The sequence below is a fragment of the Carassius carassius genome, chromosome 22, assembly GCF_963082965.1.
Source record: "Carassius carassius chromosome 22, fCarCar2.1, whole genome shotgun sequence".
Classification (NCBI taxonomy): domain Eukaryota; kingdom Metazoa; phylum Chordata; class Actinopteri; order Cypriniformes; family Cyprinidae; genus Carassius; species Carassius carassius.
The window spans coordinates 7,306,026-7,594,383 of record NC_081776.1 but is presented as its reverse complement, the minus strand read 5'-3'; the positions used below and the strand labels follow the sequence as shown (position 1 = coordinate 7,594,383).

General features: G+C 38.3%; 5 protein-coding genes, 1 long non-coding RNA gene, 1 other non-coding gene and 1 pseudogene across 11 annotated transcripts; 1 reads left to right on the top strand and 7 right to left on the bottom strand.

The window, feature by feature from the left end:
- Nucleotides 1-36,665: 36,665 nt before the first annotated feature.
- Nucleotides 36,666-69,754, top strand: LOC132098837 (neuroepithelial cell-transforming gene 1 protein-like). Of its 3 annotated transcripts, none has more exons than XM_059505054.1 (11): nt 36,666-36,917; nt 47,671-47,737; nt 55,882-55,944; nt 66,538-66,813; nt 67,270-67,332; nt 67,515-67,611; nt 67,691-67,767; nt 67,852-68,109; nt 68,205-68,375; nt 68,656-68,842; nt 68,940-69,754. In XM_059505054.1, the coding sequence occupies exons 1-11, from the start codon at nt 36,790-36,792 to the stop codon at nt 69,377-69,379; spliced, it is 1,827 nt and encodes a 608-aa protein (XP_059361037.1). In that variant the 5' UTR covers nt 36,666-36,789; the 3' UTR covers nt 69,380-69,754. The 3 variants fall into 3 exon arrangements, with proteins under 3 accessions (XP_059361037.1, XP_059361038.1, XP_059361039.1); XM_059505055.1 differs by lacking the exon at nt 36,666-36,917 and adding an exon at nt 47,269-47,391; XM_059505056.1 differs by lacking the exons at nt 36,666-36,917; nt 47,671-47,737; nt 55,882-55,944 and adding an exon at nt 63,559-63,859.
- Nucleotides 69,755-114,184: 44,430 nt separating this feature from the next.
- LOC132098563 (ankyrin repeat and SOCS box protein 13-like) lies at nt 114,185-116,971 on the bottom strand (annotated as a pseudogene).
- Nucleotides 116,972-118,762: 1,791 nt separating this feature from the next.
- Nucleotides 118,763-120,648, bottom strand: asb13a.1 (ankyrin repeat and SOCS box containing 13a, tandem duplicate 1). 2 transcript variants are annotated; one of them, XM_059505052.1, is made up of 6 exons: nt 120,295-120,648; nt 120,031-120,218; nt 119,624-119,780; nt 119,433-119,567; nt 119,154-119,345; nt 118,763-119,078 (listed from the first exon to the last, which is right to left on the bottom strand). In XM_059505052.1, the coding sequence occupies exons 1-6, from the start codon at nt 120,335-120,337 to the stop codon at nt 118,948-118,950; spliced, it is 846 nt and encodes a 281-aa protein (XP_059361035.1). In that variant the 5' UTR covers nt 120,338-120,648; the 3' UTR covers nt 118,763-118,947. The 2 variants fall into 2 exon arrangements, with proteins under 2 accessions (XP_059361035.1, XP_059361036.1); XM_059505053.1 differs by lacking the exon at nt 120,031-120,218.
- Nucleotides 120,649-120,775: 127 nt separating this feature from the next.
- On the bottom strand, nt 120,776-130,929 carry LOC132098834 (rab GDP dissociation inhibitor beta). Its single transcript, XM_059505051.1, has 11 exons — nt 130,773-130,929; nt 125,292-125,399; nt 125,116-125,215; nt 124,764-124,898; nt 123,626-123,824; nt 123,388-123,519; nt 123,194-123,293; nt 122,937-123,108; nt 122,310-122,454; nt 122,159-122,213; nt 120,776-122,086 (listed from the first exon to the last, which is right to left on the bottom strand). Exons 1-11 carry the CDS (start codon nt 130,815-130,817, stop codon nt 121,931-121,933), a joined length of 1,347 nt encoding a protein of 448 aa, XP_059361034.1. The 5' UTR covers nt 130,818-130,929; the 3' UTR covers nt 120,776-121,930.
- Nucleotides 130,930-131,913: 984 nt separating this feature from the next.
- Nucleotides 131,914-132,825, bottom strand: LOC132098352 (uncharacterized). Its single transcript, XR_009422885.1, has 4 exons — nt 132,603-132,825; nt 132,484-132,502; nt 132,084-132,409; nt 131,914-131,993 (listed from the first exon to the last, which is right to left on the bottom strand). It is a non-coding gene; the product is annotated as an uncharacterized LOC132098352 (long non-coding RNA).
- A 1,186-nt stretch (nt 132,826-134,011) lies between these two features.
- On the bottom strand, nt 134,012-134,099 carry trnay-gua (transfer RNA tyrosine (anticodon GUA)). Its single transcript is given in 2 exon segments — nt 134,012-134,047; nt 134,063-134,099. It is a non-coding gene; the product is annotated as a tRNA-Tyr (tRNA).
- Nucleotides 134,100-137,310: 3,211 nt separating this feature from the next.
- On the bottom strand, nt 137,311-185,038 carry pcloa (piccolo presynaptic cytomatrix protein a). Its single transcript, XM_059505050.1, has 27 exons — nt 184,668-185,038; nt 182,126-182,963; nt 180,211-181,290; nt 167,788-168,117; nt 161,558-165,803; nt 159,731-161,280; nt 156,253-158,272; nt 154,829-154,897; nt 153,729-153,814; nt 153,416-153,491; nt 151,617-151,742; nt 149,281-149,389; nt 148,228-148,289; nt 147,930-148,123; nt 147,776-147,826; nt 147,310-147,440; nt 146,126-146,152; nt 145,754-145,847; nt 144,527-144,598; nt 144,011-144,260; nt 143,320-143,508; nt 141,971-142,132; nt 139,459-139,600; nt 139,218-139,273; nt 138,239-138,373; nt 137,907-138,052; nt 137,311-137,824 (listed from the first exon to the last, which is right to left on the bottom strand). The coding sequence occupies exons 1-27, from the start codon at nt 184,847-184,849 to the stop codon at nt 137,681-137,683; spliced, it is 12,567 nt and encodes a 4,188-aa protein (XP_059361033.1). The 5' UTR covers nt 184,850-185,038; the 3' UTR covers nt 137,311-137,680.
- Nucleotides 185,039-192,848: 7,810 nt separating this feature from the next.
- sema3aa (sema domain, immunoglobulin domain (Ig), short basic domain, secreted, (semaphorin) 3Aa) lies at nt 192,849-276,218 on the bottom strand. Of its 2 annotated transcripts, none has more exons than XM_059505030.1 (17): nt 276,202-276,218; nt 210,728-210,888; nt 209,574-209,636; nt 205,507-205,626; nt 204,721-204,814; nt 204,502-204,621; nt 202,538-202,680; nt 202,290-202,404; nt 201,908-201,977; nt 199,915-200,059; nt 199,426-199,645; nt 198,537-198,628; nt 198,295-198,336; nt 198,051-198,208; nt 196,390-196,457; nt 195,866-196,011; nt 192,849-194,506 (listed from the first exon to the last, which is right to left on the bottom strand). In XM_059505030.1, the coding sequence occupies exons 2-17, from the start codon at nt 210,884-210,886 to the stop codon at nt 193,775-193,777; spliced, it is 2,487 nt and encodes an 828-aa protein (XP_059361013.1). In that variant the 5' UTR covers nt 210,887-210,888; nt 276,202-276,218; the 3' UTR covers nt 192,849-193,774. The 2 variants fall into 2 exon arrangements, with proteins under 2 accessions (XP_059361013.1, XP_059361012.1); XM_059505029.1 differs by lacking the exon at nt 276,202-276,218 and adding an exon at nt 224,556-225,088.
- Nucleotides 276,219-288,358: the final 12,140 nt, after the last annotated feature.

Genomic DNA, 288,358 nt, shown 5'->3' with positions numbered 1-288,358 from the left:
TACGCAGGAGCGAATATTAAGCATATAAGGAGCAGAATTTAGCATCTTTGTTTATACAGCTAGATCAAAATGCAGTTTAGAGCATATGTAATTGCTCTGAGGGCATGCCGATAGTAACAGACATGAAACAGGTTAAATTAAATAAGCATTCTTGTGTATGCATTTCAACGGGGGTTCGCCATATACATCTTCAGTTATTCCCAGTGTTCACGTTTGTTATTTCAAAGGTCGATGTTTTCATTGTGATAAGTGTGTGGTTGATTTCAGCTGGACGCACTGTCAGAAGCCCACGCTTATTGCAGTCATATCAATAGGCTTGTTCGACTTCATGCAGCGCAAAGATCGTCTGTTGCCAGACAAAGCAATGTATTCTGGCTTGTGAGAACAACAAACATTGGTGTATAACACTTCCATATAACTTAAGCAGAATATCGCTGTGGAGAGATCCTGCTTTGTGGGGGTTATCTCATGTATGTTATATTTGCAGCAGCAATATTCTTACATGCTCACAGCAGCATGTTGTGGATGTACAGCAGCAGCAGTGTAGCAGATATATTCCGCAAAGGCCAAATACCATGACAATTCCTCTGAGAGTTGTCATGAAAGAAATACAGAGATCTGGCATGAAACTCTGATGGTGCATTATGATAGGTCTTTCTCAATCTGATGTAATGACATTATCACATGGCACAGCTGATTGGTTCTCTCCTATATTGGTAGCCAGTGAGCTCGCTGCTCAGCATTCAAATGTATGACTGGAGCTTGCCGTAGTAGTGCAGCATGCTTCAGAAACCCTTATCCTCCCCCAGCTCCATAGATCTGCTACAAGGTGATTCATGTATGATATGGGGTTATTTCATGTATGTTATATTTGCAGCAGCAATATTCTTACATGCTCACAACAGCATGTTGTGGATGTATTGGCAGTATCAAGTCTCTGTTCTTGCTCTGCCGCAGCAGCAGCAGCAGCAGCAGCATATCAGATTTATTCCACCAAGACCAAATACATTAACATTGTCATCTACATTGACATGCGAATCCCTCCGAGAGTTGTCATGACAAAAATACAGTAAACCCATATGTTGTTTACTCTGCTGTGAATAATAGCACCAAATTAATAAAAAAAAAACGCAAGGTTGGAACACAGGAATATTGGTTAGTAAACAATTTTGTGACCCTAGTCTCAAGTTAACATTTATAATGTTTAAGTCAAAGGCTAAATTTTCAAAACACTAACATTTATCCTTGCTTTATTGATGTTCGTTGTAAGTCCATTACTGTTAACATGTTTTTGAGAAATGAGGCAGTTGTCAATTTTCTGTGTAATGCTGTTAATAGAGCTAAACATGTACTGAACCCAGTTCAATTCTTTAACTTTGGAGAAGTGTCTATTATTACTTTAACCGTGATGCTGTTACTTTCATTGTCAAGATAATAGGCTACAGCTGAATCTAGGCATCAATACTTCCTAAAACTTTTCTCAGAGCACAATTCAACCTCCTACCCTTCTCAAAACTTGTTTTCTCTCTCACGACTGTTGTTGTTGTGTTTAAACATGACACTGAATTGCATCAGCCCAACTCAAATTGGCCAATATGAGAATCAAATTACTCCCTAAACTCAAATACCATCACATCCGATTCTTTCATGGCACGCACACATACAAGTCTCAACATATAGACTAGATCGAGTAGATTGCTCCTGCCATAAGTTGGCAAAATCAACTTCAGCCTGAGCTGTTTTCTACCCACTCCATCTCTCCTTTATGTGGGAGTTTGCTGACCCATTGTCACACTCACCGTTGTGTATTTGAGTGAACGTGTATACATATCCAGATGTGTAATGCTGTGCACTTTGCCTGGTTGTGCAACCAGCGTGAATCATTGGGCAACAGGTCATAAAAATAGTTATTCAAAGGGGCACTGCATAAGACACTGGACTTTGGAGAACTTCACAAGAAAGATTGCGCAGCTGTATCTGCGGTAATGTGCGTCAGTTTCATTACCGGGAGAAATGAATGCAGCGCAACTGAAACAGAGAATGGGAAGACAAGAGAGAGAGAGAGTGATGTGATCGCTCATTTGAAGAGGGGAAACGACAATGAACACTTGTCTGTTCTCTTTTTTTCTCTCTTTATAGCACCTGATTGTCAACGTGACTGGACGGATTGAGAGGGAGAGAGAGAGAGAGAGGAAGACAGACAAAGAGGAGAGAGAGATGGCGGTGAGTTCACATTGTCCGCACACATTGTTTTGATCTGTCCTGTGTGCTTTTCATCCAACTGTTGACTGGCAGTGTTTACATGTCTTATACTCACATGGACTGACGCTCCTGACTTCCTTTAGAGAACTTATCCTTTAACACATACATATATGGGTTGTTGAACTTAAATAAGTTTGCATATGCAAACTGCTGAAGTGATTTTAGCGAAAAACCTCTTTGAGGTTTGTGACAGATGTTTAGCTTTGGCAATATTTTCGATTGATGTAAAATAGGATTAAATTGTACTCGGACAGAATTACTCAGTTTGGGAAAGACAACATGCTCATTGTATTCCTAGTTATGTTATACAGTGGGGAAAACATTTATTGGATCCCCTGCTTATTTTGTAAGTTTGCCCACTTACAAAAAAATGAAGGGTCTGTCATTTTTATGGTAGATTTATTTTAACGGATAGAGACAAAATATCAACCAAAAAATCCAGAAAAAACACATTATATAAAGTTAGAAATTGATTTGCTCCTAATGTCAGCTCGTTAGGTGTAAATGACACCTGTCCACACAATATGTATCTTCCATTCCAACCTCTCCAACCACCATGAACAAGACCAAAGAGCTGTCAAGGGATGTCAGAGACAAGATTGTAGATCTGCACAAGGCTTGAATGGGCTACAAGACCATCAGCAAGAAGCTTGGTGAGGAGGACACAACTGTTGGTGCAATTATTCGGAAATACAAAACAACCTTCTAGCTCTGTGCAAGATCAGTGAGGGAGGGAGGTGAGGGATTAGCCCCGAACTACATGGGAGGAGTTTGTTAATCACCTTAAGGCAATTGGGACCACAGTTACCAAGCGAAACATTGGTTACACATTACGCCGCAATGGACTGAAATCCTACAGCACCCGCGAGGTCGCCCACATGAACAGGTCCATGTAAAGTTTGCCAAAGAACATCTAAATGATTCAGAGAAGGCTTGTAAGAAAGTGCTGTGGTCAGATGAGACCAAAAATTAGCTCTTTGGCATTAACTCGACTCGCCGTGTTTGGAGGGAGAGAAATTCTGACTATGACCCCAAGAACACCATCCCTACATTCAAACACAAAGGTGGAAACATTATGCTTTGGGGCTGTTTTTCTGCTAAGGGTATTGCCAATTCTTTACGGCATTGAGGGCCAAGTGGACAGGCCATGTACTGTCAAATCTTAGATGAGAACCTCATTCCCTCAGCCAGAACACTGAAGATGGGTCTTCCAGCATGACAATGACCCGAAACATACTCTGCCAATGCAACAAAGGAATTGTTGAAATGAATGAAAAAAATTGTACAAAATAATGATTCCAACAGCTTGGACGTGTTATAAATATACATATTAATGATATGTCTTTAATATCTCAGCTGTTTCTCCTACACAGCAATGAAAATTTCATATGATTTCAAATATGATGCCTTATGCCATTTTGTTTTGTAACTCAGTTTTTCTGTATCAGAAGATATATCTGAGACTAAGTCGATATTCAGTATAATCATAAGTCTCTCAATTAGAAAAGAGCACTACAAAAGATTGTAGTGAAGTCAGTCAGTTCACCACTCTGTGTGTTTGTGTGGTTAGGATATCACGCAAAGTCAGAAAGGCAGAGGAAGCGCTGTGACGAATACTGAAATGAATCTGGAACAATAAGTCCGCTCCAGGATGACGGAGCGACGTGATTGGCTGAAGGACGTGTCCCTCAAACATAGTGTTTTTTGGTTGGATGGCACGTCCCTGGCCGATTGCCAGACCTCATGTGGGGATTTTACCGCTTCGTAGGAAAGCAATGTGCTGTCTGGGGTTTCCGGGGGACTGAGTTGTGTGAAATGTAATGCTTTTGAAAACATCTGAAAACGTCCCATACTCGAAGCCAGATCAAACTTTGACACTATAATCAGAAAGTTATTTTATAATTTGACCAGAAGATTTGAGTTGAGTTTTTAAAGATAAATGAAAACTCCTTCAAAGCAGTTATAAAGAAGAGGCAGTGGGAAATTATTCAGAAATATATAAATGGGAACAAGGTAAAGAGAAACTCAAGTGGAGAGGTAATATGGCTTGTGAATATGGATATGAAGATTGAGTTAACATAAGTCGTGCTATGGACAAGAGTGAAACCATTAATCATACAGTATAGTACTGTTATTTTTAAAAGCATTATAGTAAATCTGACAAAATGATTACAGAAGCTTCATTTTTGGGTGAACCGTCACTTTAAGAGCTTGTATATATGGGAAAGAAATAGAAAATAAGAGAGACATAGGGAAAAACCACAAAGATAAGAGACAACAAAGTGAGGAGAAGCAGAGAAACCTGGAGTCCTGTTGAGGCAGGGGCGAAGGTGACTCCGGAAAAAGAACATTCTTTGGCCGGCTTATGGTTGTTGTAAAAAGACACTCAAGAACACAATGTTCAGCTCTGGATTTGCCAAGAGGCACAGCAATGATAAACAAGAACCACGTGTGTCCAGAAAATGCCACAGAGATCCCCCGAAAAAGTGAACAAAACTATTTCTCTGTTTAATCAAAAGCTAAATCAATTTCCTGTTTAACTCTATTATTCTGTGACTTATTCTTTTTTTACTCTATGACAGAGATTACCAGGCCATGGACTGTCACGCTAGAAAAACCCATCTTGTTGTATAGGCTGACCAGCATGGTTTTCCTTGAGCTACAGCATCAGTCATCATGGGCAGCTCCAAACTGACAGTTGAAACCTAGCGTGGTCAGGCTTATTCATAGTACTATTACTCAGGGTTAGTTATTTCAACAAAAAACACCTAATCTTAAATGTGTTATGAGTGCGTGACTCATGCACAAGTTTTTGTGCTACAAGTGAATAATACTTCAAATCATATGACTTGATTAGGAGTTGTGCTAGTACATTTATAATTTAGATTTTTCTGCTTTGTGAATGACAAAACAGTCTGAAAAATACCATAGGAACCTGAGCTGTAGGGACCAGAATATCATTGATACATAGAGTTGGGCATGTAGCAATATGCTAAAATCCACTCACAACACCTTAGCAATCGTGTATCAACACCTCTGCAATGACCTATGACACTCTAGCATCATGGTGGAATGTTTTGCACAGACAAGCACCTGTCATATTTTCTTTAGCAAATGTAAACACCTAGTAGTCATGTAGTTTTTTTTACTGACCACAAGATGGTAGCGTCAACACTCTAACTCTATTCTAAAATCAGTCACTTAAAGGGACAGTTCACCTAAAAATCTGTCATCATTTACTAAAAAAGAAGATTGTATTCTCAATAATGTTGGTGAGCATTGACTCATTGATGATATTATGTTCCAAAGAAGAAAGTCAGTAATGCAGGTATGGAATTATTATTAAATTTTTGGATATTTCTTTTAATGCTCTGCAGTTATGCTCTTTGAACAAATTCTGACGAGTCCCCAGTCACAACCATTGATTTAGGACCTGCGGGCTGCTTCAAACCCAACATCTTAATCCTGTTTCCATTTGCACCCTCCAGAACTCAAAGTTTAGACACTTTCTGAACCTAAATGCCAGTGAGAATGAGAAAGCACTTTATGATGAAAACATGGAGGTGTGCATGTGTAATCCAATGCCGCAGTGTCATCACCCAGAGCGGGGGGAGGGGGGGGGGGCACTCAGCAGTGACAGGTCTTTTAATGAGCCTATTAGGAGCACTGCAAAGACCAGGCTAATACCAGGAGTCATTAGTGGCACAGCGGACGCAGCACACCCTGGGGAGAGGCTACTTTTGGCAAACATGCTGGGATGGTGAAGATGGGTTGATTTGGTGCTAACTGGCATCTTGTCTGCATATGTACCCACTAGAGGTCTTCACGGGTCCAAAAATTTGTGCCCAAACCCGAAAGAGACCCGTAATGTACTACACAGACAGAACTGACCCGGACCCGTCTATTATTTCAAAAGCTGGACCCGGACCCGTGTAGATCCGAGAAATGCCTACCCAGACCCGACCCGGACCCGTATATTATTTGAAAGCTGGACCCGAACCCGCCGGGAAGACACAGACCCGACTGGACCCGATTGTCACATATTCCACCTTAAATTGCTATTACAAGTCAATAAACCTGTTGCAAAAAATACAGCTTTTTGTCTTACCTAATTTAAGGAGCCGTAGTCTCTCTTCCTTGTACCTGACTGCCTGTGATGCATTACAATCCTCTGACAAGAAAGTTATCCATGTTATTCCTCTCGTTATTCCAAGTCCAAGCTTTATCCACTCATTATTTCAGCTTCAAAAGTCCACTTGATGTCACAGTGACGGATGACAAATGCAACTGTGCACATGTACGTTCTGACTCGAGTTAACTCGCATAATAACTTCGACTGTTTGCCCTTTTGAACTATAATAACGCCAATTACATTATTTATTTACTATCATCTCTGTGCTCTCTGCTCTGCGTCGAGTCTGAATCTGACCAATAAAACTTTAAGATTAAACGGTTCATTTATATCATTATAAAAATGGGAGAAAATCTAAAGCGCGGTTTGGCGGTCGAAGTGTCCCTCACTGGTTGCCATAGAAACATGAAACATGCTGGAGACTGCACATGCGTACTAGCTGTAATCAACCTAAAATAATGTTTAACGCAATTTGAGCATCATCGAAAACACTCATGTCACAGTTCACCTCAGATTGTGTTGCTGATTTGAAATATATTAAATATAAGTGTGTCAAGTCTGCAAGCATTATTACCGTGCGGGCACTTGCATTAACTGAGTCTGCGCGCTCTGCTTCTAACGGCAGAGAGAGAGAGAGAGCGAGAGAGATTGCTTTTTTTGGCTCACACTTTTCTTTTCCTAATTTTACAAGTTGCAAGTTACAAAAAACACAAGCAGTGTCTGATCACGGCCAGGTGTTCTCCGAGTCCGATGACTCCGATCACACGGGTATTACACACATACACACCCGGGTCCCGGGTCCACTGTGAAGACCAATAGTACACACACAGAGAAACAGGATGGCCGTTCTCTAGTGGCTGGTGTGGTAATTGCTCGGTACGCCAAAAATGATCAACCATCAGGAACAGGTTGGACCATTCAGTTAACCGCTCATGTGGGTTGTCCGTCAGCAAAGTCACGGTGCATATCTGTAAACGCTTAATGTAGGTTTGGCCTTGCTAGGATTTATGGACTTGTCAGGAATATAAGCTCTGCAGCATTGATGTTGCATGGTTTTTCTCTTGAATTCCTCTGAGCTTTCAGAACCACCCTTTAAGAGAAAGTCCTGTGTTCAGCTCACTGAATAGAGGTTTGTACTGTAGCACTCCTTTCAAGAAACCAACTCATCTACCGCCCACAGTGGCATGTAGGGACACAGCTTTCAACAGTATTAATACAGCTTTCATACCAGTGCAACTTCATATAAAGTGTTATTAAATGGATTCATCTGGACTGAATGCTGATTGGTCAGTACAAAAAAAGTTTCAAATAAATGCTTTTCTTTTTCACTTTCTACCTTCTGTTCATCAAAGAATACTGGTAAATGTATCACTGTTTTTGCTAAAATTTTAAGTAGCACAACTGTTTACAACATTGATAAGAACTGTTCAGCATATTTGCATGCAGTATGATTAATATTAAAGTATGCTTAGTCTTGGTAAGCAAACACACACGTTATATGAAAATGCTAGACTGAAAGCTGTATTAATATATTAAACATAATATATAAGCCCACACAGACTAACTGCACCTTTACACGTAATAGTAAATATTGAATCTGACTCAGAATCTGGTTCATTTCCTATTTCCTCCAAAAAGGCTAGATGGAATTTCCCTCTATGAATCTAATAAATTTCACCTAATGCATTTAACTCATTAATATTGTGACATAATTATGAGTCTCGCAGAGTCTCACATTTACAGAGATGAAACCTGAGACATATTTAGTCATATCCTCTGGTCTAGTATTGACTTAGCTTCCATAAAAAGTAATTTCTTGACTGAGTGGCCCGGTGGTGACTTCCAAGCAAGCCATACTGAAAGATGATGGTGCATGGTGAGACGGCCATTATGTTAACACTTCTTAATGGTGACAGAACACCGTGGTGGTGAGAGACTGACTCATCAGTTTTATGGGAGTCAGAGCATTATGGAAAGACTTGACCCCATAGGAGAACAGCACTTCAGATTATGTCAAGTGCATGAATATGTCTCTCCAAGGTGTGTGATATTCTTCATTTCACACATTGATGCTAGAGGCATCGTAAGGTGTGCTGTTGCATGCGAAAGTATGACTGACGTTTTAATATTCTCTCTGATTATACAGCTTGGATGTTTATAAACATCAGTGGTGCATTAAAATTACACACCTTAGACAGTGGCGGCTTTCTTGTAACCCTGAAATATGAGCTTATATTTACGTGTTTGTATGTTCTTGCACAAAACATAATTGCAGTGGTGCTTGCTGACTAGTATAGCTATTACTATTTTTTCACTATTAAATGGCTTGTGCTATGGATGTGAATAGTAGCGAACAATTTCCACATGATGTAGAAATAAAACAACTACATTAAAGAGGGACCAGAATATCAATGTAACGCGGAGTCAACAGATTTGTCTTGATTCATGACAATCATATAAAACTTTTGACTTGGGACAGTAATCAATCTCTAGCAAAAATATTCTGATGTCATTGTGACAAGTATTGCATGGGGAAGCACCATTTAAAAATGTAAACATCATAAAGGACTTCATAAAGTTTGACTGCTCCTGCATTAGTAAATGAAGATTGTTTGGTCTTTTCTGCGCTGCAGATGCCTAAATATTAGGAAGTATGACTCGGAAACACATCTCATACTTGTATAATTGTATGTCTTTATCTCTATGGTTACAGATTAATAAACATCTCAGATCCTCAATTATTCCACAAATGAAGAGCTAGAAGTTCTGTTTTCTGACAAAGTTATGTCATTTGCTGGATAATGGATGCTCTTGAGCTTTAGCACAGTAAAATATATATAAATATAAATATTGAATTTCAGATGAGAGAGTTTTTGCTTTGTGAAAAAGGTTGTTGTGGAGATTCATGTGTGTGTATCAAAGTTATGCTATGTCTAGTCAAGATTAGTTGGATAAGAAGAGCGTGTTTGGGCAGTTGCCAGACACGACACGAGGTGTCATGGCTATATTTTCAGGGGTCACTATATAGTTTGTCTGCACAGATGATTCACACAGTTCCTCTGCCAACAGAAATGGTAAATGCCATGTGTGTGCAATGGCTCGTTTGTTTACCTGGTTTGGGGAACATCAGGGATGTGTACTATGTTTGTGGATGTGTGGGCCAGCATTTGCGTGATTGTACGCGTTGTGAAACCTGGTCATAATTGCATTCTGGCACTATCCCATACCACACCTTGACTTCTGATGAGCAACAGTTGATGGCTGGGTGGTGACAGAGAAGTTTCACTGTTCGTTTTTTGTTGAAAAGAGCAAAGTGTGTTAAAAGGAGCGCCGGATGGATCTCAAAACAAACTGCTGATCTGTTTGTGGTTGCTGATGTCAAGATAAGCTGTTTGAAACTAGAACATGTTAACCTCTCAACCAATCAGAATTTATTTCAGGGGAACGGCACATCGATGCAGCGTTCACATCGATAGCTATCTGCCACAACAAAGACATCCACAATTATTTATTTTTAAAGAGGCCATGGATTTTATATATATTATTATTATAATTCTTTTTTTTTATATAAAACCTAATTTATAATCATATTTTCAATAGCTGTTTTTTTTAGTCTAAACAGGGCATAAGGAGAAAATGCCATTTTATGTCCAGATAGGAGTGATAATTACAGTAAAACTGATGGTGGATTCCTGTGGGAGGTCTTGTTGTGATGCTGGAGGGTCTGGGATAACAGCGTGTAAAAGGATGAGGGTTGGCTAAGCAGCAGGAGGACAAGGAGGAAGTGGCCCATTTTGGCAGATTCCTACAGAGAGAGTTGCTAGAGGGTTGTGGGTAGTGACTGACAAATTAGGGTGAGTGAAAGTGAAGGATCAAGTGATTCACTCATTCGTGAAGGAGGATGGGATGCAAGACTGGGTGAAGGGTCAGCAGAGCAAGAGTAGAGGAGTATATATCACACCCTCGCTTTCCTGTAAGTTGAGGGAAATGACAGTAGTATGAGTCGAGCGTCCAGGACTGCGATCTCGTCGAAGTGCAGATTCCTATGCTGTGAGTGGAATCGGCACCTGCAACAATTACCATTTTACCTCGGTAAATCTTTCATGTTCAGAAACTTAATTTGTTCTCTGAATGACTATGCTGTTAAACTCCTCAAATGAATGTCTCCTCATATGAATGTTTAGTGTCTGTGGTATGACAGTGATCGTTGCAAGACATTGCCGGAGTGAACGTGTCTTCTTGAGAGAGTTGTGAGTGAAGGCGTGGGCGCACCCTCTGAGTTGCCAGATTAAGCTATTATAAGCCTTTTTGGACTTGTCTTTTCCACTTAATCTGACACTTTAGAAAGTTAATAAAGTAAGAAGTTGCAGTTTAGGGTCAGCAATATTTTTATTGTATCTTATTTGCAAAAAGATTTGAATATACTTTTTTTAAGAGCAATATCTGGCAACACTGTGCCGGCACTTAAACTGACAGTAATCTAAAAAGCTTGTGGACAGGTTATTGCTTACATGTTCGCACATCAAGGGACACATAAAAAAAATATAATAATCTGTCAGAAACATTATCAACATTGTCAGAAACAGTAGCATTTAACACTAGTGCAGAGATCTGTAGAACACAAAGGTTACAGAATTAAATGAAATACACAAAAATTAGCCATGAAGAAGTCTATGCCGAGTCATTCAGTATAGTAGTTAAATTTAACATTCAAAAGAGCACTAGACAAAGTTATCAGCTATATAACAATGGTTATTAATAAAACCTATAACATCAATCTGGATTGTTGCATGAATAATAAACTGATAAAATTACCCACCCCTAACTATAGTTAGTATAGTATTAAAATGTTTGATGCAATAAATAGGGTATGATTTAAAAATAAGCATCCCTCCAACACAGAGAAAACATCTTTCACAAACATCTTTTTTTCTTTATCTTTTCAAATTTTTATAGCCTATTTTTTTATAGCCTGTATTTAATGAGTTGTATTTATAGGGGTTATTATAGCACAATTTCATAATAAGGGGGTTATTATAGCAACCTCCCCTTGTATTTGTGAAATTCCCCTTGAGTACCGAAAGAATCAGAAAGAAACCGAGAGATGGACTGCCTGCACTTTACTGTTGTTAAACTTTTATTTTCACTCTCAGAATTAGCTCTGCTGGTATGTTTGGACTCAGTCATGTGCCTTTCATTTTAGTTAACTGATTAAGCATGTTTTAATTTGCATTTGCAGCTAGCCACAAACGCAAGAAGCCTCAAGCAACTGGATGTTTTGTGATCAGTTGGGTTCTAATTACGTAGCCCCGCCCACTGTAAATGTAATTGTTTTAAAATTCTGCTCCACATAAGTGTATATCACACATTAAAAATGTTCTGATTGTCTGTGATCATACGTTTCTCTTTTAGTGTGGACAAACTTATCTAGGTTAGGTTGCGTGTTATGAGTATTGCGCTTGATGTGTAATTCAGGTTATGAGCATTCCTGTATTGCCACAATTATTTGTAAATGAATTCTGTGCACACTGGATATCGTATCGTATCGTATGGATATAGTACCTTCTGATTCTGAACTACAACTCATTAGTTTTTACTGAGGCAGTGGTGTTTATTCTACAACTAGTTTGGGCAAAAAAAATTCCCTCAAGCTTTCCAGTTGATTACAAACATTACAAGTGTTTAAAAAAAAATTCTTCAAAACATCTGTTGCTGTGACAAGTTGTTTTTGATTGAGCTCATCTATTACCATCGGCCCCCCCTTTTCCTCTCAGCAACCTCAAATCAACGTGTCCTTACCCTCAAAGCAACGTGTCCTAAACCTAAAAACAACGCTCCTTCGTAACCAATCGCTTTTTTTTCTATGGGACCTTGTGAAATAGCACACCCCAGTGGCCATGTACTGTGACTACAAATGAATTAGTGCCTGAAAGATGACACATGAAGCATTTACAGAAGGAGAGGCTGAGAGAGAAGAGAGGAGGGAGGAGGAAGAGAGAGAAAGTGAGATTGGCTTGCCTGCGGACTCACTTGGCAGGAATCGCTTGACTGGATGTGTCGTATATGACTGTGCAAAACAGGCACGCACACACACAGACAGACGCAGTGAGTGAAAGTAACAGGAGAGGCTGCTTGGGATCACTCTGTTGTGGAAAGTAGAGCAGCAAGGTTCCTTCATAGAAACTTATTGGATACTTTCTCGTTGTTGGATGGTGATGTCTGGTGACAGTGAGTGTTACTTTTAAAATCTGTAAATCATCATTCGGTCATATTGAAGCTTTTACTGAGATATGGTGAGTATGCTTGTGTCAGCGCAGTGTTTCTTGGACCAGAAGGCTACAGCGTACAGGTGTACTGGCATTGGAGTAAGTAGTTTGTTGGTGTTAAACTACTAGATAAACAGCACATTTGTAACTTGATTCTATTAGCAGATACTAATATACAAAGGGATTCACAGGTTTATCTTTTCAGTGTGAGTTCCAAGAGAATCCAACTCATGATCTAAATTATGTTTTCATCAATCAAGCTACAGGAATAGAAACTGAAACAAGAATGTGAGGATTATGTTCTTAAGCATGTGAACTCATTAAACATTAAAACTTTTAATGTTGTTTTATTCTGTGTGGGATTTAACTAACCTTAAAATTTACTTTAAGAAATGTGAACGAACATTCCCATAATACAGTTTCAAACAAAGTCTGCTTTAAGAAATGTGAATGTACATTCCAATAGTACATTTTCGAGAAATGTAAAGTATTTAAATACAATTTTAGGCTTGGAATGATTCCACTAAGACTTTTCTCTTTCGATCTCATTTTGTCATGCGTATAAATTGCATTTTATGCATTGTGTTAGTTTGTCTTGTGGCATCTGCCCAGGCTTGGCTCACTGATTGTGGTGAATGCAGCTGTAGGTGTGGCCAGGACGCACCTTGACCCATTATGCCACCTGCCCACCTGTAAATCTTTATCAGCTTTATTACCATCTTTATCACCACCCATGTACAAACTACCAGAAAATACTTTGGACACACCTGTTCATTCTTTAGTATTACTTTTTTCTACAATTTAAAATTCTAGTAAATTCATCAAAACCATGGAGTATTCTGTTATTATATATATATATATATATATATATATATATATATATATATATATATATATATATATATATATATATATATATGTGTGTGTCTTACAGATTGTATAAATTTTTTGGGGGAACTGTCCCTTTAAGAATATGAGAAGCAAAGGTGTGTTCAAAATTTTGACTGGTACAATATTTTCAACAGAAGTACAGTGTTGTGTTCATTTGCTGTGTACATATGACAATGTACTGTTGAAAGAGTGCATATTTGCATACAGTAACTTTGTGTGTGTTTGCATTCTTGAGGGCCTTATTCTGTCCGCTTTGCTGATTCATGGTAGGAGTGTTTGAAAAGTTCATGCTCGTTAGCGCCACGTTAACTCATATTTCAGCACTGCTAGGCGCCTTAATCACCACGGCTCCAATGAGTCAAACTCATGCTGACGTCGACAAGTGATGTCACTGCCACTAAAATATTCTAGGTCAGGCCAGAGTTTAATCAATGATAGTTTTAATTTTGCAAGATCAGGACGAAGAATGCTGCGGGTCAGTGCTTTTTCCATAATACTATGTGTATGATTGTTTAAAATGAATTAGGAGATGAATGTGACATGCACAGTTGGAACAAAGATTGTCGCAAAGGATTCAGGAGTGAAGCAGACTCCCTCTCCTCCCCGGTCTCCACGGTAACTAGCTTGGGTGGCACTATTACAGTTACTCAGTGTCTGAGTGTATGATCGGGTCGACATTTAAACACTGCCATGTTTGTTAACATTTAAAGCTGAATGAGAATAAGTAAAGGGGCGGGTGTGGAATATCTGTGAATGTGTTTGTGTGTGTATATTAGGGGAATCCAGAGGACAGTGTTATTACTCAGAGACTGCTCTTTGTTTAAAGTAATTTTTAAATTACTTAGGTGAGATAAAAACACAAATTAACAAACTGTTGCCATATGTTATGATTATAATGCAAAAAAATGTAAATGGATAGAATAGCTTAGATCAGAGGTCTCCCTTGCTCCTGGTAAGCTACCGTCTTGCAGATTTCAGCTGAAACACCAAATAAAATAAAAAAACACCTGAATAAGCTAATCAGGGTGTTCAGGGCTACTTGATAATTACAGACAGGTGTGTTGGAGCAAGGTTGAAGCTGAAGTCTGCAGGAAGGTATGAAAAATCTTACGAATCTCTATTCAAGGCTACAGTTCGTCCAGAACAATGATGTCTCACTCAGGTTATAATCCAAATCGTTATTTTTATTAAATGTGTAGAAATGTGTAGTTCTGTAAATATTAAATAGAAACATAAGTATGAATATAAGAATATATGTAAACAACACAAAATTTATAACAATTAAGTGGTAAAAACACTGATATAACCAAAATATAACACACAATATTACAATCTTACAATATTATAATGGGCATCCAATACAATGCATTTCCATTTTGGAAAGGTCCAGAGTTGATTAAGACCCCTTTAACTTTCAACATATCTTTGTATTTCACAGAAGATAGATAAAGAATCTTGTAGGTAACAATGTGAGGTTGAGAATATGTGACAATTTTTGGCTGAGCAATCCCTCTTAGTAAGTCTCAATTTACTTAATGTAATCTCATTGTTGTCTATGAGACACAATATAAGCTATTTGCTCTTTTGTTTTGGCATCGGACCTAAATTATTGGTCTTGTCATATCTAATGGGACCATTGTGAAATGTGTGAGTTGCACTTGCCCACCTGTAGAGCCCAAATCCCAACATTACCACATGAATTCCAGCCTGAATCTTGGCTACAAGTCCCATAGTAATGTTGACACTGTGAACTTTTGGTTGTGTGCACTTACAGTGGCTAGTGTTTTGAAGAAGCCGGCAGCAGTACCAGCGAGAGGACAAGAGCTAGAGTTTCTTTCCCTTTATTGGAGCGCCAGGTTTCGGATTTTTTTTCTCAAGGGTGTGTGCTTCCTTTTTACATTTTTTTCATGTGTTTGTGTGTGAATCTGTTTGTGATTGGGAGGGCTTACAGGGACACACCCTCTGTTATAGAGCAAGATCTTCATGTGAATTCTCTTGCCCTCTTTTCCAGAGCAGCTGTATTGGTGGTCCAATTGGTGCTTTCTGGGTCACAGGCGATTGGAGCATTGGAGGGATGCTTGTATGTCTTAAGGAGCACTGCCTAGGGCACATTATCCAAGTTAAGGTAAGATGTAATTCTAAAATGCTCTTAGAAACTGCAAAATGTGTTTGTGAATGTACTAATGACTGTGCAAGTGTAGGGGGATTGTCTTATTGCCTTATTCTCAAAGGATTCTTGCGACGCTACCTTTGATTTTTGGCAAAGTCTCTCAAGTTAGGTTGTGACTAGGGCTGCACGATAAATCGCATGTGATATTTAATGCGCATCTTGTTAGTAAAGCTGGTTCTGTAATCAGCGGTAAATCTCCATCACCTGCGCGCTTTCACATGGAGCAGCATTAACTACAAAGAGCCATTGTTCACTGACAAGCATAAAATTTTTGCATGTTTTGCATTAAATATCGAATGCGATTTATCGCGCAGCCCTAGTTGTGACCATGACTATGATGCCCTGTTTTGCTAGGCAGCTCAGTAGGTTCTAGAACTATTGTGTGTTGGACAGTTAAGGCACAAATTGTGTATGTGTATGTGAGAGAGACAGACAGGCAGAAACTGAGAGCTGAAAGTACGTCAAAAGGAAGGTAACGCAATCTGGGCAGCTGTGAGTCATTCCGGTGCAGTGCCACGTCTCAGTGTATAGACATAGAGAGAATACCTGCTCCGGCTGTATGGTTTTGTCTTTGACGGAAACAGTAATGTTTAACAGTGAGCCAGGCCTAACATGAAGGTGAATAAAGGTGTAAAAAGAGTGAGAAAATAAAATGTCAATGCAAGATAAAGATGTAACCCTGACATACGTGCCAATGTGTCACGCCTCCTCTCCCATGTGCTCCTGGGCAAACAGCAGTGAATGTGTGTGCGCTTCGTTATGCAGACAAATCATGCCTCTGGGAAGATTGGAGAAAACATGTTTTGCGATGTGGAGGAACGTACTGTACAGTAATTGGCTTCTCCTATTTGAGCTGTGAGAAAATGACAAGACATGATTATATCACTGCTTTAGTGGCCAATGGTGGGGCAGAGCAAACACATGAGAGTGTGTGTGGTTTTTATGTGTTTCTGGTATGGGATGCCTCTGTGCTTTGGCTTTGTATGTCAGGTAATCCTCCTGAAAAAGATGGATTACAGCGCATATAAAGGAAAAATGCATCAACAATGCATTTGAACTTTCCTGTTGTATGTATGCTTGGAATAATTGTTTTTAAAATATATTTTGTTTTATTTATTTGTATATATTTTTTTGTTTTATAATTTTTTTGTTGTTGTTTAAATTGTGTTGTGTATGTTTTATTTGTTTTATTTATTTTTAGTTTGTTTTATTTGTATATGTTTTATTTCTATCATTTATTTTTATAAGTTGTGTTTTTTTGTTTTGACCAGGCACACCAAGTAATTTTTACTAAGTGAAAATACTTTGCAATAATATAAATTTTTGTTGTGCTATATTATTTTCAAGTATTATATTCAATCTTTTTATCAACAAATAAATTGTATGTTTCTATTTGAAATCATCTGATTTAGATCATGTACTTCAGTATTTAAGATAACATTGTCAAGATTATCCACAAATAATGCTTTTTTCACTCAAAAGCGGAGGTGCAAAAGTTCAAATAAATGAGGCCAACAACCAATCAGTTCCTAAAAGAAAAACAAAACCTGTGCTAATTGAAAGAAAACAAGTCTGATGAAAAATCACATAATGAGAGATTCCCTTTCAAGGGAACTTCGAACTGCGTCCTCTGAGGGGACACTATGGGGAACACCTCGTCGTGACCCGTGTCTGAAGCATACTTTGAAAAACGCCAACGTGTTGGCCGGCGACAGCCTCTGACGTCACTACCAGCGCGACTATAAATACGCGCCCGTAGGACCCGTCACTATCTTCTTCGTCTTCAGTTGACTGTTTTGTTTGAAGCGTGCATCTGAGAAACGACCAAAACGGTAAGAGCGATCTATTACTGTTTTCATCATGGCTTCCACTAGCAAGGCGTTTAGACAGTGTGTGCATCCGTGTCAGCGTTATCTGACACCCGATGACACGCACACTCTTTGCGTCTCTTGTTTGGGCGAAGAGCACGCGCGCGATGTCCTTGAGGGGGCGGTCTGCGTGCACTGCGAGCGTTTCTCTCTGAGAAAGCTCCACTCTCGTTTGTCTCTCTTTTCGAGGAAAGAGGGACAGCCATCTGGATCCCGCGGCTCAGGTCCCGCCGTTGCCGAGGCACGGAGGAGAATGAGCTCGTGGGGATCACAAATGGATCTCGCTGAGGAGTGTAGAGAGGGACCTTCCTTTTCACACTCTCTGGCGGCGAACGAGAGCGAACTTCGGGAGGCAGATGTGGTATCATTAACCCATTCTGACACTGAAGTTAGTGCTCTGCTGGGTTCTACCCAGGAAGAGCAGGAGATGTCTGAGAGTGGTGAAGAAGCTGAGGCTGAGCCTTCTCAATCCTCCTGTCCCGCGTATGAGGAGCTGTTAGAGGTTATGGATCGCGCCACGGCAAAATTAGATTTGCCATGGAAGCGTGCCAGCAAGGTGGCGCCACGAGGTCGCCTTGCTGAGCGGTACTTGTCTGACCATAGCCCTCCAGCCCAGGTGAGCCTTCCATTCTTGCCTGACTTACATGCAGAAGTCGAAAAGGAATGGAAGAGGCCGTTTTCCTCTCGCATCCACCGGTTTCAGCATACGAGCTATGCTAATATCGAGGGCTTGCATGAGAACGGCTATGAGAGGATGCCCCCTGTAGAAGAGACGCTGGCTTGCTATCTCTCTGTGGGGCAAACATCCTCTCTTAAATCTCCCGCTTTGCCATCTAAGCCCCTCCAAGATACATCCCGCTTAAATGGCAGGTCATACGCGGCAGCCGGTCAGGCTGTGGCTTCACTGCACACGATGGCGGTGCTCCAGGCCTACCAGGCTGACCTGCTGAAGGACCTGGATACAGGTGAGGGCCTTTCACCTGACCAGGTAGCCGAGCTGCGCCGCACCACAGACCTCTCTCTCCGAGCTACCAAGCAGGCCGCCTCCGCCATGGGCAGGTCTATGGCGGCCATGGTGGTGACGGAGAGACATCTGTGGGTGAACCTGGCTGACATCGGGAAGGAAGAAAGGGGGTTTCTTCTCGATGCTCCGGTCTCGCCTTCTGAGCTTTTTGGTACCTCCATCGAGATGGTGGTCGGGAAGTTCAGGGAGGCAAGGGCGCGCTCAGCGGCCTTTAAATCCTTCATTCCACGAAGGTCCAGGTCCGAGCCCGAGCAACTCAGGGGTCCTGGCTCATCTCGATCTGAGGGTCGTAGAGGGGCGCAGAAGGCTAGTGTTGCGGCTCGCGCTCCTCCCCCGCCTAAGGGCAGGGGCAAGAGGAACCGCGGGTCACGGAGCGGTAAGCAGGGTCTGAGGGACGTGATTCGGACGAGGCAGCGTCCTCGCCCGGGTCAGAGCGGTAGTATGACCTAGTAGCTCCGGATGTTTTTAACCTCTGTTTTTAACCTCTGTTTTTTGTCCTCCCCTGCCTAATTCCCCTGTAGCCACCAGCTTCCACCTGATCGAGGTTAGGTGGACGGTCTCTCACATAACAGTCTCCTTTCTGGACCTATGATGTTTTGGTTGGTTCTATGTTCATAGCAACCGCCTTACTGACGGTCTGGACCAGAAGGGGGCGCCCCGCAGCGGGACTCCAGTACAGGAGGGTGGGTGAGTAGGTAACCCTTGCTCTACCTGTTTATGGACGTTATGTTGCTGGTGGTTATATGTCTACTAACAATCTCTGTGAGTTTCCTTACAGTAGCTAGGTGGCCAAAGAATTGGCACAGCACTGCAGGGAATTCCATAGATGTCCGGCTAGAGGACGCAGTGTCTCGTTCCCTCTCAGGGAACCATGGTTACATTCGTAACCTGAGACGTTCCCTTTCAAGGGAACTTCGAACTGCGTCCTCTGAGGGGCCGCTTGGCGAGGTGATGCTCCCCTCGCCTGGAAAAGAGGGTTGGAGCTCACCGCTCCCGTGCGATCCAGCGCCTCTGCGATGCTTGGGAACCTCTCTGTACACACGCTTGCCTGTGTACTTTCTCAAAGCCACATAATGGTCAGTGTGCACGTTAACGCTTTGCGCACTGTCTGAAATCCACGTAAAGTGGTAAGTGTGCACGCAAGACTCTGCGCACTTTCTGAAATCCACATAAAGTGGTAAGTGTGCACGCAAGACTCTGCGCACTTTCTAAAATCCTGTATGGTAAGGGTTACGCGCTCCGCTTCGTTCCCTTTCTTGGGATGATTCGCCCCCGGTGTTCCTTGGGCTTCATCCAACCAGTGTGTATTTGTTATGCACCTCAAGCATCGCTTCCCTCAACATGAGGGGCTGGGTGGTCTCCCTGGAGATTTGGCTCCCACATACTGTGCGTCTCCACTAAATAGCATATTGTGGTTTTCAGATAGTAGGCTTCACCAGGTCTCTCTGAAGGTGAGCTCCCACGTTCGGTGGTCGCCAGGTAGTAGGCCTCACCAGGCCTCCCTGGAGATTTAGCTCCCACATACTATGCGTTTCCACGGAATAGCATGTTGTGGCTTTTTTCAGATAGTAGGCTTCACCAGGTCTCTCTGAAGACGAGCTCCCACATACTGTGGTTGCCAGGTAGTAGGCCTCACCAGGCCTCCCTGGAGATTTAGCTCCCACATATTGTGCGTTCCACTAAATAGCACATTGTGGTTTTCAGATAGTAGGCTTCATCAGGTCTCTCTGAAGACGAGCTCCCACATACTGTGGTTGCCAGGTGGTAGGCCTCACCAGGCCTCCCTGGAGATTTAGCTCCCACATATTATGCGTTCCACTAAATAGCACATTGTGGTTTTCAGATAGTAGGCTTCATCAGGTCTCTCTGAAGACGAGCTCCCACATACTGTGGTTGCCAGGTGGTAGGCCTCACCAGGCCTCCCTGGAGATTTAGCTCCCACATACTGTGCGTTTCATAAAGAAAATACGAGCTCCCGCGATTTGTGGTTGTGAGGTGGTAGGCCTCACCAAGCCTCCCTGGAGTTGAGTTCCATATTGCTTTCAGTTTCCACTGAGGTGGTTATCTGGTAACAGATAGTAAGCCTCTCTAGGCCTCTCTGTAGATGAACTCCCACATATTGTGGTTATCAGGTAGCAGGCTTCACAGGCCTCTCTGAATGTGAGCTCCCACATACTGTGGTTGTCAGGTAACCTTTCAGTACACACGCTTGCCTGTGTACTTTCTCAAATCCACGTAAAGTGGTAAGTGTGCACGCAAGACTCTGCGCACTTTCTGAAATCCACGTAAAGTGGTAAGTGTGCACGCAAGACTCTGCGCACTTTCTAAAATCCTGTATGGTAAGGGTTACGCGCTCCACTTCGTTCCCTTTCTCGGGATGATTCGCCCCGGTGTTCCTTGGGCTTCATCCAACCGGTGTGTACTTATTGTACACCCCAAGCCCCCTCAACTTGGGGGGGCTGTGTGGGCAATTCTCGGGTAGTTCAGCAGCACCCCCCTTTTCTGAAAGGGTCACCTATGAGCATGCTGCTCGGAGCTCGGAGTCTTCCTCTCTTGGGAGACTGATTCCCGGTTCTTCAGAGCGCTCCAGTACCACATACTGTTTGAGACGCTCTGTGAGAGCAGGCATCCTGCTGAGGCAGGGGCTGAGGCCTCCAATTGCTCTGCTCCCGGGCCATTCTTCTACGAGCTGCTCTGACAGAGTCCCACGAGAACCCCTCCTTAGAACAGTATTTTAAATCCATGTTATGGTAAGTGTGCACGGGAGTCTTTGCGCACTTTCTAAAATCCACATTGTGGTAAGTTCGCACGCTAGTCTCTGCGTTCTTTCTAAAATCCCTAGATGGTAAGGGCTTCGCGCTGCTGCTTCGTGCCCTTTTCTTGAGTTGGTTTAAGCCCCGTTCATCTTGGGCACCACTCCACCTAGGTATCCTCGGATACCTATCTAGAACAGGGCGCCGCTACTAGAGTGCTGTAGGGACAGCCCTTTCGGCAGGTTTTTGCGAAAGCTAGCAGTAGCCCCTGTGTGACAGGCAAAGACTTGGTAGAGGAAAGTGCCAGGCTCTTAGCCGTATCCCTTTAAAGGAATCTCCGTGATTCCAAGCCTTTAGCTCTACCCCGGGCCAAGGCCCTACAGGATAAGTTGGGTATGTAGCTTAGGCCTTTGGCCGTAAGGGATAATGTCATAAGGCAGCCGTCAGACCGTCCCAGGGGCGACTCCCGGTGAAGAGAAAAGCGGTAGAGTTGGTACTTAGTGTTTGCCATGATTCTGGTCTGCACTCCCCTCAGCATGGCGGCGTGGGTATACTGTTCCCCATAGTGTCCCCTCAGAGGACGCAGTTCGAAGTTCCCTTGAAAGGGAACGTCTCAGGTTACGAATGTAACCATGGTTCCCTGAGAGGGAACGAGACACTGCGTCCTCTAGCTCCCTGCCATGCTTCGGACGCAAGCTTCACGAAGAAGATAGTGACGGGTCCTACGGGCGCGTATTTATAGTCGCGCTGGTAGTGACGTCAGAGGCTGTCGCCGGCCAACACGTTGGCGTTTTTCAAAGTATGCTTCAGACACGGGTCACGACGAGGTGTTCCCCATAGTGTCCCCTCAGAGGACGCAGTGTCTCGTTCCCTCTCAGGGAACCATGGTTACATTCGTAACCTGAGACGTTTACAAGCATTTCATTTAAAAGCCAGTCATTTTTGACCGGAAACACCAATTTAAAGAATTTTCAGCACAGCACAATTGTTCTGTGGAGGTCAGTGGGTAGCTGGGTCAAAAATGGGCTTGGTTTGTTTGATAATGGCTCTATAAAACGACGACATCATCTCAGGCTCTTTCAGAGCTAGAAATACAATCACAATTCAGTCTTGTAAAAATAAGACCAAATTTTGCCAGCAGTTTTTATGGGTTTTATTCATATTTTATGTCTCATTGGATAAGATTAACAATGAAGGACTTTGCCCTCTCAAAACGTAACATCAAGGAAGCGTGTGCATTATGAGCCAGTGGACATTGAAGTGCACTGCAGTCCGTGGCTGGCGTGATGCCCAGTCTTTCTTAAGAAAGCTAGATTAATGCTTCCTCCTCTTCCCACTCTCTCGCTAGCCTCAGACTGTTACGATTGTATTGAATGAATTCAGTGATTTTTCATCTTATATCTAGTGCATAACCTATCAATATCCTGAATTCAGATGCATATCATTCACAATCATTAAACAACCTTCTTATTATTAAATTATCACTGGGAGAGATTGAAAAACTAATCTGTTTGTGGTGTTATTGATTGATGTCAGATCTGTGAAGTCATTGAAGACGTCATTGTGGGATTGGCACTGAAAGAAATCACTCAGAGAAAGGAGAAAGAGATTGAGGACCATTTGAAAACACAGAGGAGTCATCAGTCTATTGGTTAAAAGACAGGTTACAATTATCCAGAAGGAAGTAACAGCGGCAGTCATTCAGTTTTATATTAAATGTCTCAGATAGTGTGGATCCTTGGCAGATTTAGTTTCATCATTGCATGGGATGTTATCAGGCGGCCATAATGAAACACGAGGTAGGTGCTAACCTAATTCAGAAAATTACCCAGCAGCATAATCATGTCACCGCTGTTTATAGGTTTCAAGCACTCAGCGATGAGTTTATAACTGAAGTGGTGTGTTATGGAGATTCAGTTCTTAGTATTAATTGGACACACCCCATAGGAAGTTGATTTGCAACTTTAATTTACTGAACTACAGTTTTAACACGGAATTTATTCTGGGAAATGAAATGTCTTTCCACCATGGTTCACACAAGTTAGTTTATTAAATATGAAGAAAAATATAACATACAATTAAATTACAAGTTTCTATAGTTGAAATGTAATTCGTCTCTCTATCCATCCATCTATAGTATCCATCTAGCATCTGTCTATTCATCCATCTACAGTGTGCATGAATGGTTACGTAACATACATTTTCAGTCGTGTATTGTGGAATCAACAGTATGGACGATGATTGATCTCATTTTATAATGCTGTTTTAAAATGAAAACGCACTACTGTAAACGAAGTGAGACACATCTCTGGGCGTGACCGGTGCAAACCACTGTTTTTCCTTGATGCCTCACCAGAGCCAATCACCAGCACTTGATTTAGGTACATACATAAAGCATGCTGCATGCTTATTGGTTCACAGATGTTGACAAGATTAACCCCTTTGGTATCAAAACTTGGTACCGAACACCAAGACATTTTCCATACTCGATGGTATCAAGGCAATTCAGTCAGTGCCTATAAAGTATCAAACTTGATACCCAGCCCTATCCCCCGCTCATCCATATATCTGTCTATACATTTTGCTACAGTATTAATCTATCCATCCATTCATTCATCCACCCGTTTATCAGTCATCTATATATTCATCCATCTATATATACACATCTAATTATAAATCCATTTATATATCAGTCCATCCATATATCCGTCCATCATCAACATATTCATCTATCAATCCATCTTCAAGGTTTTTTACATTTATTTTAAAAGTATCATTAAAAGTTTGTCTTGGCAAACTATATTCTTCTAGTTAAAAAAGAATGCAAAGAAAACTTGATTCTTCACTCATTCGTTAATTTTTGGCTCACTTGGGTTCTGAGTTTTACATTCAAAGTGGACTTAAGTGTGAAAACTTGAATTATTAGCCATTAAATACATAAGCAGACATTGATTTGTTTGAGTTTTTACCCACACACAATAATTAGCCTGACTTAGTGCTCATCTCACTGCACACAGTGCTACTCCTAGTAGAGCGGTTCCTGTTGTGTGCGCTGAACTGTAACGTCACTGGGGCCCCACACTAGGTTTCTGGGAACTAGTCACGTTTACTGTAAAAGTTTATCTTTTTTTTTCTTCAGCACTTACATTTTGGGAAGCAGTCTTGGCCCTGGGCCCTCTGTTAAGAGGTCTCTGCTTTATGACTCGCTCCTGTGGTTAGCTGGAAGTCTGACCCCATGCCACCGACAAGTCATGAAAGCAAAGGCTGTGCGAACAAAATGCAGGAAAGGATTTTCTTCCTTTGCTATTAATCGCCACTGAGATGGACCCTGTGACAGATGATCTGATTTAAGGCCTGTTTGCGGCATGAGTCAGAGGAAGTATACTTAAGCCCAAGTGCAGCGAAATGAAGAACAAATGTGCGCTGTAAACTCAGAGGGAGGGGGGTAACAGACATCCCTTAGGATTGCGGGGGGAGCACTGAGTTACGTGAGCCATAGCCGACGGCTAGACGTGAGTCAGTTAAGACTCATGGTACTTATTAAATTATGGATACAGTACAGTATCAAGGCATACTGTATGAGACTTCCAAGAAGCTATTCCCTCACTTGACAGAAATGTGTCATTTCTCGGAAAATGCTGTTGTTTAAATATAAACCTGGTGATCATCACACATCGTGTTAAGTTTGTGGTTATTTGCAAAACCTCCTTCCTAGGGTGTGGTGATCGGTATTTGGAAGGTTGCTGGTTCAGTCCCACAAGTGAGTCCGACAACACAGCTGTGCCCCATAGCAAGGTATGTAGAGGGTTCATTTAGAAAATAAAAGTCAAATGCATATTGTCATTGTTTACTCACTCTCTTGTCATTAAAAACTTTCATACATTAAAAACCAAATGAGATGTTCAGCAAAATGTTCATGCTGCTCCCATGATGGAAAAAAGCAACACAACAGCACCACATAAGTAGTTCATACTACTTGTACAGTATTTTCCAAGTCTTCCGAAGTCATACTATGGGGACAATTAAAATTTTTTATTATGTTTCTGCATTTACTTGCAAAACTTTTGCCCCCCCCCCAAGAAAATTTGAGTTCACTCACAAAATAAGGCAAAAGTATTGCAGTAACATTTCTTAGGTGACCACAAAACTTCTGCCAGAGAATACAATAGGCTAGTTAGTATTTATAATAATTTATAAATCGAAATATTTTGAAATATTTATAAATCTAAATAATTTTACTATCACCATGTTCCTTTTGGGGCTCTGTGTTTTATTACTTAGTAAGTCCTTTAACATTTTCTCTTCTGTCATAGCTCTCAAAATGCATTTAGAGCATTTAGCATGCTAAATTAGCATTTAGGAGTATATATTAATACTTTTGAATTGGCCAATGAGGCATTTCATTGACTTTAAACATCATATTTTAAAATGTACTAGAACTGCGGAGATGAATGTGTTAATTTCTGTGATAAATGTGAATTGTTTAACGACTTTAATCAATATAGCATCCTTTTCTATCCCAGATGCTAATGTTTTTCCCAATTCTTTTTTTGAGTATAGGGTTCTATTCTCAGACTGACATGCAGAGCAAGAGAGTAATCATAATTTATGATTCACAGCTTTAAAATATACACAAATATAAATATACCAGCTTGTTTTCACAGTATAGATGGGAGCAGTGTGAACATTGTTCTTAGCATCTCATTTTGTGTTGAAGAAAGTAATCCATACAGGTTTGGAACAATGAAGTGAGTAAATGACCGTTTTCATTATTGGGTAAACTAGTCTTTTAATACCAGGTTTCTTCACAGAGAAGTCATTTAGGATAAAACTGTCTGGTAAACGCTGCATCAGAGTGAGTGTGCTGTGTGTGAGAGCAGGTATTGGTGGTTTAAAGGTTATCAGACACGCATAATAAGCTGCACACTGTGATGAGGAAATGTAAAATTACTGATTTGCGCAGTGGAGTTTCTGTTGGCCAGATAAGCGCAGGCCGCGTTTCCCAGGAGCGCTTCTCAGAACAGCTTATTTAGCTCAGGACATCCTGGGAATTTGTATTCACAGGTCACTATAATTTTATTCCTCCTTTGTCAAAACCCACTTGGTAGAATCACTTATTTGTTAGGTGTTGCTATATATAGGTTCAACTGAAGTGATATACCAAAAATAAACAAGCACAGAATTGCGAGCTATAGTAAAAAGGCTCTTTGTATTTAGCATGACTCAGGTTAGCATCACTTCCCTTCACATCATACCACAAATCGCTAAAGCCTTCAGATCCAGTCTATGTGTTTGTGTGTTATTGCAAAAAAGGAACTGAACCAAATATGGTTCCTGGAAACTTGTCCCCATTATCACTTATCCTCATTCTCCCTACCTTATTTTTCTGTCTTTCCACTTTGTTTTCCTAGGTTATTAACTCGCACTCTAAATTTGGCCCACTCTTCTGATATGGTTGTTAAGGTTGTTTATCTGTATTTGCCCAGAAAAGAACATTCTCCTGTGGCTATGTCACACTGCGCGTGTACGAGTGGGCCAAAGTTCAGCCTCTTCCTGTAAATAGATCAAAAGGAACAGCCAGATGTCTGAAATTCCCCACAAAATGACAGAGAATTCCAGAGAACTTGCGCACAAGAGCATGCTTTGGGCCGATGCACTGCTGAAATGGCTGTTGATCATGCCAGGAGACTTAGAGGGGAAAAAAATATTTTGGTTATTATGAAAGCAATGCGTCATGTTATGTCTGGGAACGTGCTTGCTTATGTATTTACATGCAAATACTGCTTTCATAAAAATATATACAGGGGAGTCCAAAATTCTGAGAGCGCATCTGTGATTTTAACCAGGAATACTTGGCTTTATACAAAGTTTTATATATTTATATATATTTTTATTTATTTTGTTTAGTGACTTAATAAAATAAATTAAACGTTTTTACTTGCATTGAATCAAACTGTTATTCTGCTAATATCTTTTTAAACAAATTTGGTACATTACAAAAATGCAAAATACATTTTCCCTAGACTTTATGACCCAGGTGTATATTTAATTTAATTTTGTTTAATTTGTTGTGTGATGCAGCGTTGTTGCATCATGTGGATTTAATAAAACTCACAGGGTAGCACCACTTTTCAGCCTTGATTTATTAAGAGGTGGCAGTCTCCTTCAGAATTGCATCTCATTAAGTGAGAGAGAATGATTGTGTGACCTGCTGCCATTATAGCCATCACTCTCCGTGCCCTATGCATGAACTCAGGAGAACATGCTAAGCCATATTAACACCATGCTGAACTCTATTGACTGATCTGCATGAACTTCTCGCTCTTGCACACACAGCAGTGTTAAAACCATCTATCCTCACAGCACTGTCTCATGCCCTTCTTTTTATCTCAGAGTCTTTACAGAGAGAATTTGGCTGCACTCATGTATCTCTCTGCAAGACTTCAGACAGGCAACTGTGGTGTGCCTTCAGGCCACAGGGAATATTTAGAGTACATTTACCTGACAACAATGTGCTAAAGAAGAAAAATTTAGAGTTTTCACAGACAGACGACAACGTTGTCAAAATTCCTTTTTTAGACAGATCTACGAAAACACATTAAAATGCATTGCAGCCCAGTAGTTGATGTCACTTTGTGAAGAAACACTACGCACACACACATCACCGTTTTCAAAAATGTGCACTTTTGTAGTTCACGCTGTCTCGATAACATTATCCTTTTCAAAAACTTACGTTTTCAGGCCGCCAAAACTTTGTATTGTAAATGAATGGCCAAAAGAAATAAAAACTTTGCAGTTTTTAGTTGAAAATGTTGTTGTGTAAATGCCCCTTTAATATCAATAAAAACAAAATCAGGATGTACTGTATGTAACTAATATTTGACCCCATCTTCTTTTATAATAATATAATAATAATAGATATATATATTTTCTATCTAGCGTTCAAAATATGGAACAATGGCAATGGGCGTATCGGTTCGGATGTGCTGTACACTGTAGACCAATCACAACAGACTGGGCCATCTGACCAATCAGAGCAGAGTAAGCTCATGGAAAGGAGGTGTTTAGAGAGACTTAATCTTTGAACTGCTTCAAATGAATTGTTTGAGAATTACAGCATATTTTGAGAAAATAAAAGCATTTTTCTTTTACCTTGCATGCATGTAGCAGACTCCCAAAACATTATTAGGAAACTTAAAAACAGGATAATGGGGCACTTTCATTTAACTGTGCTTGTGAATGTGTCATAGTTTGACAGGATAAAAATAAAACACACCTGCCTCCTATGATTCACATCTGACTCCTTATGACTCACATCTGACTCATCAGGTAAAACATCTATACATCCCTCCATCATATCTCTCACTTATTTATGCTGGAAAAGAGTGCGTGTCGGACTAATCGAGGTAGAAATGTGATGAGTCACTATCCCTTAGGTCAGAGCGCACTGTTGGGTTTTAAACGTTTGATGGATGTGTATGCATATGTTGTTTACATTTATAAATGAAAAATGGGCTCTGTACAGTGGTGGGCAGATTCTCGTGATGCTCTACGACCTGCTCTGACGCATGTTCTGTAGTGGTTGCTGTTTTTAGTTTTTTTTTTTTTTTTTTTTTTCGTCAGCCTGTATTTCTGAAATCGCTGTCAATTTAATGGATAATACACTGTTACATATGTCAGATAAGCTAAAAAAAAATATGTTCATCAACTGGTTTTTATTAGTCATTATGTAATCATTTAAAGCAACAAAATGAATTTTTCAGTGAAAAGGGAAGAAAAATTATGGCGGGACTTGATTTTATCCACCAGGAATTGATTGGATTGGGAAAAGATAATGTTAGATACAATAATGGAGCATGTGTGTTATTACTAAAGTTATTTTGATTTAAAGACCTTTAAGAAATATTTTTAATAATATGCATTGAAAAACTTTATATGCATTTATGTAAGTATTTTGCCATATGGTTATAAAAAGCTAATTGATTTGCATTTCAAGCTATCAGAATTTCATCTTTCTTTTTGGTCATAATTAACTGCTTCAAAAAAAACATTTCTGCTCCGTTTGGGCCTCTGAATAAAATTAAGGTGTATTTTTTCTCTCAAGTTCCATATTTTCACTATACCTGTATTATACCATAAATAGACAAACAGGTTTTTAATATTATCTAAGTTTAGAGAACTCTTAGAAAACAAAAACAAAAAACATTTAAATAAAAATGAGAAGAGATACATCAGTGTTTAAAGGTCAGATTCAGGTCAAAATATCTCCTTACTCTGCACATTTTCACTTCTCAAAGACTAATCACTATAAAGGAGTTTCACACCACCTCTCTAACAAATTCAGCAGTGAGAAACACTCACATGGCTGGGCAGACTAATCACTTCTGGGCCACGTCATTACAGATCTCACTCCAGCCAAGCCACCAAAGAGGACAGGTGTTTCTCTTTTCAGACATGAAAACATTCAGCTCTCCTTTTTGGTGGCAGGGCTTGACTAGTAAAAAATAAATCGATAACAGAGAGAAACATGTCGAGCGAGCAACCGAGCATGCTATAAGCAGAAATAGGAGCTCTTGTCGTTCTCTTTTTAAAATCAGGCCTAGGAGGCAATGGAACGGGAGGGGGTGATGTCATCACTGGTAGCAACGGGCAATCATGCAGTCCATTCATTTTTGTGGGTTTCTGTGTATGTGTGTGCACGAGCGAGTTTCTGTCTTCTGCATGCCACTTCCTGGGATTGAATAGAGCAGGAAGTGGAGAGACCGGGTGCAAAGAACAACGCCTCCATGGTGGGCTTTTCACACACACACACACACACACACACACACACACACACTAGAGAGCAGGACTCACATGTGTGTTTGTGTATTCAGTGAATTGGCAGGCATCCCATTTAGCTCTGCCCTGGTTTTGCTGGGTGCTTGTGTCTGAATGAGATGTACTGAAACACTGCCCTCTTCTGTTTACTTTCAGAGCTGCAGAGAAATGTTCGACTCCTGGTTTTTTTAATTGGACATGGTAAGTATATATTATCTCATTTCATGTATCATGTCATATATATCATATAATTTCATATCATGTATCATATCATGTATCATATATCATATCATGTCATACCATACCATACCCTTTAAGGAAAAAAAAAAGTGGAAAATGTCTGAAGATTTCTGGGCTAATAATTTTATTCTCTTAAAAATCTTTAAAAGTGGTTTAAGCATAATTATTTTGTATTTATTTTTTTAGTGGCATTAAATGCAATTGCAGAAGTAATCATTATTTCAAGCTTCTGAAACGCTTCCTCCATCAGCCATATTCTGATAAAGAGGTAGTCCTGTTCCAAACTCATGTCACTAGTTGTGGTTTACAGCGAGCCATCTCAAGGTTTTTTCTAACCGAGTAACCTCAGTGGACCACAGCCACATTGTTATTTGCCATTTTCAGAGCCCAGTGCTGCTATAGAGACAGGTGTGATTTCTCAGGATAGCCATTTTAGTAATATGTAGATGTAAAAAAAAATTCTGAATTGCTTGCCGGCTGCTAGTGCTGTGCTATTTTGAATAGTGTATGTTATACAAGATGATATTTTCTGTCCAATTAAACTGACAAATCAGAACACCAAAGCTAGTGCCAGTTAACAGAAGACAGTTAACTGTCACTTCATGTGAAAATCATGGCTACATTCCTCTCCTCTTATCCATGCTGAGTGACTTAGGCCATTAAATCAGGCACCTCCTGTGGATTCCAGGGTGTGAGAAACTGATAATAAGGTGTAATAATACACCATCAGTCAAATATGCGTGGGATTCTTAGCATTCAGATGAGACCTTATGCAAGCCACTAGAAGAAAGTAAGAATGACAGTAGTGCACAGCATTTTGCTACAGGCCGGATACAAGGAAATAAAATACATGCCTCCAGCACAAACAGTCAACAACATATTTCTTAGTCTGAATATAGCTACTAACCCTAAGGTTTTAAAAGGACAGTTGACCTAAAATGAATAATCTGTCGTAATTTTTTTCTTTCTCATGTTGTTTCAAATCCATGACTTTCTTCTGTGAAACAGAAAGATAATATTTAGAAAAATGTTTCTGTCTATATAGACAATAGGGTCTAATGGGGTTGTTTTGGTTTTTACTGCATGGACAAAAAAGTATTTTGTGTTCCACAAGTCATCCTTGATTGACTCAAATATGCTGCCAGTTACTTATATGATGGTTCAGTTTTAAAACTAAAACTAGTTTTGTTAATTCAAATAAAGCGGATTTAAAATAGATTTATATAAAATATTAAATGGAAAAACAAGAGCGTAAAACAAATTAGAAACGATTCCTTTGGTTTCCTTTATTCCTTTGGGATAAAGCTGAAATTCAAAAGTTAAAGTACAAAAATTCCTAAAACTGAAATAAATGAAAGCTAAATAAATTAAATAGCTAAAATGACAAAAGCACATATAATGACAAACTAAATATAATTCAATACAATGATAAATATAAATAAACTATTTAAACTAACAAAAAACTATTCAAAATCATTTTTGATAGCTGAAAACAAGAAATGTTGCCTTGAGAGCTAACTGTAAAAAGTTTAAGATTACTAAAACTGAAGAAGAAATCTATATAGAAATATGAAAAACAAGCAAATAAAAATGTCAAAACCACGTCAAATTACTGAAAATTGAAAAAGAAAGCAATGTAGAAATTAAAAAACAAACTAATAAAAAAATTACAAAACCATGTAAAATTACTAAAAATTTTAAACTACAATTTACATTCACATTTACGCATTTTATCCAAAGCAATTTACAGTTCATTCAGGCTATAAATTTTATTTTTTTTCAAAATAGTAATTTGATCATAGTACATAAAAAATATCACTTCACATTTAATGGGTGGCAAGGTGACTAGCAATGATATCATTTCCGCGATCAACCATAGGCTGAGTGGTAAACGAGGAGCAGAAAGGTGTGCTACATTTTCACACTTTCACAGACAGCATGTCATGACTGAACTCAGTCATTTCCAAGTGGGTCTGAGATTACATCAGTGCTGTGTTGGTGGTAGGAACTTCAGTGGGCCGCCCGCAGGTGATTGACCAATCCTGTTCGCATTTGACTGCGACTTTGAATGATTTACATTGTTTAGAGATCTTCCAGTGACTCATAATTTCCATCTCCCAGCAGTTCTCCTTTAAAAAAGGTTGACGTCATCCTTCTACGGACAAAACCAATGCATGGATTCTTTCTGGGCAATCGGGGTCAATTTATACACAAACACACCATACATCAAACCACACTGTGTGTTATACAAAAGGATGCAGGCACGATCTTATTCAACTGATCAACAACTAGCTTTACAAAGTCTGGTATCAGTGGAGAAAAGTGGACTTCACTATTCAAAACCACAATGGCGTGGTGACCATGACCCATTTGTTTCGACAGAGTCACTTCCTGATAAAGCAAGCCCACTGCTGTTCGACCTTTTGCCTTTCCTGTTATGTTAATCATCAATGAAACCAGTGACACAGGGACTTCTGATGGGATCGTTCGCACTCCTGGACGCTTCTTCCGGATGCTGGTTTCACATGGTGGTTTAGATGTATTCTACCAGTGTCTAGCACCATTTGAAATCAGTGTTCTTGGGGAGGGAATTGCCGCTGGTTCACATTTCGCAGTGATGGACGATCCCAAGAGAAGTTAAAGAATAACAAAACAGGACAACGAATCTTTAGTGGGCTTTTCAAGAGAAGTTAGCGAAGTGCATCTACTGACTCACAGGAGAACCAGATAGTGCTCATAGCTTGCCCTTAGCGCTTGATGAACTCACTCTCACAGATGAACTGGAAGTCAAATGAATGCAGTGTGAACAAGCCAGCCCGGTCCCACAAGGAAAATACTGCTGTATACTGTAAAAATATGATCATCTGTAAGTCACTGTAAAAAAAAACAGTTTTTTTTTAACTATAATCATATCAACTTTTAAATGAAGTTAAAATTGGATAAATTAATTTGCTGTGAAGTCATGGCAACGTATATTTTTCTACTACTTTAACTTGTGAACAAAATGTATTTCAAAATGTAAACATTTTATTTAAAAATTAATTTAATAAAAGAAAAATTAGTTGTAATGAGTCATAGTTAAACGTTAAAGGTTAAGTTGAAGTAGGTGGAAATTTTATAGGTTGCCGTGTTTATCCACTAAAACATCAGCGTTAAATCTTGTTTTGGATGTTTCTGTGAGGTTGGATTACCTTCTGATGTTAACACATGTTTGCATGAAGCTATATATGTGAATAATGCAGAACATGAAAGCAGGAACAAAAGAAATATGATGCAATATCTTGCATTACAACAGTGCATTACAACAGTGTATGAATTTATAAATGTGTGACTGCAAGAGCAATGTTATTTTAGTATTTATGTGCAATCGTGGTATTAATACTTTAAATCAGCTTATTTTTCGGTTTCCTTTTTAATTTAAGTTCAAGCTTTAGTTTTTAATACTTTGCATTAAACAGGTCTTAAATATAGGACTGATTTACCAACTACACTGCTCACAGAGTAATCTGTAGCCTATTTATTGTATGAATACATCAGAAAAGAGTTTGTGCACATCGGTCTATTTACATGTCTATTTTTTTATACATATATATAGAAATTGTGGTGTGTATTTGTTTTTCGTTCCCTCAGTTGAACACTTTAACTATGCCTGAGAGGGCTAGTAAAGAGAGATTGTGTTCTCTGAAGCTCTTTCTCCCTCTCTGGCTGTTCCTGCCCCCATCTCTCCCCACCAAAGGATGACTGATTTCCTCTGGTGCTTAGAGTCCCTTTTATCATCTAGCACCATTTGAAATCGGTTATAATGACTGGGGATCAATTCTTCGGTAATCTACTCTGCAAAGAATACCTGCTCCCAATCTGACTTAATTTGCAGTTTAATACTGTCCTCTGTTGGTTGGAAGGAGACACTACAAGCTAAAATTTCGAAATGTGGTTAATATGTGCTGATTTATGGTGATCAAAATAGTTCATAATCAAATCAATTTAAGCTGTAGAACTTTTTACAATATAACATTTTTAAAGCAGCTTTACAGAAAATCAAATGTTTATAATTACTTAATATCCTCATGCCTAAAAATCGCATTAGCAGTTGGGTGATGATTATATGGTTCATGTTAAACTTCAAAAGGAACTAACAACATAAAGATGTGTACGGTTAGGGAATTATTAACTATCAAATGTGAATGTGAAGTATACTTCCTGTTATTTTGTGCATATGTGCAGATCCTGGTATTTGGTTCAATTTATATTTGCTTTATATTTGTTTATTGAACATTATGGGAGTGGAATGTGTTGTCTGATACTAATTAAATAATAATAATGTATAATAATGTGGTGTATAATAAATGTAACCACAACCGCAAAGAATTTGTTTGTTTTAAGTTTACCTTGAGTAATGAGCAGGCGTTTCACACACACACAAAAAAGGGGTTTACTGACTCATAGTTCCAAAAAGTTTATTCATTGGGAACTGTCAAGCTTTTCTTTGTGCACAATGCTTGAACTGCCTTTCTAATGAGTAACCATACAGAATAATAGGCATCATTATTTTGCAGTAAACAAGCTAAACGTTTTCCACTAATGAGGTCTGGACTATTGTGAGAAATAAAGCAGCCTCTAAACAAAAAGTTTCAAACTAACTGCTCATCTTATCTGACCTTACACAAACTACATAAACAGCATTACACCCTTTACTTGTCCTGTCCCCACAAACTCAATTAGGCCAGCTTATTTTCAGCATTGGTTATTTTTGTAGAATATTGGTACTACATAAGTCTACATATCAGCATATAGGGTGAATTCAGGTAAAGAATTCAGAGGCACTTATGTAGAACGTGTAATTTATTAGATGTTTTATTATTATTATTATTATTATTATTTTCTTTTCTTTATTACTATAGTTAACTTTAAGGTCCAGCTATAATATTTACATTTGAATACAGTTCATTTGCAAGCTATATAGCAAACATTTTGAGATAATGCTTTTTCTTTTCAGGTAAAGTGGGCCATTGATTTATAAAAAAAAACTGCATTCTAATTAAAAGCACATGATATATTAACACATTATCAGATAAGCATATTTAACAACATATTTAACAAATCCAAAATTATATAACCTAGAGGTTATGAGTAAAACAAATCATGTAAATCCTCGTCTCAATTCATGTGAGAAATTCCAAACAACTGAAAGAACATGTGTTGACATTAAATTTGATGAAATCTGAATATCAGAACATTCACAAATCAGCATATTAATAAAAATTAACTCTATTTAAAATGTGACTATAACACAAGCAACAACAACTAGGCTAAATAAATTTATGAGGAACCATTTAAAATGGTAGCCATGTGTTTTCCTGTCTACGTTATCTTAACACTTTAAATTAACTTCAATTGTATTCATATTTTGAGCTTTATATTCTGCTTCTCTCATCCTTTCTTCACTCCACAGATTGAACTTCATGCCTTGACTACATATTTTCTCCTTCCTTTCGCCCATCTGACTTGAATTCCCTGACTGCAGGCTCATTTCTGTTTTCTAAAAAAGCTAATTATGCATCCATTCTTTAAAATAACCAGTGAATGCCAATTTTATTTTATGAATTTTAACAAAGCAGGAACTGTCCCAATAATATATGTTTCCATTTAGTGAGCAACCTTATAATTTAGAAATTAAAATCTTATGTCGAAGGGGTTTCCACCTTTCACCATAAGTGTCATATTGCACTTATTTATATTTATATATATATATATATATATATATATATATATATATATATATATATATATATATATATGTGTGTGTGTGTGTGTGTGTGTGTGTTTTAGACATTTTAGACATATTACAATGATAGCCTATATCTAATAGTAGCCTACACAAAAAGCAAAGGGGCTTAATAAAGTGTTGAATTTTGTTATATTTAAATATAATTAGAATTGTATTTTGTTTTAATACTATGTAATCTCAAATGTAATAATACATTTGGATACATAATACATTACTTGGATACATATGATTACAAAAATGAGGAAATAAAAAAAATAATTAAAAAACCTTTCTGTTATTTTACATAATACCATAGACAGTAAGCATAAAACCCTGCACGAGACAGCAGGCGCGCAAGTGTTTCGTCACTAGTCGCCTTAAATCCCTCCCTTTTCGCCCGTATCCTAGCAATCGTGCCCCCTTGCCCGTTGCTGATTGGCTACGACTTCAGATTTTCACCATATTCAAACCGTCCTATCCGTTGAATATCGCGAACTTCCCACTTTCAATTCGCCCCCTAAAATAGCTATTTTATTTTGATTGTATTACGTTTTCTATACACCATTTACAGTAGAGCATTCAAAAGTCCACATTTTCAAATGGAGGAAACCGACGGATCTTCAGTAACTTTACCGGTGGCACAGCCGGTGGACGAAAGACCGAGGAGGAACAAGAGAAAGTCTTCGGTGGCGGATCTCGACGCGTCCCCAGAACGCAATTTCAAACGGTCAGGAAGAGCCTATCACACACTTTGTATTTGTCGTTGTTGTTCTTTATTATTATTTTATAGCTAGCACTATTGTGGTTCTCGTATCCCTGCGTAGCCAGTGGCAACTCTTTTTGCTACTGAGCGAACTGCATTTTGATCCAAAAATGTGTTAGGTGATTGCATTTAGGCTGTTTTATCTAGATATTATAAACCACATTCTGTAGCATGCATCTAAACGGGTGAGTATGGATGTATGAGGTTGTTGTTTTTTCAAAGTGAGCAAAACTTCCGCAATATGTCGACTAATGAAAACAGCATGACAAGCAGGGGAGTTTATGTTATTTCTGCAATGTTTAATCCTACCACACGATGGCGATCAATGACACTAAATGAGAGCGGCGTTTAAGCCACAACATGAGAAAAGTTCAGCTCATAAATTGGCAATGTTTCAAATCGACATGATCCCTTGATCAGCTTTGTAATGCAAATGACTGAGTTACTAAAAACAACATTCATTTTAGCATCTTCAGGGCTAAAGATGTTTACAAAACATACAAAGTAGATCAAATAAAATCATGCAAACCTAATTGTATTCTAAGACATTAATTTTGATCTTCAAATCCGCTTTCATCTTTTTAATTAAAAGGTAAGAATGAATGAATGAATGGATGGATGGATGACTGGCACAGTCAAATCTTGGTGTTTAGTCATTTTAACAAAATTAAACCAAGACGGCATCTGATAATGTGTACCACATATAAATAGATCATGCCAAATATATACAAGATATTTCGCGAGAAGCCAGAGAACATCAAACGTGCTTTTATCACTGGCCAAAATAACAACAGTTTATTTTGGCAGAGGGTCTGGTTTTCTTTCATGCCAAGCCTTCTCCCCATTTGCCTCTTATACCATAAGAAAAACAGCAAAAATGCCATGGAAACTTTATTTTTAAATTTTTCGGAAAACTTGAGTGCTACTATGATGCAAATGCATTTCTATGTAATATCATTTGTCCTGGAAGAGTGACGAAAGTGAGATGAAAGTGATGAAAGTGAGATGAGATGTTATTTGGGTGTTGTGAGACAGTTGCTTGGTGGCCGAAGTCAAAAAGAGTCCTTTCTCACATATTATAAACTGGTCTGCGACTATGGCTTTCAGGAAGTATAACCCTTACCCAAGCATCCCACACAATACACAGATACAGCACCAGCTTGACAGTGACGTCACCCTTTAAATAGACAAAGCAGAATCATACGGAATGTTCACAAAGAAGTGTTCAAACACAAAGTGTGCATTGAATTGGATATCTTTCAAGGGAACGCTTTATAAAGAGTTGAGAAAGTAGTAGGCAGTTACTCTGATGTAAGTGCTTTATCATCCAGAATGTCAAAGATCATCCCTTAAATGTAATAGCATCTCTTTACAAGAAGCTGCATGATTTGTTCTTTTATTACGTTTTTCAATTCTGATTTTGGCATCAAATTGTTATGGAAACATGATATTAGAGATAAAATGTGTTGCGTTATAATCCAGCACGCCACAGCGGTTAATGTTATTTTGACCATTTTTGTTTTATAATATCAACAAGGATGTACATTTTCAAGAATAGCACACATAAATAATATGAGAAACTTGAAGTAATTCAAAGCATGTTTTTTTCAGATGATGAATGATAAAAACACTGACAGCTATTTAGAATCCATCTTGCTTTAAAGTGCGTGAGCATTTATATTGGCAGATGATGGAACTGCAGCTTGCACTTATAATAACTAGGACTCTAATCTATTTATCTTTATAGTTCTTGGTGTGAGTGGGCCTTAAAAGGATAGTTCACCCAAAAATGAAAGTTCTGTCATCATCACCACCAACTGTTTGATTCTCAGCAATCTTTAAAATATCTTATTTTATGTTCAACATAAGAAACAACTCATACAGGTTTGGAAAGACATGAGGGTGAGTAAATGATGACAGAACTTACATTTTTTGGTGAACTATCTCTTTAATACTTGCCTTATATGAACCAAAAAAAGCTTGTGACTTGAATAGCCCACCATAGGTTTTGACGTAGTGTTGTTTCACAGAAAAGCAAAATAGACTTTTATTAAATGTCTTGTTTTTGAGCTTGTTTGGTCCAGTAATCCCCAAGGATTTATTCAACAATAACCCATTTAAAATCACATACGCACTGAAAACCAGATATAGTTCAGATAAGAGCACAACGTCACTGCTTTGCACATAGCAGGACGTCATAAGTGTTAAGGCTACTGTTATCCGATTTCAGATTATCTGTTTTCCGCGCCATTTTGACACTCAAGCCCTTTGCATGGCCTTCTACAGGTTCCTTATATATGATGTCTCATATTTGACAGTGAAGACCACAACAAAGAGAGCTTTTGAAGCCGCTGTGGATTGATCTGGATGAGTAAGTGACATAGCATTCCTCCAAGGCCTCTCCTTTGTTTGCTACGTAAAGCACAGAGAATCCAAACCTACTTCGCTTAACCTGAGTCCCCTTTAATGTTTTCCCACCTTAACGTCAGTGGGATTGCCTTCTCAGTGACTGAAGATATCGAAAAACACCTGAAACCAACATTGCCCGTCCCCTTAAAAACTAAATATCGGTTTGTCTAGTACATTGTGACTTCTTAGGATGTCCAAGATTCAGAATACGCTACACAGAAAGTACAATTGTGTTTATATGATTTTCCACACATTAAAACAACCAGCACAACAATGACGTCACCCTGCGAACACAAAGTAGCATCTTACATGTTCCCAGATTTGTATTGAATCATCTGACACTCAATGGTGGTAGCATAGTGATGTAATGTCCTGTAGAGTTCTTAGAACAGGTCAGGTCTCATTCTTGGTCTATTTATGTCGTCTGCTACATTGCCGGTGAGAGACTGGTGTTTGTGTTGATGTAACCATCACAGGGTGTGTGTGCTATTTGGTCCATATTTGTCATGCCGATGTCCAGCGTTTCAGACAACACCTCGGCATTCCAGACATGTTTGGGAAGCAATACACACTCGCAGGATCCCTGCTCAGTTCCTGAAGCTCCCAAACAGCACACATTGAGGATGCTTCTCTTATCTGATACACCTGTTTCAGGCATTGGAGCCTTTGATATTGAGCTGATGAGTGGAATCAGGTGTGTTTGATTATTGCTTAGGGCCTTCAGGCTTGGGAAAAGCTGCTGTAGGAATTTTACACAATATGAATACAGGTCATGGGTTTGATTTATTCTGCCTTAAGGTCATTACCACAATAATTTAGTTCTTTTTTTTTTTCCTTTTAACAAGACTGTTTGTATTCACGCATGCTGTCTGGCTTAAGTATGACAGATTAGAAATGAGTATATCTAAATAGTAAGTCATAAATACTACACTATAATTCAAAAGTTTGAATTTAGCGGTTTTTTTTTAAAGTAATGTAATAACTTTATTCAGCCAAAGTGCATAAAATTGCTCAAAAGTGACAGAAAAGACATTACATTTTAAACTATTAAAATAGAAAACAGTTATTTAAAATTAAAATATTTTTCAATATTAATTTATAATAATTATTGGACTATTATTGCCTACAACAATGGCAGAGTCTTTGGAAGATTTTCTGTTGAAGAAAATGGGCCAGAAAAATAATTTTACTATTATGAATTTTAAGGTAATGAAATTAGCTAATATTTACATACAAAAACAGTGTGTGACAAGAGGTTGTATGGTGTTTTAGGCAGTGACAGCAAGACCCAAAATTGGTGCGCTACTCCTAGTCGTCTGCTAAGTCCGTTATGTTTTGGCCCAGTCATAGCCAGGTTTGTTTTTATCAGTATAAAATAAATATGCTGTCTACTTCTTGTGACTATGACCTATTTCTCAGCAGGGCAGCATGGAACTGAGGACACTCCATCATGCTATTGACAGCATCATTTGTTCTACATATTTAGGCCCCTGTTGTCTTTAGCAGACGAGCCCACCCACAGTAGAGTCTTTTTCTAGTGGACACTGATATAGAGTCTGTACTCTGTTAACACACTTGCACCCTCTGTCTGGTCAGATAATATCTCACACAGGATCAATATTCTGCTCGCTGCATTTTTACATTGCATTCCACCTGTACCCCCTACGGCTATAGACATAATTCAGTTGTAAAACACGTCTTAGTTAAATGAGTCACATTTGAAGTCTTTCTGAGAACCAGCTTCTCACTTCCCTGAAACATTCTTTCTCTGTGGGATTTTACTGTAATTACCTAGTCTCTTATACACACATACAGTCTTTGAATTCTTTTGTCATCTGCACTCCTTTGCAAGAAATAATAAATAGACAACTGATGGAAAGAGAGAGAGATGGGAGATGCCGGTGGGAACCACATCTTCACAGACTGAATAAGAGAAATTTGCCCAAACATGTGCCCACACCTCTGCCAGACCCTATGTTAGATGGCAACCAGAGAATATATGTGTTTTAGTGATGATTCATTTTGATGAAGTTTGCTTTTAATATAAAACACTTCTGTTATGGAGGCTAGCAGACCCAGACTCATCCTCATGCATTCAGGACTGCTTTCCCCGCTAATAAATTTATGCAATATTAAATATTTCTGATTAAAAAAAGTAATATTTCATTTAAATAAATATTGAGTTGAAAATTCCAATATGTGTATATGTATTTACACTACTGTTCAAAAGTTTGGAATCATTAAAAAAAAAAGTTAAAAAAAATAATACTTTTATTTAGCAATGACGCATTAAATTCATCAGTTACAGTAAAGACTTAATTTATCACAGTTTCCAGAGAAATATTGGGCAGCACCAAATCAGCATATTACTATGATTTCTGAATAATCATGTGACACTAAGACTGGAGGAATGACTGCTGAAAATTCTGCTTTGTCATCAGAGATAAACTACATTAGCATATACAGTATTAAAATAGAAAACTGTTGTTTTAAGCTGCAATAGGGTTTTACAATATTAGTCAAGTCAAGTCAAGTCAAGTCACCTTTATTTATATAGCGCTTTAAACAAAATACATTGCGTCAAAGCAACTGAACAACATTCATTAGGAAAACAGTGTGTCAATAATGCAAAATGATAGTTAAAGGCAGTTCATCATTGGATTCAGTTATGTCATCTCTGTTCAGTTAAATAGTGTCTGTGCATTTATTTGCAATCAAGTCAACGATATCGCTGTAGATGAAGTGTCCCCAACTAAGCAAGCCAGAGGCGACAGCGGCAAGGAACCGAAACTCCATCGGTGACAGAATGGAGAAAAAAACCTTGGGAGAAACCAGGCTCAGTTGGGGGGCCAGTTCTCCTCTGACCAGACGAAACCAGTAGTTCAATTCCAGGCTGCAGCAAAGTCAGATTGTGCAGAAGAATCATCTGTTTCCTGTGGTCTTGTCGTGGTGCTCCTCTGAGACAAGGTCTTTACAGGGGATCTGTATCTGGGGCTCTAGTTGTCCTGGTCTCCGCTGTCTTTCAGGGATGTAGAGGTCCTTTCTAGGTGCTGATCCACCATCTGGTCTGGATACGTACTGGATCCGGGTGACTGCAGTGACCCTCTGATCTGGACACAGACTGGATCTGGTGGCCACGGTGACCTCGGAACGAGAGAGAAACAGACAAATATTAGCGTAGATGCCATTCTTCTAATGATGTAGCAAGTACATAGGTTGTTATGGGAAGTGTTTCCGGTTCCGGTTTACCTAATTAATGCAGCCTAAAAATCCTTTAACGGATTTGGATAATAAAAGCATATTAGTATGTTATGTGTATGCCAGGTTAAAGAGATGGGTCTTTAATCTAGATTTAAACTGCAAGAGTGTGTCTGCCTCCCGAACAATGTTAGGTAGGTTATTCCAGAGTTTGGGCGCCAAATAGGAAAAGGATCTGCCGCCTGCAGTGGATTTTGATATTCTAGGTATTATCAAATTGCCTGAGTTTTGAGAACGTAGCGGACGTAGAGGATTATAATGTAAAAGGAGCTCATTCAAATACTGAGGTGCTAAACCATTCAGGGCTTTATAAGTAATAAGCAATATTTTAAAATCTATGCGATGCTTGATAGGGAGCCAGTGCAGTGTTGACAGGACCGGGCTAATATGGTCATACTTCCTGGTTCTAGTAAGAACTCTTGCTGCTGCATTTTGGACTAGCTGTAGTTTGTTTACTAAGCGTGCAGAACAACCACCCAATAAAGCATTACAATAATCTAACCTTGAGGTCATAAATGCATGGATTAACATTTCTGCATTTGACATTGAGAGCATAGGCCGTAATTTAGATATATTTTTGAGATGGAAAAATGCAGTTTTACAAATGCTAGAAACGTGGCTTTCTAAGGAAAGATTGCGATCAAGTAGCACACCTAGGTTCCTAACTGATGACGAAGAATTGACAGAGCAACCATCAAGTCTTAGACAGTGTTCTAGGTTATTACAAGCAGAGTTTTTAGGTCCTATAATCAACACCTCTGTTTTTTCAGAATTTAGCAGTAAGAAATTACTCGTCATCCAGTTTTTTATATCGACAATGCAATCCATTAGTTTTTCAAATTGGTGTGTTTCACTGGGCTGCGAAGAAATATAGAGCTGAGTATCATCAGCATAACAGTGAAAGCTAACACCATGTTTCCTGATGATATCTCCCAAGGGTAACATATAAAGCGTGAAGAGTAGCGGCCCTAGTACTGAGCCTTGAGGTACTCCATACTGCACTTGTGATCGATAGGATACATCTTCATTCACTGCTACGAACTGATGGCGGTCATATAAGTACGATTTAAACCATGCTAATGCACTTCCACTGATGCCAACAAAGTATTCAAGTCTATGCAAAAGAATGTTGTGGTCAATTGTGTCAAACGCAGCACTAAGATCCAATAAAACTAATAGAGAGATACACCCACGATCAGATGATAAGAGCAGATCATTTGTAACTCTAAGAAGAGCAGTCTCAGTACTATGATACGGTCTAAATCCTGACTGGAAATCCTCACATATACCATTTTTCTCTAAGAAGGAATATAATTGTGTGGATACCACCTTTTCTAGTATCTTGGACAGAAAAGGGAGATTCGAGATTGGTCTATAATTAACTAGTTCTTTGGGGTCAAGTTGTGGTTTTTTGATGAGGGGCTTAATAACAGCCAGTTTGAAGGTTTTGGGGACATGTCCTAATGACAATGAGGAATTAATAATAGTCAGAAGAGGATCTATGACTTCTGGAAGCACCTCTTTCAGGAGCTTAGATGGTATAGGGTCTAACATACATGTTGTTGGTTTAGATGATTTAACAAGTTTATACAATTCTTCCTCTCCTATGGTAGAGAATGAGTGGAACTGTTCCTCAGGGGGTCTATAGTGCACTGTCTGATGTGATACTGTAGCTGACGGCTGAATGGTTGCAATTTTATCTCTAATAGTATCGATTTTAGAAGTAAAGTAGTTCATAAACTCATTACTGCTGTGGTGTTGGGAAATGTCAACACTTGTTGAGGCTTTATTTTTCGTTAATTTAGCCACTGTATTGAATAAATACCTGGGGTTATGTTTGTTTTCTTCTAAAAGAGAAGAAAAGTAATCGGATCTAGCAGTTTTTAATGCTTTTCTGTAGGATATGTTACTTTCCCGCCAAGCAATACGAAATACCTCTAGTTTTGTTTTCCTCCAGCTGCGCTCCATTTTTCGGGCTGCTCTCTTTAGGGTGCGAGTATGCTCATTATACCATGGTGTCAAACTGTTTTCCTTAACCTTCCTTAAGCGTAAAGGAGCAACTTTATTTAAAGTGCTAGAAAAGAGAGAGTCCATAGTTTCTGTTACATCATCAAGTTGTTCTGAGGTTTTGGATATGCTAAGGAATTTGGATACATCAGGAAGATAACTTAAAAAGCAGTCTTTTGTGTTAGAAGTGATGGTTCTTCCATACTTGTAACAAGAAGTAGAATTTACAATTTTGGCTATATGAATTTTGCAAAGAACTAAATAATGATCTGAGATATCATCACTTGGCTGAATAATTTCAACACCATCAACATCAATTCCATGTGACAGTATTAAATCTAGAGTATGATTTCGACAATGAGTAGGTCCTGAAACGTGTTGTCTAACACCAATAGAGTTCAGAATGTCTATAAATGCTGATCCCAATGCATCGTTTTCATTATCAACATGGATATTAAAATCACCAACTATTAAAACTTTATCTGCAGCCAGAACTAACTCAGATGTAAAATCACCAAACTCTTTAATAAAGTCTGTATGGTGCCCTGGTGGCCTGTATACAGTAGCCAGTACAAACATAACAGGGGATTTATCATTAACATTTGTTTCGTTGGATAATGTTATATGAAGTACCATTACTTCAAACGAGTTATACTTGTAGCCTGCCCTCTGAGAAATCCTGAAAACGTTGTTATAAATTGAAGCAACACCTCCACCTTTGCCTTTTAGACGTGGCTCATGTTTATAACAGTAATCTTGGGGGGTGGACTCATTTAAAATAATGTAATCATCAGGTTTTAGCCAGGTTTCTGTCAAACAGAGCACATCCATATTATGATCAGTGATCATATTATTTACAAAAAGTGTTTTCGTAGAAAGGGATCTGATATTCAATAAGCCAAGCTTTATCATTTGTTTATCCATATTGCTTCTGTTTTTATTTGTTGAACCTCAATTAAATTGTTAATCTTAACCTGGTTTGGACGTTTTTTGTTTTTTCTAGTTCGGGGAACAGACACAGTCTCTATAGTGTGATATCTAGGTGAAAAAGTCTCTATGTGCTGAGAATTAACTGACCTCTGTGACGGGAGGCAGCTAGCAGACGGTCGGTTTAGCCAGTCTGTCTGCTTCCTGACCTGGGCCCCAGTTAGTCAAGTATAAACACTAAGACTATTTGCCATATTTCTATAGAGAAGAGTGGCGCCACCCCAGGAGGGATGAAGACCATCTCTTTTAAACAGGTCAGGTCTGCCCCAAAAGCTCGTCCAATTGTCTATGAAACCTATGTTATTTTGTGGGCACCACTTAGACATCCAGCCATTGAGTGATGACAATCTGCTATGCATCTCATCACCACGGTAAGCAGGGAGGGGACCAGAGCATATTACAGTGTCTGACATCGTGCTTGCAAGTTCACACACCTCTTTAATGTTATTTTTAGTGATCTCCGACTGGCGAAGTCGAACATCATTAGCGCCGGCATGAATAACAATCTTACTGTATTTACGTTTAGCATTAGCCAGCACTTTTAAATTTGCCAAGATGTCAGGCGCTCTGGCTCCCGGTAAACATTTGACTATGGTGGCTGGTGTCTCTATATTCACGTTCCGTACAATAGAATCACCAATAACTAGAGCACTTTCATCAGGTTTCTCAGTGGGTGCATCACTGAGTGGGGAGAACCTGTTTAATGTTTTGATCGGAACAGAAGAGCGGTGTTTTGACCCACGACTACGCTGCCTCACCGTCACCCAGTTGCCCTGCTGCTGGGGCTCTGTTTCCGGAACCGAACAATGTACAGGAATCCCTGAGCTAGACGCATCCAAAGCCGTATCTAGAGCCCTAACATTTTTACTATCCTCAATTAAAGTTTGGATGCGTGTCTCTAATTCTGAAATCTTCTCTGTCAGCCTAACTATTTCCCTGCATTTATCACATGTGAATCCCTCATCAGCGACAGAGATAGATAAACTGTACATGTGGCAAGAGGTGCAAGAAACAATGATAGGAGAAGCCATTACTCACCGTGCTTGATGAAAATTCTTACTGCGGTTGTTTGATGAACTTGTCAATATTACTGTTTTTACTTTATTTCTGAGCGTAAGAGACTTTTCAAAAAACAAAATCTTTTGATCAGTAGTGTATTTATATGGCCAGTAGCCATATGATAGTGTATGTAATGTGCTGTTGAAAATATTCTGACCCATGTGGTCTTGATTACATCAGCAAACAAAAATAATTTTAGAGTGATTTGAGAGGCAGAGAATAACATTTGCTGACATACACTTGAGGGTAATTCATCAGTCTGTTGCAGTGTTGCTAAAATGAACAACCCGATAGCAATACTAATTAACTCCGTTAATGATGATTTAATCCTAGTTCTGAAGATTATCTTAGAATTTTTTTTAATGGCTTTTTATAAGAGATTTGGTGGGGCGGCTGTCCCATTACAGTGTCTGAAAAAAGAAGCGGCTCTTCTCAAAAAGGAACCTTGGGTATCTTTACAAACATGACCTCGCTGAGACTGTTGTCACCAGTCCCCAAATAAGGGCCCAACCAACAATGAGGGGCAGTGCATTCATGAGTAAAACAGGACATGATGGATAGAGACTGAAGGAAAGGACACGTGGCTAAAAGACAGCAGAAACTAAGTGTCTTGGTGCGAGTTAGAGAGATCGGGGCTAAGTGACGCTCTCTCTGTATCGGTTCTGCAGACCATGATGCAGTGTTACGGGAGACAGAGCTACACCAGGCTTGGTGTGTGGTACGTACAGGATGTGTCTTTACATTTACGGGCTCTTCTTGTGGACACACTGACATTGTTAGGTTTATGGACATACTAATGGATCTACAAAGTTTGGCTGCACACAGTCGACATCATTACTGCACAACCAGAGGTCTGGGTCTGGTTGAATGCTTTGTATTTGTCTGGGTTTCTGTATGAAGAGGGGATTGCATGTTTTTTGTTTTGTTTAGTTTTATTCAAATGGCTTTAAAAATATAATTGTTTTGAGAATCTTATGTCGTGTTTTCCTTGCTGTAGGCCGTCTTTGAGAAGAGGAAGTTCTTTTATCTTCCTGACACCTGGACCTCAGTGGGACTTCACTCTGGTGAGTAGCTTATGACATCCATATGACTCATCCATATGATTTTCCCCCTTTCACACTGCCAGTGATTACCCGGAATATGTGCCTGCATTCACACACAACCCGTAAAGGTCCCGTAAAGACACTTTACATCAGGATGTGACGTGTAATGTACTCGTCGAAAAAGCTTGGCACATTAACTATCACTTAAGCTGGTGAATGATCTCAGCGTCAGCTCGAAAAGTGAGGAGCTAACTGATCTCTGCTTCATTACAGTTTGCACATATTTTTTGACGCGAACGTTGATCTGCCTTCAAAACACCTGGTAAAAAGAGTCGCGCGATAACATACAGTGATACACCCTTTATGGCATTAGTTCTGGATTTTTTTTCACACCGAGCTTATTCCGGGACTGAACCCAGCAATGTTGCTAGGTCCACAACCCGGGATCAATCCTGGTACGTGTTTGCATTCACACAGAAGGTGACTCTGCAATTTTCAGGGTCCAATGTTCAGTGTGTAAGGGGCTGTAGATACACTCTTCAGTTTGTATTCTACTTGGAGGACAACATTGGGACAAGATGTAAGAGCTTTCTTTTTCTAATCGGACTAAGCAAGGATATAATAAACTGAAATAGAGTAATTATTAGTTGCAACCAGAATTAACTGAAACAATTTTTTATTAAATGGATTCAATTTACCAATACTTTATAAACACGTTGATACTGAACTAACTACTAGCTAGGATGTTTCTTGATTTTGCCACAGTCTTTGATGAAGTCTTTTATAACTTGGCTCATTGCAGTACATTCTAGTATTGCCTTCTCAGAAGATTGCAGAACAGAATCTTTTTAGGCAATTATATTTAACTAAATGACTGTTTTTAATTAATTCCTTTTCATTCATTCCTTATATTTATAAAGCACTTTACAACTGCACCTGCAGACCAAAGTGCTGTACAATCAACATACAACTACATACAATACATGTAGGGATGCACGATCATGATTTTTCTTAGCCGATTCCGATACCGATTTTTTTACAAGCAAACTGGTTGATTTCCGATTTTTAGTATCTTTAAGCAACTAACAAGAAAGAAGGAAAGTGTGCATAAACAAGATGCTTATTTGGTACTTAATAGGCCAAACTGGCTTTTGGCTATTGAAAACAATAACCATAACCATCTGAAATGGTTACATACAATACATACAATAACGGCAGTAACTGCACTGTAAGTAGCCTACATTCAATACAAACATAGAAGGTACAGACATCAGCATTTAGCTTTTGTTTTTGAATTGGATTGAAACTACATAGAACTGGCCATTAAAAGATTAACTGTAACCATGTGAAATTAAAAGGCAATAACTGCATAGGTCTAGAGTCCAAACAACACAATCAACACACATTCAATAAGATGTTTCTTTATCAGCATTCAGTATTTTAGTTTTTAAATTTGGTTTTAAATAAAAAAAAAAGGTCTTTACCAGTGAGACTAATTAAAAGTGTGCTATATAAATACATTATTCCAAAATGTTCAAATCAAATAATGTATGTGCGAATAAAACAGATGCAAAGTGTTTCATTTCATTCAAGTGTTTCACGCTGGCGCACTTCCAGAAAAATCTGATGGAAAAAGAGCAAAAACCGATTTATAGCCAGTCAACCGGTGCATCCCTAAATACATGTATTGCTCAGCTCCTTGAAGGCTAATGACAAGAAGTAATTTTTAACCCCAGCTTTAAAGGTCTTCATGGACGTAAACTACCTAATCTCAATTAATGCCACAAGGAAATTAGGCCTGACTGTTCTATTCACTTTCACGTTACCAGTCCATGTCAGTATATTACTGCCTGTAAGCGGGACCAAAAATTTTATATAAACAATTGGACGCACAAAAGGTGACCTTTGTATATTAAATGACGTGAATGCTGTAGCCTCAATGGTGCTTTGCTACGGTTCACCGGTTTTCATCCCTCAGAAACTAATACTACCCATAAGGTAATTTTTTTTAAAACCTTCCATCCTTTTCCTTTGCACAAGTTCGCACGTGTACTTTTCCCTTGCCCTTTAAGGTTATTTTGGCAGAAATAGTTTTCCACTTAACCAGGACATTGTTGCCAACTGATGACATCTCAATCCTCTCATGGCATTGCATGCCTCTGGTTCAGCTGATGCACAAATTGCCTCCCAATTCCCATGCATCTCTCTCCCCATACAAATTTCCACAAAACTAAAGTCCTTATTCCCACTGAATCAGTTGAGCAATAAATGCAAACTAGTTTGAGAGAATAGAGCCCGATTAGAGCATTCCAAAGTTTATGAAGGCCAAGCAAAACGCAATCCATCTCTCATCAGTAGGAAAACTGGGGGTGGAAAGGCTGGATGACGATGGACCGCTTTATCCTGTGCCAGAATGTTCCTTTGATATGAAATTTTTTTTCATTAAATACACGCACATTAACTTATCTAGCGGGCACATGGGCCTCATTACGCTTCCAGCTCGAGCACCATTATCTCACCTTCAACACCCTGCCGAGGTGAGAGTATTTATATCTCTTATTCCCTCTCAGACTCCTGGCACATGAAAGCATAAAATCTTTGTCTTTAATGTGGAAGTAGTTCTTCTGTGCTCCTCATCCGTGCACTAACCCCCCAAACCCCACAGCCAAATCTTTCTTGTCGGTTATTGGCTGGAACAGTTTGTTATTTTTTGTGGTGCAGGTGAGCCCAGTTTGTTTTTCTTGTTGTTTGTGGAGCCTGTGGTGTCTAGAGAGACCCCGTTTTTTAAAAGTGTGTTCAGGGGACAAGCAGCTAGCGGATAGTGAGGAGATGTTTGCTGGATGTGACAAAAAATGTTTTGGCCTAAAAAATGTGTGACATCACTTTGAGCACCTTTAAGGCTGTCTGCATAGCTGCAGGGTGAACAAGGTTATGTAACAACAGATGGATTACGCAGGAAGCAGCCTGCAGGCTAGGGTTGTGCCGATAGACGATAGTATCGTGTATCGACGATAGTCAGAGATATCGACATAAGGAGATTTCTCTGTCAATTATCAAGACGATATTAGGCTCATTTTCCTATTAATGTATTAGATAATAATAATAATAACTACTATTTTTATTAGGCAGTTTATTATAATTCGGCTATCAAACTGCCCTGCTATTTTAATTCAGCACCGCATTTCACACACACACACACACACACACACACAGCGCGCGCACGCAAAAGAGGATTAGAGCCTGTTGCAGAAGAAGTTGTAACGCTTTGACTCGGATAACTCGTTAAATCCATGAAATGAAAGAGATAGAAAATGAGGAGTTGGTGTTCCACACATTTAATGGCTGATACATGGCAACGCGCTGTTCTCATACATGAGATACTAACTCTTTCTTGGCGTAACAAATAAAGTAAAGACAAAATAATAACAAGGCGGCAGAGCGAACTTATCATCCATGGTGGATCTCACTTAGTCCTTCTCTTAAAGATTGATCACTTAACTTACAATGCACACTATGTGGTGATGACGTAGAGAACCACTATGGATGATAAGTTCGCTCTGCCGCCTTGTTAATATTTTCATGCACACCGCACTATAATGTGATGCATGCAAAATACATAGTTTTGGGCAGACGTACATCGTCTGCAGATGTAAGGCATCTCATTGCACTTTAACAAGCAAACTGAATGGCCTATATATGTGGACTATATTAAACGAGTCCTCACTAACTGAGTTTAATGTCACAGTTATGTTAGAATGCATCTCATTCTTGTTTCTATGACGGTAAGTCAAGCTCGTCATGAGGCGCACGGTCTGGAACGCTTTATGACTGATGCATCAGTTCAATTCAACTTTACTCCAAATATATGAACTTACCTGTTTTAAATATTTTATATTTAACGAGTTTATGTCCAATATTAGTGTTCAAATGTTGGAATCTACTATTGATTTTCACCGTTGAATGAATTTGCAGAACATTTAGACTGATAACTTCCATGCACAAATGCGGCAGATTTGTCACAGGACGCGCGATATGACCGCTGCGTCCAACTATATATGAACTAGCTGTTTTAAATACAGTATTTTTATATTTAACGTTAGTTTATCAGTATGTTTTAAAGTACATTTTTTGGATTATTGGTGATTCCATAGGCTCTCTCTCAGGCACCTGCGTGGTTTAAAACACCAAATAGTTATGCTATGACAAGAACAGAGAGTCCCTCTCTTGCTCCACACATGCACGATAATATCGTGTATCGTCGATCTCACGGGCCGACGATATGACGATTTGAAAAATGACCATATCGCCCAACACTACTGCAGGCCTACTCCAGGCTTGGTGTGCCAACATGCAAAGACGATTTGAAAAAAATGTTCAAACATCTGGTTTCATCGTCTTCTAACATGTATATTTTTGTTGGATAATTTAAAGGTTTTTGTTATGTCTATAAGGCTGGTTTTACACTGCAAGCTTGGGAGGCGTGTATTTTTTCCGCTGTGCAAATTAACCAACGAGTGCATTCACACCAGGAGCAGGAGCGTCACATGAGCAGTGCTGAAGCCATTGTTTTGGCGGCTAGTCTATATTTGCTGAGCCACTCATGCTCAATTAAAGTGACAACACTTTTCATGAACAAAATAAATATGATTTCACACAAAAAGTGCTAAAAATGCACAGAATAATCTCTTACGAATGAGAAGAGCACGTTGCTGTGTACCTGCCATTAAATGTGTGGGACACCAACTCGTTTTCTATCGCTTTCATTTCATGGATTTAATTAGTTATCAAAGCGTTACAACTTCAACCACTACAGGCTCTAATCCTCATTTGTGCGTGCGTGCGTGTGTATGTGTGAAATGCGGTCCTGAAGTGAAATAGCTGGGCAGTTTGATAGCCGAATTATAATGGGCCGTCTAATATTTTTTTTTATAATAGTTATTATAATTTAATACATTAATAGGAGATTGAGCCAAATATCGTCTTGACTATCGACAGACACATCTGCTTACGTCGATATCTCTGACTATCGTCAATAAACGATACTATCATCTATCGGCACAACCCTACTTTGGAGCCACTGCTGTTACTCTGCTTAAGCTTGTGGTGTGAAACAGGTTTAAGTAATTAAATTAAGTATTAAAGGAACAGTTCTCTTCCAGAATAAAAATTCTGATAATTTTCTCACCCTCATGCCATCCAAGATGTTCATGTCTTTCTAGGATTCCAGGATTTTTTTCCATATAATGGACTTAAATGGTAGCCAACGGTTGACGCAGTTTTAATGTTTTAATTTTAACCGCACATGACCTTTTCAATGTGTTTATGTAATGTGTAAGTTTGTGGATGAGTTTCATGGAGCTAGTGCAAGACTTGCATATGTGGTTAAAAAGTATAGTAATTTTTTTTTTAATGACTAATTGTTTCACTGAATAAGACCCTGTTCCTCGTCTGGGATTGTGTAGAGCCCTTTGAAACTGCAATTTGGACCTTCAACTCGTTGGCCACCATTTAAGTACATTATATGGAGAAAAATCCTGGAAATGTTTTCCTCAAAAATTGTATTTCTTTGACTGATAACAGGAAGACATGAACATGTTGGATGACATGAGGGGTGGGTAAAGTATCAGGAAATTTTTATTCTGGAACTAATCCTTTGATGCATTTCACTTAATCATAAGGAAACTAACATTGTTCTTATGAAAGCGATTTGTTGTTTTGGCATTCACACAAAACATTTGTGGTTTTTTCTTCTGTAGCTTCTGGATTACTGTTACAATATGAGTCAGATTGATTGCAGAAGACACAGGAAGCAGCTTGAGACTTTATTATAGAAAATGAAAACCATGCTATTAAGTCTTTTTTGTAACGTTGACATGCTTAATGAAGTTGATGAGACTGCCTGAACAATTGATGAAAGTTAAAGTCGTGACATTTGCCAAGTATGGTAACCCATATTTGGAACTGTTGCTCTGCATTTAACCCATCCAAGTGCGCACAAACACAGCATTGAGTAAGGAACACACACACTGTGGACACACCCGGAGCAGTGGGCAGCTATTTGCTCCAGTGCCCGTGGGTTCAGTGCCATGCTCAAGGGCACTTCAGTCATGGGTATTGAGGTGGATGAGAGCGCTGTTCATTCACTCCCTCCCGCCTACAACTCCTGACAGCACTGAGACTTGAACCTGCGACCTTCAGGTTACAAGTCCGACTCTCTAACCGTTAGGCCACATCTGCCCCCTTGGAAATCTGTTTGGAAACAACAATTTTTTAAATTTCTATATTTCAACTACCGCATTTTTCGGACTACAAGTCGCACCTGAGTATAAGTCGCATCATTTCAAAGATAACTCATGATGAGGAAAAAAATATATATGTCGCACTGGACTATAAGTCGCATTTATTAAGAACCAAGAACCAAGAGAAAACATTACCGTCTACAGCCGCGAGAGGGCGCTCTTTGCTGCTCAGTGGTAGACTACAGGAGAACTGAGCAGTATAGAGCGCCCTCTCGCGGCTGTAGACGGTAATGTTTTCACTTGGTTCATTTCTCTCGGTTCATGTCAAATACATTTTGATATAAAGTCGCACCTCACTATAAGTCGCAGGACCAGCCAAACTATGAAAAAAAAGTGCGACTTATAGTCCGGAAAATACGGTACTAACTTTAAAGATTTCCTTTTCTTCTCTGAAACAACTTTTTTTTTTAGCTAACATCAGGCTCTCAAATTACAAAATACATGGCCTGTCTATCACTTTGACCTTTTCTTTGTTGATCTCAGTTTTCTTTCTTTCTTATTTTGAATCTTTAGTCTTAATTTTTACTTTTTTAGTTTACTTTTTAATGCTTTCTGATGTTGACCTAATTTTTTATTTACATACATACATACATATTTATCAAAATACACTAGCAATATCAGTGCCACTTGTAATCTTACAGACCATTAACCTTTCTGCACTCTCAGATAACACACTAAAGCAGCCACCTATCTCCGTTATCCATTAAAACATTTAAAACCAAACACCATGAGTAACCTGTGATTCACTCAGTAGCTCAGCTTCTGATTGGCCAGCAATCATTACTGTCAACTAAAACCCTCCAATGAGGGTTTAGATTAATTATCCCCCATTGTCTGTGAATGGGGATTTGCTAAATGATAGCTTGTCATTTATTGTTTTAGTGTGTTTGCCAACTTGTTTGCCATGAATGGGTATAATGTTAAATTAGCCTTATCTACTCATTACTTCAATGAAACTCGAGGTGAACTGGCTGTAGGGTGTTTGGTTTTGATCACATGACTTTACAAATTGCTTTCACCTTATAGGAGAACAAAGGGCTCTTCAAGGTTCATTAAGCTATAACTCTGCTACCAACTAAACTGTCTTAAATGGCCTGTATTGAGTGATTTTGATTAAGTGGTTTTGGGAAAAGTCATTAGGGCAATAACAAAGCACCGCCCTCTACATTGTGAGTAAATAAAAAAATGTGACGTCATCGTGGTGTTGCTGGAAGTTCACTTTGAGTGCATGCAAACTCATTTCGCATGGCGGTGTGCATGGCATTTTTTGTAATGTTCCACGCAGCTCCCCATCCAAAGGTGCAAGAGTTCAGGGTAATTTTTGGCCGAACATGCATGTCTGTGCTGGCGTTTGTATAAAACGAGCAGTATAATGTGAAGTTCAAACTCCCATCAGGTTTTATTTTTATTGTATAAAAAGGAATTATTAATTCATCAACTCATTCATCACAAGACAAGTACAGGCAAATGATTCTTCTCACCGGTTATTCCCGGTGATTTTAGAGGACAATTACACTTCATCGGCCCTTGTCGTTTCAAAGAACAGTACAACGGCGAACTCAAGTATAAAAGCCTTGTCTGTTTGGGAAGGTGCATGCGCAGTCAGCGGAGGCTTGCGAAGCGGAGCCAGGCAAAAGTATAATTCCTGCTTTAGGAGCTATTGTAACCCATAATATTGCCAGCTTTTGAGGTAGCACTTTGCATATTCTTCAGGAAACTAAAGGAAAACTGTAGAAGTTGACAAAAGAATGTCTTCCTTGGTTCCCCTCTCAGAGCCAAAAAGTTTTTGTATTCTTTGTAAGTCTCCCCTTTTATTTTAAATGTGTATTGTGCAACAGATTCTTATAGGCTGTTTTCTTTTTGCAGAAACGAAAGCGCAGAGAGAAGGATGATGCAGATGCAGTCAGTCTATGCAGCTTTGACTTCAAGGTAAGAAAACTAGCAAAACAACATGGGTTTTGCAAGGGCAGATTTGGCGCAACAGATTTTTCAAAATACACAAATCAAGAGGTCTTACTTTTTTTTAAATTACTCCCTGAAGTCAGTCTGTCCTCAGCATGTCTCAAAACAACATCAAAAGTCCCATAATAACAACACCATGAAAGACCTAAATTAAAAAAAGCTTCCCTCTGCCATATTTGACAGCAAAATCAGTAAGGACTTAATTAATATGCGCTGTAGGGCTTTGCCGATCGTTATGCGCATCTCGTCAGTAAAGCCGGTTCTCTAATCAGCGGTAAATTCCCTCAGGTGCGTGATTTCACGTAGAGCAGCTGTTACTACACAGAGCCGTTGTTAACTGAGAAGATGCGCAAATAAACGCTGAAAATGAACGTGGATTTGCGCATCTTCTCAGTTAACAACGGCTCTGTGTAGTAACAGCTGCTCTATGTGAAATCACGCACCTGAGGGAATTTACCGCTGATTAGAGAACCGGCCTTACCTACGAGATGCGCATAACGATCGGCCGATCGTGTTCAGAGCAGCCCTAATGCGCTGCTGTGTAAACTAACAAGTTCTGTAATTTGACTCTGCACTGATCTTGACTTCTCTGTTTTATTTTTATACTTTTCTCCATCTGAAAGGGATCAGTTGACTTATAAGTACACATCCATAGCAACCCAGTGTTTTTTACGGTTTAGTAAGAAGTCTCACTGAGCACACCCAGATCTTCTGTACTTTGACAGACAGGAGAACAATATATCTGAAATGAGTTTCATCAGTGTTGCGCTTTCAAGATGAGAGAGCTCTGATTCACCAGAGCCTTTATGCTTTAAGGAATGGAAAAAAAGCTGAGGTTATTACTAGTGCTGGGCAGTATACCGGTTGATCACGAATACCGGTGTTTATTTTTCTTATGATATAATTTTTTTAAATACCGCAATACCGGTGTTATTTAAATAATCTGTTACTCAGACCCAGGCAGTGCACTGCATGAGACAAAAGAGTAATATAGCCAAAACCAACACATAGCCGCTCAACATCTACTGTACAGTCGTGGCCAAAAGTTTTGAGAATTACATAAATATTGGAAATTGGAAAAGTTGCTGCTTAAGTTTTTATAATAGCAATTTGCATATACTCCAGAATGTTATGAAAAGTGATCAGATGAATTGCATAGTCCTTCTTTGCCATGAAAATTAACTTAATCCCCAAAAGAACTTTCCACTGCATTTCATTGCTGTCATTAAAGGACCTGCTGAGATCATTTCAGTAATCGTCTTGTTAACTCAGGTGAGAATGTTGACGAGCACAAGGCTGAAGATCATTATGTCAGGCTGATTGGGTTAGAATGGCAGACTTGACATGTTAAAAGGAAGGTGATGCTTGAAATCATTGTTCTTCCATTGTTAACCATGGTGACCTGCAAAGAAACGCGTGCAGCCATCTTTGCGTTGCATAAAAATGGCTTCACAGGCAAGGATATTGTGGCTACTAAGATTGCACCTAAATCAACAATTTATAGGATCATCAAGAACTTCAAGGAAAGAGGTTCAATTCTTGTAAAGAAGGCTTCAGGGTGTCCAAGAAAGTCCAGCAAGCGCCAGGATAGTCTCCTAAAGAGGATTCAGCTGCGGGATCGGAGTGCCACCAGTGCAGAGCTTGCTCAGGAATGGCAGCAGGCAGGTGTGAGCGCATCTGCACGCACAGTGAGGCCAAGACTTTTGGAAGATGGCCTGGTGTCAAGAAGGGCAGCAAAGAAGCCACTTCTCTCCAAAAAAAACATCTGGGACAGATTGATCTTCTGCAGAAAGCATAGTGAATGGACTGCTGAGGACTGGGGCAAAGTCATATTCTCTGATGAAACCCCTTTCCGATTGTTTGGGGCATCTGGAAAAAGGCTTGTCCGGAGAAGAAAAGGTGAGCGCTACCATCAGTCCTGTGTCATGCCAACAGTAAAGCATCCTGACACCATTCATGTGTGGGGTTGCTTCTCATCCAAGGGAGTGGGCTCACTCACAATTCTGCCCAAAAACACAGCCATGAATAAAGAATGGTACCAAAACACCCTCCAACAGCAACTTCTTCCAACAATCCAACAACAGTTTGGTGAAGAACAATGCATTTTCCAGTACGATGGAGCACCGTGCCATAAGGCAAAAGTGATAACTAAGTGGCTCGGGGACCAGAATGTTGAAATTTTGGGTCCATGGCCTGGAAACTCCCCAGATCTTAATCCCATTGAGAACTTGTGGTCAATCCTCAAGAGGCGGGTGGACAAACAAAAAATACTAATTCTGACAAACTCCAAGAAGTGATTATAAAATAATGAGTTGCTATCAGTCAGGATTTGGCCCAGAAGTTGATTGAGAGCATGCCCAGTCGAATTGCAGAGGTCCTGAAAAAGAAGGGCCAAGACTGCAAATACTGACTCTTTGCATAAATGTCATGTAATTGTCGATAAAAGCCTTCGAAACGTATGAAGTGCTTGTAATTATATTTCAGTACATCACAAAAACAACTGAAACAAAGATCTAAAAGCAGTTTAGCAGCAAACTTTTTGAAAACTAATATTTATGTAATTCTCAAAACTTTTGGACACGACTGTACATGCATGTATCAGAACATGTTGCAATTTATAAATGAGAGTGACTCCTGGTTAACATGTATTAATGGGTTGTGTTTCGTCACTATTTAGAGTGGAATTCTTTACAATATTCACTCATCATGACAGTAAAATAGTAAAATACAGTGATATTAATTTTTGGTCATACTGCCCCCCACTAGCTATTACACAAAAACAACAACTCGTAACAAAATTTCCAGCATTGGCAAATAGAATATTTTGTAATAGCATTTGCACAAACTAAGAAGTGTCATAATGTTGTCTTTAAATGGTCACAATTAAGGGTCTTACTCCATGACTAATTTAACTTGTGTAGCTTGAAGTCTGATCAGATTGCGATATATTGTTTAAGTCTGTGAGAATGAGAAGGAAAGAGGCTGTACGTGTTTGGGATGTGTCCTGACTCTGTTTTGTGTCTGGACCGAGGGGTGTGTTATTAGTTACCTGCTCTGTTTGGTGGCAACCACCTCTGTTGAGGGTGCATTGACTCAATTGTAGTTAAATATACTTGTGATCAGGATGTATGTGATTTTTATTGTTTATTTTTTGTATTTTTTTGTAGATGTTTGAGAGTTTTGTTGTTGCACCAAAATAAGAAATTACTTAAGCAAATTATGGTTCCACACGTTTAGCGAACGCACTGTACTGAAAAAACTGACGACAAAAAAAAAACTGTTTTACTGCAAGTCACATTGTGACTGATTTTGTGTTTCAGTTTCATTCTCTGTATTTATAAGAGGATGTTGCAAATGACTGTCAGGAACTGACATTTATGACCCCTTTTGAGTTCTCCATAAATTAAATTAATGCCATATGAGTGGGGTAGGGAATGTCTGGTAACATATTAAACCATTGAAGGACATATTCAGTTCAGATAAAGGTTTTCACAAAACAAAAATTATAAACATCACATTTCTTCCTTATATAAATATAAATTATTATATTAATTAAAAAAATATATATTTTATAAATCTTTTATATTTTAAAAATGTAAAACTGTATGTTTTCTGCATAAAAACATGGTCCATTTTCGCATTGGTCTGAACAAAAACAGAAAACAGGCTTTTCAGAATCGAAACTAAATCCTCCACCATCATCTTTTCTGTCTCATCTCACTCTTCGTGTCAGTCAGCTCGACTCACTCTCCTCACTGGATAAATTAATGTTTTTTATCACTATAAAAAAAATCTAAACGACGGTGGGGTCAGTGCCGTGGTGGGCAAGTGACATAACCGGTGTTGCGGCTTAACAACGGTATCACAGTCAGCACCATCTAGCGCAGCAAGCCTACCGGTAACGTCTGTACACAAAAGATGCACTGCAATCACTAATGCTTCATTATCAGGCATTATAAAAAAGTTTAAATGAAAATGCCATCAAAACCTTTCTGAAGAGAACCTGTTCCCTTCAGAGATACTTTCATATAAAAAACCCCACACTGCATTTTGGCTTTGAAATGTGTAGTGTTCTTATGTACTCAATGAAATCATAGCCTTTTGATGCTTAATCGTCACATAATCCCTAATCATCCATTCCCAAATGCAGGACCTCTTGAATTATTAAGACCTTATTCCTTTTAAGGTATTTCCGACTTTATGGCCTTAAATTTGATGCAATTAAATTTAAGACCTTAAGGACCCGTGAGAACCTTGTATTTATTAGAGCCCGTTCGGCAGGACTGTGATGCATTTTGGTAGCCTGACTGAAAGACACAATAGCCCCAAGACATGGGGCTAGCGATTTTGTGAGCTCTGCCACTTTTCCACTGGGGCTGGAGCCGTTCTTTGGCAAAAGGTGGCACTTGTTTAGAACCGGCTCGTGTTTCCACTGGAAGGGAGTAGGGATGCACCGAAATGAAAATTCTTGGCTAAAGCCAAACAAAAAGAAACACTAGGCAGAATACTGAACATGGCTGTCGATTTGTTTTGCCTTTTTTTTGACCTTTGCATTAATTACATTTCCAAAATGTGTTTTTTTTTTACTGATTTGTCCTGCTTTCTAATAAAAAAAATCAATTACAAAACAACAATTTTAAAATATTTACTTAACACTGAATATATTTTTTTTACATTCTAGCAGACATTTTACCAACAAAGCTCAATTTAACCTAAATTAATAAGTTGCTGAGCAGAAGATACTTTTAAAAATATTAGAATATATTACAGATCCCAATTTGAACACTGTGTGTGAATGTTATAATATCATCACCAACATCTGACGTTTGTCTCTTCTGCCGCCCACTGCTGAACTTACATATTGAATTGTTGTCCTTAATTTACCTGAACTCTGACAGCTTTTAAAAATAGCGCCTTTCAAACTGCGGTCTGTAGTGGAAGCTCTGCCTACTGAAATCATATGTTTCCTTGTTTAAGACCAGCAAGGTCTTGGGGTTGATTCAGAACCAGGATTTTTTAAGTAGAAAAGTACAGCCTGGATCCCATTTGGGCTTCAGCTCTGGCACCAGCCCCGGTGGAAAAGCGGTGTGAGCATTTAATTTTTGTGCTATATTCCAACTCTTCAGAAGCCATAAAATAGCTTTTAAATCAACTACTTTCTTCAAAATGTCTTATTTTTCTCCACAGAAGAAATGTATACAGGTTTGGAATGTCATGTTGGTGTGGCATATTTACATTTACATGATGGTTATCGTGTTTACATTTTGTAAGCATCATGGAGGAAAATGACCGATAAGATCCAGAATGGTTCCACAGAAATGGAAGATGGATAAATGAGGGATGGGTCATGAAGCAATTGATAGAGTGATTCCAGAGTAAAACAGTTGCTGTTCCTGTGTTGGTGTACACTTACGTACTCAGACGTCACATGCTACTACAGCCTATTCCCAGTACAGGCTTGTCTTGTAGCCACTTCTGTGTTAAGGGACAGGAATACTTGGTACCATGTGAAACACAGTTTCCTACACACTGATGAGAAACGGAACACTTTCAAAGAACTTGGACAGAAGAGATGATCTACTGAGCTTTATCGTATGGTGTTCTTTATTTTGATAATCAAAGTCTTTACAACTAGATAATGCATCCTGGTGGAATTTAATTATCCACCAGGGGGCAGCACCACAATCCACTTCACACTTCCACTCACTGCCTATTCAGCAGAGGTTTATCAGATTGTAGCAAGTTAGCACACATTTCCCCAGTAGGCAAGCTCACACATGGCCCGCATGGAGTGCGTCAATTTTTTATGATGGTGTTTAGCACTGAAGTATGAGTGCTGTGTTTGTGCTTCACACCCAGATCTCCAGCTGTCATGTGTGTCGAGGTGTTAGCCTGCAGGGGGTGCAGGCTGAGCCGCGCTCTCTTGCAATATGGCTTCCACACCTCTTGTCAAAACACGCCAAGAACAGTATGAAAGTGTGTCCACATGGGATAAGTAAAGAAGGGAACCCTGTTATTGATTTTTTGGGAGATTTATATTTAATTATTAGCACTTGTATCCAAAGAGACTTAGAAATGAGCAACACAAATTATTTATCATAAGGAGGAAATAATGTGTTGGCAATAAAGTTTAAAACGTAGTCCAGAATAGTACAGTTTATTACACCGTGTATCTGAAAATAAGTAATATGTTAATTATTTAGGGTTTAAATTAAATTATTATTAAATTATTAAATTATTTAGTTTGTAAATGTAAATATTGCATATATATACACACACACACACATCTACATACATACATACAACTGTAAAATGTATACACCCGCAATTTTATACAAGTTTGGCAGAAAAAAAGTACACACACACACGGATACATATACAGTTGTGAAAATAGGTAGTATAATAATTTGGATAACATATATATATATATATTTATATATATAAGTATATATATATATATATACTTTATTATCAAATAACCCTGCTTCTTTTTGACCCGTCCACTGAGCAGTGGAAGATGTCCTGATCTAAACACACTAATGCATGTCCTGTTTCACACTCTTGTATTGACACAGGAGGGAGAGCTTTGAGTCTGCACATCGTTCATCTCCATTTGCTTAGCCCGCACCCCAAGCCTTTCGCACTTTTTAACACAAATCTCTCCTAAAACAAGCTGATGCATCATGCTAGTCCATTTGCGCAGCTGAAGTTAACACCTCTGCTGACAGTGTGGGAAGGTAGCAGTAAAAGATTTGGGTCTGTAGTGAACATACCCTTAGTGGCTTTTTGGTCACCCAAATGTGGAGGTCAACGGCTGTGCTGTTTTGTGTACGCTGGGAAAAATAGAGAAAGCAGCTTTTGTTAAGCAGGATTTGCTTATGGCGTGGTCTGAGTCAGTTTCTGGTTTAGACCAGTGAACTTTTTGATTTATCACACCTCCAATACACAGACAGCCACCAGTTCACTGTGGCTCCTTCAGCCCTGATTGATATTGTAATTGATCACCCTCCCCCCCAATGCTAATGAGTGGGTGATAATGACTCAGTTTTTCATCAGACAGATCTATCAAAACCAAGCAAGTATGCCTGTACTTTACACCCTTCATGTAACTCAAAGACATACATAAACCAATCCACATTGCAAATAGAAACAGACTTGCTTTCACTCACCATAAAGCTGGACTGTTCATTTTATCTTAAAACTTTTGATGTAAACTGGGGAATATGGGAGGTTTGCTTGGTTAGTTTGTTTTAAGGTCCAATATTTTTAAATTAGGGTTTTTAAGAGAGAAAATTAGTTTATGAAAATGAAAATGATTATTTAATAAACAAGATTTTACATAAGGTTTAGAAGCTCTCTAGTTTTATAGACCGTGAAATGTTTTGTTAATACATTTCTGATTTGGTAACATCTAGTAGACAAAATCTTGCTTTGTTGATTTGAAGTTGCAGAGATAGCCAGGTTTTCTCAGACTTTGTTTCTTCAGATTCTTTTACATATCCCCTCCTCTGTCATTGGTGAGTTTACACACTGACTCCGCCCCTTTCAAAACTCTGTATATGAGCACTCCCTACCCCTCACATCCCTAGAACAAAGTTAGAGATTGTTAGAGCACACACACCGAGAGTGTGTTTAGAAGTTAGAAAGCTCCGCTCAGGCGGACAATCACGAGTTGGCGGGGGGCAGTTTTAGACCCCTTATGTTAAATCACATATTTATTTAAGAATCACTTGTGGATTATTGCCAACCCTTGGAAATAACAGAAACCAACCAGTGGATTTTATTGAAAGAAATGGTGGCTTACGATGAACCTTGTGTGGTACCTATCAAACGGACTTTACAGAAGATAGACTACCAGAACCAGACTTACAAAGAACTAGAGGTAAGACCCAAAGGCGCTTAATCACAAATTCTGTCCTTTTGTTTGCTTTGCTCCTTGTCTTGCCTGATAAAAACATTTGAGTGCCCTTCACTGTCTTTATCAGTGAAGTCAGAACCTTGCCCTGTTGTTATCTCGTACACACACTTGCCTGTGTGTACGAGAAGTAAGGCACAGGTGTGTTTTTCAAGGGTGAGACTTGAGTGAGTGATCTGCAAATAAACAAGGCTAAAGGCTTCTCACCTATAGTCATCCAGTTACTGGTTTACATTTTAACTTTTTTTGAAATGGTCTTTGTCGGTTTGTGATTGTGGTGGCAAAAAAAATTATTTGTGAGAGCATGCAGAGATGAAGAACATTCCAACTGTCTTAAAGCAATCACAGCCCCTAGCTCATGTGTGTTAGAGCAATGTTCTTATTTAGAAATGCATTTAAGACGCAGAAAGAGGCCTTTATCGCACTTCTCTTCAGCAGGCTTCTGTTCCTATTTGCGGTTTCATTTTAGATTCGGAAGTGGCCACAGAAATGTTTTAGTTGTCGGGAAGGCTAAAGCAGAAGTAGCAAATTATGAATGAATCAGGAGATTTTTAGGAAGTTGTGGCTCAAGGCTGAGGGACAGTTCTTTAAATACAATTTGGTTCTCCTCATTCATTTTTTTTATTACAAATTTTGTTTGACTCCCAGGTAATCATTTGCATGGCTTGCCATCATATGGATTTTGAGGAAAGAACAGTAAAAAAATACCATAGACTTATCTTTTTTAGTGACAGCTAATAATAACAAAATATTTAATGTACCAATAAAATAAAAATATTTTGCATGTTAAGAATAAAAAAGACAATATATTACTCATTATATTACAAAACATTATGTTTTCCTTTATTTTTGGGGGCATTCCTAATGGAAAGTATTATCAGATTTAGCCAACTTCTAGTGACAATTTTGTCCCCAATTTAAATTGAAGCAAACACACTCACACATTTCTAAACAGCAGAAGTCTAAAACATTGGTTATTGTGGGGGAGGCTTCCCCCTGCTATGTTCTCCCAATTCAACTCTGCCAGGGGGTCCCCAAGACTCAACACAACCAGACATAGCCACACTATCAGTCTGTCTATCTGCCTACACGTTGCACTTTCCACTAGATAATCTACAATTTCTAAAAAGGGAGAGAGAGAGAGAGAGAGAGAGCAGGAGTGTTTATTATTGAAGGGTTTCCCTAAACAGCGGGAAGAGTGCAATGGGCAGCAACAACACTGATTATTTGCTTTGAGCCAGTGATGGCTCACACAGGCACTGCTGTGCTCATTTGAATTCAATTTTTAGCCAGACTGCTTCCTCTAGGTCAATCTCCCCAACATCTTGTGTTTTTGGCCACCGGTAGAGAAGGTTCAGATGTGGTCTTCATGTTTACTTGGATATGTTACAGCAAAGGAAGGGTGGGCAGGCGGATCTGGGTGGTCAAGTCCAGTTGGGCTTGGGCAACAGTTGCAGTTCCTGCTAAAATGAGTTTGTAGATCTGCTCGGCAGCTGTCTCCGCTGGTCAGTGGAATGGTTCCTTGGTTTTGCTTTGCCAAGATGAGAACAACACATCCTTTTTATATGTATATACTTTCAGCAGCTGGGAAACAATCCAGTATTGGAAAATCTATTGAAATGTGCATATTTAAAAAGTGCAAGCACATAGTGCTTTTTGTTCCAACTGTTTGAAAGACGCAAACTCTATTTTGATGACAAAGCGCACATTGTTCCAGGAATGCTAGGAGAATTTTTCAGTCAGATTTCTAGAGTGTAAGATCAATGTCTCAGATCTCACTTGCTTTGACCCCCACCCCCCCAGGTTTTTTTTAAGTTGACTGAAGGCCCAGTCATTATGGATATAGTGTTTGAGATTGCTCACCTCCCCCTCTTCCAGGGGGTTCAGGTGTGTCGGTCGCTCTCACGCAAGGGCTACAGGGCCTGCCTCAACACGATGCCATAAACAGTTCTAAATAGAAGAAAGGAGGGAGAGCAGCAGGGTAGAGGGGAGTTGAGTGCACCTTGTTTAAAGACCTGGGTCAAATCTGTAATTCCCCGTGGTGGTCCATATGACCCACATAAATACACACAACCAACAGCTCTTAAACTTCTCCTTGAGAGAGCAAATTTATTTCTGTTAAGTGAACAACCACCCTGATCAGGGGGCCTGTTTGCTATAGTTAGACTATGATGTCGAGTGTGTGGGTCATCAGAGTGGGACAGCTGACTGGAGTCTCCTACATTCCAGTCATACCTCTTAAAACCTTGGTCTATAGGGTCGCAGTCAGAAAGAGGTCTTTGTTCGTGATTGTATTTATAATGTATATTTATTTATTTATTTTTTGCTGAGGGGGTCAATCTCACATGACTGGCATAACAGCTGCTCACTCCGGAGGCTGGAGTTTCCGCCTAGCTGTCTGTCGCCCAGGAAACACCAATCATCCTGACCTCCGTTTCACCCCTTCACACCCGCAAACAGTGGAGTGTGTATACAGTGACTCTTACGATAGCCTCTGTTTACATGAAGCAGCAACTTGTGCTCTATTCTTGATTTTAGCCTTCTCGTGTTGGCAGTTGTGCAGTTAATTAAGCACTAAGGAATCTGTTGTGATCAGTAAGGGGTGATTAAATTTTAACGTTTATTTCCATCCTTGTGTTTCATAGGAACCTTGTACTAAGCGTGTGCGGCCTCTCGGCCGAGTGACCTCGCTGGCGAACCTCATCTCGCCCGTAAAGAGTGGGGCCGTCCGACGCTTCGGGCAGACCCTCCAGGCCTCGTTTCGGGGTGACGGGCGGTCTCCGGGCGTGCCCCAGCAGAAACCCTGCAGCAAGGCCGCGGCTCCTACGCCACCCAAGCGACGCAACAGCACACTCTGGTCTGAGACCCTGGACGTTCATCAGAAAGGAACCTTTTCCTCCAAAGAGATTAAGAGACAAGAGGTGAGTACAGTCGGAGATATGGAATCCAGACAGCACTGAGAAACCCAGACTATTAAATCCACTTTCAGTCCCCCTGCCAGATGCTACTGAATCAGGGCTGTGTGACTTTTTAAACCTAAAGGCCTGGGGCTTGGAAAGTGCTCTGATCTTCCTCTCATTCAGTTTTTAGTCCGCCTCACTCTACCTCTCAGTTTGGCTGTTTTTTTTTTGCCGTGTGTTCTTGGCACACAGTCCGGCTCAGAGTCAGACATACAGTGCTAACACAGACTGGCCAGTCTGACACACAAAGCCTTCACCTCTCATTCACAGCTAGAACTAGCAATCAGACATTACAGCAAACTGTGAGCCCCTCAAATATTTCCCACCAAACAGAGGAATCAGACAGATTTGTAGGGGCTTGACTAAAATATCCCAAATAAATGATTTGTTATGAATGTGATCCTTTTGTCTTTCCAGGCTATTTTTGAGCTGTCTCGAGGTGAACAGGACCTGATTGAAGACCTGAAATTAGCCCGAAAGGTAGGTCCATTTCAATTTTTTTTTGCTAGAACATTCAAAACAAGCAGACTAAAAAAGCTTTTTTGCTGTGCTTTGAGTCAGATACGTTGGCTCGCTTCCCTCCTCCATTTATAGCCAAAAATGTCTCTCTGTAAAATTAGACTCTGCTATTATTTACTCATTTTCTCATTTTGTGTGTCCAGGCTTACCATGACCCAATGCTAAAACTTTCCATCATGACCGAGGAGGAGTTGACAGCCATCTTTGGAGACTTGGATGCTTATATTCCTCTTCATGAAGGTGAATATTGTACACAACATCTTATTTATTTTAGTATATATGATGACAAATAGTGCTAACTTATTCTTTACCCAATCAGATCTTCTCGCTCAGTTGGCGAAGGCTACAGGCCCAGATGGCACAGTGGGACAGATCGGCAAGATTGTTGTGGACTGGGTAAATATCATTTTCATTATTATGAAAGACACATTAGCTGTTGAGCATGGTTAGATTAAGACTAACTCTCGCTTTCCTCCACAGCTGCCAAGGTTAAATGCGTACAGGGCATATTGCAGTAAGCAGCTGGCCGCCAAAGCCTTGCTTGACCAGAAGAAACAGGACCCAAGAGTTCAGGACTTCTTACAGCGCTGCCTTGAGTCACCTTTCAGCAGGAAACTAGACTTGTGGAGCTTCTTAGACATCCCTCGCTCACGACTGGTCAAATACCCCCTTCTTCTGAAAGAGATTTTAAGACACACACCACCAGATCACCCAGACACAGCAAGCCTTGAGCAGGCGGTAAGTACGAACACAAATCTAGCAACCGTAGGCTTTCAGCTGGAGTCATTTAAGTGACATTTGGTGTTAATGCAGCCTTTGTTCCTTGTCTCCAGATAAGCATCATTCAGGCCGTGTTGGCTGACATAAACATGAAGAAAGGAGAGTCCGAGTGTCAATACTATATCGATAAGCTGGAATATTTGGATGACAGACAGAAAGACCCTCACATAGAGCAGTGCAAGAGCCTGCTTTGCCATGGGGAACTTCGCAACAAAAGTGGCACGGTGAGTTTTTGTCTTCAATACAAACACACCCATAACCGAAAATGGGGGGTAAATTACTTCTTTCTTTTAATCTTTGGAAATATAAACACAAAAGCCACCATATTCCGAATAAGGCCATTAGAGGGAAGGAATTAGCTCTCTTTTTGTCTCTTAAACACATGACACAATGACAGGGGAATCTTTGAGAGCACCAGGAGAGAACATTTTAATACTTGCAAATCAGTCCAACAATAACTCAGTCAATAACCTGATCTCTCTTTTTCCTTTGCCCTCTTTTTAGAAGTTGCATGTGTTCCTCTTCACGGAGGTTCTGGTCTTGACCCGGCCTGTGACGCGGAATGATCAGCATTGTTTCCAGGTGTACCGCCAGCCAATCCCAGTGCAGGATCTCATATTGGAAGACCTGCAGGACGGAGATGTCCGCATGGGTGGCTCATTCCGAGGGGCTTTTAGTAATGGTGATAAAGGTAAGGCTGATGCCTCTAAACACCATGCTGATCACATATTTTCCTTTAGTCATTTTTTGTTTCCGTTTGGTCATTGGAATATCTTTTTTCTCTTTAGCCAAGAACATCTTCCGGGTACGCTTCCAGGACCCATCTCAGGGCCAGTCCCACACACTGCAGGTCAATGACATCTTCCACAAGCAGCAATGGCTCAACTGCCTCCGCACTGCCATGTCAACCCAGAAAGATTCGCCACTCCATGAGGACGAATCCTTGTCCACCCCTGCAAGTAATGACGTTTGCACCAAACGGCACTCATCTTCTGTCTCCACCATCATCCATTTGGAAGAGACAGATGAGAACTGTCCACGGGCCGCTGCCTCCGCCCCTTCCTCCCCCAGCTCAGAGGAGCCCCCGAGTCCCACACCCTCTGCAACCTCCACCCTCTCCTCGTCCTCTTCATCATCTTCAATTTCCATCCACTTCCAGCCCCACAAATCCAAAAAGGACAAGCGTTCAATCTGTTCATTGGGTAAGAGGAAGGAGACCATGGTGTAAAGACTGAGCTATCCCAGGGTGCACATGGAGTGGCACCGTGCGGAGTACTTGTATTTATGTGCGTGTATGGACTGTGTGTTTCTACAGCAGTGTTTCTGTGTTACTGTCCACAATGGCAGCTATTATTACCAATCCCTCCCCCGAAAACCCTCCCAGGTCCACGTGGGCCGCACCAGTACCAGAAAGACAGTATTTGTGAGGCGACTGTGTGGATCTCAAGGGATTGAAGACACATCCCGCACACTTTTAATCACCATGCTGATTTGTGTGAAAGAGCAAGATCACACATCTAGTCTTGTTTACTGTTAGTTTGGTAATATTTTATTAATATTGATTTTTTTTTTTTTGTGATTAAAGTTTCACTTTTTTTTTTTTTTTTTACTTCTCAATAATATATTTACTGTAGTCTTTTTTTTTGTTTTTATTATAAGCACTGTGTTTAGCTTTTAGAGGGGAAGAATACCCACTGAGAAAAAAAGATGAAATATCCAAAGCAATGAATAATTACTAAAAGACTGATTCATAGCTCTGCTGGAAGGCAAGTCTTACAAGTACATTCCCATGAAACAGGTGTTTTATCAGCTCCATTTTATATTTAAATCAGATGGTTTAATTATTTATCAGGACAAAATTGTTTTGTAGCAATATGATTTTAAACTGTCCGAATGGAAAATTTGCTATTTTGTTCATGCAAAAAAATCAAACCTGAGCCGTATGTTTTCCACCCCTGAAAATGATGGATGAATATTTCAATGTAGCATCTTGCATGGAGCTTTACTTGTTGAGTCCTGCCTTTTATTATCATGAGGGCCCAGTGCATGTACATGCTTGTCAAAGCAGAAAGTTGATGTAGAAATGGACTGTTGGGTAGAAGAAAAGTTGAATGTTGAATGAGGGCTTGAGAAATGTTGATGTGAGATTTAGAAGGAACTTTGGAATAGAGTTGGATACAACTAGATGGACTTGATGACTGGCGCTACTATTAGCAACCATTCATTGGCATTGGTTTGCGGTTATTTTTATTTCCGTAGTGTCTTCATGAAGTAGAAAGGTTTGATACACTGGTTTAAAAACCAAGGTATCGTTTTGAGAAGGAAAATGAAAGTATGTTTGGAAGAAATTAACTGTTAAAGAAGGTTAAAGTATGTTATGACTACTGTAAATGTTTGTAAATTAGAAGGATGTACATTATTGAGAAGGAGTGCGGTGGCCTGTGTGTACAGTATGTGGTGTAAAAATCAACTATTAAAAGAACAATAAAGTCTGTGTAAGATTTGCACCTGACAACTGAGTTCCTGCTCTTCTTCTGATGTAAATTGCTGTTCTACACTACACACCCAGTAAACCCATCAAAGTTTTCCAAAGGCATTTGTGAGACCGATGCCGAAGCTATCTTGAAATTGTTTCCATAAATACCAAGGAGACAGGCATTCGATAAACATACAGCCACAAATTCACCCATACACAGGAAAATTAGTCAAAGTACTTCTGTGTTTTTCTCCGCTGACAATGAATCACTCAAAAGCGCTTTAAACAAATCCCCTAATGTGGGCGACGTGCCCAAATCATCTTCCATTTTTAGCATTTGGATGATTTTCCTACTCTGAATCCATGTCTTATCCAGCTCCACTGCCCAAAAACCCCTCTCCATTTTAATCTACAACTTGGAAGCTGCATAAAGTAAGTCTGTATTAAACAAATACCTTCATTTATCTCCGTGAACCCCTTCACTGATGGTATTTGCCTCTGGTTATCTCTTTAGTGGGAGGCCCAAAACAAATGGGCTGTCAGGAGTTACTTAGCACATCCGCTGACGCGCTTTGGAGTCTGGATTCAAATAAATACACAATCGCTTTGTTTGTCTGACGGTCAATCAGAGAGCTTGTGTGTGAACGTTGACGACGGGTCTAAAGAATGAGATTGGTTCTTTAAAGCTAATCCCAACCAGTGAGTTCATGGATTGATTTTACGCGCATTAAGTCATTTGGCTCTTGCATGCTCAAAATGGCCTTTCTGTGCTTGGCAAGGCCGCTTTTTAGTGAGTTCAGGTTTTATGGAGAAATTGCCTCATGTCTGCCTTTTAGGGATAAAGGAATTCTCCAAACGTTCGTTCATTTTCCCCGAGGAGGTTGCCTGCTGTTGCAGATTTACTTTATTAAACACTATTAATGTAGACACGTCAGTGAATGGGCGTGAGCATTTACGAGTGAGTCGGGGTTATCATAAAGAGGGTCTGTATTGTGAAGCAACACTACATTGTTCCTCACTGTAAGGGAGGACACACACAGCATTTATTGAGTCTACTGGAAGTCAAACAAACAGATGATGGTCAGTTTACAACTGTGAACAGACCAAACATTTTCCAGTAATTGAGTCTATCCAGAAGGGGTTTGGGAGAGGATGACCTTTTCATAAAACCATCCTTAATATAACAACGTTTAGATCTAATTTTGTGTGTGAAAACGACCTGATATTACACTAACGAAGACCTTGAAGAGCGCTACATGTCGTCTAAACAACCACTTGAACAGTCGCTGAATTAGCATCTACCCCCTTAAGTCTCTAAACAAATGTAAGGACTCATGGCTCCAGGGTAAATCATTATGGTTACATAAGTGAATGTGTCTTCACTGTGTGATTGGGGTTATGTAACATTTGACAAAGACTTACAGCGCTGTAATCTTTCAATAAGACGCTAATAGGTCAACATCTTTATATTGTTATGGATAGTGATGGAGCCAGACCTACAAACCTTGGGTGTAATAGATCTTTGGTTTGGATTACATTCAGGAAATCAGATCTTGGTGGTGTTTTCAATGATATAGTCAAATGGTAAACTGATAATTTTATGATGATCTTAAAGCACTGAAATTGTACATATTGTACATAGCATCAACATTATTATCCTAAAGCTACAGCAGATAGACAAAGTCTAATGTTTGGACATCATTTTTTTGTTTGTTTCTGAAACCTGAAAAAAGGAAGTTGAAACATAGTATAGATGCAGAAAGGCATCAAGGAACATCTAAATTAACTGTTAGTATCATATCTGTGTACATTGTAACATTACATATATTACTGTTTTTAGCTGTAATTTGAGTTAAAGACTGACTGACATAAGCTTGCGTGCACTCAGATACCCACTCTGGTACACTTGAATGGTTGAAAGAACATGACTTCATTCACCCAGAGGTGCTGTAGAGAAAAACAGCTTGATACACAAAACCGTAGCTTCTGAGCTTAAACTGGCAACTGATGTCAACCTATTAATGCTGTGAATCACACTAGTCAAATATTAACTTATTATTTAAATCATCCTTCCTGTTTCTTATACATTAAATTGTTCACATGCTAGATTACAATTTATTCCGTCATTTCAAAGTCCCTATAAAGGCAAGTCAGTCACATCTTGGCATCACCTCTGCATCAGTGTACAGGCAGCTACATGAATGAATGCATGCATGCATGAATGAAATGGCAAGTTAAATTAAAATTAAAAATAAATAAATACACACAGGTAATCCTGTTTTTATACTGCACAAACTATATTTTCTATCCCCTTACTGTAACCCTACTCATCACAAAAAATTTTCTGCATTTTTAGATTTTCAAAAAAAAAAAAAAAACTTTTATTAGATGTTTTCTTAATGGGGACCAAAAAAAATAAATAAAAAAAGGTCAAAATTTACGAATATTAAAATCCTTGTTGGGACATTCGGGCCACACACACACACACACACATTCGGGACACACACACACACACACACACACACACACACAGCTCTGGTTACTTTGGCTTACAGGCCATTAAGTGATTGGGAATTTGTAACATGTGTCAGTAAGGCTTCACTTCATCACACCCTTCTGTAATCCAAAATTGCTAAATAAGCCATTCTTGTCAATCTACCAACGTTATCCAAGACAGATAATGGTATTTGAATGAATTATTCCCAAATATCACTTATTGCATAATTTATGATATTTGTTTAAAGACTATGATGCCATAAAATTTGCTAAATTTTTAGTTTATGCAAGAGGATCTATTCCTGACTGGAGTTACAGCCAAACTATGAGTCAGTTCTGTCAGTGAGGAGGACACAGTTCCAGGGAATCTACCAATTTCAGTTCTCTCTCTTCACGGATGATTGCGACATACTACATTTCCATCAGTATGAATTGTGTAGTTATGTATAAAATTACATTCATACATTTAGTATACACTTCTGCTGGTCTTTAATGCTGCACTACATGATTTCCATTTTTATATTTACATTTAGTCATTTAGCAGACGCTTTTATCCAAATCGACTTACAAATGAGAACAATAGAAGCAGTCAGGTCAACAAGAGAATGATTTTTATGATTTTATATACAAATACAACATTTAGTTAATTCATCGTTCAACTCTATCTGTTCTCGTGTTGTAGAAACAACATTTCATTATCTATAATTAATGCTGCTTATTGTTTTGTTGTACACTGTAGTCAAATCTCAGTACCACACCTACTGTACTCTCAATTTATGAAACAATTACGGAATAAATAATCTAGTTCAGTCTTACAGTAAATGTGTGTATATGAGCTTGCGAACACACCAACTAAAACAGCAGAATCACTTAGGCACTCAATGAGAGTACAGGAGATACAAGATTTGTAAAATGTCTGAAACTGCAAAAACCGCTGATGTACTTTGTAGGTGATATTTGTGATTAACCATTTTATTTTTTAACACTTTTATATTAATCTGATAGTGATTGCATCATTATAATACTTATGGTGTTCTGATGTGTTTTTTCCCCTCCCCATTTATTTTCATAAATGCAAATTATGAGTAGACATTTCTTTCTGAAAGAATTACACTGGAAAGATGACAGACCTGAACAGTCACAACATAAAAATACTCATTGGAGGATCATTACGGGCCCACATAAACCCAGTATTAGATATTCTCTCGCCTCAAATAAATTCTGTGTAAGATAATATTAAATGAAGCATGCTGATGAAACTTGTAATTTTCGCCTTTTTTTTCCTTCAGTTAGGTAAAATCTGCAAATGTGTGCATGTCTTTTACCACACACTATTGCACAAAACATGTTCAGTTGAGTGAATTATGTTTTTTTTCTTACCAAAAAAAAAAAAAATACAGATCCTGCTGTACTTTCATTTCATCCTTGAATACATGATGGCTTAGAAAACTGTAAAGACGTGGCTTTGGTTTGGGCTGGCCCTTTGGCCTAAAGTTGTGTTTTCATCCACCATCAGTTAAAAACATGAGGATAAATGAGGATAACCCTTCTATGTTTGTACACAAACACTCAGTGTTCCATCTGGAATAACAAAATGCACACGTAGCCCTCGACTTACACACTATCTACCTCAATGTTACCTTTGCCTTATGTGCCTTACATAGATTTTGACTACATCTGCTAGCGATTCTACAGACTTTCAAGACTTTGTGTAGAGCCTTATCTTTTGGTAAGAGGTACATAAACACACTCATTGGAAAAAAACTAAATGAGGCTACATCTGTGCTGTATTTCCTATTGATCTTCACTGCTAACAGTGTCCATTTAATTTTCCATTTTACACAAATAGATTGTACGTCTTATTTACGGTCCCTTCATTTATTTATGAAATAAATCACGAAATATCTTTTTTATCATTACTTTCCTCCATTATGTTCCTCCCAAAGTTCATTCAGATTTTGAAAATTAGCTGAACAACAGAAAACCTTTTCACATGTATTTCTTTGTATTCTTTGTAGAAAGAGTTTGATGTAAACAGTTTGTGTCAGTTTTATGATTATGTAAGTGCACATGCAGGGCTTGCAGTGGCATCAGCTCATAAACGACAGACTGGCACAAAAAGGCCATAAAACAGACCAAAGCTTTTAGACAGACCAAAAAGATTTGACTGAAACTATGATCATTGCCAGACCACCCATCCATAGTGGGTCTCTCTCAATTCACAGAATCTAAAAATAAAATAGTCATCAATTATGCAATATCTTGAGCATATTGAGATAAAGAGGCAAATTTAAAACAGAGATGTTGAGATTGTAATTGTTTGGAGAGGAGGGTGACACAGGGCCCTGGGTGGAGTCGGACAGTGAGATCTGTTGATTGAACCAGGCCCAAATCAAACACACACAGCACTGGGGGGGGGGGGGGGGGGGTCTGTTTTCCCTGTAATATCATTCTCTCTTCCTGTTGAAACAGATTTAGAGCTTTAAACAGTGTTGAAGACCCTGCACTATTGTTCTCCTATGACCTCAGCATCCACCGACTCCAATCTGTCTGTGCGGAGGGCCCAGAGGGCCTTCAAAATACGGGAAAATGAAGAGAATCTTGCAGCTTTACACAATCAGGGAATTTTTCCCGACTACGTTAGACAGCAACCTCAAAGGAATTTTTCCCTTTCTCTCTATTAGAAATGGTTCTAACGATATGAAGGTGTGTTACACAAGTAGTCCAGAGCCTCTTCCAGGCCAGCACTCTCGTTCAGTCTCATGGAAAACATCAAAGAGAGAAGAATCAGTCCTGAAGCTCAAATTATGTGTTCCTGACATGAGTGCAGAACAAAGACAAGACTGAACAGATCTCAGCAATGCCATCAGGTGCTCATTTCTCTCTAACTGGTTACCATTGTGGCTTTTTATATGTTTTTGTCTAGCATTATCTGCATTTCTTTCCTTTCTTTAAAAAAAAAAAAGATACATTCAGAGTATCTTCCAGCATCTTTCAGAGGTGTCAAGTAACGAAGTACAAATACTTCGTTACATTACTTAAGTAGAAATTTGGGGTATCTATACTTTACTTGAGTAATTATTTTTTAGCCGACTTTTTACTTCTACTCCTTACATTTTCACGCAAGTATCTGTACTTTCTACTCCTTACATTTTAAAAATAGCTTCGTTACTGCTATTTCATTTCGGCTTGTTTTCATTCCGGCTTGTCATCATTCAAAAAAAAAATAAAAAAAAAAACTATCCAGACAAATCGCGCCATCCGGATGGAGTGAATTAGATTGTGGTTGGATGAGAAGTATAAACAGATACCATTCCGACACTCTATTGGTTTGTACGCGATCCATCGCACCTGCACAAGACAAAAATCACATCACACTCCAGCCAGGACATAGCCAGTTTTGGGTTCGTTTATCAAAAAATATTTCTTAAAAGTAAGGTTGGGTATGGAACCGGTATGCACCTAACTGAATAAGAGGAAGCAGATTTCGGTGCCTTTTAAATGCCTGAGCGATCGATTGAAATATTTGTCCTGGTTCTCCGAAATGTACACAAGAAGCACGGGCATCGCTAGGCTTTTTTAGCGGGGCTGTAGCATTTAGCTCCATAAACCGTACACAAATTTGTGATCGCCTCAGAGTCATTCCCCTTAAGTTTCATATGAAACCGGCGTCAGACCGGTCTCTTCTCCGTCTTTCAGCGCGCTCTTCAATCCGCGGACCGCGGCGGAGCAGCGCGAGCGGAAAAAAACACAGAGGACACAAGGTATGTGTTTATCGAAAGATTGTTAGAATATCCGTATCTGTGCAATTCTTTGTCATAAATGCAGTTTACAAAAGGTCACGAGGGAGCAGTCGGTTTCTCATCTTCTGTAAAGTTTTCGCTGCGTTCACCGCTCATCACTAAACAGCTGTTTCCTCCAGCGAAAATCTAGCCCTTAACACATATGAACGAACACTTAACACTTATTTAAATATACTTAATTTAATCGTACGTACTTCATACATACACTAGCTACTGTGCAAAAGTCTTGGGCACGTTAGTATTTTCACTAAAGAATGGTGTTCGGCCAGTTATTTATATACTTTGCTGTTTCAGTATAAAATATCAGTTTACATTTCCAAACATTCATTTCGCCGTTGTCAGACTGCTTGTGCATTCAAAATCTCACTAGATTATTAATAAAATTAATGGCAAACTGATATGTCCTACTGACACACTACAGCAAAAGATATAAATAACTGGCTTAAAACCCTTTTTTGGGGTGAAAATACTAATGTGCCTTAGACTTTTGCACAGTAGGCCTACCCTACTTTACAAACGACTGTTGCTACTTTATAAAGAATGAGCATACAGTCATTCACAGAATGGATTAAAGACAGTGACAGACAGCACTCTTCTTAACTAAATATCAGAGTGAGTGACAGAGATACAGTCGAAACATTATGTGTGGTTTTTGTATTAAGTAATGACCCAGATTATGAAATACATTTATTAGCCTTAGGCCTTAGATTGAGCACAACTTGGGAAATTAGAGCATCCAAGGTGAAAGCTATGTATTTATTTTAAATATTTGTAATGTTCTTTAATGTTATCCATAGTTTTTTTGTGGGTCTTTTTTTAAAAGTATCGGTTCAGGCGCCGGTACCGTTTTAAAAGTATCGAAATGGCACTGGATTATTTCTCACTGGCTCATTTACCAAATGGGTGCTTTCTCTTCGTCCTCCACAAATTAAGCTACTGTAGGTAGTTCGGTAGCGAGATGTTTTAATAAATTGTCGTTTGCGATTGACGACGCGATTGACAATGTTGTGATAAGTAGGCTATACCAACTCTGTAACTCGTTACCCCACCCCCACACACACACACAGACTGGACATAGCAAATACAGGAAGCTATCAATCAAGAAGGTATCAGGATTATGAGTTATTTTTCATTTTTAGTTTTTGATTAATCACTTGGATTAATCATTAATTATGACAGCACTATAATCTTTATTGTATATAGACAACCATACAAGGCTAATTGTTTTTTAGCCTCCACCAATGTTCTTGTCCATTGCCCTTGCAGATTCCTGCAGCTAAACTTGGATGTACATTTACATTCCATTAAAGGTTATTGATGACATGCCTCTGAAGTTTGACTTTTTGCACCATAACAATACTTATAGGCAACTATAGGGTGACCATATGAGCCATTTTCCCAGGACACGTCCTTACCAGGATTTTTATATTGCCTAAAATATCCAGATTTTGGCTGTTTGTGCTTTGCAGATCGATCATTGTATGGCATTCATAAGAGCTATAGAGAGCAGAGCAGACGGCTCCTTATGCATTAAAACCACTCTCTTGGTACTTTGGTGTCATACAATGATTGGTGCGCAGCGATGCTTCAAGTTGAATGAACGAACAAACACCTAACATGTACGTGTATTTGCGTTACTCTGATCGTTCTCTGTAGATCTCACCTTATCACACGCCACGATTGGTTGATTATGTAACATACCTGCATGTTATTGGTCAAACTACTTTGGATGTTTTAGGCAATATAGAAATTCTGGCAAGGACGCGTCCTGGGAAAATGGCTCATATGGTCACCCTAGGCAACTAGTCATCATTTCTCTAGTTCTTTAATGTATTTGCATTGTACTAAAGTACATTCATTTTCAATGGGCATATATGCGGCTGAAACAGGTAGCCTAGTGCATCCCAAATTTTTCAACATGAACATTTTAATATAACATTATAGTCATTATGGCCTATGGCTTTTAGAATAATGTTTTTTTGAGGAGGTGGGGTAGTGCACAATAGGCCCCTGTGGCGCGGCCTAAGCTTTTGTTCTTAATGGCATTTTTTCCCCTTACATTACTTTTACTTTTATACTTTAAGTAGTTTTTTAAACCAGTACTTTTACACTTTTACTTGAGTAAAAAGCTTGAGTTGATACTTCAACTTCTACAAAAGTCTTTTTAAACCCTAGTATCTATACTTCTACTCAAGTAATGAATGTCAATACTTTTGACACCACTGGCATCTTTCAAATCCCTAAAATTACTATTGAAACTATCCTTATAATTTTAGTTTTAATCAAACTCCCAACCAGCTTGACAGAGCAGCATTGGCTCAACTAAACAATCTGATTGTCTGACCAATGGAAGAACGGAACTGGAATAATTTACTTTTGCTGTATTCCATTTTTATGACGCTAGCAGTACAGAAATTATCTTAGTTTTATGTTCACTTTAAGTGAAAATCTCTTTAGGTGTAATTTTAGTTTTGAATATCTATGCTAAAATGAATTAGTTTTATATTAGCATTTTGCCATTAGTTAAATAATGCATAAACAACTTAAATTAACTTAAAATCAGTGCAAATAAATAAATTGTTCTTGTTTGGAATTAATCCAGAAGCTTGCATCCCGGACCAACACTTTGACCTGAACTTCCTTCATCATGACAACCTTTTCATAAACTCAAATGTAAACCCAAGACTTAAACTAGGATGTTTGGTCATTTGGCCATTTAACCATTTCTTATATAAAGGTGACAGCAATGATTTCAAACTCCTGGAGGCCAAGTGGTGTTTTCATCCCGGGTCAGTTGACCAGTCATGATAAATTTAAGTGTTTTTACAACCACAATATTAGTCAACATTAGTTAATGGCACATTTATAGTTATGCATGCATGAACAGACCTCAGAGTTTCAAACTTGTATTTTCCTCATTCCTAGCATACTGCTCTGCATTTAGCAGATTAATGACACCTGAGATTGTGTTCCTTGAGAACAGAAATGTATTCTTTGAAGATCAGTGTTAAAATAACTCCTTATTCCCTATAAAGTGCATTTAGAATTCACACATCTAATTTGCCTACTGATATGATTACTGTCAGATCAGAGTGAGAGTAATGTTACTTCCAAGAACTAAGGGTCTAGTGTGTACTAAGATGATGTCATTTGATCTGTTAACAGGTGTTGGGCAGAATATTGCAAATCCACTGTCTTCCAAGATAATTAAAGGTCACACTAAATTGTCAGCCATTATTGCTTGTGTTTGTGTGAAGGTGAGTGTTGTGTCTGTTGAGGCTGCAGTCAGTCATTTAGCTGAACTGCATAGTCATCTTCTGTGCTCTGAAATGCTTTAGCCTGCAGCGGTGATTCTCAGCTAAACCTCCCACCATGAATTGCCAGGAAAGCAGATAAGATTCATAATTCTTCTGTCCATGAATCAGTGACCACAGCAGAGCAAACTGGTCAAAGAACACAGAGACGGCCAAAGCAAACTAACAGAGACAGAACAAGAGTTATCCACCAGGACAGACAGTGGAGGTCTGATAGAGGTTAAAAGAGGGCAAATCAATCCACAGTCAATTGAACAGTCACTAAAAGAATACATGTACTGATGAACTCACATAACCTGTCAAGAACGAGCCTGGGTCATGTTTCATTAAATTAAACATAAATTGACAAAATGTACCTTCTCAGTTAATGCAAAATATTATTTAAAATACTTTTTCATCAAGTGTTTGTTGTAATGCTTTAATTTACAACAGAAACACACACACACACACACACACACACACACACACACACACACACACACACATATATATACATACATACATATATATATATATATATAAAATGATAAAAAACTGAAATGATTCCATTGCAAAAGTATTTCTGGGACAGTTGAATTTTTGCTAAGGAGCCTTCATATTGCTTGGAGATCGACTACACTTCAAGTGGCTTTAATCTATGGCAGATTCATTTGAATGGGTATGATTTGGAAAGGCACACGTCTCAATAAAAGGACTAACAACTGAAAATGCATATCAAGATTCAAGATTCAAGATTTTTATACGTCACATACTAAATTATATATAGCATACATAACCAGCAGTGAAATGTGAGTCAGGTCCGCTCCATGGACAGTGCAATTATTAAAGAAAAACAACACAGATGAAAATATACATAAATATAGCTATGTAAGAATGAAATAAAAGTAAACAATAAAAATATAAGAATAAAATATAAAAAAGATGTATATTGTAGAATTAAATATAGAACCCAAAATAATGTGCATGAACGTAAACTGTAGTCTTAAATATTAAGATGTACAAGGATGTACAATGTGCATATATGCATTTTACTGTGGTCTTAAATATAAGATACACAGGAATGTACAAGAAGCAAATGTGCAAACACGGTGACACTGTCAGTGTGTCTATGTGAGGTAGTGAATAAAATGAAAAAGATAAAGTGAACATTAAGTGGAGGCATGAAGATGTTAAGGTGCTGGTTAAGAGTTTAGGAGCCTGATGGCCTGGGGGAAGAAACTCCTCCTGAGTCTCTCGGTTTTTGCCATCAGGCAACGGTAGCGCTTACCAGATGGCAGCAAAGTGAAAATATGGTTACTAGGGTGGATGGAGTCCTTGATGATTTTAGTAGCTCTACTTCTGAAACGTTTGAGGTAGATGTCCTGTAGAGAGGGGAGAGCAGACCCTGAGATGCGCTCAGCTAAGCGCACAACTCTCTGCAGTGCTTTGCAGTCTTGACTGGAGCTGTTCCCATACCACACTGAGCAAAAACCAAGCCTTGAGGTCAAAAGAACTACCAGTAGAGCTCAGGAGACAGAACTGCATCAAGCCACACATCTGGGGAAGAGTTCAGAAAAATTCTGCTGCATTGAAGGTCCACATGAAGCATGTAGCCTCTATTTTCAATAATGGAAGAAGTTTGGAAACACTAGGACTCTACCTGGAGCTGGCCTCCTGGCCAAACTGAGCAACTGATGGAGAAGGGCTTTGGTTTGAGTGGTGACCAAGAAGCTGATGATCGCTCTAGTTGAGCTCCATGATCGTGGAGTGGAGATAGGAGAGATCTACAGAAGGACAAACATCACTGCAACACTCCACTGATGTGGGGCCCGTTTCACTAAGCAGGTTCAACCAACTCGGAGTTTAAACTTGAACTCTGAGTTGACTTACCCTGAGATGGGAAACTCTGAGTTTTCGGTTACAGAACAGCTGAATTGAGTTGGTTTAATCAACTATAAATTGACTGACTCTGAGTTAAGCGCGTGCACCACAACTATGAAAAGCCATTATCAATGGAGCACCGATATTACGATTCACCATGGCAACAGCTCCCGCCAAAAAGCCGTCTGCATACTTCAGACTCGATACAAATGTAATTCTTCTCAGTGTTATAATATCACAGGTGATAACTGGCAGAATGGTAGATTAATGAACTAATCTTTTTTTTTATAAAATAATAATATTAATAATAATAATAATAATATTTTAAGTGCATTTTTCTTATTTTACAAATGATCTGCCAATAGAGTAAGAAAAATACGGCAGTGGCTATTTACACTAAGTGGAATTAACATACTTTATAGCGATAGATCCTATTCACAGTAGGCCAAGTGCAAGTAGTTCTAGATGCTATTTACAGAAAAATGTACAGTGAAAATCGTGATATATTCTATTTACCATGTAAAAGTAGCAGTTCTTTGCAACAGGCTAAGAGTAAATAATAATTAGATGCTTGTTATACTTTATACTGGCAGATACATTTGCACCTCAGTACTGTTATACATTAATAATAATGTATAATAATGCAATAATAATGCAATAATAACAGATTGTAAATGATTATATTTATTACAATTATAAATAGTTGTATCATTATTAAACACTCGTTAGGCACTTTACTTCCACTTTTAGAACATTTTGTTCATTTTTATTGAAAATAAATTCTAATGTGACATGTGATGGGAAAAGTGAGAAGAACGAGTTCGGCAAAAGCCGGACTCTAACCGAATCAATTGCGTTACAAGCTAGTTTTCCGTGCCCATGAACATTACTGCCTACACCACTGAGGCCGTTATTCACATGTGTCGTATTTAACCTTATGTGTCGATGGAGGGCGGAGCTACAGTAGATTTGCACTTAGTAATAGACACTCAGAATAATCTTGTTTTCCATTTGCATTAAGATTATTTTTATGACCACACTGGCATATAATTTTACTTAAGTAAAATGCACTTAATTTAGATCCCCCCCCCCCCAGGGAACAAGTCTAAGTATCTTATATCGTTTTCTTATATAGAAAATCAATCTTTGTTTTATCTTTTTTTTTTTATATTAGTACTTGTGAAAAAAAAGAACAAGAAAAAAAAAACGCTTAGTAAGAAGAGCATTTTTCCAGCGTGCATTAATGAAGTGTTTAAAAAGGGGGAGGAGACCGAAAGAAACTCTGGGTTTACTGAAGAAAACCTGCTCCTGACCAGGTTAGGTTCATAGAGTAAGTTACCATGGTAACTGACTCTGACTATAAGTTAGTTAGCTCTCTTTCAGAAAAGGGCTTGACTTACCCTGCTTCCTCGTGTTTGACAAACCTCCCATTCTGAAACAGAAAACCTAGAGTTTCCCTCATTTCAGGGTTAACATACTCAGAGTTTTCACTTAACCTCCTTTGTGAAACAGGCCCCTGGTCTTTATGCTGGTGTGGCCAGACTCAATCCTCTCTTCAGTTAAGACACATTAAAACACACTTGGAATTTGCAATAAAGCACTTAAAGAACTCTCAGAGTTTGAGAAACAAAACTCCGGTTTGATGAACTGCAATTCCAAGCATCATGTTTGGAGGAAACTATGCACTGCTTATCATGTGCACAGTAGCATCCCAAAAGAAAAGTGTGGCAGAGGCAGCCTCATGCTGAAGGGCTGTTTTTCAGAGACAGGGACTGAGGGACTCGTCAGAGAAGGAAAGCTCAACACAGCAAAATATAGCGATAGCCTTAATGAAAACCCAGTCCAGAGCATTCAGAACCTCAGACTGGGCAGAATGTTTACCTTCCAGCTGGACAATGACCCCAAGCACCACACAGCATGAGTGGCTTATAGACAACTGTGTCATGTCCTTGAGTGGCCACAACCTGAGTGAACCCAATCAAACATTTCTGTAGAAACCTGAAAATGTCTGCCAGCCCCCATCCAAGCTGACAGAGCTTGAAAGGTAAGGGGAATAATGGCAGTAATCACCAAATGCAGATGTGCAAAGCTTTTTTTCAAAACTGAAAAATCCATCTCCTGGCTTGTGCGTGTCCACAACTTTATCCCAGATATCTTTTGACAGTACCTTGCCACCCCATAGTTGATTATTTGCTTCATTTGCACTACCAAGGACTGAAATGCTCCAGGAAAACTCTTTTCATGCTGTGTTAATCAAAATGACCACAGCTGATCACAGGCTTTATGTGCCATTGAGAAAATGATTAGCTTCACCGGATTGAACACATCTACACACTTTCATTTGTATGTTTGAAGTTTCACTGAGTACAGTGTTGGAATACAGTTGGATAAAATAAAAACTATCCATCTTCGTTTGCAAGCTGCTAAGCAACAAATCACTGATTCCAACTCAAACCATTAATTCAGTCTAAATTATCCATAAAATGACTTTATTTGACCAATTTTAAAGTTATATTTATTTAAGTACTGTTGGCAATAGAAAACAAAACTGACAATTATAGTGTTTGAGGGGTGAAAAGCTTTTTAAAAACCATGCAAATTTTTACCTCAACGTGTTTTTGAGACTTTAATATCTAAAGAACAATCATTTAATCATGTATGCATGAAGATGCTGATTTCCCATAACTGAATTAATGGTCAGACATGAGTAGTGTGAGCTGTCTGATCAATGAGTGTGGCCTGTTAGACACGGTTTTGCAGACTAGGGCTGCTACACATGGTTTGCGTGTGAAAGGTTCCCCTCACTGGAGCGCTGCCATTGCTTGGAGCACAATTCTGCCTTACTCACCTGTCGAGTCAGCCTGTCACATGTAATCTCCCATTACTCTTCACACAGCCAACAGACAAAAGACCAACAAAGACAGACAGAGAGAAACAGACAAAGAGAGAGTGAGCGAGTGCTCAGAGAAAGAGTGACTAGATAGAGAGAAGAGAAATCTGGATACAGTTAGTTGAATGATTGCAGCATAACTCTTCAACATGGTTGCATAACGTCTTCAACAGATCTCCTTTCTGCACACTTCAACATCTGTTCGCACAGTAGCACACGGCGAAGTGTAAGCTACAGCAGAAGAGCCTGTTATCTAACCGCTCCTCAGAGCTACAAAAACAATGTCCCCCTGGTTCTCTGGCTCTACAATAACACGACAGAGACCTTCTCAACAACCTTCAGATCCAAACACAGCAGCCAAAACAGTCTGCAAGGCCACAGTTTCCATCTGTGCAAATCTGGAGAAAAACATGTTTGTGAAGATCTTTAGCATCTTAATATCATTTCATATAAGCTTCAGGCTTTTAAAATGTCACCTGAAAAACATTTTATGTTAATTTTAAAGCATTTTCTTAAAGGGAAAGTTCACCCAAAAATGATTATACCCAGATTTGTGTGCTCTCTGTTTTGTCACTCTGAACACTCACTCTCTTCAGTCATTTACTTTTTTTTTTAGGTGAACTGTATATCTAAAAATGCACTTTAAGTTTTAAATAAAGATTAGTACATTTTCAGTGTTTCTAATAGTGTTTTTATTTATAGCAGTTTTCATCTTTTATAAGTACACAAGCTACTGCCGGTTAACTGCTTTTCTGTATTTAGTACAGTTATCTAGTGTTAATTGATGTGTTTTCCATCCATTTTATGATTCATAACCATATGCCAGACACAAATTGTTATTGTTCAATGTGTAAAATATCCAGATATGCAGCAGTCGATGGAGCTGTTGTTTCAAAACCCTTAAATTTAGGGACCTGTAAGGCTTATTTGCCAGATATTTTTTTATGAGTTAAAAAGGTCTGCAGTTAAAATTATTCAAAGAGATTTTCAAACCGCTGTGTTTTTGATTAAATGCAAGTTGCTAACAAGATGCTATATAAAGGTCTACAACAGTTGACTGATTTGTCAAAATATAAATTTTTCTGTTTAGTGTTTTAATAACTCATTACATAGTGGTTTTGACAATCTTAAGTGCCTAAACATTTTACATTTTCATGCTTTTGTCATCTTATAATTTTTTTTTTTTAAATATTTCTATATAGCGTTTTATTTTTATTGCAGCTTTTTTGCTGTTAGTTGTTAATGCAACATTTCAAATTTTTGTTTAAGTTGTTAACATTTATATTTTATTTATTTATTATTAAAAAAGTACTTCTGGACAAAACTTGCAGGCAAACTCAACACAGCAGTGGCTGTAATAGTGTATCCTAAAAGAAATATTCCCACCTGTAAGGTTAGCCAGGTGTAATTTCATCCAAAGGGACTTTTGGTCTGCGTGCAAAGAGGGCTTTGCTCCTCAATGCAGAGAACAGACCCGTGATGCTGTGACCTGATTTCTCTGCTCTTAATTTCAAGTGTGATTGCTCAACTTCAAGTCTGTTTGTGCACCAAAGTGACCTCGATGTCTTCACAAAGCAACATCTGGAAGATCTCAAACACCTTTTAAACAACCTTATTCTGTCAACACAGTTTTGTAGGGATCTGATAATTTCACTCTAAAAATGTAAATGAAAGAAGCTGGCATCTGAAGTTAAAAGACATTTTCTGAGAAATATACCATGAGACCATGAAGTCAAAATATATACGGGAAATGTGAGCTAGTTACAAAAGTTGTGCTGTTTAAAAAAAAACAAGATTATCTCCTCTTTGGAAGAGAATGAAAACCAATATAATCTATAACCGACCAAAGGAAGTTCTACGAAATTACACTTTCCATTTATAGTGGTAACAAACCCAAAATAGATGTTTGCCTTTAGTATACTGATTACATCAGAACAGATTTACTCTTCTTGTGCAAGTCCAAATTGATGTTTAGACAGCAGCCAAATTAGTCTACTAAAAGTCTATTAAAAGGAGTTTAAAGGTGGGCAATGACCCCAAAAGGGACTCTATAAAGTGAAAGGTTGCATGTTTAATTTCAATCCTAGATTTTTGTGTCATTGGATTGATTCCTAGGGATCACTATTGAAAAAAAATTACACATTAAATGCACTCTGTGTTGTTTTAGATAAGCATGCCTGCTAAATGCATGAATGTAGGTGACCCAAGAACTGTGCGGTCAAACTGGAGCCTTGAACAAGGCTCTTAACCCCATTTTGAGTTGGAGAACTAGCTGTAAACAACATGGAAGATCACTTTTGTGCTTGTACTAACTAGACCTACTTCAGATAACACACTCTTTCTCTCTCTTGCGGTTGCTTTTCCTTGCACACAGAAGTAAACACACAGAACAATGCATCAGTCCTTGACTTATCAGAGTTTCAGTATCTCAAGCTTAAACAGAAACACAAACATTGAGCCTCCCAATGTCCTTGATGGGTGCAATGCTTTGCCCTGGACTGGTGGAATAAAAACAATAACAGTGTTGCCATGGACATGAAGACAACAAAACCGTCCTTCATGAGTCATTCAAATTTTTTAAATGTCTCTACATTACTAATTTATTGCAAGACGTCACTGCAGGTACTGATAAGATGATAAATGAACAGCAAAAAAAAAATTTCAAGACTCATCCCAGATACCAGAATTATGTTCTCATTGCAGTAGATTCGGCTGAGGTTAAAAGAAATTACTTTTGAGGAAGTTTAAAACTTTAAAGCCACTTTATGCTCTCTGTGGCACATTGACTATTAGAGTCCTCTTTAAAAAAAAAAAAAAACTCAGATTTAAATAGATCCAAAGTGCATTTAGCCTCTTTGAATTCAGATTGTCATTAGTCTTAATCTGATTTCAGTCCATATTCCATATTGTGTTTTTTTGATTAATCCTGGAAAGCTTGAATATTACTTAAAATATTTATTCACCTTCTTGTTATTAATCCGAATATAGGAATCAGTGTTATTGTTTACTAAAACAATTAAATAACTTAAAATTAAATAAGGTTTCCATTCATTTAGATAGCTGAATTAAAATAAAAACATTAAATATTACATGAAAAGCGTATGAAAATGAAAATAAAACCCTAATAAAATAAAGCTCATTCAAAATATTAACAAATATAATAGTAGTTAAATACAACAATACTAAAATAGCACCAAAAAAAGACAGAAGCTAGCTGGATCGAGCAACTGAAAATAAAATAAAGCTCATTCAAAATATGAACGAGTAATAGTATTTAAGTAATACTAAAATAACCCTGATTAGAATTATTATACAGAAGTATAGATCTATTAAAATTTCTTCACTTTAACATGCATTGCTAGGCAGACCAGCTATACCCTAATGCATGTTTCAAAAAATGAATGTGCTTCCGAGTTAAAATGTGTAAAGAGTCAGCTAATTAATACACTCAAACTGCTTAAAAGAGGTTCGAGTTATTTTGAAAATTAATATGAAAACCTTCAAGCTAAGTGGCTAACCAGAAGGTTGTTAGAGCCGCAGAGTCATCATCCTTTTTCTTGACAGCAACACGTTTAACCCCAGTTCGTTCCAGCTGGACGTTTATTGTAATTATAGTCATTTAAATAGATACATTTTCCATGTTAACTTAGAGAACCCATTTTTTAAACTGCATTAGTATCTCATTCATTAACATTGAAGTCTGACAGAATATTTAAAAGGAAAACCAGGAAGGCACTCTCTGTTTAACTTCACAAAACTGGTTCAGCAAAGACAGCAGTTTCTCTGCTAGCATCCTGGGTGTGGAAGAAGACAAAACTGACAAAAACAAACCATTTTTCATCTTTCTATCTATACAAGAATACCACCTCCTTTAGCTAAAAACAACATGACCACAAGGCTTAAATAACACAAACAATCAGGCAGTCAGGCACAGATAATTATCATTATTACTACAGCAGAAGGCAGAATAAATGTAGTGTTAAAGATCAGTCTCAACAATCAGACAGTCAGGTGCAGATCACTATCATTACTATCACAATGGAGGGATGAGTAATCTAGTTTTTAAGATCCAAGCGATATAGAGAGCACTGGACTCCCCTTTACGGTGGAGTTTTAACAGCTCAAATCATTCACACACGTCTGGTTCCAGCTGCTACAGAAACAGCTGCTGAGTGCATTACTGCCATCACAGACACAACAAGCCTCTCAGAGCGAGGAGCACAGGAAGCACTTGATTAAAGTCTCAATGCCTGGAGCATGAGGGAGCATTGTGGCATTCGTGGTGTCGTTTTCCTTCCAGTGGAAGAGTATATTGGCAGATTAACTTTCTTATAGTTTATCAGAGCAATATGAAACCAGTTCTAAAGTCAAACAAACTAGAAAACAGAAAATAAATAAAATAACATTTTCATAGACACGCGCTCATGACATGGCAGAATAAATCGTGTCATAAAGCATGTCTCATAGGTTTTATGATGTGACATTCCAGTAAGTTTACTCAAACTGATAACAGAGATGGAGATAAATAAACTGTCAGTGGGTATCACATTACTATGAGTGTGCATGCTTACAGAGTCCATTTATATTTTCTGAAACTGCTGTTGTGTGTTTAAAGGATCTGAGTGTGACGCAGCTTTGGTAATGCATGAATAAAAAATTCAGTAGTCAAGTCAGTTTAAACTTTGCCATTATGACAGTCAGAGTGCTTTTTTTCTACAAGCAGAAGATTGGTTACACTTTATTTTAGATAGTCTAGACATTCTACTAACTATAAGTAACTTGGCAATTACGTCAACTAACTCTCATTAGAGTTTTAGTAGACTTTTAAGTTATGGGAGGTTAGGGTTAGATAAAGTTGACATCCTTGCAAAGTTATAAACCTACAGTCTGTAGAATGTTGAATGTAAGAGCATCATAAGTGTTACCAGAAGATAATACATTGTTTATGATTTTTGTTAAACACAGACACAGCTTCCTTTTTTCTTTTTTGATTTCAAGGTGAACACTGGCCATGTTCTGTAGGTTCCTCAAATCACACTATGAATTACAGTATTAAGTTATAATTTAAACAAACTATATTTAAAAAAAAAGTCTAAGAAATATTACCATAAACTGAAAATGAATGTAAAATGAAACACTGCATTGAAACAAAAAGTACATTTGAAAATTCTAAACTATAAAACCCTTGTGCAAACTGAGTGCTTGACATCACAGATTCATTTTGAATGTCTGTGTAAAGAGCTGCAAGTTTAAAAGTGAGAATACAGTGAATTGTATTTCACAATCAGAACTTAAAAGGTGGCTGAAACCATATAAATTTCACATCATAATGTGGTGTTCTGGGCATTGAATTGTGGCCAACATCCTCTTTGTCTTCTTGACTGTACAAGGAGTAAAACATCTGGGCAGTCTCAGTCTTTTATAGATGTGTCTGTTTTACATTTTGAGTCACCGTCAGATCGGCAACAGATGTTCGCACAGCAAAAGTGACTCAAAATCTATATCATAATGTCTGCCAGGCAGGAAACTAGTGTCATCGTTTTTACACAGAGGAATCGCCGGTGTGATCAACTGAATGACTCTTCCCTGTCACTCTCTCCTTTGCTTTCTCTGTCTCACAACATTGTGTCTCACTCAATCCCACCCTACAGATAATGACCTAATTAATGCAACTTCTTGGACTAAAATAAACAATATTAACATATTTGGGCACTTAAAATTAAGTTCAATGTTTTACTTTTCCCTGGGTAGTCAAGATCCAAGTACATCTGTAAACTCTGGGCTAATACTCTTATTTGCATATTTATAATATTTACTGGATGATATATACACAATGGTGGTTAGAATATATTGGAAAATTGATTAGAATATATACAACTGTGTGAAAACGTCTGCACTAAATGTTTGCTCTGACTGTTTTAAGTGAACTGAAATGTGCAAAAACAAACATGTTTGACATTGGACGTTTTCATTTCCGTATCAGACACTGAAACCAAGTTGCATGAGGAAGTTTCTGTGACTGTACTGATCTCTTGAATGTTTAAAGAGGTGAGTACGGAGGCAGTTTCTGATTGGCTGTCTAACCTCTTTTGAAAAACTACCGTTTTGAAAGACCCTAGATTAAGCATACCGTCAAAAACCCTGTAAAGGACAAAGGCAGTTGATTCATTGTAAGCCTCAGTATTGACAATACTAGATCATGTTTATGCTATTTGGGGGAATGTCTTGTCTTTTAAAAACCAGACTGTCCTGTCAGTGCTTGTTATTACTTACCAGTGCTTTCAAGGACTCAAACACTGTTAAATAACAAATCCATCCTTGCAGGAACAAAACACAGTGTACCATCCATCATTACACCACAGTGGCAGAGAAAGAGAGAAAGTTGTTGATGTATTGAAATGGTCTCATATTGGATATGAGGTCACAATGGTATATTTAAACATGCATTACGTGATCATGTCTGGATCTGCGCTAGGTTGCAATGGCATAGGCCTAATTCTAGCTGTCCAGTACAGCTGTTTCAGTTAAGTATATCACCATAGTATGTCCCCATGAACCACATTTGGCATGTATATTTGAACAAGGAGTCTACCAGAAAAAACTAACCCGGTAAATCTATCTTATATATTTAGATTCTCTCCATAACACGTGGGCAACCGGGGGATGTGTGCTTTATCTGTTTTGACAGTTTAGCTGTCATGACATCATTGTTCAAAGCCGGTCCGGTTACCCGACAGGATGCGCCAATGGGTTTCCCTCCAACTTTGTACGCCTCTCTCTCTATTTACTATCACTTAATCTTTCTGCTGTCTGGCGAACAAGTCATTTTTGTCTGCATTTTACCACATACCATTAGGACCAGTAGACATGTTACGTGCTTTGTTCTAGGTTTAGCCCTCATCGTTGAATGTTCAGAAAGATACAGCAAACAATAGGGCTAGTGAGAAAAAAAGTTTCATTTGTGTCAACTCTGATCTAAAAGACAAAATGCTTGGAGTGAATTTGTCTTTTGAACATGATGGTCAGATATGACACTTATATATACAAAGGCCTACTGTTTTTCGACCTGTTTCTCCTGTTTGGAATATGAACCAGATTTACAAGGCTGAAGGAGCTAGCATTAGTCAAAGTGTGTGGTTTGCATTTGCTTTTTCTGTTTCACCTTCATGCTATTCACTGAATTTTCCAAGTGAAATTAAGGCAGTAAATCTTCCATTAATTTTCCTTCAAATTAATAAAGGGGCAGATTATCAATTAATGAGGACTTATTTTTCACAGCACTCTTGGAACAATACTTTGTTATTTATTGAAAAATAGTATGCTGCATGATTTGTAAACTAATACATTCTGACATAACCAGCTCCATATCTCTGCCTTTTCTACTGTAGTAAACTTGCTCAATAGCTCACCTGGTACAGTATTGCATTAGCCCTCGGGTGTGATAAATCACCACAAAAGAACTCAAAGACTTATAGAAGCAAGCTTAAATTACATTACTGCTTCAGTTAACACTAGGTTTAGGGTCAGATTCATTTTAATATGTTTCAATAAAACTGAACACATTTTTAGTGTCTTTTAGCCTCATTGGTTTGTTTGAAAGTGCAATGAAACCTGAAAGCAGCGACGTGATTGTTTTTAACTATTCTCCAGTTATCTTCTTTGCTGTTATTATATTATTGGTATATCACTTTAATGTTACATCCCTACCTGTGAGGAACCTTCATCTAAACTAACGCTGCAAGATCTAACAACTTTCTACCAATACCTGCTCATGACATTCAGCCTGCATGAAGCAACAACCAGTGTAAAAAAAAAAAAAAAGCTAAGGCGAATCAAAACTTCAGCTTTTTTTTTTTGTCTGAAATGTTTTTATACAAAACAGTACAGCATGCAACTGCACTAAAAGGTATACACAAATAAGAGGATTACCGTTGCTTACACAGCATTTGACAGACCTGAACATGAAATTTAGGACAATTTAATTGCTCTGTGTTAGCTCAGGTGAAAGGAAGTGGATAAATAGAAAAGGACAAAGCCAAGCAGGCAGCTTGTTCTTCTTCCACATTTTATGTTCAACTTGATTATTGAGTGGTGATTAGATATAAAGAACATAGGAAGGGAACGGAGCAGCCCAGCCTTTTTTTTACATCCTGTTCATTGCCACAGAACAGAAGTGATAAGGTTAGCATGATATCATGTTATGCATGTTTCTCTACAGCAGGGACTGGAGCACTTGTCAAGAAGGAAAACTATATGGGGTAAAATATCAACAATTCTTAAGGTAAATCTGCTGTCCTCTTCCAGAAAGTTGTCAATGGGAAGAAGGTTCACCTTCCAACATGACAATGACCCAAAGCACACAGCAAAACTGAGCACACAGTGGTTAAAGGAGAAAAAGGTGAATGTCCTTGCATGGCCCTGTCAGAGCCCAGACTTAAACCCCAGTGAAAATCTGTGGAAAGACATGGAGACTGCAGAACACAAACAGTCACCATCAAATTGAACTGAACCTGAGCAGTTCTGCAAAGAAGTCTAAATGTTAGTAGTTAGTAAACTTAGTAGAGACAAATCCCAACAGACTAAAGGCCGCAATTAAACCAAAAGGTGGTTCAACAAAATACTGACACAAGGGGGTGATGCTTTTTTTTTTTTCAACTCAGTGATTTTTTTTTTCCTGACATGTTGGTGTTATATCTTTCTCTTGGAGTAAATACAGCTGGATACAACTAAAACCATGTCCGTCTTCATTTCAGGGTGCAAATCAACAAAATGGGATTATTTTAAAGGGGCTGATTCTTTTCTAAACCCACTGTATACATTTTCAATGGCTTGTCAGTATATGAATAGTCTTCAAAAACATATAGCTTTTCCAGTTAAAAAACGAATCCAGTTAATTTTAATGAATCAGATTGTCTAGACAGTTTAAAAAAGAAACAATTTGTGGTAGGTGGGTTCATTTTCTTTTCTTTTTTTTTGCAATTGCATTTAGTGCACATTTATCTGTGGAAGAATAATGATGTTGCTTACTGGAATTTGACTTCAACGATAACTTTCTTTTAAAAGTTGCAAATTCTATCTAATAGTGATAGTGAGTAAAATGTATTGCTTCTTTTCAAAGTAGTTTGCTATTGTGTTCGTTTTTCAAGTTGAAATATGGCTTTGGCAAGCTGAAGTATCCCCTGCTAAACTGTGGTTTCCAGCAAATGCAGACTTCATGCTTACATTTGTCTACTTTTTTGTGCACGCACACACACACACACACACACACACACACACTTCACTGGCACATAATCACGTTAAATCCCCTCCTGTTCCTAGAAGAGGTCTTGGAAAACACACATGCTCACACACACACAAAGCAATCATTTACATTTATCGAAATCTCCCATGCAAACCGATTGTATTTGCGTAGAGACAGGACTTCCTATCACACGTGTCTTTCCGTCACACGTGTCACACGCTCAGACAGACTACAGTTACATAGATCAAGGCTTATGTTTGGCCTGGTCACCACTATCATCAGTAACCCAATACCTCTGCTGGTCTACAAATGGAAAACACACATGCCAGTCTTCTGAATGTTTGCCTTTCATCTTTTGTGTGTGTGTTTGACGGATTTTATTCTTTTGGTATGTGTACAAAGGTTTTTGTTTCATATCTGACTTTGTGCATCCTTTCAATATTTAATGTAAATCTGCACACTTACCGTTATTACACATTTTTTACACTTACTGTTTTAGGGTGTCTGTGTATGTATGTTTAAAAACGGTTAAACCAAAATCAGGAGGAAAAAAAAAACTAATACCCTCTGAGGTATGGCTTTAAATCACGAGCACACATTCATGCACACACACCAAAAGGGTTTCATCCTGATTCGCTGCAGTCACACACACAAGTGTGATGTCATTCGTGCGTGGCGTGTGTGTTTGCTGGAACAAAGCCTCTTTTGTGCTGCTGCAAACATTCGCCAACACAGCTCACGTGAGAAGCAACCTAAAACAAGATGTTTTCAAAACAGAATTGAGTTTAGGGTTGCATAATGAGTAACTTGTATAGTTAAACAGTGAAGTACGCGTGCATGCGTGTTTCCAATTAACTTTAACAAATTCCCATTTCTCTGTTTGAATCCTATTATCATGATGACCTCCAAAGCCTTTTCATGACTGGATCCTGATATCCTACTTTACCTTTTCTGTTATGCTATGCCTTTCTTTTATAATACTACTACTACTACTACTACCACCAACAACAACAACAACACAACTCATTATTAACATGCAAATTATGAACACGCAATTAGCGTGTTAATAACAGCAGAAATTTTAATTATACATAATAAAATAAAGCATTTTTATAATGTATAAGTAATAAATAAAAAAAAATATAATGATAATAAATTAGTAGTAGTAGTTGTAATATTATTCATGGTTACTTAGCATGTTAATAATAATAATAACAATAACTTATTATAATATATATATATATATATATATATATATATATATATATATATATATATATATATATATATAAATTAAAAAGGCCCTAAATGAAGATCATCTGTATGAAAATTACATTACTGTGACAATACTTAAAGCTTTAATCGCTCCAAAATTAGGGAAATCCCTTCTTGCAGAATTTATATTCTGGAATCATGATTAATCACATTAAATCATTGCATAAATTAAGATTAATCCATTAAACGGCCTTTCTGTAATGTCTTTTAATATATAAACATACTTTATTCTCAGTGCTCTTTCCTTGTTGGCTACCGCCCTGCAAACTCAACTTCTCATAGAACGAGACCTTTGACCCACAATCACAATAAACAGCCAATATAATATAGTTTGATGTTATCACCATAACACAGAGAATCAATTATTATGGTGTTCTCCGTGACACGTGCTAAAATGTACTCAGCACAGTGACAAAAACTCAGTGTGCCCTTGTATTTATGTTAACATTGATGCATTACATGTGTTTAGTTCTGTAAGTCACCTCAGATGAGTACAGACAGAACACTGCAGAACAGCCAGTCATAGCACATTCATCAGGACCCGTGTACACAAACCCTGAAAGACAAAGACCCACCAGAAGACTCTTGACTCATGACACTTACTAGAGCTTGATTCAATTATGATCTAAGACTCGTGAGCGGGAAATTTGATTAAAAAATGTTTCACACTTTAGTGAACAGATGAGTACATGAGGTTTGACTCCGAGAGAGATTCTGCATCACCTTGTGAGGCCTCTAGAAGGAATAAGTCATGTCAGAATTGTTGTGGCTTCGGCAAACCAAGACAAAGGTGGCCTCAGTGTATGAGAATGTCTGCGCATTTGTGTATGCGTGTCAAAGTGTGTAAATGAAGAAGACATTATCCAGGCTCCATTACATTCTCATTTAACTTAACCTGAAAGCGGTCTTGGACGTCACTTCAGTTGATTCAAAAAATAATTATATTTAACGTTTTATTTTATTTTGTTCAAATATCCTACATTGACCAAAAGTATTCAAAACATATTCAATACATTATTTGATATGTCACAACTGATGTCAATTGTCCTTGTTGGGTCAAAGTACAGCAGAATAGCCATAAACTCTTTCCTGACAAGATGTTATCATTGTAGTACCAAAACAATCTTCACCATTTTACACTGAGATCATATTTGTTTGCTTACTGACTGTTCATTAACTTAAAGAGGCCGACACCCTAACACCTCCAAGCCCACAGCAGCCATAAGACATCTACTGATCCTCAGCCACACAGATGGAGGAACTTAAAACCATAAATGTCATACTGATACTCATATTATGACCGCTGGGTCAAAAGCACTTTTTACAAGTGTCACAGTATTTGCAAATAAAAGATTTTTATAGTTATGTTAGTTTAAAAAGCTGACGTATTTTATAATTCATTTTATATTATATTTAATAAAATGTGATTGCAGATTTTTTTAAATTGCAGAAAATTTGCTTATAAATAATTGAATAATAAATGCACAAACAAATAAAATACATTATAAATGCATTAATAAAAAGCAAAATAGAAGCACAAATAGATAAATACACAAATAAATGCTTAAATTAATGCCAAAATAGAATGCACAAATGAATGAATGAATCCAGCCAGCACAGCTTACCCACAAAGAGTCATTGCAAAGTGTTGATTGAGATGTCTTTATTTACGGCATGAGCCTTTGTCATGCGATTAGAAAAGATAGATATGGAAATATAGCTTATATATGTGTTATATGGGATAATAATAGCACTGTGCAGCCAGCTGTGAGAGTCTTAGGAGCTATAAATGCAGTAGCCTCAGTGATAATACCACATGACAGCAGACTATTTGTTTTCGGCCTAACAGAGCTGTGTTGTTAGCTATACATGGACACGTCCTGCAGCATCTCAGAGGAGAGTGGTTTGGCTTGAGGGTGCTAACAAATAGTTACTTAATACCACACTAATCTAAAACCCTCTTTGCCAAATAGAGGATGACAAGAACAAATGGGTGACATCTGTACAAATGTATCGCCACTTGCGAGGAATTATGGGAGATGCATGATAAATGCATGAACTGTGCATGTGATAGACTCTGCATGCTTATTTAAAAGTGGTATTGTGTTGCTGTCACTTGCCCTTTTAGGGTTGAGCATCGCTCTCAGTAAGCTCTCTTATTGTTATGTCTGGTTGTGTCAACCCAAAAGGAACACCTCCTTCCCCACCTCAAGTGTATGGAGTCTAAAGAGGCATGATATAAGTGGAAGAGACAGAAGGGAGATTTTTGATGTTGAAACCATGAAATCTAAGCTGCCCTATAAGAACCAAACATGTGAGCCACTGGCCTGAAGTTAACCGGGTGTCTTGACTGATTTTTAAACACAGACAGTGTGCTTTTGCGGCCCTCGTCAAGCACAAAGCCAGCCATAATTGATGGTTTGTTTTCATGGTGCTTTTAAACATGGCCAATAGAATAGTTTTTATTTATTTTGTACCCTCTCATGGCCAAGAAACAGAGGCCAGACCATATCATGAGTTGGGTTTCTGTCTTTCTCCTGCTTGGTCTCAAAAGCACCAGACAATTCACCTTTCAGTATGATTTTTACATTAGCAGATATTGGCAGATTATTTGCAGTTGCAGTGTGAAACACCTCTAGATAAGAAAATTACATTAATGAAACAACAAAGCAACAATTAATTCATGTTATAATGTTAAAATATAAATTGAATAAATTTGCATTTACAAATAATATTTAATAAAATAAGATAAATTAGTATTTACAAATTAAATGAAAATGTATAATCAGTCAATTTGGATTCATAAATAAAATTGGTATAATAGTTATAATACACTATGTATAATAAATTTATTTTAAAAAAAGCAAATGAATTTGTATTCTTACACAAAATGGTAAGTAAAATCATAAAATGAAATGGTAGCAAACTAATCAAATATTTTTAGATTATATTATATATTTGTTTGATTTAACAAATTAACTAAAATTGTATGATAACTTATAGTTTATAATTTATATTGTGTGTTATAACATTGAAATACATTGTTACTTGTACATAAAATAACTAATAAAATCATAAAATAGTGGCAAACAAATAAAACTTGTACAATTACAAATTAGAACAAATTTGTATTTATAAATAAATATATAGGTATATTTCCAGACCCTATGGGACAGTCCATTTCATTTTCTATTTCTTTGGAGTCACTCATTGCATCTCCAGTCACAGAACCTAAATGATCCAAAACCCCGACACACATAAATGTATATTAAATATTATATATGTTCTGATTGACTTTGCTGTGTCACATTGCTGTAAATTTCACACCTTGCATCTGGTTAGGACATCTTTTTGTTCTATAATATTGAAGAGCACAGCACCATATTTATTTACATACCTGGGTCACATAGAAAGTCCTTTGCCAGATGAAATCATAAATTTGCTGAAACCAATTTAAAGGAAACCTCAGCACTATTTCTCTATCCTGTTTTCTCACGCTCCTTTATCTGTAAGAGGGATTATCCTCAAAGGTTTGTAGAAGCTGTTATAGAAGGGGAGTAACCTGTGGGCTGTGATCGCTCACAACAAGGTTCATTTGTGTCAGAGGCTGAAGGTTCAAGCTGAAGAAGTCTTTGACGGGCATTCATGAGTAAAGCCTGGTCCCTCTGTAACCCATCGGTCATGGCCACTATTAACACTTCATCTCTGCCTATTGCCCTCATTCTTTCACTGTCTCATTCAATTTTTCCCTCAACTGAGCTGTTTCCTCAGGAAAGGAGGGGCGAGGAGGGTTTTCCTCCCGTTTTTTTTTTTCCCCTGGCACATGTTAATGAGACTATATGAGGTCCAGGACTGTTCTTGGATTTCACTGTTCCAGACAACACCAATAGTGGCCAGACCAGTCTCTTTCAAAACGCTATATGAGAAACACTAATACGCCTTTCTCACTCATTTTTCCACAATTCAATTCTACTTCTATTCAAAAGTTTGGAATAAATCTGATTTTTTTTTTTTGTAGAGAAAATTGCACTTTTATTCAGCAAGGATGCATTAATTTGATTAAAAGTAATAGTGTAAAGGCATTTATAATGTAAAAAAAAAAAACTATTTCAAATAAAATTCAGATCTATTGAATTTCCCATTCATCAAATAATCCTGAAAAAAGTATCATGGTTTCTACAAAAATATTAAGCATCCCAACTGTTTTAAGCACTGATTATAAGATTTTTTTTAGCACAATATTAATCAGTATATGAAATGATTTCTGAAGGACCACGTGACACTGAAGAGTAAGTAACTGCTGCTAAAAAAATCTTCTTTGCATCAAATGAATAAAATACTTAAATCAAAATAGAAAACAAATGTTTAAATGGTAATATTCATTAAATATATCAAAAATAACAATACTGTTTTTATTTTTGTCAAATAAATGCAGCCCAGGTGAACATAATTCACTTTCAAAACTATTAAATAAATGTCTTTTTATGCATTAAATTCATGGTTGCAACCTTCCTATTACTTCATTTATGGAGTCAAGGTCGTGAACTTCTGTGTAAAGTCTGTCAATGATGTGTGATTTTCCTGACACCATTCAGAGTAATACGAGCGTTAAAAGGCACAATCACATTACACAAAAGAACAAGGTTCATCGGGCATAGCAAGGCCTACCAGACCTGTAAAACTGGAACGGAGTCTGATCATAACGTCACCCTCCACTCCGTTAGGCTTAAGTATAATTACCTGTCATCAAATGCCAAACTCTGCTCAGTCTCGCTTAATCTCGCTCTAATACACTGCTCTAGTTTTTGATGGAAAGGCTGAAATGATGCATTTTGAGGGGTTTTTTTTGGGGGGGGGGCTGCAATTAATTGCGGTTTGTGGCTTAAACGTTTGTGTGTGTGTGTGTGTGTGCGCGCGCGCTCATCTAGTGCTTGAGATCTTATCAGATCAATTTGCATTAGATTACAGTCTAGTCTTACATCATAAACAGTTTATCTCTTGCTTATACTCATTTAGTTGTCAAGCTTGACTGCGTTCCATTTGAATCATGTCTCCAAGCAAGTACAAATCATGCACCAGACATACTAATGAGCAAGACGTTGTGCTTAGGGACAAAAAGTGTCATCCGACAGTCACTGTTGGCCAGAGAGAAGAGCTATCAGTAAAGCCATCAGTTTAACTACACTTTCAAGTAGCAAGGTAAAGGAGCTTGTGTTTAAATCAAGCTCTAGAAGTTAAAGTATTTTATAAAGTAATCAGGTAGCTTGACACTTGCCATATTACAATGTCCCTGAGAAATTAAAGCATAACTACTGTATTTTCTGAACTAATGATTCCTGATTAGCAGATGAATCACCGAGTCAGTTCTTTTTAGTGAATAAGTCAAATACTGGTCAAAAAATAGTTCACTGTTTAGGATCATTCAGACAACTCACTGATACACTGAATCGTTCAACATCTAAAACAACAATATCTGGTGCCCATCAATCCCACTCTAGTTTGTTGGACGTGAGGCTAACAGTAGGTGAAACGTGACTTTACTGTTTACTAGGCAGGAAACGAGATATGAGGTGAAATTAATGGAAAATGGTCCAATGGCCTCCTGCTGACATGGACAATGATAATGACCATTAAGGTCATGCCAGTGTGAAATTCACACTCCAAGCTACGTATATTGCACTTGGGCCGGACAAACACCTCTACAGAAAGCGCAAAAAAATAATAAAAAAAGAATAAAAAAAGAGCAGATTAACTTGTTTTGAAATAGTCTTACATCATTATGAACATAAGTGTGCATGAAGTTGTGCATGTGAGAGTGCATGTTAAGTTCAGTTCTGTGGGCTGCTCGGTTGGATTGGCGGTTTGCCTGAGCGCTGGTCCCTTTTTGCTGCTGATGGCTGCAGTTTTCCCAGCGCTCTTTGTTTTCTTTAGCACTGTGTCACTCGCTGTGCAAACAACACGGCCCTCTTTAATTACTCTTCATTTCCTCTGCTGCCCCACAAAACAGATGATTAGGCCAATTTATGAGTACATGCACAGAAACTTGCACACGTGTGAGGACCTCATATCTATTATATTTCATATAATAACGAGTCTGGCTTTATTTCTCCTGAGGAATTCTATGAGAACTATCATAGACAAAGCCAGTCCATAACTACTTATTTTCCTGATCTATGATAGAGAAATTTCTTGACCAAAAATATTGTTTCCCGTTGGTTTGGTTTCTTCATAAATTCAAGTTATAACAACAGCACCCAAACCATAAACCAGAGGTCACTAATTAGCAAACCGAGGTCTAGATCTAGACCCAAGATTGGTTTAACTCATAAATTAATGTAATTATACATAGAGCATTCATCACCACACAGATGTTAGTCTGTTTTTACACTGCATAGGCGACACAAAAGCCGTATCTGTAGCAATATAAAAGGAAGCATTTACTAATTTTTATGCAGAAAAGAGACATCATTTTATTTGATTAATAATAATAATAAAAAACATTTAACCTAATTCTGCATATTAAATTAATTCTAATTAAATTCTGATTCTGACTAAATTGGTTTATATCTGCACGCTGAATGTGTAAGAACACATTGAAAGAGATGGTGGCAGCACCGGACGAATCTGGATGAAGTCTTTAATGCTTCTAACAGACGTATTTAAATTGTCAGTGAGGAGCAGCCGCAGATGGTTTGAGCTTACGGGCAGACATTAACTTCTTTTCTTTTTTTTCTTAGGGAATGCTTGGTTCTCCGTCTGTTGGCTAGCTGCTTGGTACACGCACAGACGTGTAATGGGGCTCCGTGCGCTGGCACATCAACCCCGCTGACTGGCTTGCTCCTATAACAGCAGCCATCACGCTCCCTTGCCTTAACTTTTTTCCGAGAAGTGGTTAACCCCAGTCACTTGGCACTGAAGTCTCTTCCTTTGAGCAGCTTGGATGTAAACCCTCAAGGCCTCACGTGCACTTTTCTGTGCTCGACTAGTTAGCAAAAGTGCTTTATTGCTCTAACATTTCTACAATGTTCATGTTATTTGCTCATGCAAATGCTCAGCTTACCATGTCATAAAGCAGCATGTGTCACAATCAAGGTTGTTTCATATAGATGTAACACAAAAACACCTCTCTATAGCAATAACATTGATTGTAAAATAGATTGCAGGTCAGAGTTAGGCGAAATTAAACGGAAGTCAACTGAACAACTATAACATTAAACCCACCTTTTTTGTCCTTCTAAACAGGACTGAATTATACTGTTTAACCACTAAACTTATTAGAATGTATTGGTTTTCCTTCCTGAAGTCATTCTCACTTGTGAAACATGCGCCGTATAGACAGAAGAGCTGAGGAATAAACTCAGACTGACCCTGAGAAAACTTTATGGCAGGCCTGTAGTCTGTGCTGATTTTTGTTTATAGGACCATAGATTGAAAACTGATGTCACAGTCAAAGGCTTCTTTGTCTGAAAGTTGCCGACCTAGGATCCCGGACACAGAGTTTGGTCTCAGAGCATGCGTGTGTGACGCAACAGCTGAAATTTAATGTCTAGCCACAGCAGATGTCAGGAGTAAAGCAAAGACAGGCCGGCTATAAATCAAATAAATTAGAGTGTACTTGTATGCCGTCCGGGTTCTGCCTCATTCACCACGCCAGAAGCAATGCAATTTTTTGGGGATTGTTGATTGGTCTCATTACTCATTTAGCCTTTAACAAAAGGATAAAATGTACAACTACAAGTTATTATGCACAAGTTATAACTAGCTTATGAACACAAGTATTGTTTCTGCGCCAGTAGTGTTACATAATACAATTAAATATAAACAGCCACTGAAACATGAACTATCATGCATTAGATTAATTAATCACAATCAGTATGATCATGTCTAGATTTGGTTAGAACAACAGGCTGTTGCTTATTGCCACATTACCTTTTTATTGGCTATACTGAATGTGTATCAATAGTTCAACAGTCAGTCATACGATTAGGCCACTCCCTCCTCAAGTGACTTTAAAGTCAAAATCCAGATCTTCTGGTATTGCAGAAAAACTAGTGTCATTAAATGCAGGCCAAAGCAGGCTGATAACAGATTACCACTGGATCAAAAGGCACTGATGGGAAATAAGATGAAAGAACAAAAATTCACTTTGTAGTACACTCAAAAATATTTAAATATTCAGCCTTAATGAGCAGAAAATGATGTGAGAAGAACACGCTGTTTCACAGAAATTAACTACCTGTATACAAACTTCCTCATTATAAACTAAACGACAACAGTTTACCAGCCAGACAGCACCCATTTTTATAATGTGTGTGTGTGTGTGTGTGTGTATATATATATATATATATATATATATATATATATATTATTTATAACCTAGAATGTAATACATGTTATATAGATATAACATTTATATATTCAGGGGGAAGAGTTAAAAAGGAGGTGGTGATGACAGTTGGAATAAATCACAAGAAAACCAGAATACATTAGTATACTTACTTGAAAAGACAATGAAATGAAGCATAATACACCTGGGATGAAACAACAGTGTTTGAGTTGATTTATCTTCAATCAACAGATAACCTTCAAATATAAGTAAAAAGTATGTAAATAAATAGATTCACTATAAATGCAACATGATTTGTTATATCAAATAAATTATGTGGGAAGGCATGCTGGTAGCTTTCAAACCCTTAACAATCTATCCATATTCTCCATTGTGAAATTGTTTGTTCAGACTGGGACAACATTTCAGGGCATACTATACTATAACGGTTTTAATACCCATTACTCAAAAAAGCACTTTTGTTGAACCTTTGTATGAGATCAACAGTCTGCATGATTTGTACCAATCTAATTACTCACTGTAAATTGTTTCAACCCAAACAACATCTGCTAGGCTCATGTAAAGTATCAGGTGAAACATCCTTCCAACAATAGACTACACTAAATCTGAGACCCACTGACAACAAGTATGTTAATCACAAAAAGAGAGAGACTGCGAGAGCCTGGCTATACACTTAGATCTGTTTGATTAAGGGGCCATTATCTAGGTCTGACCTGAAAATTAGGCAGTTAGAAACAGGGGGTTACATAATAAGACCAAAAGAGATGAAGTCAATGGAAAATCAATTTGGCATTCATCATCAGCGGTGAAATCTGAGATCAGTGCGTCAAAAACGACATTCTCTTATAAAGCCTTACATTCATAACACAGTACTTCTCTGATGGTAACAGACCGTAAAAGCATTAGGAGCCATGTTAAAAGATTGCTTCCTGGAGATTAGGTCTAGTCTAGACTGACGCTGTTTTTTGAGTGTCCCAGCATGAGCTTGTCACCCCACATTTAGAGAAGTTTAACTGTCAAAAGCACATTGAGACTCCTGCGTTCTGTTTTGATGGAAAATACAATAACTAAAAAAAATATATGAATGAGTGATGAATTTGAATCCCTTAGTGATATTTTGGGTCTTTCTAATCGCAAAATATTTATTTAAACCCTTCTTATATTTACTACATTTCAAATTGGGACAAACTCTAGACCTTTATTTGTAAATAGTTTTAATTTTCTAAATGTAATGTACCCCAAACAACATTCACTCAAAATCACTTGTTTTGGGTTAGATATTATAACTCTGATTAAATTATACAATGTAACATTAGAAAGTTATACATTTAGATTTATGTTTCAGTAAAATATCGTTCAAAAGTTTGAAGTCAGTCAGATTTAATCAGTGTTGGGCTCGTTACTCCACAAATGTAATTTATTACTCATTACAAATGACTCCTTTCAAGAGTAATATTATTACATTCTGGCTAAAGTAATTAGTTTCACTACTAGTTACATTACTTTTCCTTCATGCCACAGTAGTTGTAATTGTATATCTTCCCATAAAATTCTTCTAAATTGTTACAAACATCATATGTCTGCCTCATCATTTGACCATAATCTACATTGGATCGCAGCCAGAAGTTATTACAAACACTCAGTTGTGATTGATGGTATATATTAATTGTCATGTGTAGCTTGAAGCTAATTGTAGTTATAATTTCTCTGTTACCCATTTATGATTATATTTCATGAAGTATTTTATCAAAAGAATTCACATAAGTTCATAAGATTTTTAATGATAGTAATATAATTTATATTGGGATCTGAGGGATGTGGGTGCGTAAGCCATGTAATGCCAGAGTAAAGTAATGTCACAACTTACTCATCAGTGTTCAGATCACCTTTTCTTAGGACAAAATCAGAATAATGGTAGGGGGTTTGAGGCATCAAAAGTAACCAACTGTTTTTTGGATGGCAACTGTGATACATTTCTGTAATCTTAATAGTAATTAGTTACTAATTACTGCAAAAAGTAATATTACTGTAACTAGCAACTGCCCAACGCTTGATTTAATAAATGTTGTTATATATATATATATATATATATATATATATATATATATATATATATATAAAATACGCCAAAACCACATTTTAGACTATTTGCTGAGGAATCATGTGACACTAAAGTCTTGAAAGACTTAATGGCAGCTGAAATTTCAGCTTTGCATTACAGGAATATTATATTACTGTTATATAATATTACTTGGCCTTGGTAAGCATAAACGACTTCAAAAATATAAAAAATATATAATATAATATAATATAATACCAAACTTTTTAATGGTATAGAGGAGTTTTAGTTTATTTACATTTTCAAACAGTGATCTGTTCAAATATGAAGAGGAAAGAGCATTTATCTTTGGTCTTCAGGTTAAGCTATAATCTGGACATAATGGTGAGAGGTCAATGCAGAAAGTGTCATGTTTGCACCTTAAAACCAGCTGCTGAAATGGCTACACACCTGACCGCTTCATTCACAGCTCAGCCTCTGACCTCTGCTTACTGTTTCTGAAAGCATAAAGAGTCACACCTGCCCCCATTTCAAGGCCATTCGCCCACCCGCATGAGCTCACAAACACACACACACACACACACACACACACAAACCATCCCTGTCATCATTATCATTGTGTGCGTGAGCATGTATAGAATTAAGGTGAAACCAGAAAAAACACACTGTCGAACTGCTCAGATGGAAACACTCATTTAATAGCAATCTGTCAGGAATACTTTAACAGCCTCTGTAAAATAATCACTTGAAGTGTCCCACCTAAAACAGACCCGGGAACCCTTAGGCTAACATTAAATAAAGCCAACAGGCTGATCTTAAATCTGTATATTTAAGTCCACACAGACACACTCATTTAAAAGAATATCTACTTACAGTTGTCTGGTTTACTGACATGCTCAGTTATTGAAGGCATGAGGGCAATGGAAGAATTTGAATCCTCTTTCATAATTTCACACTTTGGATCCCGATAATATGATTCCTCTCACTAATATGACATTTATTTTCACAGAGGCATCATATGTACATTTTCTTCCCAACCACAACGCAAGAGCCCAGACATTATGCAAGTATGGGCCTCTAAACCAAAAGGAGCCATGTTGTAAATCAGCCAACATGTCAGGCCGCTAGTCTGAAACATTCAGTGAGATAGTGAGCCACACTGTAACGTCTTTTTAGCCTATTAATTTGGAAAAGTTTATTAAGCGTGAGGGAACTTTCAGATTTCTGACTACTGTGTTCTACATTTGTTAAAAACTATTATTTAGGCTACATAAGTACTGCTCTGGCTAATTGGCTAAGTAGCATAGCCATGCAATTCACCACCAAAACAGTTAGTTAAGCTCAACCAGCATGGTCTTTCTGGTGATAATGGTTTCATTTAGTGGGTTATCTCACAGTTTTATGACAGTTAATTCACCCAAAGAGAAAAACAGCACATTATCATCTCATGCTAAATGATAATGATCAGCATTGCTGCAGTAGAGTATTTACATCTAATGACATAAGAGTCAATGCTTTTTAACCCCTTAACCTTAATAAAGTCTTTCCTACAGATTAGCACCTTTAATCTTGAATGGTAATAAAAATGACGTGCTTAATCCTTCAGTTTACAATCTCTATCATAAACATTGTGGTTTTTATAAGGATCTTGAAAGGAGAGACTACAACTGTTTAACGGTAACTCTTTGAAGATTATATTCCAGAGAGGAATGTGTTCAAAGAGAGAAAAAAAAACACACACTTTGATTGTACCATATGTACGCCTTTATGAGAAGGTTTTGAATTGAACTCAGAGTGCATGAATGCTAATGCTTAAGAGCTAAAACATGGGGAAAGCAGGTTTACAAGGGTCACATCTCCATGGTATGTTCTGGGTGACCTCTGGGGCATTGTGTGACTTCAGAATTTAAAAGAATGTGGGGTGGTGTCTTATAGCATGACGGCATGGCTAGTGATGGACCCAGCAGCTGTGTCAAGCAACCGTCCCTTCTTTTAAGGTTGCTTGATAAGCTGCATTTGTCAATGCATATCAATGATTTAAATCCAAACAATAACACTTTTTTCAGTGGTACAAAAGTGCAGACAGGAGGCCAGGATTTCAGTCAAACTGATATGGGATTTGTGAAATTCACAGGGATGGAGGAAGTATGAGGTGTAGTGTCTGTTCTGGGTCAGTTTTGAGACAAAACAGATTCACAAAGCCTTAAAGTAGCACTGAATATTGCGCTAAAAGCCATGTCAAGACCTACAATGCAAACAAAAGTAGAGACAAATGATTCCATTAATGTGTATGCAGCACTTAATATGAAAGCACACGGAGCAAACATGTGCCTCCTGACTCTAACAAACCTGGACAGCACCGACACGCTCTCATAAAGCAACCAAAGGACACAAACGCTTTATTTGCCTCACCACAATGATTCACCCAACTAGTTAATGCTTTGATTTAACTGACATAAACTGAACCACAGAAAGGTGGTGAGCTGTGAGGAGAAGAATGCATGCAATAAAATCTGGAATTACCATCTTTGAATACATCAAGTGGCTTATGCTCAAACCACTATAATACATGCACAGATAAACTCTGCAACAATATAATGCAGGCCTATTAGCTCATATAAAAAGCTTTCTGAGGTCCAGTCTGAGCGACATGGCCTTTCTCAGGTGGACTTATTTCTTGCCAGCTTGGCATCAAGCAGCATTTTATAGAAGTCTCTCATCTCAGTGCTAATCCAGCTTTTAAATAGCCCTGTGCCTTACACAAGGCACGACTTTGATTCATGTCGATTTTGTGTATCTTAAATCAACAGGTTGTTGTGCATGCTTTAGGCGGGCATGCATACAGTTCAAATATAACACAAACATTGTGAGAGCGCTCTCTCTCTCTGTCTTCCAGTCTGTCAGTCTTTTTAAATCCTGAACAGTTTCTTGGGAATGCCAGAGGGTCTATCCATCAAAAATATATCCATAACAACATAAAACTTACTAGGGTGGTGTCTGGGAGTACCTTGAGCTGAAGTGATATCATTTTCATGCCAAACTTCATCAGATGAAGCACACTGAAGGAGCAACAAACAGTTGCAGCAAGTCTACAAAGTATCATTTCCCATTAGACAAATCAACAACTGATTCTAATTAGCATGACCCTGCTAATCAGCAGGCCTACAGGCCATGTTAAACTGAATTCTGAATAGCATACTATCATAGGCGACCACTCATATTGCAGTAATAGTAAAATTATGCAAAATTCCAAACAGCACATGCCTCATTACTGTCACATTAATCTCATCATGTTAGTTTATTATTTTGCACCATTTAAAAGTTTGGAGTCAGTGATATTTTTGAAATAAATCTCTTATATTTTCCAGATGCTGCATTTATTTGATCAAAAATACAGCAAAACAGTAATATTGTGAAATATTATTACAATTTAAAATAACTGTTTTCTTTTTAAATATATTTTACAATGCAATTTATTTTAGTGACAGTAAAGCTAAAATTTTCAGCATCATTACTCTTCAGTATCACATGATCCTTCAGAAATCTTTCTAAAATGAAACTTTAATTTCAGGATTTTTGATGTATAGAAAATTCAAAAGAACTGTACACACACACACACACACACACACATATATGACTGTCTAGTGTCACCTTTCAGTTAGAAGCAGATTTACAACACATCACATTCTGATCACACGATCTGGAACATCTGCAAGTTAAACAAACCAATACAAGTATTTGTGTCTCCTATTTTGTAACAGTTAACCAAGTGTTGTATAACACTTCGGCTCATTGTAATTCCCCAGACCTCCCAAATAGCTCCGCTTCATCTTATTGACAAAAAGAGACAGAGGTGAACTTGAAAAGCCAGATTTGGAGGACAGATGGCTTGGGGCGAGAGCGGTAGAAGCATTCTAAAACCTCAAAAACTACTCACCCTGTTGACACACCTTGTCATTACCGATGTGGATAAACAGCTAATTGTTGGTTTGAAGGAGTGAGTAGAAGCTACCTGGAGCACATACTGTTCTTATTTTGTTTTTCAGCATGTGATTCACAACAAAATGTTCACAGTAGCTGAGCCTGTGGTGAAAATGACCTCAGAACTGATTATACAACTAAATAGCTTTGCTCTTCAGTGGCACCAGAGTGCTAATAGAGTCCTCTATCATTCTTCAGCCATCTCACAAAAATTTACCTTCAAGGACCCAAACTTAAGCAGTTCAAATGACTGCATATGGTTAGAAAGCTTGAATCCTTGTTCACATTTTAATGTGTGCTAATTCCCCTTGCGTGCATTGAGAACAAAATATAAAACATGTAAGTGGTGAAACATGCATTTGATTGCCTTTTCATGCCACAAGAAAAGAAATCCCCCAAAGCAATCTTGTAATTGAGGGTTGATCCCAAAATTACAGACTGAGATTTAGGCAACAGTGTAAACAAGAACACAGACAAAAGGCATCAAGACATAAATAACTGGAGTGTGACACACAAAGAATGAATACACCATGGCAAATAATATTATACATTAGTAAATTTAATTTAGGTCAAATAAGAATGCGCTGTCAGGTGATTGGTGCTTTCAAATTATTTTAACTAATGTAATTCATTTTCAGCGAAAGATCAAAAGAGAAATCATGTGAATGTGTCTATGTGAGGCCTTTGTTCTCAAAGTGATGTGCTATGACCCATGAAGACATGAGGAAACGCTAAATCAGATTTACGTTTTGGAGCCACAGAGTTGTACATGTGTGGTCAAAACATCACCATAACAGATTTTTTTTATATGTATTACATAGGGCTTTTAATCTGTATATATATATAAAAAAAAAACATTAAAGTATTGATATGGAGATACATTTTTGGGTCTAAAAGTGAATGTATTGTTAATTTTAAGATTCGAATCACTGGTAATTTATAAAACCAGCCACACAACCACAATTGAAGTGAATGAAAATGCTTATGAATTGAATACAACATAGCATAACATAACAACATAACAACATAACATAACATAACATAACATAACATAACATAACATAACAAAAGTGCATTTAGAAGTCAATATACTATATATTCATTTTAAAAAAATCCTTAAAACCAAGCATGCAACTGCCATTGAAATTAATGGAAATAAACAAATATATAAAATAATAAAAAAGTGGCTTTAGAAGTAAAAAATAAATAAAACAAAATTAATAAGTCAATATATTGTTCATAGTAAAAATTCATTTTTGGAGGAATCACTGGTATACAATCCATGACGCCAACCATGCAGCTGTCACTGAAATAAAAAATAAAAATAAAACATTAATAAAAATAACTTTACTATATATATATATATATATATATATATATATATATATATATATATATATATATATATATATATATATATTTCAGAGAAAAACTGGAGGGTTTTTAGACCATCAAAATCATGTATTGATGGAGAGGAGCTTAAATGGAAAGTTGCTGAGGTCAGTATGTGGTGTGTTGTTTGAATATCCAATAGAGGGAGTTCCTTTAGAAAAGAAAAAAAAGAAAATCACACACACAGATGGTATGATCATTTAGAGGAGAAGGGGAAACAAAGACAGATGATGTGAATGTGTGTGTAGTCTACACTGCTTCTGCTCTCAGCTGGACAGAAACACATTTTTCTGACTAGACATCTACAAAGACTTTTTGAGTGAGTCTTGTCTGTTGTCTCAGCTCTAGACATAAAAACAGATGAATAGCCTGGTTAAAGTTTGATTTTAGATAGGGACAAGACAAACTCCAGGACGAAGGACTTAACCCAGCATTGCTTCAGGGTTCTGTGTCTGCATTTACTGACTTGTAAGTCACTTTTAGCAAAATGACGAGCAACCAAGATGAAAAGATTTGGGAAACCGTTTCTGTCCTGTAGCCATTTGTCATTCTACAAATTAGCCTGCTATGTAATTTACTCCCATTTGTGGCACAAAAGATGCAGTAACCTCCAAAACAAAGCACACAGTTTGAATACGCATCTACTTTTATGAAAGGTTTTGCATAATAAAATACAGTGATAGAATTATAAAGTAACAAAACTAGACCATGTAAACATTTCTTGGGTACAATACGGTGTTTCACAACTAGAAAATGGTCTCAAGTGTGTGTGTGTGGAGTGTGCAGTTTTGGAGCTGAGCTTAGCTTTCATGGCTGCGCTTCATGCACACACACATCTGTTTCTCATTGAGTCAGAATTCCTGAGTGGATCTGAGCTGGTTTGTGCCTGGGAGCCTCTAAAGACAAGAAGTGGACCATCTCAGAATCTGCTTCTGCTGCTTTTTCTCCTACAATGGGTCACAATCTTTTTCTGCAAGCACATCTTCTAAAGCTGCTCTCTGACCGCAGACCTTTGTTCCAGCACAAAAGCTGCTCGGTTGTGTAATCAGGTGTGCTATTTTTCTTGCATGACAAGGCTGAACGTCAACATGCAGCAGCAGCACAACAGCAACAAGCAGAAGAAAGAATGAATATGAGGAGCTGACGGAGCTGTACACCCCGTCTGGTGCAAGTCTTCTGTTTCTGACTACAAGCATCTGTAAAAATTAAGGTGTCACTTTCTACTATGCAATATTCAGGGATCAAAGGTCAGTGGGACAATCACCAGAATGTGATCAGGTGACTTTAATCGCAAAGAGGCCTTCTTTTGATCACAAAGCAGCAAGACTGTCTAGAAACAAAGAAAAGATTAATGGTTCAAATATAAAAGCTGCGGAGCCCCCTTGTGGCAATGAACAGAAATGGCACTGAATTGGCCTGCGCAGTGTAGTGTAGTGTAATAAAAAAATATAAAATAAATGGAGATTGATTAGTGCCTTTAGAAATCAAAATATTGTTCAATATTGTTAAAGTCTGAATCAATGGTATGGAATCCATAAAACCAGCCACACAACTGCTGATAAACTAAAATAAAAATCAATAAAATAAAAATATTGTTCATTATGAAATGTGAATCATTGGTGAACACTGTAATCACCATGATATTAAAATATGATTCAAACAATATCCTTGTCAGGTCTGTTGTTTTCTCAATGAGGAAGAATGATAACTGTTTTATGACTTATGGGATATCCTGCTGGAGGACACCAGATGAATAAAACAATCAGCATCTTGCTGTAAATATTGACTTTACAATAACTTAATTACCTTAAACAAACATAATGAGCATCAAGTATCTTTGAACAGTATAACAGTAAACTTTATAGCACCAAATACTGTAAGCTTGAGTGAAAAGTATTCATGCCTTGGAATAACCAAACAAAAAAACTAAAATCCAGCTAACACTGGCATGTCCAAATGTTTTAGGCTAACTAGTACAGAACATGAATTCCACAATCTGCTTTAAACAATAAAGACTGGTGAAGATAAAACAACAATCCTTTAAAGGCTGTTTTAAGATGAGAGGCGGATAAGAAGAAAAAGAGCAGCATTCTTTCAATCGCTGCTGTCGTGTCTGTGTAAGCTTAATATCAGAAGAGGGTTTGCGCTCTAAAAACAACATTCCTGCCCTCCCTGCTGCTCAGCTTCAGGTCAGATCCAGCGCGTTTATGTGCTCGGGATACATGCACAGGAAGAGGAACTCATTTCTCCAGCTCAGTGAGAACACAAGCACATGGACTTCATTCTATTTTTGGTCTGGCTGCTATTTATAGAACATTCTGTACTTTATAAGAGGAGGCACAGGATATGAAGGGGTCAGATGGATAAAGAGAACTTGGAGAACTGTGGGTCAAACTCACAAAACTAATCCTGACACCACTTAAATGAATTAAGGCAAGGAACAGTTGAAAGAGCATCTTAGAAAAAAAATGAAACAAATCATTTGAACTCTGGCTTAAAATAAAACCGTTTTCTAATGATAAATTAAAGATAAACGGTTAAAAAGGGTTACCTTTCTTTTTTTTTCTTTATATACATGCACTACTGTTCAAATGTTTGGGGTTTGGTAACATTTTTAATATTTTTGGAAAACGTTTCCTATGCTGCATTTATGTGAAAATATAGTAAAAAGTTTTTACAAAAAATATTTGTAGAAGTTTAAGACTGCTGTCATTATCTTTCATGGAAATATTACTTTAGTTTTTTTGGCAAAGTCCAAACTGAGGAGAGAAAAAGCCCAACATTTCACGATCCAATCAGATCCTACTGTATCAAATCAAGTCACATCTGATTTATTTTCCTGCAGAATATTCTGATTAACTCAAATATGTTACATTACATCAGTTAAATAATAAAAGGCTATTTCATGTTGTCTTAAATATCTTTTCTTCACTTCTTAGCTGTAAGAACAGCAGTTGAGAATGGGAAACAAAAGCTGAATAGTGATATATTACAACCGGTGTACTAATACAATGTTACTACAACAAAACACTGCTGGAAACTGGTTTCTGTCATTGTCACTGTGTATGGCGTCACTATAGCAGAACACAAACAATGAATGTGGCAAAACTGTAGTATAACTCAAGCTGCTCATGTCATAATATGAATGCCAGTGTTTCCCCTGGGCCTGTGCAATAACCCTTAGTTCAAGGCACTGTGATCGCCTATAATGAATCTCTAATGAGAGCATGAGGATGTTAACATGCTCATATCCAGCAATGCAGTGTGTGTTGTGCATATAGTGTCTGTCGTCTGAGCTACTAATGTGCTGACATATCCCTGGACTTCCTTAAGCGGTCAGAGGAGTTCCTGAATGTAGACAGCTGCCAGATTAAGTTTCCTCTTTTTGTGTTTCTATCTCCCACTCTTTCTCTCTGGCAATATTTAGCAAACATATAATGGTTTTCATCACTCCTAAATTCACCTCAGACACATTAAGACAACATATTTTACAGCAAAGTCTGGACTGTTCTGCTGAGAAGTGCTATTAAGAAGAGCTTCCTATTTATGTAATACATTGTGCTTCTTTTACTTAAAAGGACAGTCCACCCAAAAATGAAAATTCTATCATTTACTCCCTATGAAGATATTTTGAAAAATATCTTATTTTTTTGTCCGTAAAGTGGTTATTCTGGACCCCACTGACATTCAATGTACAGGCAAAAACATCTTCAAAAATTTAGGTTTGGAATGACATGAAACTGAGTTGATAATGACACAATTGTCATTTACAAGCACACTATTCTTTTCAAATGTAAAGTGTGGCCAATAAAAATACCCATACAAAATTGCTAGAAAAATTATTTGGATACATTTTTAACATAAAAAATACATAGTGCACCTATAAATCTCTAATGTGCCAACAAAACCGATATTTGTTGGAGAGATTTCAATGCTTCAGGTGTTTCCACACTATCTGTGGACCTCTAAGGAAAGAGTTCACTGGTGTAAGAGATAACTGATAATATGGTTAGGCATATCCAGGTTGGTCACCACGTCCACAGCTCTGGTGCTCAACATCGTCCTCGGGGCGATACGGCTCACCTGCAGCAGAGAAAGAGGGTTACCTGCAAAAACACAAAATGGAATGCAGCATTAAACATTTAAATCAATAACATCTCAATGCAACAAAATTCATTTCGATTTAATTTAGCTACAGAAGAAGAAAGAACATGAGAATGAGTCAATGATGACAACTGTGGCAACAATTTTGTATCGACAACCTTTCACTACATTTCTGATACATTTTTACATTGCCTTCCATAGAAACCAAACAAAAACACATGAGTGAACTTACAAGGAGATTAAACATTCTTGCTTGATAAAATGTAAAATATGAGACATCAAGATCATGACCTCCTGTCATATCATTTAATACACAAAATCTGAATGTTTGCATTCTTGTATTTATTTTAGTCTCTAAATGCTATTGCCAGGAAAATATTTATATGCTCCAAGGACACGGTTTCTAATGAATCTGGTTTACATTCTGAAGCCGGGCACTGGCGTGTTGTGCTTGGACTTGTTGTGAATGTACCTTTGAAGTGAGACTAATGATGGATTCCAGACCTACAGAATCCAACTTTTAATCTCATAATCATAAACTTCATTTAATTTGTTACAACATCACACCCAAAACATCCTGAGCAGCACCTAGGCAGCAGACCTGGCTGTGAATCACTGCTGGAGCCACAGCGGCAGCATATCACTACAGCCAGAACACCTAACATTAACATAATATATTTTATTTTTTTAGAACATTTTAAATCTCAGTGAGACCACAGAGAACATAATAAACTTGTGAACTGTGAACAGATTCTTCATCATGCAAAACAATATATCATATAAACACATTTAGGTTTGCTACAACAGCTTTTAAATTAAGCCAAGACCACCATCTACTGGACACTTTCTATTTAGCCTGTTATTTATTTATTTTTATTAGAAAACTGTTTTGCCTTTTTATTTTAAAAAAACTTAAAACTCTTGTTTTTTTATTAGGTTGCAAAATATTGAAGAATACTAAACATTTAATTTTCATTTTTCATCAAAACTGATATTTTGAAAATGTTTAAACTTTCTGTGTATTTCCAGATTTAAAATACATTTTTACTTTTTGAATCCTGTATATTCAGACTGTCTATCCTACTTAGTGAATGTAAACAATACAACATATCCTGTAGCCAATGCAAACCATTTCAAAATACAAATAAGAATTTAGTATAATTTAATTTCCTCACAAGGCTGTTTTGTTTTGAACTCACTCTCATAAAGCTGAAGACTGCGCTGAGGGTGTATCAGACTTTGTGTAGTCAACTGGCTTCCTGTCATATTTGTCACGGGCATTAACGTACACGGACCGGCCCCAAACTCCACCAACAGCTCAATCATATCACATTGTTGGACTTTGCAGCATGATGTAAGGGCATCTCGTGTAGACTAGTGGCGTTTACTTGCACACCTGCACACAATGATTCACGATTACAGCTTCACTTTGGTGATTCCAGATCTAAACTACCTGCTTTAGAGGCACATTCTTCAGTGTTTGCATGGCTGACAGAGTACTTTACAATCTCACGGCATCTGGTTTCACCTGCATTCAGTAGCACTTTAACACACTCCAGGTGTCGGCTGGCACATGCCACATGTAGAAGAGTACCAAGTACAGGTCATAGGCCACTAAACTGGCTCATTTAGCAATCACTAACCTTACACAATCTGCATTACACAGATTATTCTCACATTATACGATGGATAGGCAACTATTTCACTCAAAACGTTTAGTTCATAAAATAATTCTAAAACAAAAATTAATTCTCCATGAATGTGTAAAAATTATCTTACAGATTATGTTAAACTACAGAAATGAGAAAAAGTCACTTAAACACAACTATACACGATACACTTTTCTCGTGGACGTACCGATGTCAACGAAAAAATAAGGTCGTGCTGTTTCTACTTCTATCTCCGCTTTAGTAAAGTGGTATACAGTTCAATTTAAACAATACACTGTCGCTAGCTTAGTAACTATAGCAGAAATTCTGCTGTTTAGAAGTGCGGTATATACATCACGTGGTCTGTTCTGTTTTGCCCCTAGTATGACGTGCTGCTGGGAGTTGTAGTTTACTTTAAAAAAATAAATAATAATAATAATAATAATAAAGTATGGATACATTTGGACACAAATGTAGAAATGTGAGTGCATTTTTAACCAGGGACATGGCACACCAGATAAGACATGACAACAACTTTATTTAAGAACATGAACAATACATAATGCTTAATAGACAACATTTTAGGTTAGTTAATTAGGTAAACATATCATGAAAAGTTAAGTGCTATATGTTTAATATATCTCGACAGACCCCCTAAAGTGCCTTCATGACATCCTGGTTGAAAACCATTGGCATTTATTTTAATAAAGTAGTTTAAATAAAGCAGGAAAATTTGATAAGTTAAAATAATAAAACAATACCTTTTAAGATAAAACGTATTCGGAAACATTAACACGTTCACAGCTGGTTAAAATAAAAATAAAAAGCTTGATTTAAAAGTTAAATTTATATTGAGTTTTACAGGGGCAGCAGTATCATAAACATTATTTGTACATTTACACTGCAAAATATTTTAAGGCAATGTAGCACATTCATTGAAATCAAGTCATCACAACTCCACTTAAAGGGGTCATCGGATGCCAATTTCCCACAAGTTGATATGATTCTTTAGGGTCTTAATGGAAAGTCTATAACATAGTTCAGTTAAAATTTCACAATGGTAGTGTAAAAAAAACAAAACACTTTTTTTTACCGTCAAAATCAGCTCCCTTTTCAGCACGCTGTTCTAGTCCATGTTGCTTTAAATGCTAATGAACTCTCCTGACCCCGCCCTTTTCTTCGGGGGGGGGGGTGATGAGCAGACTGTAAAATTCAACTGGCTAACTAGCTCATTGATAGGAAAGGGGATTTGCAAAGACTCATAAAAAAACCCTAATATCACTTCTTCTGTTGATTAAGTTGGATCACAAATGAGTCGCGCATTTAGGCAGATCGGGATAGGCGCATTCCCTTCAAAATGAAAGTAACATTAATCCTTCAGTGGCTCAGATGTCGGGTGTAAATGACAACTGCTATATTCATTATTACATCCAGCAACAAAACACCTCAATCGCTTAAACTGAGACTTTCTTGTCTTCCCCTGCACTGGGGTCGACACAATATCGGACTGATGACAGCTCACTCAGGGCGGGTCTAAGGTGAGATGCTAGTGTCAATCAACTACAGTGGGAGGGGCCTGTTGAGAACTACGTCATTCTGACAGGAATCTCAGAACAGCCTGATTTGAGGAAGGGGATTTTAAATGGGGATTAAAAAAAAAACACTTAAGTAGACTTTTATCATTATACAATGGATGTGTACACACACTTCCAACACACATTTATGTTCAAACAACTTGTAAAGTGAATTTTGCATCCGGCGACCTCTTTTAAGTAAACATAGTTTCCATAGGGTTATTTATAAATAACTTAATTAATTCACTCTTAAACTTAAGACTTATCAAACTGCAGTCTATTATAGGTTTCTAAATAAAATGTGTTTCTAGGGAACTAAAAAAAAATAAACATAATTATGATTTATAAATGAGGTATTCAATGATGCGCTGTGAAATGTCCAGTTTAGGGATCAGTTCCAAAGCTCTGGTGCCCAACACAGTCCTCAGGATGGTACGGCACAGCTGCTGTAGAGACAGAGGATTACCTGCAGAAACACAGAACAGCAGATGAAATACTCTGAGACATATACTGTATAGCACCTATGCAGACTGTTACACACTCTCATAGTGTCGCAGGCAGAGATTTGCAGGAGATTCTGGTTTTGTATAATCTCTAGGTTTGTGACCCAAGTTATCCCTTATGTTGACATCTCCACCAAACTCCACCAGCAGCTCCACCAGGTCCACTCTCTCGGCCCTCGCCGCATGATGCAGTGCTGTCTCATGGAACTTGGTGGCATTCACCTTTGCACCTTTGAAAATATGAATGATAAAGCAGAATAATGCATAATAGTGCAAAATAAAATATATAAAGTACACCTATAAATAAAGTACCTCACCTGCATTGAGCAGCAGCAGGGCACAGTCGAAGTGAGCTTTAGCACAGGCAGCATGTAACGGCGTCCCAAAGTAAATGTCAAAGGCCTCCAGTAGCGCTCCCTTGTCTATCATAAGCTTCACACAGTCTACGTCACCTGAACAGAAATCATGAGAACACACACAAGTCTAAACACAAAGCAATCCATCTCACCTCGTATGCAGGCCTCATGGAGTGGGGATGCTGTGAGGGCGGTCAGGGAAGGGTTGACTGATGCTCCGTGATCCACCAGCAGCTTGACACTTTCTATGCTTCCAGCAGCACAGGCATGACAGAGTGGAGTACTGCCATGGATGGTGCGTACATCCACCTGTACACACACACACACACACAGTTTTTAGAAATGAGTTGGTACCTTAGACTTAACTAAAAAAATTATTTCAATTTTCCAAATATCAGTGCCTTGTTATTCCTCCCATCTTCTCCAATGTTGTAGTTCTATATTAATTTGCTTATGCTCCTCTATTGTAACGTTAAGTCACTTTGGATAAAAGCGTCTGCTAAATGTAAACGCAATTCAGGACATCACTCGTTAAAATATACCTGGAACTCTAACCCACCTGAGCTCCTGCCTCCAGCAGTATTTGAACACAGTTTGGATGGGCTTGGATGCAGGCATCATGCAGTGGGGTGAAGTTATCCACAGACACGATATTAACTGATGCTCCTGCCTCTATCAGTTGCTTTAACTGCAGAGCTCGACCTAGAGAGGCAGCCTCGTGTACCGGCGTGCGATCAGCCCAGTGGCCTACAAATGCATACTTTATTTTCCTTAAGGTTTTAATAGATTTTATTCAACCATTCAATCCACCCCAAATACTTACCGATATCACCATAAAACGTTGATCGGGCAGCGGTGAGTTCCATAGTTTAATAAATCTACCTGACATTTAACAAATATTACTCATATAGCATGCGAAAAACGTGGTAAGTTCTATATTTAGAGAAGCCGCCTGTTTTGTTATGATTTGCGACACTACGGATTGAATACGGCAAATTCGCAAAGGATCCTGGGAGATATAGTTTCCCAGTTCGCGCTCACTACCTTACAAATGTCATGAGCTATCAAATCTTTTTTAACGGCAAAACAACCTTTACAGTAACGAACCACTTGTATGTAACAGAACATTTAAAATTTTCCAAAATTAGATTAAGCTGCTGTATAATATATAATGTTTAATTATGGTTTACTATTAACTTTTATTTAACTTTATTAAAGGATCGTAAAAAATAAATAAATAAAATAAAATAGTGAAACTACAGCTTTTGTAGCATGACCTATTGGGTAAAATAAAACACAGTCAGTTTTCCACAAGTTAACATTTTTACTTTGCAGTACAGAAATCATTTGAGCCCCGTCCTTTCAGCATTTGTTTGTTTTTCTTTTTTAAAACATTGGTGACATTTTGTACAGGGCCCCGGTCATATCAATACTGCCATAGACATTTTGGTCCTTGCTAACATGTCAGAGCTGTTGAAGAGACACTGCCTGCTCCTCTCTCTGCTCCGAGGTGAGGGAGAAGGAGAGCTCCCTGATACACACTAGACAAGCAGATTCCAGACTTACAGTTAAGCAGCTTTTTCCACTGATATGTGATTACCTCCATGTAGTAGCCTTTGAATCACACATAACCCATCAGAAAAGAGATGCAAGGCAAAGCTGAAAGTAACCCCGGCCCTTCCGACAAGTAGCACAATTTACAGCTAATTGGGGGGTCAGTTGTCAAATCACATGAGCATATTGCAAAACAAATACTGTGGTTGGACAGGGATTACATAAAAGATTATCTACACTGTGTGTGCTTGATACGTCCCTTCGATCTGTAAACCTAGGTAATTGGAGAAATATTGCAAACGAAATATTCAGGATGCCAGATTAAGCACCAGTTGTAATTTCTAGGAAAATAGAATAATGGAAAATCCCTGGAAGTTATCTTAGAAGTAGATTGTTTCCTTTAAAAATTAAACCATGTGCTTTTAAACCTGACCAAACTCAAAACAGATAATTTTGCAGTTTTGCAAACCCATATCCCCCTCCCCTTTAAGGTTATTTTCTTTACAGCCAACACCAATACATTTTTATAATATGCATTTCTTCACATCAACTTGAATACATCTTTTTTTGGCATATTTGGACTTTTTACATACCATGTCTAAGCAGGCTGAGATAAAGATCACATGATGGAAACTGAATACAGGCCGTTGATAATCAATCAGTGCAAAATGGATCTCGCTTCCTGATTATAAAAAGCAGACTGGCAGAACCTTCTCCCCTTCTCCCCCAAAAATGCTAAATTTGTATAATTGTTTAAATGAAATTCCATTATGGGCAAAACATATGCTTGGACAGCCAGCTCACCCAGTTTTGTTGCAATTTTTTTCTTTTCTGTTTTTTTTTTTTTTTAACCATAAGATTATGATCGCCTGAATATTTGATATTCAAGAGCAGCTGGAGCTAGTTTACTGGTCAGCACCATCTCCGAAGATGTCATTTTTCTTGCGCTCCATTTCGGCAAAGTCAAACTCTGTGCCTGTCATTCGCTTGTAGATGTCTTTGATATCGTCACAGGTTGTCTCGAAGTGAGTTGTGGCATCATAGGAGCGAGAGATAAAGACCTGGGTGCAGATAAAAAACTTAGTACTGTAATTACACTTTGTATATCAAGCGAGCACAATGTAAACACTTACCTGGCTGTCAGATCCCAAATCATTTGGTGCGTACAGGTCACTAATGCTCACAAATCTGCAAAAAGATCACACATGGTTTTATTTATCTGATTGCATGCATGTCAAAGTAAGTTTTATACATTAGCAAGTGCAAACAGACATGCAAACGTACTTCTGCTCAACCGGTTCCAAAAGGTCCAGGGCTGGTTTGATCTCTTTCTCAGGGTCACTGGTCTCCACAGTGGTGCTGACAATGGCTACGTATTTACCCTGGGCTGCCACGTTGTGTGCGTAAGAGATCATGCACACATAGATATCTAAAAGGAGGAGAAGATTTTAATGTACAATACTGCATCTTTACAAAGTTTAGGGTTGGTAATATTTTTTATGCTTATTTTTAATGCTGCATTTATTTAATAAAAATGACAGTAAAAACAGGAATATTGTGAAACAGTATTACAATTTAAAATAGCATTTATATTTTCAAAATGCAATTTATTCCTGTGATGGCAAAGCTAAATTTGTCAATTACATAAAACGTAAGCAGGTGGCAAAGAACTGATGCATGTCAATATCTATGATAAGTGTATTAGGCCTTTAATAAATGTAGTAAAAAAAGTCATCTTGAATAATTGCTTGGACCCTCACATACAATAACCCTCACTAAAAATAAAATAATAAGGGCTCTTACCTTATTTTAATCTCATATTTTATATTAAGTGTACTTGAGGGTCCAAGTAATTATTAAGGTAAGAGCAGTTAGAACATGCGAGCGCTGTGGTTTCATGTCAAGACTAACCATGCTTCCTGTTGACCTGGTTCTGAGGGATGATGATCTGGCAGGAGTTGGCATCGCTGGTGTTCTTAATGGGGTGGCTCATTATGCAGATGACCCGGATCACCTGACCCACCTTGTTGACTCGGTCCATGACATAGCTGGGGTCACAAATCAGCTGCTTGCAGCGAGCGATCTGACCGTGTAGAATAAACAACATTAAAGTCAAAGCACATTTTAAGGATAAATTAGATTTCACACCGCTTGCAACAGAAACTGACCTCTCCCTCAGATTTGACGCCCACAACTTTGCCGTTCTCTATAATTATATCCTCAATGGGCTTGTTCAGCATGTATGTTCCTCCATAAATGGCACTTAATCTGTGAGTGACACAAATAAACTGCTAGTACACACAGACAGGTTTAAAAATGATGTGAACGTTAGTAGCGGAGGAAGTAGTTGGGGGAAACTTACCTAGCGAAGCCTTGGGGCAGCTCTCCCAGGCCATAGAGAGGGTACAGATATGGACTCTTGCCATACCTTGCCAAAGACTCGCTGTACAACTTAATCCTGTTTATCGTCTCTATGCAGGGCTGATCCAGGTAGCTGGACAGATAAACACAAAGAGGTTTAACTTCATGGGACAAACAAGCCATGGATATCATAATTTTAGGTGAACTTTCTCCAAAAGGTAGATGAGGTTTCGACTCACTCATCTGTGCGGTAGAGTGCAAGAGCATGGCCGGTGAAGTCAACAACATCTTGCCCGAGGTCAAACTTTTTGTACACATCTCGCATGGTGGTCTTTTTTGGGTCCACTCCTTCCAAGGTTTTTGGGTCATTTTCATCAAAGTTGGCAACAAACACAAGAAACTTCCTGAATCGTCTTTTCTCAAAAAGTCCCATGAGGCCTGAAAGATGATTGAAGCATGTTAAAAGATTATTTTTTTCCCCTATCAGCTATGACAGCATGCAGTTTGCTTGAAGGGATGTATTTTAGGAACCAAACACATGCTCGCTCACTTAGTCTGCAAAAAAAGAAGAACTGCAGAACTGTATTACATACAATAATTTCATTATGCTACAAAATTAATTAAAAGGGAAGTAAGGCGAGATGTCTATGCTCATCACTTCACTGTAATTCCTCATCTACTTATAACAGACCAGGGTGATTTAATTGATATATCATTAGAGTTTTTATTAATATTTTAAATTGTCTGTTAAGGCTGCACAATAATGACAAAAATCATAATTGTCGATTATTCCCTTGAAATTGTAATTGCGATTATTAATTACGATTATCACAATATTCATTGAATGATGTTTATACCAAGTATCTTAAGCATGCAGAATAACATAAGTCGACTTAGAACAATTAATTGCAGCTTTGAACGATTACGTAATTGTGGCATCCGTAACTGTAATCGCGATTAGAAATTACATTATTTCTGCATCCCTATTGTCTGTTATACTTTTACATTTTCTATTTAGCTTTAATTTATTTTTATTTCAGTTTTAATTTTTATTTCTAGGTATAAATAGTGAAACAACAGTTTTTAAATCTAATGTTTATAATTTATTTCACGACAGCTTTATTTAAATAGTTTTAGTTAAAAATAATTACCTGGTTCAGAAAATAAAACACCCCAGCCTACTTGGCTGTAGACTCAAGCTCTAGATGGCAGGACCATGGGCCAGCCACAGCCTGTTTAATGACCATCTGATGAACAATGCATATAAAACTGACAAGAGCTAGCTTGAACTCACCAGTTTCAATCTGAATTTGCCAGTTTAACTGGGGGACAACAACAACAACAGAAGGTTATCTGAATCATAAACCGGTCACTTACTGGATGCCAGAGCTTCAGTCTCAGTGGAGGGCACTTTATAGATGCTGCCCTTTTTGTAGACGAAGCTGCCCTCAATCACTTTGAAGTCCAGGTAACGTGTCACCTGTGTGATCAGCAGCATACGGACTAGCTGACCTATAAATACAAAAAGGACACAATCATCATCCTTTGTATTCTTGAGCACTTCAAGAGTGAAAGAAAACTGCTAAGCAACAGGATACGTGTGACTGAGCGATCCAGCATTGCCTGGCACAGAGCGATCCAGAACATGATGTGTATTTGGCCGAGATAACAGATTCCAAAAAGTGACGGCTGAAATGTAAATGTAAAGTTTGATGTTGTTGCTTCCTACCGTTGGCCATTAGAAATTTGGGAATGAGGTCCACGTTCCAGTCGCGGCCCTTTCCCATGGACTCAGGAGGACTGCCAGGAAGGCTGAAACGCTTGAACAACTGTGAGCAAACCAAAAGACAATGTTAGTGTCTGGGGAGATTTAGAGAATAGCGGTGGTCTCAAACAGTGACTTACATCCTCCAAAGGGGTGATGGAGGCACTCTCCCCTCCATAGTACGAGTTCCTGTCCATGTGCAGAACCTTCTTCCCCTTCACAGACATGATCCCGGACAGGATGCATTCCTAGAGGAAACACATGAATGCAGATTCAGTACAACATATCTCAGACATGTGACCATGATGACCCCAGGCCATTCAAAATGCATTCATGGTTTGTATAATATACTGCATGCCAATTATTTAGTGGTTTTGTAGCAGGTTGCATCTCTGGGGAAAATACAATTATACATACTGTCCTTAACTTTAGCAAAGCATTACTTGTTTTACAGAACCAATCCTAGCCGATGGATATCCTGTAGACATGCCTTTAAAGCAAGCCCTAGCACATTTTTCATTAGCAGTGTGGAGTAGATCAAAGGGGTTCAGCAGAGGAACGTCCTTTATGCTTTACAAAAATGCCACATTTGAAACAGTCATTTTTGTGAGCGGGAGATCTGTGAGCACTGGAGCGACCACCGCATTGTTCAACTCGTAAACACTGCCATTTCTGTTGAATATGAGTAACATCTAACAGCAAATAAAACGAATGTGAAAATAAATTGCGCTACTTGTTTGAGCTGCGCAGCACGGACCGCATCGCAAAAAGACTGGTCCGAGCTCAGAACAGCTTTACTCGCGAGCCAAAGTAGAGTTTGCTAAACTATTACAACACAGCGCTGTGAGATCCACCAAGAAGCATTTGATTTCGCTGCAGAATGAATAAAGATTGATGCGAGATCTAATGAAAAGCATTCAAATTCTGCACAGATCTCTGTATAATCTAACGCTAACTAGAATCATGGTGTTGGGGTAGAAATAGTTGAATGTTATTACATTAATTTCATTCAACATTATTTTTTTTGTGTATGAAATAAGAGAAGTTACAAATTGCTTTGTGCACATAAATGTGCAAAGTGCTCATAATCACTGAAGTTGTTGGTAGGGATATGCCGGTATCAAATTTTCCTGTTGGGATTAATTGCTCATGCTTGTATCACGGTAAACGGTATTATCACGGTATTGAAATTTTAAAAAGTGCTCAAAATATAGTATAATATAATAGGTTAAATAACTTTTTCTAATAACAAAAATAACTGAACATTTAAATAAAATAAAACAAAGAAACAAAGTTTTGCACAGATTAAAGTGCAAAAGAACTATAAAGACCCATAGGTATCACTTTACAATCTCACTTTACGCGTTTACGTCACCCACAAAGCGGAAGGATTCATACTGCAAGGAGTCAGCAGTGTTTTGATTTAAGGGCGCGGGCAAACTTAAAAGAGAACGTCGTGGCGTGTGTCCATTGCAAGATAGACCTGGCATATAGGGCCCTATGATTTTCGCAATGTAGAAAACAACGCGTAGGGAATCGCGGAATCCAGTCATTAAAACGGAATTTACAGTTTAACGCGGAATGGCACGGAATTTGCCAAATTTTGAATGAATTAATCAAAAATAGGTCATTGCACTTGCATCAAATCACGATATGGACTAATATCTGTAAATATTAAAATGTTCTGCGTGTCTCTGTTAATGAATGGAGCAGAAGCGCGTCTTCCCTTATCAAACACAATGAAGCGCGCGTGACGCTCCGGTAATTTCAGCGTCTGCTGTCTCTCTAAAAAAGGACGTGAACACATGAACAACATCTCCAGAACTGCTCTGACAGTCTAATTTAAATATGTATGAAAGTAGTCCAGCTGGTTTATTTAAGGGGTTTCCAGGTTAAGGACATTTTCTGCAGTTTAGCGCCATCTGCTGTCAGAGAGTGAATGTGCTTTCATTCAGCTCGTCCCTCATGTGTTCCTCCATGTGCTTCTCTTACGTGCTTGTTTACATCAGAGTGCACAGAGTCTTTCAAGCAGCATACAGCGGTGTTGTGCATTTTGACCAGTTGATGGGAATCGTATTCTTAAAATGCATTCCAAATTCAAAACAATTTGTAATATAATTATTCGCGGGATTTAGAAGTGCCACGATAACAATATTGTGCATATTCATTACAGTTATATATCGCATTATCGAATACCGGCACAATCTAGTTGTTTATTTTAAGTAACTGCACTTATTAATGCAAAACGATATTTTATCATGTATATATCATATCCCTCCGAAATTAAAAGAATACTGCACATTGTAATTTCCTCTTGAGTTAAGTCTATTTTATCAAAGCATTTGTCAGTAATACAGTTAAAATGGGGAAAATGTGAATGATTGCACTGCAGGCTAGTTTAAGGTATGCCCCTAAATTTTCTGCTTGTGCTCCTACAAATTTTTTAGTCAGGGGACACATCGCTCCTAGTAAAAATAGTTAGTCTGGAGCACTAATTTAGTGTCTTTATTTTTATTTCTGTTTTAGCTATTTTCAGTATTTATTAAATTAACTATTTCAGTTATTTTTCCAAGGCAACATTTTTTTTTTTTTAAGTTTTCTGTGTAATTTTGACATATATAAGACATATATAAGACATATTTAATATATATAAAAGACAAGCATGTACATTTAAAGAAACACTGAAACACTGTCCTCTCACAGGCCATAATAAGTGATTATAAACAGCGAGCCTACAGATCATGTGATGGAGTGGACTTTACACGTAACAGAAGCCACTAAATGACACAATTCACAATGACATGTACTCTCAAAGCGATTAACAGCAACTCATTTTTCAACAAGCAACATTCTTTTCTTCATTACGGCTCACAAATCATTTCAATGCAAATGATCAGTTGAGGTATGAGAGTAACAACATCCATCTGAGTGGAGATAAGCCAAGGCCTTAGCATTAAAAATATGTAAGAAAATAGCTAAACAAGACAACGCCTTCTTAGCATCACACTGCTAAGCTAGAACAGGTCAGGTTGGGATACCAACAATAAGACCTATTTCTCATCTGATCATAGCTGCTGTATATGTGGTAATGTTTACTGTAAAATGTTTGTGTAATTATTAATTCATAAACTCTTTTGTGGAAAGAGTATGTCCGAACAAAACCCTCTTGACTATAGAAACGGCTTAATATGCCTCATGGTGGCAGTTAAAATTTTTATGCACCAATTTCTCATGTCCACATAATCAATGTCCTCGCCTCAAATGTTCATGACTCAACTGCTCTCAGCTCAAAGGATGAGTTCATTTATAACTAAAAGGAAAAATCTTAAAAATAAAATGACTGTGTACTAAATCCAAAGATCTTTTTTTTTGTAGCAATAAGGGTTAAACGTTAACATTCACTGAAAAAGTGTACAGTAGATCCAAACGGCTGAACACCACCTGCTTCTCCGTACTAAAGAATCAGGCTACAGTCACATGAAAGGCCCTAAGAAATGCTCCTGACATTTCTCTTCCTCTTCCATGACATTAAACACCTGCTGGGATCCAGCGTTCTGGCTTCAAATGACTATCAGCGACTCGATCACACTCCAGTAAAACACTTCTCCCACTCTTCTAAACAGAAAGCTCAATCATCCAGTATTTGATGTTTATTTTGTTTGTTGCCTTTTCCCCTCAATCCACTGTAGATGATTCATCACATTATGTGGAGAAAGAGGTGTCTACACAAAACGAGACGACATAGCGGCCAATAAAAAAAGGAAATGCAAAAGACAGTGGAAAAAGTAACAAGCTTTTTACTATAAAATTTACAAAGAATAACAAGCCAGTATTAGAATTCCTATCATTGCATGTTTTAAAACGGGCAAGACTCTTGTGACATTTGTTCTATTCGAACTATTCGAAGTTCAAATATCAATGCTCCGAACTTCCAACCACTACACTCTCCAGCTCAGGCTAAAGGGATTATCATGTAATACCAGATTCCTACTACGCTCAAGGAAACTGTGGCCTCAGAAACTGTGAAATTCCTCCTAAAACAGCCAAGACAGGAGCACGGTTGCTAATTTTTTGCTCTCATGCCACCCTCAGCTTACCATTCTTGCCTGATTTGCAGAACTAAACAGAGGACGTCAGTCTCGGTTCCTCTACAAAGCGCACCAACGCCTTTCTGGTTCTCTACTGATAGGACGTTTTTGTGCAGAGGTGAATTAGGCTATGTTCACTTCCCATACTTCTTGTTTTAGGGGAACCACTTTGTATAGGCTTCTTTAGACCGATTACACTAACCCAGGCCTTGAGTAAAAGCAATGAAATGTTAATAAATCAATATACAGATTCAATAAAATGCAGCATCAGTTTTAATGCATACTTGAGTCTTTTAGGATTAGTAAGGATCACGGTTTAAAATTTTATGAGATTACAAATGCATGTTTATGGAGATGTGGGGTCTTGTTTTCTTACTTTAAGAAGTGAAACAAACAAAAACAGTGTACTTGATCCTGTTTGGACCTCAAGGAAGAAAGGTTTCCAGGGACTGTCACGCCAAACAAATGAGTTTGACCGAAAAGCAAAGTACAGTAGCAGCCAGGAATAGTTTTCATCACTGGGTTTTCCTGACACAATAATGTATACTATGGAGTCATTTTGAAAAGCCTGGCTGATCTGGGTAACAACATTTGTGTATCATTTTATCTATCTATCTATCTATATATCTATATATAAGCATAAACCAACTTTCTGGCTGAATGAACAGGCATATAAAGCATTGCAATAGAATATATAATGAAGGTTTTCTGTTTCACTTGAGGGTGTGGTTGTTTACTTAACTATATTGACGAAATACGTCATCTAAAAATTGGTTCATTGTGTAATTTCATTTTGAAATAAAAATATATTAAACGATCATCCACCCTTAAAATAACTACGAAGTCAAGTTCTTGTAAAAAATAACATTGAGATAATTGAGGAGGCCACTGGGAACATTATAGACTAAAGTTACTTTCAAATAGCAGAAAAAAAATGCATACTTTTATATGGTTTTTAGGAAAAATGAAAATCGTTATCAAAAACAATAAAAAAAACAATTTATTACCTAGACACAGAACGCAAGCTGTGTAACGTTAGTTAGCACTGTCACAATATGAAAGCCTCATTAAATGATAGATATGTGATCCAAAATGTCACACTAAAATAACAAAACACAATAAGTTTCTTAGTGAATTATTAACCAGCTATTTTATAACATGAAATAGTATTGCGTATTCACAAAACGCCGTCAAATTTGTAAACGAGGCCTGTGAAGCAGCGTTAGACGCGGCTGAGCGCCAATAGATAACTGATGCTAAAGTTAGCATTCAGCCAGATTGGCACATCACGTATAGTGCTGATTAGCCTGAGGCTAAAGGTAGCATTGTTGCTAATTAGCATATCTGATAAGAGTTCGAGTGGCTGCTGAAGAGCATTATGCTTAAATCAGCAAGTTAGTATTTAGCCTCCTAAAGTGAACGCAACAGTAACACCACTGCCTAGCAAGATCGAAACAGCCTCTGATTGTGGTTTTTCTTATGATTTTTTCAACATGTACGCGATCATATTTGGATAAAATAATATTCTGCTACCGTCAGCCCGGTTCCCAACACGATAACGTCGTACTCTTCATTCATTTTTCTTCGTCTTTAATCCCCTTTTCCTACGCGTCTGCCCGAAGAAAATGGAGATCTTTGCAAAGCTGGAAATGAAAGAAGTGCGCTGGCACGTCACCCCCGAGTGGGTGCGGCTAAAGTGGGCAGGGCGTGCTAGATTGAACGTTCTCAGATGCGACTGGTGGATTGTGTTGTCAATCATCGTGGGCGAATGCTCCGCCTCCTGATCACCAAGGGCCTCATTTATAACCATTTATACGCACAAAACATGCTATGAAAGAGGCGCAAGACAATTCCTTCGCAATAGACGGGATTTATAAAAACAAACTTACCGGGAAAATTTGTGCACCTGCACGCAAACTCTGTCCTATTCGGTGGATGAACGGTACATCGGCCGGTTTGAATAGGTCCAATGACAATACTGTACAACTACTGCTGCACAGATAAATTGATGTGTGCAGGCAAACTCCTTCTGTGCTAGTCACATATTTGAAGGATATAATTTAAAGGAAATATTTGGATGTGTAATTTATTATTATTATTATTATTATTTTGTCAGTGATGCACCGGGTCAGAAGACTGCATTTTCTATTGCAAAATATAAGTAGGCCAGACTATAGCCTATATAAATACCCTAAAACATAGCCTATGTGTACATTATCAGTAAAACGTCATAAATTTGATTTATTTAAAATAGCCTACTATTTGGTCAGTGTAAAACAATGAATCAACTCTTTTCTAAAAAGTTTCTCTGAGAAGTATTTTATACAATTTTGTTTTTATGGATTTTTGGATATAGCCTATTTATTCTAAAACATAACATCTTACTGGATCATTTTAAGCAATGTAAATTGTATGACAGAAATGACACTTATAGTCCGTATCTCCTTAATGTCTTGAGGTTTTTTGGCATACTGTTTTGCTGTATAGCCTGTATTGTCTTCAGTATCTCTGAGTCCCAATTGCAGCAGGATCCTAAAGGCATCCACATGCTGTCCAATGCAGGCCATATGTAGAGCTGCAAACCATAAAAAAAAAATCACTTTACGTTCTAAAAAGTTTCCAATTATGGCATCTCACTAAGGCGGCATGCAGTGAAATACACTGTAAAGTGTAACCTGATCTTCCTTTTGTGTCTCTTGCATGTAGATCAGCGCCCAGGGCATGCAGTGTTTTTATGAAACATGTGTGACCTTCCTGAAAGATGAGCATTGAGATCAAAACCAGATTAGAAGAGACAGCGCGTTTACCTTAACTGTGCTTCATGTTTAATGCAATAGATACAACCTTAGTGGCGTAGTGCAATGTAGTCAGCTCCAGTTTTGTGGCTCTTAAGTTTATATCAATACCAAGATTATGCACAAGGAAATAAAGTGCTTCTTCCTGAGCAGTTACAGAGGCCTGGTGTAGGGGCTGTGCAACGATAATATCTACCGCGGAAGGAGATAAACCAGATAAATGTGTATATGCTTATATCTAATATAAGAAAAAAAAGTGAGGGATATTGATAATATGTGCTTACCTGGTGATTCTCAATGAGCAATTCATTTCTTATGGCATCCATAAATGGTGTGACTCCACAACTGTCCTTCTCATCAGGCTCATAGCCACAACTGAATTAACATGCAAACAATGTGAGCAAAATAAGAAGGCACTATGCTATACACACACACTTAAAATATGTTACCTCTGAAGCATAATCTTCACTGCATCCTCACAGCCGTGCATAGCTTGGGGGAGAAAAAAAGCAGATACATGAAGGCAAATCTGAAATCTGGAAAAGCATTCATTCATGTGTTTCTATACCAGCAGTGTGGAGAGGTGTCCTGCCAGTCTTGCTCTTTGTCTTCCACACCTCGGGTTTGGCCAGTAGGAGGTGGTGTATGATGGCTAGATCTCCTTCTCAGCATGCAATGTGGAATGAGTTCCATCCATCCTTGTTCTACAGCATTGGGTTAGCACCATGATTCAGCAGCTCCAAAATGACCTTGAGGTTTCAACAGGTAAAGGCCATCATAAGAGGGGTCCCAAACAGGATAGAAGCTGGATTTGTTAAAATGCAGCAAAGCTGCTGAAGAACGAAGTAGTGTTATTGTCAACTATAAAAATGATGTTCTTTAATTGAAATGAGGCTGAAATAGAAAAATAAATATAAATATTAGATTTAAAAAACTTAAACTTAAAATAAATAAATAAGAAATGTTGGCTTGGCAACTAAATACATTTGAATTTGAAGTAAAACTTATAAAAAAATTTTTTTTAAATTAAAGCTAAAAAAGAAATAATAATAAAAAAAACTGAAATGAAAAGTGAAAAAAAAGCTACATGAAAATACAAATATGAAAAAATCACTCACAAAATATACTTCACTGCCCATAAATACAATACATGTTCTGCATGGAATTATAGATTGTTAGATAGATTGTTTATTTAGCCACACTACAATGCCGGTGGAATTTGTTTTCGGTACAGTATGTTTAAGCTCTACATCATCATACATTACAAACAACAAATAGACAATACACTTCCCAACATGTAACAATACAAGATACAGTGGGTACATGACCATGCGTAGTGTATGAGAGGAAAAACTAAACTAAAGAGAGGAGTTCAGAGTCCTGATGGCTATGGGGAAAAAGCTGTTTGTGAAGCGTTTGGTCTTGGTAGAGAATGACCTGTAGCGCCTCCCTGAGGGAAGGAGCTGAAAAAGGTGGTTCGCTGGATGTGAGGGGTCAGAGATGATTTTCTTTGCCCGCTTTACAGTCTGATATGTATAAAGGGAATCGACTGAAGGCAGTGGTTTCACTATGATCTTGGATGCTTTGTTGACAGTCTGCTGTAGTTTTTTCTTTGTTTGGCTGTCTGTGCTACCATACCATACTGTTATTGATGATGCACTGCACACATTATAACTGTACAATATATACTATATTAGTATTGTACATTAGTAATTTTGTAATGTGATTTTATGATTTCTATTAGTGTAGTTAGTATTTAATTTTTTTCTTTTTCTTCAGTTTTAGTAATGTTAGTATTTCAGCTTTAACTTATTTTAAGTTTTATTTTATCAGTTTTCATAATATTCATTTTATGTCAGCTGTATTTCGAAGATTATCCTTTATGGTTTTACTTAACAATAACTACACGGATATTATATGACGTACAAATGTATATAAACAGCAACAAGCAGTATTTTGCAATTGACTAAAAATACTTCCTTCGAGCCGGATTCGAACCAGCGACCTAAGGATATCAGTGCTTAACCGCTACAGTCCTCCGCTCTACCAACTGAGCTATCGAAGGCGTTAGAAATGTTAACGTCTCACTTGACTGTTCACTTCAATGTCCATGTTGAGCTGCTCTACTAAATGACGCAAAATATCAATGTGTCCATGTCTGACAGCATATAGCACTAAAGTATGTCCAGATTTCCCAAAATGAGTGTAAGTTAGAAGACAGAATGTTTTTTTGAGTTGCGTCGGACGACTGTTTGTTCACAGCTCTCCATGTTGAATTGATTTAATTATGTGCTTAAATGTGCTTTGTTCCTCCATTTAACTCAATTAAATTCTTCTAAATAGACTGCTTAAAGGAAAAAAACACAAACAACCGCGATGCATTACTAGTGAAATTATGAACTGCATGGTCGTGCCATAATGTGACAACAACGCCACCACCCACCGTTAACTTCAAAATAAAAGGCACACTATTCGTTTTTTTCTTAATGTTTTTATTTTTTTTTAACTTTGTAAAATATAATAATCGAATAAATCTATAAAACAAGAAAGAAAGAAAAAAGTACAATGACAAAGCATTATGGCATTACCTGTCTTCGTGTTTCTTCCTACCCACAAACTGGTAGACAGACAGATATATAAAACAGACAGATAGATAGATACAGATACATGTAGAAAGACAGATAGATACAAACAAACAGATAGAAAGATAGATACAAAAAAAAACGGATAGAAAGATAGATGACACATTGACAGAGAGAGAGAGAGGGGGGGGGGTGTAAAAGTGGCTTTCAAATGAATTCACATCAGGGAGAATTTTACATATATCATTTAATATTTAGACTTGGGGCATTAGCCTTTTATTACAGCACAATTTGCATAATTTATCAATACCGTTTGTGTGCAACCACAAAAACCATGACAGTTTTTTTTTCATCAGTTTACATTTAGTGGAAAACCAGACGGATTATATCTTTGTACAGTCAGCATACATATTTAGATCTGATAAATTTTCATAATCTTATTCTCTTTTTGTAAATAGAATCTGGGCACAAAAATAATATGAACAAACCACCAACAAAACATGCAACATCCAAAGTGAAAACACCATAAATTTCCTGATTCTACTTGGAGTCAGTAAGGTCCAAATCTGTTCGTTATTATACAGGGTTAAATCGGTGTCTGTTGTGCAGGTCAAGTCCTTTCCGTCAGAGGCAAGCATGAGGTGAGCTTTTACCCTAGTCATGAACATGTACAACATGTAACACAGATCAAACACAGTCGCTCTGCTTCTTTCTCTCACACATGCTCTTCGCTGAACCAGAAAGCTAATACAAGATCTTGTACAAAAAGAAAATTATAATTTTTATTTACACAATTTATTTTTTATTTTTTTAAATCTTTTTTGCAGAGGTGAAGGTTAGTGTGGCGAAGTGAAAGTGGAGCATACGCAAATAATTCAAGGAGGCTGCGTTGGTTACGATGAATTCACGTGACAATTTGTTATATGATTGTAATCTAATTTGTAAACATACAAAATTATAACACATTCTGGGAGATCAGAATATATAGGCTAGTGAAAGCTGCGCATTGTATATAAAGCTGAGTGCAGTGAGATAGTTGTGTTTCTTTCCAGACACTGTGAATGACGAACATAAGATGACCTGCTATGATCCTGTAAACACATTTTATGTACATCTAAATTCTCAAAACTAGTAGTTATTTAATTGAATAGGTTAATCAACCCTACGTTTTTGCAAACTCATTGTTATATGACATCAAAATAGCAATAAAAAGTTAATTAAACAAGCATCAAGCAAAAGACAACCAAATATAAAAGCAAACCTATTTACCACGTGAAAAAAAATTTAAAAACATACAAAGAAAAAAAAATCCTCATTCGTCTTCATCTGGTGTACTTATTGACCACTAAACAATAAGTACACCAGATGCTTTTTCGGTTGCATAGAATAACATACACAGAACCTGTGGATTTTGGTAGTTTTGGCACAGGTTAAAGGTTGACTCAACCCTTAACGGTGGGCGTTTGAATGAACATCAGTAAGTGCATGAGTACATGAGTGCTGTAAAATGTCTGGGTTATTTTATGGGAAGTTTGTATCCAAAAATCCTAAGTTTAAAGGCATAAAAAACAACAAGAAACAACGTACGTATAATACTAAAGGCATTTGCAAGTGTCTGCATTGCGAAATGGCCACACTCTTCTGAAAGTATGAGTTGTGCACTCAGCGTCTAACGTGTCCTTTAAGACATGTAAACCAAGAAGAAAATTAAAGTTTGCCAAAATGATCTGTTAAATTAAAAATGAACACATTGTGATGTCATCACCCTGATCCTCATTGTTATCACCTTTAAGCGGAACCTGCTTAGATCAAAGATCAGCCAATAATTTTTAAGCAAGGCCTTTTCATCGAAACCTGAGTGTTAGGAGTTTTTAATATCAACATTGTATCGGCAATATGATGCAGACAGACATTACACTGACCCATTCAAAAGCTATTCCTTGAGTATTTAAGAGAAACAGATGTGTATGAGTATGTGGGGGATTGACAGTGTTTGACTCTTTTAAATGGCAGGATGTGTTTGCTGTTTTGAGGAAAACTCAGAAAAAAGCTAACAACCTACATTTGTAAAATGCTCGACACAAAAGTGCAAATTATATAACAGTGCTGGATTTGACATTTTCAACTGATGCTGCTGCAAACTGGAGATATTTCAACTGTCACATTCATCAAATGAGACAGCAAATCATAACAATCAGCGAACACTTTCTATTCAATTCAATTCGAGTCATATAAGTCTGGCAGTTATCTTAAAAGTTTAAATTCTTTGTAATTATCTGCTTCTTGATTCCTAGAACTTTGAACCTGTATCTCTGGCTTTGATGAATTCAGTATCACAAAGCGAAAGATGAAAGTGTTCTTTGAGTGGAAATAACCATATTGACACAACGAGTCATCACAACACCCAATAAATCATATTTCATTCATTTAAATCGGTCTATAATATACCATAAAATACTCTTCTAATCCGATGATAATATGCTTTAAATATTAGGTCTTTCAACACATAATAACATCTGAGAGGGAATGTAAAATAACGATAAATATCTAAAACTGAATTTGTCTCTATCATACAAAAATAATGTATATGATATTTATCTCTATCTGTAAATAATAGTTCTCATATGAATAATGCACAAACAGGAAAAATTACTTTGAAATAAATATACTTTCACTCTATCATCTTATTGTCAGTTGTGGTCCAGTGTACACACATTATTATACATACATCTGTATAAATATGTGTAGATAAGTGTGAGTTGTTGTGAAAGTGCATGTACACATATAGGTATATGAACACATTGTGTGACTGTCCAGCTCAATTTTTTGAGCTTTTCCCAACTTAAAGATCTGCATCGTGTTACTAAGTGTCAGATCCTTTCTGTAAACACCATTATACACCTGTTTCTCCATGGCTTGGATTAACACAATCACACATGCCAGTGCAGTCGGGAAGCTCCCTGTGTCGACCTCCAAATTCAGCTTGGTTTAGTCCCAAAGAGTGTGGCAGGGATGTGTGACTCCACTGCCTGGTCTGTCCTTGTGCCTCATCCGACCGCCGTCTTTAAGTGTGGATCTGAGCTGTGCTGGCCAGCAGCTTGTGCCAGCTCACCACCCGTTTCCGTAGGTCTACCTTATCCAGCCACACGTAGGCTTCGCCGATTAGGGTCTTCTTTATGAACTTGCCTCCATTTGAAACAAGAAAGAGCTGCAAGGGTTGGAATAAATATGAATCACTACTTCAAGTCGGGTCAAACTTTAGCACCCTAGTGTGTCAATTTCTGACGTACCTGAATGGAATGACCTGCAGGGTTCATGCAGAAGCGAAAAGTTTCGTTGAAAGATGGTTCACGATCATGACGACACACTCTGGTTTTCTTCTTGATGATTCTTTTCTGAGTGGCCACATTCACCACATAGAGCTTCACATACAGGTCTGTAAAACAACATCAACAGTAAGTATTAAGCTTTCCTATCCCAAGTCCAGTTTAAACAGGAAATAAGCATTTCTGTTAGAACATTTGGGAAGTTTATATCAATAAGATAATGTGTAAATCAACCATATATCAAATAGATGCATAGTATAATGAGTGAACATGTTTGCAGTTGTGTGTCTAGTTACCCGGGAGGTGGTCTGGAGACTTGAATTTGTAGGTGATGTTTCTGCACTGTAGGATCTCAAGCACCAGGTGTTCTCCCTCTGTCTTCATCTCTTTCTTCAAGGCGATCTTTAACTCCCCTATCACCTGAGTCTTACCTAAACAGGCACAGACACATTGATATGGCAATTCTTCTTCCTATCCGTTATCTCTGTATCTCTTCCTCCCACATTCTGTGTATCTCTGACCATGAGGAGCATACAGACAGTAACAAATAACATAGCAGAGGAAACAGATGAATCCAGAGGGAACTATTATTCTACTGGTATTCATAGATAAAAGTTTGATATAGAATATAATATCGTTCAAAAGTTTGGGGCCACTAAGACTTTGTTTTTAGAAGCACTTGATGGTTCAAATCAGCAAGGATGCATTAAATTGATTTCTATTCATCAACGAATCCTGGAAAAAAAACATGGTTTTGACTTAATATTAAGTAGCACAACTGTTTTCAACATTGATAATCAGAAATACATTTTGAGCACCAAATCAGTACAGTAGAAAGATTTCTGAAGGATTATGTGACACTGCAGATTGGAGTAATGATGCTGAATGATGGTATTTGCCATCACAGGAATAAATTAAATTTTAAAGTATATAAAATAGAAAACAATTATTTAAAATTGAAATAACATTTCACAATATTTCTGTTCTTACTGTATTTTGATCAAATAAATGCATCCTTGGAGAGTATAAAAGGCTTCTCTGAAAAATATTAAGACATTTTACAAACCACAAACTTTTGAACCGTAGATAAAAGTATGATCTAATGAAATTTTCATGATAATAAATTTTATCATCATGTATTTGTGTATATAATAGAAAAGAAATTCAACTTCTTAGCTGCCACATTGTACTCCCAAATACCCTGCTATTGACACAAACATGCAAAAAAAAAAAAAAAAAATCACAAAACCACACAACATCCCATGCAAACATTACCCTCCGTATCTCCATGAGCGGATTTCACAGCTTCAGTGCCGTTTGGAATCTTTCCACTGAATAATAAACAACATCAGGTCAGAGAACCCATGGAGTGCCAAGAAAATAGAGGGATTTGAATAAATACAAAACAAAAAAGCAGTCTAGATTCTACCAAATAAAACCATGAAATTGTAGAATATTTCAAACAAACTTTGACTGATTAGTAAATATTAAGGGAGTCATATGGTAAAGCACTCACAGTCTGGGGACCTGGAAGATAGCACTATCTACTGCATTGGTCCCGCCCTCTTCATCCAATAGGCTAAAGGCACTGCCACTCAGACCGCTGTCCAATGAGGCTGCAGTAACAGGAGCATCACCAGATCTATGGCTGCGGGACGCTGTTTTTTGAAGTGGACTATGTGAGTTGCATGAGTCACATACACTACTACTAGTTTGCAACTGGTAAATATCAATCATAGGGGTATATATCCACATATCCACTCCCAACACACACACACACACACACACAAATAGATACTGTTGGCAACATTTAAAGAAAGCATGGCAGCACTCCATCAATGAAAGGAAATACAGCAGACAGATATATGCTAAGCAGACATCAGATGACAGAAGCAAAAGCACAGACACAACAAATTAAACTGTTCATTAGTAAACTGTGTATTTGAGTTTTGTACATTAAATTATTTCATTATGCTAATTCTTTTAGAATTATGCTAAGCTTATTTTAATTGTGGTTAAGTACGATTAATCATATTTAAATCGTTTTTTATGTTGATGCAGTGTTTGACAAAGTTATGGTGATGGTGTGACGTGGGATGCATGATTTTGGCATTTAATTCATGCACATAGTCTTATTTCAAACAGATTCAGCAACAGTAATGCTAAAAATAGGCAGCTAATAAGAATCTCTTGGGATGGTCAGGGGGTTGGCGCTCCCTCTTAGCGTTTGTCATAGTTTAGCGCTACTGTTTTGTCCCCTGGTTTTAAGGAAGCATGTTGCTGGACTGCTGAAGCAGACTGAGACTCGCTGCATGAATTTCCTGTGAAGTGGCAGAAAGCAGACTCCAGTCGAAAGTGAGCATCACTTGGTCCCAATCACTTGAAAAACTGAGGACTTCGAAGGTTGCATGGCATTTGCACGTATTTGCAAGAGAAGCATCACTGCTACTCTATTGTGAATCTGCAAATTTCAGGCCTGTTCATACCAACATGATTGTTGACATGAAAAATCAGCCTACCGTATTTTTCGGACTATAAGTCGCATCAGTCCAAAAATACGTCATGACAAGGAAAAAAAAAAAACATATAAGTCGCACCGGACTATAAGTCACATTTATTTAGAACCAAGAACCAAGAGAAAACATTACCGTCTACAGCCGTGAGAGGGCGCTCTATGTCTTCAGTGTAGACTACAGGAGCACTGAGCAGCATAGAGCGCTCTCTTGCAGCTGTAGACGGTAATGTTTTCTCTTGGTTAATTTCTCTCGGTTCATGTCAAATTAATTTTGATAAATAAGACGCACCTGACTATAAGTCGCAGGACCAGCCAAACTATGAAAAAAAGTCCAACTTATAGTCCGGAAAATACGATATATGCAATTTGAATGTTCAGACCAACTTGAAAAACCCTGCAAATGGTCTGAATGAAAATGCAATTTCACTCTCTGGCAGTAGATTGCAGAAAAGCTTTTATATTAATATTATAATGTTTGTTTCAGTATTTGATTAAAATGACTGATATTTGTCATAATTGCCTTTATGTGTTCATTGTTCAAAATGTTGCAATAAAAACGCACAAAATCTGCACAACTGTACATTTCCGACACTCGCTTATCATGGAGAAAAAATGTAACCAGCATTTAAATGTTTTCAAACAGCTGTTCTGATTTTTTTTAAAAATTGTAAGTTTTATTTTGACAAATTCATCTAACAATAGCAATTACAATAATACAGAGAAAGAGTCTGTATTCTTTTTCTGCTATTCATTGTCCCTTAACAGAACTGCGTTTTTGTGAGTGCCACCAAGTTTTTGTTTTATGTAACAATAGAACCATGTGTCTCTGAGCACATGACCAAAAAACTCAACTCTTATTGGTTGGCCAGTTTTCTACTTAGTGTGATGGAAAAATGATTAGAATAACTCTCCGTAAAAAAAAAATTCAGTCAAACTAACAGCATGTCTATTCTGATCTGAACATGCATTAAATGTCAGTCATTCAAATTCAAATATTATTAATTGCACCCGATTTTTGCACCAAACCTCCATCTCAGTGAGAACAGGCCTTTTACTTTATAGCAAAATTGCTAATGAAAGCTTATGCAAAAAAATCTCAATTATTGTCTATTTGTGTATTTAATTAAAATGTATTTCAACTTGCATGTTGTAAAACTTCTACTTATGTAAATATGTAAAGAAACATTTAGTCCTGGGATGTTTGACACCACCTAAAAAAATCGTAATGATGCAGCAACCAGGTTCACATTATCATAACTTCAAATTTACTTCCTTGATCATCTTCTGTAACAGTTTTGTTTAAAAGGATCCAGTTGCTCACTCTCATTTGGACCCTTCGGATAGCATCCCCTTCCCGCAGTGCCCTTTGTGTGCACAAAAGCACCGTTTGCAGTTCAAACAGAGTGTCCTTAGCTAGTTCCGCTAGTTAAGATGTGCGTTAGTAACTCAACATCCTCTCGCTCTCTCTCTCTTGCTGTCATTGGCAATCATACGAGATGCAATCAACTCTCACCTCCGTCTGGCTGTGGCGTCTCTTCAGACATGGCTTTCCTGAGGGTCAGGTGACGGCTGTCAGGGATCTCATTGGCCGGCGACTCGGACGGGGCTCTCTGAATGGTGAGCACACCAACTACACTGTGCCTGTGGTGCCTCGGGTTGAGGCGGCCATTTTGGGCTGGGGCCATATATCAGTCATGGGGTGGGGGGCGAGAAGGAGGGGAGGTTTGGAGAGGGAAGAAGGGAGGCGAGATGGAGACTCAGAGTATGAACTTGTCACAAAATGGACACCACCAGCTTTAACTGTAGGTCATAGTCACATGCAGCCACAGTACGCTTACAGCGTCAACTGAGGTGCAGTGTAGGCCAGCTAGAGCCGCAGAGAGAGTGGAGGCAGGGTGGGATGGTGCTATAAGGAGCAGGTGGCCACATGCACGGCCATCTTGGTAGAGTGGGGAAGCTGCTGAAAAGCCGGCCTTCTGGGACAGAAAACAACTCAATGGGACAAATAAAAGAGAAGTTCGAAGAAAGGTTGTCAGGGCCGTGGTGAAGGGTTCGAGGGGACAAAACATGTCGATATGTATGTGTGCTGATCAGGGATGGCCATTTGCTATCTAACTTTAATTAAATGGTAAATTGAGCAGGTTACATCTAAAATAGCCTTAGTGGCAAGGTTTCAACATGTCCCTGTTGGGTAAAAGTGCAAGTCTGCCAACTAGGTGCCTGACATGTGCAGTCAGATCTCCTCACAGCGATTGACAGGTCTTAGTAATCTTAATTAGCATCATGTGAAAGGCAGCAAAGTGCCTGACTAGGTCAGAAACTGTATTTATTTTTCAAGATTTTTTAGGGTTGGACTCAGACTTACCATCATAAAATATTTAATCATTATTTTATGCATATGCATATTGTGTGTTCCCTGGGAATCAAACACATGACCTTGGCTAACGCCATGCTATCTGCGTTACAGGAACAGGAAGTTTAAAAGATGCAATTTAAGGGTGCAGTGAAAGTATATTTCATTAATTCAAAGTATAGCCCCGTTACTTCAAAATATGATATACTTTAAATTTATCAACCAGTTTAGCTTTATGATTATTAAAATTGTTGGAAAAATAATAATACTGTTCCTGTATCTTTGCAAACGTGATGCGTTCCCAACACACCGGTGAGAACACACAGGCGAAGTGGAAGTGAAGTGACAGACTGTGACCACAGTGGGACCAGAGGAATTACAATGGGAGAAACCAGAAAACAACAGGAAAGGGGGGAAAAAAACAAAAGAGGGCAGTGAAGAAGAACAGAAGGAGGAACAGATGAGTGCGAAGGCAGCCATGCTGTGGAGGTTTTATTTGCGTTGTTTACTTGGTTGGAGACGGGGCTGCTGGCCGGCAGCTTCCGCCGTTGCCGTGGCATCATCAAGGTGTGCCCGAGCCGTACCACTTTTGCCATGAGCACGGGGGCCTCCGTGGGGGCGAGCTTGGCCCTCGGAGAGGGACGGCTTCGACGTGCCAGGGCTACTGTGAGATTTTTCAATAGCAGGGACCTGCGTGTCTAAAACAACCAGAACCAGATTACCACAAGGGTGTTTCATTCCCTACTTTTGCCTATTTATTAATTTTAATTCTTCAAAAAGTCATACTTATTTTTATTCTACAGTTATTATGTTAGGTTATTTGAAATCGAGTCTCCATTTAGTCTGACACAAATGTGTTACTGAAGGTCCAACTATTGTGCCCTAGTTAGCATCTAAGCAGGCTGCTTCCTGTCAGAGCGGCCCTGTCACACCCTGTGTGAGGTGGCTGGAGTGAAGCGCTGGTGAGCTCAGCGCTGTTGTGAACTGAACACACATATATGGAGAGCACGAAGCCAAAGCTAGGAAGCTTGAGAAATACAGGATGGAGATATCAAGTGAAAGCAAGAACAATAAAGACAGAGGAAGAGAGGACAGAATGCATAGAAATGACAGCAATAGAAGGATGGAAAAGAGGAGGACATCACGACTGGAAATGTGAAAGGAGAAGTGGCTGAAGTTCTATGCGACTTGTGGTCCTACCCTTGGCAGGGTCAGGGAAGATTCCGTGACTTCGGCTTTTGATGACCGAGGATTTGGGTGAGTCCTCCTTGCTGTGACCAGAGGTTTTTGGGGAATGCTGGCTCCCGTGTCCTCCATGAGGTTTGGGCGAGTGCTGGCGGCCCTGTCCTGAGTGAGAACGCCGGTGATGCTCACCCTCACTCTGCTCCTTGAGAGGCAGCCAGCGTGGGACGTTATCCAGTTGAGCCGTGTTAGACAGGTCAATTAGAACCTACAAAGCCCATGAATATTATTATTCACTGATAAAAAAAAAAAATCTAAATACTGAGAAAATCACCTTTGAATTTGTCCAAATTAATTCTTAATGCATATTACTAATCAACATGATCTTTGCTTAATATCATAATGATTTTTGGTATAAAATAAAAATCTATAACATATATACATACACACACACACACACTTCTGTATCGTTTAGCACACATTGGACCTGGTGTTTATTCTTTCAAAGTGTGTTTAAAGCTTTTAGCTTCTCACCTCTCCCAAGAAGTCATTGGCAGAGCTCTTGTCGTAGTCCCACACACTGACCTCCAGTGTCTTCTTTCTTAGCTAAACACACACCACACAAAAACAGAGTATTCAATGCCAAGATGATTGAATTTGTGACTATCACCATACATTATTTTAATGTTGTCATTTGAAGTAACTTCAACTGAACTATTCCTTGAGAAGCTGTATTTCAAAACATACACTACCATTTAAAACTTCAAAAGAAACTTCAAAAAATAAAAATAAAACAATACTTTTATTCAAAAGGGACAGAGAAAATGTATAATCTTACAAATAATTATATTTCAGATTCTGTACTTTTAAACTTTCTCTACATTGATCAAAGTAATAATTTGTCATGGTTTCCACAAAAATTAAGTAGCACAATTGTTAACCTTGATAATAAAAATTATAAATATTTTCTTGAGCACCAAATCAGCCTATTACAATTATTTCTGAAGGATTATGTGACATTGAAGACTAGAGTGATAATGCTGAAAATTCTGCTTTGCAATAAAGGAATAAATTACATTTTAAAATATATTAAAATTAGTTATTTTAAATTGTAATAATATTTCAGAAAAGTACTGTTTTGACTGCATTTGTAATCAAATAAATACAGCCATGGCGAGTATAATAGACTTTCTGAGACATTCTGAATCTCGGAATTTTGCTTCTGAAGTTAAATTATTTTGTTATTAAAACATTATACTTTCATACATTATACGTTATACTTTCACCGAAAAGCAAGTCAAAAATACTGATTAAGAAAATATCTATTTTCCGTTAAACCAGCAAACATCTCCAACACGATATGCAACATTAAGCATTACATCCAGATGGTTTTCAATACAAGCTTCACCTACCTGCATTCTGTCTTTCTCTCTCAATTACAAACCACTCGCCCCGCTTCAATAGTCCAGTAAAAACATATCAATCACATCTGTCTGCAGCTGCCTCAGAGGGCACCACAGACTTAGGAAGCTCTTTGGTCTTAATTAGACTAAAGCACTTCTGGGCAGACTTTTCCCTGTTTGCACCAAAAGCCTGAGATTCTCTCTGAAGAGCTTTCAGATAATTAAAATCTCAAAACTGATATGAAATGTTCAAACTTAAAAAAAGCATATTCCATTAAAGTGAAATCAGATTTTTCTTTTGGTTTTCTAGATATCTGCAACATAGACGTGTGCAAATGATTGCGAGGTTGTAGTTTACCTGTTCCAGGTGGATATTTTTGTAGATGACAGATTGGTTCCACTCTGGGTTCAGGCTCTTCTGAACGTGTTTGGACCTTCTTTTGTTTTCAGCACTGCAATTAGATAACATACTACAAGAGGTCACCAGAAAATCAGTTTGGCACGAACTTAACCATAAAACACCTCACACTGGTGGCAAATGGTTTGCACAATGGAGGACGTCTAGTATAGGCCCACTTGTGTTGTTGCAGCGACCATATACTTCTTTGAGAAAATGATCAAATGCGTAACGATGATATAAAGAGCAAAACACTACATCATAAAGCCATTCATGTCAAAGCTTGGCCAAGTCTTGTATAATGTGCTGGTACCGTAGGAAAGAATCACATACCTGGCATTCTGCACAACCATGACCTGACTGTGAAGATCCAGCATGCAGCAAAAACAGACAACAATCAGTGATGAGTTGGATACGGAAAAGATGTATGTGTGTGTGTGTGTGTGTGTGTGTGTCTCTATGTGTGTGTGTTTGCAGTAGCCCATGCATTCATGCTCATATGTGACCCTTGACCACAAAACCAGTCTTAAGTTGATGGGGTATATTTGTAGCAATAGCCCAAAATACAATGTATGGGTCAAAATTATTGATTTTATTTTTAGGCCAAAATCATTAGGACATTAAGTAAAGATCATGTTCCATGAAGATATTTTGTAAATTTCCTACTGTAAATATATCAAAACGTAATTTTTGATTAGTAATATGCATAGCTACGAACTTCATTTGGACAACGTCTCAATATTCTGATTTGTTTTTCACCCCCAGATTGTGGATTTTCAAATAGTTGTATCTTAGCGAAATATTGTCCTATCCTAACAAACCATGCATCAATGGGACACTTATTTATACAGCTTTCAGATGATGTATAAATCTCAAAATTTGTAGTCCAGGGTCACATATGGTGTAGAGAAATGGAGAGCTCCTGTTTCTGTAGGTTCAATCTAAGTACTGCATGATCAGATGAGAGCCAGAAATGATCCGAAGCACACATACACAAACATACACACCAACCTACAATTATCAGTCAGCGCTATCATTTTTAACACAATCTAAACTGGTATTGATTTTCCTCTTTTGCTGACTCACTGCACAAAATGTATGGAGAAGCACATACACACAGACACAAAATCATATACAGCCAAAACAAAGTCTTACACATACATAATCATGACCAGGTCTTTCCCACAGACCTGGTGCTAATTACAGCTGGATAAGTGATTTTCTGTTTCGTTAAGTCAGGGAAAGTAGCAGCTGGGACTGAATAACTGCTCCGGGAGTCTTAATTTCCAGTGCCAAGGGTGAAACAGCTGGATTTATCTTTTTAAAGTCAAGAATCCAGATATTAAATTATACTAGCATCTTACTTTTCACACTCTCTGTAGTCTTACAGAACTATTTTGTTAGGTAGCTTGAAAAGGAAGAGACTGAACATGTAAAGTGACCAGCCACAGTTGGTTGTTCACAGTGAGGCAGAAACCTTGAGACATAATTCAGTTCCAATCACTACTTGTACTTACCCTCTACCCGGCAGCAAGTAAACTTTTACGAACGGATCCGAGTAGCCGTTATTGTCTCGGGGTGCCAGATTTCGTGCTTGAAGAACATGGACGATGAGATTTCCCAGCTGTTTGTCATAATTAATCTGAAGCTGCGAAATCAAAGAAATAAAGAAAGAAATTTTTTTTTCTACTCTCCACTACTAAAAAGATAAATGAATATGGCATAAATACATTCTGTTGATAAATAAGCAGGGTTCTGACCAATTAATTCACTTTACATGATAGAGAATGCATTCATAATGAGCAATTTCTAGCTGAAGAAATATTTTAGAGCTGAGCATAACTAGAAGAGTTATATCAGCTATAGAAATTTCCACATATGCAGGTCTGTAAAACACAACTTTAAAATTCCCTGACATTTCCAGGTTTTCCATGGCCTGAATAAGCTACTCTTATAGCTACGTTAATGAGAGCCAAAATCTACCTGGATCTCTCCTGACACTGGGAGGGACTGAGTTTTTGCAGCCTCAGAGGTCTAAGAAACAAAACATCAGCAGTAAGAAAAGACACAGTTATGCATTTACCTCATTGTACACAAAAAGTCATCAAATACTTGCGTGTGCATGGCATATGCATACCTTGCTGTGACGTTTCTTGCTGACAGAGGGTGAACCAGGTTGGCCAGGGCTAGGAACCGCACTAGAGCCAGTGGATGCTGAGGCTTTATCCAGTGCTGATGCAGAGGAGGATGGCACCTGCTGCTGGGACACTTTCTGCAGCTCGGCAGCCAGCTGCTTAGGGTCCACACCTGGTGACCGTGGAGGTCTGTCTCCTGTATATTTATAAATGCAAGTCAGAAGTTAGTGGTAAAGTCCCATTGAGGTTATTTAGGACATCATCATTTGATTGTCTTCTCCACTGACTGGAGGTTCTCACCTTTGGTCTGGTCTTGAAGGTCTAGGTGGGAGCTTTCCGAATCAGACAGCATATTTAGGTCACTGGAAATGACAAAAAGAAAAATCATGGTCAAAATACAAAAAGTTCTGTGAATGGACCCTGTTTGCTCTATTAAATTTACACTCATGGTTTTAATGTATCTCTTAAATTGTGAGTGTAGTTGCATCTGCATTTTTATTCTTTAGCTTGGGTTAAACTAATTTTACTTTGTTGGATCAGCAGCTATGCTAATGATGTCTCTATTTTGTTTCTATGTTTTGCCACGGGATTTACATCCCGTGGTAACTAGGATTTACACAAGCTCCAGTCTGGATCCAGAACACCTGAGAAGAGATGATGCTGACCCTCAGAGGACCCCAGATGATGCTAACCTTGAATCAACAAACAGAACTAACAATTATTGCTACATGTGTGACTGCATCCTATAAATTACTATTAATTAATAATATTGATAGTTCATCATCTAGCTGACTACGTCTTGTATTATTATTATTATTATTTTTATTTTTCTAAAATCCTGTCAAACGTGCACAAACTACTAGCTACTACTAAATATTGTAGAAACATAATTTTCTGTAAAGTTGCTTTGTAACGATTTGTATTGTAAAAAGCGCTATACAAATAAACTTGAATTGAATTGAAAATGTACTTTTTTGTAACAAAATTACTTTTTTCGCTCTCAAATGGCTTAACTTTTTGATTGAAGCCACAAGTCCTTTTTACATTTTCCCTCTAACCCCTTTTTTTAATAAAAAAATATGTAATCCCAATCTTTCATGATTTATTCCTGCCCTACATTACTTCTTAATAAATATCATGTTTCATTAAGAAATATATCAGAATGCAGAATACAAAATGAGTTAGGAACTGTGTTTCATTTTTACTTCTAAGACAATAACTAAGCACTAATTTTTTCAAACAAGTACTACTCATTACTCAAGCTGTACAACTTTCTTAGTAGATAGAAAGTAAAAGTAAAAATGACCTAAAACACATTTAAATGGTAAGTTGCTATGCAAATCTGGCACTCACAGTCTGACACATATCTCCGCCTCTCCAACCTGGTGACCAACCAGACCCTGCACCTCCTCGTACGTCTTACTAGTCAAGGAAATGCTGTTCCACTCCAGAACTTGCATTCCTATGCAAACACACACACACGCGCACGCACACACACACACAAAATCAGCCACTGGATACATTTTAGTCTTCACAATCTGGAAGATCAAACATGCTGTGAAAAGCATTGCAACACCATACATGACGTCTTTCAATTAAATGATGCATGCTGTAGAAACCCTGTGAGAAAGTAGAGGGAAACACATGCAGCAGAGTTCACTCCAAGTCACAGCAAACTGAAACCATTTTGTTGGTGCACCTTCACAGATGAAAACGTGTCTTCAGGTAGGCCAGGTAGGCCCGCTTTGGACGTTTCGAAGCTCCCACATTACGGTGGATGCTTGGGGTCCCTAGAGGTGAATGTGTACGCATGTCATGTACTATAAATTTACACACTCACAGATTCTATAGTTTAATGTGAGAAACTGAACAGCCGTTCACATTACTCCACTGCTTAACACCAGCTTGTTCTACTAAGTGAAAAATATACAAGAGCCACATAGCTGTTGTAACCATGAAGACTGCATGCATAATCACACTTACAGCAAGTATAAACATTTGACATTTTACCCTTAAGAAGCCTCAGCTGCTGCTGGGACAATATGTAGGAGAGATTAAATGAGACGAGAGTAGATATGAAAAGAGACCAGATCAAAAGAAAAGAGAGGGGGCAAGAGATGAGATGAGAAGAGACAAGATGAAATGGGATGAGACAAGACGAGATGAGAAAAGAGTAGAGAAGAGACAAGATAGAAAGAGATGAGACAAGTTGAGAAGAGAGATGTTGATACCAGAAGAGACAAAGCAAGATGAGATGAGACAAAAGTAGATATGAGAACAGATCAAAATAGAAGAGAAGGATCAAGATGTGATGAAAAAAGATGCTGAGAAAGGTTGAGAGACAAGACAAGAAAAGGGTAAAGAAGAGATCAGATAAGATTAAATGAAAGTAGATACAAGAAAAAGATCAGATGAAAAGTCAAGACAAGATGAGAAAGTCAAGACGAGAAAAGATGAGACAAGATGAGAAAAGAAGGGAATATGAGAAACAAACTGACAAGAAGAGTAGACATGAGAATAAGATTAGATGAGAAGTCCCAGCTGAAAGAGTGGACATGAGAAGAGATGGAAAGAGTAGACAAAAGAAGATGTGAAGAGAAAAGATGAGACTATATACAGTAAGATGAAATGAGACAAGATGAGAATAGAAGAGACCACACAGTAAGTGACAAGATGAGGTGAGACAGGATAAACGAGATGAATGACACAAAAGAAGAGAAGAGAAGAGTATGCAGCTAAGAAATCAGATGTCTAAATACAAAGTGATATTTGATAGAGAGTGTGAGAGGAGGAGGAGGAGGAAGACGGATGTGAAGCGTCAGTCCCAGTCAAAGCCAAGAATGTTCTCTCACAAAGCCCAGCCGTTGTATATAGCCTCATAAATAAGCCGGTGCACAGATAGATCCACTCCCTCCAGCTTCACTTTCCTCTCGCCACCTATGCCGGCCCCTTGTTAATTATGACCGGGAGAAAGCAGCATAAAAGTGGGAGCCAAAGGAGAGCTAATATACAACACTTTGTGCTCACTCTCACCACTGCTGAAAAAGATAGTGTTAATGTCTCAGCTCCATCATGATGGCTCATAGTCCATCAAAACAGTCCAAAGCAGTCATCAAATTTAGATCTCACTCTGGGTTTTATTCCAAAAGTCTGTTAAGATTCTTCCAAGTCAACAAGAAACTCTAGCCTTCAGCCATTGCTGGACGAATCTGTCACAATGAGGTCAATGTTGATTTTATAAAGCGCATATTTACATAACGGCATTGCAACACAGTGTTAAAGCAGTAAAACATCAAACTCTTTTCAGCTGAACTCACCAGAGACATTTCAGTCAAAGTTTTGATATAAATGTAACCCTCAACTCTCATTTGATGTGCCCAACACCTACACCGCCGATGTACAATGCAGAGGAAACACAGTCATCAACCTGAAACTTCATTTTCTGCTTCTATATAAAGAATGAGTCACGAATGAGTCTGGAGGTGAAGAATCACACGGATTAGCATCATTTGTTTTTCCTGTCTCCTACTCTGAAATATCATGTCACTTTGTGCCCCTTAATGTTAACAGATGTGCTTCTCTTCCCGCTCTAAGAGACAGTGAACATTGAAACACCTCTTCAGCTTAAACAAAACAGAGAATTCACTGACAGGTTTAAAAGTGTAACCACCTTTCATTGAGGTGCCTACCTTCAACAATCTTCCCCGTCTGTTCCGCAGCTCCTCCAGGTAATACTTTGGCAACATACGCACCAATGTCCCCATTGCTGTCCGGGACCTCTTTTCCTCCAACCACACGGATGCCCAGTCCATTTCCTGTGAGAAAAGAGTATTGCATACACATAAGGTGGTCCAAAACCGCACTAGATGGTAACAAGCCTAGAAGACGTTTTTTGTTTTATTTTTTTTCTATCAGTGAATTTCCATTTGTTTCTGAGGTGGAAATCTTTGGAATTAACAGAATAAAATAGTTGTTTTTTAGTGTGCATGTGTAAGAGAGACCAGGGCTATTTGCCACAAGGGCTAGTAACTAAGATTTTAAAGTCAGAAATCCAATTACTTATGCATACTGTTTTCAAGTACCCACCATATTTTGAAAACCATTTAATATTACACTCTTATAAAAATATTTCAAATGGTATTTTCTCAGAGAAGCCATAGAAGAAGCATTTTGGGATTCCCCAAGAACCTTAATGTTCTTGAAAACGTCTTAATGTGAAGAACATATATGAAGAACCTTTTTCCACTGTAAAGAACATTTTGTGCAATGAATGTTAAAGAAAGATCATGGAACCACTGATTTCAATACAGTACTTTTTTTTTTAAAGAGTGTAGAATACTTTTGTGAAACCAATTGAACAAAAATGCCAATACAATCACATTTCACTTAGCTATTGGGTAAGAAAAGTCAATAAAACCACATAAGAATCAACTGAAGCTAGATTTTTAACTGAACTGTTGCCAGACCTTGGATATTTTTGATCTTTTTGTATTCTACATCCCACATTTTTGTTGTTTTATTTTGTTTAACGGTTTAAATTTTGCTGACAAATCTATAATAGGCTTATTAGCAGGGCATAAGTGTGTTCAACAAACTGTTTATTTTTGTATATAATGCTCAAGCTTTTTAGTCAAGGTATTAAGCTGACACAAAAACTGATTTAAAAAAATAAAATAAAACTACCATGAGAATATTCACTGGTGCAAATGTGTGAAAAAAATAGCGCCTCTATAATCAACACAGAAATTTAAATGGCGTTTTAGATTCCCTTAAAACTGTTACTGTGACCATGACCGTTCGAAGACACAGTACATCCTATAATTCAGAATCATGGTACACACAGACCCTTCCTTTACCTTAAATACAGTGCAACAAATCCACCAGTCACAGCACAGGTTATTCACTATAGCCTTATTCATTTAAGGCACTGGTTTATTCATCAGTTTCTAAATACAAGGATAATCCAATTTGTGAATTACACGCCATTTTGAGCTTTGATGACTGATTAAACTGGAGAAATGCCAATCTGCCACATTGCTGAGTAATGTCTGCCCCGTAATAATGCTTATAGGAACGCTGATACAGGAGATCGAGGGGAATCAACCACACATACAGTGCGTGACATACCAAAGTATGAGAAGAGGCTAGACAGGTGATGTGTTTTGGCCCAGCGGTTTCGTGTCTGTTGACATTTTGTGTGCAATGATGTGGTAAAACGGAGTGCCACAAGAGGAGGCTAAAGGGAAACTAGAGTTAAGCTAATGTGTTGTTTAGTAGTAGGTATAAAATAAAACAGTGCTAATGCTATCTCAGCATGGTGAAACTAATGTTTGCATGACATAAGACTCGGGCATCTCTCCATGATGGTCTGGTAAGCAAACAGATCCTCTTTTATCAGGGGCAGCTATCCTAAACATCTGTCTACATTGTTGGAGCATGTCAGGAAGCCAAGCAGCACAGCACTGAGTATTAGACAGGTTGCACTTACCTGATACACTACGATCTTTGGGATCCCTCTGTAATTTTAATCTGGCATAAGGAAACGGGTAGTGTGCTGGCTTTCCCTAAAAAGACATCGAATTAGCAGAATCAGACTTCATTTTCTTAACACTCTTACACACAATAATATGTTATGTGGAAAACTGCGATATTAATTTTTACAGTGAATCTAAATACGGTCATTGTTTTTTTCTGATGACTGGGTTTCTAGAAAGGTCTCATTTGTTAGGTTTCTTGCGGTGAATATTCTCTTCTCCTCCCTAATTGTGATGAAATGCTAATGCAAAAACCATCTGTGTCACCTGTCTTCTATCCCCTTGTCCGTTCTCTGGGCGTCCATCTCGTGGTTTATCAAACCAGTCAGTTTCCTCCCGTCGCAGGTGGTACGCTTCAGAAAAACAGATGGAAATTAAAACATTAAAGTCTTGCTTGTCGGTCTGTTAAAACAAACCTCTAAAGATCCTTTGGTAATATCAGGTCCTAGAGACAGCTAAGGTACATATGCATTCTCAAATTCAAACAATATAGAGCCATCTGGGACAGAAAAGGAAATGGTTATATAAAGTAGAGCAGTTATTTTTGCATGCAAACCTAAAACTAAAACAAACCCTGAGGATACAAGTCGTAAGATTGTATTTCTTTTTTCTATATATAATTCTTCATAAGAATTTGTTAAAATATTTGTGGCACGTCTGTTTGCTTCTGTACCTTCCCTTAAAAATCAGATGTTTTCATAAAACATGGGTTACTGACAGAGGTATAAGAAATATTTTGGCATAGTATCTTCTATTGGTGTTTGTATGGGTCTTTCAGCTACAATGTGCAAAAGGAGTGTTTTATAGGGTTTTACATTCAAAGGCAATTTTAGATGTTAAGATTTTGTCATGGACAAGTGAATAATTGACCATGTGTCATCAACATTTAACAGAACACAATTTTAGTGTTTACAGACTTGACATTCAGATGTAAAATGATATGATAGATGTAGATCCTGTTACATGCTCAAACACTCACAAACATGGAGCACTATTATTGTGTATAGCTTCATAAGCGTGACCATTTTTTATCAGGAAGTCATTACTTTAAATAGATTTTGATATGGAAAGCTATTACTAGTGTTATATGAATGTTTTTTGTTAGCCAAACTGGTAAAATTTGCAGTAGCTTAAACTGAGAAAATGAACGTTATTTTTAGAGAGAAAGGAGTGTGACATTCCAATTTAATTACAGATGCAATAGCACAGCATTACATTAGTGTGCAAATTCATCATACTTCCTGCAACATGTTATGGAGATTAATTTGCTGTCGATTTGGTTGGGTGATTGTCAGGTGGGTGGTCATGGTAGCAGGGGTGTGGGGGAGATGGGAGATGTGCAGGAGTCTAAGGTGGTTATACTCTACCGTTTGTGACATTCTCATGTGAGTTTCCTGGATCGTCTCTGCTCAAACCCACCAGGGATTCACTTAGTGCTGTAACCAAGGCAAATGCATTTACTTCCAGATGGCACATATGATGAACACATCATATGCTGTTAAGTGTATGAGTCAATTACTTTTCAGATAAATGAAAAAAAAAAAGTATATTTTGGTAAAAATTTGTATTTTGGGTTTGAGCTTGGCAATCTGTGGTTGTGATTCTTTAACTCTACTGTATAAGGTGTAACAATTACAATATTCATATTTTTATATTGTACAAAATAAAGTTAAAATAATTTCATGCATTTCATAGATAATGAATGGAAGAGGCATGCAATGCATATCAACCACTGTTTTGATCTCATCAATCTTAAAACTATAGTTTAAATGGTTTAATTAAACACACAGCTGAGAAAAAGCATAGACTTTTCTATTTGAAGGCATTTATTAGTTCCCAAGTGAAAAAGATAGCAGATTTCTTGAACATGCAAGAAAGTGAAGAGTTTATTAAAAACCAAACAGGAAGAAACAAGCACATCACTTGTCCTATTTATTATAGGAACATCAAACATGCAAACACAGACTGGCATGGTAATATTTACTCTGGTACATGCTAGCGACATGCATGAAGATTATCATCTATCACTGAAAGAAGTTTGCATGGGCTATGACATTTTTTTATATAGTCTGTATGCTATAACATTTTCTGTATGAAAGGAAACTGAAACTTCTTTTAACAAAAAAATATCTCATTAATACAGTTTGTTGTTATAGGTTTTACATATAATTCAACATATCTATAAAGCAATACAAAAGAATGAAATTAAGAGATAATCTGTGTAATTATACTATGAATCTTTTGCTATAGGCACTTTATAGATCACTAAATAACTAAAAGATAACATGTGCAGCTCTATTGTTTACAAGCAGCTTAACTAAAATGGGTTATAAGGCTATTCTTATGTTAATGACAGGAGATATTTATAATATGTCCTTTCATTATTAGTGTAAGTTTTTCTCAGTACAGCACAGTATTAGTACAGTAAAGTACTAGTAAAGTACAGTAAATATTAACTAAAAAATACAAAGACTGAAAGCATGCACTATAAGAGTTCACACAGAAACAAAAAGTTAGTCTATGAAGAAATCAACAAAAATATTAAAACCCAACTGTAATTATACCACAGAAATGTTACTATAGAAAGACAACTGGGACAGTGTGATTCTTTCATTATTTAAGCACAGGACAAGAAAGCAAAAACAAGACAGAAAATCAGTTATAAGCAGAGAACTGATGCCTTCATATAGACAGGAATGAACACTTACAAGATGAGACATTGACAAATAAAAATCTGGAAAAGTGTATGAAGAGTCACTCCAAGAAGACAGTCTGTGGACAAACAAATTACCTTCACTATCAGACATGGTGCCCTGTAGATCATCCATTAGCACATAGCCACGCCCTCTTGAAGGATCTTCTCTGAGATGTTGCTGTTGAGGTTCTTGGAGGGACAGACATGACCCAAACTGATCACGGGAGTCGGCAGATATGGGTGGGAGTGGACCTGCCGATGCCCGTGCCATACCCATTGGCTGACCCACTGGACTCAGTGGGCTCTCTTCCTCTGAATTCTGTGCCACAATAGGAATACGTCCCCGCCCACCTTGTACAATGGGTAGGCTTGTAGGTTTTGATCTGCCTGATGGAGCTTGGAAAGCTGAGGTGTCTAAGGAGGGGTCACCTTCTGATTTGAGCCTTAGAGATGAACTTGAGGTATCCATTTTAATGGACAGGTCAAGGCCATACACAGAGGAGGGTCTAGAAGAAGGACGTGACCTACTTCCACTAGGGTAAGCAGAGTCTTCTCCCAAAGAGGACCTCATGCCTGGGCTCAGATTTAAGCTTTGGCCCAGATTGAGTGAACCTGCAAGATTGGCCCCAAGAGTGGAGCCCAGGTATTTCTGCTGTTCGACAATGTTCTTGCGTAACCCAAAGGTGATTTCATCCTGCAGAAGTCTGCTTGATCTGGGAGAAGCACTACTGGACCCCAAGTAACTACTATAGTCTGTTTCCAGAGCCCTGCTATCCTGGATGGAGGAGTACTTGCCTATGTTGGTGTTTTTGTGTTTCTGGGAGAGCATAGATGTTGGAAGTTGCTTGGCAGCCTGTTTCTCTAAGGTCAGTCTACTGATGCTATACTTATCAGTTTTTGGGAAGGCCCTGTAGGCTCCACTAGATACCCCAGCGCTGAGGGTATAGTGATGTGAGAGTCCAGCAAGCTGCTCTAAGCTTTCAGTGCCCCCTGTGCTTCTCCGGAACTCCTGTTTCAGTTGTTGTTTTAAAAGCTTTAGTTCAAATGGCTCTTCCATTGGGTCCTCTTCATCTTGAGCCTTACCATAGGAGTGAAGTCTGGAGGAGCCTCTCAGAAGATGCTCTGCTTTGGCTAGCTCCCTTTCAGCAATGCCATAGCTGGCAGATGAAAGGCTACCAGTGCTTTTTGCCAGTTCTGCTGCATCTTCTAAAATCATATAGCTCCTTGGTGTTTGATGTTGCTCTAAGTCCGAATAGAAGGAGTCAGCAGATACATTTGACATAGGACTGACTACCATGCTTCCAGCATGCTCTTCTAGGCTATTCAAGTCAAGGTGGTTACCATATTTTCCTCCCAAGAAAGATGACGTGTCATAGTCGGTGGCAATTTTGGTAGAATCTAATTCAGAGAGGAGAGCAGCTTGTTCTCTGGCTTTCTGCTGAAGTAAGAGCATTTGGTGGTAGCTCTGTTGTTGTGAGGCAGTCAGAGAAGGATTAGACGAGTAGATAGACTGGGATAGGTATGGTGATTGAGGCTGGTACAGGGAATGCTGGTATTGTGGGTATTGGTAGTGGGAATGGGAATATTTTCCATACTGGTCATGCTTGGTCTGTGGAGGAACAAATTCATCAAGTTCTGACTGTGGTGCAGTACGTGGTCTCTCAAGCCCATGTCCACTGACCTCCTCTCCAACTCTTGTTTCACGAATGTTACTCACCTCACTGTCAGACATGTAGTCACGGTCCTCTGCAACACTCTGCAGATAGGCTCTTTCCCTCTTCTCCCTTTCTATGAGCAATGCCTCTTTTCTTCTGTTAATGCCCATCTCCAGGTAACGCAGCTTGGCATCAATCTCCTTTTCTTCCTCATCCAGTTCAGCTTGCTTTTTACGCAGTTTGGAGGACTCCCTCTCAACCAGGTCTAGTTCACGGTCAATGTCCTGCATGATTTTTGCCCGTGCCATGTTAGTGCTCCGGCAGAGACGGCGACGAGCTGAGCCAGTGCTGTAGGCTGTTTGACCGGCATTAACAGCTTCTTCCTCTGAAGGTGGGTTAGGAAGGGTTCTCTTAACTTTCTTTTGGGTGCCAGACGGAGTTCCACTTGGAGATCCCTTTCCCTTTCAATGACAAATAAAAAGAGCAATACGAGTGTCAATGAGAAAACAGTTTTTAAGTAAAAACTTATATTAAGCTTAAATATTCGTAGGAACAACCACAGTGCACAGTGTTTCACAGAACTTTAAAAACTAGTAACCAACACTTAAGTTTTCTAGTTTGATTGAGAATAAAGGAGAATGGTAAAATTAAAAAGCTCTAGAGGATTTTGTTAACTTATGTCAGACATGCCATGGCTGGGAAAACAAACACATTCTCTATATCTGCGGTGCTGCTTGCATTGCCTTTAAAAGGGCAAGCACGGAAAATATTAAAGGGTTAGTTTACCCAAAATTGAAAATTAGCCTGTGTTTTACTCACCCTCAAAGCTTTCTAGGTCCATTTGACTTTCTTCTTTCAAACAAATCCAATTAAGTTACATTAAATATAATAATTTTATTTTTATTAATATTGAAGAAATTTGAAAATGGATTAAAAAAATAAATGTGTTAAATATACTTAAGATTACAAAGTATTTTTCAAAAATAAATAAATATTTAATAAAAATAATAATAAAAAGGAAGTAAACACTGTAAACAACAGGGCACTCATTATTCTGGGAAGTTTGTGTCATCATGCAGGATACAAATGCACACTTCACAGGTTTGCAAGGTTTGTGAAATTAAATGTTTATTAGTCATTGAAAATTTTGTTTAAATATATAGATGCATATTTGCTGAATGCTAACGGCAAATAAGAAAGTATTATAATGTTTGCCTTTCTATTACTAATAATATAAAAGCAATAATTTTAATACTTTTTGTATACATTTGAATTCCTTTGTTTAACAGTTCTATCTGATTATTAGACAGTTTTCAATCCGTATTAAACAGAACTGTTAAACGACGTCAGCAAACAAGAGGGAGAAAGTGAGCACTGTGCTCTTAGACACTGCCATTCTCAACGCCATCCCGCCTCAAATGCATCGGCCAAATAGGAAAACTGTTATAAAACTGTTAGCCGATGCTGATTTTAGAAAAATGCCAAATATCGGCTGATATATCGGCGGACCACTGGAGAGCACAGTTTTTAATATAACTCAGATTGGATTCGTCTGAAAGAAGAAAGTCACATCCCCTAGGATGCTTTGAGTGTGAGTAAAAAACAGGTTAATTTTCATTTTTGGATGAACTAAACCTTTAATAAGACAGCTAGCATGTCATTGTCTACTGGGTACGGGGCAACATTAGAAAAATAAAAGAGAACTAGAGCAAGAATACAATGATTCAGAGTCAATGTAAGCTGGACAACAGCATAAAGATATTAAAGAAAAACAATTTGATAAAACTGCCCCAAGGCATTAAACATTTGAAATCATAGATTAACAAAGAATTAGGAAAAAAGCAAGTAATTTTACAAGCTGAGAGGAGTCTTAGAAAAATTAAACACTTATTTAAAAAAAATAAATTGCGCATACTCACAGAGTAACCCTCTGAATACTGGAAATTTGCTGCAGCCCTTTCTTCTGAAGTTGGGCTCATGGGTTTGGGGTCAGACATTGACCTTTGTATGACCTTGGGAGCCCTAGGACTTGGTGGACCTTTAGATAAATCTGTGGCAGAGTGTATTCTCTGTAGGCTGGAGTCTCCAAGGGATTTTTCATAGGACAAATACTCAAGAGATTTGCTAGGGGATACACAAGGGGAAATTGGAGAGTACAGTACTTTAGGTGATTTGGGAGGACCTGGGATAGCCTGAAGTGTAGAGGCATCTGCTTTGAGGTGAGAAGACTGACCTATATCAAGTGGAGTGGGACGTCTCTTTGGAGAGGACGTTCTATCAGAGTCAGCATAATCTACTCTAGTATCTACCTGCACAGAGTGGCCCCTAAGTGTTCCTGAGGAGTCTGTTTGTACAGAGATTTCAGTTAGGGACTGAACTGAAACAGCTCCTCTTTCACCCATGCCATTTTTGCCACCACGTGGTCTACTGCGCCTGCCTCGAGCAGGAACTTCCCATTCATCTTGGTCTTCGTCATCTGTCTGTACACAGCTATCAACAATTTTCTTTGTACTTTTCTTTTTCCTTCCTACAGTGTAGGCCTTTTCAGTATTATCCTCCTCATCAGTCTGGCAGCCACTGTCCATTTTTCGTTCTCCTGTCACAACAAGAGCCTCTGGCAGGACTTCACCTGGATACATCTGCCTGAACTTCTGCTCCTCCAACTGCTGTCTGAGCTGTTCTTGGAGTCTCTGGATCTGCTCTAACTGCTCCTGTTGCTGAGCATAAGTTTCCTTTTGCATCAAAAGGTGGGCCTGTCTCTCATCTTCTTGCTGGCATAGTATTTGCTGTTTGATGGCCTGAAGTTCTTCCAGCTCCTTCTGCACATAATGCTGTTCTTGTTCACGGAACCGCTGTATCTCCTGTCTCTCCCATTCAAGTTCTTCAGCCAAGCGTTGCTGCTTCATCATCTCTAGCTCAAGAAGTTCACGCTCCATCTGGTACTGTCCATCTCCTGGAACCAAGGGCGAAGATAGAGCTTCTAAAGAGGCTGCAATTGCCTCAAGTGAAGCATTTGTGTAGGTATCCATTGCTGCTACTGTGGTGACTGTAGCAACTACATCTGAGAGAGCTGTGGAAAGGCCAGTCTTTGAAACAACAGTCTCCAGATTTAATGGTAAGTCACTTTGTCCTTCTGCAGTCGTTACAGCAATTGCTGAAAGAAAGCTGTGTGATCTAGTAAAAGGTTGATTCTGTAGAGTTGACAGTGATGGCATAGTATCACTTGTGTGCATGCCTGACATAGTATTGTAGGATGTGCTGAAGATAGAGCCAGGCTGGGTGGTTATGGCATATGTAGAAGGAACAGGTGCTGCTACAGAAGAATAAACAATACCATTGGAAGATCTTAGGACACTAGAAACACCATAGTGTGTTCCAACTGCTGAAGTAATCCTGCCTTGAGTGTACTGTGGAACTGTCATTCCAGTGCACACTACGGTAGACTTGTTTGAATAGTCTACAGCGTCACCTGTTAAAAGTTCATTTTGTTAGAGTTCAGCACATACAAAGAGTGCAATGGTAACAGCATTGAGATAACCATGCACCATGCAAAGGATGAAAATTAAAACAGCGAAAAGTAAACTGAATAGCATGCAGCAACATGCAAAAAAAAAGAAAAAAAAGAGAAAAGGAAAAAAAAATCATAAAATAAAAACTGCAAAATTACATCCCAAAAAATTAGCCTGGAGTAAGTAGAGGTAACTCAAAATGATATTGAGAAGAAAGATCTTCAATCTCATACTGACCTGCCAGCGAGATTTTCCCGGATGTCAGGTCTACAGCACCTTCAGTGGCCTCCTTGTAATCATAACTATGCTTACTTTTATATAGAAAGAGACCAGCCTCTGCCAAGTTAGTGTCCGACATCGAGGGTTTAATGCCACCAAGACCTCTCATACCATAAGGAGTACGATCGTATTGATAATGGTCATCTCTGTAGCCAAAACGATCCTCTGGTAATGGAGCTGAGGGCTGCTGAGTTGTACAGCTGCTCGCAAAAGGAAGCTTGTAGACTACATCACAGCAGACTGCTCTTCTTCCAGCAGTAAGATCTACTGGTTTTCCATCATCCTCTGTAATTACAGCAGTAACCACCTCTGCAGTGGACCCATTCATTGCAACCAAAGTCTGTGCAGGTTTTACTGTGGTGAGGTCAACTGCACCGGATAATCCCGTTTCTAGATGAGGGGGTACAGTTGCACCAATGCCATTGCTTGCAATCGTAGGAGCAATTGTTACAGGAAGAGTTTTACCCATTGTTGTAGACAGATTTATGGGGTTCTCTGGTTGAGAATCCACAGGCCTGAAAATAATTTGAGACACAGGCTCAAAGGATTTAGCTGTTGTAAGTTGGAGAGGCCCTGATGTAGACAGAGATGCATCATTACCATAAGCTACAGTGGCTGTGCATGTGAGGATGGTGATGTTGCCAGTAACCACTGATACTGAGGAAGTATCAGTGCTTAGGTTTACTACAGATGACTGCACAGCACTTTGCTGACATCCACCACTATCAATAGCAAGGGACTGTCGTCTTGACTCAGAGGAAGACAGATCCACACCTTTCATATGTGTCTCTGCATCTATCTTTGGGGTTCGGAGATCCACCACCTCACCACGATGGTAGGCATGACCATTCTGCACTTGAACTGGTTCAGGTTTTATGTTTTCTTGAACTACAGTGATGGCAATGGCTCTTGGAATGGGTATTGGAGGAGGTGTTCTATCATGCATAACAGACACTGTGGTTCTTTGGACTTCAGTGGTAACTAACTGAACACCAACATTTGGACTAATTGACTGAGGCTGTGTTGAGGCTGAAATAGCCTCATAGACATGACTCATGCTAGAAACAACCTTCTCTGGACCACATTTTTCTTGACTTTCAATAGATTCAGTAATTCGCGTAAATGCCAATGGTACTCTAGTTGTTTGTGAATGTGGAGGTGGTTGAGGTGGTGAAGGAGGCAGTTTCTGAAGTGATTCTTGGCTAGGACTTATTGAGGCTTGGGTTGTGATACCTTCTGTAGGTGAACCAGGCTGAGATGGCAAAGTAATAACAACATATGTGTCACGTAAAACCTTGCCAAACCTGGGTGATGTAGGGGACTTGAGAGGAGATGGGGTCTTACTTTCAGCAGAAGGACTTAGATTAAGGACACTATCTGCACTGCTTGTACTCAGTATACAAGGTCTTGCAGGTGTATGGGCAGAAAAGGGTGGCTGAGCACCAGCTATGGCTTTGGGAGCAATGGGTGGTTTAATATTCTCCCCAGGTTTGTGACTAAAGGTTAGGCCTGCAGGGATAGAGGATGGCTTAGGTGGTACAGGAGGAGGGACATGAGGCTTATAGCCTGGAGTGAGAGGCTGTCTTACTGGTACACTCTCCCCTGTGGTTGACATGCCAACTGGAGTAGTTCTTGGGGGGACCTGTGGTGGAGTCTTTTTGGGATACATAGAGGGTTTGGGTAGTGTTGGAGGGGGTAAGGGTGGAGGAACTGGAATGTCTGCTTTTTCCAGAGATGCAACTCTGTGTAGTGCTACTGGTTTGGGAGGGATTGGTGGAGCAGATGATACAACACTAGGTATAGTGGATACTATATATTGTGGTACTATGGGCAAAGTTGATACATTTACAGCTACTGGGGCCGATGGACTTGAAATTACACTAGGAACTGGTGCTGTAAAAGAGTCAATTTGACTAGAGGCTAATGACTTGGACAAGTCAACAACACCTGTCTGCTCAATTCCTACATCTTTCTCTGTGGCATCCTGTGAATCACTTGATGTTGCAGGCAATGTTACTTCTCTTTGCACTGACAAATCACCTACAACTGGCTCAGAGACTGATGTTGTCTGGAAAGTCTCATTCACAAGTGGTTCTGGTTCAATATTTGTAACTGAAACTGTGGTTTTCTTTGAGTCTTGTGGTGTATCATCAATGCTCTCTTCACCGGATTCCTCTTCACCCGATGAGCACTGTGTCACTGTCAGATCAGGTATAGGCAGTATTCTTCGTAGGGGAGCTGGCTCGGTTTTTTCGACTTGGGCTATTGTTGGCCCTTGTGCCATGCCACCTAGATCAGGGCCTGCTTGAGTTGGACTGGTTCCTGGAGTTAGTACTCCTCTTTGCTTCTTCATAAGTTCTTCATAGGCTGTTTCTGCATCTAATAATGGTTTTCCATTCTTTTTGGACTGACCTGTGATGCTTGATGACATAATGCTTTGCTCTTTGCTTAAGTCAGTAACAGGCAACACAGTTTCTGCTTTAGAAGCATCTTCTTCTGGCTTACTGTGTGTTATCTCCTCCTCCTTAAGTATCATCTCTTTCTTTCTTTGAATTATGTCCTCATAAACCTCATCAGGTGATCTCAGGGTTTTTTGGGGTTTCTCTGACACAATAAGTTTATCTGGTTCCTGCTCATTGGATGCATCATCAACAAGAGACTTGTATGCATACTTTTCTATCAGCATGCCCCCATAAAGTGATTCTTTATCAGGTGGATGTTCCTTTACATCATTCGTTGGAGATTTGACCTTAAGCATAATCTCTTCATATGCCTCATCTGCACTTCTTAATGCTTGTTTTTTCTTTTCTTTGGACTGACTATTAACGTGTTGCTCATCTGTTGGAGAGTACAGTGAGACTGATGTTGGTAACTCATACACTTTTTGGACAGCAAAAATCTTCTCTGGAAGAATCTCAAAGCTCTCTGGGTCTGACTCCATGCTTGGGGAGAGGTCTGAGCAGGAAGACCTGCGGAATTCTTCCATCTCTGCTTCCTGTCGTAGCTCTTCTGTGGGAGATGCATCCTCAATTGGTGAGAGGTTGCTTGGCGGAGTTTTGGGCCTTTCTCTTCTTCTCTGGCCACGTATCTCTTCTTTGTCCTTCTTTGACTTTTTTCCTGTGCCCTTCTGCTTCTCTTGTTCTCTCAGAAGCTCCTCTTCTTCTCGCAGCTCATCTTCCTCTGATGAATCCTCAATAGTAGGAAGCATCTGACCTGGCTGCCGGTGCTTTGCTTTCCTCTGCTGCTTGCCCTCACCACTTGACTGAACATTACATGGGCTGCTGCTGTCACTGTCTTCATCAAGAGAAGACAAAGATGTTGGAGATGTTCCTGGGGTAAAACTGGATGCATGTAAACTGGAAGAGCCTTCACCTTTTGACCTGTCATCAGGAGAGTCTGTAAGACTCTCTAGCTCACCGTCATCTGATGTCTGACGTACATTTGCTGTATTGTTGAATTCAATTGTTTTGAAATGTCGTATGCCAGCTCCAGTGTCTCCTGAAGGTTGTTCTCCTTTAGCTAGTTCTTCAATTTTAGTTACAGAGATAATACTCTTCCGGGATACTCTTTCAGGCTCATCTTCTGGACTGATACTGCTCTTTTTGAGAAAGCGTCTCCCCTTGTATGACTCACTTTTGTTATTTTCGTCTTTCTTTGCATTTTGTTCCATTTGCGCTTTCTCTTGATCTTTAATTTTCCGTCTGGCAAGGTTTTCTTCATCAGATTGTGATGCATCCTCATCTGCACTCATCTCGATGATCTGTCTCCGGATTAAATCCTCCTCATCCATAGGACTCTCCATTTCTACTTCCTTATCTCCAACAGTCTTTTTCCTTTGCAGTTTAGGTGAAGGTTCTTCCTCATTACTGTCCTCAAAAGAATCTCCTTCGATATCATTTGGAACCAGAAGTTTTTTACGCTCTTTTTTTCGTGCATTAATCTTTTGCTCTTGAATTTCTCCATATTGGTCATCCTCTGAGCTGGGTTCTGGAGACATTGGCAACACCTCCAGTCGACGCTTAAACTTTGGAGTTTCAGTTTGTGATTCCTCTTTAGATGTTGTCTGAGCCTCTAGTATTGGAAGGACAGTGCTTTCCAATTTGGCCAAGTCTGTAGGACTCGTGGGACTGCTTTCTTTATCTTTCTCATCAAGCTTCCTCAGTAGCTCACTCTCTTTCACTGGGACAACAGCCCCATCTTTGTTCTACAAAACAGAAAAAAATATTTAATTTGTCATGTTATGATTTCCACCATAATAAAACACGCATGGTATTTAAAAAGAGAAATGAGAACTACATAAGATACATTTTGGGATACTGTAGATGTCTAGATAATTAACCTAGATTTTCTACAATTGATCTATACCTCTACCTAATATCAACTGTTGGATGCTGTAGGTGTCTACACAATGAACCTAGTTTATTTACAAGATATCTATACCTCTACAGCTACAGTTACCTCTCCAGATTCATCAATTTTACTAGGCTTTATCAATGGTTGTAGCACATCATCCCATTTTTCTTGTGGTTCAGAGGTCAATTTCCGCTCCTCTGATTTGTTTCTTTCCTGTTGGCTAAATGTAAATGGTGGGGAGACTAGCTCTACATCACGTTCTAGTCTATGGGGCACACATTTTGCTGTAGATTCAAGTTTTTTTTTTTTTGGTGAATTCCAGGTCAGTTACAACCAGTGGTTTTTCCATTAGCTCCTCACTGGCTAATTTATCTTTCTCACTAGATGTAGTAGATATTACAGCAGGGGTTTGGACTTGTTGTGTAGACTGCAGCTCTTCAGGTTTAATCTCAGTTATTGTTTTTTTGTCTTCCTTCTTACTGACCATCAGTGATGACTGAACTTCTATTTCCTGGTCAGTATAACTGTTTTGCATGGCAGATTGCTCTAGATCTTTTCCTGTCACAGAGTCTGGAATCTGCCTAACATCCGTATGTTCTGGCAATTTTTCTTCTACCATCGCTTTCCCAGCAGGAGTCTGGGCTTGTTGGGTAGACTGCATCTCTTCAGGCTTAATCTCATATATTGTTCTTATGTCTTTATTCTGGCTAACCACAGGGGATGAGGTGAGTCCTATTTTCTGGTCAGTAAAACCACTTGGCATGACAGACTGCTCTAGAGCTTCTTCTGTTACAGTGTCTGGAATTTGCCTAATTTCCTCTTTTTTTTTTTTTCCAACACTGAAACATTATGATTATAAACAGATGATTTGGGAGCAGCTTCTTGAAGGGCTGGAGGGTATGTATCCCCCATCTTTTTCTCCTCTATGTTTTTATCTGGACTAATCTCTTGTTCAAAGAAAGTGCTTTTAGAACTAAATTCAAATTTTATGTTGTCAGACATAGTCTTGGGAGTGACTTTCTGCTCTGTGTTCTCAAAAATTTCAAAATCTCCACCTGCTTGATTCGGCATATATTTTTCCAGCTCTGTTTTATCTGTGTTCATCTGTTCCTTTTCCAGTGGCTTATCCTCTTTTTCAACAAAGTGTTCTTTATTGCAGTGCTTCTTTGGATTATATTTTCTAACATTTTCAGCTCTATTTGCCAATATTGTTTCTGTGAAGTTGAGTTCAATAACTGGAAATGGCGAGGGCTCATCTAATTGTGTCTGTGATGTGTCCTCTACCTCTATCTTATCTTCTGTTAGACTTTTTTCTGAATTTTCATCGTTATTATGTACTTAATAATAAGACATATAATTTGCCATAAGACTAAAATCTTTGCTAGTGACTTCTGACTTTTCAAATGGTTCCTTCATCTCTGGCATTTGTACAATAAGCTCTTCTTTGTCACATACATTTAAATTATTGTGGCTCTATTTCATCTTCTGAAATAGTTACCATGTCACTAACCAGAAGGGTCTGAATAACATTATCAATTACAAGTACTTCCTGGCTGCTTTCACGCTCCATTTCGTAAGTATTATCATGTTCTGACTTTTGGACCTGGCACTGTTCTGGCTCACTTTTCTTTGCATTCTGTACCTCTGTAGGGTCTTCAGTTTGTTTGACAGTTTCAGCATGTCCTACATCTCCCCATTTAACATTTGCTATCTCTCCTAAAACATGGAGGTGAAGGAGGGGCATCTTCCTTAACTATTTGCTCAGAAATTTTTTCACCCTCTGTGTTTTCATTTAGGGTGCCAGGTGCTTGTTCTTTGATCTCTTTTGTTACTACCTGTGTATTCTTCGGTACTGGCTCTGTTGTAACCCCTTTTTCTGCATCTGTATTTTTGACATCTTTAGCATCAGCTTTGGCTGAGACTGGCTCCGACTTGTCAGATGGGGCCTGAGTTATGCTGGGCATCCGTATTAGCCCTTTGGCAGGGGTATCAGTGGCAGTAGGTGCAGGAGAGGAAGGGGTGGACGATGCAGCATGGACTGGGGAGGATAGAGTGGTGGGTTCATGTTTGGCTGGTAACTTGGATGGAGAAGGTGGAGGTGGCATATCCCCAAGTTGCCCAGACAGAGCCCTTTGGGTCTGGCAGTTTAGGCAGAGCCATTCTTTCTGTAAAAAATGAATAATAGCAGATTTGAGAGGAAGTATTGAAAGCTGAGGAGCTCTAATCCATTTCAGCCTGTGACACAGTGATTTTTCCATGTTGCACAACCCATTTAACTAATAAACCTCTGATACTACAGCAAAGGACAACTCACTCTATTTCTGGAGTGATTTTAATTGTATGTAACTTAAGAGATGGTTCATTTATTATTATTAGTAAATGGATGAACCTATATCACTTCAAAATCAGAAAAACCTGTTTAGCAAAAACTGCACTTCAACAGTTTACAGATGCTAGTTAAAATATGGAGTGAAAGCATATACATTTGTGCAGGTGGGTGTATTGGTCTTTATTTTTAGGCTAACAGTGAAGTAAAACAATCTAAAAGATTAAGCAGTTTTAGGCAGTGCTGTGTGGATATAATAAATAATAATAATTCATTACATTTATATAGCGCTTTTCTAGGCACTCAAAGCGCTTTACATAGTCAGGGGGTATCTCTTCATCCACCACCAGTGTGCAGCATCCACCTGGTTGATGCGACGGCAGCCATAGTGCGCCAGAACACACACCAGCTTACTGGTGGAGAGGAGACAGAGTGATGAAGCCAATCAGCGGATATGGGGATTGTTAGGAGGCCATGATGGTCGGAGGCCAATGGGCGAATTTAGCCAGGTTGCCGAGGTCACACCTCTACTCTTTTTCAAAAGACATCCTGGGATTTTCAATGACCACTGAGAGTCAGGACCTTGGTTTAACGTCTCATCCGAAGGACGGAATATGGATATATGGTATTCCTTAAACTTAGAAAGGTATGCTACACAAAATGATCTATTTAGAGCCAATTAAATCTGCTAGCAAACACATTGGAAAATACAATAATGGAAATGTGGTCTATAGTTGTTCACGGAAACTAGCATCCTTTCAGCACAATTTACTTTAGAGACCACATAGGAAAAAAAATCCATCCCCCACTTAAGCTGTGATTGAGATTTGAACACAGCTCAATTAAAAGTAACAACTGTTTATAATGGATGTTTCACTGATATTCCAATCCACAGGAATTTATTTAAACATATTTCAAAGATGTATTTTCTAAAGATAAACACTGGATCTGCTGAAAGCTACAAAAAGAGCAATACCTGAAATGTACTGAACCTTGTGGCATCGAGCAGAGCACTCCATGACACTGGATGCACCACAAATGATAACGTCAGAGATTAATATTACATGTTAATGGGGGATGTAGATAGCACAGTCCTCTCATGAGGAATCATGTCCCACTGGCTGATGCAAAATCCGACCGATCTATGTTAGGCTTCAGTGCTGAGGCATGCTTTGCTACATTTTGGTTCTCCAATGGCTTGGCTGCAGGGATTAGCCTAAATCTAGAGGTCTAGGATCTTTGTGCCATGCGAGGACAGAGACACAAATGGATATTTCAAACCACACACAAGTTGTACGGCAAGACCCAATACTGTATGTGTGCAAGGAGTTCAAAGGACAATAAAACCCTATAAAATGAAAGAGTGATGTGATTGTAACCTTATGAAAGGTACTTTGATTTCAACATGCTGAAAGGTACATCAGAAGAGAAGGAAATATGATCATATCTAAGAAAGCAATGAACAACAATTAAAAGTATAAAAATGTAAAGACTTTCAAACAGACTTTCAAACAAAAACAGATGTCTGCTCTCACTTCTAATGCAGCTTGAAGCATGGACTTGAAAATGAAAGTTGCGCTTAACTACTTTTCATGTAAATCATCAGCAACAAAGCATGTGCCAGATTACAAATTATCAGATCAGATAGAGGCAATGTAGATTTGGAACTTGATGAAACCAAATCTATTTGACTCACAGGTCACAGACTTTATTTAAAATAGGAAGCATAAATTGAGTCATTTTATTCAACACATGAATTATTCAGCATATGTTTATTCAACACAACACGTTTATCCAACACATTATGTACATGATTTGGCTAGCAAACTCATGTATTTCAAAATTCACTAGGATTTACTAGCCTCACAATCAGAGGCACTGGGCATTAATTCCAGCAGCCTCAGAGGTGAAGAGACTGCAAATGATACAATATAACGAAAGTCCAGGCAGCCATATTATTTGTGGCTTGGGCTGAAAACATTGCTTGTCTTCTCACCACTCATCCTTTCATATTTGCTGAGTTTGCAGACAGGGTTATGAGACAGAACAACATTACGATTTTATTTTTATTTTTTTTGAGGCGCCTACTTCTTTAAAGTGTTTTAGGCTGCTAATAAGGAATTCTATCTGAGATTTATTCGTTTATTTCATAGGGAAATTTGCCTGAGAAATCCAACTCTCATTTTTATTGTGATACCATTACAAGAGGGATTTTATCTGCTTGATTACATGAGGTGTAACAAAAAGTTGTTCTTACAAATGCACATTTAGGCTTTTCCTTCTATGGCACAATAAACCTGACCTTAAGTTTCCTTCTCTGTCAATCAGGAAAATTGTGCTTTAATTAGAAACCTTATCCAATGAGCACAGATGGGTGTGCTTACTCTCAAAGCCAAAATGTGACTGGGCAAAATCTGTTAATAAAGGTGTGAAACTGAGAATTTACTAAAAGCCCAAAGACTATGACAGACTTACTTTGCCAATGAAATGCATTTGCTTACAAAACCTACACTATCAATTAAAGTTTCCATCAAAATTAATTACTGTTATTTCTTTACAAATGTAAAATAATAATACAACCCGAATTCCGGAAAAGTTGGGACGTTTTTTGACGTTTTTTAACTTTTAATAAAATGAAAACTAAAAGACTTTCAAATCACATGAGCCAATATTTTATTCACAATAGAACATAGATAACATAGCAAATGTTTAAACTGAGAAAGTTTACAATTTTATGCACAAAATGAGCTCATTTCAATTTTGATTTCTGCTACAGGTCTCAAAATAGTTGGGACGGGCATGTTTACCATGGTGTAGCATCTTTTCTTTTCAAAACAGTTTGAAGACGTCTGGGCATTGAGGCTATGAGTTGCTGGAGTTTTGCTGTTGGAATTTGGTCCCATTCTTGCCTTATATAGATTTCCAGCTGCTGAAGAGTTCGTGGTCGTCTTTGACGTATTTTTCGTTTAATGATGTGCCAAATGTTCTCTATAGGTGAAAGATCTGGACTGCAGGCAGGCCAGGTTAGCACCCGGACTCTTCTACGATGAAGCCATGCTGTTGTTATAGCTGCAGTATGTGGTTTTGCATTGTCCTGCTGAAATAAACAAGGCCTTCCCTGAAATAGACGTTGTTTGGAGGGAAGCATATGTTGCTCTAAAACCTTTATATACCTTTCAGCATTCACAGAGCCTTCCAAAACATGCAAGCTGCCCATACCTTATGCACTTATGCACCCCCATACCATCAGAGATGCTGGCTTTTGAACTGAACGCTGATAACATGCTGGAAGGTCTCCCTCCTCTTTAGCCCGGAGGACACGGCGTCCGTGATTTCCAACAAGAATGTCAAATTTGGACTCGTCTGACCATAAAACACTATTCCACTTTGAAATAGTCCATTTTAAATGAGCCTTGGCCCACAGGACACGACGGCGCTTCTGGACCATGTTCACATATAGCTTCCTTTTTGCATGATAGAGCTTTAGTTGGCATCTGCTGATGGCACGGCGGATTGTGTTTACCGACAGTGGTTTCTGAAAGTATCCCTGGGCCCATTTAGTAATGTCATTGACACAATCATGCCGATGAGTGATGCAGTGTCGTCTGAGAGCCCGAAGACCACGGGCATCCAATAAAGGTCTCCGGCCTTGTCCCTTACGCACAGAGATTTCTCGAGTTTCTCTGAATCTTTTGATGATGTTATGCACTGTAGATGATGAGATTTGCAAAGCCTTTGCAATTTGACGTTGAGGAACATTGTTTTTAAAGTTTTCCACAATTTTTTTACGCAGTCTTTCACAGATTGGAGAGCCTCTGCCCATCTTTACTTCTGAGAGACTCTGCTTCTCTAAGACAAAGCTTTTATAGCTAATCATGTTACAGACCTGATATCAATTAACTTAATTAATCACTAGATGTTCTCCCAGCTGAATCTTTTCAAAACCGCTTGCTTTTTTAGCCATTTGTTGCCCCCGTGCCAACTTTTTTGAGACCTGTAGCAGGCATTAAATTTTAAATGAGCTAATTAATGAGTTAATTAATGAGCTAATTATCTTTGTCATTTTAATTTTTGATGTCAAATTGACCTCAGTTTTACTGCAGTGACACAATAACTGCGTTTTGGTGAAAAGTTTTAAAAGTAAATTTTTAAAATGCTAGTAATGTAGCAAAATGCTAAATATCAGCACACAAAACATAGATACTCCAGTTATACTGTAAGATTATCTAGACTTAGATACACAGAATAAGCCTTTTTATTTAATTTATAGATTAAAATTGGAGAAATTTAGTTTTCATGTGAAATAGTTTTCCTACTTCTGTCATAAACACACAAAAAAGAAAACAAATAGTCAAAGAAGTCATATTTTCTCAATAATCTTTCCACACACTTCCTCCTCCAAATTCTAATATAATTCACCGCCTCCTCTCTCACTCTCAATGCACTTTCTGTCTCTCCTCCTCTCACATCCGCCACCCCTCTTCCTCTCCATATTAGCTAGCTAAAATATGTCTGTGTGAGGTTCATACTTCCTGTAAGACTGTGTTGGCACCTCACCGATTTCCTGGTGCTGCCTCCACAGTTAATATGTGCCAGTTTTCATTACAATAAGTGTCTGATGCTAAAAACACACAAAAACAATAAAAAGAGGAAAACAAAAACCTCCAGATAACTCAGTGTATCTGTGGTCTAAAAGGTGAGTTTTATATCTGTTAGCTTTTAAGTAAAATTAAGTTTAAAGAGATATTATACACATTAAAATTCTGAATCAGCATAACACACGTATTTCTCAGTGGCGAGACTGCTGTCTCTGTATACTGAGAGCTTGGTTTAATGGACAGGGTGCCTAGTGGCTGTCTCCCAGTCATACACACACATAACTTCACATCTAAAAATATGACTGCTTTCAAAACATCAGGGAGAGGATGGCATGTGGTGGACACTGCAGGAATGTGTCTAGCCTAAAAGAGGGGCTTTAGAGCTCAAAGGAAAGTGCACACAGTCACATACACAGCAATAAAAGCTTGCTACCACAAAGAGGAACACTCCCATAATATCCTGCAGTAGTTCTTGGCTCTGCTTCTACCACTCTTTTGCCACTCTGGCTGTTTTTGCCTCAATGTACTGGAGAGTACAGAGGCACGGCCTTGACTGCGAGCCAGACAGACATGTAGAATAAAATACAGACAGATGGGACTGTGAAAGCATAAATTTTAAGTCACACTGTATGTTTAAACCAAGAACAAACAGTGAATATTCGAAACTCCAGATAAAATAAATATTTGGTGCCTCAGCATGACAGACCATTACTCGGACATTCACATGGACACATCGTCCTGTAGATTAAGAGACCGAGCCGTGTTTTTCAGAAATGCATGCTAGAAATCGGAAGATTGCTAAAGATAAACAAAGCAAACATCATAATCAAACAGACAGGCGGACAGATCTCCATGGTGATGGAAGGCACACAGACACACACGTCTGTACACATTACAAAAAGTGATCAAATAGACAGATTGGGAGACGGCACTTGTTGCTATGGGAACAGCACAAACAGACAGGAAGGTTGAGTTGCTCTTTAAGTTATTCAAGCTGCAGTAATAGGAAGAATTAGGAAGGAGTTTAACTTCTCATTTCTAGGCAAAAATGTAAACAGACTTGCAAAATTCACGAGGAACTTGTTTATCCAGCTGATCCTGTCAATACATGTTGCATAATATCTTTTTGTAACTTTTAAATTGTGTAGATACAAATAAAAAGATAGATCTAGATTTATTTGTTTTACCCTTGTTCTAGACGTTCAGTCCTAAATATAAAAATATAATTACATTTTTAAAACTACCATAATACAATTAGTTAGTCAAAAAACAAACCATTTTGGTGATCTTAGCTATCTTTTTACACAAACATTGTTCCTCATTTTGGTGCCATTTTCACCACGACCAGCAATTCCGTTAAAAAAAGTATTAAAATATGGAATATTTTAAAAAAATACTGTTTAAAAAACTGTATTCATATAAAAATACTGCTTTATGATTAGCCTTAGCAAGATAGAGGGGTATTCTATTTTATTTCAGAAATGTTAAAAATGTATTTTCAACCACAGAATGCTATTCAACACAATCCATAATTTGAAATGTGGTCAAAATGACAGAGTATTGGAAATGTTCATGGCGTTTCTTTAAATTTTAGAAAAATTAAATATGTTTTAGAGGCAGAACAAGCTATCACATTTTGATGAAGAGAATTAAATCAATATTTTTTCGTTGGAATAATGTGCAACGATGAATCATGCAAACTGGAGAAATGCATATTGACAATATTATTCTCTGTTAAAATGTACTCTTTTGTCAAGCCTGAGTCAAATCAGGTCAAAGACAGAATGCGATCACACCTGCTCTTCAGCTATAGAGAGACAGCACAATACCATGAAGCAGTTCTGTCTGCTAGATGCTCAGATTTAGGGAGGTGTTGGATTATGTAAAACTGTGGAGTTCTGCTCTGAGGGAGGCCATGCAGTGGTGTATCTGACCCCAGGCTGGAAATACTGAGGAATGGGAGTCAGCTAAATCTATTAGGCTGGTGGAGTGGCAGGTGGATGGGTCACAGTGGGTGTGAACGTGTGGGCAAAACCTTGGAGAATTGAGACATGGCAGAAGACAAACAATATGCACTTTATTTCATGTTACACTGGGCTGTCTGTGACTATGCATGGAATGAATGGGTCATCTTTGAGGTGGGGGCTCACTGTGGGGAGGGATGACACATAAGGTGGCCGGCAAGGGACTCAAAGCCTAAGGCAGATGGCCAACCAAAAAAAAAACAAGAGTGTGAAATCTAATCTCTGGTCCAGTTCTCTGTCAACACTGTGGCACATGGAAAAAGTGTTACACCTGATTTGCCCAACATTGCCTTTCATTAGCCATAAAAGGACAATGTTACATTGGTTGTTAGCTAACAGGACATGTGTAACTAAGCGCAAAACTGCAGATTACAAGTTTGGGCCACTAAAAACATTTCTAATATTTAAACTATTAGAACTATTATTTAAATAAAGAATCTGAATACTTAAAGCCTGTAGATGCACCTAAATGAAATGTCCCGGGTTAAATACTGTGAAGTTAAAGGAGTATTTGTGGTATACTATTGATTTTCACAAAAATTCATTTTCTGAAACGTGCCTCAAAACATGAAAACATTTTTTTTTTACTTACAATGGAAGTAAATTGGGAATTTAAAAAAAAAAAAAAGAAGAAGATTGGCTCAGTGGTAGAGCATTGCATTAGCAGCGCAAAAAGTGGGTTCAATTCCCAGGGAACACACATACTGGTAAAAAAAATGAAAATAAAATGTATAGCCTGGATGCACTGTAAGTCGCTTTGAATAAAAGCATCTGCTAAATGCATAAATGTAAGAATCATTAAACATTTTCTAAAAGTATTTTCATTAAATTTTCTGTAAAATTTTGTATTATTTCAGCTGTAAATGATTCCTGTTTAGGATTTAGAGCAGTGGTCACCAACAGGCGGCAAATTGGCCCGTCTAAAATAATATCTGGCCCGCAGCAAGATTTTTTTGATAGCAGCTCTGAAATAGAGCAAGCATGTTTCAATAAATAAAGCATGCTAGATTCTGGGCATATTCTTAAATGCTTTGTGTTTTATATTATACATACTGTAGATGTTCATGTCTAGGGAACATTTCCAACCATCATCAAAACAACCAGCTAGACAGAATATAGACAAAATATAGGAGATTCTAATTCAAGTCATATAAATCCACAGAGGAGGATGGAATGAGGCAGAGGATCAGTGACACAAGGAATTCCAGTCACTTGCATAAATGAAAAACATGATGGAGAAGGTGTGTTGCCACTGAAGAGACAGGGAAGAGAAATAATGACGAGAAATGAAGATAATCTTTGAAAGCCAAAGTGTCTTATTAAAACCTTGTCCATGTTGAGAGATTTAAAAATGTGGTCCTTAAGTGGCCTTTAGAAAAACTCGGATGTTGCACTTAAAATCCTGTTAGCTCAAACAGATTACTACACAAACTCTCACATGCACACTCACCCCACACTGTCACAGTAGCACAAGTAGTGTTGAAATCTCACAGGAAGAAGGAGAGAGAGATAGAGACTAAATCTAATCTTGAGTGAGGATGTTCTTCAAATGGAAGCATTTCAGCACTGATCCTGATAACACAATTTTGTACAGCCTTGAGCCTTTTTGATCAGAACAATCTGATGAATAAACAACACACTGCAAAAACATGTAGTCTCATGCATTAACGTCTACTATAATAAGGCCTGTCTACAGTTAAAAATGACAGGACTGTCTCTGCTTTCAGTTCTGGTCTCAGTGAAATGGGGATCAGTGTTGTCTGCCATCTTGGTAGAGTACTCCTGACAGTATAATAAGTGAAGTCACTGGCTGTACCATTTGAGGTGAAACCAGACACACATGCTCAGGCTTATCTGTTTGGAAAACCTGAAATAGATTCATGGGATAACATAGGTAATGAGCAACCAGTTATATACAAACCAACCATCAAACACGGGGTGATTTAAACGTGAGAGCCATCAAAGGCCATGGTGTGCAGGTCAAAACATGTCAGTTTAAAATAACCGGTTTTATTACAAAAAAATCCTCACCACCAAAAAATGCACCAGAATATACCTGATTAGACTTAGCAAATTTGGTTACCAGAGTAAGTGACTTCCATATGAAAAACATTGCTAGTTTGTATGTCAGAGAACAATCCTTGAATACATCCTACAAATGAATACATTTAAATGATCATAGTCAAGTTAATGTAGGTGTACAATAAACTTACCAAAAAAATCCAAAACAACAACAACAACTAACATTATGATATTTGATATGACTTCAGGAAGACAACTGTGTCCCACCGGAGACAATTATTTGCTCTGAGTCACACAGGCAGTTACCCTCACTGAACAGACTGATGTTGACACACCAGTCTGCATGCAAGTGTAACTCTACACAACCAAATCACAAAGAGCAAAAGTAGGGGTGCACCGAGATTTCGGCCGCCGAAAATTTTCGGCCGAAATGGCATTATCGGTTTCGGGCCGAAATAAAAAAAACAGCCGAAAACGTAAACCGAAAATGAATGTCACCCGCCCCTCCCATCCATGAGCAAGCGCTTAGGTTTCACTCACGGTCGAGCTGTTATCACGCGTCTGCCTATCAAAGATTAAGCATGTCAAAGGGCTGTCACAATCAAAAAAAGCTTGTCACAAAAGCTGCACAATCGATCGGACCAACCAACACAAGTTTCGAAAACGAAAACAGGGAATCGATTTTAACGGCCTTCTCTCGGAGCGCGTCCAGCTCGTCACTATACGCTCGCAGCGAACGCGCGTCACCCAGCAACTGCAGGTTCTGACACACACACACACACACACACACACACAGAGCCTATTAGTGCATAATATCAATGTAGCCTTCAGTAATGTTTTTCATTGATGTTATGGCAGTCCACATTGCTGACTTTTGCGCGTCTCAAGCGCCCTCTTTACGTTCGCCCTAATGCCTGTTTAGTTGTCGGTGGATTTGCCTATATTTGGCGTTAAAAAAACGGATCAACGCCAAATATAGGCAATTTACTAATGATTCAATGAACACTTTGCCTATGTCTCAAAAATCGAACAGGATTTTTGTTTCACAAAAGTGACAGCCCTATACGAGAGGACACCAAAGTTGCAATATGTAACATCTCCAAAATTGTGGATTTTTTTGCACAATTTTTAAAAAACTATTTTATTTGATGGAACATAAAACTTGAAGAATAATTATTATTTATATTTATTGTAAAAAATATTTTATGTTTTGTTATGTAACTGTTAATAAAAGTTTGATTATTATATTGTGATTTTTCAATTCAGATCCATTAAATCCAAGCAATATATATATATATATATATATATATACGTTTTTAAAAGAAGCCATTTTCAGCTTCAGTTTCGGTTTTCGGCCAAGTGCATCCTAAATTTTCGGTTTCAGTTTCGGCGCAGAATTTTCATTTCGGTGCATCACTAAGCAAAAGCATTTTTGTAACTTTACCAAAAAAATTAATAAAATAAAATTTCAAAACCTGAAATTTCCAGGCATTCAATGACTAACTGAACCCTGTAATTAGCTACTGTAATTATTTACTATATATAATACTTTAGTAGGTAATTATAGAATATAGTAACTCATTATAGAACCTATTAATCAACAAAAGTCCTCAAGGTCTAGATCCTTCATCTAGGCAACTCATGTTAATATGAAAACATAAAATGACAGCAAAACTTATGCATAATATTAAAAGGGTCATATGATGTTGCTGTCATATGATGTTTAAAAAAACAACAACATTATTTTCTACATACTGTACATTATTGTTTCTCCTCTATGCCTTGCCTTTCTGAAACGCGTTGTTTTTTACAAAGCTCATCAGTCTGAAAAGCAAAGTGTGCTCTGATTGGCCAAATATTCAGTGCGTTGTGATTGGCTGAATGCCTCAAGCATGTGACGGAAATGTTACGCCCCTTGCCATACTGTGATGCCATCTCCCGGAATGGCGAGAAAAAAACCAGTAAAACCCATGACAAACTAGGCATCTGTTGCAAAAAGTGGGGACATAATTATGGAATATAATGACTTATACTGTCTTTTTAAGTGTTGCATAAAGTAGTTTAGCTTTCACAACAGAATACACAGCATCTTCACAACGTGGCAGCAGCAACAATACTACAGCAAGAATAAAAGTTACACCTTCTTTTTTTTGAGTGAACATTTGGGCGGTGTTATGCAAATCTACAAACATCATGACATAGACGTGGGGGCGTGTTTAAACGAGGGCTTTTGGAGGGCGTGGACAAGTCTTTTTTTATAACTAATATATCTTTAAATTTTAGACTTTAGTCTTTTCAACTTTAGGTATCTTATCTTTTCACGAACAGCTTGTAACACTCCAAAGAGAAAAGAAAACTTGAAATCGCTTCATATGACCCCTTTAAAACACATTAAAGTTATCATATTATAGACATAGTTCACCTAAAAATTTAAATTAATTCAACATGAGGGTGAATAAATTATGACATAATTTTCATTTTTAGATTAACTATACTCTAAAAATCTAACAAACAACATCAACAAAAAACTTAAAACATACCTTCCTACCTTCTTTGTTCACTAAAAAGCAAAGGCTAATTTCTAACAGAAAGAGAGTTGGTGAGTCATCTGAGATGAGATCAGACTATGACTCTCTCAGTCTTTAGTGCACACACATTCTCAAAGAAGAAGCTCAAAGTGCATTGGATTACACAGTGAAGTGTCAATTTAGTAAACAGGGACAGGAATGATGAGTCTTACGTATAATGCAAATGAACAATCAAAACAAAGAGCAACAGCAAAAAGCCATTCTCCAGAGAAACGCTTGAAGTGTAGATCATCCAAACCCATTTTAAATCACACCTCTGATCACCAGAGGTTATTTTAGCAATGGGTTAACTGTTCGTTTTGATGCGGTCTATATTGTAGTTTGCTTGTAAGTTGACAAAAAAGTAGCACATATACACAGAGTTTCTCTTACTTGAAAATGGACCAAACAAACAAACAAACAGATGACTCATCTTGTTCATAGAAGCATATACAAATTCTTGTCCAATAAAATGCCCTCTAGAATATGAATGGCCTATCCTCCTAAATTATAAATACCACCTGCCTACGATAAGCAAACATAAGTAGCATAAATAGTCTTTTAGTGTTGCTGGCCATGATGAAAAACCAAAAGCTACAGGCAGCTAAAAACAGAACAAGCCCTTGGAGGGCTTGGAGCCCAATTTCCTGTTTCAATAGGAAATACACCAATAAACTAAAGAAAAATACCCTTTAACAAGAAGCTGAAGTAAAACTCTTACCTCTGAGAGATGTGGAGTGGGGTTAAATCCACACAGGTTGCACACAGTCTTCTGGCACTCAGTACAGGCGCTATAGTTGGGTGACTCTCCTGAACCCAAGTTCAGCTTTACTTTACAGAGTGGACAGCAGGACTGGGCCTCAGAGCCTGAAACTTGAGTCGGAGGCCCCTCTATTTCTGTTGATTTAGGAAGGGGCATGTCCGGTGATGATTTTACTTCAGCAGCTGTAGGTTTGGGAGATGATGTGTCTTTGAAATAAACAAGTGGTGTATCGGGAGGTGACTCTGAGCCTGAGTCAGGGAGGGATCCAGGAAGGGAGTCTGCTTCAGACCCAACGGGGGAATCAGGGGGCGATCCTGGAGGAGATTCTGGGGGAGACTTTGATTCCTCCCCAGAAATGAGATTGGTGGCAGAGCTCAGGATGGAAGAGCCAAAACCAAACATCTTTCCAGACACACTCTCGGCAGCCTGAGAACTTGCTGCCATAGGTTTAGCCGACTCTGTGAGCCCACCAAACCCACTAAAGAGTTTTCCTGTGACTGATTCACTGGTCTGAGCAGCAGAGTTGGCCTGAGGTTTGGACGACCCACCAAAACCACTAAAGAGTTTCCCTGTGACTGACTCGGTAGCCTGGGCACCTGCAGAGGGTTTTGTCACCTCTGTCAATCCACCCAGACCAAATCCCCCAAAAAAGCCCCCTCCATCCTGTTTCGGAGTAGTTTTTGTAGGAGAAGGCTGGGGACTACCTTTTGGGCTCTGTAAAGGTTTTTGTAGAGGTGGCGGCTGCCCACGCTTGGATCCTAGTTGTGCAGGCTGATGTCCCTGTTGTTGTCCAGATTTTGGTGTAGATGGAGGTGTACTTCCTTTCCCCGTATCAGCAATACTCTGTTGTTTGGTTAGCATTGGGGGCTTCTTCCCTGTCTCACCCTTAGAGGGAGACCCAGTCGGTGGCTCTTTCCTTTGTGGGGAGGGAGGTGCAGAACCCTGCTTGGAGGGCTGTTTCATCATTGAAGGTTCAGTAGGCTCCATGCCCCCCACTGCCCGCTGCATCTGACAATTCAGACACAACCATTCCTTACCCTGTAGAAACATGGAGAGAAAGACAAGTCACATGAGCACAAATGCAGCAAAAACCATTTCTGTAAGAATATTGATTAGCATTGGCATTATCTCAAGCTCATTATACACAAAATAGCAATCAAAATATTTTCATTTATAGCCAGCCACTCAACAGAAACACCCCATATGCAACCTTTTAATTTGTGGAGAACTTGCTGTTATCCTTTATTTTATGTAATCCTTTATTCTTATTGGATTGATTAGTAAGCTCTGAAAGCCACGACTTTATGATTTAATTACATGAAAAATATTTAATTTATTTTTATTGTTGGTTTGGTTGAGTCATTTATTGTAATGGACATTTTAATCCTTTAAAAAAATAACACTGTATAATCATCACTGTGCAAGTAATATTGTTATTCTCTCTAACATAGACCAGGAATAATGCTAACTGTCTGTATAATCACTGCCTATATAACTCATGAATGTAGTTTCTAAACACAGTGAAAAACAACTTTCTCCACTTCCTGTCTGGGTGATGTAAGTGACTTTGATAATCTTCCAACCTTCTGTGTCAATACTGTTCTTCCAAATTCAGGGACAAGAGGAATTAGTGCAAGCTGCATTTTAAGCAGAACCAAATTAGGGTTATTAAAACAAAACCCTGTACAGCTTTAATTACCAAATATGAACAGTTTTTTCTGATTTCTTCAAAGAAAGACTCAAAATAGAGCCTTGTAAATTGTCTATGAAAAACCGACAATATATGCCAGTCTTATCAATATCTGGATAAAACGTCAGACCAGTGTGAGATTTATATGACTGATGTAGTGAAGGTAACAGATATGTCTCTTACCGCTGAGTTTGGTGGACTGAATCCGCACAGGCTGCACACCTGCTGTTTGCACTGAGTGCAGGTGTTGTAGTTAGGTGGCTGGTCTTTGGCCTGCACATTCAGCTCTGTAGAATTACAAATAGGACACAATGCTTTTCTTTGAGCAGGCCCAGCTTTACTAGGCCCTTCCAACTGAGCCCCCGGCCCAGGTTTACCCTGCTGTTGAGGTCCACTTGGTTTTCTTGCAACCCCTGGACCAGTTTGCCCAGGTCCTTGTTGCTGGGGACCTGATCCTCCAGGTTTGGGTCCTTGCTGTTGAGGTCCCGGTCCTCCAGGTTTGGGATCCTGCTGTTGGGCTCCTTGTCCCCCAGGTTTGGGTCCTTGTTGTGGTCCTGGTCCACTAGGTTTGGGTCCCTGTTGTTGGGGACCAGGACCTCCAAGCTTACCTTCAGGCCCCTGTCCTTTAGGTGGACCTTGTTGAGGTGGCTTACCCCCTTGCTGCGGAGGACCCTTCCCTGCTCCACTCTGTGGACCAGGAGGCTTTCCTTTTTGCTTTGCAGGCTCCTCTTCCTCGTCATCACCAAACAAATTAAACTTTGGGATGCTGGCAGAGGAGACAGCAGAAGAGACTGCACTCAGGGGGTTGGCCCCACTCAAGAAGCCAGATGAGAACATGCCGGCTCGTGGTTGTTCTGGGTCTTTGGGCTCCTGCCGGAAACGTGACTCAAGAAGGCTGAGGGAGGAGGGGCTCCGTCCAGGTTTTGGCTTGGGAGGTGGTCCCTCTCCAAATGCATCTACAGTCCGACTTTTACTGAGACCCGCTGGGACTCTGGTGCCCCCAGCTTGAGCCTCTGGTGGCCTGTGGAGTGAACAGACATAAGATGAACTTCACATTCATTAGCCTCACATGACGACAGATTTTGAAAAAGTATTGAATTAAAAAAAAAACCTGATTAACTGATATGTACTTTATTTTCTTAATTGCTATTCTGGAATACCCCCGCCCCCCCCCCTCCCAAAAAAAATTTACATCTAAAATGGACTCCATGGTCACAACATTATCTTAACAAGAATGAGACATATCCACAATACATATGCATTTTACTTCTGTTGTCAGTAAATAACATTCAACTTTATTCATTTTAAGAGACTGAGGCAATAAAACACACAGAATAAGCCAAAACAAAGGATTTTTTTATGTGACAGAAAAGAAATACAACTGCTAACTAAGGATGTGTCAGAATTAAAGGCCACAAAAAAGGCCAAAATCTTAAATTATACGCAATGGTTACCTTACATATAAGTACTTTAATATATAGGGTTTTCCTGTGTTTGGGATATGAGGCTAATTATCACATCTCAATAAATTATTATTATTTTTTGTTTTTGTTTTTGTCCTATTGACAATAATTTAATGTCAGTGTATCACTACTGTTAGCTCAATGGCTGTTCAGCACAGCATCCTAAGCTATTGGTGGTTTTCATGGGCGTTATTTTACATATGTTTTAGTGTTCTGTCATTCAGCCACCCATAAAAGATCATCACGCCACGTCCAAGATTCGTATTGTTTCTGATCGAGTGGTGCTCTTCACTTCGGCATTACTGCGAGCGTTTCAGCACCACGGACAGCGAACAACATAAAATAATCCTTGAACTGTAGCATGGTCCTTATTTTCAGGTGTAATACTACACGCTCGCTTCCCAAAAATAATGAAAGCGATCAATGAACATGATGGCATTTGTGCTTGCGGTGCTATATTTAGTCATATTAATATTTATACCCCTCCCCCATTTACGCTTGGGTAAAAATAACACATTTACCTTTAAGCTTTTTTAAAGACAAAATTCAATTAGCTTACGAATGAGATCGTGTCAAATGGAATGTCGATCGCGTGCTTTCAAGTGATCGAATTTTCATAGACTTGTGTTATTCTCAGGCAGTGTTTTCCAAAGCAGTTCATGACATCACCTACACAGCCCATAGAAGAAAGATGGAGTGTGCATGGAGAACGCAAAGGATATCTGGATACACAGAGGACGGTTATTTGTTAGTATAGATTAACATTTTTCAAGGAAATGCTTATTTTTAAATTCAATCTACAACCCCGGTGTTTTGCATGGACTTAATAAGACGTTTAAGGAAAACTACATTCAATAGAACGCTATGCATCCAACGCACATCCACTGTGCACATACAGTGACCCACCATATCATAACACTAATTAATTAAAATACGTATCGTGCAAATCAGCTGTAATTTGCCTATATGTATAGCTATAAAACAAAAGTGCAATAAGGAGGTTCTGATTTGCAATCACATGCATGGCTGAAAATTGGTCTGGATTTAATATAACGCTATAAAACGGACGTAAACATGCAGCAAGAGCGTGAATGGGTGTGATCATGTTTTGCATCGTTGCTGCTGTCGTGATCTGCCAACCTACAGTGCCCCGATGTTCAAAACACAAGCATATCATAGACGCGTTCAACACGAGCGCTCCTACACTGGAAGGATGGACATCATCATCATCATGGCATACATTTATAGACACTTGAACTTGCCTGGATTGCGCTTTGACCATAGAGGCCACAAGTTCCTTTCTTTCCTCCTCAGACAGATTACTGAGGTCTGCCTCCACCCCTGCGGGCATCTGGATGAAGCCACCCTTCCCGTCAGGTGCGAGTCCCGCTGGTAAACCAGCGAGCTCCGCTTCGGCGCCTTCCAGGCTCGATTCGTTCCCCATGATCGACCCCCTTTGCTCGTAATCCTCCTCCCTCCAGCTAATTAAGCGGCGATTCGGCTCTTAATGTCCGGAATAAGGCGACAGCGTCGGAATCCACGGTTGTTTTGAATCCATGGCTTTTTATTTCTAAATTTCAGTCGAGGGTCTCTGTGGCGACAACGCGCACCCCGAGAGCAGAGTAGATCTGGAGTTGTGCGCCTCCCTCCTCCAGCCATCCAACGCGCATGTCCCACCCCTCACAGGTGATCAAAAGGAAAAAACGAAATTAAAGGAACAAAGCTCCATAGAATTAACAAATCTTCTCATAATTACCGTTTATTTTGCTTTCAAGCCGAGCCAATAATTCTCTAATTGGCGAACTGATTTGGTGGAGAGCAGCTGGTTTTGTAGTATCAAGACGTGAAACACCTTGCATTAAAGAAAGCATGTCACACATTAAGCCTGTAAATATATTTAATTGGGTAGTCGACAGATTACATTTTTTTTTTCTTTTTAATGTAGGCCGTTTTCTTTTACAGTGGCTCCAAACTAAAATGTTTAAGCAGTTTCATTAGTTGTTTTGAAATGAAAAATGAAAAGAAAATACATATATATATATATATACACACAATAAATTAAATCTACAGCCTTTGCAGCTGAACACAGTGTAACCAGGTGGTAACATTTTATGGTCTAAAAATGATTAGTCCATACTTTAGGCTACTCAGTTCCACATTATCAGCACTGTTTTTAGGTTTTGTAGCATTATTATGGGACCCTTCGGCTCTTAGTACTTGAATTTATTCTTAGCTCTCTGCTTTGTTGATATTTGCAGCTTTTTTAAGCTGCTTTGAGGAAGATATAATGGTTGAAGTTGTAAAATAAAATCGAAACAGTACTGTACCTTTCATTAGTCTGTTTTGTTGCATAAGAGTGAATTACCTGCTGTGAGTTGTAGTAACCACACAATGCATAGATCACACATTCACAAACACATGCATTCATCCTGCTCACAGATATCCTGCTGAATAGGAATCACGAGCCACTGCATCAATATTTCCATTAGTCATCAATATGTCCTTGGCTCATATAGCTATGCAAAGGGCCTGGAGACAGAAGGAGCCACTGAAGGAGTTTGTCATCAATGACTTCAATGAGTCAGAGGGAGAATTTGCAGGGACACACTGCCTACTTTACAATGCTGCATGTCCTGACAGAGCCATTTGTCCTCAAAATCCAACATCAGAGGACACAAACCTGTTGGTTTCACAGAGAAACAGCATTGCATTCAGTAGGTATGAAGGCTATAGGATTTTCATTTTGCTCCTGCAATAGCATATTCTATTAATTGAAACCAAGAAAGCCCCAGACATGCAACTTAATATAACCATGTCTGAGCAGCCTTGAGGAGTGACGGAAGAAAATCCTGTCTCCATTAGCAACCTTTATTGATTCCCACTATTTTTTGCAGAGATGAAGCTGACTGCAGGATCACTCTCACCAATTAAATTAAAATCTCACCTTAAATTTTTTATATTTAGTTTCTTCATTATTTTTATTTCAGTTTTAGTAATTCATCTTAATTAGTTGCTATGGCACATATTTTACTCTATTTCAGTTTAATTAAAAAAGAAAAAAAAGTTCATTAAAATTGTTTGAGTTTAGTTTAGTTACCGAAAACAACACTGACAGTCCATCACTAATAATGTTAATAAAGCAACCATTTTGCACACACTCAAAACACTGAATTTTTTTTCATTCATCCAATTAAAAAAAAAATAGGGTAATGATTCACATCTATATATTTTTTTATCTTGAGCCAATGAAAAGGAAATAACATACCCTTAGGACAAGCTATTTATTTTTTACCCTTAGGACAAACTATTTATTTTTCATCGACTCAAGTAAAAAAAATATATATGTGAATCATTACCCTATTTTTTTTAAATTGGATTAATGAAAAAAAAAATTTCAGTGAAGATCTGGCCTTTTCATTCAAGACTCAGAGACGAGTCATGCTACTACATGCATTTAATTCCCATATGAATATCAGATTCCTCTAATTCTGTTTCTGGCTTTCTATTAACTGATACGCATTATCCTCTCCACCCTGTTCAGCATCAGAGTGACTGCTGTGTGATGGGACAGTGGGGGCCCATCATTATTCATTATTCAGCCCAGTCCATTATTCAGCCCAGTCCACAGCTCCTGGGGGAATTCATCCTCTGTGCAACCAGCTGTTGTCCCTGGGCTATATTGAGAAGATGGACTCTTATCAAGATCCACAGATACTTTAACAATCTCCACACATCAATTAATGAGATCAAAGAGCATTGGTAGTCAGTTAAGCTCTCTATCATGACTATCTGCTGTCGGCAGGGGCGCTGCACAAGATCCCGGGCCCTACGCATAGGCAGTCCTAATTTGGTGCTCAAGAAACATTTCTGATTATTTTCATTGTTGAAAACAGTTTTGTTGTTTTTGTGGAATTGTTTTCAGGATTATTTAATGAAGATAAAGTTCAGAGAAACATTATAAATGTCTTTACGGTCTCTTTTTATCAATACAATGCTTCCTTGCTGAATAAATGTATTCATTTCCTTAAAAGAAGAACCCAAACATTTGAGCGGTAGTGTTTATCCTGATATATTCTATAGCCACATATTCTCACCTGACTTCCTGTAGCAGCCTGTCTCTCTAATGAATGCACATACAGTACACACTCATTTACACACATTGTAGACATTAATAATGCTATACAATGCGTCAGTGAGTAAGTGAGTGTGTGTGTTGCTTGTAGACATGTATTGTATGTATGCCGGTGTGCATGGGAGACTTACTGCACATGGAGAAGCAGAGAAGTGTAACTGAAGCCTGAAACCTAATCACATACACAGTGCGTTGCTCATTAAAGTTGAATATGGACTTCAATACAGAAAATATGGCTGGAATGACCCTTCAGATGAATGTAAGGTAGATAAAACAAGTTACACACATGTTCAGAGCTTCATATGAACCATGACTATTCTACAAAACAAAACTGTTTGGTAGTTTTGATACAGAATATTTTCATAATGCAATTTCTGTCAAGACAATATACCTCTGACACTTTCAGAAGTGACTGTGCAAGTGTATATAGTAACTAACACAAACAAAAACAACTATCACACATGTGGCAAGAGTTATAATAAGTGCTGCTGAGTTGCAAGAGGAAGTGAGAAAAGAGTGACAAAGAGATTCAAAATTGGATCCAGAAAATAGCAAAGGGTCACATACCTGCACTAGAAGCTGACGGTCTGTTGTTGGCTGTAGTACTCGTGAGTGGACAGCTCCTTCTGCACTTTGCTCCCTGGGAACGACGTTTCATTTGTGGTATATTAGTCGTCCTGATCTCCTCATCCTTCTTAGACAGTCTGCATGTGCCTAATTCCTCCCTTAACACCCCATTTTCCCTTCCGATGAACACTAATAACTGCATGGCTAAAAATACACTCTTAAAGGGAAGGTGTCTCTCACCTCTCTGGCTGCCCCTTTAATTCACACACACACACACACACACACACACACACACACACACACACACACACACACACACACACACACACACACACACACACACACACACACCTCTAATCAGCTTTCTTATGAACCATCAGCCAATCACATGGTCTGGGATACATGGTCTAGGCACACTCACAGAATAAGACATGCCCTTACAAGCACATGTATGTACTAAGGACAAAGCCACACTGAAAATCTGGGAATCTAAATATAATTTAAAAATGTAAAATAAGTTTATTCGAGTGAAGAAACTTTAAATAAAAGGACTTAAGAAAAATGTTATGCAGCAATATATGTACTGTACATATATTGTGTATATATACAAAGTGTTGTATATATGTACAATATGACATTAGACTCAAATTGGTATGATGATAATATCATTTTTAATTACTTTAAATTTATATTAAAACATACAGTATGAAAAAATGTGTTCACAAAATTTCTTAGACATATTTAACAAAAAATAAACAATGAGATATGAAGCATATTGTAGAGCCATTAAGCCACATAACTTTCATTAACATTGCCTCATTACTCATCAATTTCCTTCAATTTATGCAAATTGTAAAAATATGTATTTTCCAGGGTACCTATGATGATATTTATCCAACTTCAACTTATTATTTATACAATGACTATTACTTTAAATTCTTACCTTCCAACAAAGAGACATCTGAAACATCTGAACACCTGTAAATGCAATATTATTAAACATCTGTCTACAAGAATGTCACTTTTTGTATTTATTTATACAACATTCAGCTGACATTAGTAAAAGACATTATCAATGACAGTTTAACCTCTCTAGGCTTAAGGTTAAGTTTAACAACACAGCTTTGCCAAACCATTATATAATAAGGTTCAGAGTATCTTTTGCTGCTTGTGTGTGAGTGGGGAGGGACACTGGTGTGGTGGGCGTTTTGTCCAGATTCAGATTAAAGTTAAAGTCAATTGTTTGTGAAGGACACACTGTCGCTTTCTCTTTTAATGGAACAACATTAATATTTCTTAAAATGTTTATTTTTTATTAACACAGAATAAAGAAAGTCATACAGGTTCTCCAACATGAGGCTGATTAAATGAAGCTTAGTTTTCTTTAAAACTTGGATTACTAAAAAATGAAAACCCGACTGCGACCAAAGGATTGTAACAAATGCAATTAAGAATATTATGAAGTGAAAATTATTCAAGCATTTTAGAAAATGTAGAAAGGCATCATTTTCTAATAAATGCAAATAGTAGGTGAGATTGCCTATATCATGCTCCGAGGGTTACGCCTTGAAACTCTAAACGAGAGTGATAGAAAAGGATTTAAAGAGGAAGTAAAGGATGGAAAGAGCGAGTGAAGGAAGGAAGGAGGGGGAGGGAATAAGAGTGGTGAAGTGTACCATTTTCATCAAAGGCAGAGATCATTTTAACTCCATAAAGAGCCTGAGATTAGGGTCTAAGGGGGGTTGTGCCGGGTGACTGACTGCTGACTTTATCACCTGTGCCGTGATGCTAAATATAAACGCACTTTATATTTTGAACCAAGTCAGCTGGGAGTCTTTGCCATCTTGTCAGAAACTCTTTATGGCTGTCGTTCTGACAATTATTTGGCCACTAGAGTACGTTGTTTCCATAGTTACCTTGCATTCTTGTTCACCTGAGGGATTGTAATCAAGGAGCATTTCTGAGCAGTGTTTTTTTATTTATATACTATTATTGTTTGTATAGTTTCAGTTTTCATTTTAACTCCAGTTTACGTTTTAGTAATTTTGTTATGTGCTTTTGATATTTTATTAGGGTTTCTTTTTTTTTTTATTTAGCTTTAATTTATTGGTAATACTTTACTGCATGCATTATAATGCATTACATAGACATTCATAATTAGAGTCATTATATATTTTCATGAACAATTATAACAAAACGCATCAATCCAACAGTTTATTGGTCATTTTAATTTACAGAAAGCAAGAGCCTTAGCTCTGACCTGAATCTCTTTCTACCCAGAATCCTCAGGGCCGTGTGCATGTGTGTGACCAAAAGACATCGTGAAGAGACAAGTACAAGAAGAGACAAGCACTTACACACACACGCCTTGTGCTCCCATAATGTGTACTTAGTTATGACTCACAAACAATGATCTCCAGGATACAGAATGACACCCTTGCTTTCTGAGGACACTTTTGATGTGTGGGAGATGTCGAGTCGAGGGCAGCTTCCTTTCTGTTGCTCTCCCGTGAGTCACAAACACTTCAATGCACACATTCATTTCAGGTCAAACCCTGGGCACAGAATAAATGATCAGTGCTTAGAGTTTTGATTGAGTTTGGACCATTAAAGAAATACTTCTCTCTTCATCATATAGATTTTAATGTTCATAGTAAAAATAATATAGAGCTACGCTATCATACAGTGCACATTTTAATCAAATCCAGCTGGCAGTGACATCTAGTGGTAATAAGCTCCCACTGCGACTTTAAATAGTTTCATTATACGGATGAGAACAAAGGTCAAATAATAATAAAAAGCGATACATTTTGTAATGAAACATTCACATATGCAACAAATTACCGTTTTGTGGCTGATTACTATCTGCTTTAAATAATTGGGCTGCTCTTCTTGGTAAACGCGGTTGTCAAGCTTCACAAAAGGGTCATAAAAGTAGTCCCCTGTGTTTAAAGTCTTATAAAGTCATATAATAGTTTTATGATAGGAACAGGTCGAAATTTAAGCATTTATCCGCAGAAAACATCGGCTTCATTCGTCCAGCTACCGTTTAGAACTGGCGCGTCACGCGGGGCGCGAGAACAAATGAGTTGTGTGCAGTTTCTTCTGCTCCGCCTACTTCTCCTAATATGGCTTTGGGAAGGCTGAACTTCCGACTGCATGCAAACAAACGCCATTACTACAAAATCGAACATATTTTTAAGATAGTTTATTTCGGTCACAAAATGTTCGACTTGGATGATTGAAATTAAGCTTTCTGAATCTTCTAATCAGTTCAGTCAGTTTCTTCATAAATTGTTAATTAAAGAGACTCGAAACATGCTACTTCACTACACAATACTTTTGGAAAATATAAAAATATTGCTCAGTTTTTATGTAAGATTTATAAAAACAGTTTTTTAAAATAACTATCCTTGAACTTGAACAACAAAGATAAATAAATAAATAAAACCCTTTCTTGAGATAATGGAGATAATACTCAGATACTCACTTAGTAAATTAGTTAGTCATGTTGGAATGCCTTGTTTATATTTATTGAATTTCCAATCACTTTCCCATGGGCATATCTGAGACACTACACAAAGGTGAAGTCCAACTTCGATTAATCAAACTTCCATCAGGCAACAGATAGTCTGACTAAATAACTAACAAATGTGTATGAAATTATAAGCACTTAATTTGCTGCTACAATATCAGATTTTTTTCACCAGATGCAAGCTTTTGAAAACTTCCAAATGTCCCAAAATTGTCTACTTGAATAATTACTGTGGTTATTTAATAAATGAGACTGTAAACTACAAGATGTGATATTTTCATTTTTCACCGAACACAATGAATCATTCACAACATTCACAGATAGACTACATGTGTCCTCCAAATGCTGCTAAAAACAAATCAAAGAAATATACAAATAATCCACCCACGACCACCCTGAAATTCTAGACGAAATATTTATTTAGACAACCAAATGCATGCCAGAAACACCAATTTTACATAACTGACAGCTCCCCTCTACTCCCTTGTAGCACCAGCCAGCTCCAAATCAGCTCCATCTGGGGCAGGGAGTGAACTGTAGAGCCAACTGGTGGATATACCTCTGTAATGCATCGAAATGACATTTGTGGGGGGGACACTTGTATGTGTGAAAAGACTATAGACCTATAATACATAAAAGGGACAGGGTGTGTCTAGATGCAAATGGCAAAAAAATTCACATCTTGCATGGCACAGAAATGACGTTTCGTATGACACACTGACAATAAAAAATAACATGTGCAAAGGCAGACTTCACATGCAGTGTGTTCTCCACGGCATCTAATCTGACCTAACCCACACTTTTTTTTTTTTTTTAGGGAGATTCACAGCTAATCATTGGAGATGATTTAATATTTTTTGTTAGTTTTGTACAATGAAGTTATAACAAGACCTAAAAGAAGATAAGCTTAAGAGACTGAAAAAGAAAGAACAAATAAAATTAAGAAAGCATGTGAAACTCAAATAAAATGATACAGATCTGCAAACAGCCTCATCTTCAAACCCTCGACAAGAATCTGAGCCTAGAAACAAATAATTGGTCCATATATGTGAACTGTGGCCCATTGTCCACATTTACAAGTGAATAGAAAAAAAATAATATCAAAAATAAATGCAACCCTTTGAACAATAACCAGCAATAAATAATTAAGTGGTGTTCCACTGTATATATATATATATATATATATATATATATATATATATATATACACATATACTAGGGTCACTCAGCTTTCAGCCTAACATAGACTGATTTAGCAAATTAATGACAAAAACATATGAAATATGAGTAATAATAATTTAGAAATACACTACAGACAGTATGGAAATATCTATAAACATCTTTCAAAAGATGTTCTTTCATTTTAAGCAACCGACATTTAGAACGATCATCTAGACGGCTGTAATCCGCAGACAGTTCGACTATGCAACTGGCTTGGAAGAGCTTGTTCATTCAACTCATGCACGTTGTACTTGAAAACTAAATTTTGGCAGAAATGGTCACCACAGTTGTTGACATTTTTTAGTCAGTCAGGCCCACTTGATTATCTGAAACATAATTAACACAAACATCAAAACGCTTCTGAGGATCAGAGGTTAGACAAGCTGTGTTACCTTGGCATGCCTTATTTTCACCTTTGACCAATTGTGTCCGTAATTACTTAGTGTTGTTCTATGTACAGTACAATGCTTGCTCATATATTACAGTCTTTACAAATCTAAGCAACTGGCTTCCAGTTTTCCAGGTGCCTACTTCACCCCATTATGTCTTTTTTCATATTTTGTCATATCGACAAAAGAGTTTCCTTTGAAATCATCTTCTTTTTCCATTGGCACTATCCCATCGCATTGCAAAGGTTTTTTGGCAAACGACTGTTTTGCATCCCTTAATGAAAACATCACGTGTATGATGTCGGATCTGCAACGCTATTAGAGTAAAAGGTCTTCGCTGTCACATCAAAACAACAAAGGCAATGTGCTTTCCCTAGTGAACAAGTAACGTGAGCAGGATTTCTAGCTGAGTTCACCGTTTTTGAGTTTTGTGCTATCGATTATGGCCGCACTGCACGTTTGTCTGTTGTATGAGTGACTGATTCAGATGATTACAAGTGTCTATTGAGTGTTCGTGAGTATATCTCACACGCTGCGTGGTGGTCTCTGCTGTTCGTGGGTCCTGCGGTTGCGCCCCCTCTTGTTCTCCTGAAGCTGTTTCCACTTGGCTGTGTTAGGAGGTCCTCTTTGTGGGGTCTGGGTGCCTCTTTTTCCCTGGTTCGGCTGTGCTCTTTGGCTCTCGGGAGCACTTTGGACCTTTTGCGTGCTCTGAGTGTCCGGTTTGATGCTTTGGCTCTCTGTGTTCACGGTACTTCCTGGGACTTGACTTCTTTGCAAACCTGAGGACTTCGGGAGAATCTGAACAGTTGGGCTGTTCGGCACTTTAGGTGTGTTTTGCGCTCTTTGTGTCGGGTTCTGCAAAGTCTGAGCCGTCGTTTGAGGGGTCTTATCTGGTTTTGTACCCACGCCAACTACAGGGTTGACTTTGGGGGTTTTCTTTCCCTTAGGCTTCTTCTCGCGCTTCCAAACGCGCTCACAGAACTCGTCCACACTGTTGAGATCTGGGTGTTCCAGCAGACTCATGAAATCCCGATACCAGAGTTTGTGTTTGGGGGATGGATCCTTATCGTTGGCGCTTGCCCGGAGAAGCAGCTCGCCCACGCGCTGAGCTGGGATGACCTGGAGATTAATACGCCGCAGTGGTTGAATAAAGCCGTGCTCGACGGCATGGCAGTGGTACACTCCTGAATCGGCCTGGGTTAGACTTCTGATCAGCAAACCCTGGCCAGTTAGACTCAGCCTTTCATCAATCACAATCTGACATGGAAAAAAAACAGATTGAGTTTATTAACACTTTTTCATAGGTTTTGACCTCAAAAATGGTCCCAGACCAGAACTTTAAAATCTGAGGTTACATCTGGGGTGCAAAGAAAACTACAACACAGTTGGGGGATTTTCTTACACAGCAGGAAGGCTGAAATCTGATCATTATTACATTAACAAAATGACCGTCTGGGGTGAGGTGTTACTTTAGTACTATTTTTTGCCTGATAATATCTGAAAGAGAAACACAGCTGGTGTATGTGTGATGGTTGCTGGTGTGAGGGTCATGATGTCATATCCTGTTCAATAAAATACCTTAATTTACTAGTAATAATAACATTCTCTTTCTCCTTCGTAAAACAGTAACATTTTACTTAGGGTGCGATTTACATACAATAATGATGAAGTCTGTTATTTTTTTATTACTATTAAAATATGTAACTATTAACAGTAACCATTATAATATCTCAGTGTATCTATAAAAATGAAAATTTTTTTATGAGTGACAGTGACATACGGCCAAGTATGGTGACCCATATTCAGAATTCATGCTCTGCTTTTAACCCATCCAAAGTGCACACACACAGCAGTGAACACACACACACCGTGAACACACACCCGGAGCAGTGGGCAGCCATTTATGCTGCGGCGCCCGGGGAGCAGTTGGGGGTTCAATGCCTTGCTCAAGGGCACCTAAGTCGTGGTATTGAAGGTGGAGAGAGAACTGTACACGCACTCCCCCCACCTACAATTCCTGCCAGCTCAAGACTCGAACTCACAACCCTTCGTTTGCAAGTCCAACTCTCTAACCATTAGGCCACGACTTCCCCAATGATATTAAATCCCGTCTGTATATACATAATTTTTTATTTTATTTAAATGTATAAACCTTGATACATTTTCTTTAGGATTTTAAAGGTAGTATTTATTTGAAAAAGATTTTTTCAATTTTAAAATATTTAACTTTTGATCAATTTAATGCATCCTTGTTGAATAAAAGTTTTTTTTTTTTGCTTTCAAAAAAAAAAAAAGGAGTGCCCACCAACTTTTGACACAGAAATGACATCTGTAAAATTAAGATTAACCATGTTCTATCTGAATTCAGAAAAAAAGGGCTACATTGGATAGATTATACAGAATAGCAATAAGCTTTAAATTATTTCAACACAGTGTTAGACTGTTAAAACCATTAAGACTGCCAACTGATCTAATGCGTGAAGAATCTGGAAACTGACCACAGTAAGAGAACTGAGAAAAACGGTTCAAATATATTTAGTCATTTATATTCTTTGTATTGCATTTTGATCACCATTATCATAAAGGCATTAGAGGCATGTCTTGCTGTGTGTGTACCTCATGTTTACGCTCATCATTGGGTCTCTGTAGCTGCCAGTAGATTAGTGCTCTCTGAGACTTTGGGCTGCATTCCAGAAACATGCTGCTGTTCTCTACACCATACACACTTCTTTCCTCCACACTGCTGTATCCTTCCAGATCATCTAACACACACACAAGGAGGTAATGTTCAGTCATTTCCAGCGTACTGAAATAGAACGTGTATCAGTGGCGCCTACACATTATAATGCTTCAATCCTTCTCAAATGTTCAGGCACGCTGATTTCCTTCTGATGTGTTGCTGATTGTATGTATTAACATTTATTTACAGGAGGTGCAATTTTAGTAGAACACAACTGCACAATATTCAATACATTATAGAACAGAAGACATGTAATAAAGGTCTTTGCTGTATTATAGAATATCTAAGATTTTAGACCATTTTTCATGTATTTGTTGTACAATTGTACATATCCTCATGTTGTTTTAGGCAACTAATTAATTATGTCTGATCAGAAATCAAGGTATGTGAATATCCTTACCATTGTGGTGCAGATCAGAGCACTGAGAAAGAGGATCACCATTTCTGATGTCCTGACGTCTTGTTCTCCTGTTAAATGATAAAAGATTGGATTAGAAGTGTGATGTGACGTAGACTTCTGAACACTGAAATTGACCCTCGAGTTTAGTATTCGCAACACTAATACCCTCAGACCACTAGATGGCACTGTTGTTTCAATCAAACAACTACCGTATTGTCATACAGACTTAAGGATGATGTGAGATTTATATGGTAAAATACTTTAGCTCTATAAAACAATAATTAAACCATTTGTGTAAACAATGTGCCTCTGCGGTACTTTAAACATTGCCCAATACAGCAACACTGACTCATCCAGTGGGGAGGCACTATCTGTTTGTCCCCATAAAGGCCGAAAGGGAAACAATTCCATGTGGTTCTTCTAAACCGCACATCACACTTCTAGGTGCACGGAGGAAGGAATGTGCTTAATGTGTTGGTGCCCCAGTTATAATTCAGAAAAATGATTCATGGAGAGATCTTTCATGATGTTCATTATTGAGTTCCAAACCTCAGAACCTTCATATTTGTTATAACAGCTCTGCATGTCATTCTCAGCTAAGAGAGCCATTCAGTCTTCATCAGAGTGTTTACAACAGTTTTGTGCCACTTTAAGAGAGCAGCTTCACCTCTTTTAAATGCTAACATGGGCCAAGGACCGAGCCAAGGCCAGCACTCTTATCCATTCACAACTGTATTGAAAGACTGAGAAGATTTCCGGTGCCTGACTGAAAACATTCAGGATCTGGTGTGAAGAATGGTTGTGTGGAGTATATCTTGGGGAACGATAAGTGAAATCTGAAAACTTTCTCAGATTCTCGCGATTGAAACGGCCTCTTTGTCATTTTTAAAGATCTGTCATTTATTTTCCTGTTCTGTTCTTGTATTTCAGTGCATGGCTCTCTGTGTCTTCTCATTTCTATAACATGTTTTGATAAGGCATGCACACACACACACACACACACACATTCCTTGACTCTGGCTGTCTTGGCACGTGCGGGAGGTGCGGTAAGGACGTCTGTTTTGTATTTCAGGCACACTGAAAATATTTGGAGTGGCGTGGACCCTCCTAGTGCTGTGGACCATAAGGGTGTGTCGAGAAAAAAATAGATTAAATATATTTACAGTGGGAACATGGCTTATTGTGAGCATGTGTTAATAGTGTGTTTAAAAGCAGCCTGTATTCTTGGATCCAGGTGTTTGTGCTTGTCAATGCATGTGTGTTAAGATGCAGAAATTGTAGTGCACTAAACACTTACAGTAAACAGTGAATATGGTTCCATAATTTTGTGTTAAAATGTCATTGACTTAAAGGGATAGTTTTGTCATTTACTCACCTAAACATGTTGAGACAAGTCTGTGTTTTTGTCCATACTATGAAAGTCAGTGGGGTCCAAAACAACCCCACTGGACAAAATATTATTCAAAATATTTTATTTTGTGTTCTACAGAAGAAAGAAAACCCTACAGGTTTGGAATAACATGAAGGTGAATGAATAATGTCAGAATGTTTATTTTTATTTTTGGGTGAACTGTCCATTTTAGAATATGTAATTTAATCCAGATTCCGAACTAAAATGTTACCAAAATGTTGAAGAATACAGATGTCCTCATTGTGCTTACCTCTTAGCAGTCGGAAAATATCGAGAGCACTCTGTCCCGTCCCAGGCACAATATGGATCTCTTGCCAGGCAGCACTCGGCACAGGCCTTCCCGTAGACCTCACAGCGGTGCAGGGGCATCTGGGAAATCCCTAAATCTGACCCGAGGTACAGCTGTTGCTGTTGACAGATGAACATATAAGTCTATTAGGACACGGTTTGCTCTCTGCTAATGGCTGGTGAAGAGTAATATCAAGCAGTCGTACTTGTTTAGTAGAGAGCTCCATGGCAGTAATAGGTGTTGGCTCCTAGAAGGGAAAACAGAACAAGTTTAATCTCATTTTAAGATCTGAGGATATTTTTTCTGATGACATGCTGTGGCTGTGCAGACAGATTTATGGGGGAGCAATTAAATGTACTAAGGTGAAAATAATAGTTGGAGGATTTCGTTTCCAATAGCAAGCAGAAACGCACAGCTCTCTGGGTAATGAACAGTTGGTGCTCATACCCTGAACACAGTCATCTCTTCCAGCACCACTTCCTCCAGATCATGCCAGCTTTCCCTGGGAATGGTCACCACCTTCAGCACAGTTCCTAAATCTGATTTAGGATTAGAATTTTTTTATATTCATTATTTGTACATTATTTCTTATTAATTGTAACTTTAAAACGAACAGTAATTTTTTCTCTTGTGATCCAAAAATAAATAAATAAAATAAAAATAAAATATCATATGAGTTGAAATGACATGAAGGTGAATAAAAAAATAAAATAAAAATATTTTGTGTGAAACTCTTCAAAATAAAAGTTCTAAAAGGAGGTTTTTGAATCATTGTTGGTTTCCCAAAATAATCTTTCTATGAACAGTTCTTTTTTTTTTTCTTAGTGTGAAGGACATTTTAATAAACAATTTTTAACAATGTTTAATGGAAAGATTACACGGTTGGTAAAGGTTCTTCATGGAACCACAGATTACAATAAAAAGAGTGTGGGGAAACTTCCAAGGGGGCCTCAAGATGACTTAAAATAAGACAAAACAACCATTAAATACGATATTCAAGATAATCAAAGAAAATCAAAGAAAATCAAGATGTTCCTTATTTAATGACCCAACAACAACTCTTTTTTTTATTAAAGAACCAAAATTTCCTGCGTCTTAGAAAAACCTGGATATATGTGGACATTTTAAAAGAACTGGAAAACTTGAGTTAAAAAAAATCCATATCCTTATCCAGTAAATCACAAGCAACTGGAAAAGTCATAGGGCCTTTGAATATTGTTGTAGAGGATAAGTCAAAAAGACTGTGGACAGTGGCTTTAAGAACTATAAAAGTGGAGTGATTTCTTAGCTAAAGGCTTTGTATTGTTTATACAGCAGTTATATTTCTTTTACTAACCTGTGCCGATAAACATGACATCGTACTGGCCGTCCTCAGCTTCCACACGATCCACCACCAGCTGACTGAACTGGTACTCCACGTTCGTCCGCACCACGATGGGCTTCCCACCCATCGGTTGCACGGGGTTATGCATGGCTGGGTGCAGGCGTGCAAATGTGATTACATCATCAGGAAGGTCTTTGGTGGAATCAAAGCCTCCAAACGTTTTGCTGGGACACTATGGTGGGTAAAGGAGGGGAGATTATTGATGCACAGTTTCAGTGTCGCATTCTGAATAATATAGTGCGGTTTTAGTTATTTTATTATGCATTGAAAGTAATGTAGTAATGTATTTTTGCAAGGATAGGATTTTTGCAAATTCTTTTAAATGTCCAGGCAAACAGTTAGGCCAATAAATAACAGTATATTACTTTTTGGAAGAATAAGGCAATAAATGCAATGAGTCTCAGTTTTGTGTTAATGCCAAATATATTGGCCAGCACTCACTGTGCCAGGACGGGGGTATGGCACTCTGCCCTGGAAGGGGACCCACTGGTAGTTTGGCCCGTCCCTGTGGGCATATGGACCTAGAAATACCCTTCGAATGTCTGCCATACTGTACATGCATATAGCCGATCCACGGAAAATATTACTGAGGAAAGAAGAGGGGAGAATGGAGAACACAATCACTGATAGAACACAAAATACATTATGTGTACATTTCCAGAAGTGTATATATCAAAAGTAAATGATCCATTTCAATGCGTTTAAATCATTTTAATCTAACAAAAAAAAATCTGGACAGGATTTTTTGGACCAGGAATTGACAAAATGAATTGAAAAGTCTTTATATGACAAGTGGTTGGAAGTGAAATGAAAAACAAGAGGGCTCGGCAACGTGATCTGAGTTTTTACATTTTGATGGAAGATCATAAAGACAAATTTTAAATTTGCACAAATGTATCACACACAATTGTTTTTGACAAAAATTCATTTTGATTATATGTTTACTTTATTGTGTTAGATGATGTATAAAATTAGCATTTGTATTGCAGTGTACATGTGTGTATACAAGCACTTATTCCCCTAAACAGCCATGAGACCAAACAGACTGTGGTGAACACCCCTAGGCATTTGTAAAATGTTAATTAGCGAGGAAATCAATTAACCACAGGGCACATGAATAAACTAATTCCCCATCAATCAGTCAGGGTCCCAGACATAAAAATGCACACACACACATACATGTGCTTGCACACTCTAACACACACACACGCACATAGATAAAGCGAGAGATAAAATACTGATCCATCACCCCAGTTTTCAGGCCTCATTAAGTGGCAATATTAAAAGCAAGTCCCTAGAATGCACTTCTATTCATTTCAGAAACAGAGCACTTAGAAAACCAATTAAAGCAGTCTAATTGTTTAAAATCCGTAATTGAATTTTCGAGTGTTGTGTTCTCTGCATACATTAGGTAATCAGTGAGGTGGGAACACATAAACAGGATCTGCACGGTTTGGACGACCATCGCCTTGGCCTCTCTCGCTTTTTGACAGTGATTAATCGTGATATGTTTGTCCTCTTCCTCATCTCATGTTTACATGCACACACGCCTCCATACACGCACACAGTGTGCTCATCCATCAAGTCTTTTCTTCTTTTGAACACTGTTTATCTGCTTTTGTTACTGCCTTCACCCCTCCCCAACCCTCTGCTTCTCGCCAGCAGGTCCAGAGAAGAGAGTGTCTGGCTGGGGAGTGAGATTCAGGTTACCACCTTAATCATATTTCCTCTGAGCTGTGGTGAGCTGAAGCTGAATGGGGAAACAGGTAAGAGAGGGCAGAGACCAGAATAAGGAGGAAAAGCGATGTGAAGCATCTGAGTCTAACCAGATTAATGCACTGCAAAGCTTCTAAAGGGCCAAACATATTACACATCACAAAATCACTGACATCGAAAGAAGGAAGAAAGGATGGGAAAACGATGAAAGAAGGAAACAAAGAAGGAAGGGATAAAGAAAAAAGAAATGGATCAGAAATTAAGGGAGGTAGGGAAAAGGTAGAAAAAAAGAAGAAGGAAAGGAAAGGAAAAAAGAAAGAAAGGGAAAAAGTCCTAACTTATGAAAGTCATGACATTTGCCAAGTATGGTAACCCATACTCGAATTGGTGCTCTGCGTTTAACCCATCCAAGTGCACACACACAGCAGTGAGTAGGGAACACACACACTGTGAATACACACCCGGAGCAGTGGGCAGTTAAAGATCCAGCGCCCGGGGGTTCAGTGCCTTGCTCAAGGGCACTTCAGTCATGGGTATTGAGGGTGGAAGAGAGCGCTGTTCATTCACTCCCTCCCACCTACAACTCCTGACGGCACTGAGACTTGAACCTGCGACCTTCGAGTAACCTTCAAGGCTCTAACCATTAGGCCACAGCTGCCCCATATTATAACACGTTTAATATGGTTAATTGTATGTATTTTAAGTATATGTGCATTACCTGGATGTAGTAAACACAGCGTATATCACTGGGTTCTTTGGGTCTTTAGCACTCATCAGAAACACATCCTCTGGAAGTTAAATAAAGAAACATTCGGAGTTATTAAAAGTGGATAAACACAACTTAAACCCTATTGACAGCATCTGGAATGTTGCAATGGAAGTTTATGGACCAGTTGTTGCTAGTATGCCCCACAAATTTCCATGTTTTTTACACCTTGAGGGATGATTAGAAATTATTTCCAGCGGTAACTGACAGCATACCATGGATGCTGTCAAATGAACTAATTCATGCATTTTCCCACAAGATTCCTTTGTATGCATTTCTGACTTTATATTAAAAATAATTATGTTCAGACTAAACGTTCATACACATTACTTACGCAGTTCATCAAAATGTGTGTCTATGCCACTGAGGCCCGGAACTGAGCATGTCAGCTTGGCTTTCAAGAAAGTTGTCCATTTGTTTATGAGACTCCTATGTCCACCCATGTCATTCTGAAAAAAAAAGATTGACCACTTGTTCATTAAAAATCACATAAAGCTCTGAAAAACAGACTTATATTATACTGTGCGTCCAAATGCACAAATGCAAAACGTGCATGACTTTTGTTTCTGTATGTGATGATACCTTACACAGTTGTCCTATCCTGGAGATAGTAGCTTTGCCTGTATGTTCACCATCCATGGCGTTTTCTTTGAAAAACAGGAATATCTTGTCATCTTCAGGATTATCGCTCTCTGGGATCAGGTGTATTCCTAGAAACCTGGGGTCTGGAATACACACAATGCATCAGAACTTCAGTTTTCACTTGACTGTAAGAAGATACAGAAGAAACTGAGTTGTTTAAAAGAGCATTCTGGGAAGTTCAAACCCACAAAAATGATTGCACACTTCATTGAATCCCTTTTAGCTATTCCAAAATGAGACAAGACCTCAATATCACCAGTTACGGGGGGATCACTCTTACCCAGCCGTGACCACTCTCTCTCTTTCTCTCTCAGAAATGAAATGTAATATGTCCCCCACCCACGTGGGCGGCACACGCATAAAGCAACATGCAGTGCTGCATTACAGCGCAACAGACCCAACAGGATGTGAAGCTTAAATAGCGGAACGAACATTTACCAAAGACCAACTCTGTTCATGGACTGTGAGTGTGTATGTGCCCGTAGAGACGCCAATGAAACCCTGTCATTCAATACACTGACTGTTTCCCAAAGACATAAAATTTGTTCCAGCCTCCCAAACTTACGAATGCTTGATCTTTAAAGGCTGATCCTCTTTGAAGTGTAGGAAGAATAACCATCAACAGTCTGAGGATAGCGAAAGGCCTGTGTTTCTATTGATAAGGTTTGATAGAATATCCATGTGACTAATCCTCCAAACAAAACTGGGTCTTTTGTGAGAGAGAGACAGCTTTCAGAACGGGTGAAATGGAACTAACGTCCGATGTATCCGTGGTAACAGACAGCGAGGATTAAGGTGAGATGAGCACCTTTTCAAAAGCACCTTTCCTCGCGTATATAGGAGGGTATTGATGGCGTGGCCGCTGACCCTGTGTGAGGACTGAAACAAGAGCCACTCGCAGGAACAGTTGAGACAGGATTAACTTCATGGGAAAATACTGACCGATTCTCCTATCTTGATATTGACCTTTTGTGTTCCATAAGTCTGCAAAAATGCAGGCGGGATGTTAGAGGAAACACTCAACACCCTGGCCAAGCTAATCTGTCCTGCAGAGATTCACAAAAAGGCTCTTTCTTTCTCTCACAGATACGCACATACACACTCACGTAAAGGGACGTAAAGTTCTGCACACAAAAGAAAACCCATAAATTTACATGTATTTCACACATTTGCTCTTGGCAGACACATGCTAAGCAAAGTCACATATATTGTGTGATGATTTCAGCAGGCAGCTAAGGATAGAAATTGAGTGCTAGGATGGAAATCACAATGGGACAAACACACATATGCAAGTACATGTATATATAGTGGCTTTCTAAACTCCTCAAAAATAAAAAGTGAGACAATATTTCGGCAAGGAGTTGGCTAATGGACTGATGACTAATAACTCATATAGAAGTATGGAGTAGAAGCAGAATTAACTGTTGTGCATCTCCAAGCAACATACAACAGTGGTATATCACTGAATTAATCCACATTTTTTAACAAATGATTCAATCAGTTTTCATAAAGGCAGTCACTTAATTTGTTCCTGAATAAATCAGTGTTTCTGAACAAATTGGTTGAAGAAATGACTCAGTGACTCAAAGACCGTCACTTGATTAATTTCTGAACTGATCCGTTTAATTGAATGATTTAATCACTTGCTCACAAAGACAGTCACTTGGTTCGTTCCTAAATAAATAAGAGTTGTTTAAAAATTAGATAAATGAATGATTCAGTACTCACTCATTGAGCAAATCAAATAAATGAATGATTCAGTAACTCACTCAGAGAGTCACTTCATTCATATCATGGTGGGTATTCATATCTCAATGTATGTAAATGTTTTGCCAGAAAAACAGAAAATATAGTTTACATATTCAATAACCAGCCCCAAGTTATTCAGAATACAGAATTTTTACCATTCAGCCATCTAGAATCATGCTGCTCAGTTCTGATTGGATGATGTGACCCCAGTGTTCGGAAAATGGCAAAGTCTCGTCCCATGAAGTCTGCTGATGTCCCAGAATACAGTTCTCCATCTGAGAAAAAAAAAAGAGTATGACATCTCCAATCAGACCACTGTTAATACTGATTCTAAATCTTTAAAACCAAAACATAACCATCTCTGACTAACTCACCAATCAGGAGGGATGAGGACTGCATCTTTGGATCATAGGGACTTTTCCCACGTCCATTCTCAAAGTAGTTGGCATCCAGTCTGAAGATATTGTCCTGAGGAAAGGGATAATGAATTAACCAACCACAGCAAGTCATGAATAGTAAACGGATGAGGTAATGGAGAGGTGAATCTCAAAAAGTGCCATTAGGATCTTGTTCAAGAGTCTCTAAATATTCAACAAGTAGCCAAAAAGATGCTGTTTTTGAAGAAAAACATTCATTAAAAAACCTACTTTAGATTTGGATCTCTTAACTCCCAGCAAAACAACTGCACTCAAGTTATCTTCTATTATGTTCAGTGCGCTCAAGCCATGATTAATTTCCCTGGATCAAATCATTAAATTCACTGACATTTTTCTACCATGTAAAGGCCATCTCATTTCCCACAGTTGAGGCACTTCTAAATAACACACTCGCTGCTTTGTGATGCCCGCCCTCATTTTCTACTTCACTAGGCCGAAATTGTGATAAGGGTAGATGTTAGCAGCAGACAGCCACCATTAATTTCCTTTTCGTTCCTTTAAACGTTTTGGTGAATGAGCCTTCAAGAAATGTATGCACATGAGCGCCTGAGTATGTTTTAGTGCCATTGCTTTTCTGAGATGGGAAAGAACTGGACTAAGAGAATTAATTTAATCAATTATTGATATCAAGATTGTGTGTGTGTGTGTGTGTATGTGTGTGTGTGTGTGTGTGTGTGTGTGTGTGTGTGTGTGTGTGTGTGTGTGCGTGCATGTGTTGTGTACCTCTGCTCGCTTGCCTATCTCCAGGTAAGAACAGATAGGATGGAAAGCTCCGGTGCCACATATGTAAATATGTGTCTGGTTATACGGCTGCAGCACACGCACAAAGTTTGAGCATTCTTTCTGAAAAAGACATAACATTAAAAAAAAAATCTGTTAACCAAAAAGATACTGTATAATATACAACATTAGATAAAAATCAATGAAAAAATATGATTATTGTTTAATAATAAAATTAATTAATAATAATACCATTTAAAAAACCTATATTTAGTGACCAGAACTTGGATATCGAACATTAAGCAACCTACTTTTGCACAAGCAAGAACCACACAAATTTTATTGTAAAAATGTAGTTTGTAACTATCATAATTTCTCACTTTTAGACTCTCTTGTACTGCACATACACTTTGAAAACCCATCTAAATGGACACAAGATCTGCAATAAATAAGTAAATGAGACATTTAAATTCTATGTAAACCTAATATTTAAGCTTTTAGTATCATTAAAATGCCTTTGAGTTCCTGCCGGCTGAGTGATGATGATCCCACCTGTTTTATCCATCTTAATATCCTGTCAGCCAACTCTCATTAGTGCTGAAAGTGTGTGTGTGTGTGTGTGTGTGTGTGTGTGTCTGTCTGGTTTTGATGAAAGGTAAATGTACAGCACATGTCTTAAGGCCATCTGAATGAGTTGGTGAGAGCCGATGAGTGAATTGTTTCATGTGAATGAATTCTCTTTAACTCCCTTTCTTTTGTAAAATATGCGAAGACTGGGTTCACTAATAATAAACCGACACATTAAAAACACACTGCATGAAGAAACACACACCTATGCATAGGCACGCACACACCTTTCCACAGCTATTCAGAAAATAAAGCAGGTCCATCTGTCTAAACACTGATGGTTTTTGCACGATGTGTGTCGTCTGAATGAGAGTTGTCAGTTAAGAGCACAGGAAAGGGTGTTGCCATCTCCGTGTGTGTTTTCACCACAAAAAAGACACATACACACTCTTATTCAGCACACACATGTGAAGAAAGCTAAACAGAAGAACAGACAAATGCAGGCCCGTTTCCCTTGATTACATCCAGTTCAGTTTAGTTTGTACAAGCTATTCAAAGCAGATAATAAATGCTTGCATAGGGCTGAGATTTTCTGGCGACATGTTTGGTTTTCTTATAAATCCAGTGACCTCAATCACCTGCAACAGCCAATCAGATCACTTCCTCACACATATGTGTGACCCATCTTGGTCAACCTACACAAAAGCACTTTAGTGTGCCGATGTAATGTCTTTTCCAAGGTAAAGGAAATGTGTGTATTCCTAGCATAATCATTCCACGTGCTCTATAAAATTCAACACTTCCTGCACCAGGCAAAATGTTTAAAATTTCCCATGGTCGTTATTGTTTTTAAGGTCCTTGCCTGCTCCAATAGAGCCAAGTGTGGGGTTCACGTGAGAGAGAGGTGGATGAACTGGCACTCTTTGGAGTTTACTATGTATACAAACCTCAAGTTGTAATAACTGGGTGGTGTGCTGTAATTACAGTGTAACTACTGTGTAATTAGACACATATAACCCTTCTGTTTTATCTTCAAGGTCCATAAAGAAGCGGCCAAAGCTGCGAAGCAGAAAAGTGAGTGTACCTTCATAAGAGTGAGAGATATATGATACCCTTTCAGATAAGATAAGCAAAGAGTGTTGGGGATTATGATTTAGACACATCTGTAATTATGTACAATACTAACAACACAGTAGTGACTAATTTCATTCACACACGAGTAAAGTCATGAAAAGATAATAACAGTATAGAGCTTGACAATGTCAAAACTAATGCACAGTTTTTTAAAAAGTGCAGCCACTGTGGAATTGCAATCTGCCACTTTAAAATATTACCAGGACTTTACACGATTACTTAACATAAATACGATTAAAATATTTAGAACTTTATTGTAACATCAATGCAAGCTATTTTCTTTTCTTTACAACAGAACAGATTATTTAAAAATCTCCATGCTGTTTTGTGTTATTAGATGAAGAAAAAGCTTCATTATAGTGATTCGTGTTCCTGTTGACTGGGTCCTTTTTGCCTTTTAATTAATCTTCATTTGCTGAAGTGTGTTGCATGAAAAAAAAACGATAACTTCAGTGACTATAATATATATATATATATATATTAAGTAGATGGTCACATCAAACAACACATCCTCACTAATTCCTTGTAAATTATGTATTTAAGCATACAGTATTGAGACTTGAACTTGAATGAACACAGACATGAAGTGTGCTGCTGAGATATTTAACCCTCATCTCATGAATCACCAAGAGTTTCGAATGAACAGCGAAGCAGTTGTACCAGCTGTCGTTTTGGGCTTGTTTCTGTCTCGGCTGGCCAAGGCAAATGTTAGAATGAAGAGATTTATGGAAATGCGCTGGTAATCACACATTCAAGCACACTCACTAGCAGCTTTCAACAACCGAACAAACATTTTCACAGCACGCAAATACCATTATTCTAAACTGGTGAATTTGTGTGTATGTAACGCCAAATAATCCCTTCACAGCCAGCGCCAAAAGCTATGGTTCTTTCAGGATGCATGTGGTGATTCCAGAACCTCATTGCAATATCAGGTGACTTTACTTTAAGGGTGTACGTCTCAAAAGTAGGTCTGGTGAGTTATCTCTAATAACCCTGCTCCCCTTCTGCCCCCCATCTCAGCGGGAACCCAGCCATGAAATTACCATCAGATACAACACTCACACACACACACACACGTACAGAGCAAGCAAGAGCCGGGTTGATAAATAAACCATTTCTGTTTTACAGAAGGGCCATGGGTTGCTGCTCGATCTAAACACAGAATATAAACTCTCAAGAGGAACAGAAGAAAGTGTGCACCAGCAAAACTCCATCACTAACGGCAATAAAGTCAAAGTGCACATGAAACACCCAGCCTGAGTAATGCAGGTCACACATACACATATAGTATAGGTACTTTAATCAACACTTTTCTTATCATGAATCATTTTTCATGCTCATGTTGCTTTAGAAAACCATCAAGAACCATGTTGATGGTGCTTTAGAGAAAAGCATTTAGATCAGAGCAAGTTATTCAGATTATTAGTTCATTGATTCTAAGAAAAAAAAACTAGTGTAGAAACATTTTTACTTAGAAAAAGTTAGTGAAATGGTAACTAATTTAATTAAACATGAAATTTTGAAGTAAAAAAATATAGTATCTTTTTTTTTGCTGTAAAACATTCTTTAATAATATTTGAATTTGAATATATATATATTTTTTTACAGTGGACCTAGATGAAAACTTTTCAGCCATTTTGTCTGCTGCTTTTGGTAAATTCAGGGGAATGCTTTTTTCCATCAATAAAAATGAATGAATATGTATTTACAGATTTGTATATTTATTTATTATTCAACTGTTTGTAGTCAGCAATTTTTATATATTTTTTTTAAGTTTCTCACCAAGGCTACATATAATTCAATAAAAATACATTAAAACCAGTAATATTATAAAATATTACCACAATTAAATAAAACTGTTCTCTATTTTAATAAATTTTCAAAATGTCATTTATTTCTGACATGGTAAAGCTACATTTTCACATGAACCTTGATAAATCATTCTTATATGCAGATTTGGAGCTCAAGTAACATTTATAATTAATATTACTATTATTATTAATATCATCAATGCTAAAAACAGTTGTGTTGGTTAATAATTGTGTGGAAACCATAATTTTCAAGATCCTTTTCTGAACAGAAAATTCCAAAGAAACTAAAATAGAAGATTTAGAATTGAAGATTGACACTTTTTTTTTCAAACAGTGAAAGTCTTTACTGTCACTTCTGATCAAAAACATCCTTGCTTGGTCCTTGCTGAATAAAAGTATCAATTTCTTTCAAAAGAAAGACCCCAAACCTTTGAATGGCAGTGTAGATTTAAATATTTCTGAAGTGAGTCACATACCCTAAATATACCCAAAAGATCACTGTAGTTTGATGTAGTATTGATTTAAAAAAAAGTTTACGTGTCGCCCCACACTTACCCCAAGGTCTTTTCCAGCCCACTTGCATTCATCGCGTTTGGAAGGTGTGGCGGGCCAGGCGATCTATAAAACAAGGAAAGAGAGAAGGTGTGAGAATGTGCGCCGAGCGAACACAATGAACTGCAAATGACTGACTAAGGCGCTCGGCATGAAACCTGGCTGTAAAAAAATCAACGAGTTCTGCCTGCCGTCCTACTGCCACCTCCATCTGTGACGACGATGAAGACAGAGGATAAAAACTACCATTCGTCTTATCCCAGGAGCATGTGAAACAATCACACACACGTAGACCTACAGAACTGTTTTTATTCTGTTATCTTCATTTAAGATCTGCTAAGTTATTCTGTCTGCAAAAATAATTTGGTTAGTTGCGATAATTTGCCAAGTTCTTATCTTTAAACAATGGCATTGCTGAAGTACAGTATGCATGTTTGTGTGAGTTTTCAATAAAAGCCAGTATTAACCCTTATGAGGGTCAAATATAAAGAGAACGGTCTGCAGCCTCCAGGACAAAGAAAGCATAAAAGCACGAGAAAGAAAGAGGAAACCAAAGTAATGGAATCCAGAGAGAGGAAGAAAGAGCGATTGAGAGAGATAGAAAGAGAAGCATTACACGGCAGATATGATCAGGGAATGAAAAACAGAGGGAGGCAGGCTGAGATCAAATGGGCAGATGGAAAGAAGGAGAAAGTGAACGCAGATCTGGTTGTGCAGCTAATAAGAGCGAGATGGACGTCTCTGATGACTCTGGGTTTCTCAGACACACTTCATAAAATCCCTCACCGATCTTTCTTGCTAAATGCAGACAGAGAGAAACAGCATGCACTACAATTCACAACATATTTTACTGCTAAAATGTGACATATTTCCAAGTTAAGCGGAATATTCAACTTAAAAAATGTAAGACGCAGTTTGATTTGATCATGAGATACCAAATCAAACTGAGTACAAGTTTGCTTAAAAAACGTCCCAATTTAGCTCATGATGAACACCCTTTGCGTCCTAAGTGTCATCAGCAGTAAAGGATAGCTGTTCGAAGATTTTGACTATGAAGAATTTAATCAAATAACATGCAACAATGAATCGTTCACAATAAGACCATGAATATACATTCATTTATAGTGATGTTAAGGCAAGCTGGTGTGGTGTGTCACCTGTTTGACGTCTCTGTTGATGTTGACCAGGTCAAAAGAGAAGACATGATCCTCCGCGCCAACCAGCAATCTCCCTCTCTCTTCATCCATCAGGAACGTGTCGTAACCTGAACTGTTTGCCAATCCAGTGAAAGTCACTAGATTACTGGATTCCAGCATTTCTGAAAGACAGAACAAGAGAAAGAAGGCAAACATAAGTCTAGAATGTGAAATCCATTTGCGTCCATTCAAAGTTTAAAAAGAAGGTCCCACAATATATTGTTATTATATATTAAAGAAATGATGTTATTTATTTATTTATTTAAAATAAGATATTTGAAATTACCTATTTATTTAAATGAGATATTTTTAAGTAACTGTTGAAATAATAAAAAAAAAAAATTTGTTTGAGGTTAGCAGAAAGCTTAACAAGAAGGTCCCATTATCTATTCCTGATTATTTTTTAAGCTAAACTTAAAAAAAAACTACTTAATTTTTACTAATATTTATAATATTTTTTAATTGTTTAATTAATAAAAAACATTTATTTTATATATATATATATATATATATATATATATATATATATATATATATACAAATAAATATAACAATATTTTTAAATATTTTTAAATATTTGTTTTCAGACACCTAAGGCTATTTGAAGTCATTTGAGGCACTTTCTGCATCTCTGAGAAACAACACTAATCATGTGTTTAGTTACAATTTCTTTAAAACCACCTTGAAGGTTAGTGGACCACAACTGTATCTTTTCAACCATAGCATGAAAAGTGCTGAGGACAACACTGCATGATTGAATCACAAGGACCAAATCAAGTGTATGACCAGTTGACCCACGTAATCATTTATATGAACTTAGCTATCAAAATTGTTTGTGTGTGCACACACACTGGGTTTAAGTTAGTATCAGAACAGCTCTTAAACATGTTGGTATATACAGCTTATTTAATAAGTTCTTATTGCACTCTGGCACTTACATCTACATCTCATTTTAGCTTTAGATTTAGCATTTGTGTGTATAAAAATGGTGCAACATCATCATACAAGAATCTGATCTACTAATGTAGCTTGCTGAGTACATCTTTCATACCAGCACTTAAAGCCTCCTAGGGTGCATTAGGGTGCTTCAATCTTGCACGGATATTCTTAGTAAATCACTCGCAGTGCACCTATGAAGTGATCACACGCAGTTTGTTAGAGTGCACAAGCAAATTAGTACCGCTTTATTTGGAATCTTAGTACCTCAGGTCAGAAGAATAACTAATCATGTAAAAACTGCTGTTCTTATGGCACACACAGCCAAAGAAACTATCTGCGCAACAGCACTAGACCAGACACTGTGAAAATATAATGACCTGAAACCCAAAACCTGCCTAATTCGTCACTCTCCCTGTGAGCAAGGAAACAAGGTTGGATAAAAGTAAGAGAAGGCTGAAGGGAAAGACAAAATAAAACAAGTAAAGAGGAGATGAAGTGAGAATGATAAGGAAGAAGTGAAAGAGAGAAACGACTTTGGAAAAGAGCTCGCAGGAGCCACCGGCCAGAACATCTGCTCATGGGAGAGGGTGAGGTCAACATCTCTGCAATGTTTCTGCAACACGCACACGAATCATAATCAACAGTGACACGCAAAGACTGCAGCTCCTCTCCAGAGCCCAGATCAATCCGCTCCTATAGTAGCCATCTGCGTTTCGCCTCGCTAAGATTCTGGACATCTGTGTGGTGGTGGGAGAGGGAGAGAGCGAGCAAGGGAAAGCGTTAAGGAGAAACAGACCATCCTTCCTTTGCCTGTGTCAATAACGCTGCATATCAAATGTAGAACAGCATTCCCACAGGACCGAATGCAGAACGGGCACGACTCAATCTGTCCATTCCTGCTGATTTCGTTCTTTGCTTCCAACACAAGAGTTTCATTAAGCAATCACATGCGATATTCAGATATAGAAACGGATGCCAGGCCTTTCTGACAGACTCCAGCTGAGTCAGAATATTGAATATTGAGTAAGTTCTCTGTACGTTTTCCCTTAAGAAAGGGGTCTTCTGTCATCCTGAATAGGTTTATTTAAACAATATAACATGGGAAAAAGATCTGGATCAGCAGTTCTCAGTCCAAAATTTTATATTGGTTAACTTACACTACTGTTTGAAAGCTGTTGTTGTTGTTTTTTGTTTTGAAAGAAATTAATACTTAAAGGGATTAAAAGTGACAGTAAAGACTTGTCATATTTAAAAAAAAATGTCTATTAACATATTAACTGTTGTTCTTTGGCTATTTCTATTCAAAGAAACTTTAAAAACAAAAAAAATCAGCGTATTCAGAACATTCAGCTTTTTCCATCACAAGTAATAAATAAAATGTTAAAACGTATTAAAATAGTAAAAAAAAAGGCTATTTTTATTTTTACGAATATTTCACAATATTCCTCTTTTTACAGTATTTTGATCAAATAAATTCAGTCTTGGAGTGCATGAGACACGTCTTTTGAAAACATTAAATATTTTACCAACCTCAAACTTCTGAAAGGTAGTGTACTTGGCAAACAAATAAACAAATGTAGATGAAAACAGAGGTAGCAGAGTGACACGAGAGATATGGAACTAAGAAATGATTCTCAGGGTCAACATTCTATAATAAAGGTCGCTAAACATTATATTTGACAGCAGAATGTCACAACTGACAAATCAGAATCAAGTATCCCAGAGAACTATTCAATTAATGATTAGCAAACTTTGTAAGATACAAAGCACTGCATATTCAGAAAACGATCCATGTACTGGTGCTTTAAAGAACCCAGAACCTATTCAACTGATATGAAGAACCAATAATGTTACATGAAGAACCATATAATCGACTCAAGAAACCATAAAGTAAATCATGGTTCCTCAATAGAAGAACCACCATTAAAGAATGTAAAGGAAAGTAGTTTGAAAATATAAATAATTCATTTTGCAATTCTTCCCCATGCTGCTATGTGTCTAACACTTTTAATAAGAAATATTAATAGTCAAAAGTAGCTTATATTCAGGAAATAAAAGAAAGCCACACTGATTCCCTCTTGCCAGACTCCAAGGGAGGTCTGAGAGAACATAAGAGGACATCCTAGAAGTCTATTCATCTCATCTTTCTTTTTGTTTTTTTCTATTCCCCTGACACATTATCCTCACTCATAGTCTTTGCATGGCTCCATGTGCCAAATATTCTCATTCTTTGCCTCCTTTTTCTCGGTCAGTGTCTGTAAAACTGCTGTTACGTGAACTTCTCCAAAGCTTCACTCTCCTGCCATTCTGGCTCAAGATCTGACGGCCATGTCTCGCAGTTTCACTTTTCCCCTGCTCAAAGTGAATGACTGGTACTTGAACTCTGAAGACCAGGCTTTTTTTTTCATTTTTTATTTTTTTTTAAATGGTGCCTTGGCAAGACCATCACAAAAGGTAGCTGTCATATGGTCCTTGATCACACATACACACACACTTTATCCAGGGGATATATCAACCTCGATTGGAGCTTAGAGTAAATGAAGTGTGAGATTTAAAAAAGGAAGCTTAACAAATGTCTCTCGCTCTTTCTCAGTTTCTCTCTGTCCCGTAGACTAAGAAGTGTGCTGTCAACTCTTCATATATCATCATCATACACTTGATTTATACACTGCAACATTTTCATTCACACACCTTTGTTTCCAATAAATTTAAGATGGTACATGAAAACTAAAAAACAATTCTAAGCAAGCCTAAAATTTTAAAATTGAAAACTCTATACTAAGAACTGAAATTCTAAATTGAAAAACTTGCTGAAAAGACACTGAGTTGCAACGCAAGTTTAATTCAATAAAAAAAGTTTTGCAAAACTACCCATTTAAAAAAAATTGATAATATTTTCAGGGAACGCTATTCACTATTACTACCAGTAGTTGCTATTTATCATGCATATAACTAGAATATTGGCTGTATATTAGTACATACTTATAATGCACATATTAATGCCTTATTTTGCATGACCATGTATATGTGTGAGAGTGTGTGTGTGTGTGTACATATGCTGCTAGTGATACAAACATTTTATTAAAATGTAAAATATAAAATAAAAATAGATGTGAGTGTAGAAAAATCTCAATCTAAGTTATAAATCAGAAAAATGTACAAAATAAAAACCACTTGACTAATTGACTAGTTGACCAATTAGGTGATATATCCCTACAATAAAAGCCACTTAAAGGCCAAAAATGTAAAATAGCAGTATATCTAATATAACCCACATGACAAGAAAAATCTACCTGTTCTGTTTTAAGAGGTCAAAAGAAGTAGAAAATGAATCATGCAGCACGTCTAAGGATCAAAAACAGTTTTGACTTCAGTTATGTCTCTCTGCATCTGTGTATGTGTTTGAGAGAAGGGAAAATGTGTGTGCATGCTGTTGCCACTGTGCTTTAGCTCTGCCTCGGGCTACCAGTCGCCCCAGGAGAGCAAGGGAAGTGATGAAAGAAGGAATAAAAAGTGAAAAAGTGCTGCAGATGGTTTTGGGCGCTACCTGTTTATTTAAGCCAGAACAATGACGCGCTTCAAAACACACGTCGTTGATCATGACACGGTTTTGGCAAAAGTTCTTCTCTATGTTCTCTCAATGGGCTAAGTGTGTGGTTCAGTCTTGTCGGTTTTGTGCTTGAGAGATCCTAAATTTTAGAGATTTGCTTAACATGCTGTTTCGCATAGTGCTTGAAGCTATGGGATAAGAAGCCTGTAGTTTCCCTTTATTTTAACTTGCTCTCGCATGCAACCGGCCGCAGGTTTTAGTAAGTTTCCCTGGTCTTTGAGTGCTCAATCTGTTGGACTGACAGCTAGTGAAGGGCTGCTGAGAGCGGACCTGTGGGCCAACATTTGATTCCACTGACATCAACAGGAAACATAATCACTGTGTCAAATCTCTTTATACACAATAGTTTTAATAATAGACGCCTTTGTATGAACTGATTAATTTCATGGCCAACTGGCTCAAATTTCCATTCACAAAGCCAAACGGTGAGGAACGTTTTTTTTTTTTTGGCAAGATGCATGTGGCAGTTCTAAAGATGAATTTGTTTAGCTCAAAGGAAAAGTTCACCAAAAATGAACATTGTGTCATTATTTACTCAACCTCATGTTCTTCCAAACCTGTATGAAATTTTTTTAAATTTCTCTTTTCCATGTAAATGAAGTCTGGCACTGTCAATCTCGACAATGACAAAAAAGCACCATAAAAATATCTTAGAAGTACATGAATAAGTACAAAATAAGGTTTTGTATGAGTCACAGCTCCAAAATGAAAGTCTTTATTCACAAATAAATATTGACATGTTCATGAAAGTTCATGAGAAAGTAGTGGCCTAACTCTTCTTCCAAGTCATTTATCTGATTCACAAAAACAGATAATCTGAATGAATCGTTCATTAACTGACACAGTGATTCAGTCACAGCATTTAACAGTTCACTAGAGGAGAAGATTATCAGTGAATGATGAATAACATTTTGTTTGTTTATCACAAAGTTGACTGCATGACTTTATATAGTTCATATAGACTTGGAATAAAGTGTAAATGTCATATGGATAACTTTATAACAAAGTTTAGCTTAAAAGATTTAATTTAGATAAATTTTTATTGCATGTAAAAAAGTAACCATTAAACTATTAAAAATATCTGCTTTTGACAGAATTTACATTTTTCAGTGAGCTATCCCTTTAAAATGATTTTTTAACTGTAGTTTTAATTCATAAACAATCTCTTGTGAAAGTAAAAGGTCTAATTAAACTGAATGAATTTTCCAATTAAACACAAGCATCTGTGTCAAAAATGCAAATGTCATGTTGTCAGTGGTGTTATATTTATATACTTTCTTCTGTTGCACTCAAGTCTGAAAGTCTGTCTGTGCACGCCACTAAAAACCAGCGTTCTCGCTGATGTCCTTTGTTGCAGAATGCAACACAATATTTATGCACGACCGCATGAGATTCCTGTGTTGCCCTGATCCACAGAGAGAGGGGAGAGTATGTGGAACCGTTTAATTACCCCTGAATCTACTCGTGACATGATGGGTGAACCGCAGTGTCTGTTTAAATTTGGCTCCCAGCCACAGACCGTGCAGAGAAAGCACAGTCCACTCTCCACAGCTCCAGATGACACAAAAACACAGCACATGTACAGAGAGGGAAAGTGACAGCCAGAGATAATGTGACAAGAGCCAAGAGAGGAGGTTTACAAGAGTGAACGCGAGATACATTAGTACAGAAACTAATACATTAGTACAGAAAGATACATTAGTACAGAAATGTTATTCAGCTCTATTCCTCAAACTGACAGAAATATAGCCTTCAGCATGGCTCCAGGCTGACTAAAACAGTCCCAAATTCAACAAAAAATACTTTTGAAATGTAGTTGCCATTGGTGAAACTCAAGATTAGCTTCAGACTTCAGTTTGTTTGAATCAGACTCTCGGTCAGTGAATCAATCGTTCAGAGACATTACTGAGTTCATACTGACTCCTTCACGTAACTGCAAGTCATTTTTTGGTAATGTACAATTTGCAAGGGACCAGAAACTGTTTCTGTGATGTAAAAATGTGTCACAAATTAATCTGACAGCATCAAACTGGTACAAATTAATAGTGCATTCAACTAGTAAAATCCCACGTTTAAATAAATATTAAAGGAGTAATAATAAAATAAAATCCTAAAAACCTGAATAAAATAAAAATTACACTAAAGGCTAAGGTTAATGAGATGAGAATTACCCCATGATTTACTCACCCTTAAGCAATCTTTGGTGTATATGACTTTCTTATTTTAGACAAATAGAATGGGAGTAATATTTAAAAATGTCGTCTGAAAGAAGAAAGGTTATTTTCATTTTTGGGTGAACTATCTCTTTAAAGCTTATAAGTAAATACTGATTAATTCTGAAATTTGTCAACTAAAAAAAATATATATAAGTTAATTTTACAAGGCAATTTTTTTGCCTGGAGATCTGACAAGCAAACAAGCACACACATGCAAACTAATACATAACTAGTAATGAAATCTGACTCATCTGGAAATGCTTGTCTAAGGACACCATTGAAATTCAATAACAGGTGCACCACTTCCCAGTACACTGCACTCAGTATCTAGCCAGTAATCTAATGCACAGCATATGACACCCAGGTGTAAACACACACTAAATCTAAATAACAGAACACTCTGCTTATTAATAACTAGGCCTATGTATTATGAAGAGGAAGCTAAATGTGCAAATCCCTGAGCCAAGTGGTTTCTGAGGGTCGTTGAAGAAGTCTAACGTCTAATAGGGCCAACATAAGACTGAACCCAACAGGATGTGATACATTAAAAGGTCAATAAGGACAAACTACTTCCACAGCTACAGAGTAAAAAATTCATGCAACAAAAAAAAAAAAATTCTACAGGTGACCTTCAAGTTCTTCACAGCACCCCAGAGAGAAGAAAAGTGCAAAACAGAGTGAGAGAGTGAATGAGAGACAGGAAATATAAAATAAAAACACAGAATAATAAATAAACACAGGAGCTTTGCTAGTAACAAGTTACTTTTCCAAGAAGCAGTGGACATCAAAAACTATAGCGCTATTTTATCAAAATAATCAAAAGTTAAATTCAGCTGTTTATTATGTTTATTCAAGACACGCAGAAGAATAAGAAAATATTGTGGCCAAAAATTAAGAAATCATTCCCACAATTTTTTAATTTGTGGCCACATTTTATTAATTTGTACCCTGCGTCACATGACTACTAATAAATTCCCTTGTTTTAATAAAGTTATATTGTGGTGACTAATTTAACTACATTAAACATAAATAATTAATTAAATAAATAAATGTATCTAAAATGTGGAAAAATATTAATTACATTATATTAGTATATTTTTAGAAAGTGAATGGGGTATATTTTTTAAAAAGTAAATGCCTTTAGTGTATTTAATAATAATAATAATAACAGTTTAACTGTAACAACTATCTTAAGTAGCTTGTAGCTTGACAAATAATATTTTAAAAGTAGTTTCATCATGTGAAAATTACAGACAGAGAAAGAGACAGAGAGCAAGAGTGACACAAAGACAGAGAGTTAGATCTACTCGGTGAAGAGGGTGAAAACAGACAGACAAGAGACGGATGCAGATGAGAGAAACCGTGAGAGAAAGAGAAACCAGCATCATTCCCAGACTCTCCATATAATCATTCCCATCCACCCCAAATCCTGGCCCGATGTCAGCCTGCACTTCACCCGGCAACCAGCGAACAGCCCGCTATTATAGGATTCCTCCAGTCTGCGTCTAGTGCGGTCGGGCGCAGAGTGTCTATTTCGGAAGATTTAGGCTGAATTCAGACGACTCGCAGTCTCTCGTAGTCCCAGTGTCGCCCATCCCAATCAATCCCAGGAGGCCATGGGGCAGGGTAATGAAATGGGACGCCTGGTAATTATGCTGTAGTGAGTAATTATCAGGTTGTTTCACAAGCACATTAAAGTCCCCGATGCACCATTTTACAAATGTGTGACGTTGGGATGGCCTTTTTTACAAAGGGACCCCCCCATCAGAGGCATGTTTCCACACTTTGCCACCTGCAGGGGGCAGTGTCTTCATATGCACCGACCATCTCCACCCTAATCTGGCATCTCACATGGTATTTATGTGGGGTTTTGGGCACACATGGACCCTGTAACCCACTGCTAATCCTACAGTGTGAATTCACAACCTCGTAACCACAAGTTTGAGATCCGAAAGGCAATCTGACAAGCATGTGAAGGCCTATCCTACAACATACTGACAGATGAACGGGCCGCTGATAGCTCTGACAAGAGCAATTTTCACCGACGGTAGTTTAAAGTGTATGAGGGGAGTAAAGTGGAGACATAACTCTGGTATAATTACAGGGACGGGAAACGAAGAGGAAAATCTATCACTCTGCCATCATTTAACAACTAAGATGGATCTCTTCGTCTGTGATCGTCCGAATGGCCTCCCCGGAGGCAGTACAACAGAATTGCAAACTCTGTGTGTAATTCATGATAAATCTGTGTGTGTGTATGTGTGTGTGTGTATGTGAAAAAGAGATACCCGTCCCCCTTCTCAACACTCATTGGAGTGTGCGTCTCTGGAGAGCATGTCTGAGCGTTTATTTGGCTTAATTACTATGCTGCATTCACAGAGGGAGTGAGAATGAATGACACTTCACTTAACGAGTATCCTCTCCTGGCCAACTACTGTCTGCCCACCGCCTTCATTAAACCAGCCCCTCTCTTCCCCTCACGCACCCTCTTTGCCACTCTTCCTCCATCCTTTCCTCTCTTACTCTCTCTCGTTTTAACACTCAGACACTGTGTGGGTGTAAACAGCAATCTGTCATACTGCAGAGCATCAAAAGAGCCATCAAGCACCTGTGAACTATGCCACTCCATTACACACACACAGCTCTATCACCATGGCCAGGTGTCTAATTATCTAAGCCTGCCTCCATTCTCACACATCTTGCAGGCCAAAAACACATCAGACACATTTTCTGTCTCGGACACATATATAATGACTCACTCACAATTATCCAATAGGAAAACAAGTTATCGTACAGTACAAGTTACTGTATGTGGGGCCTGATAAGGGGTAAAAAAAAAAAAAAAAAAAAAAAAAAAAAAAAAAAAATCAGTAGTTTTTACAAAATAGTTTTGTCAGTTGTAGTAACCAGAATAATTGTATAAAATACAGAAAAACTGTAAACACATTTATGGCCAAAAACTGTAATTTACTAACAAGAACAATTGACTGTAAACCAGTAAATTCAACAATGCACTGTGCTATTAAATTCTGTTTTGTCCCTTAAACATTCAATAAAATAATGCAATAAACATTCATTAAACAGAAGATGTAACATAAAGCCCAAATGTACTTAACTGATGACAAAACGATTAAAAAACATGATTATTTAAACAAAATACTTTCAAATGTGGAGTGTCATGCAGGGAATTCTGGGAATATCGGTTTATGGAATGTTTTTTGGCTGTAAATTATACATTGACTTCTTCTATTTTACTTCTAAAAACTGTCAAATTAACAGCATGTCTAATAAAATGTACTCTTAACCTATAAATTTACTGTTAACCTATAAACAGTTTATTTTTCGTAGCGTTTTTACAAAATTACAAATGCAAATCTTTTAATATTATCTATCGATATATATCTATCAGTGATGCGCGGGTTGATCCAAAATGAGTGGGTGCCTGCGATAGCCCGCGGTCGCCAGCGGTTACGAGTCATCCAAAAATATTTTTAATGATATTCGGGTCGCGATCGGTCGAGGTCCTTTGAAATAAAAATGCCAATTAAACCTTTGTCATTTATATAGTACTAGACACATTTTTGAAATACATTAGGCCTACACTTTATTGGCTGAATAACTGGCATGAAGATGATGCACGAGCTCATGTAGAGATGGAGGCGGCAAAGAAGACTGCATGGGGAGCAACGGTGCTGTTTTTGGTAAAACATGATTTTGACGACTTCATTAAGTTTTGTTTTATAGAAAACTCTTTTTAAAAGATTTTCATTTTGTATAAATTGTATCTTAATTTTGATCAATGTTTTATCAATCAGTTGCCCGTATTTAATAAATAAGAAGCAAATATATAGCAGATAATGCAATAAGGCGGTCACGATCACTTGCATTGCATGTGAACTGGAGGATGCCGAAACTCAGCGTGTGCCTCACAGATTTGAGAAATATAGGCTATATATTACAGAAAGCTTGAAATGTTTTCTTTTAAACAAAAATATTCCAACCAAAATAAATGGGCTACTCTCTGATGATGTAATCCATATGAAATGTGCATTTCTCTCTGGCGTTCATGGCGAGTCTGCATTGTTAACTTCATCTTTGCAGCGACATAGAAAACATCAGTTTATTACTAAACAATAAAATGACTCCTTGCATATTTTCGAACCAGCAGGCCATTCTGGGTTGAGCGAGACCCCATGGAATGAGCGAGTGGATCGGGATATTCAGAAATGCGCTCTCCGCTTACGAGCTCTGATCGAAACAAACCTGAGCCTCAATGTCTGCTGACCTTGCAGAAACATACACATAGACATAGCCAGACTATACTATTTTAATACAAATTATGAGCTTACTGACGATTTTTTTATAATTCTTATATATATATATATATATATATTAATATTATATCCATATATTATATAAATACATATTACAATACCATGACAGTAAATGAGATTAACACAATATTTGCTCAAAATTCACTCAAACATAATAAAACAAATTAACTTTTAATATTAGATTGAAAGGAATAGATTTTGGAGGTAAAATGCGGACATGAATATGTTACTATTTGCATCCTATAAGTATTTTATTTCTGTTGGCTATTTCCTGTTTATACGATATCTGGTGATCAAACAAAATTTTAACAGACCTGTATAAAATATTACAGTACAAAGTTTTTTAACAAGGCATAATATGATAAAGTAGCAAGCAATTTAATCTATCTTTTTTTTTTCATATCTAACGATGAGTGATATTTTGACAAACATTTAGTTCCATATTTCTGTGGCCTGCCCTGCTCCAGAGATCCCATTGGTCCAAAACTCTGTTCCACACAAGCGTCACACAAACACCAATTATCATTTGAGTGGCGGTGGTTGTGCTACATCACACAGCATTTTCGCAATTGTTGGAAATGTCTGGTTTGATCACGGTTTCAGAGGATTCAGAATTCAGTAAAAAAAAATTACAAATAGTTCTTATCCAATGGGAAAATATTTTATTTTACAAAATGTGATCCATTTTGACATCCCAAGTGGATTTTGTGCATAGCAGTGCAGCTTATCTTTGTATTTATCTGAATACAACTATCAATCAAACTAAATCCAAATCCATTACAACATACAAAAAAACTCTAACATGAATCAGAGAAAACACAGCCATAAAGTGCACAGGTGGCATTAGTTTGGAAAGCATTTTGATGACGCGATGTAAGACTGTTTTCCTACAATGCTTCGGGCCATCCAAGCACAACAGTGTTAACTCAGAGAAGCATGTGATTGATCACAGGTGGACCTGTATCTTTTATATAATAAAGTCTCCAGCCTTTCCTCTTAAAGAGCAACAACTTGTTTCTTAAATCCTCTCTCTTGCTCTCCATTCTCTGGCTCTTTCTTTCCTAACAACACATTCTCAGAAAAAAAAAAAAATTCACTCCTCCTTCATTCTTAGTCTCTATAAAAGAAATGAGAGGCCATTAAACAGACTCTGGTGGGGTAAACCCATGCCACACACAGACCTTACAATCACCACACCAGAAGCACAGATTGACCGACAGAACAGAAGGCTATATTTACCAAATGAGGGAGAGAGAGATCACCGCCACACATAGATGCGTACACTTTTGGTCATGTTCCTGAACAAAGAACCACAGCAAGCCCGCTAAGCTTACATTAAAAAGGGAAACAACCCAAAATATGCCAAAAATCCTGCCGCTTATTTTCGTGAGAGATGAAAGCTCTGGGTTACAAAGAGGCTGCTATAGTCTGGATCTCTCTGCTGTCTCCTTTAAAATAGCACAGTCCAGAGAATAACATGTTTGCTGTTACCACCATTCACGCACAGCGACCAGCATCACCCAAGCCTTCACATGCAATGTATGTCTAGTATCAGAGAATAATGCTTCAAAATATATAATGTGTGCGAGCATGAGTATACATACTTGTTAGAATTTGTGCATATGGCAATTCATTTTGTTACAAAGCTAGTAAACGCAAAGGTATTTCAGTTTCAGTACAAGTTAAGCGGAATTGGCATTTGTGGCAAATGTTTTTTCACACTAAAAATGTCCTAGCTATTCCTCCTTTTCTTCTAAAAAGGCAAAATTCTAGATTACAATGAGGCACTTACATTGGAAGTAAACGAGAAACATCTGTAACATTAAAACACTCAATGTTTCATTAGTATAACCACAAAACATAGACCATATACATGTTAACATGATTTCAGTGTGGAAAAACACTTCAGTTACATCTAATTTTCGACAACTTTGTTGCCATGACAATAGAACCCCATAAACCCTAAAATGACTGTAAAAATAGATTCACAGCTCAAACAATACACATTTTAACAGGAGAATTAATGTTAGTGCTTTTATCAAATTAGAAGCTTCATGTTTCACTTTATTAGTGCTTAGCTGTAACCTTGATTTTTGTATTGCCTTTTTGTTTCAAGAAAATGACAGTGTCAAAATTATATATGTGCTAATCAGCATGGTGTGGATTGAGCTTAACATGCATTAAACCAGGAATATTCAGTTTGATGGCTTGAGAAAATAGACTTCTGGCCGCAAATGCAGAGTCATTACCCGCGATACCTCATTCAGAGTTCACAAGCTGTATGACGGGGTACCAGTGCAGAGTTTAGAGCTACAGGACAGTGCAACTGGAAAAATTATGTAGAAGAGCCAATACATGCACTTTGAACACTTGGAAACAATGTGTCAGGGTAAAACGAGACTAAATCACATGCAAGAGAGTGAGAGAGACTATCAAACTAGACAGAAATGAAACAGCAGGGTGACAGTTATGGAATCAATATATATATATATATATATATATATATATATATATATATATATATATATATATATATATATATATATATATATATATATATATATATATATATATATATATATATAATGCCAAAAAGTCAAATAAAAGAATAAATAGATGTACAACAGGTAATGAGAATAAAAAAAAAAGGTAATAAAGCTCATGGTGATGAGTCTGGTAACAAAACTTACCATTGTAGGAGAGCTTGAGTCTGGGCACGTTCTTTTTGGTGTGCTGGGGTGCAACTCTGTCAGGTAACACCACCCCACACAACAGCAGAAAAATCCCAACTAGGTAATCCATGGTGCTGGAGCGCTGGCCTCCAGCCCAGGGGGGCTTGTAGCCCAGAGTACCAAGAGTAAAGTGCTTCCCTCTGGGATAGCCGAGCTCTTCGGAGTCCTTCCTTACTTCAAAAGATCCAGCGCCTGGAGCTTCTCCCCAAGGAGGCAATCCAAAATCAAATCCCAAGCGAAGCAGGAGACAGGGGTTCACATGGCTCCATGTGGGGGGCGTTTAACCGGTTGTGGGGGTAAAGGTGTACTCCTCAGAGATGTGCTCTCGGACCCTGGTGGGGAGGACCGGTGAGTGGGATTGTGTGTTTGTGGGAGAGGTAGAGTTTCAGTAAGGGATCTAGCGGACCCTCTCTCTCCGCTCAAGCTTCGTGCACACACACTCTCTCACGTACACTCTCACAGACTGCTTCTGCTTGTGTCCACGGCTCAGCCTGAATGACAGGGAGAGAGAGCAGTACACCATCCACCGGAGCACAGGAGGGGAGGGGAGGGGAGGGGAGGGGAGGAGAGGGAGGGGGAGCAGCTGAAGGGGGAGGACGAGGGAGCGGAGAGACTCTTCTGCAAAGGTTTGGTTGCTCTGTGTCCTTCTTTTCTGCATTGCTTATAGGCTACACCTACAATGCATTGTCTTCCCACCTGCTCTCTCCTTGTTTGGCTTTCTGGCAGACCATCATATTTCATCACACTCCCAGCCTCTAGAATACTTCTTTGTGTATGTATGTAAGCCTGGATTTAAGTGTTTGAATCATAATAAAATAGTGGTAATGAAAATTATATAAAAGGTTCGATTAATATAGCATATATGCATATAATAATAATAATAATAATAATAATAAAAATAATAATGATACTATTAATTTTTTTTAAACTAACAATATAAAAAGTGTAATAACAAAAATACAAGAAATTATATCTATCTATCTATCTATCTATCTATCTATCTATCTATCTATCTACGATTTATGTTTACAATATTAATAGAATGAATAAATACATTAATTAATTAATCAAAATAACATTAAATAAAATATAGAAAAAATCATCTGCCACATTAAAGTATTTCTCTTTTTGCCATTGTTAGAAATATTTCTCTCTGTTGTCCATAAACCAACTTCAGCTTTTTTATCAAAATTAGGACTGCCTATGCATAGGGCCCGAGATCTTGTGCAGCGCCCCTGAGCTAGACTATCCTGCATTCTTACTTCTCACTCTCTGCTTGTTGTAACAAAGCCTCTGATAGACAGAGGTGTTAATGTGTGATTTTTCACCCCTGAGTGCTAAAGACAAAAGTGCCTCCGAAACACCAGCTGAGTGTGTGAAGGTATTTCACAACCTTGCAAATGCAAATGCAAAAAAAAAAAAAAAAAAAATCCCAGATCTCCCAGACACTACAGTTGCTCCTTAGGTATCAGGAGGCTAAAAAACATCCACCTGCTGCCTGGTCACTATACCAGCAGATCATGACGAGGTTTTCCTCTGGTCGTCGCTCTTCTGTACAACAACTATGTGGAGGGGGTTTGTCAGGGCACTTTGACTAATGATGTCTTAGGGTGTACTCACACTAGGCACGGTTGCCATGAACCGGGCCCGAGTACGATTGTCCCCCCTCCCCACTCCCCCTCTGGCCTGCACTCACATAGGGTTTCAGCATTCGTGCCGGAGCACGCTTACGTCATTATGGTGCGACGGTTTCGGGATAAACAGGAAGAGCGGCGCTCTCTGAACACAATGGAGTCCATCGCTCTGTTTTCTTTGTGGATAATTTTGTGTCGTTTGGTCCACAGTGGTCCACAGCCCTCTCACAGCCTGTTGGTAAACAGATGTGTCGCCTTAGTGGCGCGAAAATTTTCACGTAATCGTGCTGCTCGTATGAGGAGGTTTGCAAGGTAACAGCTAAGCTTTTGGAGCGTCGCAAAAACATGACGCCACGCGTCCTGTTCCGTGCTCCAGCACGGTTAGCGCTCACACTGCATGCGAACCGCGCCCGAGTCCAACTGAACTGTGCTCTGGCCCACCTCTTCCAAGCGGGCCAGGGCCGGCCAATCGAGACGCGCCCGGGCACGGTACGGAGCACTCACACTAGTCAAACGAACCGCGCTTTGGTGGTCAAACGCACTCGGGCACGGTTCAAACTGGCTAGTGTGAGTACACCCTTAATGAATTTGTGCACTAAAACGAGATAGCTCATTGACAACTAGTTTCCAGAAGCCTGTCAGTAGCAAAGTGGTAAATATAGCCTCCGAAACATGAGATCCACAGAGGAGCGGCCTCCTCGAAACACATCGAATGGATCCTGTCAGTCAGCGAGGCTTTGATAAATACAGCATTCGTGTTGAAGATGAAAGCTTGCTAAGTGTTTGTATAATCTTTATTGCGAATGCAACGTGTCTTCAAAACCTGTTGGTGTGGAATGATTTGTGCAATCTACTGTACAAATAAAAAATGTAAATTATTACCGGTCTGTCACTAACGACTAGGCCTATAGGCAAATGTTCACACTGCAGGCATGTGTATACATGCAGGAGCACATAAGGGCATGTATAAATCAATGGCACGTAGGTGACTTCTTGCATCCACGCTTTTGTTCAAGGAATGACTAAAGGAAATATAAGTGATGGTTAGTGACGCAAAAACATTGGCATTATTGTGTAATTTTCCAGTTAAAATATAAAAAAATTCTTAAAATGAGGTAAATTTACTTCAGAAAGGGAATCAAAACAGGATGATAAAATAAATAAAAATAAATAATTGAAATCACAATATATAAATTAATATATAAAATAATATATATGTGTGTGTTTGTGTGTCTTTAAAAGATTATATGATTTGTTACATATTTCTTCAAAGTTAAAAACCTAAAAAGCTTAGTGTATATATAACAAAAAAAGAAAAAACATGACAAAAAAAAATAATTGTTATATACATATACACATTTATGTGAAAACCTCTTTACGTGAATTGAACCTTCACTCTCTCATTCAACTAGCCTTTCCCTTCCTGTATTATGTTCTTTAGAGGTCCTTATCATGAGTATTACGGTAACTGCTGGGCCAGGTTCAAGGTTTCACTCCACCAGAAGGAACTTCCTGTTTGAGAGGTCACACTTCCTGCAAGAGGAACACACAGCAGTGACGTCTCTCCAAGTCATGTACAGTAAGTCAGCAGATATCAGTAAACCACATGCACTTCCCCTGTGACTCCTGAAAGCGTTTTGGTTTAGGTGAGAGGAGAATGATGGGAGTAGAGGAGAGGAAGGGTGGATGGAAAAAGAGAGGAGTCAGTCTCCACTCTACCCACATTCTCCACTCGCCGTGATGACAGCTCAGACGCCTTGGTCTGCTCAATCAACACATGGCCCAGTGAAAGGGAGAAAGAAATAGAAAGAGAGAGAGAGCAGTAAAAACACATCCACAAATCACATCTGCTCATGAACAACAAGCCTGAAGATTGATAGACTGGAATTCTGCATATCCAACATCACAAGTAACGCTGTTTTATTGCAGTTATAAGGTTAGATAGATAGATAGATAGATAGCTAGGCACGTTAACTTTCACTTAAGCTGGTGAACAATCTCAGCTTCAGCGTGGGAAGTGAGGAGCTAACTGATGCCTGCTTCATTACAGTTTGCACATATTTTGTTCGTCGCAAACGTAGATCTGCCTTCAAAACACTTGGTAAAAGAGTCGTGCGATAATGTACGTCATCACGACGACACACCCTTTACGGCATTAGTTATGGCTTTAGTTCACACAGAGCTCGTTCCGGGACTGAACCCGGCAATGTTACTAGGTCCCTGACCCGGGATCAATCACGGAATCAATCCCCGGATGTGTTCTCGTTCACATAGACAATGTGCAGTGTGAAACGGCCTATAGATAGATAGATTTGCTTGGCAATGACAGCACCAAAAACAAGCGCTGCTCTCTCAAGAAAGTATGCAAGTAACCCGAAGGCTTCATCACACTTAATAACAATAACTGGAACAGTAAAGCCCACACATCTTGAAACACATCTTCAATTACTTGAAGTAATAGAGAGGTGTTCCACAGCAGAGGAGACAGGAGAGATGAGAGAGCGTGGACTTTGATAATGTTGAGGGCCAAGGTAAAGACACCTGGCAATGCTTACATTTTATGTCTCAAAATTCAATACTTGAAACTTTTTTACATTTCTATAATAGAAAAAATGTCAAACTTTTTCTGCTTGTTTCATTCCATCACTGTGAACCTTAATGATGAAACACACAGAAGCTGCACTGAATTTGTCCATTTTCCTCAGAACTCAAGGGTGTGTTTGATTCATTTAGTACCTCCTGTCCACTTCCATTTCGGAAAAGGGGTGTTTCCTCTGTTTCATCAGAGGAGCAGAGGTCAGAGGTCAGCCTTCATTTCACAAAAGAGGTCACAGTCCTTGTCATGTGGGCAACGGAAGTTTCATAATCCACCGTTCCTACCTCCACATGCCCCCACCTTATCACCCTCCCCCTCATGAATGCTTTCGATATTAAATCTTTTTGACAAACTTTGTAAACAGAATGTAAATAAGCAGTGATGAACCACATTATGTATGTATGGGTAAGATGTATGGGTAAGAGTGGCACCCTCATAAAAACATCAGTGAAACCAGTCAGGGTTGAGAAACTTGGCAGAATATTTTTTATCATTAATTTCTTCCCATCTATCACCGTGGAGGAAGCATCCCGCAGCGTCTTCGCCACAGATGCATCCGTTCCAGCGGTGCATCAGCGGGGTCTTCGGATTTCAGGAGTGATTTACAGAGCAGAACAGAGGAAGAAAGAAGAGAAGGGAAAAAAAAACTTTCATCTGATTAATAAAGTCTGACAGAGTCTGGACTTGTCTTACAGGTGATGTAATGTGAGGCAGCAGGATGAGGTTGAAATATATCGCTGTGTAATCCTGCATGGGAGAATCTCAAGTTAAAATGAGTGCGAATGGAAAGGCTCTGTGCACCTGGATCTCTTGAATAGTTTTATTAGTGAATCATCAAGTTACAGTGTAACTGGTGTAGTCTAATTCTCGACTCCTATTGACATGGTGCTTTTTAATGAATCAAAGATATACAGCACAACCAGTTTTTAGTGAAATAAAACCATACAGTGCAACCAGTGTAGTCTGATTCCTGGACAAATTACTCCTGTTCAATTTAGTGAATCAAAAACACACCACAGAACCAGTGAAGTCTGATTCCTGAATGACTCTTATGAAACAGTTATTTTTAGTGAATCAAAAACAAGCTGCAAAACCAGTGAAGTCTGATTCCTGAATGAATGACTCTTATAAACAAGTTCTTTTTAGTGAATCAAAACTATACAGTTCAAGCAGTGTAAAGTAGTCAACATTTGAAATGGATCAAAACCTTTTATCAAAACCTAAAACAAAATGTGTTCTTGTCTTAGGACAGTTTTGATGAACTGTTTTGATCCACTTCAAATGTTGACTACTGTAGTCTAATTAGGTTTGTTTGAGATGAATTGGCACTGCACAGACCAATCAGTGTAGAATTCAAAAGCATAAAGATTCATCTGTTGTCCAATTACTCTTACAGTACTTTGATGTCATACAGCGATTTGTCTGCGCAGCACCAATGCATCTCGAACAAGCCTATTCTCAAACAAATTATTCTTGTCTGTGGTTCTTTTGAGTGCATCAAAAACACAAAGCACAACCAATGTAGTCTGATTCCTGAACGAATTACTCTTATGATCCATTTATTTTTAGTGAACCAAGAACACTAATCTGAGCGAATGGTTATTTTACTGCATAGTTTAAAAAGATGAGTTAATGCAGTAAGTCTGACAAATCCTTCACTGAACCAAATCCATCAGAGCAGTTACTGAATCAACATCTGATCCATTTAATGAACACACACTCATATAGTATACCAAAACACATGAGAACTGTTTGGTACTTTTTCTCGTTAATGAAAAGATTAATTACAGCCTCATTATTTGCTTTAACAGACTTCTGTACCTGAAAAGAAGACACGTTAAACTGCTACTGAAGTATTCAGGTCAGAACAAACAGTTCCAGGATAGATACTGAATCGGCTTTCAATGAATGTGGAGGTCTCCGTTCTGGATCACAGGAGTTTATTGTCCGATGGAGTGCTACTAAAAAGCGCTAGTGATGTGGAAAGGCCTAGTCGAGTTTGTGAGGAAGCTGAACTAATCCAGGAGGCAAAAGGTCTTTTTAAATCTCATGTATATGTAAATGTTGTGTGGCGTCAGTGAATGGCCCGGTCCACAGAGCTTAACTCAAGATCGGCTGAGACAACAGAAAAGCACTCATTATTCCATCTGTGTAACCCAATCAGAAGGCTTAAGCTGGCAGAAAATCCTCCCCTGAAGCCCCCAGTCAAGGTGAATTGGGGTTAAGAAGGACAGAGAAAGAGCATTAACTTATTTGCATGGCTGCTAAAATTAAAATGTAACCAAATCAAATGGAGAGTTTCAGCTATAGGAGTCAATTACTGTATTGGGACCAATACACAAGGCTTGTTTAGAAAAGTTAAGTGGGCTTAACTAAGTCTACCATTATGCAAAAATTAAGAGTTCTTCAAAGGAAAGTAGGCAAGCTAGTCTTCCATTTAGCTTATATGGGAAGTCCTGTCTTCAAAAATCAACCAAAGACATACAAACTACAGCTGCGGATCTAAGTGAACTGCTCAGAAAGTTAGTGATAGACATCTTTGGCCAATGTGTTGCATCTCATTTCTATGTTCAGTGCTTTGCACCATGTTTGAGCATTTTCCAAAATTCCATTTAGCTGTAATTTTGACTGTAAGTCACCATACGCATTTTCAACAAATACTGACAATATACCCAATCCCAAAATTATAAAGGATGCCTTGTGTTGTACAGCAGGTGTTGGATGAAAAATAACTGAGTGCATCTTTAAGCCTCATCTCAAAAATATTGCTGATGTTGCCAGACCCTGTTGCTCAATATCAAATTTAGATTGTGCCAAAGTTAAATAACATTATGGAATTCAAACCCAGCCTTATAAATAATTTTTTTTAGACATCAATGGCACAGAGGACTTACATAAATCTGACCTGTGCATCATGAATCTCTGCTCTTGTTGTCAGGCACAGAGCTCTTCAGCTTGGGAAAACTGTCATAGTGACATTGCAGTCCAGCCAGGAACTCTATTAAACATTTACACGCTTGTGAAACAAATAAAAACTAACCACCGGCACTCACGTTACAGCCAAGCTGAGGAGTCATATTTAATATGGAGCTGAAGTGCTGCCAAAAAAAATATCAGGGTAAAAGAGAGAGAGAACAGCAACTGTAATCCTCTTTTGAATGAAACCTGATGATCTGTGGTTAAATGCATTTCTATGGGGTGTTTTCATGTAGTGCTTAATTCGATTTGCTTTATTATGCACCGTTTCGGTGTTTCAGCAAAAATATAATGAGTCAGTCTGTGACTTGGTAACCTTATCTGACTGTCTATGATCTGGAATATGCTTACATCACACATTAACACGACAGTGCCACTGGGAAAAACAGGCCTTTGTGACAGAAGGATGAGGGTAGATTATTGCACAAATAACCGGATGCTCTTCAGTGTAGGTGCTTCTCTCAGACACAGTATGCTTCCTCTGAAAGCGACGTTAATGCAATGTGGCGTTGTGATGAGTCACCGGGTGTTTGCTGCTAGTGATGAGACCCAGCTGTGGGCATGAGCGTCTGCATTCATAAAGTGAGAATGTTTTTTGTTTTGTTTTTCAAGACAATGACGCACAATATGACTTCCAGGACAGGTTTAGATGTTAGCAGCCTCTGTTGTATTTAAATGTTTATATTTCAAAAATGAATTGGAGTAGAAACAATTATATACTTAAAATTTTTGTATTATCATTAAGTTAATATGAAAAAAAATAACCTTTAATAATATAGTAACATACCAACTGACAGGGTTCGCAGTATAGTTTACAGCATTAGTTAAGAGAGATTTATTTCCAATAGAAAACCTGACATGTACTGTACCTGGTATACAGTATATCCAAATCAATCTATATCGAACTGAATCGAATCGCAAGCTCAAAAATGTGAATCCAACTGTGAAATCTGTCAAATTCCCAGCCTTAAAATGAAGTCATACAGGTTTGAAATGACATAAGGGTGAGTAAATCATAACAGAATTTTTGTGTGAGGTACCACTTTAAAACATTCTTCCAGGATTGATGGTCCGTGATAGTTTTCACCTGTGTTGGAACAGACTAATGGACACATTTCCATGTTACCCAGAGGAAATCGTAATATATAATGCAGGACACACTTTTGGAAAGCACATATGCTTTTGTTAAATGCTGCCCGCAATTGGGTTACGTACACATTACTGAATAAGGCAAGTCAAGAGCTATTCAGGAAATAATGGAGGGTAAGACAAATTGTTCGGTTGCCATTTAGGATAATGAAGGGATGTTTCTGCATGCAAATGAAACACTGGCACGCGCTCGCCCACACCACCATGTCCTGTTCTAATTCTTCAAACCCCTGCTATCAAGCTTTCAAAAAAAAAAAAAACGAGCTTCACTTATTTACCTCATCGTACATTGAACACAACTAACAGACTCACAAGATACAATGCAGATCTCCTCTCTAAAAACAAAACAACAACTTTCATTACATTCTGTGTGGCCAATATGACAATTATTCTTTGCACTTTGATGAAATTATGAAATCTGCTCACTAACAAACATTTTTTTTTTCATTTATTACCAGAACTGAAAAACTATCTTTTATGGTCAAATAATAAGCATGTTTAGGGCATTTCCCCACAGAATAAGGGGTAAAGTGATTATAATAAGGACAGTGTTGGTTTTCGCAGTGGGAATTCTTCAGTTAACCGAGATTCATAATTGAAATGAGATGTTTTCTATCCGTGGTTTGCATTTTACTGGGTCTGAAGGGTTTATACATAAATAAGCCTTCTTTCAATCCATTATGACATGTCATCCATCAGAGACGTCTAGTGTGCATTCTGTGGTTCTTTAGGGAAATGCTAATGGCTATTCAACTGTTGGCATTAGCGCTTATGACAATAACTTTTGGCTTATGCAATAAAGGCTTGGCTGGGAACAAGCCAAGACATCTCATTGAGATATTAATGTACATGCTGATATGACAAGTACACTAGTTTCATTATGATGGACAGTTAATAAAATACACAAAAATAATAATCATAACATCAAGACCAGAAACTCTTAACCTCATAAATGCTTCTGTATTGAAGACGGTTCACATTATAATCAGGTATGTGCTGTTTAACAGAACAGTTATCAGCTGGCCAAGGTTTTTCTGGATATATCCGCAGTAGAAATTCCCTGGCAGAAGATCAGTCTCATTCATTCCTTTCCAGATAATACAATCCCTTTCGCTCCCATCAGCGAGACACTTCAGAGAACTGACGTGCTGACTTTGAAACAGACTTTGAAAACAACCCCTTGTCCTACTGGTGGGAACAGAGCTAAAGGATCAGCTCACGACCGTGAATTATGGACACTGCCTATGCTCTTATATTCACGCCGGACATAAAGTTACTGATAACAGCTGTGTTAGAATACTGCATCTATAGCTCTGTGTGATATGTTGAATTTAAACTACTTCAGTAGCAAAATATCAATAGAACTGGTATATATATATATATATAGTATTATTTTATATAAAGTAATGGAAACATTCTTTATGATTTTAGCTTCAGATAACAATAATAATCCTGGCTTTTAGTTACCATAACAAAAGATGATACTGCTGGATAAAACATGGCTTTTAGCTAGGAGCGTCCCTTTGATGTGACTCCTGAGCAGATTGTAAAGTTATACATGGGGGCTAATGAGAAAGATAGCCACATCAATAACCTGCGTGGTTAGAACTATGACTCACAACATTTACCGTACCCGGAGGAATGCATACCTCAAGTCTCCTGTCCACTTAAGTCTAAATATCACAGCACCCTCTTTCAAAGGGCGCTCTGCATTCATCAAGTCATCTCTGTCGCTAACAATGCCACATACGGGCTAACGTTTCATCCATTACCTGTCATTGTACTCAACAAGGTTCACAATGTTACAAAACACACCTTTTCTCTCAACAGAACTAGCAGAGATTGAGCAGCGCCCTAGAGCAACGAAACCAAACGAGCTTCCAAAAAGCGACATCTGTCAATATAAAAGCTCTGTGCATGTCTTTATGAGTTTGCGCTCCCATCATGCTCTTCCTCTGATGTTTTTGTGTGGTTATCTGTTGGTCCAGTGGTGTTTTTGGTGGTATCAGCCAATGACTCACTGTTGTTTCGGTAGCTTTTATATGAGCCCGGTACCCAGATCAGAGAATCCCTGTTTGCATTTTTAGTTTTGGCCAAGGAGACACTTTAGAGTTATGGGAAACTGGCATTTGAAGCCTGTAATTTAATTCCTAGCTATTGTGATTACGTCATCTAGAGCTTACATTTATTGTAAAATTTTATGCAAACCCTTTATAATGATATTAAATCACATGTTTGATGCCTCAGGGTACAAGACAACATTTAAAGCACGCACTTTAACAGCTATTCACAAATAAATGTAAGTAACTGCATGACGCAACATTTTCCCTTCATACTTGTTTCGTTAAAAAAGCCTGATGTGTTTCTCAAGTTACAACTTGAATAGTCAGATTTGAAAAACACGCAGACAGACCTTTGCTTTGTTGGCTTGCAAATGCAATCCCTTAAATAGGGTTAAGCCACCAAAAGAAAAAGTTTTTGTAAACGTTGCATGTGCTCAAGACAGGTTTTACCGTTTCGGCTAATTCTTTTATGATTATCACAGCTTTGCGACATACATGTGAGATTTACTCTAAAACATTTGTCAGGGAAATATGTCATACAGAGTGCAGTGCAGTGAGCAGACTTGCCCTCCATCTATACATTTCTGTCAGCATGCAATCACAAATAAAGCCAACTGACTTATACAAAAAAAAAAAGAAAAAAAAAACATTTATAGCTCATGCAATGCTCTTCTACAAAGCACACACACCTGTCTGTCTAATTTACTGTTTAGGGAGACCACCCAAAGTCAATATATCTTCCTGACAATCTGACATACATGAGATTATGGGATATGACTCATTTGAACGAGAATATGTACTGTCTCAACAAACTTGAGGTTAAAGAGATTGAGTTGATGCGTGTAGCAACACATTGCATTAATAACAATCAGAGAGTTTTTTGCATGCTTGATGAGTCACAGAAGCAAATAAACTTACACACGCAATAATCTGCGATAATCAGGTTTTGGCCACATGTTGGGGTGAGCAAGGGGGGTCTTGTTGGGAGGTTGCTCAAAAGATGGGAGATTAACTCAAGCTGCGCAGGCAAAACACTCCAGGGCCCTCCAGAAAAGACCAGCTCCAGGCCCCGACTCGTCAGCTAATCCAGTCCCAGCTGGACCCAATCCATCTGGGTTTGTAGCACTGCGTCGCTGCAGTCCAGCAGCGCTAAGACCACCATAAGAGGCTTGGACAAGTCTGACAGCCTGTCAAACTGAAGACTTAATTAAACATCTAAAGTCAACCTGATTAATAGGCAAGAAAATATGTGCTGCCACAAAAGAAGAGAACCTCTATTCCTACTCTTCTTGTTTTTATTATGAATGGCAGGCACTCTGCTAAAATATCTTGGACTTTTTTTTTGCATGCCTTAGGGTCATTCCTGTTATGGAGAACCATTTGAAATTATAACTTTTTTAAAAGTGAATCTTGCAATTTAGTCATTTAAACATTTCTACAAAGGGAGTCTCAGAAATGTACTGTGGTAAAGGTCAGTTTTATTAATTATATCTAATTATAATTTACACAATAAAAAGAAATAGGATAAACAGGATATCTAAAAAAAGAAAATATATAATAATAATAATAATAATAAAATAATACATTTATTAAGCCTATTATTTATTATAACACACAGACACACAAACCAAATAATTTATTCTAATAATTTCTAAGGACTTTATAATACATTGAGAATGTATTTCAAAGTTTCGAACAGTTTGATATTCAGTATTTCATAGAGTTATATTAAAAAAATGACATTGAGACCATCTGGAAAAAGCTATACATTTACAAACAATATTGCTAATAAAACATGCTGAGTGGAGAAAATAAAAAAAAGGACCACCAGGAATATTTCTTAATAAATTAACATTTTAAATTTTTCTTAAAATAATTAAGTTTCTCCATTTTAAATGACAGAAACGTGAACATCTGCTCAAACCAAATAAAATATATATGTGTGTGTATATATATATATATATATATATACACACACATACACACACACACACCCACACATACACACCCACACACACACACATAAAATATTTCAGTATGAACCCTGTTAATTTAATTATAAATTATTATAATTGTGAATATTGTGAAGAAAGGAAACTAGTATAATTTCCAGCTGTAAAATGTGTAGTATTTTAACTTGAATAATATTTTATCCAAGATATTAGGACATTTATGGTGAGGACTTAAAGATGTACTGCATGGCAGTAATGACTGAGCTTTGCTTTTTTACCAATATATCTGCAAAAAAAGTGTAAATGATAGTCAAAGCCAATAAGCACACTCTTATCTGCCATTTCCAAATTCGCACAAAGACTCAGCACTATCACACATCCCCCAACAGGAAGAACAAGAGACACTTCAGAGTTAAAGGAGACGGGTGATCAACTACGTATAACTTGTTTGTTTGCACAAGGTGAGGCTGTGTCAAAACTCAGTCAGCGCTGAAGAGTCGAGAGGCGCGGCGCTAGCTCGCTAACTTGTCTGAGTTAAAACAGAGGCTCACTTGACCTTCCTCTCTCCCTCCTCTCCATCACCGTTGAGTGTTTAAGCACACCATCTCTTTTCCGCCATAATGTGTTTAGAAAAGTCACTCGCACCCCCTCCCTTTCAATCACTGTAATGTGTTTGACTGCGCTAACCCTCTTCCCTCTGGCCATATTGTGTGTAAAACTGTCATACACTCAGGCCACACTCTATCAAGGTAATGTGTTTGATTATTCCAGTCCTGGCCTACTTTACAAAATGTGTCCACGTGAACCAACAGCCCTTTTCCTGACCGTGTCAGTGTGCTAAACAGGAACGGACCAGCCATACGGAGAACCAGGATGCGTTCACGTTCAAATGAAACCAAAACCGCACTGGATTCAGTATTTGAAATCAGTGTACTATGTAATCTGAGTCAGTGTAATGTGTAATCCGTCTCTGTGACCTCCAGCTGAATGACTGGACTGAGAGCTTCCAGGTGTATCATCAGATTTTCCACTTCTCTGCTCCCTTAAATCTCATTCTTTCTTTCCTGGCACCTTCTGCTTTTACAGGCTAAGCCACTTGATGCTTTTTCCCCCATCAAGTCTCGCTTTTTTCCTCGCTCAACCCACTTGAGTCCTTTTTTCTTCGCGTACAATACACATTGCATTGCCTCTTGAACTTTTTGTTATTCTGTCCCTTTTGCCCACATTCTTCCCCACAAAATCATCTCATTTTCCATCAACAAACTGTCTCTTTCCTGCTGACTCTCTCACTACGCGCTACTGTTCTGAGAGCCAAAGGTTGCCGAAGGAAAGCAGACTTCACCGCGGCAGTAATAGCAGTGTTCCAGTGCGGTACAGCTAATGATGTGTAGCTGTTAACCTCAGAGGTGCGGACCCTGGCTGTGGAGAGATCACCCACGGAGAGATAACCCAATTCTACAAATGCCTCTAAATCACACCACATCTTAAAGCCTTTTTGTGCTCCTTACACTGTATCCGACTTGTTAATTTGCTTATTTGAATCTCAAACTGTTATCTGATAAATTACACACTAAGTAGCATTTTATGTCCCAAATGGGGTTTGCACAGCAGACTAAAAATGAAGTTTTCCAGAGATTCTGATGTTATCTCAGCTGAGAATTTACCTCATTTATGTAATAATAGATGGCTTTAAAGGAATAATTCAGGCAAAATGAAAATTCTGTCATCACTAACTAACCCTGATTTATTTCCAAACCTGTATGACTGCTGTGCAGCAAAAAGTGATATTTAAAGAATTTCCAAGCAGCTCTTTTCCATATAATGAAAGTGAATGGTGACCAAAGCTGTCAAGCTCCATTTTCAGGGCAATCATATTTTACCTTTTCAGTTTTTATAGTTTCAGATTATTATTATTATTATTTATGCTTTTATGGTTTTTCACCTAATATGAACAGCTGTTTGTTCCCCAATTCATGAAAAGAGAGCATTATACTTTGAAGCTTCTGCTGTGTTCGATGGAAGAATTAGTCACACTGGTTCATTAATATTTATTTTCTATTTTTACCTTTATTTTTATATTTTCAGTTTTCATTTAAATTTTAGTTTAAAGGTTTGTGATTTTATGTGCTTTTATATGTATTTTTTATTCCTTTTTTACATATTCTGTTCTCTTTATTTTTTATTTCAGTTTTAGTTTATACTTTAGAACTTTAACATGCTTATTTCAGTTAGCCTATTTTATTTCAGGCAACATTTCTAATTTCATTTAAGTTTTTCCATCAAATATTTATATTTTATTTTATTTTATTTCAATTAATGAGTTTGATTTTAATAGTTGTAGTTTCAGTTAACAATAACAGTCCTGGGGATCACATGAGGCAGAGTAAATGATACTAGAATTTTTATTTTTGGATGAACGAATCCTTTAATTTCCCAGTAATTTCTAGCAGCATGTCTAAATCCCTTGGCACTTATTTTCTTATTAACCAATAATGCTGCTCTGTTTAGTGTCAAATTAAATTCTTAAGAAGTCAGTAGGGAGTAATTTAATCAATTAACCTTTTTCCATTGGAAATGACTTTAGGAATGTGGTCTGGCCTAATGTCCATTGCAATCCATCTTAGTAACAAACCAAAGGCCTTAAGTACCACACACATGAGGCATGCAAGTGTGTTCTTGAGTGTATGAGTGGATGAAACCCGTGTGGTGAGATAAAACATAAAGAGCCTGACATTAATAAATCCTAAATCAGACTGGGCTCACATAAACACTCTATTGTTCTTTGAAGTTTCTCTGTAGCCTTGCAGACGGCAAGTCATACATCACATGCAGACACACAGAGGGGTCCTGGGGGCCACGGCTCCAGCTTGTCCCTACACCCTCAACAACTCACCACCCCTTTGTGCCTAATACAGCCTGTGTGTCCCCCAAAAATCATTCCCAAGGGCTCAAACTCAAGGTTAACAATGGCTGGCTGTGTGAATGGAGTCAACTAGATGATCAATTGACCTTCCCATATATCACACAGCTGATAAAGCCAATGCCAAGCCACAAAAGAAAGACGGGCACCATTAGCATGATCATGTACTGACCCATGTAAGATATTCCATAGTAACGAATACAGTAATGTCCAATGCCACCACAACAAGGTTTCTATTTTGGTTCAGTGATGAGATGCAAATGTAAGATTTATTCAAATAATAATGTAAAAATTAAAATCATGCATACAAAAACATGAACACATCTCTTCTATGACAAATACATTATTTAATTTCTGAATAAAAATGGTTGAAATCCCTTTTTTTCCTTGTTTTCTTTTCTCTTTTTTTGACTGGACTTTGACTAGATTTTTTATTTCTTCATTTTTTTATGTCAATCTGACACAAATGTCTTTATACTTTACATTATAAGGAAAAACCTAATTAAAGGAATTAAAATCATGAAAAGAAAACTGTAAAATGTTTTATTATTGTTTTTATATAAAATATAATGTTTAAAACAGCTAAAACTGTTTCAACGCTTATTAATATATGAGAAACAGTGTCTGCAAAATTAAATTCATGCAGCAGAAAAAAAACTAAAAAAGAAATTTATATCACAGAGAGAACTCTTACACATCCTTGTGACAAAGTCAGTAAGACTACTAATTATTATTATTTTTTTTACAAAGCAAGGTTAATCCAGGTTGTAACATATCACAAAAGTGTTATGTATTTAAAAAAGTACACATTTTATTTGTCATTGACCAATCTATGTACAATCATTTAGTCTGTTTAAAACCTAAAAATAAATAACCTTTATTTATTTATTTATTTATATAAAAATATTCTTTCTTTTTCTAGAGTTTGCTGTACACCAACCGATGTCTAAGTGGTGTAGATGTGTAAGCTCCCAGCAGCAAATTATTCCCCATTTTAGCCAAAAAAAGAGCAGCCATATTGAAAGTACATTTTCCCTCAAGCACTTCGGCGGTGTTTGAACAGGGGTCATCAGTTTAACACAAAGTCCCTTAATGGACACGGGCAAAGAGAGTGAGGGGTCAAAGTGTCATGTTTGCTGTGCCTGGGGCATATCACAACATACAGGGCCAATGGCAGCCAAAGACAGAGTTGAAAGAGCCAACGTTTGGACAAGCCGAAGCTTATCTACATATTAGAGGGACAGATTGTGATGGAGGAAGAGGGCGAGAAAAGGAGGGGCACAAAACTAAAGACAAAAAAAGAATACAGGTACGTTTCTGAAAGCGAGCCAGGAAGGGAAGGATGAAGACAAACAGGAGCTTCATGTGGACAGGTTGCTGCTTATCAGGGCATGTGATGGAGAAGATAATAGAGTGATGACAGTCGTGACTGGTATCCAGTTCAGTCAATCACAGCACTGATGCTTTATTGACAGAGTCAGGCTGTCTGATAACATTAACCCCCCATTCACATACCAGACTAACCTACAACACAAACTAATGTGTTGTTGACAACAGATGCCTTTGAATCGGATCAATGACGGCACGGGTTTGCTGACAACGGTCAGGGTCAGAGCTTAAATTCAAGGGCCCGATGAGTAGACTATACAAATAAGTTGATATTGAATTTAACATGGCATTGCAGGCCTATGACAACTTTGTTTTTGTGCTGAATGTGAAGAACTGCAAGAAGACTGTCCGTTTAATCTCGGTCCCTCTGTGCATTCGACCTTTGCATGACTGAACTTCAATGCTTCGCAGGTTCCATTAAAACCCAGGATCACGCGTCGATAAGAACCAGCCCGACACTGACCTAAACCCTGAAGCCTGTATTAGCCCACATGTCAATGTCATTGATGAGCCATTCGTTCCAGCTCAAATTGATACGAGACAAAACTGCATGTGCAGCTCATTACCCATAATGCTGCAGTGGCCAACACTATACATCCAATTTCCCCAATAGCTTTTATCCCTCAATCATTCTCTAAGCATTTAATTTGTTTTTCTCAATGTCTGCAATTCTGACTGAACCAAATACAATTATATATTATACTGTACACATACACACAACTATATATCTATATATACTATTATTATATTAGATATTACACTATTGCATTAATAAAATATAAATAATTAATGTAAAACCAAGATTTGTTTAATATATAATGTTTTATTCATAAATGCAACATACTGTACCAATATAAATTCATATCTTTATGAATTTATTTATATAAATACTTTTAAATAGTACTTTAAATATTACAGTTCTAACATTTTAGATTTCTTATACTTGTCAATAATTAAATAATTAATAATTTTATTAATAATAATTTATTTAACATATTTGTAAATATATACAAATATTTACATATTACAAGTGAACATTAGTAATTATTACTTTATGATACTAAAATAGTACCTTAAATAAATATTAGGACTGAACTAATATACTTTGAAGTACTAATATATATTACACACACATTTAAATATATATTAAATGTTTATTTATAACAATATATAAATTTACATTTACATTTACATTTATTCATTTAGCAGACGCTTTTATCCAAAGCGACTTACAGATGAGGACAGTGGAAGCAATCAAAAACAACAAAAAGAGCAATGATATATAAGTGCTATAACAAGTCTCAGTTAGGTTAACACAGTACACCTAGCATGGGATTTTAAATAATATAATATAAAGAAAATAGATAGAATAAAAAAAAGAATAGAGCAAGCTAGTGTTAGAGGTCATTTACACATACAGACACACACATACAATTGCATAATTAATGAAAAGAAAATTAGAATTAGAATAGTGAGTGTTAAAGTAAGAGGGTCAAATAAAGATGGAAGAGATGTGTTTTAAGCCGATTCTTGAAGATGGCTAAGGACTCAGCTGCTCGGATTGAGTTGGGGAGGTCATTCCACCAGGAGGGAACATTTAATTCAAAAGTCGGTAAAAGTGATTTTGTGCTTCTTTGGGGTGGCACAATCAAGCGACGTTCACTTGCAGAACGCAAGCTTCTAGAGGGCACATAAGTGTAAAAATTTAGGTAAATGGGTGCAGAGCCAGTGGTAGTTTTGTAGGCAAACATCAATGCCTTGAATTTTATACGAGCAGCTATTGGAAGCCAGTGCAAATTGATAAACAGAGGTGTGACATGTATTCTTTTTGGCTCATTAAAAAATAATCTTGCTGCTGCGTTCTGAATTAATTGTAACGGTTTGATAGAAATGGCTGGAAGACCTGCCAAGAAGGTATTGCAATAGTCCAGCCTGGACAGAACAAGAGCTTGAACAAGGAGTTGTGCAGCATGTTCCGATAGAAAGGGCTTGATCTTCTTGATGTTGAATAAAGTAAATCTGCAGGATCGGACAGTTTTAGCAATGTGGTCTGAGAAAGTCAGCTGATCATCAATCATAACTCCAAGGATTCTAGCTGTTTTTGAAGGAGTTATGGTTGATGTGCCTAACTTGATGGTGAAATTGTGATGAAACGATGGGTTTGCTGGAATCACAAGCAGTTCTGTCTTGGCAAGGTTGAGTTGAAGGTGATGGTCCATCATCCAGGAAGAAATGCCTGTTAGACAAGCTGAGATGCGAATAGCTACCGTCGGATCATCAGGATGGAATGAGAGGTAGAGTTGAGTGTCATCAGCATAGTAGTGGTATGAAAAGCCATGTTTCTGAATGACAGAACCTAATGATGCCATGTAGACAGAGAAGAGAAGTGGTCCAAGAACTGAGCCCTGAGGCACCCCAGTAGTTAGATGTTGTGACTTGGACACCTCACCTCTCCAAGATACTTTGAAGGACCTATCTAAAAGGGGAAAACTCAAACCATTGAAGTGTGGTTCCTGAGATGCCTTTTGCCAGTAGGGTTGATAGGAGGATCTGGTGGTTAACCGTGTCAAAAGCAGCGGACAGATCAAGCAGGGTAAGTACTGAAGATTTGGATTCCGCTCTTGCCAGTCTTAGAGCTTCAACAACTGAGAGCAAGGCAGTCTCAGTTGAATATCCACTTCTGAAGCCAGATTGGTTGCTGTCAAGGAGGTTGTTGTGTGTGAGAAATGTAGAGACTTGGTTGAACACAGCTCGTTCAAGTGTTTTTGCAATGAAAGGAAGAAGGGAAACTGGTCTGTAGTTCTCTAAAAGAGATGGATTGAGGTTGGTTTTTTTAAGTAGTGGAGTTATACGTGCCTGTCTAAATGATGAGGGAAAAAGTGTGGAAGGATGTGTTGATGATGTGAGTGAGTGCAGGTACAACTGCAGGAGAAATGGCTTGAAGGAGATGAGATGGAATAGGATCAAGCGGGCAAGTTGTAGGGTGATTAGAAAGGATGAGTTTTGAGACTTCTGCCTCAGAGAGTGAAGAGAAGGATGTAAATGAGTGTAAGTTTGCTGGTGATATGAGCTTGACTGATTGTGGTGTGGAAAATTGTGCACTAATGTGTTTAATTTTATTAATGAAAAATGTTGCAAAGTCGTCAGATATTAGAGATGAAGCAGGAGGGGGAGGAGGAGGACAAAGAAGTGAGGAAAATGTTTTAAAAAGCATGCGAGAGTTAGACGAATTGTAAATTTTTTATGGTAGTATGTCATTTTAGCAGTGGAGACATTAGCAGAGAAAGAAGATAGGAGTGACTGATACATATTGACACTCGGTTGAGATCAAAAGAGGCAAGCAGAGTGTGTAAATCAGCATACAGAGGTTTATCTAGATGGATGTTGAAATCTCCAAGCATAACTAGGGGAGTACCATCCTCAGAAAAGGTTGAGAGCAACACATCTAATTCATCCAAAAAGTTACCCAGTGGTCCTGGGGGTCGATAGACAACTACAAAATGTATTTTAAAAGGGTAGGTAACAGTAAATGAATGAGATTCAAAGGAGCTGTTAATACCCAAAGATGGTAACGGATTAAATTTCCAATCATTAGAGATGAGCAGACCAGTACCTCCACCTCTTCCAGTCAAACGGGGGGAGTGGGAAAATGACAAATTATTGGAGAGTGCTGCAGGTGTAGCAGTGTCCTCTGGTTTGATCCAGGTCTCTGTTAGGGCCATGAGATTAAGCTTTGAATGACTAATAATAGAAGTAATGAAATCGGCTTTGTTTACAGCAGACTGGCAATTCCAGAGACCAATAGAAAAAGAAAGTAGTGTATTAGCAGATATAGGTAAAGTGTGCAGGTTGTTAAGTTTGCGCTGTCTACATTGTGTGATGTGTGGTTTGCGAGTGGTAGTGATAGTAGTGATCTGGAAACACATAGTAAGATTTGGTTAAAAACAAAAAAACAACTGAAACAGAAATGAAACAAGAAGGAAAAAGATTAATCGAAACAATACTTATATTCCCTGCCGGTGTCCCCCGGGTGGAGTCGCACGGTAGAGTCGATGGTCTTTACACTCTTAGGTCTTCACACGAGGAGGGCTTAACTGGAGGGCTGCCGCGACCGCTGCCGTGGTATACTAATCTTTTTTAAACCCGACAAAACGGAAATTGAATTCAGCTGAACGCACTTTACTGTTTATCACAACAAAGGTCTAACCAAGCGCACAGCACTGACAACGTATGCGATAGAGTACGAGACCAAACGCAGCACATCTCAACACAGTAAACAAACAAGTGTTTACTAGCAACGACAACTGCGCTAAACACTAATGAGACAAGAAATAAATACACTTACGATCTGCTTTTAACTCCCGCTGATTTAACTGCTTCTCACAAAGGGTATTTCTTTACACTCTCTTGTAAATCTAAATGTTTAAATAAATCTAAATCTCATATAAATCTAAATGTTAAATAAAGTTACAATAACATTTACTTATGAATTCTAATTGTTAAACCTGCTCATACTGTACTTTATTCAGATAATATATAAATTGAAAAAACAAATGCAATAAAAGAAGACTGCTTTGTGAAATTTGGAGGTTTTGTTCTAGCCAGCCACAGCTGTGATGAGTGACAGGATGAGTGTCTGTCTTTTATTTGTATTTTTGCAACATCATGCTGGTAAGTCCACATCTCTTTCTTTTCAGTGCTGCATCTATACCATTTTCTGCCATCTATTTTGGCCACAATTCCCGCTGTTTTTGTTTCTCTCTCTCTCTCTCTCTCTCCACATGTCTTCACACTCCTCTGGCACAGTTACACACACACCTTTCCCTGGACTGGGCTTGCGGAAGAAGCTGAAAACAGACAGGACCAATTTTCTGCTAATTGGAGCTCAGGAAATTGCTCCTCATTTTTAATTTACTGCCACACAGCCAGATAGACATGTGATCCACCGCCATCCTCCGCTGGTTCTCACCGCAGGTGTGTGTGTGAGAGAAAGAACTAGACAGAGATAGAAAGATACACTATCTATCGCCCCTGCTCTTACAGTTTCCAGGTGCAGAGGTCACACCTCTGGACATTAATTTGACTTAAATACAACATGAACTCTCTAAGAGGTCAGACACATCGGGAGAAACACAAACGCCCTTTGACTTCCACTGCGGTCTGACTTTAAAGCTGCCAGGGTAATTCAATTGATTTCATATATTTGTGAAAGCCCACGAGGGATGCGGTCAGTTGATTTATGATGACTGTCATAATATTTCTATAGCCGCAAGACACTTTTTGAGTCTGAAAACAAATGTGCGAAATATTCAGATCAGTGTTATTAAAGTATAGCTTATATACTATTATGGCATTTAGTAATATTTTAAATGAGCTTTTATTTTTATAGTTACAGTTTTTTCAATTATTAAATAAAAAGCAATGAAAAAAGTGATAACACTACAATTATTAAAACTAAAAATGAAATAAAATAAACATGTCAAATGTTAAATAATAATGAATTAATAACAAATGAAGTGAGCTATTACTTATTTTTATTTCATTTTTAATTTTAGTAGTTTTAGTGCTTCAATTTATTTCAATTAGTTGCCAAGGCACGTTTTTCACCTAATATTAATGTTTTTTATTTCATTTTAGCTTTATTTCAATTATCAAAAAAAATGTCATCGTTTTAGTTTTAGTTCATAACAACACTGATTCAGAGATCTATAAAGACAAACCTCATCATAAATCATAACAGGAGATTGTCAGATAACCCTTGTCAGAGGCTGTCAGATGATGACCTGAGCAAACGAGATAAAATCTGTATAAACAATAAAACAATAACATTTATAAGGAGATTACATTATTACCCATGACTCAGACACTCTTTAGGGAAATTTACCACTTCCTGATTGCATCTCCCATATAATAGATAGGAAATGAATGACTTTAGTACTCGCTTTAAAATATGGCTATTGACTCTTGTTTCTGATTTGTCTACCTCCCCTCCACCCCACCAGCCCCCCAAAAACTATTTCCTGTAACATTCTCCCATCTGCGTTCGCTCTGCGTGTCTAGATCGCTCTCCCTGAACTCATTCTCTCTCTGGTTGTTTCTCCGTTGGCTCTTATTTGTTGTTTCAGAGCAGCAGGGTGAGATCCTGCTTCAGAGACGTCAAGAATGTTTATTTGGGATATGTGAGGCTCGCCACATCTTTGACAGTTTATGTGCTTATGGAGACAATAACATCGCTTTTTGATGGATTCAGTGGTTCGGTACAGTTCCATTTTAATGGCAGTGAATGGAAATTTTGAATGAACACGAGTACTTGGACCGAATCCAAGCCTTGGATGACAAGAATCCAGCATATTGAGTTTATTTACTGTGGGACTGGAGTAAAAACAAGACCACAACTCCTAATGAGAGGGAAATAACTCTGAGACTGCAGATTTTGGAGTCTAAAAGTGCCGCATACACACTCACAAACATGCTTTTGGCGAGTATATCTGACCTTGCTTGCCATTTACCGTTGGTCATTTGTATCCAAGAGGCTCATGCTGACCCTAATCGATACATAGATACATGTTTTAACACAGAACTGCTTACTAATCAATAGCACGACATTGCCAAACAGAGACGTCTATCAGATGTGTATCACTCAATAAGACAGGAGCAAAATCAATGGATGCCTTGCGAAAAGCTCATCCATCCCACCCTGACATGCTTTCCAACGACGGACACTGTCATTTATCTGTGTGTGAAAGCACGGGTGGGATTGGACATCGTGTTGCACATACAGGCTGTTTTAATGAGACGGTGACCTTTTCTTTATGGAGCTGCGAGCCTGTATTCTCTAAACTTGAATAAATCCTCTCTTCCTGTCAAATCAGTCGGCAGCTCTAACGCCATTTCAGTCTATCGATCTCTGCCGTATACACATGCACAAACACGCTTTAAGAGCACACGCATTAATATTTATACACAGACGGCATTTTACAACCATCCATCCTGTCAATCATTCAGATTCATGTTCAACATTACTATTGCTCATACAGTAGCTTGGGTTATTAGACTTGGTGTGCATCGTTTGTGCTACAAACAAGTGTTGAGAAGTGTTTTTACGTTTTCTTATCTGCCTTATGAAAACAGTACATTAACCACTCTTTATTCTGAAAGTGATTAGATAAATTATGATTCTGCCAAGTGGAGAATAACCCAAGGGGAACCTGAGCCACAGGATGTTTACAGACCTTAAAATGCCTTAAAAGGCATAAAAAGATTCAGACTGCCTTTGTAATTTTATCACAATTCCAATGACACATGCCAACCAATTGCGGTTGGCTTTTTAAAAGGAATTAATACCTTTACTCAGCCAGGATGCATTAAATTAATCAAAAGTGAGAGTAAAGACATTTGTAATGTTACAAAAGATTTCTCTTTCAGAGAAATGCTGCTTTTTTAACTTTCTCCTTTCTCCTAAAACTATACTGGTGACCACATACTAAATTATTCATAAATTATTGTAAAATTTGCATAAACATTTTCATTAACTAAAAGATCTTTAGTTCTTCCAGTGGTTCTTTCAACAACCTAGCAATGCTCTGCAAAGCACCCAAAAAAAGTGAGATGGTCCTCACTGCAGAACATGAGATCCGAGGGGCGTGGTTGGATCCAGATCCAGCTCCTCCCACCTTACCTATATCTAAAGCCCGTGACACACCAAGCTGATGATCGGCCATCGTCAGGCCGATGGCGAGCGATGGTCGGGCTAGTTTGATTGGGGTTTCCACTCGTCGGCTCTCGTCGGGCTCACATCAGCGGCAGTTTGCCATGTTGAATCTGCGTCAGGGCCGTCAGCAAGAGTGATACCTCTGATTGGATCTTCAGTTTAGCAAATGAGTCAGTACAGAAAATCAAAGCAAAAGTGATGAAAACAAGCATGTAAATGAAGGTGGTACAGACAGAAGGCTGTTTAAATGTTACGTGATCTTTCCCAATAATTCTAATATGCGAATGTTTTCATAACAACATGAGCCACTTAAAATGATTAAAGTTATAAATGTTACTGATATTCAAAATGGTAAGCAAGCGCTGCTTTGTTTATATTTCGTATATCTGCGTTTATCTCGTATATCTTTGTTTCAGTTTCTCCCTTTGAATTACGAATATATACTATTAAAGGGGTGGTTCGGGATTTTTGACATCGGACCTCATTTTTAGGTCAGCCTGGGTGTTGTTCATCAGTGGAGACATTTTTTTTTTTTTAATTATCCAGTCCTTATATTTGGATAGTTGGCCGATGCTAGGCTAGCGCGAGTCAATGGGTATATGTTAGCCAGCCATTAAAAACCGTTTTACCCACTCCACAGTGCACCAAACGCAAATCAATTATAACACTAGACTATCGATGCAAATGTCCGTTGAGAGAATAATGTTAGAAATCAAACTTACCTTTTCTCTCAATGATCCTAAAGGAACTAGTTTCTCAGCCGCTGCGGAATTTTACTTTGCTCCGGTTAGTAATGCGGCAAAAAGTAAACACAGAACAGAAGCGCACTACAGTCGTTACATCCAGCTAACCGGCTCACTCGGTTGCCTAGGTAATCAATATCACTCCGCTGCTGCTGTCGACAAGGCTTATGATTTCAGGGAACAAATTATAACTAATGCAATGTGATGAAAGGTAAGTTTGATTTCTAACATTATTCTATCAACGGACATTTGCATCGATAGTCTAGTGTTATAATTGATTTGCATTTGGTGCACTGTGGAGCGGGTAAAACGGTTTTTAATGGCTGGCTAACATATACCCATTGACTCGCGCTAGCCTAGCATCGGCTATCTATCCAAATATAAAGACTGGATAATTTTAAAAAAAAATGTCTCCACTGATGAATAACAACCAGGCTGACTTAAAAATGAGGTCCGATGTCAAAAATCCCGAACCACCCTTTAATAGCTGCTGATCTGAACATCTCGTTGCTCTCAGGCATGCACAGAACGCACGTGTTAGTTTGCCGTCGGCTGTAGTTAGCTCTTTGGTCCGACGCTGCCGGCGCGAGGAGACAACACCGTCGGCTTTCGTCACCGCTAGTTCTTTTGTCCCAGCCTTAAATCTACCCGTCTCCACCCCCTGATCCCTAAACCCACCTGTCACCACCCCTGATTCCTAAACTCACCCATCTCCACCCCTTAGATGTGGATCCAACCACGCCCCCTGGATCTTGTGTTCTGCAGTGAGGGACTACTGCAAAAATCACCCTAGCAGCGTGGCACATGCAAACACAACTCACACTATCTTCTGAAAATGTAAAAATCTAGTCTCCTTTATCAGCACCATCTACATCTCTACTCATGGCATCTCTTCTCTCTTTTTCATCAATACAACACTCATTTGTGCTGCTCCGTTGACTTTTCAAGGGTCTGTTAGGGACCAAATGTCACTATATGGAAACTCAATGAGTGTACAAGAGGCTGTGATTTTAGCACTCAAAATACCTCTAGAGCCAGTTCCACCAGCTCATTAAGAAATGTCATCTTGTGTCGACAACAACGCTTGACTGGCTCTCAAGACCTATGTGGCCTTTTCAATCCCTTCTGTCTCTTCCTCTTCATTCATCTTGATCCTTTCTCCACTTATTATGAGTCATTATGATAGGTTCAGACTGTTGAACACCTCTACAAGGTTTGGGGGCCTTTCGGTTTGAGAGTCTTTCTCCATGAATAATTCACCCTACACCCTTCTGCCTTTCTGTCTCCCTATCATATGTTGCAGTGGGTCTATTAAAACAGGAGCCTCTGACAGTAAAAATGAGTGGCCCGTTGTGACTGATACAACCATCCATCATAACATTCGGTATGTGTCTCCTGAGGGTCTTTCTCCACTTCTGGCCGTCCCCTTAATGAACTGCTGCCATCACTCACTCACACACCTGCAGTCAGGCCAGCATGTGTGGGCTTAGACTCAATAAAACTGTATTATGTCCTGGCTGTGGTTTCCAAATAAGACAGAGCAGGGGGAAGCAATGGGGAAAAACAACAACTGTTTAACTGTATTTCACATGTACTGTATGTTACAACATACTGTAAGCAGCGTCCATCTGCAGTATGCTGTCATACTGGGTGGGCGGTGTGTCGAAAATTACAAACGGCATGAGTAATTTTGAATCAAAATATAGTATAATTTGAATTTAAACCCCAAATATTTTATAATTATTTCTTTTTTTTTTATAATTTATTGTTTAACTAATAAATAATTTGGTTTAAATCAATGCCTATTTTTGTAGGATTTACAAATGATAAAATGTACCCCTTTATTTTAATTTAAGAATTTTATTTGCACATTTTAGTGTTGTAACTTTGAATTCAACCCCTACTTTATTTTTTTATAATTATTTGTTTCACAAATAAATTATTTTTAATTAATGCCTATATTTCTATTTTAATTTGTTGGAATTTGACAGGCCTAAACCAAAATATTTTTTTAAATAATAATTACATAAGAATTGTATTTAAGTTAAAATAAAATAATCATCATTACTTAATGCCTCAGATATCAATCTAACGATGAACAATGTTTTTGCAACATTTATCAAAGTTAATGTTATTTTTATATATACTATTGTTCATTGTTATTTCAAGTGTGTCCATACTATACTAATATTAATTTATAACTTGAAAATGCATGTAGAAATTAACAGTAACCTAATTAAGATTTATACTTAATAAATTATTTTATTTAAATATAATTGTTCATTGTTCATTCATAATACATAATGTATTGAATAATATTGGTGCAGCTTTTTGTAAAGTGTAAAAAAAAATCAAAACAGTACTATGTTAAAAATCACTGCATTTTCAAACTATTGCAAAATATCCTTGCACATCTGTGACATTGTGCAACACTTTCCAGACAACCTACAGTTACACTGTCCTTACATCAGACATGCGTTGGATTGTGTAAAGGATTAAAATTAAATCAACAAAGTTGTCTACAAAAAAAAGCGGCATTGCACCATTAAAACTATCCAGGTTTGAATATTTAATCATACAGACAGACTCTACAGCTCAGAATGCATGATATGAGGCAGAGAAAACAGCACACACAAACATACAGAGACACTGCTAATGCTGTAAACAGGTTGATGCAGCAATGCAGTGCAATGCTGCAGAAAAACACACAACAAAGTAGCGGTGCAGCAGCAGCAATGCAGCCAGAGCAATTAATGCCAGAGCTCCAGAAAAGAACAGAGGCAGCTGATAACTCTCTGACCCGATCTGTGATTTGGGTCAGAGAGTTCATCGCTGACAGTTCCACTTCTGCTCTGCTTTTAAAACTAGGAATGTATATGAGGTGCTGCACAATTTACTGTGAGTAAAGTTTAACAATTAAATATCAAAAATATTAAATATCTGGGGTATTTAAATGACTGTGGTAAATATGGAGACAGTGCAGTGCAGTGGGGGGTGATCGATGTGGGTTTGTGGGTTTGGCTTTGTGAAAGTTATGTATGAGCTTTACTTAAATAAACCACTTGTCCTCTCTCAGAGTTTACTCCATTAGAAGGGTGAAAGACAGAGCGCAGAGGCAAGCCGGAATATACAGAGACACATATGCTTACAAACACAGATTTTCCACAAAAACCACGTTTAAACTCTAGGCCCTTCTGTCCTTAATCTTCATTGCAGAGAAAAAGCACACAAAAATAATGCAAACTTTGTCTAAGTCACTCTGGTGCTTCAGTGTTGTTCCAGTGTATACAGTTTTTCAAATGAATCATGCCAAATGTATCATCTATCACTTTTTTTGCTTAGTAATGCTATTAAAATCTTCCCAAACATAAGTAATTTATACACTGAATTTAAATGATGTGCTGAAAATCCTGAAATCCATGTTAGTTTCATGATTCATGAAAGAAACACAGTATGATTCATTAACAGATCATTCTTTTGAGTTAGATCTTTTCAATGAATCAGTTGCAGTTCACAAAACAGTGAATGATTCATTCATGAATCAGACTCATTTTGTTCTTGAGTCCAACTCACTGACTAAACGATCCAGTAACATTAGTTAACAACTCAGACTATCAGTAAAAAAAAGTTTTTTTTCACAAAAATATATCTTATGACTTGAATGGACTACTATTAAGAAGCTTTTTTTAAAGGATAGTTCATCCAAAAATTATAAGTCTGGCATCACTTACTCTCATGTCATTCCAAAATTGTATGACTTTCTTTATTAAGTCTATAAATTTAAATGCATTTTTTTGTCTATACAATGAAATTCAAATGGAGTGTTGTTTTATTCCCACCTTTCTACGAAATATATTTTTTGGGTGAACAATCCCTTCAAGTTCCCCATTCATTGTCACTGCATGACAAGTACAATTATTAAAAATGTCTCCTTTTGTCTTCAATCGAAGAAAGTCATACAAGTTTAGAATGACATGAAGTTGATTAAATAATATCAGAATTTTCATTTTGTCAACTAATCTTTCCACTCTTCAAGTCACCCTTCACATCTTACACGTGACATTTACAGGTGACCCTTGAAGCGGGCAAAGCCATCACCCCTTAAATAGCCCTGGGTATCCTCATGGTTGGGCGACCTCTGACCCCTAACCTCAGAAGCTTCTGACTTTTTACTCAATGCCTCGTGCAATACTGGAATGTTGCAAACCAATGGCAGAAAAGCTGGAGGGTGTGCAACCACCTTGATATCTGAGCGATAGAATGCCGAAAAAGTGTGTGATCAGGAACGAGTGGGCTTGACAAGAGAAAAAACAATGAAAAATAATATCTTTCCATACCTCACAGATATTGAGAAATGGGGTCAGAGCCCTCTGGCCTTGTGGGTTGAAATAGCACCCGGAGCTTACTGACTGTAAACACAGAGAGATGAGTGAGCTACTTGTGGAAAGGACTTCCATCTTCATGCAAAATCCTTTTTTTTTTTACCCTCAATGCATGTCTGAACCATTGAAAAACACTTACTGTCAGAATGAAACAGAATATTGTGTGCTGTGAGGCATTTATTAGCTTTTAAAGGATAAATGTCATCCAATCACATGAATTCCTGGTCCCTAACGGATCCAATAGGGTGCTCTGATGCGTATGCTTTGCGAAAAGAAATCATCTATCACTTCTTTTGCTACTAATGCAACTTTAAGACAACAAAATTAAATATGATTGATGATCATGGACTACAAGCTTGCAAATTTTAAAAGCATATTAACTTGGCATTCCTCAACTCAGTGTCACACGGAGGCCCAGAAAGGACGTATCGCTCATAAACACCAATTAAACAACGTCAAACATAATTTGAATTATTATTGTTTGGCCAGATGAGTGAATATCTTCAGGAAGCACATTATGTCAAAGCAAACATTTAATCAATGGTAGTACAATAGTATGGGCTGACGTTTTTATAAAAGGCCATTGTGAGCTGCTGAGGTGGTTGACAATAATAGAAGGTTTAGAAATTTGAACCAGATGTGTGTCTGGAGAGAGAAAGAGCATTAAATTGGCTGGACAGAGACTGGATGGTGATTTTTAAGGGGCATGTGGTTTTTGAAAAAGTTTGGTCGGTGCAATTAAGAAATGAATAAAGAGAGGGTAACATGGGATGCATAAACAGTTTGAGGATTTGCTGGTCATTTTGTGACCTTTTATGAGATGAAAGAGAAAATTAGTTGGAAAGAAAGAAATTAGAAGGGAAATAGAAAGAACAGCGGGAAGAGGTGAGAACGAAAAAAAAAAAATTGAAAGCTGAATAGGAAACACGTACAGTAAGATCTCAATTGTTGATAGTAGACAGCAAAAAGATCCAATAAATATCAAGAGGAGGAGTCTGCAAAAGTCTTGTGCTTCTCAGATTCCTCCTGTCCTTTTTCTGAAAATACTTTAATAATCTCACTCTGTTCAGAGAGGTCAAATAAAATGGAAAAAGTACAGAGCTATAAATTGAATATAGATAGTATGGATCAGATGCTTTAGTCTTGTAAGAATTTTATGATAAATAATAATAATAATAATAATAATAATTTCTGACCTAATTATTATCAATATTATCCTACTCATGCTTTTGCATTTTATTTACTGTATTTATTTACATTTTTATTTAATTTCACTATTTATTTTGGGAAAATTCTGACTTTGTCATTTCAATCAATTATTCAACATCCTTTTACTATCACATTCTTCCAAGTGTTCTTCTTTGAGCTAATATAGTTTAATTTTATAGGCACCTATTTTTTTTTATTTTTCTTAAGGAGAAACATATGAGACTCAGCTGACTCTGAACAAAAACAAAAAGAACTCTGTTCAGTCTCTTGAGATATGAAAGAGCAACCACTGAGCAATAAAAAGAGGGAGAGAGAGAAAGCAATAAAGAGAAAGAGTAAAGCCGGGTGATGGACACACAGGTATTTATAACCAAGAGGCCGTGACACAGCAGAATGCTGGGCTATGTTTGGTGTGGCCTGTCACATCGAGACATCTTGACTTCACATCACACTAACGAGGTAAGGTCTCGACTTCAGCTCTTATAACTCATCCAGAACACTGACCTTATAACCCAGACGCTTCGCCACATACTCTCAGCTTCAAAACTTCCACTCGACACACTCCAGCTCGGAGATGTATGCAGTAGCCGCAACACATTAGAGATGACGAAACCATTTCCACTTCATTAGGACAACAATCAGACGAATTCTGACAGACGTCTTTAACAAAAAATAACAGCTTCAAATGGCCTCTCACAGGAAGCCGAGCCACTTTTACATGCTTAAAGCTGATACTTAACTAATTTTTGTTTCTTTTTTGGCTTGTAGTTGTCATTTACAAACCTTAAAAAGAAAATAAACCCATTCCTATAGATTTGCAAACCAAACATTTTCCAGGTGTGTGTGTTGAAAGCTTTGAGCTGTAAACAGGAGGTGTGAATTCGTGTAGGGTTTATAACGCCTGCAAATGCCCCCTATAAAGAACATATGTCACCCCCCTCTCCGCCTATCAGTTTTTATTGACAGCCGTCAGATGGACTGATTGTTCTGACATATGTTTCATAAACCCAGAGAAACTATAAATCAATAGACGACTGTTACAGAGCTGTACTAACATATGAACAAGGACAAAAGACCAATGGCCTTCAACTATGGCTCAGGATCCCCACTGAAATACTTCAGAACAAAACTGCCTACAAAAATGTTCGATACTGCACCGAAAAGTCAGATAGTGCACAGAGAAGCAATAACAAACTCTACGGCACTGAACACAAAGACACACAAGCACAACATTGACTGTAATGAAATATCGGCCACTTTAAATTAATGGCCATCTCTAAATTGGTTGCTGTAATTTATTGACAGCTGTTAGGTGATTGTGGCCCACCGGAGTGCAGAACGGCGAGTAGTCTGGGAAATCGACCGCCATTAAATACTGTTCGGATCAAGCCATTCAGCGTGAGATTGCTTTGTGACATATTACCCATCACCGATACTTCACATGCAATAGCCAAGCACACAGTATGCAGCTAGAAACTGATTCACTGCGTCTCCTCGCATCATTTACAGTGACAAGCCCTTCTCAGATCTAAGATTTACTCTGTCATGTTTAAACAAGTTGTTGATTTTGATTAAAGGTGTTAAAGTGATTTCTTTTTCAAAGTATTAAATCAAGACTAAACCGGTATGATTTAAACTGCTTTGCTTTGCATTTAAAATAATGAGAGCTATGCTTCAAATTTTGTTTTCTATTACAACAGAGTTATGGCTCTTTGACTGTGTATAAACTGCCGAACAGAAGTTTAAAAAAATAGAAATAAAAAAATCAGATTTGCACTGAAGCGATTTCTTTATTACTGTACCAATATAATGAAACAATTTCAATAAATCGCAATTTTAATTTCCTCTCAGCAGGAAGCTGTGTCGATGGCTGATGCCAGGGAGAGGGCGAGAGGAAATGAAACACAAATGCCCTGCACAAGTGAACTTAACATGTCTGTGACTACAGGGGCTGGCAGAGACCTTCCAGTACTTAATGTCTTCCCTGCAATGGAACAACAGAATGGTCTGGATGACCTTCAATACAAGCACACACCCAGTGAGATGCACATGATCTGGGACTGATAGCAGCCAGAAACTCCCTAATATCCAAGAAAAAAAGAGGCACGTTTTACTAATATAAAATAAGCAATACAGAGCTCAAAATATATCTAATATATATTCAGAGGTGGGTAGTAACGTTTTATATTTACTTCGTTACATTTACTTGAGTAATTTTTTGGGGTAACTAATACTTTTCGGAGTATATTTAAAGATGGGTACTTTTACTCTTACTTGAGTACATTTTTGGGGAAAAATCTGTACTTTTACTTCGTTACTGTGGGTGACGTTCCTCTCATTACTTTATCTTAATGCAATAAATGTTATAAATGCTTCAGTTTATTCCAAACATGCCGTCTACTTTTCTCAGGGCAATGAGCGATGCCCATTCGCGAATGATTCATTCTTTTGAGTCAATTCTGTTCAAAGGCTTGATCAAACCAATTGGCAAACGAGTGAATAGGTTCATGAATCAGTTTGAATGATTCGTTCAGTTCCATGCAGCTCGCTCTGAGCGTCTGAAGTGGTTCACTCAGAGTTGTAACGTTTAACATCAGCAGCGTTGAAAACGTGGCTATGGAACTGCACTGAAAGCAAATCTGCAAAGACTATTATTTGCTTGCGATGGAGATTAGATGAACACCGCGTGCGCTGTCTACTGTTTAACAAGTAATAACTTAGGCTACATTCGATTACAGTACATGATAGCACTGTGACATTAGTTTGTTGTACGTGTGTGGCTTATAACAGAGGGGAGTCAACGCAGCTTCCAAAAGACAAAAAATAGCCGATTAAGATTTTATTAATATTAATACAATCACACCGGTGCGAGTACGTTCAGCAAGTCAAATCATCAACTGCTAAATTCAGATCTGTGATCGCTTGCTGGCGCTGAGCCAGAGATAGATGCGTTTTTACAGCAGTGCTCATTATAACCAATCACACAAGATTCTGCTGAGCTTTTGAATGCAATGGCCAATCAGGTGTTCAGATGAGTCATCGCTAAAATGCCGGTGCTTCCTTCACTCGCTCACTGACTGGAGACCTTTTTCTGGCGAATTCTCTCGTCAGAAACCAATGATTTCACAGTGTTAACAGTTTCAGTGATTTTAATGGGAGTTTCTGAGAGTGATTGAACTCTAGACTGTCACTGAAAATGATCTTTAATAATGTAAATGTTATTTGCTCTCTTTCTGAACAATGAAAGATTAGTAGCAATTTTTATATCACATTAACTTTTAATGTTAAATTCACATTTAATATAAAGTCAGTCGTATTAAAAATATGTCATGGCATGACACCTATATCTGTTACTTAAGTAAACAGACAGGGTTTTTATAATAAATTACATAAATTGGAGTAAAGGCTGATGAAATATATACATTTATACACACACGCATACATTACATACATTTTATTTATATATCTAAAAAAAATAGGCTAAATAAAAGGCATTCTCAGTTTAATTGTGAATGGTGCACAGCCATGTTATTCACTTCAACAGCTTCCACTCTTCACCAGATGTTACAACATGGCTGTTGGGATTTGCTTCAGTGATTCAAGCTTCATTGAGGTCAGGCCCTGATGTTGGGTGATGGGGTCCAGCTCGCAATCTGCATTCAAGTTTATCCCAAAGGTGTCCAGGTCTGGGCTTTGTGCAGACCAGATAAATTCTTCCCACCCGCCTCTGTAAATTATTTCTTTATCTGCATTGCTTTGTGCACAGGGCCATTGCAATTCTGGGCCCCATTCTTCTAAAAATGTTTGTCTAAGGAGATTACATGGCTGTGTGGTTGATTTTATGCACCTGCTAGTGATGTAGCTGAAATTGTTTTTAAAAAAAAACATTAAAAATACCCGTGGCTATATAATTTATAACTAATTTATTTATTTTAAAATAAATAAATATACTTACCAACTTTCTCAGATTCAATGTTCTCAAAGAAATGGTCATAAGCTAATAATAATACATAACTTCAATTTACCTGTTTTACATTAACTGTTCCAGCAGAGATGACTGTAACAAATTAATTATTCTATTGCTATTTATCAAATGCACACAGAGACAAAGCCAACATTTTAGCACTAGGTTTCCATATACCTTTGACCTAGAGAAATTTAAAGATGTTTTAAGAGCAGGCTTGATGGGGCTACTTCTGGATGGGTTGCATTTCTGCACTTTAAAACTGATTAAGAATAATGGCACTTAACAATAAACACTTCCTACCATGGGTTACACAACAACAGAGCCAAAACAATTTGAACAAAGTGACTAATAATGTTTCTGGGAACAAACCAATCCTTTAATTCTAACTAATTTGAGCTTTTCCAGTAAAACAACATCATGATGCTTTCCAGTTTCTTAATTAGGAAAAAAATATTATTAAAAAAATATATAAATTAACACACACAAAAAAATGTTTATATATGTATATATATATATATGAAATTAAATAAAAAAACAAGATTTTTTCAGTTGTGTTATTATTAGTAGTAGTAGTAATATTAATCTGTAGATTTCTGAAATGGCATCAAAGTCTTCTCTTACAGGTCCGGCATCAACTAAATTCACTAAATTTAAAAAAAATAATAGAATAAATAAATCCGTCATTGTCTCCTGAAGTCCAAATCGATCAGGTGTACTGTAAAGAACTATGGGTGATTGTGTTAGTGGCTCAGAGGGAAGGGCTGCGTCTCTTTCACCAGTTGGTCTTCAGTTGGACTGATCTCACAACCCAGCCTTGCATTTTTAAAAATCTAGTTCATTCTCTACTCACTACTAGTTTTCAGTTCTTCCAACACACACAGGTTTTTCATTTTCTCAACCTTCAAACTAATTTATTAGCCAGTTGTCTTTTCTAATCCTCCTCTAGGGGTCAAAGTACTCAAAACTTCATCTTTAAATCTAAGATAGCAGTGAGTTTTTTCCTCTCCTTTCTTCATCTAACTACCGTTTTCCTGGTTGCCAGCACCTTGGCATAATCTTCTGTGACAGATCTGGCCCTCCTCTGGCATTCCCGTCACCATGGAGAGAGTCAAACACAGAGACGTTTTTATTCAGCTCGAAAGAAAAGCTCCTGAAATGATAAATACAGCTCTGTCATGTCTCTCGCACTCATCTGCACACGTTTAAAAGCGTGAAACAAGACACCCGACTCTAAAGGTGGGAATCCTGCTCAACTGATGCATCTACACAACACAAAGGCGAACCTTTGGCCCACCTTTCAAAGTCAAGAACATTTAGAGGGATTGTCTACAAGATCTTCCATGATGAATGCTCAAATAGAGGTGTGTTGGTTTGTCTTAAATCAAAAACCGGTTCCTTAGTTACCTAGATCCTAGTCTCAGCCTCAGACGGCGCACCTACGAACCGCCCACAGCCTGCTTACTGACCGATGATGCATTACACATACATATATGACGAATACTGGCTGAAATGACCAGTTTCAATCTGACTGTTGACTTTACGCAACTTTCACATGTTTTTTAATCTGTCTGACTGGAAATAATTTCGGATTAAATAGTCATTGGATTTCCCAGGTTAGTGCAATTAAATCTGTAGAATTAGGGCCTGCCAGTAAACCAAAATAAATAAATTAAATGTAAGTAGGTAATTAAAAATTTGTCTTCCAAATTAATTACTAAACAAATACAATTTTATGTCTGTAAAATAATAATTTGTTACTTTTGGAAAGACCAAAATTATGATCTGATTATTAGCAATCTGGGCCTATGAATTTTTTTTTTCTAAAATGAATTAAATATTTATTACCTTTTTATATTTTCATATTTAATTCAATTAAATAATAAAATAATTTAATTAAATTATATTTACAATAAACATTTAATTATATACTTAATTTCAATTTTATTGATTTTATAAAAATGTATACTAAAAATTTAAATGTATAATTTTTATTATTCTTTATTAATTTTATATTTTATACTGAAATTAATTTAAAAAACGTTGCTTTACATTTTATACCTTTACAACATTTAATAAATGTTTACATATCTATTCATTTCAAATGTATGAAAAATTATTTGACTTAATCATTTTTTGTTTATGCCAGTGTGATATAATATATTGAATAAAGACAAAAAACTGTGGGCGGTAATGTTATGTCAGTCATGCAGTCAGTCTCTTCCTTCTGTGAAGTGTGAAAAATAATAGCGTACAGTCAAAGGTTTTCCTACATGAGACTACCTAGATCCAAACCAGTGAAAAAAAAACAAGTGATAAATAATTAAGAAAAGATTTCATCCTCAAAAGAAAAGGAGAAAACATCTAAAACAAATTCACTCCTTCAAGCTATGCAAAGCCTTAACAAAAATCAATAGAGTAATTTTCTTCTTAGATAACCCAATTCCTCAAGAGTGATTTTTTAATTTCCTCCAAGAACATCTTCGATTATTCAATTAGAGAGTCCATTCGAAGGCCGAACATCAATGAGGTGACAGTTTTCAAATCTGTTTCTCTTGTTCTCGCCTGATACCGATCTGTCAGTAGCTCATGCATGCAGCATACAGGTTTTATTAGATATCGGCTCAAGCTTTGCCAAATGATAGGCAGAAACAATTATGCACAGCAGCAGCAACAACAGATAAGACAAGTGCAGACACATGCATCAATTTATATGCCTGAACCTAGGGGATTTGAGGTTGGCTTGCAACCACACTGTAAATGTATATTCTACACGTATGTGGTCTGAAGCCTGGGTGGTGTGTTTCGGGTAAGTTTGTGGTTTATTAAAGAGGAAAAGGAGATGGGGAAACAGCCGGTGAGGCAATGGTGTGTTAAACGAGTGGGTGGTAAGGTGAAAAACAGCAGACGTGTCATTTTATCTGAGGGGTTCAGGCTGTAGTGTAATCTTGGTGGCACAGGAGATCGGCCTGAATGTGAACAATTAAGATGATGAGACAAAATAATTTATCAACCTACCCCCCCCCCACCCCTGTCTTGTTCCAAAATGAAAAGAAAGAATGAATTAATTTCCTTTATTTCCTCAAGTCGTTAGTTCCAGCAGTCATTGTGGATCACAATGGAAGCCACACAGACTGGCAGCTAATGAGTATTCATTAGGATGTACAGATGGACAGGCACAAACATTCATTCACACACAAACAGACAGACAGACAGTCTGCACACACACACACACACACACATACACACACACAGGGAATGGTCTGCGTGTTCGAGCCTGGGATATTGCGGATTTTACTCTCGCTGAATGAGGTAAGTGTAAAGTGATGTTGTCCAACAGCTGGACGGTACTTCTCTCCCTTGGAGTTTGGATCATCTTTCTATTCCCGCTCCGCTACAATCCCCTTCTTTTTTTTGTGCCGTAAGCAAGCGGCCCTCACTAACTGTTACCAGGCCCATTGAGAGATCAAACAGACCCTCACAGCACATCTGGATCAGATAAGAGATTTATTGAGCCAGTGTCTAGGTACCAGTCTCCCATGACTGACCCTTACCAGACTGTGATGAGGGCCGACCTGATTTGGTAAGATTAAGTTACGGTAAGCAAAGGTACATAACAGAACATGGGCACATGAAAAAACTACATAAATCATACTATCACTGAATAACCCTTATCTTGTGAACTTGTGAATAATAACAATAATAATAATAATTATTATTATTGCTACACCTATTTTGTGTCTGTTCTTAATGCAAAACTGTCATCATTAGAATATAATGTATTTAATTCAAGTTTATTCATACATTTCATACACATACTGTTCAAAAAATTGGGGTCAGTAAGAAATTAGTTAAAGGGGTCCTATTATGCTTTTTCACTTTTTCAACTTTAGTTAGTCTGTAATGTTGCTGCTTGAGCATAAAAAAGATCTGCAAAGTTACAAAGGTCAAAGTCCACTTCAAAAGGAGATATTTCATTGAACAGAAATCACTTTTCAAAAACGTACTCGGTTACTAAACGTAACCTCGGTTCTCTCTAGAAGAGCGAACGAGTACTGCGTCTTAGCTAAGACGCTACGGGAAAAGTCTCTTTTCACGAAATACTGAAGCAAAAAATTATCCTTAATTTTGTATTTTTGTAAAGCGCATTTGCAGCAGTACACAGCCATAGGCGAGACGGCTCGTTCGCTCATTGGCTTGTTCTGCGGCAACTGCACAGCCTATCGAGCGCGGGCTGATGCAACATCAGACCAATAAGGGCGCTTCGCGCCCTTCTTGCCACTTCCCGCCGAAACGGGTGTGGCCCAACCTATAAAAGGAGCTCGAAAAGGCTGACTCACCTGATTTATTTCATCGCCGAAGCGAACCAGAGTGAATCGTGCGCACGGCAGAGAACGCAGTACTCGTTCGCTCTTCTAGAGAGAACCGAGGTTACGTTTAGTAACCGAGAACATTCTCTTACGAGAGCTCTCTCGTACTGCGTCTTAGCTAAGACGCTACGGGAACCCAGTGTAAAACGCCGTGCGCGCAGGGATCACACACCAATAAACCTGAAGCAACGCCCAGGATTTACAGTGCACAGTCACCTGAGGGACTCACAGAGAGTCCAGGACAGAAAAGGGAAAAAGCCCTCCGTCCCATATCTAGCAGCATCCGTAGATGCGGCAATATGACGTCACACAGCCGAGGCAAGGCCTGACCAATGTGGCAATGCGGGTCTTACGCAATACTGCCCATATAACAGTCGGCAGCGCATAGCGCTCGTGAACTCAGAATTCCCCTCAGGGCCCTGATTCGCCTATACCGACAGCAGCCTTGCTTGCAAGGCGGGAACCTCCAGGTTATAGAACCTGATAAATGTAGACGGCGAGGCCCAACCTGCCGCCATACATATATCCTGCAAGGAGATCCCAGTAGACCACGCCCACGACGAGGCGATGCCTCTTGTGGAGTGTGCTCTGACGCCCAACGGGCACTGAAGGCCCCTGGAAGCGTAAGCTAACGCTATGGCGTCAACTATCCATCTGGATAGAGTCTGTCTCGAAACAGCCATTCCCTTGGAACGCCCACCGAACGAGACAAATAGCTGCTCCGTCTGCCGAAAGGCAGCAGAGCGAGACACATAAGCTCTTAAAACCCTGACAGGGCAAAGAAGACTCGAGTCTCCATCCTCCCCTGACACCGGCAGGGCAGACAGGGCAATAACCTGAGCCCGAAACGGTGTGTTGAGGGATTTCGGCACATAACCGTGCCTAGGTTTGAGTATGACTCTTGAGTCATTGGGCCCAAACTCCAAGCACGACTGGCTCACCGAGAGCGCGTGCAAATCACCCACACACTTCACAGAAGCGAGAGCCAACAAGAATACTGTCTTGAACGACAGATGCTGAAGGCTAATCGATTGGATAGGCTTGAAAGGGGACCTTTCAAGGCCTCCAAAACCGCCGCAAGGTCCCACATAGGGACTGACGGAGGTCTGGGAGGATTCAGCCTCCTAGCTCCTCTGAGGAACCGGATGACTAAATCATTCCTTCCTATTGACTGACCGGACGCCGTTTCAGAAAACGCCGCGATGGCAGCCACATAAACTTTGAGCGTGGATGGGGCTCTGCCCTTATCCAACAGCTCCTGAAGGAAGGAGAGGACCTCCGTCACCTCACAACTAAGGGGTGAATAACCTCGAGCTGTGCACCAGCTTGGAGAACACCGACCACTTCGAGGCATACAGACGTCGTGTCGACGGAGCTCTAGCCTGAGTGATGGTATTTAGCACTCTCACTGCGAGATCAGCGGGTAACCATTGAGTGCCCATACATAGAGGGACCACAACTCCGGTTGAGGGTGCCAAATCGAGCCCCTGGCCTGCGAGAGGAGGTCTCTCCTCAATGGTACCGGCCACGGGGCGACATCTGCTAACGGCATCAAATCTGGGAACCATGGTTGGTTCTTCCAAAGAGGTGCTACAAGCAGTATTGAACATCTCGTTTCTCTCACCCGTTCTATCACCTGCGGAAGGAGGGAGACGGGAGGGAACGCATAAAGCGGGCAGCACGGCCATCTCCGTGACAGCGCGCTTTCGTTCTTGGAAAAGAACGCGGGGCAGTGAGCGTCTTCGTGGGACGCAAAGAGGTCCACCTCCGCCATGCCAAATCTCTGCCACAACAGCCGGACTGTTTGCGGGTGTAGAGACCATTCGCCCGTAGGAACATTGCCTCTGGACAGCCTGTCTGGACCCAGATTCTGCAGTCCAGGCACATGCACTGCTCTCAGCGAGCACACGTTGCGCTGAGCCCAAATCAGGAGGCGTTCCGTCAGCCTGCACAGGTTTCGGGACCCGAGACCGACCTGGCGATTTATGTAGGACACCACGGACATGTTGTCCGAACGGACTATGACGTGGTGATCCTTGATATGGGGACAAAAGCGCGTCAGCGCGTTCTCCACTGCCAGCATTTCCAGGCAGTTGATATGATGGAGCTTTTCCCATTCTGACCATAGCCCAAAGGACGGTCTGCCTTCGAGCAGCGCTCCCCATCCCGAAGTGGAGGCGTCCGTCGACACCATTTTCACACTCGGGGAAGTCCCCAGGCTTACACCTGATCGGTACCAGCCGTTCGCTGTCCAAGGTGCTAGAGCCGCAACACAGCTCTGATCGACCTTGAAATGCAGCCGGCCAGACGCCCACGCTCTGCGCGGCACCCGAGCCTTCAGCCAGAACTGCAGGGGGCGCATGCGGAGCAGGCCCAGCCGCAGAACCGGAGATGCTGAGGCCATGAAACCCAGCATCTTTTGACAGTGTTTGAGCGACACAGTCGCGCCACAGCGGAAAGAACTCGCTGCACGCTGAATGCCCATCGCGCGCTGTGGTGACAGCCGCGCCGTCATGGAACACGAGTTCAGAACTATACCCAGAAACAGGATCGTCTGACTGGGGTTCAGCGAACTCTTCACCCAATTGACACTGAGGCCGAGCTTCTCGAGGTGATCGAGTAAAACGGCTCTGTGGTCCATGAGCTCCGCTCATGATCGGGCCAGAACCAGCCAGTCGTCCAAATAATTCAGCACTCGTGTGCCTCTGAGTCTAAGAGGAGCGAGCGCTGCAGCCATGCACCTCGTAAACGTACGAGGGGCTACGGACAAGCCGAATGGCAGGACTGCAAACTGGTATGCCTGGCCCTCGAAGGCGAATCTCAAATATCGCCTGTGGTTTGACGCTATCTGTATTTGAAAATACGCGTCCTTCAGATCTATTGACATGAACCAGTCCCCTCTGCGAATCTGCGCGAGGAGCTTCCTGGTCGTGAGCATTTTGAAACTGCGTTTCATCAATGCCTGTTCAGCTGTCTTAGATCCAGTATGGGCCGGAGACCCCCGTCTCTCTTGGGCACCAGAAAGTATCTGCTGTACAGCCCCCCCTCGCTTTGAGACACAGGCTCTACAGCCCCTTTGCTCAACAGTTTTGATATTTCGGCCCGAAGTATGTGTGCTACTTCTGTTTTGACCGTAGTTTCGACGCGCGCTGAAAAGCACGGTGGGCGTCGAGAAAACTGTAGCGTGTAGCCTCTCTTTATAATGCCTAGCACCCAATCCGAAACCCCTGGAAGCACTGACCATGCATTTGCATGAATGGCTAAGGGCTGGATGCGAAACGCGCTCTGTTGACTGGGCAACGGCGGCGCTCGAGTGTGCTGCGCATCTGAGGCGGGGAGCGCGTTGATCACAGCGGGCAGATCGCTCTTCCTCGACCCCGTTCCGGCGCTTAACCGACTGGAGGGAGGCTGAGCGGGTCCCGTGGGACTCGATATATCTGCGAGTAACCGTGGGCTGCATGTGTGCACTTTTACCACTTTAAACTCGCTGTCTGCCTGTGCAGAATGTACGTGCACGGGCCTCGTTTTTACAGAAGCCCCGCACCGTATGTGACATAGTGTATGTGGGCACTGGGAAGTGGGCACGTTTACTATGCGGCGCGCTCGACCGATCTGTGTCGATCTTATGTGCGCTAGCCCTGTGTGCAGGGCTGTGCTTATATGTGGAGATGGGCACTGGGTAGTGGGCATCGTCACTGCATTTATAGCACCATCGGCCGTGGCCGGACGAGCACGCACGGGTTTCGTTTTTACAGAAACCACATGACGCGTGTGACATAGTAATAGTGGGCACTGAGGGGTGGGCACGTTTACTATGCAGTGTGCGCGACCGACTTGAGTCGACATTATGGGCGCAGGCCCTGTGTGCAGGGCTGTGCTTACATGTGGAGATGGGCACTGAGGAGTGGGCATCGTCACTACATTTATAGCACCATCTGCCGTGGCCGGATGAACGTGCACGGGTTTCGTTTTTACAGAAACCACATGACGCGTGTGACATAGTGATTGTGGGCACTGAGGAGTGGGCACGTCTACTATGTAGTGCGCGTGATCGACTTGAGTCGCTTTTATAGGCGCGAGCCCTGTGTGAAGGGCTGTGCTTATATGCGGAGATGGGCACCGAGCAGTGGGCATCGTCACTACATTTATAGCACCATCGGCCGTGGCCGGGACACCAGAAATTACACCTTTTTCGGGAAATATCTGGGTAGCCGTGATAACGGTTTTCGTGTGCAGGCAAGTGGGCAACCGTACAGGCTTGCGCATTGCAAACAACGCTGAAACAGTCACAATCTCTGGAAACTGAAACAGCGGCGCGCTTAGGTGAGAGCCCGGCCGCAGCGGAACTCGTACACCGGCGCTTCGATGAAGCAGCCATCGTGTGTAGTGCCGACGCAGCGTCATGCAGCATGCGTAGATGGCTTTCCCAGGATGGCTTCGGGGCTCCCGGCCTCACCGTAATCCTCTGCCGCGGTCCCCGCGGCGCGGGGCGACGGCCAGTAGAGCGAGAACGGGGGTCTCGAGCTGCGTTGCTGAAGCTGTTGTGATAACGGCTTTTGTGTGCAGGCAAGCGGGCAACTGTGCAGGCTTGCGCATTGCAGAAAACGCTGAGACAGTCACAATTCCTGGAACTGAAACAGCGGCGCGCTTGGGTGAGAGCTCGGCCACAGCGGAACTCGTACACCTGCGCTTCGATGAAGCAGCCATCGTTAGTAGCGCCGACGCAGCGTCACACAGGAGGCTTTAGATGGCAACACCGCTTTTGCCGCCGTCCAGCAGAGGGCGGACAAAGGTGCGTCGCTATCGCCTATTCCACCGGCGGAAGTGAGTGGTAGTTCCTGTTTTTAGCATCATCAGTGTGGAGAATGCTAGTGAGACAGACGAACGAGTTCGTGCTGAATATGGAGCGTTCCAAGCCTTCGCCACCTCTTCGTGAAGCTCAGGAAGAAATGAGGCGGGCTTTGAGAAGTACGCTCATCCGAAAGGGAAATACCATCCAGCCGGGAACGAGAGGGGGGGGCGCTGGTGCAAACCACTCGCGGCCGAGACTCATCGCGGCCAACACGATCATTCGCCCCGGCTCCTTCTCGATGTCAGCTCGTCTGCTGGGCTTCTGAGCAGAAGGCGCGAGATCCTCGGAGCTCGCCCAGCCCTCACTGCCCGAAGCTAGCAGAGAGCGCGTGTCCTCTTCCCCCGACGCGGCCCTGAGATCGACTTCCTCGGACGACGCGCCGGCAAACAGCGGGCGCTGCCCACCGGGAAGCGATGCAGGGGGGGCCGGTGAAGCAGGGCGAACCGGCGAGCTCGGTTGAGCTGAAGACGGTTCCGGAATCCGCTGGAAGCGATGCTTTTACGGCGCCTCAGCGCAGCGGAGAATGCAGGCTCAGAGAAAAAGGCCAGGCGAGTCCTCAGAGTCACCATGGCAACAGCTCGCAGTGGGGGCATCCGCCGTCAGCGAGCGAGCGCTGCATGATCTTCACCCAGGCAGGAGACACAGATGACGTACCGGTCTCCCTCGCTGAGTGGGGCTCTGACGAGCCGCAGGAAGGCATCTTAAAAAAGACGCGAGCTCTTTTACGAGTGTGTGTCGCAGGGCGAACACACACACACACATAAAGAACAGCTTGTATATAACAGGATTGAAAGGATATAGGCGCCGGATAGCGCAGCAGGAACGGCAATGGAAGGCGGCGATGCCAGCAGCTTCAGAATGGCTCGTCCTGCTGATGTGCTTTCTCAGACGGCGCTTGCTTCCTCCGTGATCCAGCGATGCGTGAGCTTCGCTGAAGAGATGAAAAATCAGGTGAGTCAGCCTTTTCGAGCTCCTTTTATAGGTTGGGCCACACCCGTTTCGGCGGGAAGTGGCAAGAAGGGCGCGAAGCGCCCTTATTGGTCTGATGTTGCATCAGCCCGCGCTCGATAGGCTGTGCAGTTGCCGCAGAACAAGCCAATGAGCGAACGAGCCGTCTCGCCTATGGCTGTGTACTGCTGCAAATGCGCTTTACAAAAATACAAAATTAAGGATAATTTTTTGCTTCAGTATTTCGTGAAAAGAGACTTTTCCCGTAGCGTCTTAGCTAAGACGCAGTACGAGAGAGCTCTCGTAAGAGAACTACTACAACGCATATTTTCCAGGATTTGTGATATCACAAAGATCAACGAATGGGATGAGACATGGTTGAGCTGCACTACAGAAGGCAACAAGTGCTATCACTATATCGGAGAAGCGCCAGTGTTCCAGATACAGAAGCGCTTAGAGTGGTTACAATCATCCGGGGTTTAAATCGATCTCAAATTGATTCGATTTTGAAGCTGGCAGACGGCTATGGTAAGGGGCATGATATTTCGTGACTAGGTGCTAAGTGCTGTCAATCACAACACATTTCGTATTTTAGAAGGCCGACCTTAATTAGATACAGGAACTATTTGAGCCGTTCATGACTGGAAGAGAGGTGTCGTAATAATGTAAAATATGTGAAAAATAATGTTTTTGTTTTTTCAAACAACCTAGTGTGACAGTCTGTTATAGTACACAAAAACAAGACTTTGTAAAAGAGCGTAATAGGACCCCTTTAAAGAAATGTATACTTCATACCTCAAGGATGCCTTAAATTGATCACAAGTGACAACAAAGGCATTTCAACTGTAAAAAATGCATATATATATTTCTACTTAAAAAAGGTGCAGTTCTTTTGATCTTTCTGTTCATCACAATTAAAGAAACCAGCAGAACACTTTTTTTTAACACTGATAATAATGAATGTTTCCTGTGCACTAAATCAGCAAATTCTAATTATTTCTGAAAGATCAGGTATCTCTGAAGCTGGAGTAATGGCTGCTGAAAATTCAGCTTTGTCATCTCAGGAACATTTTTTTTTTATTTTAACACACACATATATATATATACATATATATATAACACAGTTATTTTAGATAGTAATAATTTCTCACGATATTTCAGTTGTTTTCCAGCATAAAAGACTTCCTTCAAAATCATAAAAAAACTTACTTACTACAAACATCTGAATGTAGGAGTATATTTTCAAAATTTGTCCTAATAATTTTCGTCCCCTAATAATTTACTCTCTCATCCAGCATGCTATCCAAGTTGTTGAGCCCTTACCATATCTGTCCCAACAACTGCTAGTCTAACTGATCAAAAGCCCAGAACAGTTTGGACCAACAAAAGACTATTAGGTTCCGCATTGGCTGCATTTTTTTTTTCAACCGGGCAAAATCCCTGATGTCCATCCTCACAGCTGCCTTGGCTGGACTAATCTCTGGCACGACACACAAGCATACACAGAACAAGGGCAAAAACATAAGTGTGCCTTCAAAGTCACGGAAATGACTGAGGCATCTCAGGAGTCAACGGAAACACCTTCCCTTTGTGTAGTGTACGAGTGGTTAACAGCATGTTCAGGGCATTATTCCCAGCCAGTGGAAACACTCAGGCTGATATTACATCCCTGCTGTAATAATAAACCTGTTTCATCTAGGGCGAGATGGATCGAGACTTCTAAATGCACAGAGTCCTGAAATTACATCCTTGATGCTGAGGGCATCTCTCCAGAAATGAAATGACATACTATAGTTGAAGCCGGGACAGCACGGGGATCTAGATTAAACATACACTAGTATTAAAGTCAGCTTTAAATAAAGAGAATTCACACATGGTCACAGACTCTCTCCCTGACCTCACACAGATCACACTGAGAGCAACAGACGCTCTCGTGTAACTCTTGAATTAATGAAAAAATGAAAATGCTGTGACTGTAAAAATGGAGACTGGAGTAGAACAATAGCCCCCTTTGTGCCACAGGAAATAAATGCTTTTAATGACTTGTTAGGAAACTCCAAGGAAGCTGCCTGGATGTGTTTTTGCACAAGAAGAATATGCTAAATCACAGTAACCCTGTGTTGCATAAAACACTGTCGAACAGCTGTAGATAAACTGAAATGACTACAGGATGAAGGAATGGAGCATCTGAGTAACAGCCAGCGTTTTCATCTGTTTCTCCTAATTCCTAATTAATGTATTCCCAGAGGAATCGTGTGGTCCGAACCCCCACGTGCCATTAAACCTGACATACCTGATAACACAGAGGGCTGGTCAGAACAGCTCCGGCGTGACCTTTCACCTTTAAAAGAGCGATGGGAATAACAGGAAAACCACATGATACTCAATTGTTTGTAAGCAGAATCTGACAAGCAATTCCAAATGATACAAACTGTGGGCTAATGAAAACATCTGCTGTGATTCTTTTAATGGCTTTTATATTAGTGGAAAATTTTCCATCATTCGTTTATCTAGACAACACAAAGTGTTACTTGTTTTTAGCATAAATCTAACTAAATTTAGGAAGGTTTATGCTTAAAACAAGAAAAATGATTCACCAATAGGGTAAGAAAAATAAACGGAATTCTAGAAATACTCTCTGGAAGCAATTCTAATTTTCCAACACAGTTTTGTTTAACAAGCAAATTTATATTGCTCTGTTTAGATATTTTTTACTGTAAACAAGATAAAAAATAATGAATAATTAAAATCTTTGCAGTGCTCCAAAACCTTGTGATGACACATATGTGAATTAAACCACCAAACAAAACATATGATGAAAACTGTGATTTTGTTTGTCACGAATACAGAAAATAAATAGCAAAATTAATAATGATAATAATAATAACAATAATACAATTGTTATTGTTATTATTATTATTATTTCATTGTCATAATGAGAGAATATTTTCAAATGTTAGAAAATGGTATGGCAAGTATAAATATTGAAATTGTAACAAATAATAAAAATCTCATTGTCAAAGCGAATATTGGAATAAGATAGGTATTAAAATATTATTCGCTAGAAATACAATTTCATGGCTGGTCAGAAATATTTATACCAATTGACAAAATGTAATTAATTCAACCCCAAAAGAATAGTTATTTGTTTTGAATTAGTACAATTTTAAGTAATCATAAAAATTGCAATCTCATTATAAAGGGACAGAATATTTGTAATAAAACAAAAATAATAAAATGTTTTTTCAATTAAAATATTTTTGGGGGCTGCTAAGAAACACTTATGGCCAGTGATCGTTTTTTAATATTTTGTTAAAGTAATAAAACATTTGTAATTAAACCCATGTAATTAATTAAATATATTTTGTTTAATAGATATATGGCCAGTAAATGTTCTCAGAATATTAAAAAGGTAATTTAACTAATTCAACCTCTAAAAGAACAGACATTTACTTTACTTGAACAAATGTTGGCACTTAACGTTACTGAGACACATTATAGGATTAGAAAGACAGATTAGGCTGTTATCGGTGTGGGTGAACAAATCACAAAGCACTATTTCTCTTGTGGGGAGTTTATTTGGTTTTCCTCTCTTGCTCTATCTGCCTTTTATCAGTCAAAAAAAGAAATGCAGTTCATAAAATAAGCGCTATCTCCCAGCACCATTTGTCATCTGAATATTCTTCACCTTTTCCTGTCCTCCCTGTGCTCATTTCATTCTCTCGCACACAGAGCGATGCAGGCACTCCTCAGCTGGTTTTCATTTCTCTACAGCCAGGTCAGGGTTTAACAGACTCACAGTTTATCACACACACATCAGAGCCTGATACCTGAGCGCTGTCCCCCTGGAGCTTCACCATACAGCCCTCGGCACGCTCAAATACCCTCACATGTCAACAGCACCTTGAGAGAAGAAGTGTGAGGATCATGAAGCAAACACCTTGTGCTCCAGGAGCTCCTCTTGAGGCAGCAGGAGATGACCAATCACAGCTTCCTTAAGGGGCTTTCTGTGCTTCTGAAAGGGTCACATGGGGCCATACTGAGAGTGTAGAATTGCCTGTAGAATCCTAAATTAGGATTTGGTGCATAAATGGCTCTAATCCCAGGTAAATCTCACAGGATTGTTCTTGTCTTCTGAGGAAGGGGTGAAAAGATTAACCTGAATCGCTCAAGCCAGACTAATACCAGCCCAACACGCTACTACGCCATAAACAAACCCTTCAGACTGCAGATCTTCTCTGTACGGCTGCACATTCCTACATTGCTGATACAAGCCATCCTGACCTTTAAAACTGTATGTGAACCGGTCTTATTTTCTAGAGTTTGGCCTGTATAAATAAATAAATACATTTTGGACTTTAGTTTAGATCCTATTCATGTTGACTTCCCATGTCGATGGCCAAAATCGAACATCATATGCTTAAATAATGTGTTTGTCTACCAAAACTCAAACCATAAAAACAATAAATATGATATGATATAGAATAAATTAAATTATACAAAATGATATTATAATCATATGTAAAAATAAAAATGTAACTAAATTATACAATTTGAATGTAAAAATAGCTGTATATATGAAAAAGGTTGTCTTTAAAACAAAAATAAATAATTACTTTGACTGCCATGCTGATAGACAGACTAAATCACACATTACATGTACAAATGTAATCAAATGGCTTAAATACTTATCAGTATAAAGTGAAAAGTTACTAGTAGTCTAAACTAAGCATTGCATTCTCATACACTTCAATGAAGTTCTTTAAGTTTCTGAAAAATGATGCTGTAAATGTAGACCAGAATACCATAAGTGCACTGCTAGAGACTGAGGAACTATAACCTCTGACTACACATATAACCGTCCATTCACTCCCGCGGAGGTTGATTTGTGCCTGTATTGAATTCTATACATGTATTTAAGATGATTAAACACCCAAAAAATAATGTTTATGTTTGAAGCAATACACATTCCTTTCCCGCTTATTCCCAGCGGTCTGCCATCCAGGTTTATGTATGTTAGCAAAAATGTAAAACTGCACCATAAACTACACATTTTTAACACTTTGTGGGACTTTTGGTGAATGGCTCTCTTCATATTTTTATGATCCACACATTTCATTTCCAACAATTGATTATGCCTGCGCAGTCACAGTTTGGTGGTTTCAGGCTCACTTTTTACTCATTAACGATGCCAAGAGTTCCACTGCCAAGCAGCGCCCGGTTTGGCACATGCCAAGCTTCTCACCTTCCTCTCATTCTCTGCCACACATTCAGTCCCTTTCTCCTCACCTCGGCATTCCAGTCTCTCTGGCTCGCTTTACTACTCTTGTTAACTGCTGGAGCGTGTTCAGAGAGTTGCCCCAAACTTAATGAGATGTGACTAGCTATACGGCGTGGCTTGAAAATGAAACATGGTGCTGCCGGCCTGAGCAATCTCAAACCAGAGCACACATCGCTATAAATACGTCACTTTCGAGAGCACTGGAGAAATATGACAGTAAGCAGCACAAAGGGTCGTTCGAACCAAAAACCCCATGGTGTACTGAAATAAGCAAACTTTCCCTTTTTGAAAATGCAGACTTTTTTTGCGCTTTCCTGGCAGGATTAGTAGGTTCCCCCCACAGTGACAGAGCCCAATGGCATCCAGATGCGGCGCTGCACTTGCTCAGGTTGGAGGGAAAATGGTTTGGCATGCGGCACGCTCTGGAAGGCTCTGAGTAAACATGACCCCATGGTGACCCTCACTGCTCATGGCCCCTGCAGGTCTCAAACAGGTTCATTTAGCCTGTTCAGATACCCTGGGGCTGACCTGCTCCATTTCAAACTCAATCACCGTCCCCAACAGCCCAATCGTACCGCACCGGCTGACGCTGCAATCAGGGAATTGCAAAACACTCAAAAGCCTTCACAACTGCATTATAACAAGACAGGAAAAGAGGTCTAGAAGGGTTCGCTAAACTCAAATGGAGAAAAAAATAACACATTTTCCCTTATTTACACATAGAAGCATCCACAAAAACAGTTTGTTTAGCTACCACATATATATTGCTGAAAATCGCCATTTGTTTTCCTTAAATGCAGTTCCTTCACACTCTGGATCCTGGCAGTCACGCTCAGTTAGCAAAAACACTCGGCCTTGGGAAAATATTCAATTTCTTGTGCACTTGTGGTTTGCACAGTCATTTAGAAAGAAAACTGATATACGCACCGTAAACATACTGAGCCACTATTGTGCAGCTCGCCTCGTACCAAAAAACACAGTGTCACTGTCTCCAAAGAACATTGTGTTGACTACAGCTTTAACGACAAATGATTAATTAGAAGCAGCACGGCCAAAAGAAAAGACTCATTTGTTATCCATTGACAGGTCAATGATCCGAATCCACTGTAAGCCTTTGATTCTGGATTCAAAGGAAAACAAGACAAATGCATAAATCAACACTGTCGTCCAAAGCCAAAAGGTTAAGAACGTGTGAATATAGGCTGGTTTTATCAGCCTTCTTTACAAACTCATAATCTTATAACTTTAAACATTGTCGAATAAAACTGCCACCAAATTTCTCTTTATTTCTTAGCATCGTAGCTCTGCATGCATTGGTGTTTTTCATTTCTATACAGCATTAGTGATTTAATTCCAGCCGTTGAAGTGTAATTACCTCACGCCGCAATTATCTGTTCAAACCTCAGATTCTTCTCAAGAGCATATTCATTCCAGCTGTGTGAGAGCTCTTAGCTTATTCACTTACCTGGATGAATTACTTGTCTCGGTTCAATCACATTTGCTGGGTGGCCAACAGCAGTTCTTTTGCATCACATGCCAAATTTGCAACATTTCTGTTGTCAAAGTAAACAGGAAATGTGATGTTAGCCCATATTTAAATAATGAGAAGTAACATAAGACTTATAAGATAATAAACATCTGATGAATCACGACCATGATTTGCAAACATGTTCCTGTTTTTCAAGGAATGCCATTACTGCAAGCATAATTACTACCATAAAGCTGCTGTCTTGTAGTTTTCCTATACTTGTTTGTTCAATTACTTTGTAGCAATTAGCCGTGATTACCTGAGAGAGCTTTTTAATTAACACGCGATATCATGCCAAGCTAAAAATGACAAATTGAATGAGTGGCTCTGAATTACTTTCCATTGTGTACGTTTATTTACATATTTTAGACCAAAGACTGTTGCCTAGTCTCTTAGCTCAGCAGTTAGTAATGCAAACAATAGCTAATGAACCGAGAAAACTTTTGTCTCATGCACTCATGAATGAGTGACTCTGAATGGCTTTCCATGTTTATTTACATATTTTACACCACAAAATGTTGACTACACTTGTAAAGTTTACTTAATTGTAAATGTACACTTGTATTGTATGCATACTTCAAATCAATCAGATATAATATTAATTAAATAAGGTTACTTTTAAGGTTACTTTTGTGAGAACACTTAAAACACACTTAAGACACGTAAAACTGCACTTTTCAAAGCCAAATTAAAAGTTTGACTTTAAAGCACATTTAAAAATGTTCTGTTTCAAACTCTTTTATCATGTTTTAAAGGGGTACACTTATGTGTAATTACACATATATTTAAATACATGACATACATACATGAAATACATACATGACAAGTTTCAGTAGAAATCATTACAGAAGTAATTATTAAATTGCATTTAAAGATGTGCTTAAGTGCTAAAGTTAACCATAACACAGTTTCATTAAATTGTAAATAACATGAAATTAAGTCCACATTACATTTAGTTTGCACTTAAGTGTTATTTTTTAAAGTATGTTATTTCTGAAATTTACTTGTTTTAAAAGGTATGCTAAAGTATTCTATTTTTTCACAAGGGTACAGTCTTTTAGCCTAGCATTTAGCAAAGCAAACAATAGCTAACGAACCGAGAATTTTTTTGTCTCATCTCACTCAACACATACTGACTTAGCAGAAGCCACAATCTCATAATGGGAACTTCAGTGGAAGTGTTTACCTTTCCCATGGTTCAACACTAGCCGCGATTGCTTAACCATGCGGTGGGGAAATCGACAGAGGGACATCTTCTCTCCCTACATACCAGGTTTCACTAGTGTGGAAGTTATTTTGAGGCCGCCACAAGATTGTTTGGGTTTTCATCAAGAACTCCAAATTAAAAACCACACACATTTCGGAGCACTTAACCCGAAAACATTCTTCTCAATCAAGCTGAAGACTTGAGGGAATGGCCATGTCATTCTCGCAGGTACTGAAAGAGCCCAAGAGACCACAAAGGTGCCCCCAATCTTCAAAACATTGTGGGGTTCGATGATGTATTGTTTGGAGCACCTCCCAAAAGGCATTTCACTCATGGTAAACAGCCTCTTAAAAGGGTGCCGCTGTCCCACGGGTCGCCAAAAGTCCTGTCCAAGGTTTACTGGTGTAACTACATGACTGCATAATTACGCTAGCATGTGATAAAAAGAAAATGGCCCTATTTTAAGATCCTCCTCATCCAGGCAAGCCACTAAAGTCTTAGCAGTTTTATACCCTTAAATAGTTCAATAATATCTGTTTAACCATAAATAGATCATCTCAGCTCTCATAAACGCAAAAGAGTTATTTTAAATCACCACACTAGGCTTTAATATGAGTTTTGTTGGTTTTTGGTAGAGACTAGGAGTCTTGGAACAAACAGTGTTGGACTATCAGACACATCCCAAGCCAAGGGATCATTTCTTGGAGGCTTTAATCATCTGGCTCCTGCTTTGCACTGGGGGGCAGACAATTAAAAGTTTAGAGGGATAATAAATATGTGTTGCTCTCAGCCTTCTCTTTTCGCAGCTAATGAATGGCTTTATATTGGCGTTATAAATTATGCAAGCTTTAGCTTCATAATAAGTAATCCTATATGAATTTTTTGTGATAGGCTTGGACAAATAATGACAGGATAAACCAATGTAGTGCAGATGGGAGAACTAATTCTGTTTATCCCTATTGTGTCACAGTTATTCAGTAAAAAGCTTGATCAACCAAACATTATTTAATGCATTGTTTCGCCAACACTTCAAGCCCAACTGTGACAGGCATTAGATCTTGTATATTGTGTGTTATTTATGGTGGTCTCACACATAAAAATATGTAGCTTTAAATTACGATCACAGACACAAGAGGCCATCTCTAAAAGTTGCAGGAGTTGCTCTTACATAACTACAAAAGTGCAACCAGGTACATTGCCTTATTTTAATACATGTTGAGGGGCCCAGCGTACTGGGAAATATTGTCTCTATCTTAAACAAATAATTTGGGTTTAGTACAATTTAAGCTCAACTGATAGTCTTTGTGGTATAATGTTTATTTCCACAGAAAAAAAAATTGTCTCGTCTCTTATTTTCCACAAAAAAAAAAAACATCCTTTAACCTGATTTGATGTTCCTGATTAAAATAACCAGCCTTTTAAACAGTCTTGCAGTTTTTATGTGAAAAAAGCATTCTTTGTTGATAAATTGACAATGTCTACTCCAAAACTGAAGTGCATTAGCCTATGATCAATCATCTACAAAAAGGGACACAAAACCTGTGATAATTGAAAGAAAAACTGTTATATTTTTATTTTATTAATTTAGTAATAATATAGCATAATGAGTATATGCAGTTTTTTTGTAAGCTGGTTATTTTTGACCGGGAATGCCAAAAGTGTAAAAGTGTAAGTGGAACAATTAAAAAACATTATTATTAATTTTCGGGAAGTTGAGCACAGAAAATAAGTTTAAGTCCAATGCAATAACATTAACTAGCATTTTCAGGAAAAAGAAAATCCTCTCCAGGGCAAAATGTTGTGGAAAACAATATAAGGGCTAAAGCAAAAATGTGAGGCTTATGTTTTCATAAAAGCACATTAATTATTCTGTTGAAATATTCATATTATTTCAGCTGAAAAGCTGTTTAATTCATAATTGTTTACAAAAAGCTTATGGTTCATGGCAGCTATTTTAAATTAACATGGCAACAAAATTATAAAACTGGATTTAGCTTTACCCACTAAATATTAGTAAGTTAATTTTTTACACTAAAATCGAGTTAATATATATATTGTTTAGGTTTTATGGCTGTACTATTCAGTTCCAGTGTAGGCAACTCAATGTGGATTATAATGTTTGGGAATTTGGCAGGGGGGCGGATCAATGAAAAAAATGCCTCTACACACTTGCCTACTCACATTTAACTTCATTGAGAAGAATGCATTAGAATATAGAGCAAATCTGACATCACCTATTATCTACTGAGTACAAATAATTCATGTTATACTATACTGACTGCAAACTATAATTTGTTAAAAAACTGTTTCAAATATTCATGTCTAAATATTAGCAATCAATTTATTTAGGACTGCAGGACTCCTGGAATGAGAGGTCGCATATGAGAGCTATTACCCAGCGTGTGTTGCTATCTCCCCCATATGGAAGAAACACAACTCCGCCGAAGCCCAGCTGACTGTTTATTGTTACAGGCTTAGGCCTAATCAATGTTTTAGAAACTAGACCCAAGCTAAGCTCTGATGGACAGACAATGACAACCATCTGAAAGTAAAGAGAGTGAAGGGAAGGATAGCCAGCAAATCAGACCGCAGTGTTTTAAATGGGGAGGATCTCTTTTATGGCATCCCACAGAGAACAAAGGCATTTTAAAGAGGAAGTTCTTTGACTCTGTGGCCTTGTATTCAACCTACCAGCCTGACGTTACTTTAGGGACATTGATTTAGTCTGTCTCCATTCTGTAGTTTTGTTTCTCCATAATGGCCAAAGTATGACTTCGATGTGTTGGCTGACTTTTCTCAGACTCATGAATGGTTCAGATTTAAAGATCTGCCAGATGTTCTGACTAAGTTCTTGTCGTCACTCTCAGCTCGACCCACTCAAATTGTTTTCTGTGGCCCGTGCAAGAAACTACCAATAAAATACACAGCAGATGGATGGTAGTCCAGGAAAACACTTACACCATTAAACTGACTGGCAATCTGAGATGCCATGCTCATATGCGGGGAACAGCGTTGTCATGGAAAATTCTTTCATCATGATGACAGATTTGAAATTGGGTTTTCTAGCTCCTGTATGTCCATAAACAGCATGTGAATGCTTACATTTTCCCATTATAAATTAGCACAGTACTGTAGTATGCAATTACGAGATATCAAGCCATCATGACATGTTACAAGAATAATGTTCTAATGATTATGAAGTACTAGAAAATCATTACAGCTGCCTTAAAAGTCATACCTGGAAGCACTCGTGACGTTGATATGTCAGATAGTGTGTGTGTGTGTTGGGAGGGGGGGGGGTTACATTTGCAATGTTGCCGACATATTGATTGACAGTGGCATGCCCACCTGTTTGGGAAGACTCAGCAGGTGTTCAAATCTCCATGACAACCGTACCATCAAGTTACTTTTACTGTCAGTCTTCCACAAAAATACAGAACCAGTGAATTCCTGGTCTGCTGGGCTCACAAACACACACACACACACAAAGTGGTAAAACAATTAGATATATATATATATATATATATATATATATATATATATATATATATATATATATATATATACACAGTACAGACCAAAAGTTTGGACACACCTTCTCATTCAAAGAGTTTTCTTTATTTTCATGACTATAAAAATTGTAGATTCACACTGAAGGCATCAAAACTATGAATTAACACATGTGGAATTATATATGGAATTATATAAATAACAAAAAAGTGTGAAACAATTGAAAATATGTCATATTCTAGGTTCTTCAAAGTAGCCACCTTTTGCTTTGATTACTGCTTTGCACACTCTTGGCATTCTCTTGATGAGCTTCAAGAGGTAGTCACCTGAAATGGTCTTCCAACAGTCTTGAAGGAGTTCCCCGAGAGATGCTTAGCACTTGTTGGGCCTTTTGCCTTCTGTCTGCGGTCCAGCTCACCCCTAAACCATCTCGATTGGGTTCAGGTCTGGTGAATGTGAAGACAGGTCATCTGGCGCAGCACCCCATCACTCTCCTTCTTGGTCAAATAGTCCTTGATGCCTTCAGTGTGACTCAATTTGTGTACAATTGTGTTCATAGTCATGAAAATAAACAAAAATGAGAAGGTGTGTCCAAACTTTTGGTCTGTACTGTATATATATTAATTAAAAGCTATTTTTTTTATTTGAACTATTTTAAATTACAATAAATATTTAATTGAAAGCTTTCTTATTATTTTATTAATTTATTACATCATTTGGTGTGCTTGATTTGATTTGTGTCCTCGTGCTGAACAATTTATGTATTTAACTTTTTGTAAATCACCTTGGTGAGAGACTAACTTACTAGTTCATTTGTAGGCGGTGAAGTCAGGTAGTTCTGGACTGGTCCAAAAATCCCACAAGAGGTGAACCATGAACAAAACATCATGTGCCTTTGAGCAAAACACTTAACCTTAGGTTGTTCCAGAGGGACTGTCCCTGTAATAAGTAGATTTCAAGATGCTTTGGATGCTAATTAGAACTTTGTTGACTTAAAAGCACTAGTATGCCAAGAAAATGAAATATAGTGTGCGCCAGTCTATTAAAAATGTAATGAAATAAAAGAAGAGTCTTTAGAGGGCCTGGAAACAAAGGGGACACACAACTGAAGGGTCACAAATGGTTGAGCCATCACAGACCAGGACATCAAATGGTCTTTCCAGCAGCACTTTTATGCGGGTCATCCATCTAACTAATCCCAGACACATCAACACAGGACTTAAAAAGAACCAAGATCCATTCGATACACACACGCAAGCAGAAAGTAGTGGCCCCCTCTGGAAAGCAAAACCTTGATGGTCCTAATTTGTCATCTGGTCAATGCGTTAAGACTTTCTTCCACCAAATCCAGCCATTTCTCCTTTAATAGCTGCAGAGAATGCAGAGGTAAGCTTGAGCAATCTGTCTTGAGTTTGACACACACTTTCAAACTTCACACTTTTAACAGGGGCAACTCAACACCTTGCAGCTCAATGAGCTGCACAAAGGAGCCAATTAGATCCTGGGCTTCAGTGACCAGGGATCCCACACTCAACTCTATTACACTGACTGCTCAACTAGGGGGGTAAAGCTTTTTCTTTTAGCTCCAGCATTTGGCAAGTTTTTTTTTTTTTTTATAAATAAACACTGATCATGGATTTGGATATATATTTTCATATATCATATAGAATCACATAAACAGCTAAATCAGTGCAGTACGACTTCCAAATGATTGACTCTAATGAGTAAATGAATGAATAAATGAATCAAAAACACAGAGTGTGACCATTGACTAATTCTGGTTTAAATTAATTACTTGTAATTCTTTAAAGTACATAAAAAAATGTACAGCTAGAGAACTGAAGCCACTAGTAAACATGCATTGTTAAGAGTAGAAAAGAAAAGCATAATTCTGTCAGCAGTATGCTAGTACGTATGTATGTTTGAATAAGCCAACTGAATCTCTCGTTCAACAAGCTACAAAGTAAGACTATGTTCTGAAAATAGAGCTCCTGGCCTGTTCTTTGGACTGTACTTAGCTTGTCCTTCACTCATATGACCGTCATTTGTCACCTGCCATTCGAACACAATAAAAGTTAAATGAGGCCGTTGGGCCAGGAGTCAAGTCTTTTGGCATTGCGTTCACAGTGTTGAATCATGGCTTTGAATAAAACTGAGCCCTGACATGACCGCAACAGAGCACGGCGCTTGGAGTTATTGTAACGATTCCATCCTCTGGCAAAATCAGGCATCACGTCACAAAGAATAACATCACTACCTTAATAGCACTTAAAATGATTGATCTACATCCTAGTGTTTTATCACCCTTCTAGATGGAAGCAGGTTTAAGAGAAGTGGAGAAAGAGAGTATCTTGGGGGTTGGGTTGGATCTGGATGCAGAACGACAGACCGAATTACAGCCTGTCACATGAAAAACAAGACTGTCTGAAACATGACAGGTATTAATGAATGCTAATGAGAGGGAGAAGGCACAAGGAGAGTTAAAGAAGAGATAAAGCAGGATGAAGCCATGCAAGCGTTTGATGGTGTTTAAATGAAAGACACGCATACCTCCAGACCAGGTTCCCCAGGGAATTACCAGAAAAGAGATCTAAATATAGAGCCCGGGACTTAGTTGAGGTCAGCGTTCACGGGTCAGAGGGGCTACCGTCAGTCCACACAGTGACCTCACTCTCTGCTAATGTCTTCATCAGATGTCCGGTTACATTATATCCTTTACAAGAGCAGTTAGAGGACCCACTGTCCACAAACACACATAATAACTGCACAAACAGAGCTTTATGGGAACACGGTCCATCCTGACAGATGAGGTGCATTTTTAAACACCATTTATGGGGATTTAACCTTCTCTCATCTCAGCATTCTTAAAAATCATAACTTTATCCATACATACACATATACACGTATATGTAATACATGTCTTATATTATACGCTTATTATATTTATAAATTACTGAATCCTAAAAATCAAGGCTTCCAAAAAGAAATAATAATATTACTTCAAGAATTCCAAAAGGTCCTTAAAAATCATAGCATTATCAGTATCAATAATTTTTATTTTAAATAAAAATATTATAAAATTAATTATCTTATTCATAAACTATTAAATGTAAAAAATAAATTCCAAAACCTCCAAGAGGAAAAATCACATTATTTCAAGATAATAATAATAAAAAACTTTTAAAACACCAATCCTATAATGTTGTAGTGCCTAAATTCATGTGTAGCATTTAACATTACTGATTTTAGTTTTTAGTGGGTTTTTTTCTATTTAAATAAAAATCTAATTTAAGAATTACTGTAATCTAATATTGGTCATGTATCAGTTATAAGCGACAACATGAAAATATATCAGTTTATCTATATCAGAAGATTTTTATGATTGGTGCATTAATTATATATATATATATATATATATATATATATATATATATATATATATATATATATATATATCGAACTCATGACATCTCACACTAAAAGCAAGAAATAATTTCTCAAACTCACATCAACACACGCTCAGGTTGAACTGAGATCCCCTGAGAGTGAAATCATAGACCGTCCCCTGCTGAGGTGTCATAGAGAGACCTTATACAGTGTCACAGTCCTAATGATTTTATATAGCCAGGTGCTGATGTGAGAGTAATGATTTATTAATAGACTGGGATTTAAGATTAGCTGATTACTCTAGCAGAGGCTCAGTTTATGTGTGCTGAGATTTTCTCAACTATTTCCGGGTGAAGTGTGGAGATGGGCCGTAAACGGGGGTCTCCTTTCAAGCTTGCTCGGATTCCTTCCCCGTTCATGTGACTCGACCCTTGGCCTTTGTCTCGCTGATGTGCACATCATCATGACAGCACTCGAGGTCGTGACCCAGAGAGGAATACGGGATGCAGACGAGAATCATCCTGAGCACCGACATATGCACCTGTACAGAGAAGTTCATCTGTCTTTTTCACACACGCTGACTTACTGTTTTACTGTTTACTTACCGCTCACTTGAAAGAGTTCTATATTCAGTGAGGAACAAAGCTCTGAGATCACTAGTGAAAATACTTCTATTTTATTCTATTTTTATTAATAAAAAAACTTATATTTTGAAAAGAATAAAATTATTTCACTTTCTCCCTCTCTCTTTTTCCTCTGTACTACCTCAAAGTGAGGTCTCTTTATAACAGGAATCAAGCACTGCTTTAGAGCAGTCTGTAATTAAACATGTCCAGTGGCGGTCATTACCAAATACCAGCTCTAATCGACCCTTATCTAAGGTAATTACTGCCTGGTAGGAGAAAATAACTCCATATCATGTGGAGAGAGGCTGATGTGGCACTGGTGTGTGTGTATGTGTGTGAAAAGGTGGGTAATTATCTTAAATGTATGTTGAGATTGAACGAGAACTGTAAGAGTTGGGGGAGGGAGGTGAGAATGGATTGTAACACAGAGGTGACGGCTGAGCAGGTGAATTAATGCTATAAATACACACACTTACTGGACACACTACATGACTTTCACCCAGATTTACAGTCTGGAAATCAGAGCTAGTCTGCAAATTTGAGGTGACAGATTTAATTTAAAATCACAGTGTACGATGGCCACAGACTCAGATTTTTTAGCTTCGGAATATGATTTCATACAAAAAAAGTCAGAGGATATCAAACACAATTAATATTTTGAGGTAATTTTAGAACACATAGTTTTAATTTGTCATATGTCTCCCGGCTCCTCCTAAGGCATGTGTGAGTTTGTTGAGATCGGAACAATTTGATCGTCTCGTCGTGTGTGTGATTTTCAGTCGTTAAGTGTATGATGCACAATTTCTCCTCTTTAACAGCAAAGTCAGTAAATGTATGACGTCTACTGGTTTGAAATTCTATTTTTTTAAATTGATAAACTAATAAACAAATTAATAAACAATAGTCTGAATTCTATAATATATTATTATTAATAAAAAGCTATTTACTTATTAAAAGAATTGTCTTGCATATTATAATTGAATATTATAATTGAACCTGTTTCAGGTTCACAAAGACACTCTTCTCTCCCTGCAGCATGAAGCAATGTTTTATCCATACATGAGTGCGCACTCTCTCTGTCTCAGCGATTTTGAGTCCTCTGCAGCTCTCAGCACATACCTCAACCTCTGAGGATGTGTGTGTGTACCAAGGATCGGGGTGTCACTACTGGATCGATGGCTCACTATGTCTGACAAGACTGTGTCGATTCAGCACACTCTGTGAACAAAGAGCAAACAGCACACACACACACACAAACATGCAACTCAAAATTCTTCAAATCCATCACAAGGTCATTGCATTCAGTCGGAGTCCCAAGGGACATGTGTTGAGCGCACCATCCAGCTCTAATAGTGCTGCCTAAATCTGAGGATGAGCACTGAGGTTATTGTACAGGAGAGAGACGTACAAAGCAAATCTCAATGTACCAACATTCTATACATTTCCAGTTTCCCTAATTTACCCCTTAAAAATTAGAAATCAAATTGATTCAAATTGGAAATTGGAAATAAATTAAACTAAATGCTAAATATACATATTATAACTAATGATAAATATTATATCATTATTACTTACTACTAAACAGATGTTTATAGTTAGAAAATGTGTTTTTTATTATTAACTTATAAAAAATTATAGAATTAAATTATACAACTGTTTAGCTTACTTCATGTTTTATAGTACAAAGTTAAATATCCCAATATCCCTTTTAATTACAGTAAGTATTTTTTTACTTACAGTAAATAAAAGAATATAAGAAATGATAAATTTATTAACTTGAAAAATAAATAAATGTTTTAAAAATCAAACCATTTTAAACAAATTATTATATTATTTATAATTAGACAAATTATGAAATATTTATTATTATATAATTATTTTAGAATTATTTTATATTATTATTATAATAATAGAATTATTAATTTAGCCTAGTTCATGTTTTATAGTAAAGTTAAACATTAAAAGTAAATGAATAATTTAATTAAAAAATATAATCTTCGAGAAATGTATAATGTATTTTTCAAATGTATTATTAACATGTAAATGTATACAGTAAATGTTTATTTATTTGCCAGTTGTTTATTTATTTTATAGTTGCACTCTTAGTCTTCTATGGTCACTGAAATGTAACTTTTTTGTATTTCTTTATTACAGTTAGTAATTTGCTAAGAGTCTGCTAAATAAACAAATGTAATATTAACATTATTTGATATGCCAAATACTCAGAAAATAGCAACACTTAGACCACATATCATATCTGTCAAAAACAGCTCAGATAATGGATTTCCATTTCAGTAGAGTGATTAAATAACAGTCTATGCAGAACATATCTTGTCTGTGCAGTACAACGATTAAAAAAGAGCGAGCACTGAAGGTACACGGATAACGTATACAGTTGCATCTTTGAAAGTGTGTATGTGTGAGTTATATGATTAAACTGTTTTGGCTCTCTTTGGTTCATCTCTGATTGATAACTTGTATCCCTGTCTCCCCATGGGCCCATTAAGAAGCTCTTGTCCGTGTTCCTGTCACAGCTCATGCTTCGAAAGAGCACATCACACTTCCTCACTGGCAATGTCAAGATGGGATTAACCGATCACCTGTCCCCAGTGAGCGCAAATAAATCCAGAGACCCGATCCGCTATGCTATGGTAAAAATCGCTGCACCTCAGCAGAATACTTGGCATTTCTCAAATCAGTATCAGCTTTCGGTTTCAGCATCACTTTTGGCTTCCAGACATAATGTCAATCTGTGATCCATAAATCCTTTTCGTTGAAGATTTTTCATAATATTTATGCCATACAACTGTAGCGAGGAAGCGGAGATGACGAGATGTTCTTCAGCCTCTTAAAAGATTTCAAGGTGTCTTACCACTAATCATTTATCCGTGACTTCAAAACTCAAGGATTTATTAAAAATACAAAAAGATCATGGGAAAAAGAAAGAAAGAATTCATAAGTGCAATGTTTATAAATGGTACCACAGTAAAATTATAATGTCTTTAATATTTTATTTTACACTAGATCTTATTGCGCAGACCTGATTCAACCGGATGTCGGAGTTAAGTTAATTTGGTTCATGTAAAAAAAAAAATAATAATAATAATGTTTCAAAGATGGCTCTACTAAACCAAATAATACATGAATTGTCCATTTGTGAGGAGATTAGGATTGAAGTCTAGTGAATCGAAGCCCTTTGCTCATAAAAAATAGATCCACAAAAACTGCTGCGCCAAAACCGAATCTCATCTTTGAACCATTAGAAATATCTAACATTTGGTACCATGGATGGCTGACAGAGGTCTATGAGTCTAAGAGTTTCTATGGAGAAGAATCAGTCATAGTCTCTAATTAAATTATAGCA

What these genes read in the sequence shown, in the direction of transcription:
- LOC132098837 (XM_059505054.1), top strand. Translation starts at nt 36,790, where the DNA reads ATGGAGGAAACCGACGGATCTTCAGTAACTTTACCGGTGGCACAGCCG. An exon ending in CTCAGTGGGACTTCACTCTG is followed by an intron (nt 47,738 to 55,881) that starts GTGAGTAGCTTA and finishes TTCTTTTTGCAG; the next exon opens with AAACGAAAGCGCAGAGAGAA. An exon ending in ACCTGAAATTAGCCCGAAAG is followed by an intron (nt 67,333 to 67,514) that starts GTAGGTCCATTT and finishes TTGTGTGTCCAG; the next exon opens with GCTTACCATGACCCAATGCT.
- asb13a.1 (XM_059505052.1), bottom strand. Translation starts at nt 120,337, where the DNA reads ATGGAACTCACCGCTGCCCGATCAACGTTTTATGGTGATATCG. An exon ending in CCATGAGGCCTGCATACGAG is followed by an intron (nt 119,568 to 119,623) that starts GTGAGATGGATT and finishes ATTTCTGTTCAG; the next exon opens with GTGACGTAGACTGTGTGAAG. An exon ending in CCTGCTGCTGCTCAATGCAG is followed by an intron (nt 119,346 to 119,432) that starts GTGAGGTACTTT and finishes ATATTTTCAAAG; the next exon opens with GTGCAAAGGTGAATGCCACC.
- LOC132098834 (XM_059505051.1), bottom strand. Translation starts at nt 130,817, where the DNA reads ATGAATGAAGAGTACGACGTTATCGTGTTGGGAACCGGGCTGACG. An exon ending in CAAATTTCTAATGGCCAACG is followed by an intron (nt 124,899 to 125,115) that starts GTAGGAAGCAAC and finishes TTGTATTTATAG; the next exon opens with GTCAGCTAGTCCGTATGCTG. An exon ending in CTGCCCCAAGGCTTCGCTAG is followed by an intron (nt 123,294 to 123,387) that starts GTAAGTTTCCCC and finishes TGTCACTCACAG; the next exon opens with ATTAAGTGCCATTTATGGAG.
- pcloa (XM_059505050.1), bottom strand. Translation starts at nt 184,849, where the DNA reads ATGGGGAACGAATCGAGCCTGGAAGGCGCCGAAGCGGAGCTCGCTGGT. An exon ending in AAAATATCCACCTGGAACAG is followed by an intron (nt 144,599 to 145,753) that starts GTAAACTACAAC and finishes GTGTGTGTTTAG; the next exon opens with CTAAGAAAGAAGACACTGGA. An exon ending in CCAATGACTTCTTGGGAGAG is followed by an intron (nt 144,261 to 144,526) that starts GTGAGAAGCTAA and finishes TGGGCTTTGTAG; the next exon opens with GTTCTAATTGACCTGTCTAA.
- sema3aa (XM_059505029.1), bottom strand. Translation starts at nt 224,667, where the DNA reads ATGGATTACCTAGTTGGGATTTTTCTGCTGTTGTGTGGGGTGGTGTTA. An exon ending in GTCCTCATCCCTCCTGATTG is followed by an intron (nt 204,622 to 204,720) that starts GTGAGTTAGTCA and finishes TTTTTTTCTCAG; the next exon opens with ATGGAGAACTGTATTCTGGG. An exon ending in GGATAGGACAACTGTGTAAG is followed by an intron (nt 202,405 to 202,537) that starts GTATCATCACAT and finishes TTTTTTTTTCAG; the next exon opens with AATGACATGGGTGGACATAG.